The sequence below is a fragment of the Neodiprion lecontei genome, chromosome 7, assembly GCF_021901455.1.
Source record: "Neodiprion lecontei isolate iyNeoLeco1 chromosome 7, iyNeoLeco1.1, whole genome shotgun sequence".
Lineage (NCBI taxonomy): Eukaryota > Metazoa > Arthropoda > Insecta > Hymenoptera > Diprionidae > Neodiprion > Neodiprion lecontei.
In genome coordinates this window covers 19,550,826-19,823,030 of record NC_060266.1, presented here as the reverse complement: position 1 = coordinate 19,823,030, position 272,205 = coordinate 19,550,826, and the positions used below count along the sequence as shown (strand labels likewise).

The following is a 272,205-nucleotide window of genomic DNA, read 5'->3' as shown; positions in this document are numbered from 1 at the left end:
GCTTGAAGTTACAAGCCTTCTATGAAGATGAGAAAAAAAAAAAGAAAAAAAAGAAGATTCAAAATTTATGAAACAATTTTTTTCAGAGGTCAAAACGCTGCAAGGCTGTAATGAAAAATCGAATGCTTTTCAGCGATGAGTATCCTGGACGCAATTTTTACTGCGAAACGATATGTTTTCCATAAACGTCGTTGTGTAAAATCGACGCGTTATAGATTTGAATTAAAAAAACTTGGCTCGATTGTTTGAAAAAAAAAAAAAAAGAAACGTATTAAAGTATTTATTCTAAAATTCATTCGCGTGTAAAATTATCCCCGTTTTGTTTGTAGGTTGACGAAACGGCACGATTTTCGAATAAACAATTACGAAGAAGTTAACGATAACGTGATTTTTTTCCAAAACTCATATCAGTAACCGAACTATTTCCATCTTGTAGGCTAATTTAGGGTTCTAAATTTATTTCACATGCTGTAAGAAATATACTTGAAAAGAAAATTCGACTCGATCGATTTCAGTTTCACTCTTCGAGCTTTCATTTTATTCCCTTCTTGCTTTTTTTTTTCGTTCACCCGATCGTTCGCACGCCTAAAAAATTTCATACGCGTAGCTTCGAAAATGTTGAAGTTGAGCTTCTTATTGAAAGAAAGAAAAAAAAAAAAAAAATTGGACACGCTCGTTTTCTTTTTTACCAAAATTAACAATTTTTTTATACAAGATTTGCCCAATCAACGTGAAATTCAACTCACGTTCGCTTAATCGCGACACATTCGATCACGCACCTCCGAACAACACGTTTCTCCGGCAACATCAGCGACAGACCGTAAAAGAAAAAGAAAAAGAAAAAAAAAAAAAAAGCAGACCGTCATCAAAATTACGATTTTTTGACCTCGAGAAAATATCTTCACGTTCAAAGAATGGTATTTTTTCGCAACGCTTAGTCGTGCGAAGAAACTTCTTTTTCGCACACGTGACTTTTAGTTTTTACCCTGTCGAACGACGACCAAAAAGCAAGGAAAAAAAAAAAACAAACAATGCGGAACAAACGTATCTCGGTTGTTTTGTACGAACGTGAAACTGCGTGTAAATTTCGGTTTGCGAGACACCCTCTGTGCAGGATTTCCCTGCAATGGTGCACATGAATCCAGGAGAACGCGGCCGATGGATCGTCGAGAGGAAAGGAGCGAGAGAGAGAGAGAGAGAGAGAGAGAGAGAGAGAGAGAGAGAGAGAGAGAGAGAGAGAGAGAGAGAGAGAGAGAGAGACTGCAGACAGAATGAGATCGGTGTATGCTATATATACCCACCTATACGTGTAACTGCACGTATGCATTTGTATATATATATATGCGTGTGTGTGTGTGTGTGTAATATGTGTGTATATATATATATATATATACACATTATATACACAAGAGAGGGAAAACGTAATGGATTAAAAGGGGGTAGAGAGGAGGGCGAGGGCGAGTGAGACATGCACGTGTGTCGCAGCTGTTTAAAGATATGCGCCTACCGCGGCGGTTCTTTCTCTTTCTCTCTCTCTCTCTCTCTCTAAATCTCTCTCTCCCTCTCGAGCTTCTCGTGAAAATTATGGGTATGAATATTCAGTAGAACGTGTAAGAATTAGCTCTCGCGTTTCGGTTAGCACTCTGCATGCACTCGAGGAACGCGTGTGTGAATTTCGCGTTATAACACGACACACCGGGCATAAATATACACACGGGTATATCGATCCTGGAAAAATTATGAGAAATATGGAAGAAAGGAAGGAAGGAAGAAAGGAAGTAAGGAAGTTTTCCCCAGCGTTCTGCCGCTTCGGCCTTTGCCTTTCTTCCTCTCTCTCTCTCTCTCTCTCTCTCTCTCTCTTCGAGATTAAAGATTACAATTAGTTATTCGGTAACGAAGGCATGAGCTGGTACCTTGCCCGCCAATTACCACGCCCCAACCTTTCAGCGGCACCCTGATACCTATACCTACCACCTTACCGTTAGTCTATCTACACCTTACGTCTACCTTAATACCTGCATGCAATGCCGCACGCATACTTAAGGTATCGCTTATTTCCTTACACGTAATAAATATATATATATATATATGAGTCCTTCGCAAGCCCGTTTCCACCAATTTTCATCCCTGTACGTCTTATATTATTTTTATGATTTAATTCACCGGGCAAAATTCGGACGAAAATATACGTCATTTTGTTCTGGTGCGTGTGGTTTTGTTTTTTTTTTTCGTTTTTTTTCTCCAACTCTTCTCGTTCTTCGTCAATTTTCTTTCGATTGTCATTTTTATACGGTAACTTGATTTATGAGAAAATTTTCATCAATTATACGTTTCAAGCGACGTGATTATGAAAGTTTTGAACATATCGTTTCTTAAATGAGATTCGGACGTTTGAATATATTCTATTTTTTTCCACAGCGTAGAATCGTTAATTGTATTGCTAAAAAAACGTGCAACGAAATTCCAACTCAACGTACCAATGAAAAACGACAATGATAGTAATTTACAAGTAACAAGTTTATTTCTTTATTAAAAATAATTACAAAACAATTAAATTTGCCTGGATTATCCGTTTTCAAGTGGTATTCCAGATCGTTTTTTTCCAGTACATTCAGTATTTGTACATAAGTTCGGAATACATTCATCGTTTTAGGATTAGAAAAACGTTTGTTCCATCCATGCAAATTAATTATTTACGTATTAACGAAATAAAAAAAAGACAAAAGTCCGATGAGACACCTCTAAATCTTGAAGGACCGGCCCTTCCTCTCGCGAGGATTATTTTTTGACGTCCAAGTATAGTTTAAGATTGTGTAAAGCAAAAAAAAAAAATTATCGATTTATTTTGAAACAGTCTATTGTACATATATGTATATATATGTATATATGCATGCATGTGTCAGATGCACACGTAGGATATATATATATATATATAAGAATATATACATCACACATAAATTCCCGCACGTACAACACACATCCATTATACGAGGAGCTACACGCGTTATAGGTTACACCGACTCCCTGCATATCCCGTACAAATTTCACCTTATCCGTGTCATCTTGTAATAACTTATTCACGCGATTTTACCTTTGTCATATCTTCTATACATACACGTATGTATACATATATATACACACACATATCCGACCAACGTCAGCGATTCCCAAGAGAGTTTGATGCCCGGGTCATGATTACGTGAAAGTTACGCTTTTCGTGTAATAAATACGAATAAAAAAAAATAATAAAAACAAACAAAAAGAAAACAACAAAGAGAATAATATTAATAATAATAATAATAGCAATAATAATAAAAAAAGAGATTAGGAACAAGGTGAAATTTATCCGACAACTTTTCCGGCTTCCAGAATTATATCGTATATTATACACATATATATGTATATGTATAACTATTTGCGTCGAAAGAAATGTGAATATTGTGAGCCGTCACATAGCCGCAATGCAGTGAGCAAGTACGTAGGCATATGTGTTACACGTATGTACAAAGTGAATCGCTAACGACTGAGTAACGGTTTAATGCGCATGCGCTAAAAATTCGAAACGAAAGAGTAGTTGTTTCCTAAGTATTGCAAAGATTTTTGAGGTTATACGCGTACAATAGCGGCGACGCGTAATCTGAATTCACGAATGTTGGTCACCCTGACGAAACAACTGCTCTTTCGTTATCCGAGTTTCGCGCACGCGCATCGAACCGTTCGTACGTTGGCAAATTAATTTTTTTCGCGAGAAGAAAAAACAATACGACATGTGCGAGTGAAAGATAAGAGAGAAGAAGGAGAAGAAGAAAAAGAAAATAAAATAAATGAAGTAACGGAAAAAAAAAATCAAAAAAAAAAAACCAAGTAAAATAAATGCATTTCGAAAATTAGGGAAGGCGTGGCAGGAGAGAAAGTAAGAGAGAAAGAGAGAGAGAGAGAGAGGACATGAGACGCGGCGTAAATTGCTAAGATAAAAATAAACCGTCGCGTTTCTGAGCATTGTGTAAACATTGAATCGCTCGTCTAGCTGTGGGAGGATTTCTCGTGAGAATAATATGAACGTTTCAGGACGGCGCGGCTTTTTGGCTCTGATCTTAACGGGGTTTTAGGAGGGTGCATGGCTCGAGTCGGGGAGTCGCTGGATCGCTCGTCTTAACTCTTACGGTCTGTGCGGCTTGTGTAACTTCTCAGTGACAGCACAGACGGCAGCGCGTTGCGAGTCCGCTATCAACTACCACCCTGGGATGTGGAGGGTGGAAAGTAGGGGGTTTCCACACCCTCGGTCCTCCACTGCACACGTGCATCGCTTCCTTTACATAAAACACGTATTAACGCGAGAAACGCACCCTCCGAGGCGGCGATGTAGACACCCTTGTCACTCGTATTCGCGTTTATGCTGTTGTGATGCAGGAGTGACGATGATCAGTGTTCCACGTGTGGATGTGTCGAATTCGAAACGGGCTCGGTGCGATTACTATCCAATTTCATTACGAGTAATCGAACGTTATACGGTCACAACTCGATGCACAATGAGAGAAATTACGACTGTTTAGGCTGTTTGAAGGTTTTATTTTTTACTAAAATATCGGGATCGCTCCAACAGCTGTTTGAATAACCTTCGAAACGCAAGTAATCCCCGAATTCCGCGTGAAGAATTTTTGAAATCCTTTGAAATATTATAAAACCTTGTCTCAAATCGTGCGAAATCCTGTGAAAGCGGATGAAATCTGGTCGAAATCTTTGAAATTTTGGGTATCACAAGATATCCCGTAAATTACCGTCAAATCCTATTAAATATTATGAAATCTTGTGATATCACAAGAAACCCCATGAAATCCTGTGAAATATTGTAAAATCTCGGAAACTTTGAAATCACAAGAAATCCCTCGAATCCCGTGAAATCCTATGAAATATTATGCAATCTTTTGAAATTAAAAGAAACCCCACGAAATCCTTTGAAATCGTACGAAATGTTGTGAAATCTTCCGATATTCGTGAAATCTTTGGAATCACAAGAAATTCAATGAAATTCTTCGATAACTTTGAAATCACAAGAAATCCCTCCAAGTCCATGAAATCCTTTCAAATACTGTAAAATCTTGTGAAAACTTGTAACATCTCTGAAGCTTTGAATAAAAAGAAATCCCGTGAAAACAGTGTGTAATCATTTGAAATCTTGTAAAATTATGTGAAATCTAGTGAAAACTTGTGAAAATCAAAAATCTTGGAAATGACAAGGAATCTCATGAAATCCTGTGAAGACTTGCACATCTCTGAAAGATTGAAAAATCAAGAGATTGCTAAAATCTCGTGAAATCTTTTCTAATCCTTTGAAATGTTACAAAATCTTGTGAAATCTTTGAAATCTTTTGAAACCGATTGCAATGAATTGTTTTTTTTTTTTTTTCACTGAAGTCAACAAGTAAAATGGATCGCAGTATACCTGACAAAAATAAAAATCACTCAGGGTTTAAGGAACAAATAATTGGCACAAGCAACAGCAAAGCTTTCGCTATGAAATCTTTTCGATCTCGAGTGTAGAATCTTTCGTGTGCCAAGGGCAAAGATAGAAAAACGAAGCCAAGGAGCTTAGACCAAAGTTCTGGCGCCGCCGCGGCTCGCTGCAGGGGCGCTTTTTTCGCTCCCTCTCTCTCTTTCTCTCTCTCTCTCTCTTACTACCATGCAGCCCCTGCTTCTCCTCATTACTTAATCATCGCCGATGAAAGCGAACGCAGGAACGGCGGCGCCTGGTCTGGCAACGTGCTCGTTTCTGTATACAATGTACTATACGTACATGTATTGTACAGACTGTGTACAATGTTATACATACATAGACACGCGCATATATATATCATAATATGCAATATATATATATATATATACATGTATATGTATATGTATTGCATACATCTACATTAAGGCGATGATGCACAATACCTTACAGAAGTTATTGTGCCAGTGTATTCTATGCTTTGCAGGATACTTTGTATATATGTATATATAACGGTGTTGAAGACCCGGAATTTGAAACGTCAATTATCGTTTCTCGGTTAAAGTTATACTTAATAATCATAAATAAGAGTAACGTTTTTATTTTCTACTTCGTTCGTATGTTAATTGATTAATTTTAAATATTGAATTTCGATTTTTTTTTTCAATCTCTCAAAGCAATGAAAAATAACGAAGCTTTTTTTTTGTTTCAAGTCCTTTCACCCTTTTTCCCCTTACAAAAATAAATCCGAAATACGTATCAACGCGGCCATCTATCGTGTAATGAATATCCGATCCGTAATAACCGTTCCTACTTTCTTTTTTTCTCACACTTCCCTTTCATTTCATCAGGCGCAATTGATCAGTAACAAAAATGAAAAAATATAAACTAAAAAATACAAAAAAAAAAAAAAAAACATGTAGACACGGCAAAGAATCGAAAATTTAAATTCCATAGATGTCGCAAGCCTCGTCGGACTTTTGCGTTGTAAAAAAAAGTTTTCACGCCGATAAAAAGGAGTATGCTGTAGAGTATTCCCTAAAAGTTTTCTCGAAATAGAATGAAAAAACAAATGATGATTTTTTTTTTTACTTCTTCTTCTTCAAATTCATTAGAACGTTTTTATTGTTATAAAATATCCGGCTAAGAATCTTACAAGTATACCTGCTTATACATGTATATATGTATATATATATATATATATATATAATAAATATGATAAATCTTTGGGGGTAAAAAAGTTGAGAACGTGTCGAAGGTATAAATTAGTATTATAGGTACTTTGGGAAAAAAGAATTAATATCGTTCACCCCGACCTTTTCGAATCCCCCAGATTGAGGGCCTCGTCGATCCTGACGTGAGAAAAGTTTTTAATAAAACCAGGTATAATCAGGGTATATCTCGGCTCGTTGAAACCCGGGGATGGATGTAAATACCTATATATATATTATTACGTAAGAAAATGGTTAACCATTGGGAATCCAAATTTTTTCCCGGGACTTGTCTCGGGAATTCTAATCTGCTCGAAAGAAGAACCCGAATCGCCCGCTTTCCAGACTGACAAAAGGAGTTCTTTCTTCTTCTTCTTCTTCTTTTTTTTTTTTATTCTCTTCTTCCTTGTCTATCGCGGAATAATAACGAGTCCTAATCGGAGGCCGCATTATGGATTTTTCGCTCGTACAGTCGGAAGAAAAAAATGATCGGACGGAGATGAAAATTATTCGGGAAGTGAGAACGAAGTTGATTGATTCGATATTGATTGTTGAAAGAATCTGCACTCTTGATGCGGGAATTTTTATGACTGTGCATTTTTTTGTCGACGGTATTTCATTTCATATGCAAATGAAATACTTGCGTCTTTTTTTTTTTTTATCCTTCATTGTTGAAGCTGGTTTAAGAATTGCAATCTGTAACGATTTTACGAAAAACATTAATTTGTGTTCAATTGCCGTAAGAAAGAAATCAATCGTCTCCGGGGATTTGTGAAAAATTCATTTGCGAACGGTATGAACTCTGTAATTTGATAAAAATAACGGACCGTCCGATTTTTAATACTTACAAGAAGAAAAAATAAAATTGAAATTCGAGAATATTAATATATTTTCCATCTTTTGTAAGAATTATATAATTCAATATAACTTGATTGAGTCGAGTTGCAATTTTGACACTGTCTCATTCACAAAATTTTGATCTTTTATGTATAATTTGTCGAAACTCTTTACCCGAGACTGTACTCTCCAAGATAAAAGTTAATGTAAATTATACACTCATTGTGTTAAAGAAATAAACACGAGATTTCGCGAGGATTGAAATTTTTGGAAAAACGAAAAGTATATGAAATCACGGAACATTTTACAGGCTGGCTATTAATTTTTTAGAAAACAATTTCACGATATTTCCAGATTTTTGATGACTCAAGATCCAGTTTTCCTTGAAATTTTTCCAGTTCTAGTAACTACTAAAACCTAAATCGTTCTGCTTATCAACTCTATATTCCATCTTTTTTCTCCGACGTAAGAGTAGTAAACTTTGTAACGTCAAAAAATCGTTTCTAATTCCCACGATAGAAAACCAATATTTAAAATTTTTCTCCATTAGCGAAATAAAAATTCCCTGACAATTCGCGGTTTTCCATGATTTATTTTTAAATTTCCTGATATCCCCAGGGTTTGTGGGCCGCCCTGTTTTTTTTCTTTTCAGGTTTATGCGAAAACAGAAAAATTTCAACGCTCCCGGTTTTAAGTGCAACACGGACGGATAATCGCGGGAATATTCGGCAAGGAATGCTGTTGGCACGGATGGTGAGTTTCGGACAAAACCGTGGAAGTATTTAAGGTTAATGAAACAAACGGGATCGGATTTCGAAGGAGAAAAGCCGCGAATATACCGAAACCGTGATTTGAGAGTTATCCCGGGAATGCATCGCACCCCAGCACTCGCTGTGGCACGTGAACGGATATGAGCTTATTAGGATATATGGGGTGTACAGTCAGGTTGAAAAGGTGTTGAAACACAAATTTAATAAAAAATAGGTTTAAACAGTGGCACTAAAATGTAAGAGAAAATGTCAAAACGCTCAAGTTCAACAAACGCCGCATTACATTTCATCGAATGCGGTTCGATTCTACAGAAATAAACTCTACAGAGAAAATATTCTACAGAATTTGTTCTACGGTCTCGATTCTATAGAAATATTCCTCTACAGAAAGTAGTTTTAAATTCACATCGGAAATAATTCTGCATTAATTATTCTACAGAAGAATCGTTCTACGGAATATATTTCCACATAAGATTCTAATTTTGCAGAATAAATTTTCTGTAGAATAATTCTCCTGTAGAGCAATTCTACTGTAGAATAACTCTCTTGTAGAATAACTCTCCTATAGAATAATTTTTCTGTAGAATAATTCTCCTTTAGAGCAATTCTCCTGTAGAATAACTCTCCTATAGAATAATTTTTCTGTAGAATAATTCTCCTTTAGAGCAATTCTCCTGTAGAATAACTCTCCGGTAGAATAATTTTTCTGTAGAATAATTCCCCGGTGGAGCAATTCTCCTGTAGAATAATTCTCCTGTAGAATAATCACCCTGTAAAATAACTCTCCTGTAGGATAATTCTCCTGTGGAACAATTCTACTGTAGAAGAATCTATGCAGGATTATTTCGGATACTAATCTCAAATTCTTTTCTGCAGGGAAATATCTTGTAGATACGAGTTTGTAGAGTATATTCTGTACAACATTTTCCCTGTAGAATTGGTTTCTGTAGAATCGATCCTCCTCCATTTTCACTAAATCATAGAAATGTAGTTATTCTATTAATTCTTTTTTTTTTTTATGAATCAGATTCAACTTGATCAGTTTCGCTTGCCTCGTTTAACTTTTGATTTTTTTATATTTCTGATTCGACACATTTTCGACTTGACTGTACGTCCCATAAATCCCTGTACGGCGAATTCTGCAAAAATACGCGTGGTGAAATAAAACATAGAGCGCAAAAAGGAGGATCGTGATCACAGGTTATTTCCCGAAATTTTAGAGCATAGATTATTCTTTGAATCTGATGAATATCTTTTAAATCTTGTTTGAAAATATCGTGCGAATTGTGTTTGATTTGAAAAGTTTCCATATTTTCTGAATTCCTTCGAGAGCTCGTTGAAATCGTATTTAAAATTTGTTGCCGTTTTATCACGAATGACAATTTTCAACAATTTTATTATAACAGATCGTTGATAACACGAAACTGATATCTCTTGATATGCTTCTGCAGAATCTTTCTTGATTTATTTATAAAATTTCTATATTCCAGGAAATCGTTAGAAAATACCCTTGAAAACTATGAAATCAAAGGAAACAATCGAAGCCACAAGAGAAATTTTTCTAATACTTCTGAAATCTTTTGCACAAGTATAAAATTTTTGAAATCCTGCACAATGCAGTGACTTAATTTAGCAGAAATATTCTGACATTAAGTGAAAAAGAAAAAATAACTTTCCATGATCTATACGAAATTTCGTAAACTCCATCGCTGTTATTTGTAATACTAGAACCAGTTATAATAATCTTGCCAAATTTGACTATATTTCTGTCCATAATATTATCTAATTAATTATCCTTCCAAGCACTTTCCTGCAAGCATCGATTTCCAGCCGTTCGCTGAGCTCAAGAATTTATTCATAGTCAGAAATTAAGTGAACAGCTCATTCTTATACCGTCGATTTATAAATACACGAATCGTTAGGAAACGAAATTGTAAAAGTAGAAACCTAAGTATAGCATCGAGCTGCATCCGCAGCATATTTTACATTCCGACAACGAATTAAAGGGTTCTAAATTTGTTCCTTTTATCTAATACGACGCAGAGAATAATTATTGCTTAGCTATATCATTACTATACGTATGTATCTTTTTTTTTTAATAAGAAAAATAAAACCGAAACTTCAATATTTTTTCCGACAAATTTGTCGTCGCGGGAAACTTCGCGTCGCTTCAACAAAATACTCTTGTAGATTAATTAGTCGCCATTCATTGTCAGATATTCGTCTTCTCTACAGAATTTTCAAACATCTACATTCACGTGTTCGTGACACGGCGTACAAACGAAAAGTTTTTTGTTCGGAGTTTCGAATTAAAAAATGTTCGACATGTTGACTCGAAATTTTTGTATAAAATTGTCTATTCAATGCGATGACTTTATTTACGATTATAAAATGTAGATTGCCGTTCGAACTTTTTAAAAATCGATAATTGATCAAATTTTTAGTCAAGGGGTTAGATGAGTTTTAAAGAACAAAAAAAGACATGTTTTCTCTATTTTTTTTTTTTAAATAAAGTATTCTATTTGAACATCAAGCACATAAAAGAACAACAGTTGATAAAATATTCATTCAAAAATTTTGAAAATTCAGAGGATGCTTGAAGTTTGAATAAAATAATTCTTTCATTGTATTGAAAAAAAATTACAGACAATATGTCTTTTTTTGCCCTTCAAAAGCCTTAATATTTTGCAATCAATCTACATTCTTTCAAGTGTATTTATCGGTTTCTTATTTATTTATTTTTTTTTATTTTGAAATACAGGCGGATATTTTTATCCGAAAAATCTTCACAGCCTTCGTCAAGTTTCGGAGGTGCAATTCTGACAAAAGTCGATGTATGTGAACCTCGCATCTCAAATGTTAGGTTCACACGTACAGAATTAAGCCTACGATGTCGAACAATCCCTTGGAAACTCCGAAATGACATTTACAATCGTATTACATGGGTTTTGTGCTTATAATTTATTTTCTTAACTTATCTTAGAACTGTCGACAGAACGTGTCTAGACAGTAGAACTCATCGGATTGTTACTCCTCTGTAGTCAAATATTTTAAATACGATGAGACGCTGACGTGCCTTTTGAGAAGTTGGTATCTCATTTTTTTAAAAGACAATTCAACCCTTTACGGCACAGCGTCTCGTATGTGAGACACATTTTTTTAATCTGTTATTCAAGAGTTGTATTCAATTTTTGAGATATCACTGTCGTTTTTTTTACATAATTGGACTTCTAAGATGAAAATTTTGACGTTTTAAGAGGCATTATGACGATTCCGCGAATATGGTGAGCGCTATAAATAGACAAAGTGTTGAAAATGCTTGTTTTTACGGAATCGATGTAATTGTGGGAAAGTTATGGGGACTAGAAAAATGGGACTCGATAGTCCTTGAATTTTGGGGTCGTTAAAAACGAATCTAACGTCAAAAATTTTAAATTCGACGTAGCGGATTCAGTGTGGCGGACTGAAAATATAAAAATTGATCCGATTCGTTTAAGATTTATTATTCGGGGGTTTTCGGGGTCGCTGAAAACGAATCCGAGGTTAAAATTTCTAAATTCAAAATGGCGGATCCCATCACGTTTGGTGACCCACAAAACTCCTGAGAGTGCATTTTAAAGCCATTCCAATCACTTTCACATTTTCAGTCCGCCATATTAGATCCACCGTTTTGAATATTTTAAATTTCTAAGATCAGGTAGAGAAACCTTATACCGGGAAAATCTCTTGAAACTTGAGAATCAACCGCGCATGCGCCAAATAATTAAATCTCATTGGTCGGCGAAATCTTCCCGCAGCGATATTTTTGTCCGCGATGCAGGCCGGCCAACTTACGCAAAATGTGTACGTTTGAATTTTCAAAGAGCGTAAGCATTAAATTCCGACCGTTTTTTTGAAGAATCAACTTTCCGACCCAATAACAAATGCTTCCCAAACCTTTCCGAGTCACTACCTCAATTATTTAAGATTCTAACCTCGAAAATTCGTGTCAACTACATCGCCGGCAGAAACAGAGTTTAACAGCTGAAAACTCGGGATGTCCAGCCTGCGCGATCAGCCGATAAAACTCGCGCATGCGCGGTTGATTTTCAAGTTCCAAGAGATTGTTCGGGTATATCAAATTTCAAGGAATTTGACTGCAAGGAGAAATGTATGCTTCAAAGGGCTGTGGGGCTAAATCGAAGGAACTGTTGTAAAAACCGATCAGGAGCTGCAGAACAATAGTGTTGTAAAGAAGTAAATGTGGAGGTAATTTGTGACATTCTATCACATTTGATATTCTAGGTTAACTGCCATCAAAAGTCGAACTCTGCGTGAACCGGATGTTGGTTTTATGTTATTGGCATTTTTCTCCGGCCCCGATATGTCCTAGGGAATATTGGACTATTATAATGGATAACGGGTGTCGACGATCAGGTGTCCCGAAACATCACAAGTAAACGCAAGGGATTTCGTATTACGTATCAGGTTTGTGGGCTCGATACGTGGTCCGAATAAACCCGACGTCACTCCGTCGCGACGTCGGCGCCGCAATTCACCAGTTTCTCCCAAAGGATCGCAGTGGACCATCGCCCACTTCACTTTTCCGAAAATGTCCTCATGACGTCAGAGGCTAATTTTCGCCGCCATTGTACCACCGCATAAATTAAATTTTTAATTTTAATGGCGGAAATTGTGATTCTCAGGCATTCAAATTACTCATGTCACATAAACTGATTGAACGTAATCAATAATATATACTTTTTTTATCGTCCATATGCGAAAATACACGATCAACGGTCAACCGTCGGTCTGGTTGCATTAGTTTGATTTTTGTCCACCAGATGACGCTGAGCAAAGCGACAATTCCAACACCCATCGGGGTGATTTTTTGAAATGTTTTATTCATCGATCGAAACATTTAAACGTTGGTTTCATTCAAACAAAGCTAGTACATCAAGAAATCATCCATTTTTTCCAGATTAAATCGAAGAGTCTGACCTGGGACATATGCGTTGTCAGATCCAGAGATTTCAATTAATATTCAATGATTTCCCGGCATTCTAGATAATTTCTAACGATTCCCAGTGATGTGTTGTGATTTAATGTGATTCTGTCCACTCCGGAAATTACTGGAAATAGTCTAAAATGCTGGGAAATCGGATTGGAAATCACTCGGTACACTGGGAATTAATGAAAATGAGATAATCGAGTAGAAATCAATAGAATATGCTCAAAATCAGTCCCAATCAATTGGAATCATCCATTTGGTTTCCACGATGTGGATGGTTCTTCAAATTTTTCGTAAATCGAACCATACCGCGCTCTGTTTACATTCGTACTTTATTTTTCAATTGATTTCCCCTTCAATTCTAAATGAAATCAATTTTCAGTTGCGAACAGTTCGGAACGCTTAAATTACTACGAAGAAGCAATCGCCAATCTAACGTATAAAAATATTATAAAGATGTAAAAAAAAATCCCGAATTTCGATTAAAATCAATTGGATTTCGTTGCGTTAGAATTATTCAAAACTCACCGCGATATTCTTTGACCGACGGAGTATAATTCATAATCTGCATAACTGCTGCCAGCTCGTCATTTAAGATTATAAATGGCGGATGAATGTCTGCGGTGAGAGAGATGATAATAATCAGCTTGGTATATGAAAGGACAACGATCCATGCAGGATATTAATCATCCGAAAAATGATAAAAAGAAGTAAAGTTATGTTAATTTTAACAGTTTGCGAACCATTTCCTCCTCCCTTCTTTACCCCTAGAGCCCTGCGAGACTGTGATCCGCGCAGATAGCTAATGAATATATAGAAAAGTGGCGGGGAATGGGGGTGGGTGGGGGGGTGTGAAAGGCGATGGAAAAGTTGGTGGTTAAGAAATTGGGTATGGTGGAGGTTGCCGCGGGGATCGCTGTGCTTATCAAAGCCGCATGGCTGCTGCCGCGTGGATCGGGGGGGGGGGGGGGGGGAACCGCGGCGAGTTCATGGATTTGATAAATGCCGTGACATCACGAGAGCAATTATCTGCCCCACCTCAAGCCGACGCGCCGCGGGTTTCGGTGTAATATATAAAGTCAGAGCGCGAGACTCGATTTTCAAAATCCGCGTTCATCATTGCCTTAGTTTGCCTTCCGAAACTTGCTGACTTCATCCTTTGCCGTATAATTATATTATACACATAGTGAATTCCTATAACGACTGTGCGATTCGTGATCTGATCCATTTTAAGGTTATGTGATACTCCTACCATTACCGATCGAGCAAACTGACCCTGTTTCTTTTTTGCCAGGGTGACCAAACGTTGTAAATTTCGACCACAGGTCACCGCGAAGTATGTAACGTCAAAAATGTTGACAGTTTTCAGTGGCAGTTGTCCTCAATTCAAAACTGAAAATTTTTGAGGTTAGAGTTAGTTGGTTATCCTGGCAAACAGCCGCTCTCTCATTGTCGCGCATGTGCATTCAATTTTAAAAGATGACGAACCATGCAGTTGTTAAAAATTCACTTTGTATATACATTCAACTACCAGCCCGTTTCGGCTCGACCCGCCAATATTTTCGAATGCTTTTTGCGGCAAAACTATTAGACATAGCCACATGCCCTCGCAGAATTTTTTGTAGGGCTCGCGGAAATTTTGTCAACTCCTGAACACAAGTTTCCTCTACTTGTATAAGATTTTGGTCAGCGTTTGCATAAATGTGTGAACCCCTTCCAGCTTGGCTTACGAATATCTTTATATCTCTAACGTTATATCTCTATTTGACCTGACTTAACCTAAACTAACCTAACGTAACGTAACTTAACGTAACCTAACCTCGTTTACGTTAATGTGTGACCACGTTCCAACTTGGCTTACAAATATCGTTATATCTCCAAAACTATTGATTTGGTCGTAACGAAGTATAGCCTCGAACCTGACCAGACGTTGTAGCTATCAATAGAAAAGAAAAAGAATCAAGATGGGTTCAGTAGTTTTAGAGTCATGAGACGAACATGCGGATAGACAGACGGAGAGATGTTGAGTTTTATAGACGTAGAGAGAAAAGAGAAGAGACGGCTGCGAAGCGCGATATCAAAACCTGTCAGACGCTTCCAGGGTGAATTATAGGCTGAATAAAAAGTTGGGAGAAGAGCAGAAAAAGAAAACAGTTGACAAAAATATCCGGTAATGTCACTTGTCCTATACTCTGGCTGTGCGATACGAATGAATTCTAGCGAATTCGAATGGCATAAGTTAGAATATGAACGATTTGAGAAATGGGATTATAACTAAAACCTTAGAAATGATCAGACTCTGGTGTTTCTTCGACGATTCTAATGTTTTCGGGGTCATTCTGTCCGGTGATCGGATGTCCATGAATTGTCTGGAAGGGAAATATTAGTGGAATGTTACGTCATCGTAGTAGAGTAAACGGACTTTCCTCTATTCTTAACTGTTGATTCGGATCCATTCGTCCGTAAAACAGGAAATTCCACAATGAATCTGAAAGTGAAGAAGGTTCGTTTGATCAGAGCGCTCAGAAATTTGAGAAACTTTTTTATTACTCTTGCAGAATTCGTGGGAATCGACCACATTCCATTACTTAAACAATGGCGTTGTAATTTCTGTGCATACGCTATTCGTTTTGAAATCACAATTCTGCATCGAACATCATCAAGCACATTCGTTGTGGGATCAATCAAATACCGTAGCAAAGTTAATTGAACTACCGGTACGTCGCATAAGAGCTCGCGTAATTACAACGTCAATTTACAGCTGGTTTAAAATGTCACGTCCAATTCAGAACAATGTGAATATTAATCCGCATACCTGCCGTCTGGTACTGACAGATTTTACAACCAATATTCATGCAGTTGTTGTTACAGATTTGATCAGTAATGCCCATGAATAATATTATATGTCACATTAATAGAAATCGATGCTTTAATTATATTACAAAATCGGTGAATATTACGGAACGTGAATCCAAATTCTAACTGACAACAAACTGAAGTCTTTAAAAGTCTGATGATTGATTTTTTTTCCATCAGGATTTTCTCAACAATTGATTCATCGGAACGAAATCAAGTGTTAGAGCAAGTAGTTATTCACGTTTCGAATTGAAATTCAGACTGATTAATATCGGACGAACCGTAGCGTCGATGCGATCAACCGAGCCAATTACTGCAACGGACACGAGCCGTTTTTTCCTGGGTAAAATAAATCGGCCACGTCGCTGCATGCTGCCGAAGGTTTATCGCCGAGTAGGTCGACGCAATCCGTGCAGTTTCCGGCCAACCCCTAAGCAAACTATTCCACATATATATACTCCCTTCCGGCGATGACGGATGCAGATGAAACGTCTGTGAAACACCCGAAACGTATCGTCGTCCCGAGTTACGCTTACAGTTTCTACGAGTGCAGTGAACTCCTTGGGACCCTGAAACGCCGTCCGCTTCCAAAAATAGAGACAGAGGGAACGGACAATGCTGCACGTCCCGGCGACAAAATGCCCGAGGGAAACCCCCTTCTTCATTGATTTTTTTTTTCTCATTCGAAAAGACCGCTTCGGACTCCGAGTAATATGCAAAGTGCCCGCGAGTAGATGCGAAGGATGGCCAATCGCCCTAAGCTTCAAAAATTACAGGCTAAAACGTTCCGTTTACGCTGAATACGCCACTTTGTTCTTTTTTTTGTTTGTTTAATCTTTTAGAAGATAGATATACTATCCAAGAATACTGTTTCCAAATTTGGAGTCAATCGGTTCAGCCGTATTTGAGATTATCGTGTCCGCTCCATCGTGAAAAAATGTTGAAATGAATTTCGATCTACATATTTTTGCATAAAACATATCCCAATGTATAACTGATTAATCGTCAAGTTATAAATTCCCAAAATTCAATCAATTTTACAGTCATACAATTGTATATTACAGTCACGTATATGATTTTCTCAACTTCAAAGAACAGGAATGCACCTCTGCAGTACGTCACTCCCATTTATTATACTTTTCAAGCGCTCCTTTTTTTTGTCTCATTAGTAAAATGTCGTGATCGAGCTGAAGTGTTCGTCATATTAGAACTGAAGGCACATTTGACTTGAAGAATCGAGAGCCATTCACTCAAGTGTGTCATAAATTTAACAGTTCCAAACGAAAGTGTAAATCAAATGAACTTGGACGACTGAAATGTTCTTTGAACTAAGTAGGAATCAATTGAGGTAGCTGAAATCATTGGAAACCATTGCGAGTTATTTGGGAAATCAGATAACAGCGTTAATGAAATAGCGTGGCAATCGTTGTTAACTATGGAAATCGTTTTACTTTCATATTTTTTGATAAACGCCAAATGATTTCCAGTTTTGGGTGACATTGAAAATCGCTCATGTAACAAAATAGAACACCAATAAAATATTACCGGATTGGAATCAATCGTGTAATTTCCACGAGCGAATGTCCCGTCGTAAAAAATTTAATTCACATGATTTGACGATGAGTTTGCTTCTGACTTGAATTGATTTCACAATTCCTCGTCAAAATGCCTTACCGCCAAGAGTTCCGCGAGCTTGATTTCTGCTCTCTTTGGCACACTTAATTCCGGTTAGCTTCCGAAGGGTGTAAGGCGTGCGTTGGAAGGTGGACCGCAAGAATTCAATCAAGTTAAGTATAATCAAGTTTTCGTGCACGGTTGACTCTCGAGTCGAAGGGTAGAAGGGTAGAAGGTTCACCTGCGGAACGAATGAATACAACTGGGAAACAATCAGTTTAAATATTCATGTACGGCATAAAACGGCGGGGTGGGATATAAAAGAGGGAAGTAGAGGCAAGTAGAGAGAGAAGGGATGAAATTCCCGTTCTGTTTCTCGAGGGATACTTGAGACAAACAGCTTTTTGTTCTGGCTGTTCTGAAGTTGAGCGCACACCGAGCCGCGCGCACGGAGCCTCTTGCTAACTACTCTTCTGGACCATTCAAAAGATAAATTCTCCAACTTAGCCCCGTGCCCCAAGTCGCGTGTTACCCTTCGTTCTTCCTCCCCATACCTCATCTTCCGGAAGTTGCGATCATTCATATGGGGGTCGTGCACCCGCCTCGCGACTCGCAAGTTACCATCCGTGATAAAAAGCGTGCTCCACATCCATCACACGAAGCGTTATAAAACAGCGTCTGCATCATTCGGGGGTGTAATTTGTACCGCAGACGTCGTCTCGTGCGATACATGAGGCGTGATACTTCGTCAAGTTCAAACCTACGTAGGGTCTTTGGGTTAATAGATTTCCTCGGTATAATCCGGTGTATTGGAATGGAAACATTTGGCGTTACAATGCGCGTTTTCGTAACAGAAGACCGAAAGCCAGTTGAAGAAGAAAAAAATACATAAGGGTGGACGAAAAAAACGGAGAGTTAATTCGACGAACGAATCAAGAATCGATCAGAGATTTCCCCGGACTTTTCACTGGATTACAGATATAGGTGTGTACCCAAGGCTGCAGGTGGTAAGCGCACACCGACTTGGGCGACATATAACACCATGAGGAGTAGTCTGGCTGGCCGAGGCTTAAATTGAACCCCAACTAAGTCGCGACAACTTGGAAGAAGACGAAGAAGTCTACCGTTGGGACTGAAATACACGCGTCTTGGTTGGCGCTCAGGGCGCGGTACAGTGTAACTATGTACCAAAGGTAAATATAGAATAAGAAGAATGAGAATAAGCGGTGGCGGGGTGAAGGATGAGCGGGGAATAGAATAGAACAGAATAGAATGGAGTAGAGTAGAATAGAATAGAATAGAATAGAATAGAATGGAATGGAATGGAACGGAATGAGAGAGGAAAAGTGCTTATGCAGCCGGGGCGAAGAAGCGGGGGAGGAGACTCTCTCTTCTAAAGTGTGTTCTGCTCTCTCTGCGTTTTTCTAAAATCCCTTGGCCATCGTCTAGCCCTCTCGTCCGTCTCTCTCTTTTCATCTCCTTCAACAGAAGTCATTGACTGCATCTCCCGGACCAGCGGCTCTCAACGAGATGCACTTCACTTATTGCACCTTGGACTGAACTGTGATTCGTTGAACAGGTAATAACAACGTCGCGGTATTCAACACAATGGTGGACAGAACCACTGATCAAACAGTAATTGTGACACGTTGGACTGACCGAAGCGACTGCTTTTGTAGTCGACCATCCGAAACTGTCACACTTACACAACCGGCGAACTCTTGAAGGGTTCGAGTTTAGGAAGAAGGTTCACTTCTGTGGTGTACCGTTTATAGTTGAAAAGTATCTCCTTACGTTTCTCAACGCTTGTATTCGCTTCACGTATACATGAGATACGATATAGTGAAAGAGAAGAGAAACAAGAAGAAGAGGAACAAAAGATGACGATGTGGGATCCGATACGCGATCACGTGTGTACGTGAAACATGATGAATTTTCTCACTGTGTAGTAATAATTTCATACAGGAGTTTCTAAGGACAGAGTTTGGTCTTCCGGTAGCACAGTTGTCCACGGATTTATGTTCAGAGTCTCTCTGGGGGACTGGGGGATATAAAATTTCCTGACAATTCCAGCCTCTTCACTCTCTCAGATACCGACCAACGCTTTTTTTCTTTCCTCGAAGAAAAAGGAAGTACCCTAAAACGCGCAGTGTTTTACGGTCGCATAAAAATTACGTAGTTTTCGATTTTTGGCTTCTCGACCTTGGATTCTAGGCTTCAGGAATATGAAGATCGTCATGATTGCTGGTTACCATATCGACTAGTCTCAAATCTTTATGGTGAAAATAAGTATCAATCCATGAACTCCTCGTATTCTCATCATCTAAAAACAAATGGATCATATCATTGATTGATCATTGCCAAAGATCGATAAAAACTGAATTCCCAATGACCATACAGGAAGCTCTTAACTGATTTCAGGTGACGTCTGGTACTGTAAACGCTATCAACAAAAACACGTCCCAGGAAAACGACTCTAACTTGTTTACCATTTACAACTTTCAAACAAAATTTTCACACAATGTAGATAAAATGTCATACTTTAAAAGATACATAATGGTTGTTCTGTATTATAATATTGAATAAAATTCTGTTTTATATACGAAAAAAAGTCTTAAACCTGACCCTAGTTTTAGTCGTCCCAGGTACACGTAACCCCTCAAGGTGTGGTCAAAACCTCATCCGCTGGAACCGATCATCAGTGAATAACGAACCGTCGAACACGTCTTTGCAAACCTTCTCCCGTGGATATTGAAGAGCCAGGAGTATCAGTTGCACGATATTTCGTCCGGCCATATTTGGGCGTAAATGGTCGGTCGTAATTCGCGAGTCACAACGAGCGTATAGCTTTTCGCCGTAGGGTTTTAAGGAGCTCGAATGAGTTGCAGAGAGCTCTCTACTTCCGTCGACGGTGCAGCAGCGGTGCAAAGTATCGGACATCCGGCGCAGTTGCCGAGGAAGGATTCATTCCTGGTCCCAAGTTAAGAACCCCGGTGTTTTCCCCCTTAAGGGTAGGGAGGAGGTAGTGGAAGGACTCCTTTTATTTCGTCTGCTCCGCTATTTCTGGCCATCGTCCTAGCGACGACAAACGTGGTCTAAAAGTAGGAGCCTTGCTGCCTTGGACTGGGAAGTCGTGGCCCACCATCCGGTTCTTCGCTAAATCGTTTCCTATTTCTGTCGCCCTCCTTCTCCTCCTGCTCCGCATCCTCATCCTCTTCCTCGTCCTCCTGATTCTCCAGCTCCGCGAAGCCTCGAACTCGGCTGGTAATTGATATTATCGCAGACAGCCTTAATGAGCTGTCCGTGGCACGACTTGAAGTATCCACAGGGGGGCGGGCGTCGCCGTTATCTCGACACGGATGGCACGCCCCCTGGTGCAGAAGGACGTGTGGGCCACTCTCCAGCCGCATGAAAGATACAAGGCTGATAAGGCAAGTCGCGGGATATCAATGACCGGCTTCGAAGCGCGGTGGCAGACGGGCGGATTTTTATCTCACCGCATCTTCATCCTCGCGGTAAATCGAACGGCCCGTTAATTTTCAATTGAAATTGTCAATCGGACTCGTCGCCTGACTTTTGCCAAGCTTTTTCTAGTCGGTTTTTGACGCAAAGATACGAATCGACACCCGGAACCCTGCTTTTTACCATGATTTATCGACTGGTATAACTTGACTTTGATAAATGGGAAACGGAGACTCTGTCGCGTTGCAATTGTTTACACCGGAATACCAATTTTCGTATCAATTATACGTAGTTTGGGAAATTATTTGGCAACAGTGAAGAACTGTACTACTCGATGTACAAGCTTGAAAATCGATTGAAATCGGATTTACGGATGTCCGCATAATTTCGTGTAAGCCTGAAACGTTTGACAGTCACTTAAATCAACTGTAACTCATACTTTTATTGAATATTGACAGTTGTTTTTAAAATCCTCCAAAGTCATTCCAAGTTCTTAAAGTCAATTGAAGTCTCCGAAATCTCTCTACACGTTTTGAAGTTTTCTGAAATCCTCTGAGATCATTCCTGCAGCTCTTGAAATCTGAACAATGATGACCTCATCTTAATGTAGATAGAATCACGTAACCTCAAGTTACATCCTCACTGTTCGTGAGACCATGACTATGCGTACTGATTGATCATATAATCGAATGTTTGCCGCGCAGAATAGACGGCGTAAGATATTTGAGTTGGAGTTATGATTAGCGAAGCTTCTGAGAAATATACCTGATGTTAAATGCAAACATTGGTATTTCTGCAGATGAACATTGAAAGGCGATTTGCCCAAGCTAAAGGAAACTCTAGGCATTGAGCAACAATGCAAACTAATAATAACCAGGTTAGTAGTCACTGGGCAGATGGTGGATTGCCTAGCTCCGAGTTTCCTGAACGTGTTCCATAGTCCACCTACTCCCTGGTGTAGTCATCTTCATGGCGGATCTGAATCCGATTTTTCAGAGCTTGTTTCTTTTTCCCCAGCCACTCGGGTTGAGCCAGTCAAAGTCGAGATCCCAAGGATTTGAATAACGCGCTTTCTTCTCTGGTATAAGGAGAGGAGAGAAAAAAGGAGTCATTTTTAGGTCAGGGTCTTGGGATTTCACCGGAATGGTTTTTCCGAGGTGCAGTATTTCGGGGAAAAACGAGAAACCCGGGCCACGGGTCAAGTGACCCTTCCTTTTTCCCTCGCATCAATGTACCCACGGTCAAAAACGTGTCGTTATTATTATTATTATCACGAATATCATTATGCTCCATCTTTTTTGTTGCCACCAACAAGGAGAAGGACACTGTTAGTGAAAATGGGAGAATTAGTCGTTCTACCACTGAGCGGATACCTACCTGACTTTGGGACTCCAACTGAATGAGAATGATTTCAATGCAACTCTAAGTGAGTTGACGTCCTTTCAAAAGAATACATCACCTTTACCGACATCTCGTGATTCGTAATGAACTGTCAAGAGATTCCAGCCGGTGTACTTCATAGTTAGGGTACTGTTGGAGAGTGATAAGTGAAGAAGGCTCTGTAGTACAATGACAAATGTTATATGGAAAACAAACGGGACGATTTAATCCATATTCTTTACACACCTAACCCAGAGACTTCGTAACGAGTCTCTGAATCGCATCACGTTTATCAACCGTCAAACAAGGTATAGTACGGCGTTCCTTCTCTTTTGTAACTTTCGTGGCTGTAGTTGAGGATTACGTTAATGCCGGGAGGAGACACAATGTCTAATTGCAGAACCTTTGAAATCTCACCGAGCAAACACAGATTGCATATACGTTTGAACGGACGATCGATTTTCCATCGTTAGCAGGGCATTAGATTAAAACAAGTACATGATCCGGTTTTGAATGGCTCTGTATCAGCCGGTTAGAATTACCGACTGGTTTCATATCGGTTATGCACGTTTCGATTCGGCCGTGTCTCAGTCAGGCTGGTTTTAATTGGGTCACTTTGTAATTGAGTTCCTCCAAATTCAACGAAATACGTCCACTGAGAACGTCAGACGTCTCGGGTGGGGGTCAAGACTTGGAAGGATCAATATTTGGCATGGCCGATATATCGAAACGTCAAACATGCAAAAATAAAAAAAGGAAAGATGAGTTGTTCTAAATCTTTCTTTTTTTTTAAAGTGTCACTGATTAGTAGTCCTACTAATTCATTCTAACCAGTGACACTTTCAAAAATCAAGATCTCGAACAATTCATCTTCCGCTATTTTACGTTCGCATGTTTGAAATTTCGATATATCGGCCATTCCAGATATTGATCATTCAAAGTTTTGACCCCCATCCAGACATACAGAGGCTAGTCGATAACCATACGGACTCTCTCTTCGCAACGCTTCGACATATTTTATGTGGGTCTCATCAAAGTGATCAGCTTTAAGTAATTGATCAAATTCCCGAATATGACGCAGGTTCGTTTTAACCAAACCAGACAAATATTCTCCATAAGTTAATCAATTAGAATCACAGGAATGAACTTTCTCACTTCATGGCTTCTATCGCGAGATTCACTGTTTGTTTATTTATTTTTAGCTGTTTCAGCTTGGTCAAGACAAGTTTACCGATTTTCGATGACGATGATCGCGTGATAAAAATTGTCATTGCTTTGCCAATAATTGCATAAATTTCAATTTTTCAATGAGGGTACAGTATTATGTAAGACAGGATGAAATTGATTGCCTTGAAAAATCGTGAAACCATTGAATCGATGTCCTGATTAACTTATTACCTACGAAAAATTAACGTTTCCCTCAAGCGGTGAAAACGATTGATAGAACAGAACTTAATTGGCTTTATTTATAAATAAGTGAAGACTTGAGTATTAATTCTTTAAAGTAAAGCATCTAAAATGGTGAATTAATTTTAATTAAAAAGTTAATAAATGTGTCGCAATTAACGAGTACATTTGATTTGTCACTATTTAACAGGGGGAACTCGCGTGCGTTAAATTGACGTTAATTCTCGAGTCTTGAAAAAATTTTGGCACGTTTGAAGAATATGAAAATTAACATATATGTATTACGCGCCCTAAAAAGTCGTCGCATGGTTAACTGCAGTAATAAAAAATGCGTGTTTTTTTATTTCGCAACATTGTTTTTTTTTTTTTTTTGTGTCTTGTTCTTATTTTTTTCATACCCAACGATTACATTGCTTGTTTTTTGTTCAAGGTACTACACAACACCCACACAAGACTGGAAATAATCGACGATTTAACCCAGGAATGAAAATTGCATATAGTTGATTTACATACCCTCACAAGACAGTACTTACGGTTCCTTTCCGAAATTCTGTGAAGAGACTGGAATAAGCATACATGATTTTTCACTTAACATGTTGTATACTCGAGTGGAAGAAAAGAAAATCACCATCCGTGTAACATCTCTGTAAAGACTTGAGAGTTTAAAAGCGAGAACTGAGCTTAGGTCGGTATAAGCGATATAATGCAAGAATTTACTTAAAACTACACGTCACTGGGTAACGTTAAAGTAAGCAATTTACAGATAATCAGAGAAATTGACAAATTCGGTAGTCACGAGGTCGCTCAAAAATAGGGAATTAATTAATTACCGAAACCATGCAGTCACACGACGGCTAACGCAACTCAAAGCCGTGGACCATGATTCATACAAAAACTGGCATCACACGATGCAACGAAGAAAAGATAAATTTCGTAACGATACAATAGCAAAAGGCAGAAGCCTTACCTTAGCTGGGACTCGGGCACGCAAACACTGAATTTAGTTAAATTTAAACTTATCGGTAGCAAAGAAAAGGGTAAGAAGGAAAGTGATCGAAAGGTAAGAAAGAAGCTAAACGATAATACAAACGGTAGTGGAGCTGTGAGAAAACGGAAGCGATAGAACAAACGATAGTGATAGCGGTAAAGGAAGAAGGAAAGGTAACCCAAGGAAAACAAAACGAAAGCAAGGTAGTATCGAAGATGTCTTCCTGGCGGGTCGAGCGTAAAATAGACAAAGGTCGGAGTTCGGCTCACCGATTTCGCGGCTGACATCAGGTGATCCTTCTTCCCATGGAGACCAGAGTAAAGGAGTCCGATCTTCTTACACTTGATCCTGCATCAAAAATCCGTACAATAGGGTTTGCGCTGGCTGACGCTGAACGGCGCCGATATCGCAAAGATCCAACGAGTGGTGGGGAGACTAGACCCAAGGATATTTCATTTCGGTCACGATCGATGTTTATATACATATATATGTAGTCAATTCTTACCAACTTCACTTTGGAACTTTACGACGACAGCGCTGCTTTTGATGAAATCTAAAACTGCTACTAAGCAACAAATTTTCGAGGACGGTTTTTTCGTATGCTTCCCAATAGAGATCAGACTCCTGTACTCTAGTCTCCATGTTTTTTCCTTTTATTGGTTGTTTATTCCCCACCATAATTGGATCATCCCTCTCGTGGCGAATATCGGTGGAGGGTTGCATCACGCGTCTTTGAAAATTACCGATAGATGACACGTAGTGTCCTGCCCGTGATTTCGTTGTTGACACCAACTCGTACAAATTTACAATAGCTGCGTCATACTGTCCAGGCTGCTTGAATCTCAGACGGGTAGTTTTTTACACCAGACAGTTATGTTGGCAACAAAGAGAAACCTGCAGCGCCAAAGTTGGCCGAGCGCGAAACAAACTCAATCTCAATAAACGTAACATAACCCGTGACCGTCGAATCTAACCTTAGAATACCGTGGGGATAATGACTTGTTAGATTGACACGTATTCTAAGGTTAGATTCGACGGTCTTGGGCTACGTTATGTTCGTTGAAATTGAGTTTGTTTCGCGTTGTACAACTACGACACGTACATAATATTTTGATATATTCATGTATATTACTGGGATAATCTTGAAACTTGAAAATTAACCGCGCATGCGCGAATTTTATGCGCTATTCGCGCAGGCCGGCCATCCTGAGTTTCAGCTATAAAACTCTGTTTTCTGGCGGCGATGTAGTTGATACGAATTTTCGAGGTTAGAATCTCAAATAATTGAGGTAATGATTCGGAAAGGTTTGGGAAGCTTTTGTCACTTGGTCGGAAAGTTGATTCTTCAAAAAAACGGTCGGAATTTAATGCTTTCGCTCTTTGAAAATTCAAACGTACACATCTTGCGTACGTTGGCCGGCCTGCATCGCGGACAAAAAACTCGCTGCGTGAAGATTTCGCCGACCAATGAGATTTGATTATTTGGCGCATGCGCGGTTGATTTTCAACTTTCAAGAGATTGTCCCGGTATGCTTGAATATATGCTTATATATATATATATATATATATATATGTATATATATGGTAACATACGCGTTATGTCTGTATACCTTAGCAATCTCGCTGGCAATGCCTCGCTGTACATGACACGCAATAATTAGTCGCTGGGACAGTTTCAAAGCGAGACCGACTGTCACGTTCGCGGTTCGAAACCGGCGTGAGAAACGACTCCGATATATACATATATGTATGGGGGTAGATTTCGCGGTGGTTATATTGTGTTCCTGCTAATCCCCCACCCCTATCGCTCCTCCACAAACGACCGCTGTCAAGAACTTCTGACACGTTTCGCGTCAAATACATACATATATATATATATATATATATATACTTTATTTACGTATATATGCACGTATACTATTGACATATATAGATATATATATTATGTATATATATATATATATATACATATATGTATATATATACAATCTGTGTATATACGTTGAATACATAGCCACCTTATTGTCAAATCCTCCTTTCCACCCGACGATTTGAGGCAGTTACAAAAAGCTTTTCGGTATGGTTATACACGCGGTGTATAAAATCGTCATTTGTCAGCTAGGAAGAACCGTGCGAGATTCGAGAGGCGGGGGGGGGTGGAAAAAAAATTTGCCTCTCCATCTCCGAAAGAATGCGAAAGAGAGAATAGCGATAGAAATATATTTATATACATACGTCATACATATATATATATATAATTATACATAGATAGAGAGAGAGAGAGAGAGAGAGAGAGAGAGAGAAAATAATGCAGGGAAAAGCACGATGGCGGAGACAAAAGGAGTGTATTAGAAAGAAAAAGGAAAATACGAGAAAATGCGTCAGATGCAATCGATAAGACGAGTGTAAAAAAGAGGCTTTTTCGTTACTCCGTGGTCGTTTCCGAATTATTATGATAATGTGTTACGTTTATTATTTACATACGTGCAACGACGAGAAAAGAAATCGCATAGAATTTCGAGGGAGTATAATTTCTTACAAATGCAGCTGACAACTCGTGTCGACTTGTAATTACACGAGGTATTCCACATCAAATCGACCTACGGTTTGACCCTTAATATTGGCGGTTTCTTTTTCGATGTTAAATATGGTGTAGAGTGTATGAAAAAAAACGTCTTTTACCGAGTTTTAGATTTTTGTTATCACGGGTTTGATTTTTACTGATCTCAAAAACGCGAAAACCTGATTTTCGAATGAATAGCTGCATTCGAATAGCTTGGATTTGTTTTTTTCGTCTTTTCTTTGTTAGAATATGAAAATTTTGAGACCAAGATGGAAGTGGGAAAACTTTTAGTTCAGAAGCTACAGGCGAAATAAGTGATCAAAAAGTGGGAAATACTGAATTAAATGTGAATTTAAAAAAATACATATTTATGTTTTGTTAGTTCTTTTTTTTTCACTTTTCGATTAGTTGTTTCGCCTGCAGCTTCTAAACCTAAAGCTCAGCCACTTTCATCTTTGTCTAGAAATTTTAGTTTTTCACAAAGAATTCGTGAGAAAAATTCGAAGCCAATTGATTGGAGCTATTCATTCGTTAAATTGGGTTTTCGTGTTTTTGGGGGTAGAAAAATCGAACCCGTGGTTTAAAAAATCTACAACTCGGTGAAAGATGTTTTTTTCGTACACCCTACAGTCTGCATCATACTGAAAAGTAAAAAAATCGTTTATGGTAAGGGTCAGACGTAAGTTTTGATTTGGGATGGAATGTCTCATATAAATACATACATAATGCATTATACGTAGGTTTTCCCGTGCGAAATAATTATGTGACAGATATTGAAACTGCAGTTTCGTGGAATTTGTATTTATATCAATAAGCAGAAAGCTGTAAATACAGAACAATTTTTTAAATCTGACAGTTAGGTATGGTTTTTAAATGAAATCACGTTTACAGGACTGTTTTTCTTCATTTTTACGAATGAAACAAATTTTGAATACAACTTTTTCAGTTTTACGCAATTTACGTATAATTATATTGCAGAATCGAGAGACGATTACGAACGTCATTAAAATCCCGTATTTGATTTCTCGTATTTAATAAAGAAATCGGAATACTGGAAATATGAATTTTTGTTTTGACCAATATTTTCCATTCCCTGCAAATATTCTCACAATATTTTTACCTTCTTGTCAATTAAATGCCGTGGTAATTGAAAATATAAGGTGTGACTGCTAAATGTCGTGTAAAATGTGACACAAAAAAAAAAAAAATTTTAACTAGTGAGGTTGAGATTGAGATTCCGAATTTAAAAAATTCTGAAAGCACCCAATTCCGAATTATTTGATGGCGAAACTTAGGAAAGTTTAGGATGATCGGAAACCCGACGGCTCAAAGTTCCAAAATACTAGATTCCAAAAATTCAAGTTCCGTTAGAGCGGAAATCCTAAAAATAAAGTTTCGATAGAGTGAAATTTTTCTCTTTTGCAATTTTGCATTTTCGGAACTTCGAGTCGGGATTCAGTCTCTCAAAACTCCGACGACTCGTCAAATTTTGTTTTCTTTACTTTAAGTTTTTCCACAAAAAAATCCCGAATTTGGCGCTTTCGGACCATTCAAAATTCGTAATTTCAACCCCGCCCACACTCGTGTAATGAATCCGGAAGCATTTCAGTTGATGCGGGTTTTGTTTTTTTTTTTTTTTTTTGACGTTTTTCTGGCTCCTTCTTTCGATCGTGTTAGAAAATTTGAAAAATTTCCAAACGTCGAGCATCTTCGCGATGATGGAATATAATTTCGGGAGGAAGAGAGGAAGGAACCTCGGGAGCGCTGCGAATGATTTTAAATCGACCGGAAGTAGAGCACGTAGCTGCCAAAATATGCATGTACGAACCATATAAGGTATTATGTATGTTTGCAGGCCTGCCTGAATGCTGTTGCTCACCAGCCTGTTCATAAATATATTAAATCTTACGTGATCGCGGTACATGAAACGGTTTCAATTATTAACGAATACCCGGATGGAAAATATACATGCTGAGTGAAAAGGCGGTCGACGTACACTTTAACCTGGGCCTAATTCTGACTCACGGTGAACAAGAAGAAGAAGAAAAGTAAGAGGGAAAAAAAAAACGTCCGAGCTAATTGCAACAAATTACTGTTTTTTTTTTTTTATAAAATTCGCTGTCGCTTTTTATCACATTTCTCTGTTTTATCAATTTTTCAAGACGAATCGATGCCTTGTAACTAATTTTCGTATGAAATACTACGTACGTCGAGTATTTGTAAAATTATTGTGTTTGTGAGCGGTGAAAATTTCTTTAAAAGTACGAAAACAATAAATCCCGGAATTATAAATAAAAGCTTAGATATCGATGATCGATCTCAAATCGCTTGAGAATTGTTAAAAATCTGGTAGATTCGTTCGATTTCACTTTTCGATAATCCTTCTGTTTTTTTTTTCTTTTTTTTTTATAAATCATCGAAACTCATTTTTTCTATCGTGTCGTTGAATATTAGATCTTACACAAATCTCACAGATTCTCAACTGTCTTTGAGTGATTTGAAATCAAGTATCGATATCCAAGCTTTTATTTCCAAATTCATTATTTCTTATTATTGGATTTTTAATGAGATATTTGTACCCTGCGATTGTGAATGTTAAGAAAAAAAAAAAAAAAAATACGTAATTTATCGCGACTATATTGTGATAAAATAAATGAAAAGTATCGATCTTTATAGAACCAACCTTCTTAAAATATAAGTAAAACAAATTATTCAATAATGTGTAATTACTTTATTTTCATTAACCTGGGAAGAAAATTGCATTCGGGTTTTTCTTAATCTCTAATTAAATACGCCCGTTTCATTATCAACATCTCTCTCTCTCTTCTCTCCCCTTTTCATTTCTACACCTGATCGATATCCCGAATTACATTTTAAATTCACCTTTATCCAATAATATTTTTCATCCACAGTATAAATAAAATTATCCAAAACGCACCGAAAATTTGTACAAATCCTAAAAAATTATTAGCGCGTTTTTTTGTCTTTCCTCGAAATAACGTATAATGAGAATTGAAATTTAAGACTGCTGGCTTCTGCGGTAGGTTTCATTCAATTTTCCATAGACGCGGGGATTTGAAAACTGATGCAGGTTCCCGCATTGCGAGGAAAAATAACTCGCCTTGTGCTCGGCTTACAGCGAAGTCGGTCGGAATTCTACGAGAATAATAGCCAGCTGTGTGTGTGCTGCAACGATGGCGAAAACAACGAAATTGCGGGAGAGCGAGGAAAATGGAAAAAATGGGAAAATGGGAAACGGGAAATGGGAAATGGGAAATGGAAAGTGGAAAATGGAAGATGAGAAATGAGGACGCGGGACGATACCGAGCCATTGTACATAAGTATAATACGCCGTTGCAGGATATTATTAATGTCAAAAATCCGTACCGTCGTAAAAAAAAAAAAAAAATAACGTCATATGCTCATATTTCGATCGCACAAAGTCTGAAACACGTGCCAAGCTTTTACATTTCATCGCTGATTTTTTTTTTCAAATATTTTTGTAAATCTCTGAAACATCGTGCGTATTTTTTTTTTTTCCAAATTTTTGGGGAATTAACGTTTATTAGTTATTTGGAACGGATGGAGAACTGAAGAACTGAAGAACTGAAGTTTGTAAATTAAATCGTATTTATACATAATTTTCGATAAAACGAACAACAAATGAATTGAATTTTTCAATGTCAAGATATCAATTTCAATAAGTATTTCACTTTATCACGCATCTGTTTTTATATAAAAATTTTTCTTGTTTCCAAAATTACGAACACGTCGAAATCGTCAACGAAATGAAAGGGAAGGCGGTTTAAGAAATTTAAATTCTAATATTGATGAATTTAATTTTGCAATACATGTAATATATACCGTTTATTGTGATACCGATCGGAGAAGGATTTAAAAAGGTATTATCGAAAGGAAAGGAGAAATGTTCGTGATTCGTTGTATAAAAAAGTTTCGTTATAATCTTGATCAAAATTGTTCCTTCCACGATCGCGATAAGCTTGACAATAATCACACCTTTGACGTGGGCAATCTAGATTGAGAAGATATGCATTACAATAATCCAGTTCAGAGATCTACAAAATGTGGGAACAATTATAACGACCCGGATCGATAATTTATTCAAATACATTCAACCCTGACAGAAGTTATTGTCAGTCCATAACCTCGAGGCTGAAGATAAGGAACATTTAAAATAGCGTCGAAATATGCGTTGACAATAGCAAAATTTACGAACTGTATTTTCAGAAGGCAAATTATTTCGCGAAATAATTTTTGAAGATACTGACAGGAAACAGTATGAAATTTTCGTTTCAAACAATGATTTTCCCTTGAAGAATTATTTGATTGCAATACCCGCCAACAGAAGAGTAAAATAATTTCCTTCTTGAATTTGTGAACTTCGTTCTCCTTCCACAGACGAAGAATAAAAAAGGCTGTTGTTTGTTGCTTATTATCAAAATTTATGTTTAAAATCGCGGTACAGCTTCATCTTTATAAATTTCGTCAAATCGTGTAGAATTAGAGCATATGTTGATTCTTTTACGGTTTCTTCACTCTTTTCGAAATTTGGATTCGTCCCGGTTAATTCTGACTTCACGTATCGGCGTCGAAATCAAGAAGTCTTATTTTTAAACTATCAGCCCAGCGCGACTCCTTTCGCATTCAAATTTAATGTGATAAGGTAAAAATTCTATTTTGATAAAAGAATCTTGCCAACACTCAATAATGTTTCAATGAAGATTGATAATATCTGACCTAACGTAACTTAACCTAACGTTACCTGACCTGGTATACAATAATTCGTGTCAACTCGGCTTCAAATATTATTTTATTGCCATACCCATTGATCTGGTTGTAACGAAATAAAGCTTAAAATCTGGCCAGACATTATAGCTATCAAGAAAAAAAAGCAGAATCGAAATTGGTTCAGTAGTTTCGGAGTAACATGCGAACATAAGTTAAACAGACGTAACCTAACCAAACTTAACCCAAGCTAACCCGACCTAACCTAACTGAACCTGACAAAACCTAACCTAGCCTCGCTTACATTAACGTGTGATGAAAAAAAAACCCAAATATAGCCTAAAATCTGGCTAAACGTTGTGACAGTAAAGAGTAAAAAAGCAAAATCGAAATTGGTTCAGTAGTTTCGGAGTAACATGCGAACATAAGTTAAACAGACGTAACCTAACCAAACTTAACCCAAGCTAACCCGACCTAACCTAACTGAACCTGACGAAACCTAACCTAGCCTCGCTTACATTAACGTGTGATGAAAAAAAAACCCAAATATAGCCTAAAATCTGGCTAAACGTTGTGACAGTAAAGAGTAAAAAAGGAAAATCGAAATTGTTTCAGTAGTATCGGAGTTGTGGGCAAACATACGTACGTCGGATAGACGTAGAGAAAATAATACATATATATTCAGAGAAGAGATGAGGCACGAGAGCTTCCGAATCCCGCCGTTATGGACACATCTTCTGCCCGTCCATACCCGCAGTAATTATCCAAACGACAGACATCTTTCCGATGTGAAAAGAGACTCGGTCTGCTCAACGACGGCCACCCTTACGAGAACATTCGACGGTTTAAACGAGCCGACTTTATTTCAGTAACAGACGCAGTCGTCGTCGTCGTCGTCTAGAGATTCCTGGAATGCAGCGCGTAGACGTTGCAACTCCCTTTCGGTCTGCCCCCCTCCTGTTATTTCTCCTATCTTAGTTTTCGCTTCTTCGGCTCCCTCTTTTTGGCTACCGCCAGACGTCTTCCTTCCCCCCCTCCCCCTCTTCTGCGGCCCGGAGACCCGAAATAGAAAAGGGGATGCCCCCTTTTCTCGGTTCCGCAATTAGGAATGGGTGTGATCGGAGGGGGATGTTTCTTTTTTTCTTTTCTTTTTTTTTTTCTGTTTGGAAATTGAATTTCGATCGAAAAAATTCTGTCATTCGCCGAATCCGTGAAACCCCGTTGACCGTTCGAGCGATTTCTGGATCAATTGATGTTTCACGGCGAAGAGATATCGTCTCGCGGAAAAAAAAAAGGATATCCGCTTCTGCGTCGAATCTGTGTTGAAAAAATTTGATGGATGTAATTGATAAGGAAATAAAAAAAAAAAATAAATAAATTGAAAACCGAAAGTTGGGTTGAATTTTAATCGAATGAAACGAAACGTTTTTCGCTCACGCCAATCGGCCGATCATCTAACGGTTTCGTGTACCGAAATAAAATATCTTTGTTTCGAAACAGATCTGGTAATTTATTTTTGAAACGAAAAAAAAAAAAAACAAAAAAAGAACAATTCAGTTTTCGCACGTGCGTGAAGCAGAAAAAACAACAAATAATTGGCTCGTGTTTTTCTTTTTTTGTTTTTGTTCTCATTTTCATTCATTTTTCGACAAAAAAAGACGATCACGGGTTTCCAACAAATTGTCGAACTTTCTTCAACGATTTCAACTGTTTTCAAATTTCGATGTTCTAAATGATATCAAATCCTCTCACAAGCCGGTTTAGATTTTGAGATTTTTACGATTTCACGCGATCGATCGTCGCGATTTTCTCTTTATTTCAGGATCGCAATAATTTAATTAGTTTTCAAGTGATTAACTAAATCATTTAAACAATATTCACAGTAACGATAATATCAAATGATTTCCAACAATTCTTGTATATCACAATTTCATTTATTTCAGATAACGTACGACGATTTCAAAAATTCAGTACAAACGCGTTTAGTCGGCGCAAAAAAATATCGAATAACAAAGTCTCGATCTATGCTGCTTAAAATTTGAAAAATCAGAATCTGCTGACAGTTTTTTTTTTTCTTTTTTTTTTTTTGCACGAAATAAGTAATACAAGGTATATAATCACAACACGGTGCGAATTCTCGTTGTATATTTTCGTTTCCACAGAACCGCCGTACATGCGGAGCACGCACGTATGTATTTTAATATTGCAGGACAATAAGCTTCGTGTACATAATTACGCATATTTGCATGTTAAAGCGTCTTTCTTTTTTAAATTGTAAACCACGTTACTCGTCGAGTTGTCCAGGGTTTATTATTATTATACGGGATATTCCATGCCAACTAAGTCTGGATTTCACCCTTGACCTCTCCGATTCGATTCACGATTTTTTATACGATTGTTTCGACTCTCCGTATTTTTTTCCAAACTTTTCGAAACGATTTGAATCATCTACAATTATTGAAATAAAAAACCATTGTTAGACACAGTTCGAAAAACTGATACTGACGTTAAATTGTTGGGAATTTTTTTTCAAAGCTTTTCAATCTTTGTTCAACCTTGTTCGTTAAAAGAAAAAAAATAAATAAAATAAAAATCTCTTCGGAAAAATTTGAAATAATTCATAAAAATCCTTTCTTACATGTAAAAACGTTTGAGTAACGGCCCGTAGTGGACTTCTTTCCGGTGGAAAAAAAAAAGTTTTCCTTGAAAAGAGTTGAACAAAACAAGAAAGAAATTGACGCAAGACACAGGATTTTTCAGAATTACTTTACATTTTTAAATTGTGTCGATCAGTATGTTCGTTTTTAGAAAATTACAGATGATTGAAATCGATTCGAAAAACTTCAAGAAAAAAAAAAAAAAGAAAAACAACCCCGAGTGCCTTCAAGAGTAAAAACAGGCAAATGAAATCTCGCGAATCAAATCTGAGAGGTCAAGGATCAGATCGAGGTAGAGTTGGCATGGAATGCGCTTTATAAATCTTGTTCGTTTTTAGCGCGTTGGGTTTCAGATTTTTTCCTCGTCTCAACTTCTGTTTTTCATTTCATTATTTTTTTTTTTTGCTTTTTTTGTTTTTTTTTCAACCTCCCTTTTCTCGACGCCCTTTCATTACCCTCTGGGCGTACAGATACTTGTATTACATATTGTACGACACATAATTCTTGGCGTAATTACGAGCCGCGTGACTACCGTGCAGCCCGTGAGCAACCCTGCGAGTGACATTTACGAATAAGAACGAAAGATAACAGGAAGAGAGAGGGAGAGAGAGAGAGAGAGAGAGAGAGAGAACGCATATTATTGAATTAGAAATTCGACGGTAGGTTTAGAAACTCGTTAGCTTAAGAAGCGGAATGACCACACAATAAAAGGATCGCAATTGCAACTTTTTGAAGAGACGTAAATCTGGTTTGCTTGTGTCTTGAAATGTGAAGAGCCCAAATACGAAAGGGTCAAAATGTCGAGGAAAGAAAATACAGGACGCGAAAATATGTACGAATCATCGAAATGAATAATTTCCAGTTCTAATTTCGATCCGTAGAATTTTGAAATGCACAAAATTGGTGAAATATGAAAAATTTAAAATGTAGGTAGATGAGAATAAAGATCAGGAAAATTCGTGACAGTCTTTAAAATGATCAATTTCCGATTCTTAGTTTAGTTCGTAGGATTTTGAAATGCATAAAAAAAAGGTGAAATATGAAAAATTCAAAATTTCAGTAAATATGAAAATACATGAGAAACGTTAGAATATACTATTTACAATTCTAGTTTGATTCATAGAATTTGAAAACGTATAAGTTGAAGGAAATTCGGCGTACAAAAAAAAAAAATCAAAATATAGAAAAGCGTTGATAGATAAAAAAAAAGCGAAAATACAAAATCGTTAAAATCAACAATTTGTCACCATTCCGCGTTAGTAAATTTATACCTCTCTATATTTTAACCTATCGATACATTGCGAATTTTGAAATTCTGAAATTCTACAAATCAGATTTTCGTATCGTCAAAAATTCGGTGATCCGACCATCCGCTTCATTCACCAGACCCTTGTAAACGTTGTAAAATAACAAGAGAAAAGTAAAGAAAAAAAAAAAATAAAAAAATCATACGCAAGCAATTGGAGTGTCGAAAAAATTATCCCCATCAAAGCGTCCGATATTTAAAAATAACCAAACGTCGATGATTAGTAAAAAATTTTTCACCCTCAATCATGATTCCGTACATAATTTTTTGTAATTATCATAACAATATTCTGATATCACCATTCTTAGTTAATTTCACGGACCGTTGCTGCACGCGTTGGAAATTTCCGCTTGAAAAAAAAAAAAAATAATCGCTCCACTCTCGAATCGGAATTATTGGTCGTTCTATTTTTGGATTTATTAATATTTCGCCCCGCCTTCTATAGACGCTGAACGTAAATTAGGGGAAAAGAAAAAAAAAAAAAACTGGATGAAGACGAAGTCTGCAGGAACATCGTTCCTCTCTCTTTCCTCCTCTTTATCTACTTTTTTATCATCGTTTTTCCCCATTCCAGATCCCCGAAGATTGTTAGAAATCCAGAAGACGTATATACGTATACTATATATACCAAGGCCTAATTAGCGAACCGATTGGTTCACCGTTTGCAGGATGCGAGTCGAGGGATGATTTCGTCTGATACTTTTCCCCCGGAGGCTCGGAGAATATACCGTGTGCCCGTGAAGAAAGTGCGCGTGCGTCGAGTCGTTCGAATTTCATTGGCTGACAGTTACCGCCAGATTGAGCAACCGACGCAGTACCAATCGAAATTGTCAGAAAATGTCCCTAGGAGCCGACTGTTACCTCTAGGCAACTGCTGTCGGTGTTGTTACGAAAAACAGTTCGTCGATTCGGAGCTGATCCGAACTAAAATAAATCAGACGTACGTTAATCGCTTCCCTTGCGAACATAACCTCTTCCGACTTCGCAAGGAAAGCAGTTGAAAGTTTTGCTAAAGTATTTTGTAACAACGATTCGGGAATTACAGTAATAAATTTGATTTCATTGATCGACACGATTAACGAGTGTCTGATTTATTTTATTCATAGATCAGCTCCGAATCGATGAAATGTTTTTCACAACAACACCGACAGCAGTTGCTCGCGGGTAACGGTGGGCTCCTAGGGACATTTTCTGACAATTTCGATTGGTACTGCGTCGGTTGCTCAATCAGGCGGTAACTGTCAGCCAACAAAATTCGAACGACTTGGCGCACGCGCGTAAGATGCGCACTTTCCTCATGGACACACGGTATAAATACGTACGTACGCGGTTGCTTTTCTACGCTCCCTGCACTCCGTTCGAGTATTCCTGCGTTTCGAACATCTGGTGGGCGTATGGTTAGCCTTAGTCACGTCTTATCGGACGGTCGGAATATTAGGTATACGCAAACGTATATTACATTTACACACATGGTCATGTTCAAATGGAATTCCCTATATATATATATGGGGCATTCCACGTCAAATTAGCAGCTCATGTACCTCAACCTCTTAGATGTTAATAATTTTTTTGTACGATGCTTATGCCGTTCTAAAACAGTCTGTGAATTTTTCTCAGATTTTTTCAGCGGTCGGTAAAAATTTAAGGAAAATAAAAGAAAAAAAAAATATCGAAAAACAATTACCAGAACGCCGTTATTAAAAATCTGAAAAAATTCGCACAGGTTCTATGATTCGAGCTTGTGATTTTTAAGCACCCAGCGATAATGGGATCTCAGTATTTACTAATTTTTTTCGTAAGGTTTTAATTTTTCCATGTCAAAATTCGTTTTTTTTTTTCTTTTTTTGTTATTACCCGATCACGGAATCGTGAAAATAATATGACTCTGTAATCTATTTAATAAAAACAGTAAATACTGAGATCCCATTATCGTGTATTGTTCAAGAATCACATTTGGATCATGGAACTAGTGTATATTTTTTAAGATTTTTAAAAACGGCGTTTTTGTTATTCGTTTTGCGATTTTTTATAAGTTTATCACCAGTGACTAAAGAAAGTCTGTCAAAATTTCGGAGACTCTTTTGGGTCGGTAAGAACTTCATGCTGAAAAGATGATCAGAATCGAAGGGGGTGAGGTACATGGGCTGATAATTTGACGCAGAATGCCCCATATATACATTCGAACCCAACCAATGTCTGACCCTCACCATTTCTGATTTTGTTTAGAATCTTTTCTGCAACTGTCCCAACTCTGAAACACGTACCCTGAATTTTTTCAAATTTCTTATTCAGCTGTTCGATTATTTATAAACATTCAAAGTGATTTCGTGGAGGATGATTTTTTTTTTAAATTCTCAGAAAAATTCTCCGAAACTGTATTTTCTATTCCAAAGATTCGAAGGGGCCGATCTTTTTTCTTCGCTTTCAACTTTTTAGCACGCCAAAAACATTGTCCGAAGGGTTTGAAAATTTGCGGAAAAAACTCTCGGAACTTGTATTTTTCACCGAGTTTCTCGGAGCTGTAAAACGAGAAATAAATAATCGCCGTCTGGTATATTTCGCGAAACGATATCATGCAGTGAGGTTTCGTTTCGAGTGAGGAGAGCTGCAATGCGATCATCTCGATAGATCACGGAGAAAATTGGACGGACGTATAAGTGGATCGAAAATAGCGATGCGCTAAAACCGTTCGAGAGCTCGGATAGTTGAAGAAGAGGGGGAAAAAAAAAAAATAGTTCTCGGTGTATAAAATGAGCTGCAAAGAGAAGAAGAATCGGAATGAAAACAGATCGGAAAAAATATAGGGAAGAAAAGAAAAGAAAGAAAATTCCGGGGGAGAAAAGAACGATTAAAAAACTTTCCAATTCCGAATCGTAAATATCCGGACAAAGCATTTGAAAAATTCGAACAAATCTCGGAATACTTGCAATTCTAAAGTAGAAGCCATGATTTACTTAATTAAATATTTCAAAACCGATATATACATATATTATAGTCTAAAAATTTTATCTTTTATATTTTCAAAATTTTTTTTTTTTGTCAAATGAATATCGTCAAAAGTACTGTTCGAATATCGCGGACGCTGCAAAAAAAGAGAAAATAAGGTGGTAAAAGTAACTATTAATTGTAATCCTATAGTTTTCAATAATAAAAAATGAAAGTATGTAAAAACTGTATATAACAAGAACAAATAAAAAATTGTCTCGATACGATTTATTTTGAATTCTAAAGGCAAAAAAATAAAAAATGAAATGATTTATCCGGTTAACACGAGTTTTGAGTCTGGATTCTAGATGTCAAATTTTGATTACTTTCACGCAACTAAGTAAAAGAAAAAACCGTTTCATTAGATAAAGTTTGCTTTTGCAAAAACGAGAACGATGTTTCGGATCTTTAAGAGAAATTACCTATTTTCTCCAACATGTATTGTTAATAACAATTAAACAAACTCCAGTTTCGGGTTTAAACTTTTGAATAAAAGTTTAGCCTTGACAAAAATTTATCTTCAACTATGTAAGAAAAAAGACAAAAAGCAAACTTTGTAAGTAATGATAAATGAAGATTTTTCGGTTAACATTCGATGTATAGAATCAAAATTTTATTTATATGAATAGAAACTCGGAAAAAAACGAAAAAAAAAAAATAAGAAATAGAAAGATAAGAAACATTTCATTTCCCGACCCGCGTTGCATTCGCGTCGTGTACATGTTCGTTTTTTACCGTCTTGACCGATTTTCAAACCACGCAAACGTCTCTAAAACCCTGAAACACCGAAGCCGCGGTGAATATTTGCGAGAGCGGAAACCGAGATCGGGAATAAAAATAAAGATAAGCGTAACAAAGAGCGGGAAGGTTTGTAATATATGACAGGGGTGAGCTGGAATTTCGAATTCCCTCCGACAATTTTTCATACAAGGCCTGTACAGCGCGTGTATCACATTTCAAATAGTATTATAACACATATGAGAAGCAATATTAGAGTTTAACAATTTTCTTCGTTTATGTATATTACATGAATTTCATACAAAACGACAAACCCTAACCACGGCATTACCAAGCGTGAATAAAGGTGGTGTGAAATGTTGACGTGACGAAAATTTTCTTTCAAAATTTAAATAACTTGACACCGCTTACAGGTGAATTATTCGTTTCGAAGCAATGATAGATTTTTTCACTTTCCGCAAGCTTGTTAGATTTTTTGTATGAAAAAAAAAAACAAAAAAAAAAAACAAACAAACAAACAAACAAAAAAACATTCGCTCGCATCTGTGTTGCAATTCAACGACCAAGGATCGCTTAGTTATTTATTTATTCATTAATTTCCATCCCCTCCCCCCTCCTCTTTTTACCTTTCCGCTACAAAATTGAAATTGCATACCCTGCGAAGGCACGATACGGTGATTAATCAATATTTATACGCTATATATATACATACAGTCACTCTGTCAAGTCTGAGAATATAAATTCATGCAAATTACACCTCAAATGTAAAACCTATATATGTACTTTATATATTGTATATAAATATATATATATATATGCCTTTCTGTAGGAAACGCGTAAACAACGAGCTTTCAATTAACTTTAACTACGTGTACGAGTATATGGGACATTCCACGTTAAACCAACGCGTCATCAGCCTTGAAACCCTCTGGGATTCTGATGAGCAACGGATTTTAAAAAAAATTTTTCGATCAACAATGATGCCTCTAGTTTTTTTGAAATTTTTACACCATTTTTGTAAAAGTGTGGCGAGCTCATGAGGTAGAAATTTTTTTTTTTTTGTAAAATCAGGGACTTGACAACACATTTTTGTGTCATGGTTCCTAAACGGGATGACAATGGTGAAGAGTTTTTTTCTTTTGTTTTTCTTAATTACAGTTTTTCCTAACTTCCCTGAATAAGAGATCCATTTTATCCAAAGTTCCTGTCGATTAAGTTTTTATTGGAATTGATCCATCGTTTTTTCCGTTTCATACTCGAACTAAAAAGAAAATCGAATTTTACCCGGACGAAGTTTCTTTTTGTGAATTTTTTTTTTTTTTTTTTTTTTTTTTTTTACTACCAAAATTATTTAGCAATCTCATACCATATTTGAACGATGACGAAAAGATGCGTCTTCGCGTCCGTGATTTTACAAAAAAAAGTTTCATCGATTTTAAAAATGTCCATCTTCGTGTCAACGATATTTCCTCACTTTCCGAAGTCGCCGCACTCTTACAAAATGGTAGGTAAAAATTTCGAAAAACTAGAGGAATCATTTTTCACCAAAAGAAACAAAAAAAAAAAAAACAAAAGAAATCTATCGGACATCTGAAACTCAGAGGGTCGGACCGACGATCCGTTGATTTGACGTGGAATGCCCCATATGTATGTATTCAGGGGTGAATACATAAAGCTATGTGTAGGCAAAAGCACAAGACAGATGACAAATGAATACAAGTATAGATTCGATCTCGTTTGAATTATTTATTCATGGGATAATTTTTCACCTAGGGGAAATGGTTTTATTTATTTCTTTTTTTTTTTATTTTTTTCTTCTCTTTTCGATACAAATTTGTACAGCATACTTTCTCCTTTTTCTTCTATTTTTTTTTTTTTTCTTCTTCGTTTAGACTTCTTTCATTTCTCTAAATTATTCTTATATTATTTTTCAACTTTAGTTTTTTTTTTTTTTTTTTTTTTTTTTTTTTTTTTTTTTTTTTTTTTTTTTTTTTTTTTTTTTTTATGGTAAAGATATACTCAACAACGACTGCAGTCTGGCTAATCTCGAGATTAACGGTTTCGTTTCAATTTTCTTACACTGCTATCGCGACAATTTATCAATTTCTCATTTTTTTATTCACAGGTCAACCGGAAAAGTTGGAAACTCTCTCACCGTCAGTCGGCTAAAGTTCGATCAAGTCGCAACGTTCGTTTTTACATTCATAAATCTGGCAATTGGAATTTTTTTTTTTTTTCTTTTTTTTCCAATTCCGACAAACAGACTCACCCCGGCATATATTTTTGAAATATGCCCGATAATTCATCAGGATGAGTAATTTTCACGCCGATATATCGTTTCTTTGTTTATCAATCAGCTTTGAAACGATTCGGATGTTTTCGCATGTTCTCGTTTTCATTCCAGCTAAATCTGTTTTTTTTTTTTTTTTTTTTACAAATTTCAAGATTGCGTTCCGTTATTCCGCACACGCCCACTGAGAGAAGTTTTCATTTCCTGTTACCGCTCAGTTCTTACCTGTTTTCATTTTTTAACAACAATCGAAAAATATAGTTCTAGGTAGAAAATGAAAATTAGTTTTCCAGCTGTTACCGGACATTGCCAGTGTAAATATATATTTTACGAAGAAACCACAGCATACCTTTTTTGTAGATTGATTTATTGTTAACAAAAAAGCTATCTCGTTAAATTTGAAATAATCCAGTATTTCGTGAGATATTTTTCAGAAACGCATCGACTACAAAAAAAAAAAAACTACGAAAAAAGTATCTTGCGGTTTCTTCGTAAAATATATATTTACACCGGCAATTACGATCTTGTCTAAATTTTACGAAAAAAAAAAAACCTTAAACAAATACATAAAATCGACTTGCGCTACCTCTGAATCTCGAGTAAAAAAATTTTCCACGCGCAGGCATTATTTTTTCGTAATTTCGAATCGTTTTTTCACTACCACTTTTTTTTCGAAAAAAATAATGATTTTTTTTAATCACCCTAATATACATATATATATATTTGTATAACGAAATTATTTATTTATTCATTGATTATTATTATAATTGTTTTTTTATTTTTTTCGCCGTACTGAAAAAATAAAGGACGATATCGCCTCGAAATCCTGCGTGACAAATAACAAAGCGCCTGCTACATCTCAACCACCACCCCCCCAATAATCCAATCGTGAGTTATTACCATTGGAGAGTGTTCAATAGGCAGCACCGACGCCAGTAACAGCCTGTACTTATCCTAATGCCAGCAGGGATTATCCCGACCCTCATAGGTACTTCGGATTTACAATAAAATCGGAGAAAAGGTCATTTTCTCTCCAATCTTTTCACTCAAATATCAACCCAAGCCTCGAATCTTTTTACAGCTGTTAGATTAGTCGATTAATTCCTTACCTTGTTCTTTTTTTTGTTCGATTTTTTTTTTTTTTTTTGTTTTTGGTTTCATGTTTTCAATTTTAATAAATCTCACCGACGTCATTTTATACGAATTCGAATCCGGAAGGGGATTAAATTATTAATAAAACAAACTTATTTCTCGTTGATGAAAATTTCCTCTTATCCAAATTCAGTTCACACGATCTTGTTCTAAAATTCGAAATTCGTGTAATAAAACTTGCATTCCATGATTTGCAGTTGAAATACTTGACGTAATGAAAACTTATTTTCATCCAATTTCAATTGACACGATTTTGTTTTACAATTCGGAATTCGAATAACAAAACTTATATTCCAAGGTTTGCGGTTGATCGATTCATTGCCATATTTCTTTTTCCTTTTCTTTTTGCGTGGAAATTGGCACTGTGATAAAAAAGTATTGAATTGATTCTCGTAACATCGTGAAAAACTTGAGCTCAACCCGGTCAATTTTAAATTCTATTCGAGGTTATTTTCAGCGGGTGCTGAAAAGTAAAAAGTAAAAAGTATAAAGGGAAAAAAAAGTAAAAAAAAAAAAGAAGAAATTATAAATGATTGCGGTTGGAAATTTGTTCCCGAATCAATTTCAACGGCTGCGTACCGGAACTCTCGAATCTATTTGAGCCCGAGGTAAATACTCCGTTAATTAAAATGTGCTCTTCGCCGCTGGACGCGCTTATACGTAGATGGAATATACACACATATATATATGTATGTATAATTATACAGCGGTGAGTAGAAGCAGTAAAATCTCTATCCAATAAACGCAATTTTTTTCCACCTCACTCTCTAATTTTTTTTTCACGGCTATTCCCATTTTTTTTTTTTTTTATCTCCAGCGTTTCACGGTTGCGAAAAAAATCGTCCGGATGTTTTTTTTTTTGTTTTTTTTTCTGTTTTACGGTGGTAGAATAACGGCCGAATCTTTTAATAACAATATATCAAATACTCGATTGTATTGTACTTTTGCGAATAAAGAAATTTTCCATTATTATAAATTTATAACGAGAACAGAGAATTCGTGAAGATATCTCAGCAATTAATTAATTACGTTCGTTCGTTGAAACATATTTTATTTTTCATTTTATTGTCTTGACGTTAATTTTTTTTGCAGAATTTCACATCACGGTCGAATTTCGCGCAAGGAAGATTTAAAAATAAGACGCAAAACGCGTGAGCGCGCGGATATAATAAATAATTCCGCGAGATTTTTTTTTTTTTTTTAACCGACACGCTGATATCCGTTTTAAAGCCATTTCGCGCCAAGATGCGAAAAAAGACGTTGGAATCGGGATTCCTGAAGCGAATGCGCGTATTCTAAATGCTTTTCACACATGTTGCGAATTTCTTGTCTTTTTGTTTTTTTTTTTTTTTTTTCTACCTTTATTTATATATACATATCTCTTCTTCGGGTTCAGAATATTGAAATTTTTCGGTCAACACGACTCGTTATAAAAATAACACAAAAAACGTAGCGCGAGATTCGAGTTGTGAAAAAGATCACAAAAATTTGCCTCATTTGCAACCGAATTATACAACCATCCTTTTCGTAAAACGGTACCCGTACACTTTTTTTTTTTTTTTTGTTTAACTCATCTATAATGTTACAACTCGAGGCGTTTTTGAGATAGGCGCGGTAATAATTTCAAACGCGCTCTACCGGGTGTCTCGGTGAAAAGTGGAATAGAATTGGAGAAGAAGAAGAAAAAATGTAACATAATGGAAAAAAAAAAAAAAACGAGAAAGTATATTCGGAAATTTTGTCGCGCATATTGAACAAAATTTTGTCAAGTTGTTTCACTTTTTATTCCTACAAAATGACTCCGTTTGTTTTGAAAAATTTTTATCCCAGGGAAATGAAAGAATTATTTTCATAAATTTTTCATCGATCGGTATTGATGTACAGTTTTCAAATCGCGGTACAAGATGTTGCGAATTTTATTGAAAACTCGTTCGCAATTATAAATTTGCAAAACAAGTAACTCGGTGAAAAAAAAATACATATATATATATATATATATATATATACGAAGAAATAAATTGTGAGGAAATTTTTAAAAAATTTAATAAAATCCTTAAACACGTGAAACTCTCTGACACCGATTCGACTTTGATGTGACTTATTTTGAGAATTTCACCGCAATTCTTCGTACAATGAATTATTCATCATTCAACTGATAATTGTATCATGCAAATGAATTCGTTAATTCGATAATGTTAATTTCACTCATCGGTCAGCGTGACAAGATGGAAGAAAAATTCCAGCATCTCGAATACAATTGATTACTTAAAAATGAGACACCCCGTATTCCGTCTCTCATCCCGTCTATATATACATATATATGTATATATATGATACAATATAATATGATATAATATGTAAATTGAGTCGGCGTCCGGTATGAACGGGATATTTTGTCGAATCATCAGTGAGGTTAGGTTAGGTGCGTAAACTCATCCGTGCATATTTATGGTATCTATATATATGTATAATCACACCCATACGCATATATCATGGGACATTCCGTGCCAAATCTCGGCGAATTTTATAATTCCATCCACGTTTTTTCTCTCCTTGTTATTGTGATTTTTGTTTCATGCAATTCCATTCGTCCAACTTTGAACGTGTAACAACTGTTAGTTCGATTTTTTTTTTTTTTTTTCTTTCACTTAAATACAACTATCGGTGTGCGATTAATCGATTAAGCGGCAGCTTCGATCAATCGTTTATGGGATTAATCGATTGATCGTTTTTCTAATCGATCGATTAATCGAAGGTTTCGACTGATATGTATTACCGATTGACCTGCATAATTGTCACGAGGCAGCTTCGATTTATCGATCGATCTAAAAAAAAAAAAAACGATTAATCGAACCTGCCGATTAACCGATTAATCGCACAGCACTATACTCGTAACCTTTATTCGCTTGCGGCTTGTTTTGTCTCGAGAAAGAGACAAGGAGAAAAAAAAAATGCATTTCTGGATCGCGTCGAAAAAAATTCATCGTTAAATTTACGAGGTTAAACAAATACCTGTGACGTTGTTTTTTTTTTTTTTTTCTTTTTCCTTTTCCTCTGTCAAGAATAATACTAATTTTCCTGCGTGCGGTGCGTTGATCGATTTTGAAAAAAAAAAAAAAAAAAAAGTAAAAAATTGACAATTCGTTAGTTTGTACCTACGAAAAATTCTTCATTGACGATTCGTGTGTTGTAGGATTTATTTATTTTTTTGTTTTTACACTCTTCTTTTTCCATATTTCCAGAATTCTATCGAAACAAGTCGTAATTCGACCGTTGCCCGAAATTTTCGCTACGCAACACGTGGTTTAGAATAACGTTCGAAATTCGTTTTCTCTCTCTGTAAATTTTTTACGAAGTTAAATAAATTACATACGGACAAGACGGTGAGGAATTATTCGAGAAGTCGAAGCCGTATCTATCCTCGATACTGAGGGACGAAAAAAGAGAGAGAGAGAGAGAGAGAGAGAGAGAGAGAGAGAGAGAGAGAGAGAGAGAGAGAGATAAAGAATGAAAGTAACTTTGGGAACTCTTCGAGAAGTACGCACTGCAGTGTTTGGCAGCAGTCTATCGGTTTGATTGCTTCTCTGGTTTGGGAAGACGGATCGAGAGGCAAGAAGCCTGGAACTCTCAAAGTTCATCTGCCGAAGGATCGAAACTAGTTAAATCGGGGTTCGAGGAAGGCGAACGTGGAATTCTCGCCTCGATTTGGTAACGATTACTGTACTTCACACCGGTTATTTCGGGGGATTCTGCCTGATAAAAAAACAATTTTCAAACCGCCAAGCGTTGAACAATTACTCGGATTCACCGAGCAAGTATAATCGATCGATCCGAAATGTGAAAAAGATCATTATCCCGCTAATCGCCTTTCTATCAAATTTAATCAAGTTTAATCAAACTTGAGACTAAATACTGCGCTGAGAAAAATTTCATTTGTTACAGTAACTGGAAAAATTCAGTAAAACAGGCATCGTTGAAAAAAAACTATTCGAATATTGTTTGAATTACGAAAAACGAGGTACGCGTAAACATTTTCCGCTATCGTCGATCCTTTTCTTGTTATTGCAACGCAAAATCAGTTTGTGAGGTTTACTCTACTTTTTTTTAGTTAAACAAGGCTTGAACGTCAATTTATTCTTGCACAAGCATTAAATTTTCGCAACAGTTGCAAGAAAATATAGCAACAGTGATCGTAATGAGAAAGAATAGCAACGGATACCAGACTTTCCGGTAACGGCTAGAAAACTAATTTTCATTTTCTCCCTAGAACTGTATTTTGTCGATTGTGGTAAAAAATGAAAATAGTCAAGGACTGAGCGGTAACCGGAAATAAAAATTTCTCTCAGTGTGTTAAAAATGTACTTTGAATATATATTCCAAACATGTTTTCTCTTAAAGTTTTCTTTTTCCTTTTTCGTTTAGGATGATATCGAAATTATTTTTCAACCTTTCATCAACTGTAATAAAAAAAATTACACTGTACCAGTTTCATGATGATAATTTAACTAAAGGTAGCATAAATTCTATCGCACCGTAATAAAGCAACAGCAAATAATGCACGACTGACGCAATTTAGGCCTGAGTTTTCCGATTTCAAGTCTGGTTTTATTTTATTTTTATTTTATTTTTTTTTTTTAACAATATATATCAGCTTCCTTCCTGACGTAAGTAAAAACATAAATCACAAATTTTTTTTAACCAAACAAACACCAGGCACGTGAAGCATCTTCGTAAAAACAATCTTTAAATCAAAGTTACGTAATAATCGAGACACGATTTCTCGATTTATCGACACTTTTTTTCCCCGTCTCAATTAAGAGACCAGATTTCCCGAAAACTCTTGGCCAGAAACCCTATCCAGAATGTTGAAAAATTCTTTTTCCTCACCAGCCTACCCCCAAAATCGATGACGAATAATTCGTAAATTGCAACAACTTCCATCGTATCCCCTGAAAACAAAAAAAAAAAGAAAACGGGAACTCGAAACATAAACGTCAAGGGGGGGTGGGGGTGAAGGGTGAATCAAAGCACTTGCTACCGGAAGTAAGAAGCTGCATCAGCGTTAACGTTCCACGGTCTTGATTTGACAGGTTAAACAGCGTGAATGCTATCCGACGACTTAGCCCATTTCCCTTACACAATTACCTCCCTTACCCTCCCCCATCCCACCCCCCACCCCTCCGTTTCGTCACCCTTCAACCCGTCACGAACGACGGGAGTGAAAAGCGTCGCGGAACGGCCGCACGTCTCGCGATTCCGCACGCGTTGCGCGATCTGCACGTAGGTGTATTCCATACGTACGTACGAATGTGTGGACGAGATTTTAACGTGGGACGGGGGTGGTTTCTCGCCCTTTGGTCCATTAATTTGATGCGACAATATGAATGGATCGCGGATGGATGGATTAATTCACGGGCGAGTTAATGGTCCGTTTGAAATATGCGCGAACAGACCTGATGGGCCACCGCCCCCCCCCCCCCCCTCCGCCCCCCTCCGCCCTCCGCCGCCGTTGCCTTCCTTACCTTGCGGATGGAATTTCGACGGCAACCCCAAACCGGATTCAACCCCTGCCCGTTGGTTACAGCTTCCCGATCTCGATTCAACCAAAACCCATACTTCGGATGAATCGCCTGTTGGCACAATTAACAAGCTGCTGTGCTGTTCCGATTGGATCTTTGAATTCCGTACGCCATGATTCGAAAGGCGACGATATCCGTCAGAATGTCGCGGGTTTTATTATTGCCCGACGATTTTTTTCCGCGAATAATAATCGTGGGGTCAAGGATTATATGTACGTATAATTAACGTTGATATGAATGTTTAATCAACGTTTTGAAACTTCGGAGCCTAGCATCGAAGGTCGGGTGGAATTTGAAATTTTTTTCAGTTTTGACAATGCCGCATTTAAATATGGTTCGCATTTTTTGATTTTTCTTTTTTTGGTCACATATATAACGCACGGTTAAAATAATACGAAGAATATCATTAGCACGGATTTCGGTATTTGCGCAAGAGGAAAATTTTTTTTGAAATTCAAATCGGGTCGTTACGTTAGGATGTGTTGTAAAAAAGATCGGAAAGTGAAAGGATCGAATTTATCAAGATTCAAATGTTTTCTGTTTCACCAAATTTCAAAACGGAGAATTGCAAAATAATTTTATGCTACGGATTTAAATACACTTTTGCTTTTCTACATTTTGAATCTCATGTAATTCGATTTCTTACATTTCAAAATTGAATGAAACGGATTTTCGCGTCTTTGATAATCCGATGTTTGAGAACCTTGTATTTTTTGAACTGTCCGCATTTTTTTTATTTTACATCATTACAAAGAAAGTATTCACGTAGTTCGAATTGATATATTTTACTCTTCCAATTCTACATTACGAAGTTGAATCAGTGAAGGGAATAAAAAGAATCAAAAAATCTGATGTACCTGATCAGAGGGGGGGGGGTTCAGCAATTTGAGTACAAAGGCTTTATTGCTTATAGTTTCAACAACAGTTTAGAATTTTTTTTTCATTGAAATTAATAACAAAATGATGGTATCACACATATATTATAAGTTGCTAACGACTCTGAAATCGAATGTTTTTGCAATGGTTCGTTTAACACCTTTCCGGGTTCGACCACGTAGCCGAAATGCTTGGAAAAATAAAAAATTTCGAATACATACGATTATGAACAAAACGTTTCATTTTTCGACCAAAAAATTGTTAAAAAAAGTTTTTGTAAAAAAATTTTGGGATCGAAATTCAAAAATCTAACCGCGAACTTGTGTCGATAAACAAGTTTTAAAGATTGTGTCAAAATTTCAAGTCTGACAATTTCAAGAACTGTCCGAGGAATCTGCGCCACCGGATTGAAAACGTGGTCGTTCGTTACTTGTACGCGACATGCCGCCACTTTGTTATTAATATCAATGAAAAAATTCTAAAATCTTCTTGGAACCACAAATAATAAATCCCTCAAACTCAAATTGCTCCAAGTATTTCTATTTTCTTCAAAAAAGAAAAAAAAAAACAGACAACAACAACAACTACTCCTAACCCCCCCTCTTAGCTTCGTAAATGTAACCCCAAGTAGGTAAATATTGGATAGTCGTGCAATTATATCGTTATATTGTTATAATTTTAATACAGTTAAAATTTGGAAGAAGAGAATTAAACATTGACAGAAAAATTGTTTCCAACGGATGCGTGTTGCAAGAACAAAGCAACGCGTGCTGGTTTAAAAAATTTTTGATCATAGCGTGACAGGAATTCCCATCGGGGTTTCATTGGGCGTGATTAACCGGAAGTAGTTCGTTTTAGAAATGCGACGGGGCGTAGAGTGAAAGTTTGGTGTCAGCTGGGAGCAGCAGCCGTCCAGCCTAACACTGTTGAATTTTTGAAAACCTTTTAAGAAGAATGTAAAAAAAAACCAAGCTTTGATATCCGAGTAACAATTTCATTTAATTTACTCAACGGTCAAACATCACTGCAGCACGTATAATCGAATTCTACACTGAGAGAAATTTTTATTTCTCTGAAGTTTAACTGAATTATTCTAGTTACTATAACAAATGAAATTTTTCTCAGCACACACTGTCTGATGTAGAATCTTATAAAATTTCTTTTTTTTCCTGATTCCCGTTCGTTACACAAAAGTTTCTGAAAAACTGTCACGAATTTCCGTAAGACTTGTCAGAAAATTCAGTACTTCTTTAAGCCAAAATTCATGCAAATTTTTCTGGTTTTCGGTAAAATTTTAATGAATTTCGAGTGCTTGCTGTAGGACTTGGACTAAATAATCGATTTGTTTCGAGTACAATTCGTCAATTCGTTTCTAATTAGGGTTTTACACGAGTTCGTTACCCGGATAATTTATCTGACAATGAGTGTAAAAAAAAAAAATGACAAAAATAATTTTGACTTCCACACTAACTAAAGATTGTGGAAAATTTTTTCGTGCAATTTTCAACAACAAGAATTAGAACTGACAGCAAAAATAAAAAAAAAAAAAAATCTCATAATCTTGAAACGTTCCGACTGGCTTTTCAAAATTAAACATATAATTGTACTGATATCGACATAAAAAAGACTATCGTAAAAAAGAAAACCAGAAATTCTTTTATACATGCATGAGTTCACTTACTTAGCTACTTTAACCTACTCTCTATGTAATAGCCATGCATTGTATAAGGCTAAAGCGTAACAGGAATTTTCATGGGGTTTCTTCAGGTTCCGATACACGGGTTTTGTATTATACGCAACGGAAGTCGTCCGTTTTCTTAAATTCTTATATACTGATACCCTAAAAGCAGCTATAACGTATTTCTTCACGATTAGAACGTACAAAAGTGAGAAAAAAAAAATACCCCATTCTTACGATATTCAAGCCTGGAGAATTTCTAAAACGGGATCAATTCTCGTCCAACTTTTATTTTCAACGAGTAATTTATTTGTTCGCGTTAATCTCTCTTGATTTTCAGTTCAAATTATTCATATAAGGTTTAGACTATACGTACAATGGAAATTTTGGATAATTGTTACAGAATATATTTTACACTGATTATAAATTTCTTCTGTATATTGTTTGTATTGATGTTTATCGATGGAAACATTTTTTATTTTCTCCATTCTGTAGCTATGCAAAAAACATTAAGATTCATTTCATCTGTAGATCCCAAAAAACTTCTCACAATTTAAGTAAACATGGTGGGGTTGAAATTCCGAATTTGAAAATTTTCGAAAGTGCCTGATTCCCAATTATTTTCTGGCAAAACTTGAAGTAAAAAAATAATGTAGAAAAGCCGAAAATCAGAATGACCAGGATCCCGAACGTAAAAATATGGAAAATCCAAAAGAACGACGGATGAAAATGGTGAAATTTTACCAAACCAGAAATTCAAAGAACTGAAAATCTTCGATCATTTGAAACTTCGATGTGTCAGATTGTCAAATTTTCTCATTTTCGCACTTTCGGAACTTTAACTCTTCAAAGTTCCAACCTTTCGGCAGTTTGTCATTTCGGAACTTTGAGCATCGAGTTTCACACCATGCGAAACTTCGATGTTTGGTCAAAGTTAGATCTCCTTACTTTAAGTTTCGCCACAAAAAAATTCCGAGTTTGACGCTCTCGAAACTTTTCAAATTCGGAATTTCAATCCCACCCGAAATAAACGATCTTCCATTCGCCAACCCTAATGATTATTCCGACGACTGTGAAACCGGATCAAGAAAAAGGAAAAACACAAATCCCCCACCACTCTTCACATAGTCATCGTAAAACCCTGTTTCCATTTATGCACACAACGTCACGATTGTAAATCGAATTCTCACAAGTTCGAGCAATGCTCCGCTGTACATGACATCACCATTAAGTCAAACGCACGCCATGGGGTTTAATTTTTGCCTTTCCCCCTTCCGGGCGTGACTCGTCCACCATAAAATCCCAGTGAAACAGGGGGCCAAATCGATGTGCGAAACATGACTCATATTGTTATTCAACTCGCGGTTGCGAGGCACCCTGCAACGGCCAGGTGACTCAGGACGAATGTTCTCCTCATGGTATATTGTCCGCGTCATCCATAATCTATCGGCTGCACCGTGGATTCGGAAGGGTGCGAGATCCCACCACCCTTCCCGTTGACGAAGCGGATGTGAATGGACGTGACTCCTCGTCAAGAATTCGTCGAGAGAGGAAAAAACACGCGCCGCGTGGTCCCCGGAAGACCTCAAGGGTCACCCTTTTCAATTGATTTTCAATTAAACTTTTCTATACCCGTTACTGATGTGGAAAGGTCCGCAAGATGACCCAACGAATTGTACCCAACTGAAGGATACTGGTCTTATTATTTGCTTTAAGTTATGAATTTTGAAAAATGGATCAGAATTTTTCAAGAAGGTTAGTTTGGCGCCAGTATACATCCTCGTTTCCTCGCAGTTATTGTTCGGAACTACAAAACCTCTCAGCTTGTTTAGTAAGTAAAACATTTCACTACACACCGTAATGTCTTTCATTAACTTTGAAAAAGTTCAAGAAATCTTGTCGAGATTTTTTCTTTTCGACAATAATAATGAACGCTGTCCAAGTTGCAGATGAGTACTTTTGCAGAGGGGAGAGTAAAAGAGCCTTCAAGGTCTTCGTGACACCTCAGAAAAGTATAAGGTATCAATGACAGAAGGGATCAGTTAACCGATAACGAAAGATTCTCTTTTACCCGCAAATATCTGTGTGTCTTCATTATTACGGATGGAGTAAAAGAGTATCATGTTCTTTGAACAAAAGGCAGTATTTTACCAACGACGAAGGAAATATAAGCTTAACTCACAATTAAACGGACACGACTTGATTCTCGCCATCTCATATTTGTGATTTCGATCTACGGTCAGCGGAAAGAAAAGCACTTACTTGTTATTTTATAAATGTCATTTTTACCGAACAAGAACTTTGAACGTTGAGTGGGTTTATTATGAAAGAATTCCTCTCCGAAATAAACTTCAAGCTAGATCGAGGTAGTTCCAAGGTGATCCAATAATCGTGAGACATACGACTTGTGAATAGTTTCGAAGATAATTGATGAACTATGAGAATATATCGCAATGATGTGGTTATCGCAAGTATCAAGTCATAAATGTGTCAGGTTTGAAAATCTCACAAACGGCTGAAGCTGGTACATCAAAGACGACGAGGAACGAGCAACGGCCTTAACAACGAGTTAAACATACTTGAGTTCCGTTTTTGCCATCGTCGTAGATCTCTTCACTCATTACTCTACCCATAAGCACATGGCTAAAAGGATTCCTAATTACTGAGTGCTCTGCGACTGCAGAGGGAATATCCGGGTGGTGCATGATAGTACAGGTAAGTAGTAGCGCGGAAATTTCTACTGCTTTAAACCTCCAAGCTTCTCTCACGACGTTAAGTAATAAAACTGCATAACGTACCGTAAGTTTTTCCCCCGGTTTCCAGATGCAGCTCAAACTAATTCTGTGCATATTTTATTGGCTCTGCATATTACGTAGAAAGTCAGTTTCGTTTATGGTATTTTTTCGAGGGTTTCATAAAGGCTGCAATGCTACTTGGATTCAAATTCTGAAACGTAATGAATGTCAACTTTTTCAGACTATAATCTGGTGTTGATCCAACACTAACACCGATGTCCATCCAACACCATCCGATGTTTAATTTCCGAATGGACTACGAAAATGGTTTGGTACTTGAATCGATGGTGTATCTACATTGTGAAACATAATGCTTGTCAACGTTTTTAGACTTGAAACTGGTGTCAATCTAACACTGGCACTGATGTCCATCCAACACCATCTGATGCTTAATTTCCGAATGGACCACGAAAATGGTTTGATACTTGAATCGATAGTGTAACTACATTGTGAAACGTAACGATTGTCAACTTTTTCAGACTATAATTTGTTGTCAATCTAACACTAATACCGATGTCCATCCAACACCATCCGATGTTTAACTTCCGAATGGACTACGAAAATGGTTTGGTCAATTTAAACACTACCATTTTTCACAGTGCACCAATTCCTCCAAGACCAGTTTATCATCGTTCGCGCATCAGTTTACATTCGCACTACATTACATAAATTCTAGAATATACACCAGCATGTGAAACGGTTCAACCCTTCGCCCCAACGAGGTCTAAGAGTAACAATTTCCGAGCATCGAAATAGAGACACCGACACCGTAAGATGACGAAAGAAAAGAGGACGCTAATGTTACTTTACAAGAAACCCGGAGTGCTTTATCGAGTTTCACAACTTGTGGCGTGGTTTCGATGTATATAAAAAGCCACCACGAGGAGCGGATAGAAGAGACCGCAGGTGATCGGTGGTATTTTTGTAACCGTATCCATGCTCCGCACGAGGGGGATCGAGGTGTCCGTTGCTCTCGAGGCCCATCGTCATCTGAACGGAGTCTGTACTCCGTCTTTTCCTACTTGATACGACATAGTTGTGATCGTGTTAACGCCGATAGCCGTTCTGTATACGCGACGGATTACGCCGTGGGTTGGACTGCTCGGTAAGCGTACCCTGTTATTGGTTAACGTTCCAGTGTTTGGTTAATCCTGGATTGCCGAGGTCCACTGTAAGCTGTCGGATAATGATCGAGGCTTCATGCTGTTTACCACTGAGGCTAAATCGTCGATTTTCGATTCATCGACTAACGGTGATTTACTTTTTGATACCCATTGTTATCAATAATATACTTTGATCAAAGCTATTTAAACAAAATTAAATTATTTATTAGGTAATAAATAAATAATTTATTAATAAAATTAAATACGTTATTAAAATAAAATAATAATAATTTTCGCAGTCATAATAATTCTACTTTTATAAAATTCTTCGGTATGATTATGAGGCTGGGCAAAAACTCAGGTTCCCCAAAAGATCCCGGTTTTTTGGAGGGATTCTTCTTATAAAACCCGGATAAATTGGGTCTTATTCGTTGCGTGTTTGTGGTGCGTTAATCGTTTCATTTTCGTTCAGCGTCATGGAAACATGGAATTGGTGAGAAAATCTATTTAGTTATTTTATTAACTATTTATGAATATTTTAATGTACAAATTAACACCGTAATACAAACAATGTTTGTTAGGTGAAATTGTTGAGTGCAGAGTGTGAATTTAAGTCGATACGGATGATTGAGACATGGGAAAAAAGTCGCAAAATGATCGTTGGATGAATGATGACTAAGCGGTGTTTCCAGTCGTCTTCTCGCAACGTTTTTGCGACATTACGGTGATGAGGAGAAACTGATTTCAAGCAATGAACAACTCGGTCACCTTCAAAGTGATTTAAACTGTTCCAAAACGATCAAAAGTGACTTTAAACTAATTTCAATGAGTATCAAGCGAATCTCAGCGGTTTGAAACTGATTTCATGCGATTGTAACGAAAAGTTGTCTGCGATTTTAACGAGTAAATAGCCTCAAAGCGGGCCAATTATTTACGAATGTCGTAAAGTTGACAGTTGAATATGAAACTATAAATGAAAGGCGCCTAAATGACTGAAATATTCTTTGAGATAATGAAGAATCGAATCGACGTAACCGAAGTTATTATATATAAATCATCGCGAAAAATTCGAAATCGAGTACCAAAAATCGAAGAGTTGACTTTGGCGGGGATCCGAGTTTTGTTTTTTTTTTTTTGTTTTTTACCACAATTTATATCAGATTTCCAAATAAGAGAAATTTCGTATACCTAGTTAATCGGTCTTTTTCGTGTGGCCAAACATCACTTCACAAATCAGGGTCACTAGAGTTGTAACTTAAGTGACTACCGAGGGGATCCAAAGACTTACGAAAGTTACGGAAAAAAATCCAGCCGATCAAGAATCTTTGAACTTTAAAATTGCAGGTATAAGAGAGGTGCAGAAAATGCATGGTTTTAAAGAGTCGAGGGTCAAGGAGCTGGATATAATGACCATCAAGGCTGGTAACCGTTACTCGTATTTTTTTCCAAGCCCTGAGAACGAGGGAAAAGCTGTTACGTGTAAGTTACAACAAGGTAATAAGCAAGAGACGGAAATGGCACGTCCGAGACTTTCGATAAAGAGAACCGTAAGAGCGAAACGAGAGTCAGAAAAACTGGGGGAAGGTGAATTGGATATCCTCGAGGTAGTTAATGAAGATCACAGCTTCTCTGTTCCTCAACTCGATTTAATCCTTTCAGTCACACATTTTTCCACTCAATATTTAGGCCTGATTTATTTTACTCGGCAAATTTCGAGGTCGCTGATCTCGAATCCGCAGTCAGAGTTTGGATATATCGCCATGTTGGATCCGCCATTTTGGATTTAGAAACTGTCAAATTGTAACGCTTGAATGGAAACTCATCTCGTCATCGTTAGACGATATTGTTTTTATACACGATGACATTTGATACCGACTCGTTCGATCGAATTGATCCGATTTTTTTATCACAACGTTGAACTTACTTTTGGGTAGAATTCGGGGGACGCGTTTTGTTCAAAGTACGATTGATGCCCCCGTGTTTTCAACTCGATTTACCAGCCCTTCAGAGCTCGAAGTTTATTCGAGCCATTCACCGCTAATCGAATAAGTTTAAAATCTTACCGCGCAACAATAACAATTATATAAATTATCCGAGCATCGCGGAACGCCTTGTAGAACTTCTTGTACGAGTCATGAATTTCATTACTCTTTCCCCCATCCCTTCATCGTGTTTACAGCTTTCTATACATACGTTTTTTTCTTCCTTCCTCGAGTAAGTATAATTCACAATTTTCTAATTGTAAGTAACGTATATTTTTTTTTTCTCTTCATGTGTCGGAGGTAAGATAAAGAATTTAAAGGGCGCATGGAACGTACAGTAAGGTCTAAAATGTGTGGGAACAAAAATATGATAACACAAGGGTTCAAAAATGCGATACAAATCTGAAAACGTTAAATTTCGTATTATTAACAAATAAATATTTTTCAGATATTTTTGACAATACAATGAAGTGTTTACACTGAAAATTCAATGTTTTAAAGTATTTTCCTTAATCGTAGGAAGCTTTTTTCATCGATAAATATTGTAAATAATACCATAAACCTTGGAAAATTTTTCGTATTTTCACGGGACTTATCGTCGATCGAACGATTCGATCGATAAAAAGTTTTACATCATTTTACCGCGCATACTATTCATAACTATTTTGATTCCTTATCATAACAGAAAAATATTTATCTGCGTATAAAATGAAAATTAGTTTCTTAGCCGTAATTATAAAATCTAGCATGTGTTTATTATTCTCTCTGATTGCCTGATTCGTATGAAAAAACATATTAAACTTTACAAAAAAATTTAATACTGTAATCATTAAAGAATGAAACATCGACAATCAGGATAATACTAAATTTAGTTACTACTATCCCATTTCCTTGTGATTCTAAAAATATTTAAACCGTTATTGCAACGATACTAGTTTAACTAGAATTTTCTAATAACTCTATAGCAAAAAATGAATTTACTTTACCGAGGAAAAATAAAATAGGAATCGTCTATAGATATGGTTGCAATATATATATCTCGTATCCCTCGTCACGGCGGATAGATTTCTTTGTTTATTTATATTTTCACATCGTATATCGCGAGCGGAAATTGCGATTTACGGTTTATGAGAAGAGGGCATATAACACAGGTAGGTAGGGTAGGTTGGTTGGTTGGTAGGTGGTGCAATAACAATAACAATAAACCGCGAAAAGTTTCGCTGAGGAAAGGTTGACTGTTGGTATGTGTTCAAGGATCGGGTCGTCGATCAAAGGTGGGGGGGGGGGGGGGGGGGGGCGAAGACTCCTCGTCGCTGCGGGTGACGAACGGTGGGTAGGCATGAGATAAATGCGAGATAACTAGGGAAAAGAAGACTAAAAGAGGGAAAAGTTGAAAAAAAAAAAAAAAAAAAAACAGCATGGGCGGCGTGGGAGGGGGGGAGGGGAGAGAAAAGAAAAGAAGGGAAAAAACCGCGTAACGTCGGAAAGAGAAGGAGGAGGAGGAGGAGAGGAAGAAAGAAGAATAATAGGTGGTGAGGAAAAAAAAGGTGGCAAAAAATATTGCGAACCTTGCATATGTTACCAGGCACTTCTTGTCCTCTTAGGAAAATTGCAGTATAAGAATGACCGACCGAGTCACGATCCCTCAAAGTGGTTACTTAGTGAGCACGCACTAAAGCAACGGTTACATATGGAAAACGATTGTTTGTGGAGTGGTTGATATTTGAAAAGTGGTTACTCAAAAATCGGTTTGTTAGAGAATGGTCATATAAGGAGCGGCTATTTAAAGAGCGGTTACTTACCGGGCAGGTACTTATACAGCGGTTACTTAGTAAACGATTATTTATAGGGCGGTTGTTACTTGAAAAGTGGTTACTCAAAAATCGGTTTGTTAGAGAATGGTCGTATAAGGAGCGGCTATTTAAAGAGCGGTTACTTACCGGACAGGCACTAATACAGCGGTTACTTAGTAAACGATTATTTACAGGGCGGTTGATACTTGAAAAGTGGTTACTCAAAAATCGGTTTGTTAGAGAATGGTCATATAAGGAGCGGCTATTTAAAGAGCGGTTACTTACCGGGCAGGTACTTATACAGCGGTTACTTAGTAAACGATTATTTATAGGGCGGTTGATACTTGAAAAGTGGTTACTCAAAAATCGGTTTGTTAGAGAATGGTCGTATAAGGAGCGGCTATTTAAAGAGCGGTTACTTACCGGACAGGCACTAATACAGCGGTTACTTAGTAAACGATTATTTACAGGGCGGTTGATACTTGAAAAGTGGTTACTCAAAAATCGGTTTGTTAGAGAATGGTCGTATAAGGAGCGGCTATTTAAAGAGCGGTTACTTACCGGGCAGGTACTTATACAGCGGTTACTTAGTAAACGATTATTTATAGGGCGGTTGATACTTGAAAAGTGGTTACTCAAAAATCGGTTTGTTAGAGAATGGTCGTATAAGGAGCGGCTATTTAAAGAGCGGTTACTTACCGGGCAGGTACTTATACAGCGGTTACTTAGTAAACGATTATTTATAGGGCGGTTGATACTTGAAAAGTGGTTACTCAAAAATCGGTTTGTTAGAGAATGGTCGTATAAGGAGCGGCTATTTAAAGAGCGGTTACTTACCGGGCAGGTACTTATACAGCGGTTACTTAGTAAACGATTATTTATAGGGCGGTTGATACTTGAAAAGTAGTTACTCAAAAATCGGTTTGTTAGAGAATGGTCGTATAAGGAGCGGCTATTTAAAGAGCGGTTACTTACCGGGCAGGTACTTATACAGCGGTTACTTAGTAAACGATTATTTATAGGGCGGTTGATACTTGAAAAGTGGTTACTCAAAAATCGGTTTGTTAGAGAATGGTCGTATAAGGAGCGGCTATTTAAAGAGCGGTTACTTACCGGGCAGGTACTTATACAGCGGTTACTTAGTAAACGATTATTTATAGGGCGGTTGATACTTGAAAAGTAGTTACTCAAAAATCGGTTTGTTAGAGAATGGTCATATAAGGAGCGGCTATTTAAAGAGCGGTTACTTACCGGGCAGGTACTTATACAGCGGTTACTTAGTAAACTATTATTTAGAGGGTGGTTGATACTTGAAAAGTGGTTACTCAAAAATCGGTTTGTTAGAGAATGGTCATATAAGGAGCGGCTATTTAAAGAGCGGTTACTTACCGGGCAGGTACTTATACAGCGGTTACTTAGTAAACGATTATTTAGAGGGTGGTTGATACTTGAAAAGTGGTTACTCAAAAATCGGTTTGTTAGAGAATGGTCGTATAAGGAGCGGCTATTTAAAGCGCGGTTACTTACCGGACAGGCACTAATACAGCGGTTGCATAGTAAACGATTAATTATAGGTCGGTTGATACACGAAGAGCGGTTATTCAAGCTGTTATGTACATCATGATATTTTCCAATCATTACTTTCAAGTAATGTAAATCTGAAAGTTTTCCAACGTGATGCGATTTTTGTTCGATTTTAAAAATCCCTGAAATCAAATTACGCACAAAACCGATTTTTCAAGACTTTGTTTGTCTATTTGGATCACTTGTACTTTTCGCAATGGGTTCTTCCCTAATTTAAAATTCTCAATATCGCATCTATGACATTGGATTCCTAACTTTTTTTCATACTCTCAAATCAAATAAACAACAAAGCCAATTATCTTAGCTGCGAAAAATTTCCTTCGTTACAGTTACCATAAAATAGTAATAAAATGGACGCCATTAAAATACACTATGAAAAACGAAAATATATTCAATAACTTTAGAGTACAAACCACAACTGGAAACTTCTCACCTTTCGAGTCTTTGGTCAGTCGTTATTGATAAATTCGGCTTCGTAAATTTTCGAAAAAGTCACGAGTCTGACATTTGAAGAGTCCGACTTTTCGACTCTTCGGTATTTTTGCAATTCAATATTTTGCGCTTCGCAATCTTGCTCGTATTCTCACGAAAGAATTTCGGTATAAATTTGTCTACATATTTTAGCGTTCTCAATTTTTACTTATCTACAAGAAAACCTTTCGCATCCACGATCTTTCTACGTTTTTAACCGTCGGTACATTGAATTTTGGTATTTCGTCCCTTAGAATTTTTAGTCTATCGCAATTTTTCTACCCCATCCATCGACTTCGTAAATCCCTGTACGTCCGTCTTCGCGTTGTATGATATATATATACATATATATATATATTTCTGTTTACCGATCTACTTTGGAAGAGAGGATCGTTCGTAAGATTGTTTCGGAAACAACGACGCACGCGGTTTGGGATATCGCTTACTCTCTGCTCTAGTGGATTTTCGGTGTCGTTACGGGGAAGGGCGGGCAAAGGATCGAAGGATCGAGAGTCCTTCAGCTCCCGCCTGCAGATCCGTCCTCTTTTGCTCTTTTGGCTACTCGCTGAGAAGACCGGACGAGCCGAAAGAACGAACGAACGGGCCATCAACGACGATATAGAAGGTTATACATATTGTCGCGAGACCACTTCGAGGAATTGCCATCTTCCCTTATTCCTCGACGTATTTCGAGAATCGGGAAGGGAGGAAACCTGGGGGGAGAGAGACGGAGAGAGAGAGAGAGAGAGAGAGAGAGAGAGAGGTATAGAAACACTTATGTACACATACACGTAATGTCGTACCTATGTAGAAAATGCGAAGGTCCTGACAAAAAAAGGCGCAACCGGAAGACGTCACGGAATTCTGAGCGAGCCCCAAGAAACGACTCGCAGAAATTCTCCCCTCCCTTCTCTTTAATTCCTCTTTCTCCTTCAACCTTCCCTTTTTTTCCTCGCCTTTCTTTCGCCTTATTATTTCACTCTCCTCGTTCTTTATATTCTATCCCGTCATGGCGGCGAGTTTCTCATGTATTTTGTGCAAAAGTTTTTTTTTTTTTTGTTTTCGATCGAATCTCTCGTCGGATATCGAGTCTCTGTGCTTGGACGGAAAGTATGTAAATGCGATAACCGGGAGGTGATCACGAAGGGTGGAAACGACTACGGGAATTCAATTAATATCGTCGAAATAAGTTGTAAAATTAGTTCGGATTGCATATTTCAAATTAATATAATGTGAAAAATATTGAGGTTGCGAAGAATTTTTTTGCGCTACTTTTTTGAAGAGAAAGATGAGTGAGATTTCGCCCAGTTGATAACAAATTTGACGTTACTTCTCTCGTTGTCGGATTCCGGAATAGTTGCCGGGATGAAGATCGGTGATAAAAGTGATTGCAAAGTAGAGGAAAAAATATTGACCGCTTTGTGTTGTATGAAAACTTGACAAAGTTTTCAAGCTGTGTAGGGTATAAACCTCGAACTCGGTCGCGCGCGGAGAAGGAAAAGTATAGAAAGGAAACCGTTAAAAAAAGGAAATAAAGAAGCACCGCGGAGAGAAAAGGAATGGAAAAGAAAAACGGATGATAACGACGAAATTATTGCCTTATTTTGTTTCGCGAATGGAAGAAGTAAACAAGGGTGAGAAAAAAAAAGAAGGGGGGGAATAATAATTTGATTTATTTGAAGACGAGGAGTTTATTCCTAATATAATGCAGGATTAAACGAGGTGGAGGTTGAAAATTTTCAGCTACCGGAATATATTATTATAAAAGCTGTAAATGAACTAATCGTGAAACACGACCGAACTTTACAAGATTCCAGTTTCACCGTATTTGTAATACTCGTGAATAACGGAAAGAGTGTAATTATTCAAACGTCTATGTTCTAATCACCGTGTAGGTGATACATACAGCATACGTATATATAAAGGAATAATTATTTTTTCTCGAGTGTGTATATGTATGGGGTATTCCACGCCAATTGGACCTGGGTTTTATCCTTGACCTCTTAGATTTGGCGCGCAATTTTTTCTATGATCGATGTCACTTTCAAAGGTACTCTGTTTTTTTTTTTTGTTTTTTTTTTTCGATTGAATTTGAATCTTCTATAATTGTTAGAAACGATTTTATCGACCGGACAAAATTAAAAATTTGAAAAAATTCTGAAAAATCCTGCGTCAAATATAAAAACTTTTAAGCTTGGACTCAGAGTGGGCCGATTTTTCCTTCTTACTGTTTTCAAGCTTTTTCCGAAAAGAAAAAAACGTTAAAAAACTCAGAAGCGCAAGTCATTTTACTATGGATGGCTGCTGAAACATTTTTATATGTCACCTGGGATATTTGAAAATTTTTTCAGATTTTTCGCAAGATTTTTTTTTCTTCTTTATTTTGCAAATAAAAAAATTGCAAATGGCAAAAAAAAAAAAAAAAAAAAAGGGGGCACTGAGAAATCAGTGAGCATTGATTCTATAATATTCAATGACAATATCAGCATAGTCAATATGCAGAACATTCTATGTCCAATTCTGCCAAATCAAAGTATAATTTTTTTGTAGTTTGATATCTCGGTGTACAATCGACGTAAAAGGATGATGATAATTTTATCAATTAGCAGCATCAACGGTGATTGATTTCTTACGCTTGTAGATTCTTTGCAAATAGTTGGGGACACGGGCAAATATTACTAAAACGTATACTGAAAGTTGAGTAAAAACGTGTGTGTATAATATTGAATGACAAAATTCATAGACCTTTGATAGAGGGTTTTATAGATTTCCATTTATTGCTTTATAGAAAATTTGGCAGGTGTCCCGACGAAATTTCGAAAGATTCCAAAATCAGTACCACCCTATTGCAAATACATACATCATGCATTACGCACCATTCATATAATTTGGGTTACGAAGAGTTTCGGGAACCCGCGTATTCCGCCCCCGGGGTGGTGACCCAGTCATTGTTTTCAACCCTTCGCTGACAGCAGGTACGGAGTATAAGCTACCCCTCGAAGGTGGGGGGGGGGGGGGGGGGGGGGAGAGAGGTGATATAAAAATAACATAAAACGTTGACAGGGTTGCGATGGGGTGATGGGGTACGGAGCGCGTTAAAAGCACCTTGATAAAGTAGGCCGCGGTATTACGAACCACGTTTAAAAGAAAAGAGGAGGACGCGTCGCGCAAGCCGACGCCAACCTGCCCCCCACCCCCCGTCCATTACCTTTTTATTTCACGGTGAAAACAAAAGACGAGAGCGGCAAGGTGAAATGGAGTTTGAGAAACTCGTGAAAGAGGGAGAGGAAAGAACTCCTACTGCGCGTTGGCGTTAATTACATTCACCTTTGCTATGCCGGAAACGGTACGTACGCTCTATACATTATGAAACGAGTGATTATCTAACGGCCGAATGCTCCGTCGTCTGCTACAATGTAACGCGCATGCGTTAAAATTCGAGAGCAGTTGTTTGCGAGGGTGGCCAACCGTCGGAAATTCAAACGACGGCTCGCCGCGATGCGTGTTGACCTGAAAAAGTGTTGAGCACAACTGACAGCGAAAAGTTTCAATATTTTTGAGGTTATGCTTGTGACGGTTGGTCACTCTGGCGAACAACTGCTCTCGGATTTTAGCGCATGCGCGTTAGTTTGTAGCAGACGACTATTAGATGATCGTTGTGTATACTCAATATCAAAACGCCAAAATACACGGATCCGCAATAAAAGAAACTGTACAGGTTTTTTCTTTTTTTGTGTACAGTTTCTTACGGATTCTCACTCACTCAAGCCGGGAAAAATACTGAAAAAGTTTTATTTAAAGCGAAACTCGCGTTTAACTTGAAATCTGATATCCTATTCTTGATTCTAAAAATTCTATGCAATAGTGTCGATTTTTATACTCTTCCTCGACGATTATACTGGTTTTGATATTCCGGCCGTTTTTTGTTTTCTTATTATACACCTTGGTGAGAAAAGGATTTCACGTTGTTGCGAATGAGGTTTCAGGCTAAACGAGTACTGACTATGTTTTTTTCTTTCGTCGAGTTGGAAACTTAAGTTAAGATCGAACGGATCGAGTCAAAACTAGTTTGCATTATATTTTATCCCACGAAAATCAACTGGTTCTGCTGCAAAACGCACCTACGTGGTGACCGTTTAATATAATGTCTACGAATCGATCACGTGATATGTGCTTTTGATGCTCAAACAGTCCAAACATGAAAAAGGAACTTTTGGAAATTCTCAGATTTTACGTCACAGTTCGAGAAGAAGAACGGATTTATTAGTAACTTATGGTAACCAGTTCCTTTCGTCACTAATTTCAAACACAGTCAGAAGAAGAGGCTCTTGGTCAACGTCTCTCTAGGAAGAAGGAGGTGCTGAGGTTCCCATCTCCGAAATTGAGTATCAAATACGAAGAATTGACGAAGGTGTGGTTAAAGGAAATTTTGCTGTAAAGACTTTTAAAACTCAAACAGCAAAAGCATCAAAAACCACATAAAAATTAAAGAGAGACGATTTAAAAAGAAGAAACAATCGAAAATCAAGAAGATATTCAAGAGTATAGTGCCTCAATGAGAGACAATTATTTATAATTTTAACAATATACATCATTTTAAACATTATACACATGGAATGAATGAACGATGGAATGGATGAACGAATGAATTTTAAATACATTGACGGCTCGTGTTTTGATATATCAATAAATAGATTAAATTGTGCCGTGCTAGTCGTACCTTAACAAATATACGCAATCTTCGTTAATTACATCAAAAATAATTTCAAATTGAAATATATTCTCGTATCGTATTAAAGGGAAAGAATTGATTGGATAATTTCACCGACTAGACATGCAGATAAAAATTTTTGTTTCTCGTGTTTACGTTACGCGTAAGAATCGCGTAGGAATGCGCGTATCATTTAGTCCGTTTGAACGATAATAGGATTTTGCAGCCTTTGACGAGGACGAATCCTCCTCTCTTCAACCCCCGGCGTTGACGCCTTATCGCTCAAAACTTATACATCGTTTCTTGCCAGAGATATCCACCCTGGGGAACTTTAATCCCACACAAACCTGATACGAAAGGTCTGTTTGTACGGTATACAGTATACGCTATACACTATGAGACAGGTGGGCGTAACCGTATACTCGCAAACTGAAAGGGTAGTTCAAAACTCATAGACTACAACGTGAGGTGAATATTGTCTTTCTTTATTTTTCGGTCAGTAGTGGAAACAGGGTTCCAGTTGTCAAACTTTGTACTTTTTAATTTTTAGACTTTTGTTCAAAAAAAATTTTTACCGAATTCAAATATAGGAAAACGTAGATGCATCCATTGCGTATCTATAAAAAATTCGTTGTTCCAAAGCAAGTTTGAACGGGGTTTTTAGAATTTTGAAAAAAAAATTGTTGGGTAAGTTGTCCCGAATATTTGAAATGACGAAATCGGGTAAAAAATGGTGAATAATTTTTTTTTAAGTGCCTTTGTTTTCTTGTTTTTAATTTCATGTAAGAAACTCGGGTTTTCATTGTACATTTTGAAAGCAATCATTTTTTTCCACGTTGTATTTTTTCATAGAAATCACAAAACAGTCGACCTACACTCCGAAAATCCCGAAAAATTTGAACCGGACTCAAAAACCACGGAAAAGTCGAAACGGGGCGAGTTGTCGTGAAATTATTGTCACATGTGACAACCTGCCTCAACCCACGATATTGTTTAAAAATATGCATGTCTCGCTGACCCGTTATTCAAACATCAAAAACATATGTATATCAAATGAGAGCGAAAAGAATCACCTTTCCGATAGACGCTTTTACCCTTTGTAGATGCAAAAAATACGCCACAGTATGAAGTGGGAAAATTTGTGACTCGGTTTGGAGAATGTTTATTCTGAAATCTGTATATTTACGCGGACGAGGTTTCATTTTTTATGTTTATATTTAAAAAAATTAAATTGAAACAATGGATTTGTTTTTCATTTCGAATGATGGCTGAAGAATTTTCTACGCTAGAGAAGAAAAATTTTTTAGTGTTATAATTTAGCTGCCAAATTTTGGAAATTTTCATATTGTTATGTAATGTTAATTCGATCATGTGTTTCATCATGTCTCATTTGATATCTGTTTTTCTTTTCTTACCTTTGCTGAACTTGATTTCGGCAACCCTGGAACAGAAAATGGAAATATTCGAACGTTATTGTAGAGTTGGAAAATAATGAAAATAGAAAAATAGTACAGTTATAAGAAAGAGTGGAGAACAATGACACGTGTCAAGTTTGATTCGGGTAAAAATTAGGTCTAGCAATTATGATTCACGGTTGGTAATGGAGATCTATAAGATTGAGAGGCATTTAAGGTATACACCTGAAATGGATTAATATGAATTGACGGATATGAAAAGCGATTCCGTACATAAATTATGAAAACACTTGTTTGACAATTCTCAAATTTTGAATTTAACTACACAGTAGATTATGAAGAGAATTTGGAATACAATGTAAAACGTAAAAGAAAATCAATAATGAAATTGAAACCATTATCATCGAAAACTATAAAAATAAAGAAGACGTTAAATTTTTGCAAACTCTACAAATTTTGAAATCCCGGATCAATCGGCTGACTTTGAATTGTTTTTTCTCTCGATCACTTGAACTTTCGCATTATTCAATAACTCCAAGTTATTGGGTCAATTATCGAAGCAAATTCACTCATCAAAATACCAGAATTGATGAAAAACGAAATAACATAAGACTGGACTAGAATTCACGATCGAAAATCATATCTTAATCAGAAAGTTGCTTTTTATAGAGTTTGTAAATAAATTTTGATACGAAATGTCAAACTACTCAACGATTTTCCAAAAATGAAGAATCTTAGTCTCGCAGTATACTTTTTTATTGTTTTCGTTTTAATAAAAAATCGTGAGTTTGCAGTAGACATAAAGTTTTTCATCGTGATATCGATAAATCGATAAATGCATCAGAATATAAAGATCGATGAAAATTATCACTGCCACACAGTAATTACTGTCAAGTGTCAGGTCTGCAAAGCTAAAATATATTCTGGTTAAAAGTGTCGAATTTGTAAAAAATCAAGTTTGTAATAAAAAAAAAAAAAACAAACAAAGACGAATTCCTAACTTGAAAATTGCTGGTGAAATTTTCTCGGAAAAATGACGTTAGTGATTTGGACGAGCGTGAAGAAAAGTGAACGTGAAAAATGACGAACGAAATTGGCACGGAATCCCCCATTCGCGGAGACTAGACGTGAGAGAATAAATGGCTCGGACTCGGCCGCCTGCAAGTTGCATAATAAAGCCGCGTGAGGGGGTTTAATGCACATTAGTGCGATGTTTTTAATTCCGTGAGAGGAGCGAGGCATCGGCACGTAGCTATACAAGGGTAGGAAGGTATACGGAAGAGATTTTCCCGCTGCATAAGCTCCTTGTTTAACGTAATATGATAAAATGGGAGTGTAACTACCCCCCCGGAATACGTACCGAGCACTCCGGTGGATGTGAATAAACGAACGCACATTAAAACGTAACAGTTACCCTGCCCCATTTACTCGGCCAGCTTCGCCGCGTTATGAATGCAAAATAATTCCACGGTACACCGAACGTCCGAATTTCTCTTTCTGAAGAATTATCGCGATCACAACGAGGGGTTGATTGGGAAAAATCGATAAAATTTATTCATTTTTTTATCGGACATTATCGTGAATTTTGTATTTATCAAACTATTTGAAAGTAAATACAGGAATTAAACGAAAGCTTGGATATTTATCGACGATACCTCGGTTCTAACCTAACCTAACATATTTATGATATTATTTAAAGGACTAAAGCGGAATCAAGCAAAAGCTCGGATATTTATCGACGATTCTTCCGTTCCTAACCTAACTTAACCTGTTCTAACATAACGCAACCTAACCTATTTATCAAATTATTTGAAAGAAAGTAGCGGAATTATACAATAGCTTGGATATTTATCGACGATTCGTGCGTTCTAACCTAACCTAACCTAACATATTTATGAAATTGTCTAAAAGAACATAGTAGAATTAAGCAAAAGCTTGGATATTTATCGACGATTTCTCCGTTCCTAACCTAACCTAACGTAATCTAACCTATTTGTCAGACTATTTGAAATAAAAAAACGAAATTAAACATAAGCTTGGATATTTAACGACGATTCGTTCATTCTGACCTAACCTAACATATTTATGAGATTATTTAAAAGAATAAAGCGGAATTAAGCAAAAGCTTGGACATTTATCGACGATTCGTGTGTTCTAATCTAACCTAACATATTTATGAATTTATTTAAAATAATATAGCAGAATTAAGCAAAGGCTTGGATATTTATAAATGATTCCTTTTAAAGTTTTAGTATTGTTGAAAATTTAGGAGATTCGTTCGATTTCGTTCTATGATAGGCAAAGATCATTTCATTCAGAATTCGTATTGGCATAGTTGAATATTTAATTTTTCACAATGTTGCACCGGTATTGATTATTATCATCATCGAATCACAATATTACTATTGACTTCAAGATTCAGATAGTGATAGTGAAAACGACTTTGTTCACTTGCATTGCTATTGGATGAGCCGCAATATCGATTCCTTTTCAAACGCCAGAATATTACGATTCGCAAATTTGAATAAACGAGATTTAATTTTACTATTTCGAATCAAATAAAAACAAATCATGCGACCTTGTATTCAACATTTTTGGATTAATCAAAAAGCTGGAAAAAAAAATTACTCGCAAAAATTTATACAATGTAATTTAATTACGAACAAAGTGAGCTGTTCAAGTATTTTATAAAAATTGTGTACCTAGGCAGTACGTTTCTCTTTAAATAAAAATAAAAAATCAAACAGTAATAGATTTTTTTTCAAAAATCATACAGATAATATAATCCAGCTTCTTTGTTTAGCTAATGAAATTTGTGGTCAAATATTACGTTTATATTATCATTATACGATATCAATGAGACATTGGTTTAAGTATATTCAATTTCATTGACGTCAATCGTAGCACTTCGTCAATGGGAATTCAAGCCTAAGCGAACAAGTTTAAAAACAAAAGAATCGAAAGAAAAATAAATCCGTAAAGCAAACGCAGTTTGTTATCATTGCCACCGTCTTTTAATACTTATTGCTTTTTTTTCCTCCCACTTCAATTTCTTTCCGTACAGTATGTGACATGCATTATTGAAATGAAGGAAAAAGAAAAAGAAAGTGAACAAAAAAAAAAAAAAAAAAACAGAAAAAAAATCAACAAAATACAATAATAAGCCGCAGAAGAGTAAAAGTGTTCCGCAAAATATTTCCTCAAAATATTCAGTCGAATTCTCCCGTGCAAATTGATTGAATTGTTATCGTAAGAAAAAGGCTTGTCGGTTAATGTACGTATATATATATATATATATACAGGTATATAGAGATATTGTATATACGTGTGCAGGGGGTGGGGGGAGTTTATGGAAGCGGAACCTTTTATCGTCTCCGTATCACGTCAATTTTGATACGTCAGTCATGCCCGTATATATACATACACACATCCATACATAGATAGATAGAGTTACTAAATTATGAAAAATATGAAAAGCGATTGGTAAATATAAAAACGTGTATATGTAGGCAGATATAATGGAAAGTGCTGCGTGGAAAATGGAAAATTGAAAGATGGGGAGAGCCTCGATATTTCCTTGCAAACACAACCCCCCTTGGCCGTTCGTAGTCAACGTTACAGGGCAAGTAATGTGCACGCAACACTGCTGTCTTCACATCATTCAAACATTCTTGTTTTATCAACGAACTGTTGAAAAAAAATTGTCGAATTAGTGGACAAGGCAAAACCCACGAGAGAAAGAGAAAAATAAATAAATAAAAACAGGGTACGAAGAGGTGCATTTTTTTTTTTTTTTTTTTTTCCTCAAGTTTCGTCGGAAAATCACTCGAATCTTTGATTCACTAATAAATACTTCGGTAAATGGTCCTAAAACCTCATAATTTACGCACAACATAAGTAAACGAAAAGTATGTTGCAATTGAAATTCGGTCGATTAAGGCAATTGATTTTTAAAACTATACCGTGCAATCGTGATTGGGTTAAAGAAGCGTGTTGAGAAAAAAAAAAAAGGATAAACAAAAGATTTCTCTCAACTTCGAATAAGTAATAATCAACGAAGCAGAAAAATAACAATTCAGGGTCGATTATAATTTCGAACGATGTAAGAATAATCAATGTATGAATATCGAGTTAATTTCAAAGCTTATGCGTCTATATAACATGACGATGAGTCTGATTCATAATACACGTGAAAGCAATTTACCTTCTAGACCGCGTCAATGAATTGAGAAGCTTCACAGATACACATATTAAATATATATATATACATAACAAACTATAGCACTGTTTAACAACACGGTTCACTTGAAATTAAGACGGTTAGTAAAATTTTCGAGAGTTACGAGAAGGGTCTCTTGAATCGCTTTTAAACACACCGAGAACAAGTTCTCCGAGGTATTTTCCACCGTTGAGTGTCTTTGACGAGAACCGCGGGTCGTTTCACTCGAATAATCACAGATCATTCGCCACTCGGTCGAGAAGGACCAAGAATTTCACTACCGAGCATGATCACGAGCTTCGATGAGACCAGAAGTTACGCGGGACGGTTTGTTGGTTTGAATGGGAGTGCGTTTACCTTTTGAAATCGGCTTAAGCTACGCCGTAAAGTCAAATTCGTATTTTCCTTCACGCCGAATTAGCGAACGTCATGTAAGCGTCGAATGTTTTCAAAGTATACAATTGACTTTGGTTGACGTTTTCACATCCCTGCAGAACGTGGGGTTTGAATTTATCTCACCCCAAATAGGCATTCGTTAATCGAGAGTTGCCAAAATGCGGTCGCTTATAGTGACTGGATAGCGATACATCAAGCCGAGGGATCGTTAATTATGCTTGAAAAAAAGGAAGTTAAACCTTACCGAGAGAGAGAGTGAGAGAGAGAGAGAGAGAGAGAGAGAGAGAGAGAGAGAGAGAGAGAGAGAGAGAGAGAGTGGATAAAACAATACAGTGATTAATAAATTGAGGAACGGTGTGTCAGTTTCAGGGCTGAGTAAAATTTCAACAAATCTTCATCATACCTTTGCTGTAAAAACCGCTTTGGAAGAACATCGAAGCATTAAATCGTGATAGGGTTAACCGCATTTTCGATGCTCGATAAAGCGAGGTTCAAATTTGACACTTCATTCATCGATGAACATTGACTGTGACCTTGAGATATTTCCGTTCCCACTGTAGATTCTGACTGTTGGTGCGATGAAAATATGACACTAAGCTTGGAAGAAAGGCGGATTGTGAATCGTTTGAAAAATCAGATCCCAGGAATAGATGTCGAGGATATGTTTGGTACATAACGCAGGGTCGTAAAAGGGGTGAAGATAAAAGAGGACAAAGTTATTTGTTATAAGGGTGTAACCCTTGAGGAGAGCTTTTGGAGTGAAAGGTATATTGTAAAAAAAAAAAAAAAAAAAAACAAGCGTTGATTGATCCTCCGGAAATAATTGCAGTCGAGTTGGAACTCGCTTTGAAGTCGTTGAGATCGACGTACCGTTTCTGAACTCGCGTCAATTCATCGAGTTCTTAAATATCGGAAAGGTATGTTTGAAGTGAGTTACACTATACGCGTCTAGGGAAAGTTTGCGCGTGGAAAATCGAAGCGTTGGGAAGGGAGATGAAAGAGGAGGAGTGAAAAGATGGAAGTGGAGAAGCGGAGCCTTGTCTCAACATTGACTTGATCGATCGACGGTGTATCGGCTGTGAAATTCCAATCTCACTGTTTAGTCGGTTCGGAGGGTCAAATCTTCTATTCATTGGACAACTTTTCGTGAGAAATGAATTAACCAAATCTGAATGAAAAACTTTCCCGACGTCATATTTCATTCACCGTAGGCGCACGCATTGCGGCCAAAAACAGTTCTTGTTCACTTACAGACCACCTTCTGCCTCTGATTGCGTGTCTGGATATGGTCTCTTGGGTATTTCCCCTTTAGTTATATCCCAAGACAGATAAGGTTTCGAAATCTGAATTGACTTTTTGCCTAACTATGGTATACAAGCGGTAAATGTGCTGAAAGTGAAGATTGGTTTCGAAATATTTGGAAAAGGTTGCATCCTCGCGTTGTCGTGAACTGCGATTAGCGAATGATTAAACGAGCATGAAACTATCGATATTTTCGAGAACAGCGTATTCCCACCTATTTTACGATGTGTCCAGTAACCGTTGATAACTTTTCCTTACAAACTTTACGCAGGCGTAACCGGCAGAAGTAGTTTAAGGAGTGAAATTCTATACCCGGTAACATACCGCGACTCGTAAAGAGAGAATTGCACACACAGACAGAGATCGTGTAAGATACATGGTGGTGGAGGTGGCGCAGGTCGTCGAAGCCGTACCATAAACCGAGTGTGTAAACTCAAGTGGTTATAGGTATGGATATAGGCGGGCTATAGGCGGGCTGCTTGAAGGTGGAGATGTGAAATGGAATGAGAACGAAACGAAGAAGAAGAAGCACAGAAGAAAGAGATGAGGACGTCGGCTAAAGGACGGGAAGGGTGGTTCTATAGGGTCGACGACTGCCGTCATGTGGCGTAGTCGGCGAGGAGAGGGCAATAAAAAAAAAGGACGGGAAGGGAGCAAGAAACAAAACAAAAAGAAGGGGAGCATGAGAGAGAGAGAGAGAGAGTAAAAAAGAACCGGTGAATGGTGATGCACAGATGCGGCGGATGTGACGTACGGCTCTGCTGTGGCTACGGCTTCTGGTTGACGGTACCAGAGGCGAGAAGAAGAAGGAGAGGGAAACGAGGAGGACAGAGAAGAAAGAAGAAACCAGGGGAGGTCGTCTACTACGAAGGCTCCGTTTCCCAGACCCCGACAACGACCTTAAAACTTAAAAGAAGAGCGAGAATCTCCGGTCAGAGATTCTCATTTTTCTCACCCTTGTGAATATATTTTCCATTCAAATATATACCTGCCTTTTTCCTTTTCTCATGTTAAATAAAGTTCATTTTTTCATTGTTGCACGTCTGTTTTACTCGTGAGCATTCGTTATATTTCGAGCACAAGTGACCGTGAGGTGATCTTCAACGGGTGTCGCAGTCTTGTTTCATTTCTACTTGGAGAGTCAGTTGAATGTCCTCTTTGACGATTTGGCAATGCTCCGCATCGTCTGAATTCGCAATAAAGATATTTCAGAAACACATTTATGCTCAGTGATTATTTGGAAAATCGTTACACTAAACGCGTCTCGTGTTTTTGACTTTGGTAAAAGACAATGTTTAGCCATTCTAAGACTGGCCAATGAGTTTGACTAAACGAAAAACAGTTAAATGGAATATCGCTGTGCAGTGAACGAACTGAATTTTTCGAAGCGCGAATTCTTCGTTATAATTACAGCACGACTTGCATTTCCGTGATTCCAACCGCAAGTGTCAAGCCAGCCACATGAAACAAATTCCGATATTAATTAGCTTCGGCGCAAAGTGGAATTTGTGAAATACGTGGTGTAAACTTTCATATTGTATAATTTAGCGGTAATCCAACACTATCTGGTGTTGAACTTCCAAACGAAGTACAAAGACTGTTTTACGGCAGTACAGACGAGCCAATTTTGCTCAATTTTAACACCATCGTTTTTCACAATGTGAGTGGAACACCATGCTCCAAAGAGTCACGATCACTGGGCATGGTTTTTTCAGAGCGATATGCAGCAGAGCATCGAGGATGTGGATTTGAACCTCTGTGGAGTCTAATTTGGCGTCAATCCAAAACCATGTGATGTTGGACTTTCGGACAGACTACGAAGATTCTTTAACGGTAGTCCAGACGAGCAAATTTTGCTCAATTTTAACACGATCGTTGTTCACAATGTGAGTGGAACACCATGCTCCAAAGAGTCACGATCACTGGGCATGGTTTTTTTCAGAGTGATATCCAGCAGAGCGTTCAGGATGACGAAGAGGGCTATTCGACACAGCGAATCGGAAAACCTCAGAGTTCTTTGAGTGACCCATGGACAATCCGGAGTTTCGAGTTAGGAGATGTAGGGTCCCGAAGAGGCGCGAGAGCTAGTTAGCATTCGGATAAGATTATTAAGCCGGAGGACCTGGAGGATATCTCGGCGCTTTCAGGGTCGACTTTTTGTCGTTCCGCTCGGTGGTGTGCAACACATCTACTCGAGGAGGGAGTAACGAAGGACCGACAGCCGGACGGAGAAACGCAGAAGCGGGATAGACGGACGGGATAAGACCGGAGATTTGGGCAACTTGACACCGGCGCAGCTGCGCCCGGCCTTTCCTCCCCGCCTATGTCTATATACAACGCGCTATGGATGCCTACGCAGATAAGTGGTGGCAGACCCACCTACACAAACACCTAGAGATGATATGGATACGCCGACCGATCCGTACGCGTAATGGGGACACCGGATTTCGCTGGACCTGGGATTACCCTCGGCGGGAAATTCGGCGGTATCCATTTCCGCGTTGAGGTGGGTATCAGACCGGGCGATATAATGTACGGAGACAGCCGCCAAGGCAAGTCAAGCAACTTTTATACCAACCCCCTTTGCACATTCCGTCTATCCGCTGATTAGAGGAATTCAAACCAACGAGAAGGAACCAATCATCGTCGTTTCATGGTCTTCCGTCAAATTTCCAACTTCATTACCCAGTTCTCAAGCCTTGATGTATCAGCGTCACGGAGACACTGACGAGTCTTCGCTACGACGTATTACTCGATTGAAGGTCGCCAGTTAACTGCCACACCTGACATTGATCTTACCCCGAAAACATCATCCTCGATCAAACATCACTGCAGTGCTTTCGACGATGTCGTTATAAACGTTCCGATGAAACTTGGGGTAAATGGTACCATCGGACTTCGGAACAACTGCTTTCCACGGAGAGAAACGAACGGTCGGAATACCCAAAAATCTTCTAACCTTCGTAGCTTAAAAATCTCAGTGTCATCGATCGGCGAAAGCGATTCAAAACCAAATGGACAACCTTATCGAACCATGTAACTATCCAGATGGTCGATTGAAAGGAAAGTTTCAATTGGTGGCACCGTACAAACCTCGAACCAATATTTTCATGGAAGTCTAATTACCTACACGCGAGGCGATATAAAGTAAATTCTTGTTTCGATATGTCTCATCGAACGATCCAGTGCCATTAAAAAAAAAAAAAAAAATGTGCTTATACCTCAGCGATGATAATTTGAACTATAATATTCTTCCTGGATAGATTCTGGTAATATGAGAAGAGCGATGCTGCGGGTATTCGTCAAAGGGAATACGTGGGTATAATTTTAGAGAACAAATACTCTCGACATTAACACAGATGTGGTTAGGAAGTTTTTCCTAGTCATTAGGAGCATCAATCATTGTTTCAAGCTGCGACTCGGCTCGACTCTCGAGTCCGTTTTCTCCGTGGTTCTGCCTCGTTTCTCTCACTCTCTCTCTCTCTCTCTCTCTCTCGCTCTCTCTTCACGCATACATACATCCCGTTAATTTTTTTGTTCGCCATTTACGTGGAACCATAAGAGGTCTGACAAAAGACCGTGGCGATACTCAACGGCGCATAAATTATCTCCGATGTAATTACGAGGCACAAGTTGATGCTCGGAAATTGAGGACCGAGCATCGGAACACACCATACATCTCACGCATCGTGTGTATCGGATGTGCCGACTGGCAATCTCTAATAATTGGTCCATCGATTTGTCTCGATCTTTTCTGGATCCCCCTCGATTTTTTGCCGTACCTAACAGTCATCGAGAAAAATTGGGTTTCGGTAAGAAATACCCGGTGGAGATGCACTTGATTACCAACGGTTCAGGTCCGCGCAAGAAAAGAGCCAATTATTCAAAGCTCCTCTAGCTAACCGTATTATACTCAAGAGTTCCGCTCGCTTCCTGAAAACCCTTCTTTCAGGCTTTCGGCCGTTTAGTCGAATTATTGCACATGCCTTGTTACTCGACGAACTGGCCATTCGTCTTTGATCGTTAGAAAAAATTTTCAATCCAATGAAACTGTCTTATACTCACAATCAGTAACGAACGATCCCTTAACGGTTCACAATGGAACGCCGATTCATTTCAACGATATTTTTGCAGGATAATTTTTATTAATAAAAATTACTTCACGCATCTCTTTTCAAATGAAATATCGAGACCGTTTTGAGAATGTATGTCAAGTGCAAAAAAGCGTTGTTTTAACAAAAACGTGGCGAAACGCTTGTTTAAATGTTTTTTTTTTTTTTTTTTTAAAGCTGATTTAGTTACATCTGAATATAAAATCCCCCACGATGCAGGACAAAATTCTGAAACACTGAATTTCTACTTTAAGCCCCAGTTATTTCTTCATTTTATAACCGACATCAACGAAATTACACTGGTACAACATTTTTTTAACTAAAAATACGAATTGGGTGTTTGATTAACAAGCTGATAAAGTATAGCTTTATGTGATTCATAAGTGATGGATTTTTTAAAAATCGTTCGACTTATATTTTGGATAACAATAACGTATGTTTTGTTGAATTGCAAGTTTATTATCAGTAGATTATAACGATCGTAAATTTTGGATCGTTATTCTTTTGCCAACTGACCAGTACAAGGAAAATCCGTATCACACGACTTATAGGAACATTATTCACGAAGATAATAAACTGTTTTTCATTAGAATAAAACAGAATATAGTAGATTAATGCTGTCTTCAATCGTTGTGACTAACAATACGATTACAGTTAAAATTCAGTATGGAAAAAAACTATATATAGATACTAGGGGCTTCGCCCCTGCGCGCTTCGCGCGCCAACCCCATCTCGGCGCTACGCGCCTCGGGCACTCGGCGCTGCGCGCCTCGTTGTTCGGCGCTTCGCGCCTCACTATTTCCTTACGCATTGTCTAGTAGACAGGCGAATTCCTTCATGTTAATTTAATGACAGGTCCTGCACTTGCTGTCCACTTCAATTCCTTCTGTGCTTACTTTTCTTTTTTTCATCAATCTAAGCTTCCATTCGTTGGTTGAAAATTGGTGTTCCTTCTCTATTGATATCTGTCTATCTCCTTGACTTGCTGAATTATTTTTGCTACCGCTCTGCCCGTTATTCTCCAAAATCACCTTCTTTATATTTTTTTTTTTCTCTGTATTTATGTTGCTGTTCACTCCGTAAAACACCTCTTTTTCTTGTGGTCAACATCTATCATGGTCGTCCTCTTGCCTGGTTATAGGAATATTTGTTTATTATTATTCTCTGGCTTATTTGGTTCTTCGCACTTAAAATTTTATTTTCCTTTTTCCTTTGTGATACTTCCGACCATCCACCATCTTCATCGCCTTGTCTGCTGGTTGAAACTCCTCCTTTCTGTTCGTTGTTTGAAAAGCCAGTATGATATTTTTTGTTCGCTTCCCTATATTTTCGCTGCTGTTCCCGTCGTCTAATTTTTCGCTCTTCTATGTACATCACATTGGTTGGTCGTCCTCTCGATTTATTTTCCGAATCAATCATCACAATCGATTCTTCTAATTCTTCGACACCCTTCGTTGAATTATTTTTACTGCCGCTCTGCCGGTTATTCTCCAAAATCACCTTCTTTATATTATTTTTTTCTCTATATTTGCGTTGATGTTCATTCCGCAAAACACCTCTTTCTCTTGTGGTCAACATCGATCCTGGTCGTCCTCTTTCCTGGTTATACGAATATTTGGTGGATATTATTCTATGGCTTATTTGGTTCTTCGCACTTACAATTTTATTTTCCTCTTTCTTTTGTGATACTTCCGACCATCCACCATCTTCATCGCCTTGTCTGCTGCTTGAAACTCCTCCTTTCTCCATTGTCATCGTAAATCCTGGCTGTCCTTTTGACTGTTCGGTGATATATTTAGATTTACTATTATTTGATTGTTACTTTTCATACTTATTACTCACTATCTGAATTTTATTTTGGTTTTGCAAGACATCAAAGTGTCCACTCTCTCCGTCACCGGTGAAGAGTAGCGAGAATTGTGTTCCATTTTGTGATCCGATCCGGTGTGGATGAATTTGTTCTTCGCGATACTCGATTTAACATATCTTAAAAATTTCCGCAGCTGCATATATTGCATTTTTATTCATATGTGATTCGTAATCACCAGGTGACCTAATCACAGCACCGTTTGACTCATTACCTGTAATAAAACCCGCAAATGTAGACCAATTATCCACTATATTTGAAACGATACTCAGTCTCACCTCTGCGTGTCGATCTTGAGTGCCGTATACACAATACGCCAACGCGCGAAAAAGACAATTCCTGTCGGGAATCATCGTTATAATTTTCGTTTGCATGTTCATTTTTTGCGCGTCAGAAACAGATACCTATAAAGATATTTGTCAAAGACTGTCATAAACAGCCGATGACAGCTGTCAAAGGGTTTGCTAGATGCTTTTTGTTTTGTTTTCGGTATCTCACCCCACCGCCAACTTCATGCGTATACTATTGTTATTATAATCTTTTTTTACTATTGTTATTATAATCTTTTTCTACGTTCATTTGTTTGAAACTTTTTTATTAGATAGAGAGATATATTTGATTATATTTAACTTGATTAATTTCAATTGCAATTGTTAATGCTTTTATATCGTTATGTTATTGCGTCGAAAAACTTTTATCCCGACTGTACGTCCGACATAAATTCTGGAATTTTATTAATCAATCGTAAAATTCTTTTTTACGAAACTTCGTTTTGCGTAAAATTTCACGAGGTCTCATACAACCTGACAGAACAAACTGAAATTTCACAAGACTCGACGAGACTTCATATCCGTGTCACTTCGATTACAAACTTTGAACAGTCTTGAGTGTCGAATAAATTTCGCTTGCCAGAAATTCAGATTTTGATTTCGAATTTAAATTACACTGTACACGACGGGATCGAGTCAAAATTGAAATTATATCAAATTGCGTGAGCTGTTAATATAGATAAATTAGGATTAGAATTCGTTGGATAAATCAATCAACTTTCGTGCAGTTTAAACATCCAAACTGTTTCGAAACTGTGGAAGCTCGGTAAAGAAAAAAAAAAAAAATAAAGAAAGAAGAAAGAAAAAAATGCAGAGAGTACTAATCGATCGATTGTGTAACAAACTCTTCCCGGAGTGTGAAAAAACAAGTCAGAGGATAAAGGATCGGGACTTGAAATTTATTCGTGCCAAAGTCCATTTTCCATAAATCGTTGGTAGTAGATGGAGAATGGGGGAAGTGTGCGTGTGTGTGCGCGTGTAGATTTTCCCTCTTATTCCCAAATTTCAACGATTTCCAATTTCCCATAGAACGACGACGAGGACCGGGACGGGGGTTAATGGTCGAGCCTTTGGACAAACCGGTCGTCGGTCCGAAATTGGTACCGATTCAACATCAATGGAGAGCAATCCCGCGTTACATGTCCTCCCATACAAACGTTGGAGGTTTTACTCTTTGATACTGTTTCCGGTAAAGTTCAATTCCCGATTCTCCGTCCGTTCCTTACCCTCCATCCCTTTTTCCCCTCTCTCTCTCTCTCTCTCTCTCTCTCTCTCTCTCTCTCTCATCTACTTTCCACCCTCGTGGTATATATTTTTAGAAGAAAGGGCTCGCGTGTTCGTCGTCGCAACCTTTGAGAGATTCGCCAAATTGTTTTATACTTTTAAAGGCGTCGCGACGCCTCCGCCTCCTTCGACTTTTCACCCCCCATACCGTCGGGGGTGAACGGCGACGCGACGCGGGACCAAAGAGCTTTAATAAAAGGGGGGAAACCAGACCCGCGGTGGTCGACGTCGACGTCGGAGTTGAGTGCTGGTTCAGCGTTTCCACTCAAGTGACGTAAGGCTGCCAACCAGGAAGTAGCCGCCGAGCCAAGGGAACGGGGTTCCCTTTTCACCCTTCTCCTCCTCCTCCTCCTCCTCCTCCTCCTCCCCCCGCCCCTCTCTTTCTCTTTCTTTTACACGTACTTTAGCCACTTATCCGCTTTTCACTCTCACTCCTCTGTACTTCCTCGCGTCACAGCTTCGGTATATTATTCTCATATATATATATATATATATATGTATTAAAAAAAATAATAATTTTCGATTTTCTACCGTGGCAATACCTGAAAAGTTTGTTTAGATGAAAGGAAGGCTTCTGTTTAAAAAAAAAAAAAAAGAGGGTTCCACGTTATGTGGAAAATCACGCTCGTTTGATTTTTCAACTTTTTATTTTACATTTTTTTTTTTTTTCATTTGCAAAGAAACACGTTGCAATTGTTTCTTTCCTCGCGTTCACGTTAAGCCCAACGATCACGATCCATTAACACAACGATATATATATCATCCGGGAATTTTATTCTTCCGAATTAAAACTTCCTATTAAATTACAACCATTTTATGAGATTGAATTAATATTGGAAAGATTGTAAGGTACATTTTTCAAAAATCAACCGGAGTCTTAATATTAAAAGTATGGATCTTCTCTATGACGTAAATTGATATTATGATTGATGTAGGCAGGGAGAAATAAAAAAAAAAAAATTTTATCCACGATTCTTCGCAAGTTTAAAAAGATGTATAAAAGTGAAAAATAAACCGAGCGCGATCTTTCACATAACGTAGAACACGCTCATTCTTTTCCAGAACCTTTCTTTTAAACCTGAACAAACATGGTGGAAAATCGCAAATTATTTTTTTCTGAAGCACCTTAATAAATATATTCGCGAATTTCGTCGCTTCTACGGGCTTAAAATATCTTGGAATTAATTTTTTTCTCATTATTATTGCAATTTTCTGTAAATTTAATCGATCCGCCAACTTCCAATTCTTATTCCAAGTACCACCATAAAATCATCGATTATTTTTCCCCGTCTATACTAAATATGATCATTTTTTACGACAGTTCATGGTAAACTGTTCCCCCCCCCTCCTCCCCCCACTAATGACATATTCTGCACAAGAAAGTTTGAAACTTGGTTTATTTATTATCTGCGACCAAGAATCCTACGATATTCAAATGGATAAATTCTAAGGCATCGACCTTAATTTGTCTTTTTCCTGGAATCCATCAAATTTCTAATATTTTCATCGAATTTTAACAAACTTAGGCAATTGACTGACCAAATTTTAGATATTTTCATGCAGCATATCAATAAAGTATTATTTTAAAGTACGACACGACGGTTTTCTCATCGTCAAGTTCATTTGACAAATTTTTTCCCTCAAGTTGGGCAACATTTGAACGCCAAACGATTCGTTATTTTTAACCGTTACGAATCCAAATTATGCCTCATCGTTATTTTCTTTCGTTACGCTTCTCGGTCTCGAGATGTTTTCTACTCTGTTATTAAAATTTCAAACAATGTAAATGAATTATTTATCGTATATCTCATTTATCCATATTTTTACTCCCGAGACAAAAGATATTAGACAAATTATCGTGGAAAAACGAATCGTACAATCTTTCTTTACGTTAAATGCTACAAAAAAAAAAAAAAAAAAAAACGATCATCGATTATTTCATTGATTTTTCTTCTAACGTTCCCCACTGATCACACAAGCTAAATTAAAAATATACCTTGTAAAATGTCTGAAGATTTTCAGAAACTGTACGAAGTTAACTTCTATCCCGTACACTGTATTCGAATGAATTTGTTTCAGTCGATGAATAGATAAACCAGATTTTATTTCTCTGCTCTTTTATTTCTTCGAATTTGTTTTTTTTTTTCCATTTATCAATATCGTATAATTGGTCTGAAGATATTTTTTCAATCAGACTGGATCGGTTTAAAAGAACATCTGATTATTTTTCGATTCAACGATAATCGTTATAGATTAATGAAGATAATGAGAATCGAATCTGTAATTTCTCTGTTTCCTTTGTTTGTTTTTCTATCATTCGATCAGCGTAATTAGCGTTTAAAAAATCGATCCAAACTACCAGAATAAAAAAACCTAGTCACAATTATCAAGTAAAATTCTTCGCCAGTCAAAGTCTGTTGCTGACTGTAAACGCAACTTGTAAAATATCGTATTCAACGTAACGTTAAACGAAAACTCATTCGTCCCTGAACATCCTTTTGTCGGCACGCAAAATACCCGTCTAAACCATTGAACAGAATAAGTCTTTCGATTATCCGGTTGTAATACGTAATCGTTTGGATTATTATACAAGCATGAAAAACAAGGCCTATTCATTAGCCTTGAATAAAAAGCGAATTAGGGATGAAGATAAACGTGAGTGTAATCAAGTTTCGCCAAACGAACGACGTTCAATACTGTATTGTAAATAAGGCCCGTACATCTCAAAGTCTCGGGTCAAAAGGCAACAACGTAGCAATTAATTAAAGCAAGATTTCGGATTCCTAATTATCGTCCCGATTGTGTCAATCGTGAGTTAATTAGAGTAGAATGAAGAGAATTGACTTCTGTCGTTTTCTTTTTCGTTTTTCCTTCCCTCTTTTTTTTTTACCCCTCCTTCTCCTTTATCCTACTCAGAGGAGCAATTAGCGCCGTTGTCAGCAGCCTCGATGAGGGAGGAGGAATAAGAGGAATCTCTGAGCGCAGCGGAATCTGGACGGACGGATCTCGAATCGACAAGATGATAAGGACTACGATGGGGAGGAGGGAGGGGGAGGGGGAGGGGGGAGGGAGTGAGGGTGAAATTCGCTTCAGCGATGTCTTTGTGGAGAGAAATTGAGCCGATTAAGAGTTGGCGGGGATTGGCGGGAGGAAAGAATAAGTCATAAATTGAAAAGATTGGCACGCCCCCCTCTCCCCCCCCCCCCGCCCCGTCCGAAGAGGAGGATCCGTGTCCATTATCAGCGCCTGCCTCGACCCCCTTATTAAAATTCGTCCCTTCGCTCCGCTGGCGGGCCGCGAATAACTCGACGAAGGCCTGTGCGATGCAGAAAAGAGAAAAAAGAAAAATGAAAAAAAAAAAAAAAAAAAACGGGAAGTGGCCCGACGGCCAAATTTCCGTAAGGCTAAGAAAAGAATGAAGGGAGGAGGAGGAGGAGGAGGGGGAGGAGAAGAGGATCGAAGTTTCGACGCGAGGGGCGGAAAGGACCCTAATTTTTTCACGCTCTCTTCGATCAGCCCTTCGATTCCACGCCGGAATCACGACGCCGCGCCGCTTCGGATCTAACGAAGAGGTAACGAGCTTGTAAAATTCCCGAGATGAATACGCCGTCCTAATTTCTTCTTTTTTTTTTTTCTTCCTTTCACATCTGATCCTTGCTTTATTTTTTTTTTTTACCGCCGCGGAACGACCGTTTCTTTGTCGTTGAAAACAGCGTTACAAATTAAATGAGTTCTCGTCATCTAAATGTGACGTGAGTAAATCAATGAACGCGGTTAAAAATTTTACGAGTTCACAGGAATCATTCGGATCGTCCGTTTATCATCGATTGTAATTCTGATTTGACTGAATCGAGGTGAAAAAATTTTTTTTTTTTTTTTTTTTATCAAAACGAAAATTCTTACAAGAGAGTCGCGCGAAGTGAATCAAATTATTGATATCATCCGAAATATGTAAATAAAAATCGGTACGTAAGTACAAATCGTCTAAAATCACTCAAATTATCTATGGATAATAGATTGGAATAATATGAAATTTCACACTACAAAAGATAGCACTGCAAAAAATCCTATCTAGAAAGGAAAGAAAAAAAAAAAAGATCTCTCGTAAAATTTTCATATATCTAAATAATATTCATTACGCCATCAGCGACTGTCTTCATTTTTCGACGGTCATGGGTTACGTTAGGTTTATTGAGATTGAGTTTGTTTCGCGCTCGGCCGACTGTGGCGCTGCAGGTTTCTCAGTCTCGCCAACACAACTGTCTGGTGTAAAAATTTAGTCGTCTCAGATTCATTGTCCCCAAGTGTACCTATCATAAATACACATACGAAGGTACATACGTCACATCCGTCGGTCACCACTGGTTTCCCGGTTTCGCCATATAGGAGTCAACGATAAGAGAGGAAATCGAGCCATGGGTTCGAGGTCGTCTCTGAGGGTAGCAGGGTGGGGGGTGGTGGTTGTATGCCAAAAACATTGCCGGGTAGAGAATCTTGACATCTGCGGGGGGGGGGGGGGGGATCGAGACGACGGAGACCCTCTGACGATTCGTTTACTCGGAAGATTCGGGAATATCTGCGGATTTCGAGATTACCCGAAGCTGGATCTTTTTGCCTCCCCCTTCCCTCCCTTCCCTCCTTCCCTTCCCCCCAAATCTTGTCCTATCCTCTCCTATCCTCTCCTCTCCTCTCCACGTTTACGGCACCACCGGCATCTCGTACCTACCCCTTTTCCGTTTATCTATACGTCCGCTGTTTACCCGTCTGTAACAACGGGGTAGCTTTATACTTCGGACCCTTCTCAATATACGTAGGTACTCCCATTTCTTTCCCGCTCTCTGTGTAACTCATAACGTAGATATACGTGTATACAGTATATTAGGGTGGCCCTTAATATTGGTAAAAAAAAAAAAAAAAAAAAACAAAAAAAACTTTTTTTTTTCCTCTTACCCCTTAAATTGACTAGAAATACTAAAAAAATGATTTTTAAACGTGAAATCTGCTCTTAATTTTAATATTATCCCGTGCCCCAAAGACCCTTTGAAGGAGTTAAAATCGATTATGAGTGATTATCGAGGTAAAAGATTTCAAAAAAAATAAGTTTCACACAGTTTTTCCGGCGAAAATCAATGCCGTTGTACGTATTTCGACAGCGTTACTTTTTTGACGTGAAATATATACTATACGAGAAAATGGAAAAATAATCGGATCAAAAAACCACAGCGCTAGATCGTCAATAATCATGTTCGGAGATGTTACACTGATTTCCAGCTCATTTTTGTACAAGATTCACCTTCTTTCGCATTAAAAATTTTCCTTAAAATATTCCTTATTTCTGCTACTCAAATTTAAATCACACAATCTCTCATTTTATCTAATTAAAAACGATTATTTTACACGTATTTATTAGCGATTAATAATACATTGAAAATTCAACTTTTTATCCTTACATTGCTCTAATGTCCGTATCACCTTAAGAAATTCGGATAAATGTGCGGAATGCGGTAAAATTACTTTTAGGCTAGTTTTAAGTTGCCACACAATGTTATTTCATTGTTTATATGCAAATTGATCAAAAAATTCATTAAAAAAAATCGATTTTAACTCCATTAAAGGGTCTTTCGGGCACGGGTTAATATTAAAATTAAGAGCGGATTTCACTTTTAAAAATCATTTTTTAGTATTCCGAGTCCATTTAAAGGGTGAGAGAAGAAAAACTCTTTTTACTAATATTCATGGCCACTTTAATATATAATATAAATATGCATATACATGTATGAGACAAAGAGTTTCTCGATCTTATTATACACGGCGGAGGGTGTATCATAAGTCGATTTACAATCGTATGTATCGGGCATTCTGGGTCAAAGCACGGGGTCATCGCCCTGAATTTGTCATATTTTTATGTCCAATAGATTTTGAGTTGTTTTTTTTTTTTTATTTATTATTATGGTTCGAAATTTTTTGAAATTTTTTAGTTCATTTCTTAGGGGTGAGGAGTTTAAAAATCGTAAAACTGAGGGTAAACATGAAGAGAGACACGTTTCCTGCACAAAATTCAAATCTCAAAGCAAATATTTTCACCATAGTTCAAAAATGGGATAAAAACAATTGGTATTTTTTTTCCAAATTTTCTACTTTCCCAAAAAAGAAGTAAAAAAAAAAAAGAAAAGAAAATCATCCTTCATTCGACTTCCGTCGTTTCGCTCTTAAGCCAAGAAGAAAATCCAGTTTAATTAAAGCTAAAAAAAAAAAAAAAAAAAAGGGAAATTTCCTTGCACTTCTTGACAAAGGAACCAGTCGTCGATCAAGAAATTATTTTCCAACTCGTGCGAGCCGTAAAAAGAAAAAAACTGTCGGCAAAGATTTCAAAAAATTCACGGACATACTTTTCTCTTGGAAAAAAAAAAAAAAAAAAAAGACTCGTCGATTCCATTTGAATCATAAATTCCCGTATATTACATGCGTATGCGTTAATATACATTACATATGCACGACAAAATCGGTGAATATCCTGTCCTACGATATATCAACATCGGATATAATATCGGATAAAACGATGTTTCGTTTCGTTTTGAAGTAGAAAGGATTTCCTTTCGATCAGCAGACGTCTTGTATTATCCTCGTGACGTGCAGCGTTGAGAATCGTGCCGATATCTGCACGTCCGCCATGAAATAGAGAATATTTTATACCGCGTAGTCGATACAACTGTTGGTACAGATTGCATTATTCATTGGCACACGTTTCATCTCTGACTTGTTTCTTTTTTCCGAGATTTTCCACACTCTCGATTATTCACCAGACTTCAGCAAACTTGAGCGCAGATTCAATTTGTCGAAAAAAAAAAAAAAAAAAAAACACACTCGTTCATTTAAATAAATTTAAAACCAAACTTTAACGTCCTCCTTAACCTACGTCAAATATTTTTTTATAAGAAACGAATTGATTCGGACTGCGGTTTGTTTTATTTTTTTTTATTTTTTTTTTCTTACAACTGAATAATTAATAGAAAATTTGGAGAATTTTAAAAAAGATCCTTTTCAAAATCACTTCAAACATTTAACAAATTACCGAACAGTTGAAGACAATATCTGTAAATATTCGGGGCACTGTTTTCAGTGTTGGGACGGTTGCAAAAATTTGTTTTTTTTTTTCAACAAAATCAAAAATTCAGACGTTGGTCAGGCACGCATGAAATTCTCCCGACACGTTTCGGAGAATTTGACAATATATGCGAAAGCGAAATGAAAAAACTGATCGCTTCACCGACAGATATTTTAATTTGCGGTTAATTCGCTGTTTTTAACCATTTTCATTTCTTCACCCGAAACCAAAAATACAGTTCTTGGTACGAAATGGAAATTAATCTTATATCATCATTTTTACGGTCTACCGTAACTACTTTTAACTATATTGCGACGATTTGATATTGTTGCAACAACAAATTGTTGTAAAGCCTTATTTAACTAAAAAAAAAAAAAAAGAAAAAAGTATACAGCTAACCAAAAAAACTGAATTTGCGTTGAAATAACTACAAAATGTACGCCTACTTGTAACTATAATTCTTCTATAATTTCAATCATATCTATAAACAATTGTTGTAAAGATGCAAATTTTAACTCGAATTTTATAGTAATCATAGAAAAGATCGTTATTCTAAATATCGGGGAGAGAATGAGGGTGAAAGTTTTGAAGATGAAAAAGAAAAAAGAATGAACAATTAGAATCCAATCGCTTAATATTATTTATTAATCCATTTATTTCGTTAAATGATGATTTTTTACTTAAAGACACAACTTTGATGCGCTGGTACTTTGTTAATTTCATCGTTGTAAATTGTTCAATTTTTTTTAGAACATCTATGAATATAGGAAAGACATATGCCAAGATTCAGATTTTTCAAAATATACTATTTAGGCGGGGGCGAAAAAATTAGTGCAGTAAGTCCGGATTCCCATTGAAATTACATGGGGAAAATTCATGGCCTTGGCGGGAGTAATTGGGGTTGGCTTACAGGCTCCCGGTTTCGCGTAATTTTTTATCGATTTATTTGCAAACTTTTTCCGCCTCGTTCGCAGGAAAATTCGAAAAGACCCGAAATAAGGACCAACCAAATACACACGTAAAAACTGCATTAGTGTCGGACACTTTGCGTAAATTATTAATCCGCGTTTATATAATCCGAAGTGTGAGAATAATTAAGAGTATAGGAAACGGACGAGGATGAGGAAATACGGGGGGACGGGGGAGGCGACGTCGATACCCAGACTTTAGCGAAAAGGGTGGAAGAGAAGAGGAAGAAGACAAGGGGAACTCTGACCTCGGGGAAAAACTAATTAACACCGGGATGGAAAAGTAGGTTATACAGCCGAAAGTGAATCGGACCGTGCTGTAATTTTATTTCAAATTCGTTTCGAGACCCGAGCAGAAAGCTCGCCGGCTTTTCAGGCACGTCGAAACGCGTGCCTCCTCTAATAATCGTTTCGAAAATCATTCGGCGACTCGTTACAAGCCGGAGGGTCGGGTCCCGGTTACCTCGCTGAGAGAAAACGAGAAAAAAGAAAAAAAAAAAAAAAAAAGACAAAACGAAGATGAAGAAAAAAACAAAGTTTTCTTTAATTAATCGCACTGGCGTTAACCCTTTGAGCCGCACGTTATTGTGCCGAGTCAAGTTTTGTAACAAGATGGTATTCCGTGGTTTTCGGGGTCGCTGATTACATATCTGAAATCAAATTTTGAAAATTCTATATGGTGGATCCGGTATGATTGACGAAAATTTCAAATTTGATCGAATACGGTTAAAAAACTCTGCGACTAGGAGAAGTATTTTTTCTTTTACTTTTCTGGTAACATGCAACAAGCTTTTCAGGAAACACCCCAATACTTATTTTCAATGAATAGCTTCTCACTTGATCGATCAAGGCAATGATTAAACTAATCGATAATACTGATCAGAAGATTAACCCTTTGAGTCACACATTATTGTGCTGAGTCAAGTTTTACGAAAAGATAGTATTCCATGGTTTTCGGGGTCGCTGATTACATATCTGAAATCAAATTTTGAAAATTCTATATGGTGGATCCGGTATGATTGACGAAAATTTCAAATTTGATCGAATACGGTTAAAAAACTCTGCGACTAGGAGAAGTATTTTTTCTTTTACTTTTCTGGTAACATGCAACAAGCTTTTCAGGAAACACCCCAATACTTATTTTCAATGAATAGCTTCTCACTTGATCGATCAAGGCAATGATTAAACTAATCGATAATACTGATCAGAAGATTAACCCTTTGAGTCACACATTATTGTGCTGAGTCAAGTTTTACGAAAAGATAGTATTCCATGGTTTTCGGGGTCGCTGATTACATATCTGAAATCAAATTTTGAAAATTCTATATGGTGGATCCGGTATGATTGACGAAAATTTCAAATTTGATCGAATACGGTCGAAAAACTCTATGCTGGGGTTTTCGGGGTCGTTGATTGCACTCGCCGTACTCAATTTTCAAAATCTGATTTCAAATTCGTAATCAGCGACCCCAAAAACCCGTGGACAGCATTTTTTCTCCGGATTCGATCGAATTTGAAATTTTCGTTCGCCATATTCGATCCGCCATCTTGAATTTTTTAAACCCAATTTCAGATTTGTATTCAGCGACCCAAAAAACTGACAATATCTGTTAAACATTTATACGTGTAGAGAGTTAACTTTCTTAGAAATGTATTGTTCCTTCAATTTTCACGATTTTTTTCAATAAACTTATTTCTAACAAAAACAACTTAAATTATGTCGCAACAGTTACTATCGAGTATCGATGAACTTTTAGTCTAGTATAAAAAATGACAAGAAAACCCAAAGAAATATGTTGAAAAGTTTTTTAAATATTCAAAAAATGTGTAATATGTAAAATATAAATGACTCAATTATAGTTAATATACGAATTCTGCGAAAATCTCTGAAATTTCTTAAATTCATTTCCCAAGTTCTTCGCAATTATATCCGACATTCATTTTAGTTGGAGTATTTTTTTTTTTTTTTTATTTTACCGCAGAGCTCTTTCTTTCGTCTTCTTATTTCTTGGCAAAGTTTTGAATGAATATTTTTCACTCACTTACAGGGTAGGCGCATAAAATTAATTATTTTTATCACGTTTCAAGACGATTGTGACGAGAATTTTCTGAACATTTTCACCGGACGAAAACTCGCCAATATTTGCTCAATTAATTCCAAAATATTCAACTTCTGGTGGATTACAAATTTATTCTTTACCTTTTTTTTTTTTTATTTTGTTTCTTCAGCACTAAGGAATCACTGATCCATAAATCAGTTTTTGAAATTAATCGGTCAAGAAGATTGATTCTTGTGATTTATGAATCTAGCTGTTCGAAAGAAAAAAAAACATACACATTTTTCCTGTACGTTGAATTTGAATACGTATGAAAACTTTTACTGGAAGCAATTCGCCAATGTAACAAATAAATAAAAAGAAGAAAAAAAAAAAAAAAAATCAACAACATTCATCGCAATTCAATCAGCGAGAAAATGAAAAGTAAAATTTACAGTTGTGAACAGGGAATAATTTTCCGCCAGATATGTTCAGATATTTTTGCGAAATAAAAATAAAATAAATAAATAAATAAACAAACAATCAAAAAATATATCCGAAACGAGCGCTCTTTTGATTCAGAGGAAATAATGAAGAATGAAAAAAACAAATGCTCGACCGCGACTGAAAAATGGTTGGAACAAGCAAACGTTCCTCAAAAAATGTTGCTAGCGTGCTTTTCATGCGGGAAAATTGTATAAAAATTGATAAATAAGAAAATCACGGGTGTGGAATCCGAGGACGTCAAGAAAATTGTGCCTTTGGTCGATCGGCTTATGTCCCATACACCGGTCAAGCATGCTTTTTTAAACCAGAATCTCCGTCAGGTATAAATAAATCTCTGGCGCTTCAGAAACGGCGTTGATGAAATTGTCCGAGATTCACGCGTTGAATAATATTCGCCGTATTGACGTAATCGATCGGTAAACAAGGTCCCCACCCACCCACCCACCCACCCCTCCCCCCCCTTCGTTTTCCGCACGAAAAAAACAAAAAAAAATAAAAATGAAAGAGAAAAAAAAAACGAAAAACGAAAACCCGACAAAAATAAAAAATTCAAAGCAAAACCGACAAGTTTCGACTGTGCGGCTCTCCCGCTTTTGTATATTTGTTTTGTTTTATTGTTTTTTGTGTTTGTTTTTTTTTTTTTTTTTTTTTTTTTATTCGTTTCACTCTCCTCCTTTTTGACGTTTAATTTAGCTTCGGTTGATCGCGCGTATAAACCCGGGACACTTTGATCCCGGATGAGGAACGACCGGTACCGAAATTTTTGCGCGATCGTTGGACGGGGTGAGCGTGATTTTTTTATTTTTTTTTTTTCTCTTTTTCAATTTTTTTTTTTTCAGACTTTTTTTTTTTTTTTTGTTGATCCGTTCGCACGCGTTCCGAACACACGCATCCCTGCGCGAAGACACGCGGTGGGCCCCGCGAACAATGGATGAGAAAATGTAAAAACGAGGGTAGTGGGTGGGGGTGGGTGGGGGGGGGGGGGGGGGGGGGGACGAGGCCTCGTACGCTTTAACATCGCAAGGATGGCTGATTTGTCAGTAAAATAAAGTTGAATAGCACTGCTGGTTTAATGGCGAATGGCCGCAGCGACAAAGGGACAAAGCCGCGTCGTTAGAGCCGCGATGTCGGAACAGCGGACTTCGAAGCCGGTGATTAGTAGACACATGGAAATGCGCTCCTACTACTACTATGATTAAATTTTCTACAGACTTGAATCGGGGGTCAATTTTATATGAATTTAAACGAACAAGTCTCGTTTTACCGAATGACGCGTGAATTGTACTCTATTGTTGTTGGGCTTGTATTGATCATCGCGAAAAATGACGGTCAAGTTTTGGTGAAATTTCAACGATAGTTTTTACACAGTTCGCGGCAGGTATAAAGTAAAATTTATCTAAATTAAACCAATTTTTTTTTTTGTCGTCCGTGCAACTCGCACAAACCGAGAGAAATTTTTAGTTTCGGTTAGAGCTCAGTCCTTGACTATTTTCATTTTTTTTTATCAAGATCGAAAAATATAGTTCCAGGGAGAAAATGAAAATTAGTTTTCCAGCTGTTACCGCAAAGTCTAGTATACGTTACTATTCTTTTTCATTACGATCACTGTTGCTAGATTTTCTTGCAACCGTTGCGAAAATTTAATTCTTGTGCAACGATAAATTGACGTTAAAGCCTTGTTTAACTAAAAAAGTAGAGTAAACTTCTTATTGACTGTTTAAAAGAAAAAAAAAAGTCGCTGTACCAGACTTTTGTGAAATTTCAATACAAGCTTTCCGTACTGTTAAATTGGCACTTTCTTCCGAAGAAAGAGCATTTTTCTTCGTACTTACTCTATCGATTATATCAGAAACATTCGATCTTATTGATAATTTTATAAATACTTCAACGGTTTGACTGGATTTTTTGTTTATTTCCGAACTCCGCCAGTTTCGAGTTATAAAGACGTGGGTACATGTTCGAAGTTTGTTCTCTTGTCAGAAATGAAAATACAGACGTATAAGAAAGTTGGGTGTGATTTTCTCCCTTTCTCGTCTCATCTCCGAGTTCTTCCTCTTCCACTTCTTTTTTTTTTTTTTCTCCGCTCCCCCTCCCCCACTGTTTATAAGAACGACAGTTTTATGTACTTCGAGTTCGGAGTTTAACTCGTATTATTACGAGACGGGAGATCGTCCGCACGTAGAAATCGTAGAAAGATTGAGATTCGATAGGCGTCCGTATAGACGTGTACAATACATATATATATATATACATATATATGTATATAGGTACAGACATAAGGCAGCCGAGGGTGCGATAAGAAACGATTCGAGGATAACGAATAACGATTCTGCAGGGAGAGAAGAAGAAGAAGAAGAAGAAGAAAAAAAAACGTCGAGTATGAGGAAAAACAAAAAGGCCTAGCGAGTATAAACGGAGTAATAGAGGAAGGAAAAGCGGAGGGCTGCGTTTCCGCCTAAGGGATGAAACAAGCACCGCTTTGGGAATACCTGATTTTTTAACTTTACACAAGTCGCAGGTACCCTACACATAAAATCTCCCTCCAGCGATATCGATTTCACCGGGTGACGGGTGAAAGAGGGGGGGGGGGGGAAAGAGCGCGTTATACGCCCCACTTTTAAATCCAAAAATACCTCTTCGCAAGGACCCGCGACGCCGGGTTCACACTGGAATACAAATAGTGCGAAAACCCCTGCAGGAAACTGAAAATCTCTCATTTTTCCGTTTCTTTTTTTTATTTTTTATTTATTTTTTTCGTTTTATTTTTACCCTTCATCGTACTTTTTTCCTCTGTTACATGATAATTTCTCTTTTATATATGTATAGAATTTATCGATCTTTAACGCCTTCAGTCGCAGTCATAAGTATTACCACCGTCGATTTTATCATCCATTTTTTTTTTTTTCGTATATTTAAAAAACTTTTCAACATATTTCTTTGGGTTTTCTTGTCATTTTTTATACTAGACTAAAAGGTCATCGATACTCGATAGTAACTGTTGCGATATAATTTAAGTTGTTTTTGTTAGAAACAAGTTTATTGAAAAAAATCGTGAAAATTGAAGGAACAATTCATTTCTAAGAAAGTTAACTCTCTTCACGTATAAATGTTTAACAGATATTGTCAGTTTTTTGGGTCGCTGAATACAAATCTGAAATCGGGTTTAAAAAATTCAAGATGGCGGATCGAATATGGCGAACGAAAATTTCAAATACGATCGAATCCGGAGAAAAAATGCTGTCCACGGGTTTTTGGGGTCGCTGATTACGAATTTGAAATCAGATTTTGAAAATTGAGTACGGCGAGTGCAATCAACGACCCCGAAAACCCCAGCATAGAGTTTTTCGACCGTATTCGATCAAATTTGAAATTTTCGTCAACCATACCGGATCCACCATATAGAATTTTCAAAATTTGATTTCACATATGTAATCAGCAACCCCGAAAACCATGGAATACTATCTTTTCGTAAAACTTGACTCAGCACAATAATGTGTGACTCAAAGGGTTAATCTTCTGATCAGTATTATCGATTAGTTTAATCATTGCCTTGATCGATCAAGTGAGAAGCTATTCATTGAAAATAAGTATTGGGGTGTTTCCTGAAAAGCTTGTTGCATGTTACCAGAAAAAAAAGAAAGAAATACGTATCCTAGTCACAGGATATTTCATGGATCCAATTTTAAAAGGTCGATCTCAAAATTCAACGTTTTCTCATTTAAATAACATCGTAAAAATCTCATTTTCTTCTATTACATTATTACCACTCAGCCGTATTTAATGATGCAGTTTTGATCTTGGAATCATTTTGAAGAAAATTTAATATCCTACAAAGTTGTCCTTCAAATTTTTGCAATAAATTTCAAAGTTTAGAATTCAAGAATGTTTAAATATCAATCTTCACGGAGACCAGCACCTTTTAACCGTTTGAACTACGAGTTTCGCCAAATGAAAACTTTTTAAGAAAACTCAATTCTTCACACAACCCGTCAAGGATCAAGTTCGTATCATCAAATACAACTGAGTGGTAGAAATTTGAAAAAAATTACAATTATCCATGCTATTTAAATGGCAAAACTTCAAAGATCGGAACGAAACCCATTCGAAATTAAATGATTAAATATTTTCCCGGTACAAGTTTTTTATGTGCGAGTAATGACAAAAAAAAAAAAACAAGGTTCTAACCGAAACGATGTAATAAATTGAAAAAGTACCTGATAACGGTTGTCGGACAACAAGAATGAGGATGGTCAGAGATTGAAAATCCTTCTGTTGACACGAGAAGCCACCAGGGTCTTTGAATCATGAATTCATCCGCTAATTAACGACGCGAAGCGTGTTTGAAGGTGGAAAGAGAGAGAGAGAGAGCGAAAAAGAACGGCGGCAAAGAGAGTAAAGAGAAAATGTTAATTCAATTTAATACCGAGTCTCCAGCCACCCCTCGTCGTGCCTGACTGTGAAACTATGCGCCCCATGTCACTCATACTTCGAAGTGCAGGAGGTGGTAATTAAATTAGCACGCGTAAAAAGCGTGTAAAAGTGATTTCGTCCTCTGGTTGCGCGCGAAAGGGGTCAGAAATACAAGGCGGGTGAGTGACCGTGAAAAAAAGATAACGTAAATAACAGTAATAAACAAAACAAAACATAGAAAAAAAGAGAAAGGTGAAAAAAAAAGAAAGAAAAAAAACACGTCGGGAAAAAAGTAGTGGAGTAATATCGTAACGAAAATGTAATTTCTCTTTGACCTCGGACTGGTGGAGAAGAATTTTTATTTATTTTTTTTAATCATAATACGTTCTCGCTATGCGTTTTCAACCCTGCCTAACTGAATTTGTAAGTGCCATTTCGTGATCTAACTCGACTCTATGTGATGCCATAGGATTTAATTATTCGCAGCTGACATGGTAACGAAGAAGGTAAAATATCTTCAGACGACAGTGATTTTATCCCAATTCGTAAAACAGCATGGCTCTGAAATTACGAGAGTTAACAGAGAACAACGATCTATTTTTTCATAATGTCAAACAACTGCGGTAGTTAATGGGAAAGAAAAAACGTTGAAGATGATAAGACATATAAGGGCAAAGTGGATAAAAGTGGTGAGAGTTATTGCTCGAGGCTCGGCTGGAGCTTAAGCTTATTAACTCAGCATACATTACACAAAAGTGCTAACAATAAGACGAAGGGGGAGGAAAATCAGGTCTTAAGGGTTGTTGGGCGGCCGAGGTTTCGGCGAGGCGATGAGAGACAGCTACCGACGGGGAAACCGAGCTACGGGCGCAATTAAGCCAGGATCTTGGCCTTGCTGTACTCGGGCGATAAGACGGGACGCGCATCCCACCGCTGACACCAGATCTCCGAGTGAAATTGCGCCGTACCGGCCACCTGTACACCGGGTACTGTTTCAGAGTATGGCGATAGACATTTTTGCCGCTGGAAGAAGATCCAAACACTGGTTTTTGCGATAGAAATAAGCGGCTTCAGGCTGGCCATGAACCAGCCTTCGAACTTCTCGTTTTCGCACTGCGGGATCAAAAGGATTATTAATATTTAATTCGAATTTTGAACTGTGACTTCAGATTCGTGATTAACGATTTAAAAGCACTCAGGTACCACGGTACGTGCAGATGTGACGACTTTCTTTTATTTTGAACCACCGTAATTATGAATGGTGGAAGTCTGACGTTGGATTTGTTATCGGTCACCCAGAAAACCTTCACCTACTAATTTCAACCGAAACAGATATATTTTTAGATTTCTTTTCCACCGTTCCGCATTCGCCATTTTGGAATTTGCAAATCTGTATCAACTTTTATCAAAATCCAAATGTGTTTAGGGTTTCTTCAGCATTTTGAATACGCCGGATTTAAATTTTGAAAATTTAACTTCGGATTCGCGATCAGCGATCCACAAAACCTCGCGGTGCCAATTTCCATTCAAATCAATTTATTCATTCTCAAGATATCGTCAATTATATTTTATTTTTTGGAATTTTGATATTTGAATGATTGAAAAGGTACTAAATCGATCAAAGCCAGAACCTCATCAGTCCTGAACACTCTAGACCTTGAAACGTCTCGATCTGGTGAAAATTCTAGTTTTCATTTCCGGGGTGATTATAATAATTTCTTTTTTTCCTCTGAAAATAAAGAAACGGCAAGTTAAAAATCCGCCTGAAATACCAAATTTTTCGCTAAAGTCTGAAAGGTTTCGAATCGTTCAAAAAATATGGATATAGAAATGCTTGAAGGTTGCAAAATTTCGATCACAAAGAGGCAGATGAAGCGAGAAAATTGAGGATTTAGCCAGCGACGAAGCTCTTTCAAAAGCTTTTGTAATAAAATTTCAAAAGGTAAAAGAAAAATTGTTCTTTCGTTGATCTATAAAATTTATTTTATTCTACGCATACATACATTAGTGAAAATTCGAGAGTGGCACTTTTGTCACTCTTACACAATATATGTAGGAGGGTTTGAAATCCCATAAAGTCGTATCAACTCCCCGGGAAATCGCATGAAGTCCTACGATGTCCTATTAGATGCCGGAAAATACGCTGAAATCTTATTTCTTACCGTGAAATCTGATAAAATTTGAACGAATTTTCACGATTCCTTTGAAAATATGTGAACGCTGGTCAAATCTTTTGACTTTTTACGTTCAAAGTGGGTATAAAGTTTTAAAATATTCGGGAAGACCAAAAGTTTGCTTGATGAAAGACGGAATGAATAATGAAAATTGAATAAAAATGTTCTGAGATTTTAATGAAGTAAACCAAATTTGTTTTCATACGTTATTCAGTTTTTTTCTTTTCGTCTTTTTTTTTCAGTTCACTTCTGCGCAGCATTTTTTGTCGCAAGTCAAATTTGGCAAAAAAAAAAAAACTTTCGAATGAAAATTCGAAAAGGAACGGCCCATACGAGTAAACATATCACATGAGGGGCAGGAGGGGGTTGAGACAAGTGGCGTTTCGCATTTACCACTTTTACACGATCGTAAAGAAGAGAGAGAGAGAGAGAGGTAGGGAGGAAACGGTTGCTCGAAGCGAGTAAACTTAAAAAGTTCGTCGCTAAATCTAATCCCAAAAGTTACACGGCGTGGCGAGGCGAGGCTTGTCGTCTCTCTGGAGTCGAGTCGGAGTCCCGCAGACACACGGGGTTGAGGATTTCCTCTCTCTCTCTCTCTCTCTCTCTCTCTCTCTCTCTCTCTCTCTCTCTCTCTCTCTCTCTCTGCAGAAACGTTGGCAGAATGCAGCGCAAATAAATCCATTAGTGCGGAGCTCCGAGAATGCCAAGGGTCGAATCGCCCCCTAGTTTTACCCTCATTTTATCCTCTTTTTATTCATATACATAGTATACGTATGTATATATATATATATATATACTATACTTGCATCATAATGAATTTAGAATTTGAATCGTGTCATACGTTCGCCAGAATCTCAACAGATTTCTCATCCTGTTACCTCTTATGGTCATGTAGTAGTCCTACCCTTATCGACCGAGCAATCCCAACCTTCGGCTGATTGCTCGGTAATAAGGGTAGGAGTATTACATAACCTCAATTAAATATGCATCTCGCGTCCGGACTCAACGAGAAAGTGTCTGTAACGAAAAAAAAAAAAAAACTAAAAGAAAAGAAGAAGGTAAACACGAAGATTCGGAAATTGAGACTGAAGTTTGATTGACCAATATCTTATGTACACAACGGGGCTGTGCGATTAATCGATTGATTCTAGACTTTGATTGATTGCTTTTCAAATTGATTGATCAACTGAGGAAAACGATGAATTATAAAGGGGCCGATTCGAATCGAATAAATCGCAAACTGATTATTCAAAATCTAAATCAACCGATCAATCGCTGAGCCCTAATGTATGAATAACATTTTTTTTTCTTTAAATTGTCACTTATTAACTGAAAATGGAAGAAACCGATTATCAAAAACATTGAAATGATTACACTGTGGTATTGGACTTTTTTTTTTTTTTTAATTCTGAAAACAAGTCATTTGTGAAATCGAAGTTAAATGGATCTTGTTTTGTTCGCGAATCAATCGCTTCGGACAAATTCTTCCCTCGACTTTATTTTGCAAAAACTTGTCGAGGATTATGATTATTTAACTAGAAAAACATATTCACTAAAATTGTAAGAAAAATCATTGTAGTCGAACATATACAAGTGGAGAATGAACTAACGAAGAGAACAAAAAAGCCTATAGAAAAAAAAAAACAATTTCATCGTGAAAAAGAAAAGGTAAACAAAAACTTGATTTTTATTTGTTTGATAATTTGCGGGTACGTTTTTCTTTCTTTTTTTCGATTTTTTTTTTTTTTTTTCTTCATGTCGCGTGTAAAAGAAAAACCACTTCAGTAAAACGAAGAACAATCATCTTCAATTTTAATCAATTAAACTGGTTTCTCACCTCTAGCAAACGTTCATTAATTGCATACGTGTTACAGGATTTTCCTTTCGTCTGTTTTTTTGCACTTGCGTGGAAGATGGGAATAGAGATAGAGAGAGAAAAAGAAAAAGAAAGGGTGAGAAAGAGAGAGAAAACGGGGTTAAACGACGGCTAGCTGGAGGGCAGGTATTTAATATCACGGAAATAATAAACGGCGATACGAGAGATTAGCTGGACCGGATGCTGCACCGGGATTTCTTTTTCTTTTTTTATTTCTCCCTTTCTCGCTTTCCTCGTCTATTTTCTTCAGAAATTTCATTGTCTTTTCCATGTAACGAGAATGCTCTAAATAAACTGCATTATATATATATATATATATCTTCTTGGTTTTTTTTTTGTTTTTTTTTTTTGCTGGAGTAATGTCGAAACGTTGATTTTGGTGGGATTAAATTTACAATCAAAATATAGATACATATCATTTACATGATATGCGAAAAGAATTACTCTCATTTTACTTTCTGCCGCGATTTTTTTATTTAAATAATCGTGCGGCACGATTTTACAGTTCAATTTACTTCGTGTTAATGTAAATAATAACACATTTGTTCACGTAGATATCGAGAAATCGGTGTTAGAGTCTATCATTTTGAAAGAAAAAAATAAAGGTACGAAGAGTTCTGATTTTGCTAATACAGCTAGTTTCCAGTTGTTCCAGCGTAATAATTGAAAATCGATTATCATTTTTGAAGGTGAATCAATTATCAACACAATTATTATATCCGTGTAAAATATGCACGTTATTATTTTCTCAAATTGCGCCAAGGAAATACTGAATTCAATGTTTTCTTAAAATATATTACCTAAATTGGGAAAAAGTCCCAAGCTTTAAAGCGTCCCTTAAGCTCCGAGCTAAAGATTCTAAACTTCGATACAATTTTTTCTACGATAATTATTAATACTTAGACCTTCTTTCAGTGGAAAAAAAAGATGTCGCCCTTACTCTAAATGGTCTTATTTAAAAACCTTAGGTACGGCAAAACCTTCAACATCCGCATCAGAGAGCGAAAAGTTTGTACTAGTACTGGTATAGAAAAGCATGTCTCGCAGGATTATTATCGCCATCGCCTTTGTTCTTCGGGAAATTAATTTCCCTATTCTTTGTTTTGTCATTTTTACTTCTTTTATTACCTCGACTGAGATAGAAACTTTTATGAGCTTCTTTTGTCCCGGTGTCTTAACGTACCGTACTACAAAAATCAGACGATGAGAGAGTAAAATCGGCAACAAGATCAGACATTCTGATTTGCAATTATATTGTGAATTTTATTCCGATACTTCTGATTTCTCACGATTTCTAAGACTTTATATGATTTCTTAAGATTACGTACCGATTTCTGTAATCCTAAATAATTTTTCATGACTACCAATGATTAAAAACGCGGAATCTTATTCTAATATAACTGATTTCTCGCGAAATCTAAGATTTTTTTTGTGATTTCTCAAGATTAAACGGAGATTTCTGTAATTTTAAACGATTTCTCATGATCATCAATGATTACAAACTCAGAATTTTATTTAAACATCACTGGTTTCTCGTGATTTCTAAGATTTTCTATGATTTCTTAAGATTACATGGAAATTTCTGTAATCCTAGATGTTTTCTCAGGATTATCAATGATGAAAAATCCGAAATCTTATTCTAATATTACTGATTTCTGGAAAAATCCAAGATTTTGAATGATTTCTTAAGATTAAATGGAGATTTCTGTAATATTAAATGATTTCTCACGGCTATTAATGATTACAAACAAATAATTTGACTCCGATACTTCTGATTTCTCACGATTTCTAAGACTTTATATGATTTCTTAAGATTACGTACCGATTTCTGTAATCCTAAATAATTTTTCATGACTACCAATGATTAAAAACGTGGAATCTTATTCTAATGTAACTGATTTCTCGCGAAATCTAAGATTTTTTTTGTGATATCTCAAGATTAAACGGAAATTTCTGTAATTTTAAACGATTTCTCATGATCATCAATGATTACAAACTCAGAATTTTATTTAAACATCACTGGTTTCTCGTGATTTCTAAGATTTTCTATGATTTCTTAAGATTACACGCAGATTTCAGTAATCCTAAATGGTTTCTCATAACTATCAGTGATTACAAATGTAGAATTTCTTTGAATATTACTGATTTCAGTGTAATTTCGGGGATTGCGATATCATTTCAAATGATATTGACACCAAGATTACTCGAGTGGGAGACACTTTGCTGGTTTCTGATCGAGCAGATGCACGTATGCGTTAATTCAGCGCACGGAGGAGCGGCGAGGTCGTTGGTTTGGAAATGCCGGAACCGGATGTCAAGTCGGCGAACGTTAGGCAGGCCGGATTTCCGCGGAATCTAACGGCGTAAATTCTACAGGCAGCGCGTATAACACCAGGGGTTTTTAACCCCGCAGATTGACGATCGGTTTGCCGGTAAGAAGAAGAGACGGGGCTCGAGGTTCGCTGCATAAATCGATCGACCCTGTATAACATGTATAATGCAGGAGCCCGGCTAATTTAAGGATATATGGGACGTACAGTCAGGTGAAAAATGGGTTGAAACGAAAATGCGACAAAGTGAGAATTCGAGGAGGTCGGCAGGCCGAAAGCCTGCTGTTGATTATTTTGATCATGACATGATCGTAGGTACGACGAGTACTTATCAAATTATCGTTTTCCCGACTTACGAAGATATCTTAAAAAATACAGTAATCGAAAATACGCGGTTCGTAAACAATCGCTTAGATATATAAATACTACGTAAGTTGGAATCGCTGCAAAATTATTAAAAATCAAGTAGATTCGTTGAATTTCACCGTACCGTATTTCATAGTCAGTGAGCATAAATCTTTTTTTTTTTTTTTTAATCAAAAAATTCAATATTAATACCAGTTGTTGATCGTGATCAACGAAATTGTAAAATTTTATAACGATGCCAACATGATGAAAAATAATGCGTTTCGGTGAATTTGTAAAAAACAAAAAAAAAAAAATACATCTTCAGAAGAAAATAAGGAGAAAGCAATCGAGATAACTGAAGTCAACGGATCATCATTTTACGTCTCTTGCCGCAAGCGTCAGACAGTTTCCTATTCATTAGCATTTTATTGATTTCTGTCTCTTTGATTGCTATTTTATTGAACGCCATTTTACCCAGTAACTTTCATCGATTTCCCAGCATTCTATTCGATTTCCTGTGACTCTGGTAAATTTGGAAATCACTGAAAATCGCCTAGAATCATCGGTAATCACAATTCATATCGGAAATCAATTGACATAACTCGATAGATTGAAAATCAACGAAAATCACCTGACAAGCAAGAAATCGTTACTTGAACCAAATACTCCAGCAATAATAACCCAAACAAAATAACCCAGGACAAAGGTAATCCAATAAAAAAATTAACCCATTCAACAATCATAAGGGAAACATCATAAACACTAAATATTCGTCATAATTACTGTTTACATTAATTATTAATATCGCATTTGACATTTCATTGAATTTAATGTTTCGTCAATTTTTTTTTTTTTTTTTTGTCACAAGTTATTTTTTTATCGTATTATTTTCGTTCAGGTTATTTACAACAGGTTACTTTTTTCTGCGGGTAATTTTTGACACGGTGAATATCAAGTTCGTTCACCTTAGAAATCAATGTCTTTCGAATTTGTCTTTTTTTTTTTTTTTTATTTATCATTAGATATAACTTATAAATTAGCTCAAGTGTAACAATACTATTCATAACCCCTCTCTGAGGTCTGAACTGTTTTTCGACCTGACTGTACATCCCATACATCTTTGAGAACCCGGGAATCGTCCGTCCGTGTGCGTTACTCTCCCCCCCCCCCCCCCCCTCCCCCTTCAACGGGTGGGCGTATGATCCAGATTCTGCATATCTTTTCCAACTCGGATCATCAATTCCTGACGATAAACTTCGGCCTGTATTCTTTCCGGATGAACCTTATAGGCACGGTCTTCTACGGCTCTCAGATAAGATTTCTTCCTACCAATCCTTCCTGCCCCCCCCCCCCCCCCCCCCCCTCTCCACTCCTCTCCACTCCTTTCCTCTCTATATCAGTCTCAATTGGTTTTCCACTAAGCTATCGGACGGCCCGAAATCTTCTGGGTTCCAATTCCCACCGAATCTCAATTGTTCCTCAGTCCCGTTCATATCCTGGTTGAATATCGAACCGAAGAATATTATATACAAAATCTCCGAACGGAATTATAGGAATTTCCAAAATACGTCAATAAAAAAAAAACATATTTGAATTACAAAGTCAGAAATTATCGTATTATCGTGTCTAGACGAAAATTATTTGTTTATACCGTTTGTTTTTCTTTCAAGCTCGAACAAAGGGTTCCTACTTTGAAAATCTACTTTTAAATGACGATTAATATTTTACATCCGTTCAAATAAGAAATTGATCCTTATTCGATTCGTTTGGATGATTTACAATACTTTAATTCGGTAAACAGATAAGGATTTTTTCTCCAAGTATTGATTTTTTAAGCGAACAGGTTGAAAAAACTGACTCACTCAAGTTTTGAAGATTCAAAAGTCAAATATGATTCGCTGTCACGAAACCCTCCCTACAATTCTTTCCGAAGTTTATAAACAATATGATGAAATCATTCTAGAGTACTCGAAATGTTTTAAACAAAAATTTGGAGCTATGCGAAGACTTCTGAAGTCTCGTGAGGTTTCTTTTAAATCTCGTGTAATTATTAGCTTTTTACAAAATGGTGTCTTTTAATCGGGTTGAAACACTTTCGTACAACTTTTTGATACTAACTGAAATATCGTAAAGGGTTGAACATTTTTGAAATTGATTTACAAGACGATTAGAAACCCTAAAATTTCTTTGACAATTTTTGCAAACAGTTCAGAAATGATTTAAGAGTTACGTAACATTTTGAAACGATTGAGTTTTCTCGTGAAGATAAAATATTATTCCAAGTTTGCAAAACCACGATAATCAAAATCTTCATAGGCCTGTCTCTTACAGAAACAATGAAAACACTTGGTAAAACTTTCATTGATTTCCGATGATTTTAGTTACCTTGATTTATTTTTCGTTATTTCAAAAATATTTGACCTACCATTTCAAGTTCCGTTATTTTACAATTTTATTTACCACTTCAAAATTAATGACTTCCTTGAGTGAAATTCAAAACGGTCTATTTACTCGCTCAAATTGCAAGCCCCTTCTGAATAGAGAAAATCCATAAAATGGCGTGAATTCGTTTGAAATCCTTGAAATTGCTTGAAATTAGTTAAAAACTCCGTTTGGAATCGTTCGATACTACTTTGAAATGGTTTGAAACACTTTGAAACTATTTCCAAACCATTTTTCATTACTTAGAAACGGCTTGAAGACAGTTTAAAATAGTTTGAAACAATTGAGAAAAATTTTGCAAATATTTAAGACGAGTTCGAAAGCGTTTAAAATTGTTTCCGTACCTGGAACGTTGGAATGATGCCTCACGCGATGGGCATGTTTGACCGTATAAACTGAGGAAATTCCCGCACGTTTGAAATCAGTCACGTGGAGTGTAAATTTTTCGCTTATTCTTCTTGGACATCCCGGTCCTTTGTCGACTGTAGATTTTCGTTACAGAGGCTTTTTGTACCCATTCGTTCCGTTCCCTTTCAAATTTTTCTTAGTCGTGGACCAGACTCCCCAGTATTTTATTTGTTTTATCGGTTTTTTGTTGTTTTCTTTTCTTATCTTCCATCCTTTCGTAATCGTCTCAGCAGGATTGATGACGAAGCGCGGATCCTTTTTGCTTAAGATCCCTCGAATTCATATGAAATCCTTTGAAATCGCTTAAAATCAGTTAGCAACTGCATTTGAAATCGTTCGACACTACTTTGAAATGGTTTAAAACGCCTTGAAATTATCTCGAAACGGTTTGAAGCCAGTTTGAAATCGTTTGAAACACCTTGAAACTATTTCGACGCCGTTTCTGATGATTTTGAAACGGCTTGAAGCCAGTTTGAAATCGTTTAAAACACATTGGAACTATTTCGAAGCTGATTTTGATGATTTCGACACGGCTTGAAGCCAGTTTCAAATCGTTTGAAACATCTTGAAACTATTCCGAAGCCGTTTCTGATGATTTAGAAGCTGTTTGAAGCCAGTTTGAAATCGTTTGAAACACCTTGAAACTATTTCGACGAAGCTTCTAATGATGTTTAAATAGCTCGGAGCCAGTTTGAAATCATTTGGAACATCGTGAAATTGGTTCCAAACAAATTTGGAAAAATTTTTTAAACCGTTTGAAACAACTTTGAAAGCGTCCGAAGTTGTTTCTCACTTGTTCCGTAAGGGGAACGTTGTAACGACACCTCACGCAAGATGGGTATGTTTGACCGTGTAAACAGACGAAATTCCCACACGTTTGAAATCAGTCACGTGGAGCGTAAGTTTTTCGCTTATTCTTCTTCGGCATCCCGGTCCTTTTTGTCGACTGTAGATTTTCGCTACAGAGACTTCTTGGCCCGATTCGTCTCGTTCCATTTCGAGTTTTCCTTAGTCCCATACGGTACTCGTCCGTTTTTTTTGTCTCTTTCTTCTTTTTTTTTTCTTACCGTTTTTTCTCGTAGTCTTTTCTTATCTTCCACTCTCTTTTCGTCGTCTCGGCAGGATTGATCACGGTGTGCGAATCCCTGACGGAATAGAATACGCGTTGGCGAAAACCGCTGGCGGACCTCACGCGCTGCAGGATTCTGGGCACGATGCGACTGATTCCATTACCCAGGTTTCGTTTCGGGCGTCCTGCAGGACCGCCGTACCGGCTGCTCTATATCCTCCGGCACTGATTGCCAGGGCGCGTCTAGCTTCGCCCCGTACACGTATGTATATATGTAGGTATGGCTCTGCAGCCACAAAGGATTTTTGTTTCCACATTTACACCCGAGCATCCCAATTCCGCAACTGTATTCTTTTGTACTTCACATTTTTCAACCCTTTCTCCTCCCCTTTCTTCACGATATTACACGTTTAATGAACGCGCTTGTACTCGCTCCACGTCTTGGATCAGTTCACATTTGCGTAATGGTGGAAATTCTTTTTTTGAATTTCTAATTTACGCACGGCGGAAACAATTGTGATAATTACTTTTTCGAAAGATATCTAATTTCGACTGGCAGTTGTATTTGCCCTGATTCGGTTTCGTCCTTTGGTTGAGAATCTTTCAACGCAAGTTTTTTTTCTCAACTTTTTAGGCCAAGGATTTTCAGTCGCAATTATCATTTCAAAATTTTTACGGCTACCCTTACGGTTCTCGAGATTCGCGTAAAATTTGGAAAACCTTCAATTTTGTTTCGATTGCTTTACAATTGTCGCTCTGACCACGCAAGTGATTTTTTTTTTTTTTTTTGAAGTTTTTTCCTCCAATCACTAAAAAGAATATCAACTTACAAAATTAATGTTTTTTTTTTCCATTTCTAATACTTTGAAAAACCCGTCGCGCAAAATGTGAAAATTGAAGAAATTGGGGATCTTAGAGGCACTGCAATCACTTGAAAAGGTTTCAACAAAATTGTTGATTTCAACTAAATTCTGAAGTCCAAACCTGGCAGATTGGCATGGAATCCTCCGTATACTTGTAAAAAAAAAATCAACTGAGTATTTTTCATTCCATTCAAGTCGATTATATCAAATATATTATTCTCATACGACGATGTTAAGAATTCTTTTTGTTTTTTTTTTTCATCACTCAAGTTTATTAAGCGTCTCGGGATCATAAAGAAAAAAGGTTAAGCTGTACAAGTTACGATCCAGGCCTCTTTGATTATAAGTATCGGTTATTCTTATTGAAGAACTTTCAGTGAAAAGCATACAAAGCAAAGCATTTAATTGTTGGATAATAATTATTAACGTTATTACATGCAATAATATTTAGTAAACTGACACGACTTGATATCAACTACTTGCACCAAAGTGATCAAAATTTTTGATGAGTCTGAAGTTAGTAACGTTAACGCAATGAAACATAAGGAATAAAATCATTATTGCTTAATTTTAGAACGACTTCCAAAGAGTTGGCTTTTTAAAATAAGAGTATGTTTTGGTTGATTAAATTTCGAACGTTTCCGAAGGTGCGAAGCAACGATTTTCCCTAAATATGCATCGTTAAAGTGACGTTACTAACTTAATCGTCGTAATTGTTATTGAATCAGAAAAATAAAGGGATTAATTAATTATCCTACATGTACACTATTTTAATTTTTTTTTTCTTTTTTTTCCGCAAAAGCCGGCGAAACCGAATTTGAAAACGTCCGGACGAGAAGTCGATGAAAATTTGAAAAGGATGAGGAAAAAGAGAAAAAAAAAATTAAAATTAAGCCGACAACGCGAAGACTCCGTGATTTCAAAATAATTAGTAGTAAAAATTAGGTAAAAAGCCGCAGAAAAAAAACCGGTATCGAGTCGACGTGTTGATGCTGCGCATCAGTATGATTCATATCGACGAGAGGGAAGCGTAGTTGATAAACGATTCCGAACGTTGGCGGTTCTATTGGATTGACACGAAACGTTAAGGGGGAGGAGAGTGATTAACTCGTCATCGATTATTAACGAGGGTGGTTTGGGTTACGCGTCTCTCTCAATTTCAGGATATACACGTTATACCCACACGTATCGGAGCGTCTGATTCTGACTTGAGATTTGGAGTTTTTAATCATTATTCGTAGTTTTTTTCTTTTTTTTTTCTTATCATTGTTTCGGGTTTTGTTTTCTCTTGTTTCTCTTCCCCCGAAATCCGATTCCACGAATAATAATCCTTGCTCGTATATTGTCAGTCAGACGTCAGGGCTGAAAAAATTCCCACCCTCGATCCTCACTGTCGGCATTGTAGCGATCTGATATTGAAAACGATCCCTAAACGACGTGTTTGAATTGGCTATAACTTTTCTGAAAACTGAAACTTAGACGATCAGGCGAGCAGAAAAAATAAGCGTATGATAAAAGTGAACAAAAAAAATTACCGAGAACTGATTTATGATGTAGTTCGTTGGAAATTTTTTTAACCCCGAGAGAAAAGAAAGTACCAGACTCTTTTGATCCAACAACTTTGTATACAGATTGAAGTAATAATAATTTTTAAAAAAAGAAGAATAAAGGATACGTAATGATTTTCTGTACCTAAAAATTTGTAGAAGTTTCTATTTTTTTTTTCTTTTGTTGTTTTTCTGATCGCGTTTCTCCTTTTTCTCATTGCACGAATTTTCTGTGGGTGTATATATATATGTAAAAACAACGTACTTAGTGGCATGAGAAACGAGTGGCGGTGCGTGTTTTGTAATGAAAGTAACCAGATTTGGGTGGTAATTAGTTATTCCGCTCACCTTTCCTTTGGCGAAGGATAAAAAAAGAGGATGGAAATGCCGGCTGAAAAGGTGGGTGAGAAGAAATTCCGTCGTGGCGGAAACCCGAATGCGGAGGAGAATGTAATTAGACTATATATCCGTCTGCGAGAAGAGTGACGACGTTCCGGAAAAAGAAATTTAGAAAATAAGAACGAGAGGATCGGAGAGAAAGAGTAAAAAGACAACAGAGAAAGAAGGTGATGGAAGCAGTGGGAGGTAACGAGGTTGAGGAAAAATATTAAGTAAATTTTTAAACTAATTGGTACAATCAGAATTAATAAGAATTTGGAAGAAGCGTTCTGTCGAAGCGCGAAATGGACATGAAAAAAAAACAAAAAAAAAAAAATACAGCGAGGAGGTAAAAAAAAGAGAACTCATGAAAAGAAGAAACACTGGAGGAGATTTTACTTCAATTAAAACCCAATTTGATCAACTCTCTGATTGTGAGTGGCTCTTTGTTTTACCTGGTGAATTAATTATTTCAAACAAACGCAGATCCTCATTCTTACCTGCGATTATTTACGTTCTGATTACAAGAATATTTGTGTGAAGTATTTTGAAATTTCATGCGGTCATATTTAAGTTGCATGCAAATATATGCGAATATAAATGGAGACAGAGAAATCGAAAGAATCCTGACCTGAATCCTTACGGATGATAAGTAGTGAGATTTTTTCAAAACGTATCCAGTAAATTTTATTTAATTCGTGTTTACCAAATATTAATGCAGTATTTACAGAAAGTATTGCTTCATGGAAATCATGTGTTTCTTGAAACTTAAGACTTTCTCACGGTGTGTTCGAAAATATTTTAATATCGATCGAATATATCACAAGAATAAGAAAAAAAAAATGTGGTGTATTATCAGATAAATATATGATGCAGGAATAAGTGAATCTCGAAAAACGAAGTATAAGTTTTTGAGAAAAAGTATAGCAGGGCAACGCGTCCGAGTGAAATTTTACGTAGCAGGGGCTTAAATAGCAGGAATTTTTTTTAGTAAGTACTGATTTGGCCGGCACTTATGTACCAGAAACTTATTTACCAGGCATTTAAGTAGTTGGGATGTATTCAACAATCTGATTTGACAGGCACTTACGTAGCAGGAATTTGTGTAGCAGGCACTTATGTAGTAGGCATTTACGTAGCAGAAACTTATCAAGCAGGCTCTGATTTGGCAGGAACTTATACAGCATGCATTTACGACTTACTTACTCACTTACTTATATAACAAAAACTTGATTAGCAGATATTTAGGTAGCAGTAGTTTATCCAGCAACTTGTTTTGGCAGTCACTTACATAGCAGGATCTTATGTAGCAGGCACTTACGTAGCAGGAACTTGTTTAGCAGGCACTTATGTAGCAGGCACTTATGTGGCAGGCACTTACGTAGCAGGAAGTTGTTTAGCAGGCACTTATGTAGCAGGCACTTATGTAGCAGGCACTTATGTGGCAGGCACTTATGTGGCAGGCACTTATGTGGCAGGCACTTACGTAGCAGGAACTTGTTTAGCAGGCACTTATGTAGCAGGCACTTATGTGGCAGGCACTTATGTAGCAGGCACTTATGTGGCAGGCACTTACGTAGCAGGAAGTTGTTTAGCAGGCACTTATGTAGCAGGCACTTATGTAGCAGGCACTTGCGTATCCGGAGCTTATTCTGCAGGCACTTACTCAGCGGGCATGTACAGAGCAGGAACTGATTTTGTAGACACTTACGTTGTATGAATTTATTCAGCACTCATTCACATAGCAGGTGTTTATATAGCAAGAACTTGTATCACAGAAACTTATTTAGCAGGCACTTACGTAGTAGGAATTTATATCTGGTGCTCAACTTACGTAACGGGCATTTATTTAGCACAAACATACGCAGCAAGCACTTACACGGAGAATGCACTGTGGATTGTTTTTTCCAGCATAAAATATCTCTGATTCACGAAATGGCTTAGAATTAAACGGAATTCACCGTGGCGGTGAAAGTCGACGAAGAACTGACAGCTTTCGCTGGCACGCCGTAACGAAAATGAAACTCACCCCGGGCTCGTGGCTCGGGAAAAAAGTGTAAGGGTGGCTCAGCGCGTATTCAACTTAATCAGTTATCGCCTTTGTGGGCAGGTAGGCGGATCGGAGTTGGGAAAAAAGTTACATTTTACACACCCACACACAAATCCTCGTCTTCGCACTCAAATCCAAAATTTACATGTGTAAAAAAGTAAAGAAAAACTTGCCACGTTCACTACAGACGCTCTTTGTATTATTTAAATATTTATTCAGCTAATGAAACATGCCCGAAAAACTTGGCCTTTTGTACATGGTGGAATTCGTTCGAGTCAACTCTTTGATATCCCCTTCAGGCACCTCGGCACATGCGGCTTTAATTGTTAAATATCCCGAGATTTTCGTACCCAATTTTTTTCACTTTGTAACAAGAGAAGACAACGATACACGAAACGAGAAGAATAAATGAAACATTGGAGGTGAATTTTATATTATTTTTTCCTTCTGTTTCTCTTCTCTGTAAATTTGTAGCTGAATTCTCTCTCTCTCTCTCTCGACAAATTTACCTTTTTCCAAGGTGCAGACTTCACGTAGATCAGAATTATTAGGTACGAGATTCGACTGCACAGCATCCCAACGAAATGTGCAACTGAATTTCTTCGCAATTTTTTTAACAATAAAAAAAAAAAAAAAAAAAACCGAAAGTAGAAACAACTCGGATTCTGGCGTTCACGTTGAAGGATTTATCGCGTAAAGCTGACCAAAGAAAAGGTAAAGAAATATGCTAGGAGAAAACGAGCACACGATGCATTTATATTGCAAAAAATTGTCTGTAACACTCGAGAGTTGCGCTGCTGTACTCGACTGGATAAAACACGTGCGTCGCGGAACGAGTGTTTCTTTCTGCGCCAGCTATGTAAGACTGCAGAACAAAGGGAAAGAGGAAAAAAGAACGCGGAAAAGAAGGAAAAGAGTTAAGCACTAGTAGTAGGTATGTAATACCGTGAAATATTAAATTTTTGCTTTTTCTTACTTGCCTGAGGAATGAGATTCATTTCTAGTCGTTTTCAAACATTAATTGTAAGCTTTTTGCGTTTCATCTGCGATTCGAGTTTTCGTTTATAAAAAAGTAAATTATATGCTTTTGATTGTAGAAAAAAAGTATTCTTTCGTTCAATCAAAGATAATAACGATATTAATTTAAACAAAAAACGTTGAAGATCAACAAATAGAATTGTGACAACATCTAAGCATTAAGGACTTGAAAATCTTTCTCCTAGAAATTAAAAATGCAGAAGCGTCAAAGTATTTATTAGGGTGGTTCACTTTCGAATTTTTTTTTTTTTTAAGGAGCCACTCGAAAAATTTGTGAAAAATACTGGAAAAAAAAACAAATAAAAAACTGTCGTCAAATCCGGAGGAGGTAGTACAATATTTAGAGATGGCTACCAATTATTGCAAATATTTTTTATTTATATTTACGTGTACACCTTACGGACTTATGTACAAGTTAATTTTTTTTTTTTTAGTATCGTGGTCCAATTAATCGTTCACCAATCAACGACAAACTGCGCCTAACAATTCCGCAGTTGGCTGTCGTCGTCTTTTATCCGAAAGATTAATCGTCACGGAGAAATTTGAATAACAGTTTTTGCCACCTAAAGAGGAATATCGCATCACCTTCGTATTATCCCTACTCCGCTTTCATTACCGATTTTTATAAACAATGATTAATTCGACAACGATACGAAAAAAATAAACAAATACATATGTACATATGTATACATAAATATATATATATATATATATATGTATGTAAGTCCGTAAGGTGTGTATACATAAAAATAACTAAAAGACATTAAAATAATTGTTAGCGACCTCTAAATATTTTCCTACTTCCGTATTTGTCTCAAACTTTTCAAGTGGCGCGTTATAAAAAAAAAAAAAAAACACAGTTAATAACAAACTACCTCAGTATTTATATTCACTGTCTTAATTTTCTACGTACAATTCTTCACCTTTCTACGTATTGAAGATTATCACAGATTTAAAAATTCCATCAATCGGATTTTCGTGTCTTCAAAGTATCGCCGTAGCTACCCTTCCACTCCCCATATCTCTCCACGTCCTTATCCGTCACCCGCGACGAATGATGACACAACGTGAAACTGACAATGAGATCGGACACATAATTGACGTTACAGGTAAAAGAGAGAGAGATAGACAGATAGATAGAGAGATGGAGTTTATTGTTTTAGAAACAAATGGGTTAAAGATAGTATAAAGCTTATACAAGTAGAAAGCGGTAAAAAGTATCATAAATAGCAGAATCACAGCATAAGTGTACATTAGAGAGAGAGAGAGAGAGAGAGAGAGGAATAGAAATGTCTGAGCACCGCGCCCGATTGACAAACAAGCGTTCAATTCCGCGCGCTCGTATGTAACCAACCACTAAAGCAGAGCTTCGGAGTTGCAGCTTGCAGTAGAGAGTCGAAGCTCTATGTATGTTAAATACCCATAGCGAGCACACGGAGAAGCTTGCAGAGCCAAATTGTGGGTCGCTACGTTACGGATGCGTTTGCCGTTGGGGGTGGGGTTGGGGGTGGTGGACGTATTCGAACGGGGATCCGCGTCACGTCAGCTGCTTCGAGGTTCCCGTTTCGATTCAACGCGTGTACGATGCCCATTGTCACGCTCCCATTGCCCCCCCCCCCAACCCCCCTGCTCCACGGCTATTACAACCACCCTCAGAGTCCGTTCGTTAAGTTACGTCCATCCGCCTGCGGACCGTTGTCAAACTTCCGAAGCAGAGCCTTAACCCAATGCAGGATAGGGTGGAGGGTTACCCACCTTGTACCTACCTACCTTCGACCAAGGGGTTTACCTCGTACTCCTGGAGGTCGTATCTAAGCGCCGAATGGAATAAATAACCTTAGACGCTTGTCGAGGGTGGTGAGGATCGATCAGGGGTTGGAAAATCTCGTAGGATTTTCAAAGGCATGCGAAGGTTTTCAACGATTTTAAGCGCTTACGTGATCGTGACGAAATTCAATGGGTCGGGGTAAAAATGTAGAAAGATCAAAAAGTCGAGGGGCTGCGATATCGAATTTTTCAAAAAAGCGAAAGCTTGATACATGGAATTTGAAAATTTTTAAAGTCGAAGTACGAAGAAGTGAAATATTAGAAGGGTCGGAACGTAGAATGCTAAACTGTAGAATCGTCCGAATTCTTCTAAATAATATTGAATTGTCGACTGATTATCGATTTTTTGTTGTTTCATGTTTTGACCGTTCTGTATTTCAATTTACGGTACTTCAACTTTCCACATTTTTAAATTCTACGAATAAGATTTTCGCGTTTATGAAAAATTGATATTCCGATTCTTCTGCCAATCAGCAGTTCTAGTTTTTTTTATCTCTACCAAATTGAATAAGTGTTTCGATGTTGTTTTTTTCTTCTTTCGTAAATACAGGACTTACGATTGAACATCTCACAGGATTTGCATCGATACCTGTTTTGATTTTTTTAGATTCTTAGATAATCGGAAGAATTTCACTTATTTGAAAATATTTCACGATTTCTCAAGGGATCTTCTATGCGAAATTCGAAAAAAAAAACATTGACTTGCACGTGGTTTTATGGATTTCAAAAGATTTCACCGAGTTTCTACGGTTTCAATTCATCTGCAAACGCTGATTTGTATTCAGTTTTACGGATTTCAAAAGATTTTAGCGCATTTCTGAATTTTTAAATTACTCCAGTTTTTGACTCTCGTTGCAATGAGAAAATTTTAAAAACGTTTTCAAGCGATTGGAGATAATTTTAGATGATCCTAAAAGATTGACGTATAAGATTTAAGGTATAAAAATTTCGCAAATGTAAAACCGTGAAACTAAATTGCGGGGTTAAGATTATCAATTAAAAAAGTTGTGTAATGTTTAAAAGTTGTTTAATCCGTGTTCAAAAATTCTATAATATTCGCTGAGTCAAAACTGTAAAATTTGAAATAATAAATCAGTGATGACTGTAACGAGAATTGGTCTTGTCGATTTTTTCTTTGTTCCTCGTTTTTGTCGATAATAATTTTATCCCACGATATTGGATCCGCGATTTCAAAATTACTTCCGTTTACGAGAAGCAAATAATTTGTACAACGGCTCGAAACAAAAAATTAAAAAAAAAAAAATAAAATAAAAAATACAGCCCTCTACCGAATGAAAAATGTTTCTTGTCCTTCTTTATTTCGCAGAAAGGCCCGTGGCTACGTTTTACATTTTGCAAGGTGAAAACACGACGAGTTTCTTTATCTCATTGTCAGTCTAATCCGACCGCAACAGCTGGAAAAATAGGCTGCAGCAGATTTGGACTCGGGGGTTGAAATTTCGGATAGAGCCGGACGGACGAAGCACGCTTTTCATGCATATTTTTCCTCGTCAGCTGTACCCGCTATTCGGGGTCCATGCTGAACGAAATGAAACCCTGGGAAACAAGGGCGCGCATACCGGCATCGTTTTATTCCCGTATATAACGCGTTGACAGAAGATGAACGCCGTAGCGGAACTAGCGAGTCATTCAAGATACGACGGAAGGCTGCTCGAAAGGCGAAGAAGTGAAGTTCCGAACTTGAAAAGCTCCAAAAACGCCAAATTCCAAATTTTTTTTGGAGCAAAACTTAAAATTGAAAAATCAAACTTTGTTGTTTCGTACAAGTTTGATTTTTTGCTTCAAGTTTCGCCGCCAAATAATTCCGAAATGGACGCTTTTGTGACATTTCTCAAATTCGTAACTTCAACCCCGCCCCAGTTTCTCATTTTGAGCTCAATTTGTATCGCCCGTAAAAGTTTCTGTGCATTTCTAATGCTACGAGTTATTCGATTATAGCTGACAGTGATTTCACCGATATTATCGATTGCTATGAAGATCCAGTTTTTTAATTTTTTGCTTCTTGGTTCTAGTTCCAAGATCAAAGTCAAAATCGGGTTTTGTTGTGACACAAAAAAGCAGGAGAGTGAAAACGAAAATGGCTCAGTCACGTCCGGCCCTGAATACCCGATATATTCACTTTGTGCGAATTTGAATTTAAATCAAGTGTCTGCCTTCTTGCCCGAGATATTCTCCACGGGCTTCAAAGCAAGTGCAGGGCATATACGGTCCTATACGGTCTACCTATTTTGTATAACAAATTTCAAGATATTCAAAGCTGCGGGATGCGGAAAATATCGTTATAGCTGCGTAGTTCCGGTTGATTCAAATTTCAAAATTTTCTTTGGGTTGTAAAAAACGGTAAATCATCCTTTTTTCACTGATCCGGAGACGCAATTTCACCCGAATGAGGAGCTGACTTTTATTTTTTTAGATACGTAACCAAGCAAAGAAATGCACATTACAGACATTGAACGTAATAGCATTATAAGCAAATAAAATGGTCGAATTTTTTAAAAGATGTCCCCAAAATTAATCAAAGGTCTTTGAATTGAGTGAAATTATAAAATTCTTAGAGATAAAACCCTGCTGTGATTTCTTCGAAATTTAATTTCTGAATACGATTTTGAATAATAATATACATATAGTTATGCTTGGCCAAAGATCGATACTTTTTATTGATTCTGATACGAGACAGTTATAAATTAAATATTCATTAAATTATTATATTTTCAAACTACGAAGATCTCTTTGAAAATACTGTAATTATAGTCAATAGCTTGAGAATCGTTGCGAATTTTGTAAACTTGTTTGATCTTTTAACTCTACTATGTTTCATTTTATTCAGAAAACTGTTATCTATAAATTCACTGAAACAAATTTTCATTCTTTCAACAGTAATCAGTTAAGTGTTGCCATTTTTTTTTCTTTTTCTTTCATTATAATCAATCACATCGATGCAGTGGTGTGAACTTAAATATTTATCGACGCCAATCTAATGAGAAAAAAGAGTTTCAGTGAATCTTCAAAAACAAAGTTCGACAGTCATCTGATCAAAATAAACCATTCATAAAGCAATGAAATGAAATTGAACAAATCTGCTAGATTTTCACGACGATATCACAGTGATTTCAAACGAAACATAAGCTTTCGCTGAAAATTGCAGTATTTTTTATTATAGCATCGCGCGTCTTATGGTATAAAGTCGTAACCACTAAAAATGCGATTTTAGTGTCAAAAGGGCGTATAATTTTTATTTTTTTTTTTCCACCGAGTGCTCTGAAAATTATCAAAACGTATTATCTAACCGCAATCAAGCGTTTGAAAATATGAAGGCAAAGGGTCGTATGTCGAGCAGGTACGACTTTTCTCCATTAATAAGTACATGAAAATAAAAGATCGAAACAAAAGGTCGCAAAAACCATTTTTTTTTTTGTCTCTCTGCAAACGCTCTAAAAACCATTGAAACCCATAAATAAGTTGAAATCTGTAAAAATCCACGAATGTTGTAAAAAAATTCTTGAACATAAACAGAGAAGGGGCTAAATATTGATTTTTTTTTTCTTCTCAACCGCTTCAAAAACTATTGAAACGTATAAACAACTGTGATTATTAAAATTATACAGTGAGGATGTCGATTTTGTGAACGTCGATTATCCAAATCGTCAATTATCGGAATGATAGGGTCAACAATAATAGCAATAATAATTTATGGCGGTTACACCCTTATACGATTATCGTAGTTGATCATTTTTTCAATGATCGTATCTACGATTATACACGATATTTTGCTTTCAATTAAACTGTTATTCGGTTTCAACGTTTTTCACCATATTTTCATGTTTTAAAGATAGATGCGATAAAAAAAAAAATGTCGATATTATCAATTAAGAATCTTACGACTACCTCGCAAAAGGATCAAGAAGTAATTTCGATACCTGGCCAATCAACCTCCGTAAATCTTCAAGGTTGGTTCGTAATCGTTGTAAAAATCGTTATTACGCACGTTAAAAATTGATGTGACGAATGAATATATAAATATGTGAATAAACAGAAGATGGATAGTTGTGAAAGGCTTGAACAACAACCGCGCAGTGAATAATAATAAAATATAGCTAAGCGTCGTAAAGAAGGCTCGTAACAACGCGGATGCAGGTTGTCCATAGAAGTGTGGCCGAGGTGCAGAGCCGAGGATTCCAAGGCGAGACATAAACTATATTTCCCTTTGTTTTACGAACTCATAAAACGTGACGGTGAGCCATATGGAAATCAGTGCATGGTTATGCCGGGGAATGATAGAAAGAGGATTTGCACCTCGGAGTTGAAAACAGTGGCATTCGCAAAAACTGAAAGAAGCAAAGCGCGAAGGAACGAACGAACAGCTTCCACTACGGATTATATCTACGTGTTCCATTTCCGGCGAAAGATGTTTCCCATTGATGGTTGAGGACAGTCGAGGCAAAAAAAAGTAGCAATACAAGGCCGTTTCTAGATACAGATTCCCGTACCGACGTATTACCGACACTCCCAATGTCGGTACAGAAATCTGTACCCAGAATCGGGCTTGCATTGGGAGTGTCGGTAAGATGTCGGTACGGGAATCTGTATCCAGAATCGGCCTTGCATTAGGAGTGTCGGTAAAAGGAATCTATATCCAGAACCGGTCTTGTATTACCACTGAAAAATAAAACAAGGTTTTAAATGCGTACGTCCGCGGTTTTTTTTTATTGTCTTTGAAGTGTTGCGCGCGATGATTTTATGGTGAAAATTTTCAAACTTCTATATTATTACACTTTCCTCGACGTTTTTTACAGCTCTTCTTGTTACTACCGGTCATTGCATGGCCGTGAATTCTTATCACAGTGAATTAGACGTGCCAGTTGAATTGCACCGAGTTCGCTTCGAGGAAATTGTCAGCGTTATTGACGATAATAATACCCCGTGCATAATAATTGTTGGGTGCGAAGGATGCGCGGATATCTATCATTTCACCTCCAACAACCACAGCAACAGGTTTAATGTCGCGGTTCTCTGTCTCATTGTAAATGGAAGAATGATTAAATTCATTTATACGACGGGTGGAAAGATGGATTTTCATAAAATGTCACCCCGAAACTTCGCAAGACGTCGCCAGATTTCACGGGAATTCATTACCAGATTTCTATGGACGCCATTATATTTCTTATTTTTATTATAGCGATATAACGCTGGATATTAAAAGAGATTCAGAAAATGGATATATGCATAAGGTACTCACAAAAAATGACGATGCGTTGACTCTTCAGTGAAATGCCATAGATGAATTGAACTTTTCTTCACCACGATGCACTTTTGCCGGAGGAAACTGCTGCAACATCAAAAATCATCACTGTGGGTTCAATTTTAGATGTGTTCTTTTTTTTTCTACTTTACAGATCCATCAAAAAATATGAAAGTGAGTTACGATTGACGAAAACGTTCGTTTTTTCTTTTTTTTTTTTTTTTTTGTCAATAAGACGAGTAAACAGAATGTTGACGTATTCAACGAATCCGTCATTCCTCGTGTTGTCACAACTGGCTCGCGCGGTTCGTTTGATTTACGTTCGACGAAACAGACGTGAATGTATAAATAAGCGAGAGAATCCTCGCGTCGGTATGTTCAGCGTAATTCCGGCATAAATGCGAGAAATAAAAAACGATGTAAAAATGAGGGGAAAAGGAGAAATCATTCTCAAAGGCCTGGAACGAGCGACAACCGCTTTTACTCCGATTGCCTCGAGCCACGACGTTTCGCAGAACCTGACTTTGACCTGATTACACTTCAAAAGCTCATACTCGAGGCCGGGACCGCATCGCGTTGGGAAAAAAATGTCCCCCATCGAGAAAAATCAACCCTTCGGAAAGAACCGCCTTTCCATCCCTCGAAGCTCCGCACTGCGAAATAAGGAGGCGAATAGCGCAGAGGCCAAGTCGGTGAAGTCGAGGTTTCAAGCCCTTTGTCACGAAGCTCGTGAAAAACGCTGTAGTAAATACTTTGGAACAGAACCAAGTCACGTGAGACTTATACAGCTTGTCTTTGTCGAAAGAAATTGGCAGGATGTTGTCGAATCTGAAAAATCGGCGACAGGCACGAATGCTCCTCGTTTTTTGGTTTCGCAGATTTTTAACGTACTTTCAACATTCTTATGACCTTCGAAATATCCGAGGGGTTAATCACTCCTGAAATGTGATGTACAACTTTCCGTGAATCTTGTGAAATCTCTTGAAATTTTTGAAATCATCTGAAATATTTTGTAATGTATGAAATCTTTTGAAATCCTACGAAATTTGCTGAAATCTCTTAAAATACACTGCAATATTTTGAAATCACTTGCAATCCTTTGAGATCTTTAGAAATCTCCCGACTTCGTCTAAAATTATTGTAATCTTTTAAAATATTTTGATGTCTTTGAAATTTTTGACATTTGTCCAAATCTTTTGAAATTTACCGAAATTCACTGAAATCATCCGAAATCCTTGGCGATCCTTTGAATTCATTGAAATCTTTTGAGATCCTTAGAAATCTTCTGGAGTCTCTTAAAATCTCACGAAATCCTTTAAAATTCTCGAAATCTTTTGTAATTTTAGAAATCCTCTGAAATCTCCCAAAATCATTAGAAATCACTTGAAATAAATTGACATCCCTTGAGATCCTTACAAATCTCCTGAAATTGTCTGAAAACATTTTCTAAACCCTTGAAATCTTTCAAAATCCTTGAGATGTCTGAAAATCTTTTTAAATCGATTGAAATCGTCAAAAATCTTTTTTAATCCGTTGATTTCATTTGAAATCCTTTTACCAGAGGGTCGAGGCATCGTGGTTTCTATCTCGGGCTGTTTTCGAGCCATCAAGGTGTCCGCTCGAGTTTGGATGGACGTGAGATGTTTGGCTGGAGGATGGATGATATGACCCGAGTGAGATATTATTTTGCGCGTGTTTATCAGGGCGAGAACGTCGACACGAATTTGGCGGCGGGGAAAACCGGCTTCGGCCACCCTCCGCGGCCTCGCCTCGCCGCCCTGCACAGCACGATTTGGCGAAAAGGGGGGTGAAGCCCGAATGGGACCGGAGGAGAGTGCCGAAAATCTCGCCACCCCGAAGCGCGAGGCTCGATCATACATCATCCCTACGCGTGGCGGCGGCCATCGGCGCCCGCAACAAGCCATTCTTCATCCCCGAGCGAAGCGCGCGAACCGCCGAATCCACAGCCGTCCCACCCCCTTTCTTCTTCGTCCCTTTTCCCCCCGCACTTTGACGAGAGTCAAACTTTACACGGCGCGAATTAGAGAGTGGAAAAAAAGATTGGCCAAAATATTTTCCTCCACCGAAATTGGGCCACGAACCTTTATACCTATGTAGGTATATATATATATATATATACGGTATGGGATTATGGAATGTCACTTGGACCGCTGCTTTTTGTAGGGTGTTCGTCGAACCATGGTGTAACATGGCGCGCAGATGGATGTACAGGGTGTTCCATTTCGAACGAAACGTTGAAACGTCTCTGTGACTAATGGGTCGGTCAAAATATGATTCGGATAAGAGTTTTCAGGGGTATCATGAGGATAGGGTAAGACAATATCAGTTTTTTTAATCGAAGGAGTAAATTTTTGTTTAGGAAAAAAGATTTTCTCTTGTTTTTCTTTCTTTTGTGTCTGTGCATATTCAAATTAGTAGCCATTATAGTTCAAGTCATAGTTAAATAGTGCAATCGTCACATAATAGGCTTTTCACATCGAATTTTCCAAGACCTGAAAATCTGTTGCATGGAATTTCAAAATGGAGAAAGACGAAGAAAAGCAAAATGTGGAATCGTCAGAATTCTGCTGATTTTATATTTTGGATTGTTATATTTTGACCGTTTCACATTTCGACTTTTCTATATTTCGGTAATTCTATCAAATAGATGTATTGTAAGTCTTTTTTTGTGGGGCCATTTTACTTTTTGACCCTAGCGCAAAAGTTCAGGTGTTTTGCGAAGTTCGAGAAAAAAATAGAATTTAAAAATCGCCAAATGGCAACCCGGATGTTTTTGATTTCGAAAATATCGAAGTTGAAAGACAGATGCGATTTTTTCTTGTGAAAATTGATCCAAACTTACATTGTTGCCAAATTCAAAAATGACAATTCTCATCACTGACATGTTTTGCAAAAAATGTCAATGTTGCCATTTTTTCAATATTCAAGGTCTGTTTTCATCGAATTTCAAAACGCCTACAAGTCAGCTGACAATCAGAATTATATGATTGTGAATGACAAAATTCGAAAACCCCTGAAACTGTCACATTAACAGTTACAAAGCTACATGCAGCAGAAAAAGAAATCAGTGGCGCTTCACAAAATCTCCTTTGTGTAATTGACTTCTCAAAAATTACCGATTTCATAAACAAACTGGTATTGCCTTCTGTGGCTGGCTCTAAACCTCACAAAATTGTAAACTTCTATTTGACTGGGGCTTCTGATTTCTCGATAGAACTCGAGAATTCTCGGCTAAGAAATCCCGGGAATTCTCGAATTTTCGAGAAATTTCTAAAACTTTTTAAAAATCATAAAATTGTAAATTAAATGCAAAATAAAATTAAGCTTATTAACAATCATCAACGTTTATTATTTATTCAATCTTGTTTGAATTAAAATTTTAATTACTTTCACATTTTTCTAACAAAACTAACTAAATTAAACGTTGTGTATCCTGCTATAAAACTATTAATTTCTCTTTTTATTAAAAAGTAGGTACTTTGAATATGTATCTTAGCTTCCTTCCTGACGTAAGGTAAAAATACGAACCACACAGTTTTTCGATTAAACAAGCAATAGGTACCTGAAGTATCTTCGTAAAAACAAACTTTTAATTGAAGTTATATACAGTATCTACAGTTACATACTATCAAGACGTGATTTCACGATTTCTCGACACTTTTTTCTTGTCTCGAGTACAGCCAGGTTTCCCGAAAATTCTTGATTGAAGAAGACTCGACCAGAAACCCTATATATTTGACTATGAAATGGTCTTTGATCGTCATGTTCAAAATTTTATAACCACGTTCTCGTCTGTTCTGTACTGAACCACCGTTCGTAATAAATAATAGCGTACTGAAAATATCCTCAACTATTGCATCAATTTGCTAATTCTCTTCGTTAGGCGTAATCACCAAACTTTGTATGAAATGAAGTGAGAAATGACTGGGTAAAGTGATCCCGTATAATATGGTCAAGGGTGCGGAAACAGTATTTCCGACGAACACGTAATCGACAAACAAAAGCGGTGGTGACAACTGCTAAAAGCATTCACCCCTTCCGTTTCCAATTTCAGTTCATCGGCGTTCAGTTTAACTTTGAAATCCGAACGCTGATTGAGTGAGCGTAACTTGAACATGTCCCGGGCAACAACACCGCATCAGAAAAGCCGCTGAGTTGTAGATTCGTAAAAAATGATTGGTACTGTTTAGAAGCTCACTATCCAAGTCTTACCACAGCTTGAACATCTCTCAGAGAAACTGTTTGCGAGCATTGAAATTCGAAGAGCAGGTCCATAGTGTGAGGTAAAGTGGGAAACGTAAGGAACCAAGGAATTGGCACACTTGCAGCTAAAGACAGGTTTCGTGTTTTGTGCCGTTTGGCTGGTAAGGACGAACGGATAAGAACACCGCGGAAAGTTAGCGCGAGAATGATATTTGGGAGAAGGAGGTAAATAAGGAGATTGGAAGGGCTTTAAATTGGACAGCTTAACGACTTCTCGAAGCAAAGTGGCTCCGCGGCGTGGCGGTGAAAAAGATTCCGGAACGGGAGGAAACAATACGAAGAGGCGGCCACTGTGCCCGGCTCTTAGCATATCTATACCCAATTAGCAGTTACATTAAACTTGGTAATTGACTCGGGCCGATCGGAGTTTTCGAAAGCCATGGATCCCAGTTGAGAGCGTTTAAAACATTATCTCGCCTATTACGGCCCCCAAATATCCATTAGGGTTTTACCAACTCGTTACAAACGGTTCGGACAAACTACCCGCCCTTCGATCAATCTTTGAAGAAACTCGCTCAGCCCCGGTAACCTTTCCCAAATCGCGGGGGCGCGATTGCCGGACGACATGCGGTCAATCATCCTGTCCTCAATCAGTGCACTTCGCGCTTCTGCCATTCAGTGCTCAACCTTTTCCCGTGACAACCGCACTTTGCCATCTGTCATGTAGAAATGCTGAAATGTGGAAATCAGGACTGGGGGTAAAAATTCTCAATCATTAAAGTTCGCACTGATGGTCACGTCGAAAGTTATTGGTTCGAATGGTTAAATTCCTCGAATGACACGTCACTCCGAAATTTTAAATTCAAAAGTGTCGCAGTTCCGAATGTTCGAATACGTGAACTTTATGCCCACCTTCACATTATATGCGGCAAACGTTTCACGACATAATTATGTGAAGATTGGTAGCGTTTGGTCTTTTGACTACTCGAAGCTATTGATTTCAAGCATTCGAAATAACGTGTTTCAAAAGCTCACCAGTTCTAAGAAATGCCTGATCTGGTCTTCAACAATTTTGAATTCCCATTTCAGCTACGATGGGATTCGATGTAACGGTCTGAAATGTAATCTGAGCTTGGACAATTCGGAATTCTTAAACTCACCGCGTTTCATCGGTTCAACTGATATCCTGATTCCATGTTTTACGCTATGTCCGTGTTTTCAACTGATACAAATCTTGACGAAACTTTCTTGGGTCGTGAATTTGTTCTACCTCGAACACATATCGACATGTGAACCGTATAAAACAGTCTTTAACAATGTGAATTCAGTGTCTTGTTAATATTTTCGGAACACCTTGCAGTAGAGAAGAATTATCTCATTCCGCATCCCCGACACGGGTTCATTACTGTTGCGGTGCTAAATTTTAGGGGAATTACATTATTGTTGATGAGAGCTCTCAACGTCTTTGTCGAGAGCTGACTAAAGTTGGTGAAGTTTGGCGCCACGGTTTCAGCGATAGCAGATTGAAACGAATCGCGATGATAAATTATGGCAAAGACGTTCGCGCTCTTGCGAAATAAATTTGTTCGAGTGCAAAAGGAAACTATTAACCTCCCTAATTGTTGATTAACTCTTTCGACGGTGAGTTAAAAGATGTTACGTTCATCCTGGCCGTGACAGAGAAGAGAGAGAGAGAGAGAATTTTTATTTTTCCTTTTTTCATTTTTTCTCTTTTTCTTCACGTTCGTTCGTTGCGTTATATGGGAAGCGATTTGCGCGCAGTGCGCGTAGCAGCTACGCGAAATGGAGATAGAAGCAGCGATGGAGGCGAGATGCGGGGATTCGTATACATTAAAATGAATTGGAATTGAAATTGAAATGAAAATAAAAGCTCGCCGGTCGTTCTACCGCGTTCGGCTCACGTACCAGGTGTATATCTCTATTCTTCAACCTTTCGCAACTGATTTTTATTAAAACCCGGGCCAGCTCTTTTCGTTCCTTTCTCCCTCTTGCTATACTCTGCCACATTACTACAAGCTGAACGCAACTGAAATAAATCACTGTAATTACGATGAGATTTCACGCACGTACAAGATATTCCACATACCTACCGGGTGGCGAGATGAATTTTTCCTCCGAAATTGAACAGTAGGTATCGAAATTATCACCGATTCCGGTAACAAATCCCTAACAAATTCGAGGAAATTAAAAATAGCAAAAGTTCAAGGATAGTTTCCAGGACTTTCGAAGGACAAAAAAAAAAAAATAATATAAATATTCAAGGACATTTTCAGGACCGCTGGACACCGTGATACGAAAAAGGATACCCGCGACTCCTTGTTGCCGCACAGTTCCAGGCCAGATACACAGATTAGGAAATTGACTTTTTACGCATGTACAGAGTAGGTGAGAAGTCTGCTCTTCTTTTTGCCAATCCTTCTCCCTTGCGGAGAAGAGAGGCACCGTAAAAGTTTTAAATTTTGTCTAGACTCCCCGTCCAATTTTTCTTACCACCCCCGAGCCAGCCTGATTCAAGAGAGACGCGCGGGATCTCGGAGTGATGAGAATGCTTTTTCCTCTCTTTCTCGTTGTTTCCCCCGGCTCGTTTTGCGTCGTAATTTTGGACCGGGCTCTCTGAGCCCTGGTAAAAAAAAAGGACATCCGCCCGTATTGCGTAACGGCGTGCGGCTCACGGTTATATATTTCAAAAAGCAGACATCGGCTTATATTTATAGGATACTTTCTTCTCCCATAAGACGCCCCACCTCGCCTACGTCCGACGTCGATGAGTGTTGCCGATCAGCGCCAAGGTACCGTAACGCGCATCCTTACTGCTCGTAATGTATGGAAAGGATGTGCCCGGACCTTTCAGACCTGTCACTATTTTTCCTTTTTCACCATCTCGCAACATTCGCACAATACCAAGCGAAACGCGTCGTCCGATAAAGATTCCGTGAATATATGTACTTCAAAACTTCATGGGAAACTTCATAGAAAACTATTCAAATGGCTTTTCAAAGCAGATCCAATATGACTCTGAATCACTTCGCGTGAATTCGTTAGAATTCACGAATTCGAAAAGCTTCGAGTGAATTCGTATTTTTTCAAATGGTTTCGCATGGTGATTACTTCGAGCAAATTGGACTAAACGTTGAAACTGCTTAAAGATGAATCGGTTGCGCTGACTAAATCAAACTTTATAAAAATAGAAAAGACAATTTTACTTCCAATAATGTTGGACAGGAAAAAAACAACGACATTCCTGCTATGCGGTAAAAAGTGATCCGAACAAATTGGAATGACACATGTCTAGATATCAGGAATTCGAAAAAAGTGTTTATAATCGGAACGTTCCAAGTGTTTAAACTCCAGTGTTTTTGATCCGATTCTAATGTTTTTCGGCTCATTTTGTCCTTTTCTTTTTCCTAACTTTTGATCAAGATGACCTAGCCGATTCATATCTAATGTAAATTGTCAAAATCGACGAACGTGATGATTCATAGTCGAACTGCCTGAGAGCAATTTTTAATTCCGCTTACCGCTCAGTCCTTAACTATTTTCATTTTTTACCACGATCGAAAAATATAGTTCCAGGTAGAAAATAAAAATTAGTTTCATAGCTGTTACCGGAAAGTCTAGCATCCGTTACTATTCTTTCTCATTACGATCACTGTTACTAGATTTTCTTGCAACTGTTGCAAAAATTTAACGCTTGTGCAACAATAAATTGACGTTAAAGCCTCGTTTAACTAAAAAACTAGAATAAACCTCACAAGCTGATTTTGCGTTGCAATAACCAAAAAAGGATCAACGATAGCGCAAAATGGTTCCGCGTACCTTGTTTTTCGTAATACCAACAATTTCAAACAGTTTTTTCAACGATACCAGTATTATTGAATTTTTCTAATTACTGTAACAAATGAAATTTTTCTCAGCGAGTGTGTCAAGATTCCATCGTAAAAACATTATTTTTTCTGCAAACAGGCTTGCATAACACGTTCGGTTGGAGAGCAGAAGGAAAAACCACTCTAGAAACGGAGGTACGAGAACTCTGGTAAAAATTTCAGCCTCATCTCTTGCTTTCGTAGGAAAACCCCATACATATGGTTTTACTCTAGAAAGTATGTAACGGGTTAATTATACCTGTGGCACTTGTTCGTTGAAACTAATGAAGGAGTGGCAATGGTTGCTCACGTGTTGCAGCTGAGCCCCTGTTTGCGTAATCCCGTAGAGGCGTGCATATATATGGGGCGTTCCACGCCAATTCAGCAAACGATTGATAGTGACATTTTTTAATCTCACCAAGGATTTTGACTACGTTAGTACGGAAACCTATATATAATATATATATATATATATATATATATATATATAGGAAACAACGAGGTCTCACTTTGAATCAAATGTTTTTTTTTCTTGTTTCATAATAATCAATTCGAGTGTTTTTGATATGAAAGTTTAAGGAATTATAGGGTGAGGACGAGCGATTAAAAAATATGAAAATTTTTTTTTTGGAACCTCTTCAGGCGTCGTACCGACGTACGAAAAATCGAAATTAAAAAAATTTTATGGTCAAACGTTTAGAAAGTTGGCACGGAATGCCCCGTATGTATGCTTGTGTGCAATTGCGTTCACATCATAACCACGTCGTGGATCCGGGTAACGCGTACCATTGAAGAAACAGAAACTATCGAGTAAAGGATATATTACGAGGTCTACCTGTGTAACAAATGTTATACTAGATCACGACCATCATATTATGTAAGTAACGATTATCATTATCACAATTTCTCGTATCGTGTTAAACCACTGAGAATAGAATTAATCGTACAAAGCCTGTTCGCTCGGTTATACCTTTGCCTATAATATGGGCACATCCTGTGTGGATGCATGGATATTGTATGTGAGCTTAACGTGCGGATTCTAATGCGGGATTCATCCGAGAGCAACGTTTGTATGATAAAGACTCTAAATGGTGATGTAACCGCCAAGAACAGGATGAAGGTATATCCGATTGTTTTCACGTAACGCGACAAAACCGCAAGTACGTAATGCTTTCGTGGTTCCATTGTAAGTGTTAAAAATAATTGAATTGAGATATTCAGGTAAATAATTTAACCGACTTGGGATGATTTCAAGCCCAACTTCTGCTACCATCAAGCGACGAGATGTTAATTGAGACCAGTGTATACATGTTCTCAAGTGAGTACTTCGAGCGAAATTGCCCGACTTCAATCGACTTCTCATCGTCAACTAATTCCAAGTTTCTTGCTCAAGAGTAAGCTCAAGCTATAGGAGACACGTGTTCAAGTGACTATAAATTAATTCGTGCGACTTCGAATGCCTCAACTTGGCCTTAGGCGACTTCGAATGATTTCCAATAAACTTTTCAGCTCCAAGTTGTTTACCAAAAGTCACTCCACATGGATTTCCAAAGTGCTTTCGAATTCACGTGATTTCGAGTCCAACGCACACCAGCCGTAAACTTTAATGTTGAAAAAGACTGCGTGGTCATATGAAAGAACGACAGGCGGACCTGATCCACCTTTCACCAGAGAAAAGTTCTCATCATCCTGCGGTTCGAGCAGATAGACATAAAGACACTCCGCTATATACCGAGCGGGGCTACGAGGTCGAAGATTTTCATTACCCAGGGCAGAATTGAAAGAGAGCTCTCGTTCGTGCCGTGATCCTCGTCAGACGGGCTGGAATTGGAGCAGAAATAGGCAATAGAAGTGGAAAGTGGGTCGTGGCTCGAAGTTGGTGGATGAAACCTGCATCTTCGTCCGAAGTCGCACAGCGAGGCCTCGGTGTATGGGTTATTCCCGTGGCAATGCACCAGGGTGTAAACAGTTTACGACTGGTGCATTGGATCGGCCCAGTTCTCCCCAAGGAAATGGCCGTTCGAGCATGGTTGACACGAACGTAAACGAGTTATCGATTCCCAGGAGACGCTGAGCGGCGGAATAGTTTATTTGGTTCTCAAGTACTAACGGATGATCCTTCGTTAGAGCGACTCATTCTGGGTCGGAGACGAGGATCGCAGGTGCGCCGAATTTGAACCCTCAGTCCCTTGATTGACGTGAAAAATTTTAAAATCTGTTCGTGTCGTCCGGTAGATAGAAACTTGGATTAGGAATATGCCCACTTTGTCTTCTTATCGTTATGGGACCCTCTGGCACAGGGAACAATGATAACTCTGAACCAAGACCATTGAGCCTTCGAGCCATTCGGGCAGAGAGATACTCGGCAAAGTTAGAGACTGAAGAATATCGATGCGAAGTCATGATTCGAAAAGGTTTCACAGACTTTCAAAAGTACCCATTCCCATGCTACTATCGCAAAACATTCATAAGAGAGAATGTCAAATTCTTAAACGGTTTTCAGGTTATGCGTGCGAATGCTGCGTTCCATGGAATTTTCGTTTACCCTTACATCGACTACTTCATATTTTGACGATGAATTTTTATTTCTGTTTAATTCTAGTACCCTAAACTCTGCACATTTCCAATCCATTATCTACTTTAAACGTGTTCAGAACACAGCTATGAATTAAAATTGTACCAAGAGAATGAGTAGATTTCAGTGCAAAGTTATTTAAGTCGCAACAAAGTGACAGTAACAGAAGGTTTGGAATATGAAATAGATGTTGATCCGCACCGAATGTGTAAAGCCAAGGAAAGAATATAATTTCAGTAATTTGGAGAGTCTTCGTTATCGATCAGCATAACAATAATAGCTAGTGCAATGCAAATCCCTTGGATATCAATCAATGACAGTACAATGATTATCAATCGCAATACGAGGTGTTACTATTTCGTTTCCTTAAATATCGAGCAGACACGGTATCGAGGTTAGTTTACTTTGAGTTTGACTTGAACGGTGACAGCTTTCTCACCTTTGTTTTGTATCGTTTTTCGATTGGTTCACCCTGTGTATGCGCTGGTAAAAAGTAAAAGTAATACAATTTTCTGTACGAGGTACGACGTGGCTTGGTTACAACGCGACGTAAAGAGATCGTTGGTACATGTGTTTGAAAAATGTAACGTTTCTTCGTTTCAAGTATATTTCTATTCTTCAACGAGAAGTCTGAAAGCGAGATGAAACGGAGGAAATCATGGATCGTCGGATGTGTGCGTTGACGAGGTACGCAAAGATTCCTCGGTGGAAAGGGACGTTCCTTTTTTCTTACCCAGGGCACATATAATCCCACACAGGGAACAAAGCGGTGCACAACTGGAAAATTGAACCTTTCCAGGCTGCGGAGTGTCGCGTGCATCGGATGCCCGTAAAATTCGTTTAAGCCCCACTTTTTACGACCCGTTTCCCCATTTTACGTCTGTATATATATATATACGGTGTGTAGCACACACATACAGATTATTTTTCCCCCGTTTCGTCCCTCTCTTGTTGCTGGTGTTATACTGCAGTCTTCTACACCGCGGAAAAGGGATGTAAAAAAAAATTACACCGCTCTACGCGATGCAATTTTATTTTTTCTCCGTTTTACCCACCCTCGCTCGATCTATTCCGTTTTCTCTTCCTTTTTCTTTCACTTTCATCCCCGTAAACTCTCTTTAATTATGTACGTCCATATCCAAGGCAGCAATTTAATTCAATTTCAAAAACAACGAAGGAAGGTGACGCTGAGGATGGGAGGAAATATAAGAGAATGAGTAAAGAAATGCAAAGTAATCGATCGAAAAGTTTATACTCTGCGCTACGCTTCGTTTATGTATATGTGAATATATGTATATATATAATATATATATGTACACCAGCGAAATTCACGAGTCGAATATTATTTTTCTTCACCGGAGCGGAAATATGCATTTCACAATCTGCGCGGAACAAAAAAGAACTTTGTCGTCTCGTTTCTTCTTCTATTATTTCTAATTAACGTAGTTTCAACTCTTTTCAACTTTGAAAAATACTGTAAGAGGGTTATAGAATCTGAATATTTGTTCAATCATATCTTGTGCAAAATTTGGTAAAATTTTTTCGTCATATATCACGAGAATTAATATCTGTAAACTATTCGAATAAATACATTTTAACTTGTCGTTGGTCAAATCTTGAGAAAAATAATTTACATCGATGTTCTTGATAGTCTTGAAATTTTTTCACCTACGTGATATTTTACTAAAGCGTTAATAAAGATATCAATCGTTGAATTATTGCGTATAAACCAATTTCCCGAATTAAACCCTTAGGTTGTCTTTGCTTATACGTGCGTGATCATATTTTTCGGATCTTTATGAAGAAGTACGTTGAGATTCGGAATATTCCTTAACGTATTTTTATAATTTTTGGGGGAATTGAAGTAAACGAACTGATTGTTACAGGAAACGAGCTCTGAAATTTTCAAAAATAAAAGATCAATTACGTATTTGTTAAATGACCCCACGAAACGTTTATTTATAAAATATACATATCTGTTTCTTCGCAAAAAAAAAAACACGCAGTTTACGAAGGAACAACGTAACTCTTAATTACTAGTTCTTACGTTTTAACTGATCGGCACGATGAAAATAATTACTTTATGGTCCTTAATTCAATGGAAAAGGATGGAACTGGTTAACTCTCTCTGTGAATACTTATTTTTTTTTTTTTGACACATTTTGACTGTACACTTTTTCAAAGTGTTTTGGGCTTTCGAAAAATATGAAAAAAGTACAAGGCTTTTTCCGGAGCGTTAACTACATTATCCAAAAGTTGACAGACTCTAAAGTATCGAAGTATTGTTCATAACAATAGACATCCAGAAAACGACTCTTTCTTAACAAACCCAATATTCGCACGGAAGGTTAATCCAAACCGAGAATAATCTTCGTTTGACACTGAAACGCCTCTAAATCAATTACATAAAAAATTAGATTGCTTTTTCACCCAAGGGCTATAAGGAAAGAAAAAAGATAGAATAGGGAAATAAAGTTCATAATACATTAATTTATTTCCCTAGATCTGGTCGCTGTCTACTTCCCACCACGTCAACATAATTTAATCATGTTTCACGTGAATTGCGTTCGATGTGTGAGTAATGTTGGTAAGTTACGGAACAGGAAGTTACGAGCAATGAACGTTGTCCTCCGGTAATTTTAAGACTTTTGGTCCCTGCAGAGCAAGTCGTCGTACATTACACCGTTTAAAAAGGCAAGAAAGTCGTAAAGATGCGAATGAGGGGCTAGGAACTAAGGGGATGAAGGAAGAGGATGAAGGAGAGGGGAGGGGGAAGGAAGGCAGCACGGCGCAACGACCAATTCGAATTCAGCTCAACTACGCGAATATCGGAGCGAAGGGGCCGGAGAAGTTTCGATGGGAAAATTTACGTTCCAGAGTTTTCGCGTCTCCCTCTCCCTCTCCGTCCTTCTCTCTCTCTCTCTCTTTCTCTTTGCGTTTTCTTGCGCTCATTGACCCACCTGGGGTTCCTCATTGTTTGCTTCCTGAATGCTCAGTCTCTGCCTGCCAATGTCGATGAACTTCGTGAGTTCCTTCACTGAACCGCATACCGCATGATCGCTGTTACTGAAACCTGGCTCAGGGACCAGGTTATACTGGAGGTACGGACGATGTTACCGTACTACTGGATGCGCATAGGGTTAATCGTCAGGGACGACGATGTTTTATGCGTAAAGTGCACGTCAACAACTTCCAAGACTGTCGTTGAACGTGCTCTTTTTAGTTTGAGATGAAGATGCTTGGCTCTTACCAAGTGTAAAAAGCTACCGACTTCTTTGTCTGCTAGGGTTTCGGTTGACGACTCTAATGAACAATGTCTATCAAGTATATGATTTTCTTGACCTCGATAAAGACGAATAAGTACTTGTTTCTCGGATATGCAGGTCAGTGAAAACAACGTCGTACTAGAAGAGTCTCTTCCAGTCCGACCGTTGTTGTCTCAACGTCTCTACCGGTCATTTAATTTCAACGTCCGTCCTTCTTTGCCAGTAGTTTTGACCCAAGATGCGAGCTTGGGAGTTCCGGATTGCACTGTATAATTGTAATGTAGAGATGTATTAAAAAAAAATTTTATTCCGTAAATCTGTTTCATCGTCATGTCCACATCAAGTTTTAGCATCCGAAAAATTCTCGCACCAGATTAATAAAAAAAATTCGTTCTGAGGAGGGCCCACACCCGGGCCGAAATGTTAGCAAATTGAGGTTTTTTCACTGATCTGCATATCCAAGAAACAAATGGTTATACTTTGTATGTAGTCCTGCGTCTTCACTGTATGATGGCCCACAGTTGTTAGGAACTCTGTTGGGGTCCGTAGTGAAAACTTCACCTTCTCGCCAATCACTGATAAGCGTATCGATAGTACATGTAGTCCTGACAAGTTCCCGACACAGGGATTTGAGACTTGAAAATATCTGCTCATGTGCCAGTGACTGTCTATTTTCTGAACTTAGTTACTACATACTGGCAAAGACGTCGGTTCTGTCACGACAGGCAAATGGTCCTTGATTCTTGTGGTACGACTTCGTAGCTACATCCTCTCCACTCTTATTCTCTTTGTTAATAATCTATCTTTCCCAATGCATGTTAAAATATCGCTATTTCCATCATGGAGAAGATTTCGCGATCCACGACAGTTACTTGCCGTCAAGTTCGAATGAAATGTTGGTCTTACAAGGAAGGTATCCCAGATCAACCTCGCCGATTCAATTTCTTTTTTAATACCTATGTTGCAGTGGACTAGAAACATTAAAGAAGATTGCAAGAAAATCTAGTAACATTGATCGTAATGAGAATGAATAGTAACGGATACTTGACTTTCCGGTAACGGCTAGAAAACTAATTTTCATTTTCTACCTAGGACTATATTTTTCGATCGTGGTAAAAAATGAAAATAGTCAAGGACTGAGCGGTAACCGAAAGTAAAAATTTCTCTGAGTGTACAATGGATCTCCCTCGATTTGACCTACGGGGTTATCCTATCGACTTTGCAACCAGTTTCGTACCTTTGGATTATGAGAGATGGAACCCGATCAATAACGGAACACATACCTGACACGTGCGAGAGTAGCTCGACTACTATAACAATAAATCGGTTAAGGATGACAACCTATGATGTGGATGTTGGACTCAAGCACCGCTTAGTTGCGTCCCTTGTCTTTCCCATGACTAACTGCTGTGCGGGAGGCTTTACCAACTTTTCCGAGAGCTTGGACGGTGAGATTTCCACGACACTCAACGACTGAATTTTCTCTAAAACCCTCCACGAATGGCTTTCCAGCCTGTTTCACTGTTTCCATCCCAACCCATATCCTTTCCAGCCTAGCTACCAATCGCCGATTGACACCCTGGTTCCACCTCTGGCTCGTACGATGAAGTGTCAAAAATCTTTTGCATACGTTGGTACCCACTTATGGAACTCTTTACCCCCGGCGTAACATCACTCAACTGGCACTGTTTCTGTTGTAATGATTCAAGTATAACCGCTCAATGGGCGCGACACGAGCGGATGAGATTTGGCGCATGGAGTGGGACACGTGGTGTGTGTCGTCACTGATTTCAAACACAGTCAGAAGAAGAGGCTCTTGGTCAACGTCTCTCTAAGAAGGAGGAGGTGCTGAGGTTCTCATCTCCGAAATTGAGTATCAAATACGAAGAATTGACGAAGGTGTGGTAAAAGTAAATTTTGCTGTAAAGACTTTTAAAACTCAAACAGCAAAAGCTTCAAAAACCGCATAAAAATTAAAGAGAGACGATTTAAGAAGAAGAAACAATCGTAAATCAATAAGATATTCAAGAGTATAGTGCCTCAATGACAGACAATTATTTATAATTTTAACAATATACATCATTTTAAACATTATACACATGGAACGAATGAACGATGGAATGGATGAACGAATGAATTTTAAATACATTGACGGCTCGTGTTTTGATATATCAATAAATAGATTATATTGTGCTGTGCTAGTCGTACCTTAACAAATATACGCAATATTCGTTAATGACATAAAAAATAATTTCAAATCCAAATATATTCTTATACTGTCTTTCGATACAAGCTCCTTGAACATCTGCGTACAAAGGAGGCTGAACGTGTGTGTGAGATGAAAGGAATAGTACGATGTATACGGAATGCATCGGTTTTGTGTTTATGTTGGACGGTGTTTTTTTTTTAACTTTTTTTTTCTATTCTTACGTACCCTTCGAAAAGTTAAGTTCAGCCTCAACCGAAACATGGTGAAACCGGAACTCGGTAGTACAATTCTAAAAGGTGACTCATCCGGTTTGAATTTTTCAAACACTCCAATCGAAGGATCTCGAAAAGTATACAAGTTGAAAAACTGTTTTTGGTTTCATTTTGTAGACAATCAAATTTTTACTGTAAAAAAAAAAAAAAAAAAAAAAAAATGATCGAGCCATTATTTGTATAAGCTTAGAACACGGGTGAGATGAAAATTTACAAGGTAATAAGCATCTTCATTCATTTAATCAATCCACTCAACTTTGAACGTTCGTATTCGAATACAGGATGAATATTTTGGTGTCTGGTAGTCTCGACTTTTCTTTATTTTTTCTTTTTCTCTTTTTTTTAAAGTAAAAATTTGATTGTCTACAAAATGAAGACAAAAAGAGTTTCCCAACTTGCATAGTTTTCCAAATATTTCGTTTAGAGTGTTTGATAAAATTCAAACCAGATTAGTCACCTTTTAGAACTTCGCCACCGAGTTCCGGTTTCACGAGGCTTCGTTTGAGGATGAAAACTGACTTTTGGAAGGGTACGTGAAGAAGATACAAAATTCAGAGATAAAAAAAAACAAAAAACCTGCCCTTGTGTTCATACTTTTTGTCCTGACGTATATTTCTATGATACCAGCAGTGTGTATCAGACTCAACTCGATCACTGTATATTGTACGTTACAATCTGTTCCCAGTGCCAGTATAATCTTAATCCTCTTGTATTGTTTCGGTTCACCGATCGACCTATTAATACTTTCAATGACTATCGTCGGTGTTGGGTACATTACTCCGTCATCAATTAAACATCCCTCAATCAATCAATCAATCTCTCTATTTCTTTCTCTCATTCTCCCCGTTTCACCCCGCGGGCGCGGGTAAAACCGAAAAGTAATCTGAATAAGAAAAGCTGAGCAAAGGTGGGTGGTGCATCGTTTCCCGTTCTAGTTAAATGAGGGTTTGTCAGTCAAGCCGTGCTCCGTGCCGTTCAGGGTCGGTGGTGGGGGGTGGGGGGGAGGCAAGGTGAAAACTCGGGGCCGAGAAACAGGGGCGAGAGAAAGTTTTAATGTCAGCTCGCGCGAACGAGATTGGAGTGAACGGAAGACACCGAGAGATAGGCGCGATGAGGGGTGGATGGTAAAGGGATGAGGAGGAGCTAAGGGAGCAAAAGGGGCAAGCGTGGAAGGGTGATGTTGGGGGGGGGGGGGGGGGGAGTGGGACGGAGAACGGGACGGGAGGTAGGGTTTGCCTTCCCTAGGGATCGCTCACGCTAATCGCTGTGCCTAGAGCCTCTCTTCTCTCTTCTATCTTCGAACTGCCCCCTATCTCCGTCTCTATTTTTTATTTTTTTTTTTAATCCTTTTTTTTACATTCCAATTCTCTCCCTTTCTCTAATTCATTCTTCGCGCCCGTCTCTGTACGAAAAGGTCCGGACGGCAGAGCGAATAGGTCGCGAGGCAAGGGTGTATATTAAAAGACGCTTGAAACGCACCGGATGAGAAGGAGGGATGGAATAAGCAAAAAATGAAAAACAAAAAAAAAAAAAAAACAACTCGATAAATGTTAAGACGAAATCAACTCGCACTGAAAAGTTGTTGAAATTTGAAAAACTATAATGAAATTGAAAAAACCTCGATAATTTTCTAGCTACACTTTCCCGCTTGAAATACAATTTGTTTTGTTTTTTTCTTTTCTGCGAGTGTAAAAAATAAAAAACGGGCAATTCGTTGATATTCGTTAAGATGAACAAACGGCAGCGTTTCGTCGACCTTTCTTAACCACTGTATAGAATCTTTTCTCGTTCCATTGATTTTCCATTCGCGAGTCAAGTATGATAAGAAATCAAAGTGATAAAGCCGACTGGGTTTATCCATCGCGAGATCCGAGTCTCACTTTATTTATTCGACAAATTTTCAACGCGTTCCCTTTTTCTTCGTCGCCGTTTCACCGCATCTTCGCAGGGTTACCTAGATCAGCCTTGAGGGCGAGCGGAGAAGTGTTGAAGCATTCGAACCGCGAAGAGAGTGCCGCAAAAAATTTGCATACATATAGCTTTGAAATTCATGAAAAATTCATAGAATAAATGGCGCATTAGTCAGAATTATCTTTTCTTTACTGCCAATAAGTTATTATATTATCAGGCTTGGAGGTTCCAACGCGATATACGTAGAGCTATATAACCTGCGCGATCGTTAAAGCTCGGAAAGATTTTTTACCCCTCCTTAAGGCCCCGGAAATCTCTGTAAAGTAAGCGTGATCAGTGCCAAAATTTTTATTTTTTTTTTCCTCCCCCGTCTTTCCGGCTCTAAAAAGTCAGTTTTAATTACACCGAATAAATTCTTTACTGTTTATCCTAGGATGTAACAAGAAATAAAAGAACATGTAAATCAATAAATCTATTCTTATTTCAACGTATGTTTTCATGATTTGTGTTTTTTTTTTTTTGTTTTTGTACAGTATGTAATTTATTCACTTTTCTACCTTATGAATTCAAAGCTTGAATCCAACAGGGAGTGTTTCGTTGTATATTAATTATTATCAAGAGTCGGAGATATTATATTCATGTGCTCCGTATAACGTACTATACATACATACCCAGACGGGATGGTTATTTCTATTTTCAAAAGCTCGCGTGAGCAGCGAGTGATTAATTATCAATTCTGGCCTAAATTCTTTTTCTAGCACACCATCGTTTTCTTATTTCTATTTTACTTTACTCTTGATTCTTCTTTTGGAGATTGATAAAGAACCACAACTCAATCAGCGGCTTCAGACTATTCGTACATATAAATTAGATATTATGAAACGTCCATCGTCAATTTCAATGCGGATTTTTTCCCGCAAATTCATCCTTCCTATGCTTCCCAATATTAAAAATGTCATCTGCAATATTTGACTGCGGCTATAGGGTTTAGGTATGAATATATAATTAGTGTCATGGGTAACATGAGTATATTTCAAGCGGAAAAACGATGTTTCGAAGGATATAAGTGATTTTTTTTTTTTTTCGTAAAAAAAAATACATCAAAAGTGCCAAGAATTAATTTCAAAGTCTGAAAAAATTTGTGCGTATTGCAAATTCAATTTCGAAGAACCAGTGGTATGGATTTTGCGACATCTCATTTGTTTCGGTGAAACATAAATTAAACAGACCTTACCACAATTGTTTCATTTTTTGATTGTTGAATTCTACGTAAAGAAAAATACGCCATATTGAAAAAGTTTCAGTTCCGAGACATCGTTGCTTCATATAGCTAGAAATAGAGGTTGGGGATCCCTTTAAACGTCTTTGTAACCCGTGAATGTTGAGAAAATCATTTTACTCACCATTGAAATATTCTTTTCCATTGTCCCATTGGACTGGCTACTGCTTTCAACTCCTTGAAAACGCCAAAGACCTCAGATTTATGTTTCACAAAGTACACTTGACACCAAATTTCACAAAAAAAAATGCAAAAACTTTGTGAGACGGATTCCTCACTGGATCACACACGGCAATGCGAATGATTCCAAGCTGATCTTCCAGAATTAACAGCCAAACATTCTTTCGCACAAGGCAGCGAAATCCGAAACTCAAAATTTTGTGGAACACTTTGAACCTTCAATGCTTTTAGAGAATTATGAGGATGAAACTGAACTGCATTCTAATGCTATTTCTAATAAATTTGACACGTTTGACTGCCAATCCTAGTTACTAGCTTCAGCTTCGTTCATGTTGCCAAATGCCATTTGTCCACATCACTCTTGCTTTTATGTTCCACGATATCCACTGAGTCTTTGCTCTTTATCACTTCACATACGGAGAAAATCTCTTGAAAGTTGAAAATGAACCGCGCATGCGCGAGTTTTATCGGCTATTCGCGCAGGCTGGCCAACCCGAGTTTTCAGCTGTCAAACTTTGTATCTTTCGGCAATGTAGTTGAGACGAATTTTCGGGGTTAAAATCTGAAATAATTGAGGTGGTGATTCGGAAAGATTTGGAAACCATTTGTTATTGTTGATTCTTCAAAAAATACGGTCGGAATTTAATGCTTATACTCTTTGAAAATTCAAGCGTACACATTTTCTGTACGTTGGCACGCCTGCGTCGCAGACAAGAATATCGCTGCGGGGAGATTACACCGACCAATGAGATTCAATTATGTGGCGCATGCGCGGTTGATTTTCAAGTTTCAAGAGATTGTCCCGGTATATTACCCACACGTTCCGCATGGTTTTACACCTTGTCGTATGGTGGTAAATAACGATCGCGTCTCTCTCTCTCTGAACCGCACTTCAAAATCACGTTCTCTCATTTTTGGTCACCAAAAATAAGCTCGCGCCTAAGTAGATCCAATTCGTAAAATATCCTTTCAATATTCACGACTCTCTCGCGATGACGCGTGTCAACCGGTAGAGGTCCAGTTCCCATTCGGTAACCCTGGTACTATCACTGTTCCCAAAGTTCAGTTCCTCATCAAGCGGCGCGGCGTAAAGTTGGCAAAATTTACCTTCACGTTCACTTTACACATATGCCCGGTAGATCCAGTGTCAATACACGACTCGGTACCGTTTCCACGACCATAGATCACCACTTCGGTTGTGGGTGCTCGATATTACATCCTTTTCGGACGCTCGCTACGGACACACTGATCTGCTGTCTTCATCCTCGCAACTTGTCGCGCACTTTGTTTTGATTTCGACGGATACTTCGAGCGACGATATCTCGCAACGTGACCGATCAGATACCGTGACTGTGAAAACACTCGGGTTTACCTTTCTGTCCTTGAGAAAGTGCGTATCGGTGTCTGTTGATCTTTTCACATACATGGCACCTTGATCGGCATTGGTCACTCTAGATTTGCACCTTTAACGTTTCAAGACTAGGTAAATTCTCACGTGACTTAACAGTGCGAATCACGTATCGCACGACGACGACAAACTATACAGGGTGTTTATCTTGACTATGGACACAATTCTAGAGTGTCCAGGCAAGCATTTTGAGTTAAGACACCCATGGTTGGAAACTCGTCATAACGGCTCTGGAGGGCTTTGAAGGATTTGGTACCGCGCGCTTCTTCGCAGTGTAATAAATCAGACGTAATCACGTTCGATAGTGCGTTTTATTCAGCCGTAGACAAAGGTACAAAGTTTTTGTGTTGAGTGCATTTTTAGTGAACAACTTTAAATGGAAACGACCATGCGGGGCTGCAAAGGTAAGCAACTGTTATCACTGACTAGAATCACGTGATATGCCGAGTACAAACAAGCCGCGAGTTTTGGACTAATTCGATATTTCTAACATAAACGAAGAACATCTAATATTCTGTCAATTTTGCACAACTTTGAGGGTGTGAACAAAATAAAAAAAAATATCTGTAATCGTAAAATAAAATAAATGAAGCGATTGCTTATAATACAATAATATCAACTTCATAATTTTCGATCGCTTCAATATTTCGATTGAACGAAAACAAAAAAAAAAAAAAAAAGGAGTACGCGTGGGGAATCAAATTTATTAATTTTTTCGCATTACGATATTAGCTATGAACACTAGTCTGATTACATACGAGCAATTATGCAACAGTTTTAAACCAGAGATTGGTCACACGTGCGTTGTCAGAATAATATCACATGCTGCAGCTGTACTGCAGAAAAATCAACGAGAATAGGAATCTCGTAAAAAGAGCAAGTAAGATAAGTTTTATTACTAGGTAAGTAATTATATGGAAAATTTTTGAATAATTATGAGAAACTTTCTCTCCCCAAGTGGGGCGGTTCGTTAATACCGTTATATACATAGGTATACATAAGGGACAATTTTCCCGGAAAACCTGGCGAACTGAGCGAATTTTGCACTGTTAAAATATGTGAATAATTGTTCTTCGAGAATTCGCTGGGGTGGATGAGAAGAATTTTTCCTCGTTGAACGGAATTACGCGTATTGTATACGTGTGGAAATTGTTGTACTCTTCCTTAAAAAAATGTCTAAAGCTTTGAGGGAAATTGTTTTAAAACGACAGAGAATAAGAGGATAATTTGAAAAAATATATGTTTTCTAAAAACGGTTGATCCCAGGGGTTGATCACTGTTGTACCCCATAAACTTTGTTACTTCTTATAATCTCGTATAATCTCTATAATCCTTGTAATCCCTTGTAATCTTTTGCAACCTTCTAAAATCGCTTTATATTCGTCATATTATCTTTATAATTCTTGAAATTCTTGTAATCCTTTGGAATCCTTTGTTACCTTCTGTAAAAGCTCTTTGCATCCGTCATACTATCTTTATAATTCGTGAATTTCTTGAAATCACTGTAACCTTTGCAAATTGCTCGTAATCTGTAATTCCCTGTAATCTTTGAAATCTTTTTTCAACCTTTGTAATTTTTGCAGTCTCTTTCCGATCCTGTACGATCTCTGAAAATTCTTTCTTCTTTTTAATCTTTCTGTAATCGTTTGTAATCTTTGTAATATACGTAATTGTAATATTTTTGCATCGTTCGTGTTATCTCTGCAACCAATAAAATACTAACAATATTTGGAATCTCGCGTGATCTTTTTCGTTCCTTGAAATCATTTATAATCTTTGCAATCGTCTTGTAACTTTTGTAAAATTTGCAACCTTTCTGTAACTACTTTTAATCTTTGTAATCCGTTCGATCTCGGCTTACATTTTGTAATTCGTGTCATATTCATGCCGATGTCTTTGAAATCCTTGTAATCTCTACGTAACAGTAATAAACGTACGCCGCTTCGGTATAGCGAATAATCCCACGGATTGGCAATTCAAGCCGTACCAAATTTTTCTACCCGAAAATAAAGTTTGCATGGTTTTTCTTTTTTGCTTCAATTTTTCTACATGACGAATAAATGCGAAAAAAAAAAATAATACAATAAAAAGTATTAAATTGAGAAAAAAAAAAAAAACAAACAGTTTGAAATTTATATATTATCTAGCTTAGTAGATTTTGCGCGGTCAAAAAAATTCCGCAGATCTTACAGCCGTGCAGAAGGAATTCCGCGATGGTGAAACGAGATTTCTTTTTATAATCAACAAACGCTGGAGTGGCAAACCGGCATGTAATCACTACGCGCGTAATCCACTCGAAAGCTGCATGAGCGAAAGTGGGCGGATTGGTATCAAGGATTCAGGCGTTAATCGGAGAAATTTTCAATTAGGCGAAGTACGCACTTAATTAGAGGGCTGGGTGGTGGGAGTCGAAAACGTAGAGGATAGGCCATACGCTCCCGGTAATCAGGGGAAACTATCCCAATAATACTATTCCGCAAACATTTCCAAGTTTGACCGTTTCCCGCTTGTGCTCTGCGGCTGGAATCCGAAGCGCCGGGTAGGCATTTGGAATTGCAAATCTGGTCGGACCTCCGAATACTTTACCTGCCGGCTATGCTTCGCTCAGCTCTTGGCGAACCTCAGCCTCGCACTTCTGCAATTATTACCTTATACTCTCTGCTGAGCAGCTCTCCGCTGCGAGATTAATAAACGACCGCATGGCTGAAGGAATTCAGCTACGCTTCTGTGCGAAACGTTAGATATTCGTTTTCACCTGAAATTATCGTTGATAATTTTATTATTCTTTCTCAGACTACGCGAGAAAATTATTATTCGTTCGCTCGTTTACTCGACAATCGTACAACTCGCTGGTTTATTTTTTTTTTTTTGCCTGCGTTCTTTCACTAATCTTCCGTTTCATTACGTTCAATTTATTATACAATTCGTCGAGAGTACTTTACTCAGCTTTTATTCGGATCAGAAGATAATGTATAATCGAAAAGTGCAGATTTCGAAAATTGAACGGATTTCACGAACCTCGACGACCTGATCTAACGAATCTAATTAGTCAGACTTGATGAGATTTAATTTAACTCAATTAACTGGATAAACTCTTCGTGGAACTTTGTGAAATTCGAATTGGGCCTGATCGAGATTTAAAGGGTTTTTCTAATCAGACTTTACAACAGGATTTTCTAGGGACCTGATAATGAGGTGGAAAATGTCTAACTTGAATTGATGGCACTTTGAAAGATGCAGGCAAGATTTAGCCGCCTATAATTCAACGAACCGCATAAAACTGAAAGTAAAGAGAAAAACATATACATATATATATTTGCTCAATAATAGAAAAATTTCTTGAATAAACTTTTAAATACTTGAGGAAAAACTTGACGGACAGAATGGGATCTAACGGAAGATCGATAATCGATCCCTTCCTGTTATAAAATAATGTGCGGAAACAATGCGAAAGGAAGTTCGCGACTTCGAATAAATAAATTCGCATCATCGTGACCGACGCGAAACGATTTTTCCTCCCCTTCTCCGGTCCCCCAATTTTCACTTCGTTGACGATAAACTCACCGTTAGAATAACTGCTGAGTGCGCGCGGGCGCGCGTGGAAAGTCGATTTGGTGAGACGTTGGAATTAGGAACAGACATATACCGACGAAGATTAATGACTGTCGCGTGTTAGTCTTCGATTAATAACAAAAAAAAAAAAAAAAGGGGGGAAAGCAGAAAAACAAACGAAAAAGGGAGGAAAAATAGAATAAAAGTAATCCGGAACGCCTTTCAATTATCGTGAAATGTCATTTTATTGTTGTTGCTAATAATGTGAAATTAGAGTAAAACTAGTAGCATAATGTTTAAACAATTTTTGAATCCCAGTCTCATTGTAATACTGTACGACATTTAAAATTCGGTTATTCTTTGTAATCACTTCGTAATCATTTTCAATCATTTGTAATATACGTAATTGTGATATTGTGATTGAAAATAATTTTCAAATCTTGAAATATTAACCTTGCAACAAGACTTTAACGTAATCACTCTGTTGCATGGAAATCAAATTATCAGAATATAGTCGAAAGAAAATAGAGCGACTGTCCAAAAATAATGTAAAACTGCGCGTAGCAAAGTTTCTATAGTTACAGTTGTAAAACTGATTTTAATTTTTTACTCATACAACCGAATGATGAATCATTAAGTTACGGTGACAAATGAATAGCATAACGAATTCTCCTCGATGATTATTATAATAATAGGTATTGCTTCCGTATACAAATACGCATCATATGCACGTTCCCTGATGCATAGAATGCAAATTACGCATAAAGTTACGTATATTCCGACCGTATAACGCGAGATGTATACACGTGTTTATAATCCAGTGATTACCGCTAGGCTCGAGTATTTGCTGATAAATTTTCATTACGATCCGTACGCAAACTCGAGAGCCGCCTGCCTCTCTTCTCTTTCCTAGAATCCCGCGCTTTCAACGTAAGCTGATTAACCGCCGAACTTAATTAATTACACAGACTGAGCGCCATCTGATGCTGTGCACAGCTATTGTATAATAAATAAACGCATTTTCTGCGCGAACGACGTGGACGAGGACGCGGAAACGACGAGGATGCTTGATGAAGAGAAATAAAACTAGTCGGGTGGAAGTAAAAGGTTAGCTTTTTTCCTGTAAACCACGGCCGAGAAGGTTGACCACTCGTTTGTTTGTGTGAAGATCAGATTTCAGAATCGCCGGATTTCAAACGAATTCACATCATTTCAAGAATTTCATACGGATTCGTGGTATTTCATAGGTTTTCAAAAAAATGAACATGGGATTTTAAGGATTTTTTTGTGATTTCAAAGAGTTCAGGAATTCCACAAGATTTCACAGGATCTGAAAAGATTTCATAAGATTTTCGGGGTTTCTTTTCATTTCACGAGATTTCAGGGATCTTACAAGATTTCACTGGATTTCAGTGATTTCTTATGATTTCAGGAATTTTACAAAATTTCACTGGGTTTCAAAAGATTTAATAGGATTTTGGGGACCTCTGGTGATTTCACTAATTTTACACGATTTCACTGGATTTCAAACGATTTCATAGGATTTCAAGGATTTCTTGTAATTTCAGGAATTACAGGAATTCGTAAGATTTCAAAAAATTTCATGATATTTTAAAAGATTAAATGAGACTTTACATATTTCTTGTGACTTCAAGGACATCTTGTGATCTAACAAAATTTCAAAGGATTTCAAAATATTTCACGAGATTTCGACTGATTTGACAAGATTTCATGAGAGGTGTACACCAGATTTTAAAAGCGGTCAAACTCCTCGGGCATGGCCAAAAGTTCGTTAATAGATATGTTCAAATGCGGAAGACCAGGGTAAATTTTCGTACGAGAAGAATTTTAAAGTGGCGGTGGAGTTTCAGTTTAAACAATGATGCAAAACCTTTTCAAACGAATCGTGCATCCAATTGTAAATAATTAGGCAACAGCGAACTGTGATAGATTAGAAACTAAAGCTCGAGTAACAAATTCTATGAAAACTCTGAAAATATGAACTTCTTTGCATTTCACTTTGCCACCATTTTGTAACCGGAAGTCGAGAGATATTCAAAATATTCCGTCGTATTTCCACAGAATAGCTGATTTTCTTTTAAAATTTCATTTGAATCGATTGGACCGTTTGTTCGGAATCAGGATATACGAACCGGAAGTAGTAAAAGTTTTGAAAATTCTTGTTGCGCATCTCTAACGAAAAATTCGTGTAGGTATGACGAAAATTTCGTTGAAATCGATCGAGCCATTCCTCTGTGATCCGTAGGTGAAATAATCGTTGAAGATATGAGAAAATTTATTTGAGATGACAAATGCAGACATTTTCAAGTATTGTACTACAGATTGTGAGATTCAGACGACAAAAGAAATGGAAAATCAACAATCGCGGGGAAAACTGACAACAACTTGTAGCATTTATCCGATTGCGATAAGAAAGAATGGAAAATGCGAAAGCATCGAAAAAAGAGATACGCTGCCCCGTTATCGCCGGGCTTTTTCCCAGACTGCGTACAACCCGAAACACGGGAGATAAAAGTTCGCCCTGCAGGTGGGATGAAGAAGCGTGCCGAGCAACGCGGAGAGCGAACGTCTGCCCAATTTGTACATTCGGTGCCCAGCATCCGAAAGTTCTCGCCCTTTTTCTTCTTCTGCGTGAAAAAAGCTGCCCGCAAAAAGTGGCCCGCATATTCTGGGAGCCAACATCAGCGTGTAATCGGCCTCATCCATTTCTCCACGTCATACCGGCCCAGATATAAGGCGTAGATTATATTAGCGAAAACGGCGAGATTCAAGGTACAAACAATTTTTTCCCAACATGACAGAAATTACTTCTGCAATGGTTGGTTAATTTTTTAAACTCGTAATCGGACGCAATTTCACAGTAAATTTTTGGAAGGCTAAAATCAAGGATACTGAATATTACTGAATGCAGACGCAACCGCGATTACAAAAAGAAAGGTAAACTTGGGGACAACGAATCTGAGACGGCTAATTTTTTACACTAGACGGTTATGTTGGCAACGCTGAGAAACCTACAGCGCCACAGTCGGCGGAGCGAAACAAACGCAATCTCAATAAACGTAACATAACCCATGACCGTCGAATCTATCCTTAGAATACCGCGGGGATAATGACTTGTTGGATTGACAAGTATTTTAAGGTTAGATTCTACGGTCATGGGTTATGTGACGTTTATTGAGATTGCGTTTGTTTCGCGCTCGGCTGACTGTGGCGCTGCAGGTTTCTCTGTGTTGCCAACATAACTGTCTAGTGTAAAAAATTAGCCGTCTCAGATTCAACGTAATAAATTTCTTGGATGTAAATTATTTGCCTAGATACTTATTGATTTTTAAAGTGACAGAAATATTGAATCAATCGACATTTTTTCGTCTTTCCCCCTCTTTCTTACTATTATTCGATACAGGAAAATGGAATATCTTATACGACATACAGAAACTTGTAATCTTGCGAAATTTTAATAGAACATTTGAAGAGAAAGAGAAGCACAAAGAACATTATACTTATACGTAGATGCATGTGTGGCTTAGAAATTTCCTAGTTTACAAAAATTGAGACAAGTTTTCAACGAATTTCACCGGTGTGTTGAGCACAACTATCAGTGATATCTCTCGGTATTTTTAAAGTTACATTTACGACAGTTGGCCACCCTGACAAACAATCGCTCTCGGATTCTAGCGCGTGCGCATTAACATTCAACAAACGACGGACGACGACTGCAGCCATTAGAAGTTAACTCTGTATAATTAGGAAACATAAGAACAGGCTGGCGACAAATCTTTGAGAAAAAATTCCACGACATTTCCAAGTTTTCCAGAACTTAAGCCCCAATTTTCCCTAAAATTTTCCCAGTTCCAGTAAGTTACTAAAACCTCAATCGTTCAGCTTATCAACCCTATATTCGCTTAAAATTCAATTCGAATTAAAAACCAAAATATAACGTAAAAAAAATTCACTCCGAACCAATCTTTTATTTTTCTCGACGTAAAAAAAAATAACCCTGTCACCTCGAAAAATCATTTCTAATTCCCACGATTAAAAATTGATATTTTAAATTTTGCCCATGACCGAAATAAAAATTCTCTGACAATTCCAGGTTCTCAGGTTTTCCAGGTACGTCGTCACACCGAAAAAGACAGAAAAGTGCGGATGAGAAGAAGAAGAAAATAGATAGTTAGACGATACATTTTTGAGGTTATAATTATCGACGCGAGTCACAGATCGCATTGAACGAAAGGAGGGGGGGGGGGGGGGGGGTTCGAAAGGAAGCGGCAATTTGTATCGCTTATCGTCATCCACCGCCGAGTGACACTTGGATACCCGGGTTGCTCAGACACCGGTTAACGTAAGTGACAACGGCTCTTGCAGGGATTGACGAAGGCCTGGAGGGTGGTACGACTGAGGGGCGGCGGGGAGGGGGGGAGGGGGGCGGTTCGTTTGTCTAGACAAACATATAGAGATAGAGAGAGAGAGAGAAAGCAAAGATAGTGCGGGGTGAGAGTGGGGCGAGAGGGTGGAGGTGGTGAGAAGGTCTCGAAATAAATTCCGGGGAATAAGGGTGCGTTCTGTATCTGCGTGCGATGATCGATACACGGTTTTCAGCCGGCGGCGTCTGCAGGTGAGGCCGACACGGATTATAACGAAATATATGTGGCGTATACACGGACAAGGTCACCGGCAAGGTTGAACGTTCGGCTTTCCCTGATTTGTAAACTGAATATACCCCGGTGATGTTCACCTGCGTGTATCGGGCATTCCGTGCCAACTGAACCAACGTTGGATCCTCAAGTTTTCTTAATTTGTGGAAATATTTTTATGCGATTATCGTAACTCCAAAATAGCATCATGGATTGTTTCGGTTTTTTTTTTTTTTTTTTTTTTTGACAGTCAATTTGGTTTGTTTGTGATTTTTATAAACTAACTTGTTTTTGGCCGTGATTCAAGGATGTGAAAAAATTACCAAAAATCTTTTGTCAGATATCAATCCGTACTTTTAAGCCTGGACACAGAATGGGCCATAGATTTTTTCTGTTCTTGTTGGGACTTGCCGGAGACGGAGAAAAATTGAAAAAAAAAAAATAAAATTACAAATAGCAGAAGCAATTGGCACTCTTTTGTTATCTGCTATACTCAAACATTTTTATACACAATCCAGGATTTCGAAAGATTTCTTAAAAATTTATCCTTTTCGAGATGAAAAATTCCAAATAATTAATTGGCTTGAAAAAATCTGAAGAAACATCTCAAATATCCTGTGTTACATGTGAAAATACTTGCACAGCTACTCGCAGTAAACTGACTTTCGGTACTGATTTTTTTTTCAATCCATTTTCCGAAAGAAAGCTCGTCAAAAATAAGAAGAGCTCGGTCTGGGTCTAGGTTTAGAAATTTTTAAATCTGACCCAAGATTCTTCGGAATTTTTTCTGACTTTTAAACTACGGCCAAGAACACGTGTGTTTTCAAAAATCATTGTTAAAACTAATTCACTAAATGAAAATATGAAAAAATCAAGTTACCGTTTTGAAATTGAGACAATTGCATAGAAATTTTTGAAGAAAATCAGAAATGGTGAGGATCGAGTTGTCGTGGAATGCCCCGTACGTGTGCATTGTAATTAGAGGGTCGATCAGCCTCCACGTGAGACTGCGACCAATATTTGCGGACGTCTTGTACATGTAACAAATTTGTTTAACGTACGCGTGTTTCCTTTACACCCCAGCCTACGACTAGACTTAAGGGGTTGTTAAGGGGGTAACCTGAATTAGAGCGTTAAAAAAAGTGAGATATTGGCAATTTTGTTTGTCGATAACAATGAAACAAATCTTTTTGAAACTTTTGGGATGTTTTATTACACATTTCGACATTAAAAAACTTCATAAGAAATGTTCCGAAATGTTTAACGTCTCTGCGCCGAAGTTGTTTTTATGGGAAACAAGAAAAAAAAGAAAAAAAAAAGAAAAGAAAACCGAAGAACTTTTCAATTGTTATGTAATTACCTTGTATGTAAGCCTAAAAAATATTTGAACGATCAAAATTTGAACAAATTTTGATACTTCGAAACAAAAGTTACGATTTTTACATAGAATATCATATTCTTAATCAACGCATCGAAATACCTAAGTATACCAAGTTTCAGATCGAACGGAGGTATGAGCTAAACGGAAGTTTATCCCCACTAAAATGTTAAAAAAAAAAAAAAAGTGATTCAGTGAATTTGTACAAAATTATAGTCTTTTGGATAAAATTAGCCTTTTGTGAGTGAAATTGAACGATTCTACTAGATATTTAACCATTCCGAAGCGTTTTTGAATGAAATATCTACACATCTAAGTTTCGATTTTTATAAATCGAATATCTTCTTTTTTTTTCCTCTTTTTTTACTTCCAAGGAGATCATTTAAATACCCAATCCACGACTATCGCGTGATAAAGTAAATAAATAATAATAATATTCGGCCAGTTACCAACCTCCTCAATTTATGCACCCGCCGATTTTAATGGTACGTGTGTTTTTAAAAAAATACACTTTGCCGCTTGCAGCTTTGAAATTGATCGTCAAATAATTCATTCCCTCTAAACCGTTTGTTTTACTTTTTTGCCGTTTTTTTTTTTTTTTTTATTTTTTATTTTTAATCCCTTTCTGTTTTAGTTTATTTCCCTCTTTTCGAGAAAGCCCTCAGGCTATAGAATTTATGTACGACGGAATAAATTACGAGCTTTGTTTTTTTTTTTTTTTTCTTTTTGTTTTTTCTTTTTCTGTTCTCGTTTTTGCGATTCGATCTGGTACTTTTTTACACGTATATAATGCGCTAAAATTGCGGCGAGTCAATGTTCTGGAATAATTTTACTCTGGGAAAACCGTTGAATTGAAAAGGAAAGTGAATTTGCAAACTTGGCCTTGATTCGAGAAATTAATCGAAATCAAATCTTACAAAACATGTAAATATGAAGAATAATTTCGTGTTCTTGTTTTTTTTTTTTTTTTTCTTTTTCATTCACGTGTAAACACATCGATAAAATTAAACAATTTCTTTCCCTACGAAAGAAGTGAATCAATAATTTGAAAACTGACTTTCTATTTAATGAATGTAATTTTCTCACGTAAAAATTCAACATGTTCAAAGGATTTCTGGACAGCACGATCAGTGTAAATTTCTAGACGACGAAAGTTTTTGCGAATTTTTAATGCTTTCGATGTCATAGTTTTTGGAACAACTCTCTCTTTCGTTTTTACACTTGAATAGAATAATTAATACCGCTTGAAAGAATTGCTTAAGCTGTAAATAATGTAAAATTAACGCTGGAAATTGTTATTACAATAAGTTATATCGTCAGTGAAATGTTTCATTCAATCTATGTAAATACGAGAGTTAAATCCCTGAGTACATAACAGTGAAAATACACGGCATGTGTAATAAGAGAAGTATAGACACAGGGAAGTGGAAAATTATAAATGCGAGAACTTTTAATTTCATCTGCATACCTACACATCGAATATAGGTAGGTACGTAAATATGCCAACCACTTGAGTAAAGTAGCCGGCTAGGTTAAATACCAGGATTAAAATATACGCGACAGCTGTAGAAGTAAAGTGAAACGAATCTGAAGAGTGGACTTGTTGAGCGCTGCGAGCGAGCAACGAATAGGATTTTTATATAATATCGAGGGTGAAAAAAAGGGTGTAAGACCCTTGGGAAAAAAGGGAGGAAGGGTTTAAAGATGTAGAAAAATCAGGAAAGATAAGGGTCGTAATATCCGATTTGCAAATACGCGAAAATCCGTTTTACGGAAATCGAAAATTTACAAAGTCGAAGTAGGGAAAATCAAAGGGTAGAAAGGTCAAAGTGTCTCAAAACATGGAACGATCAAAATTCCACACCGAGAGTGATTTCAAGTCGTATAATCAAAAAATAAGTTCTTAACTTGATTCTTTTATTTCGCATCAGATACGAAAAATATAGTTCCGGGTACACAATGAGAATAAATTTTGTAGCTTGACCTTTTTCAAAATTCTCAAATAATTCTTCGAAGTTGTATTTTCTATTCCAAACGTTTCAAGACTGGGCCGATATTTTACGAATTTTTTTTTTTTTTTTCCAGCACTTGCAATTTTTTCGGTCAACTAAAACATTGTTTGAACGGTCTGAAAATTTCTGAAAAATTCTCGAAACATCTATTTTTCATTTAGAACATTTCTAGACCGGTTCCATTATGGAGCGATTTTTTTCTAATTCTTTTGTCACATTCATCTTTTTTTCATCGATTTCTTACTGATTCAAAAAACGGGGAAAAAAATCGGCCCATCGTGAGCCCAGTTTTGAAATGTTTAGTAAATGGAACACAATTTTTGAGAATTTTAAAAAAGGACATTCTCCAAATTATTCTCTATATTTATAATAATTTACCAATAGTACAAGATGTATAAAAAAACTTCAGGATAAACTCTTACAGAGTTGGGACAATTGCAGAAAAATTTTTTGTTTCTTCAGCGTTGGTTGGGTTCGCATGGAATTCCCCCTGAACATGTCGCAATTCTATATAATACAAAAACGAATCCCGTGTTTTTAATTCAATTTTTTTCTACCCTTCCGCATCCCTACTTTGTAATTTCTTATTCCGTCCAGAAGGCAGAGTAAATACCTAAAAAATTTTTTTCTTCTTCTTCTTCTTCATTACCCCGGCAAAACGATAGCGAAGGTCGTTAATCAGGGTCCAAGACTATGCTAGCGGTATAAGGAATGAATTTTCCACCCGAAAAGACCGATAATAGATAATCGCCACGGGGGTGGTGGGGAGGGATGGAGACCGAGATTCGGGATTCGAGGCGGCTGCTTACGTATCCTAATCAGAAGATTTCTGCGGCGCGTCCCGAGGTGACAGGGGTGCTAATGGAGGCGGATGGAGGCAGGACGCCGCCGCCTCCGCCACCTCAGAAGCCTCATTTTTCACGCAAGGGTGGGTTTCCTGCGTCTCGCGACGATCTCTTTGCCGCCCGCGTGTAAGACTAGATAGCCGGCAATTTTCAGGGGCGGAAGATAAAGGCGAAAGGGGAGGGAAAAAGGGGTGAAACACGGAGACGAATTTGTACACACGTTCTGCGTCTTCGCGTCGTAAGGTTTTCCACACGGAAAAATCACCGGCACGGCAGAAAAACTAATTTTCATCATCATTTTCATTCATCTTATACCTTGTAATTACTACGAATTTTTTTGTTTTTTTTTTTCGTTACTACCTTCTGAAAAACTTGTCGTTTAGTTCAAAAATCAGTTAATATCACGTTTGAACGACACGAGGAAGGTGCGTTGTTAATTTTTGCAATTTTTTTCTTTCACAATCAGCTGAATATTATGAAACTAACTTTATTCGAAAGAAATAAAATAGTTGCTTCCATTTTTATTTTTTTTCCCTTTCCAAGGTATTTTAAAGTGAATTGATGAATTTTTCGATAAAACTGACTTTCGAGAATGATAATTTGGGAAACGTTGAAGCGGCGAATTTCGCTCGGTGAAACACTTTTGTAGAAAACTTGATTCTCTGGAAAATGCTTTCAAGAAATTTACCGTTGAGTGAAAGCAATTTAAAAGAAAGTGATATCTTTCTCATGTCATTTGAACGGAAAAAGTTCGAATTTCGACAGCGGCCTTATAAAATTGAATTTAAGAGAAATGCTCTCACGATTTTTTTTTTTTTTTTATTCTCCTGGTTATAAGAAAAGAAAATTTAACTCTCGAACGAAACACTCTGACAACTACACCGATTTACATCAAACTAAACCATATATAATTGCATTGTATAATCACTAAAAAGAACAAAAAAATAATTTTTACAGCCATGCGAACCTTTTGAAATACATCAAAATTTCACGGACAACACATAAAATTATATTGAAATCACAAGAAAGATACGGAAACCGTTTTTCGTGTTCTAAAATTTATTGAAATACGTCACGGAATGTTTGAGACGTTAGTTAAGATTTTATGAAAATTGAAAAATTCATGGAACGAAATTGTTAAAAAATTTCTCAATACGAATGGAAAAGTTTTGAAACTGACGCGACACTTTTTGAAATACCAGAAAATTATAAAAATCGCGTGTATTTTATCGTGAAATTAGGTGAAATCTGCGAAATTATACATTTGCAATCTCCGGAGAAATTACGCTAAAATTTCGTACAATTTTACTTTTCTTCTTCCAGTTCCTTGTTTCCCATCCGTTATCGCTATTCGCATCAGCGAATTACACTTAAATTGAAGTTTGTTGTGCGCCTAAGAACATATAGCTTATCCAGAAAAGCTTATTGCAGAGAGAAAGAGAGAGAGAACCCCTAAAAAGTAAGATTTTACGGTGTAATTAAAAAGTGATTTAAAGAAGATTTAAAACAACATCTACAGGTAACGCCTACAACTAATAACTCGCGGCACAAAAGATGCCCTGCATTATGTCAGTGTGTGTATAAAAAAAAAGGGTGAACGTTCTTTAATCGACAAACTTCAATCAGCCAAGCTTGTCTAATCTTCGTAAACCAATTAAACAGCTATTTAGTGCGATGGTAACGAGATTAAATTAACGCGGTGATTAAGAATATGAATAAATAATTTACAGACATCGAGTGACGTCAGTGTATTGATTACGCGTCGAGTATTACTATAATATTAGTCAATTGAAAAATGATAAGCACTGTGAAAATTTCAATAACGAATTTAAAATGCTGATCATTGCTTTGAACGTAAATTGAAATTAAAAGATGATAAATAAAAGCTCAATTATTCTTAGTTCGTACAACGAACGAATTTACATCGGTGGAATATTTAGCCTCAAGTCTGCCATTTTTACATTTTTGATAGTTAATCAAACTAACATCAACAAGTTCTAAACGATCTCAAAGTAGCTTCAAGTGATTTCAAACGGTTCAAAAATAGTGACAAAGGGTTTTGAACTGATTTCAACGAGTTTCAAATTATCTCTAAATAATTTGAAGTGAATTCAAATGGTATCAAAATAATGTCAAACTGATTTCAAAATTGTTTTAAGTAATTCGAAGCTATTTTAACATGACGAACAATAGTCTCAGACTATGAATTCCAACAAGTTTCAAAAGATTTCAAGATGGTATCCAAAACTTGTCATAGTTATTTAAACTAATATTAAAGAGTTATAAACGATCTCAAAGTGGTTTCAATTGATTTCAAAAAGTTTCAAAATAGTAATAAAGGGTTTTAAACTGATTTCAACGAGTTTCAAATTATCTCTAAATGATTTGAAGTGGAGTAAGGTGGTATCAAAATAATGTCAAACGATTCCAAACTGATTTCAAGGAGTATTGAACGATTTCAAAGTTGTTTTTAGTGATTCCAAGCGGTTTTAAAATAATGACCATCGGTTGCAAGTTGATTCCACACGGTGTTAAACTAATTTCAAGCAGTTCAACCATCAATCTGAACAATTTCAAACGAGTTACAAGAAGTTTTAAAGGATTTCTAAGTGAATTTCAACAAATTCAAATATCCTTTTGCGACTTCCGAGCAACTGTACAGGCAAATATACTCGACGCAAAGAGGCACATAGATATTCATATACAATATACAGTATATATGAACATACAAGACTCTCGACATAATCTTATCCAGCATCCCTAATATCAAGCCAATTGGAAATTGTACAGGGTATAAGGACGCAAGGAGGATCCCATGCCTATAGATTAGCATATATGTACATGCACGCTCGTACAGAGACGCGTGCGAGCCTGATATGTACAGACAAACAAACGTACAACGATATCGGTATGCAGGGTACATGTATAATACAGTATGATGGTAAGCTTTAGTGAACTCGAGGCGGCGTATACGCTAATTAGTTGAGCTCGAGAATTAACTCGTTATTATATTGTTACCATTTGGTTGTAAGGAGGATAGAGAGAGGGAGAGAGTAAGAGAGAAAGGGAGGAGGAGGAGGTAATGGAAGAGGAAGCACAGTGGCAGGCATGGAGCCGTGTTACGCGCTTACAGGCAGGCGGAAATTAGGGGTGGCGTCGCGGGGCGAACGGGGGTTAATTTATTCGGTGTAATCCAACGGCCATAGAATCTGCAGATGAAAATTTATGGGCCAGTCGGCGTACCCTCCGTAGATCGATAAGTGCCCTTCCACCCTGCGCCAAACCCCCTTTTCTATATCTATCTCTATCCCTCTCTACCTCTCTCTCTCTCTCTCTCTCTCTCTCTCCCTCCCTCTCTCTCTCTCTCTTTCTCTTTCTCGATTCAGAGTCACGGCCCAACCTGATTTCCTATCACGTACCGAACAACTCCCCAAGATTTACGAATCGGTATAAATATGCCTCCGGAATCTAACTACGGGGCAGCTGGACCGAGGGGCTGCTTGTTCGTTGAAATCGCAAATCAATTTTGATAATAAAATTTCTCTGAAATTGCAAAGAGTCACTGAAATGGTTTGAAGTTACTTAAAAATAGTACGGAACTGCTTGAAATCGGTTTGAATATGTTCGGAATGATTTTTAAACTGCTTGAAGCCACTTGAAATGATTTTTAACCGTTTGAAATTAGTTTGACACTGTTTGGAATCATTTTTAAACTGATTGAAATCGTTTGAAACTCCTCTAAATCAGTTTGAAACGGTTTGACACGATTTCGATGCAACTTGAATTCGCTTGAAACCGTTTGGAAATTATTTAAAACTCGTTCAAATCAGTTTGGAATTGTTCAAAATAATTGTTTAAGAGCTTTCAGACACTTGAAATTATTTAAAACCGTTTGTCATCATTAACAAACTGCTTCAAATTAATTTAAAACCGTTTGAAATCGTTTTTCACTTCATCTTTGAGTAAAAAGCACCTCGGTCTTGAACAAGGCTGATTGTCAAAGTTATTGACATTATTTTCATTAGCTTCAAGGTTTGTTGATGACAATTGAACGTTCATATAAAGCTAATTAAGTGATGCTGAGATCTTGTTAATCTGAAGAAATGTAACAAAGTAAACGAATAGATTTAATTTTACGACTCTTACAAAATTTACTACCGATAGATAAACTCACGGTGAATAGTTAAAATTTGTATCGTATTGTCAGAAAAGAATATTCCAACCCTTTGTATCAAAAACAAACATAGCATTGTCCAAATTTGAACCACACGCGAATATTTGATAGACTGATTAATTCGATATATCAATTCAATAATTAATCTCTCATAATACAACGTGAAATATAAAACATCATACGTTTAATTAATTTTAAGTCAGACCATAGTCAAACATCCATGGATTCGGATATAAATGTAGAAGAATGTTTTTTCAAACAAATCGAAACGCAGTACTAATTTCCTTGGTTTCGTTCAGCGTTAAAAAGTACACGGAAAAAACTACGTGCCTAAAATAACTTCACTCGAGAAGCGAACTAATACAAGGTATAAGTTTATTTCGTACACATCGTAGGCGTGAGAATTCGAAAGCGAAATACGACGAACAGAGGAAAAGACGTTGAAAAAAAGGATCGTCAAATTAAACTTAATTCAATCTTAAACGCCCGGCGGTTGTTTAGGCGTTACGCCGTATAAAAAATTTGAGTGAAAATGAAAAGGAAGGCAGAAATATTGGCGATGAGGTTAAAGGTGGGGTAGGGGGGGGGGGGGGGGGGGAGTCTGTCAAGCAGCGAAGCCGCCGTCGGGGCTTCGCTTTGGGCAATTTCGTTAATTTCGTTAAAGTCGAGGTCGGGACTTGACGGAGAGGGAAAGATCAGGAAGGCCCTTCTCGCCCTTTTCCCTCCCCCGTCGTCGGCCACGCCGCGTCATGATCAAACAGTCTTAAGACAGGTTATCCGTTGATCTTGAATTTGTGTAATGAGCTTTGGTGAACTGATTACTGGGACGTCTCTGCACGGACGGTGGTTTTCCCAAATTCTTAATATGTACGTCGTAATAAGATCAGCTCGCTTCGTCGATCCGAAAAATTGAAATCAAATTAGGTGGGATAAGAATTAGAGAAGAACCGACATGGAAATGAAAAACAGAACAATTCTTACTTCCGAGCGACGCTGTTTTTCGTGTTTTTTTTTTTTGGTTTTTTTTTTTTTCTCTTTTCGTTTTTGTTCTTTTTTTCTCTACACCCTGCAGAAAAAAAAAAAAAAAAAAAAAAAAAAAAACCATACGGTTAGACACGCAAGGCCGTCGCGTAAAAAGCGCGAGCAGAAATGAAGCGGGCGGTTTGGTTTAGGTGGGACCTAAACGAGTGTTGTCTAGATCAGGAGTAAAGGTGATGTGGGAAAAAAATTTGGATCGTTGACGAGCCTGATTGGGCGACTTGATGGGTTGAAATTATTTTGCGTGTCAAATTGCCCGGACGAAATAACAAACTGAACGAATCGTCGTAACGAAAAGTTGGATGGCAAAAATAATCGTTAAATAAATTTCCAACAAACTTAAACATCAGGAGCCAAGATGTCAACGATTTGAAAAACTGTTTTAAAATTATTAAGTTGAAAATGATTGTTTTCCTCTGTTTTTATTCCGATTCTCATGTTTCTTGGATCGTTGAAACGGCTGAACAGATTTTCAAAAATTCTTTCAACAAAGTTCAAAATTTTTTACAACGTATTTTTCCTCGTCTCAAAAATATTTATTCATCATTAAGTGGGTAAAAGGCACCACTTTGTCTGCGGGGGGATGAACTTCTGAATACAGTCCTGTAATGTAGAGCCATTCACGAGCAGACAGACATCCAGGTTAGGTACATACTAAATTCTTAATGTCCTGCGCCGAGTTTTTCAACGTTCGTTGTTTTTATTTCAAGATCGCTCCGTCGAACTCCTCAACGACTGCGAAGCGAAGACTATTATATATATATGTATAAACGCGCCACAGCGATCGTTGGTAATTGTGATCAATGATCGCTAATTGATTGATGAGCTTTTTTTCTTCTCCTTTTTACCTCCAACCTCCTTTCTTTGCTACTATTTGAACTAAATGCCAGACGGCAGACGGTCCTTAGACATTAGCTTGAACCAAATTACGAGTCTGGCAGTCTGGCTTACAGTTTTCGGAGACGTCGGTGCTTCTTATTTTCGGTGTTGAAAGTGTACCGAATTACACTTTGGAAATGTTGGCGAGCCGAAGACCGATACTTTTTCCGTAATTTTATTACGAGACGTTCGCGTGTTGCGGAATATTTAGCAAATTCATAATTTGCTTGGTACGAATCGAATTCCACCCGACGATACTGACGTGGATAAAGAAAAAAGAACGTGAACGTAAAGAAGATAATCAATGGACCTTTAAAGGAGACTTTCCCCAGCGAAAAGTTTGCTTCTAACCTGCTAAATAACTCAAAAACGCTATTTTTTTAGTAATTGTGTCAATAATTCCGTCGCTGATGAACGAAATCAGTAAATTATTCTTCCCGAAACTTATAAAACGCAGAATCGAAAAAAAGCATGAAACTTCCCTAGGGGGTATTCACTTATTGAAATCGCAAAGCACTTTGAAAACAGTTACTTTAAAATCTCTTGTAATCACTTAAAATCACTTGAATTCACTTGAAATCAGTTGAAATCCCTCGCAATGACGGTTCAACGTATGAAATCGCGTGAAATCGGATGAACCCCTTGAAATCGTGCGCCAATTCACTTGTTGAAATTATAAACCACTTTTCGTAAGCAGTCATTTTAATGATGATTAAAATCACTTGAAATCACTTGAAATCAGTTGAAATCGAATGAAATCGTATCAGATCCCTTGAGATCGCTTGAAATCATTTGAAATCCTATGAAATTGCATAAAACCACTTGGAATCGTTTTAAATCGCGTGAAATCGTGCCTGCAGTGTTCACTTGTTGTAATCACGAAGAACTTTGGAAAGCAGTTACGTCGAAAAACGCTTGAAATAGCTTGAAATAATTGAAATCATTTCAATCGCTTATCACCCGATCTACGAATTAATCCCCCTCGGAACTTCCCTATTGATCAACCTGATATCTTTCTGATCGAAGGTGACTTTTTATTTTTTTTATTTTTTTTGTGCGTTTGAATCTTGGCCCCCTGCAAATATAATACATGATCAGAATTTGATTTAAAAATTCAATCGACAATGATTCATGTGTCAAGCCGATAATTCCGATCACGGAATATCGAACGGCCTGAAGGTTTGCTTAAAAATGAGAAATGTATATTTGGAAACGATATTTCTTTTTCATCAGGCTTTACACACGCGCAAACGGCACGTGAATCGCCCCTCATGATTTAAACATATAATACAAGGGACGAGATATCTTTCCCTGTGTTTTACTTTTATATCGTTCTTTTTTTTTATTTCTCTCTCTTTATCTTATCGACACCTTTCCCCAGCCTAACGCGTCTTTGAGACGACGATCAAATCCTCGCTGCGCGTCACGTTATACTTTACTCACTCAATTATTCATACTCACGAGGGGAAGAAGTGATCTCGTCCTCTCGGAGAATACGAAAAAAAAAAAAAAAAAAAAATAAATCAATCAACGATGCGATACATTTTCCGCATTGCGCGCTTCCTGCTTATGCTTTCAATTCGCAACACGTTGGTAGCATAATACCCATCATGTTTCGACTCGAAGGTAGGTTCCGCACTTTTACTGAAAACCATACGAAAAATTGTCAGCGAGAAAGAGAACAAAAAAAAAAAAAAAAATAGAAAACTCTCATTCGTTAGATTCAACAAGAACAAGTCTGATCTTAAGGAAATCTAATTCAAAATGCATACCGCACGCAATATTTTGATAGTTTCATAACTCCAACTCATCGTACTCTGCATTTTTTTTTTTTTTTTCTCAATAATTTCATTATATCGCTATATTTAAATGATTGTCTTTTCTTAATCATTCCTTTAATAAAAATCCAATTCTCTTGACTCGGTAACAATGAGGATAAATTGAATTCCTCTTTTCAACCGGTTGAATTATTAGAACAAACGTATTTCACGGTTGACGAACCACCTCAAATATGAAACACTTTTGTCTCATTCGAATGTTGCGAAACCAGTATTGAAAATTAATACGCAACAATCGAAATAAAGAGAAGAATATGACCGAGCTGTGCTCGTAACAAACATCGCTCGCTTCGCAATTTCCCAGTGATTCTACAGCTGTTAAATTACCCTCAGCCTGCAGCCCGTTGTGATAAAATGAAATGAAAAAGTATGATAAAAAAATGTTCGTACAAAAATAAAAAAAATAAAATACGTTAAAAAAAACCACAAAAAAAAAAATCACAACAGAGTTAACAAAAGTAAAGTACACACATCGAGATACGTTTCTCGGATGTAAAATGAAACGACAAATTTACAGGAGGCGTACTAGGTAGAGAATAAAAAAATGATTAACCATCCCCTGTGGCTACGGTATTGTTATATATATATATATATATATATATATATATATATATATATATATATATACATATATATGTGTACAGTGAGAATGTAAATATATACCGTGTATAATACACTGTGCGCAGGAAAAATCTCTTCCAATTAACCAGCTTCGTTTTTCGAAACGAAAAGAGAAAGAGAGACTTGTATTTTGTTAACTCATCTTTCTGTTATTCCCTTGTCTCTTTTTTTTCCCCTTTCTCGTTTTTTTTTTTTTTTTTGCCCTTCTCTTTTTGGTTCCTACCGCCGCCGTAAAAATGTGAAAACGAAAATCAAATTGAATCTGATTTCCCGTACCGGCACACATTGCGCTTCCTGTGTAATACCTAGAATGCACACGCATACCAACGACTATTTGGAAATATTATTACGGTATACTATGTTTAACCTGCGGGGCTGACGAGTTGTGCAAACTGGGAAAAAACCGGACAGTGCCGCTAGTCGTTTGTTTCAATTTGGACATTTTTTACGATTCCATTTTTGCCCGTTCCGTTCACAGAGATGGAAAAAATGCGAGAGAAAAGGGGCACGAGACGGAAGAGCGGGAATGTTTCTTCTGCAGATTTTTATGAAGAGAAAAAAATCAGTATAAAAAATAAAGCTTTGGACCTTAGAATTAAACTCGCAGTTTTAAAAATTCGGGATTCTTTTTTTTTTTTTTTTTTTTTTTACCAGCAATTTTGAAACTCATAAAAATTGTTTGCGGCAATCTTTTTAGATTCGTTAGCCAGATGCGATGATGTAAAACTTGTTTATAAGTGTAAGGTGAACGTAAAAGTTTGCATTACTTGTGAGTTGTTTTTTTTTTTTTCAAATTATTTTCATTAATCCAGTAGCTGCAGTGCTATTTCGAAAAACTGTTTTCCTTCTCTTAGAAGCACAGAAACGAGTAAAACACTAAAGAATAGCAATCGAAATAAAAATCTTCTTCCATTCAGACATTTACATCACATCATTTTCGTTCTTTTATTCATACGTATAATATTAAACGAAAAGAACGACGCCTTGTGCAATTTGCGAATACTACAAATTGACCATACGGGAAAATTAATAATATTTAAACTGGCAAAGCAGTGGCTGAAAATAGTGGAAAATCAAGACAGCCGTTCCTCTGCCAGCTGGTTTTGATTTCGAATTGCTCCACACGAGGCTTGATAGTCGTTGGCAAATATGAATAAATTCTTGCTCGTTGGGATGCCGAGGAAGAGAGAGAGAGAGAGAGAGAGAGAGAGAGAGAGAGAGAGAGAGAGTTTAGCTAATGCCGTAGAGTTGACCGAGGGTTGAGATATATACGGTAAAGTGTGTGGGCGGGGTGAAACGGAGTTTATTTTTTATCGTCCATTCTCCGCCAATTTTCCGAACCCTCTTTACGATTTTAATTTTTCGATTATACATTGTCGAAAATGGTATTAACGAATCAGAATAACGGAAACGAGAGGAAAAAAAAAATAAAAAATTTCAAGTTCCGATTTGAAGAAAAAACAATGTTATCTGAAAAAAAAAAGATTCAAAAAAATGACAAACAGAACACCAAGTTCATTTTGAGTCTGGGTTAAAAAATTTTGATATCCAGTATCGGATTTGCGAGGTTTCATCAGATTTTCAAATTTGGGCTAACGACGTTTCCGTTTTCAAAACTTACAAACGAATCAAATTTGATTTTAAAAAAAATCTGAAAAAAATAATTACGCCCAGATTTGAAATAAGAAAACAAAAAAATAGTGAAAAAAATCGGAGAGCTCGAGGCTCAAACCAAGATCGAACCGTCGTCGTCGTCGTGGAATACCTCATATGTATATCGATCGAATATGAGTGAATCCATTTTATCTTGGAACGCCTCATACATACACAGGGTTGAAAATGCATACATACCATATATCTACTGCGTAGGTATGTATATAAATATCGGCACACATGTCTGTTAACACTACACGGTACGTAAATACACTCCGCAGTTCAACCTTCCCCCGTAGTAAAAAGATCTATGGGGAATATCAATCATCCCTCCCGGCATCGTCGCACGTATCTACCACACATGGAACTTATACGTTTCCATACACGCACGCAATACATGTACGTATAGTGTAATTTTGAGTACATGTTTGTTATTCTTTCAACGTCTCTAGTATTTTTCACACATGCGTATATATATTTCCTCTATTTCCTCTTCTCATTCATTTTTCCCTATTTTTTCCGCACCCCGTTTTACAAAACGGGCAAAACAATACACGTCGCGAATACGACGAGGACAACGTTGACGTGAAAGTGCCTAAACCTTCTCTCTCTCTCTCTCTCTCCCTCTCTCACTGTGTACACAGAGGTATGTATATACACACACGCATATGGGATGGTAAGGATATAGCTGCCAAGGGGATGAGCCGTCGAGGTGGGGGCGAAGAGGGGGCGAAGGGTGGGAACCGGGCACGAGGGCATGAGTTACGAGGTACGGAGAAGCTCCGCGCTGTTTACCCTTTATTTATGACGAAAGTTTGCCCAGATTTCGCGAAAACGCGTCGGTGCCGGTTAGGGAATGGCGGTGGTGGTGGTGGTAGTGGTGGGTGAGAAAGAGGGAAGAGGGGGGGGGTAAAAGAGGGAACAGACCCAGCAGTCATTTATTAGTCCTTGCTACCCACATTCCCCACCCCTACGATGGCACGAATGCCGTCAACCCTTTGCACTCCGCACGTACGTATGATAAGATGTCTGTTTCTATATATATGGATATGTATGTATTACACATATATGTATGAACAAGGTGGTGGAAAAGTTTGCGCGGTCTTAAATGCGCAACATCTTGCTGTCGTCGTTTGGTCCATAGATTGAGAGAAGATGTAACCGGGAGAAGAAAAAAAGAAAGAAAGTGAAAGAGAAAAAAAAAACAAACGCGGTTTTGCAGAGGTTTTATTTTCGAGTTGTTTTTTTTTTTTTTTTTTTTTTGTTTTTCGGTGAACCGTTGTCGTACTTACAACTTTGTAATATGTATAATGTACGGTGTAATAACATGAGCATGAGTTATAATGTAAAAGCACGAATGTAATATTTCACTTGAATTAGCTAATTTTCTATACATGGTTAATTACGCTAGAATTGTATCACATTACAAATGAGAAACTTTGAATAATCGAAGCAGTGTCGTAACTGATGGGTATATATAATACGACAGTTGTAAGAAAAGTGAGATTCTTTGGACGAGGGAGTTGATTTTTTTTAATTTTTTATGTACATAAATAACGAGATTACGATCTTTGTACAAAGTATTGCGAAGAATAAGGAATATGTTTTTTACGGTCAACCTTTTTTATGGCCGTCAAATAAAAAAGAGAATTTCGAACCGAAAATGTGTCGGAAACAAAAGTTTTCACAACGGTATGTAAAAATTTTCTGCATAATGAATTCGAATTTATGCGATATCAGATTTTCGACGTTCGGAATGGCGGATCCAATAAGACAAACTAAAGTCCAAAAATAGATTTGATATGGAAGAAACGATTTGAAATTTCGTTAGAGATTTTTCAAAAGTTGTAACTTTCATTTCATAGAAATGAAGGGATTTTTACAGCATGGAAATCGTCGCAACAGTTCTTGAACTCGATTTTCGAAACATAGTTCAGTGATTAAGTAATCGCCAAAATTTACCACGAGTGTAAACTTTGTCAGTTTGTATAAATGAAACGATTTTTATACGTGCGATAGTTTTTGGGATTTGTTGACGTTTGATGATAATCGTGTGACGTAATATTACAGAGTAATTACTAAATAATTGTAGAATTTGTTAGGTATTTTAGTCATGCGATGTTATCGTGTCGTTGCGATCTAAATTTTCGACTGTTATTAGCATGTCTTTATTTGTCGCACGAAGAGACAGTTTCAAGAGAAAATTTATGGAGAGCGCGAAGCGGGAACACCGCCTTTAAACGTCAGTAGAAATTTAATGATCCTCCGAGGAACCCCATGAATCGTCAAATGAAACGAAAAGCAATTTCGACTAGCGAGAGGCTTGCCACGTACTTTGGTAAGATAGAATTCTAGAATCTCGTTCGAAGATAGTTGAAAAGACATTGGGAGTGCGGAGGAATGAGGTGTCGAAGAAGCGGAATGAACAAACACAATACTAGTTAGTACTTCTTGAAGATTGTTCGAGAAGAAATCGTTGAGACAAAAGGAAAATATATAATTTCTCAAAATTGGGCTTGAATAACTGCGGTGATTTTAAAGCTCCCGGAAGTGTTGAAAAAAATACGCCATATCGTGTGGAAAAAAAAATCACCAATATCTGCCTACTGGTATAAAAGTTACGGCACTATTTGAAAAATAAACGTACCTACATGAGCAAAATCTATAAGAACAGATTTTTCGTCAAAATTTTTAATTGGTTAAAACAAAAAATACGGGATTTAGCATTAAATTAACCAAAGAATGATTTTCGCATTTTAATTTTTAATCCCGACTTTACTGCGGGGTGGTTTGATAGATGTGAAACCGACCTTAAAGCAGTGGAAGTGAAGTTGAATCGAGTTAAAACGATGAAATCAACTCTCGCAAACAGAACAATAAGCGGTAATTCGTTGAAGGACCGCAGAGGAAACGGAAATCACACCGTAAACAATAATAAATTAGAACGTAAGGGAGACGAGGGGTGAAAAACGAACAATTAAGCAAAAGAAAAAGGAGAAAAACGAGAGGGAGAGTAAAAAAAAAAAATAAAAATAAAAATGAATCGCTCGCCACGAGAACACATCTGAGGGTTAATTCATTTCCCGTTATGCGAACGCGTTAAATCACCTCATAGCTAAGCGTCGGTCGGGATCGTGTAAAAATCCGTGCCCCCAGTACATGGGGGATGATAAAAATGGGCTGGTAATTTCCAGGGCTCAACCCTTAAACTTCCCCCGAAGTCATTCAACATATTTTTCCCACCCCCGTCGCACGCAGGTTCAACCCCGAAAACTCACCGGGTGTCTAACGATTCGAAACGATCGCAGCATAGCCAAGAAAGTTTTCGTTCCCTAATTGATCAGCTCTGTCGAAGGCAAACGATCGGATAACTTCTGCTGGATAGAAGTTATAATTCTTGTACCACTAACCCGCGCTTTGGGAATATGGCGCGACGTCGGGTGAAGAATAATGATGATCCGATTGCATTTTCCACGCGATCGCGAGAAGCTTTATAATAGAGTTGGTAAGCTGGTTGTAAACACGGATTCCTACATTACCAACACTTTCCAAGTCCTAGCCAAGACACAAACCTTTTCTTAGAACGTTCGAAACCGGGAGCGGTATGCCCATTCTGGAAAAGGGTTTGCTTCTTGGCTAAAACTTGATTGATGTCGGTAACGTCGGGATGTGTATTCAGAATCGGCGTAGCTACTCTACTCTTTTATATGCTGTTTATTTTGTTCAGACAATTGGTTTAGAATGAAGAGATCTAAATTCCTCGATCCGATCATAGAATAATACAAGCAGCACGTTTTTATGGATAGTCAAGAGGGTTGATTATTACTCTTTGAATTCTGCTACGGCGGCAAAATTTATCTTCACCTTTTTTCGGAGTTTTCCCACACAGTTTATAGAAATTTTATTAGAGTTTTTCTGGATATTTAGCAAGATTTTAGAAAATTAAGATGTATGAGAAATGAGATGCCTAACCCGTATATTGCTATTTTTTGAAGATATATAAATTTGACGTCAAAGTTCGAATATTTACAGAAATTCTGTAATTGTAAGTTCCGGCATGATAGAATTATAAATAAAAAGTAAAAAAAACAACTTTTCCGAAGTGTGTGACATTCTGTGAAATCTCATGAAATGCTTCGATTTCTCCAATCAAATGAGAAACACTATAATTCTTCGAAATCTTCAGAAATCTTAGAAATTTGTAACAAAATTACCGTGAAATCAGAGTCTATACAGTTTTTTGCCGTGTTTAATCCCTCGTTATACTTATAAAAAGTAATTGTCTCAGAATTGATGAAGACTGGCCGATGAATATTATAAATTTTTGTGTTTCCCAATTCGGGAATACAATGTCTGCAGAAAGTACCTTATTAGATTGATGCCAAATCGACACCAAATACACAACCACAGAAGAAAAGTGTTTTGTTAGACGGATTACACCACTATACCTACATGTTTTCGGACATGCTATGTCAGAATTCCTGCGTCACCTTCAAATTTTACTTTGAATGTGTGGATCTTACAAAAAAAAATACTCGCCCGGCAGACTTAAAAACCGTAGCTCCATGTTTTTGAATATGCTGATTCCAAATCCGATGTCAGAATTGCTCCAGCACCTTCAGATTTTACTTTAACCGAATGGATCTTACAACAAAAAAAATACTTGTCGGGCGGACTTAACAACCGTACATCTATGTTTTTGGACACGTTGAAACGAAATCCGATGTCAGAATTGGTCTGCCGGACGGGAGTCTTTTTTGGAGTGCGTTTGTAACACGGTCTACAGAAGTGCGGAGTGAAAGCTTGCTCACAGCATGCCTAACGTCTGTGACAGATTTCCGAAATCCGGAAGTCTTGGCCGTCTGTGAAACAGGAGAATTCCGGATAATCGCCCCTACGAATCCCCTCGCGGTTAGTGAACATCACGTGTTCCGGAGGCGCGGCGACGACGTTCCGTCGTCACTCCTGAATATCTCGTACAAATTTGACTAGGAGTGGTTAACACGTGTCAGCACATAAGTCAGGAGCACGTCATCCTGATCGCAGCTCTGTTTATCGCGTACATACAAGCGACGGGGGAAGATGGCGGCGTCGGTATACAATCCGCATATAGGAAACCAGTGAAGTGACGTGAAGCGAAGGTCTCGAGGAGTGAAGGGTGCTCGATCAGACGCGTGCGCTAATTGGCGATGCAATTAGATGCCCGACATATACAGCCAGCCAGCGTTGGACCAAAAGAAAACTACAATAAAGAAAGAGACAAAAGGTCGGGACGCGCGAATTAGGAGGCGAGTTTCCAGGGGTTGCGAATCAATTACTTACTACGAGTTCTTTTTTTTATCTCTCCCTCTTTCTTTTTTTCACGTATACGTCGTGAATAAGCCAAGAGTTCAGCATAGGAAATTTGGGTACAGGGGAGGTGTTGAAAAGAAAAAAAAAAAAAAAAAAAACACACTCACCGTGCAATCCTGCAAGGGATGCCGTGTACTGGAACACTCTTCCTTCGCTTCAACCCTCAACCCTCCAGCCAATTTTGGTCCTCCGTGTTGTAGCTTGCTTTTAATTCCAGATATACGATCCTGGAGCAACGACGACGATGAAAAGAGAGAAGGAAAAACAACGTAAGCTAGTTTTATGTTCTTCGGTGCAGGAAATATAATAAAACAAAGCATCTCATTTCCGGAAGAAAAATAAGTCTCAGCGATTCTTCTGTGCCAAGTATTAAAAATATGTAATTTTACCCTGCAATGTTGATTTTCTTTTTTTTTTTATTTTCGTACGTATTTTCCCGTCAAGAAGCGTATTAAAAATCGTAAACATCTTTCGAACTATTTATATTTACATTGCTTTTAAATGAGACGTCGAAGAAATTACCGACTTGCACATTGCCTGACAAACCCGATTTCAGATCCCCCTTGTTGGCTATAAATATGCGAGTGAATCTTCATGGAGAAGTTGAAAAAACTTTGAAATTGAGCCTTTATAACAATTCCCGGTCTTTCTGTTTGGCTAACCCAGTTTGCTTTTTTGTGTACAAAGTAAATCGTCGGGAAACATCTTTAATACGCATCAAACGTTGTACAGTCTGAGCAAAATTTAACATGACGGATGAGAAACATCTCTAAAATCTAAGATCACAAGTGGCAACTGAAAATAAATAAGCAAATAATATTGGAAATCTTGATACATGAAAATGTTACACACAGTTGTGACACCATGTTTTCGAGGCCAATAATTACTTTTCGTTTGTCCAGTTTCATGATTTTTTAAAGAAAAGTTCTATGAGTTTATCAAGTGTCAAAAAAGAATTGAAACTGAAAAATACAGAAACAAAAGTGAGATCTTCCTACATTTTTATTAATACTGAATTCGTATATTTTTTCCAGTTTAAAAAAATTGTTTTGAAACTCATTTTTTATGCGAATAAATTATGCCAAAATTACTTTAAATGGATTTTCGATTAACCGACTGCGTTTTCGAATAAAGCGTTAGTTTTTCGTACATGCAATCTGTATTGCTTTAACATTCAATTTGTTGTTTCAAGTCAATCAAAAGATCGTTAAAAATTCAACCCGAGGCGATTTGTAAATAACTGAGTTACAAACGAAAGAAGCAATGATTCTTTGAAATTAGATGTAGGTTTTTTCTCCCTTAACAAAAAACAACAGATTGTAGCATTGTATATAAAAAGTTTTCATCTGTCCTTTTTGTTCCTGTACATTTTTCAGACATTGTTTCAACCAAATCAAACTTGATTAGTTTCAGCTGTATTTGTTCAATCTCTCTTCCCAACAATTCTATCGTTTGTAAATTGTTTAGACGGGCAGTTTTTCGACTTTATGAAAGTACAAGCTATGTCCGCAAGGTTAAAAATAATCGATGCATCGATTAAACGAGTCAAAAAAAAAAAAATAACAAGTTGTTAATCGATTAATCGATCATTTCGTACTTTCTTGAAACATATGAAACCAGAATTTCGTAAATTTCAGTATGTAGTCTCAATACCGAAAAGTTTTTTGATAATTTATAGTTTCATTCGTAATATTTTACAATTTCAGGTGAAAATATTCACTCATCTTTCACTTATTATATCAAATAGGTAGCTTAGTAAGTAAGACGATGATAATAATCGATAGTTTAATCGCCTAAATTGATATTATATCGCGTCGTTCATGGGATTAAAAAACAAAAACCGATTCTGAGAAAAAATAATCGACTCGGTCGATTAATCGGGTTTGAAAAATAATCGATTGCACTCGATTAATTGGGGAAAAGCAATCGATTATTTGTTTCGTCATTCTCGTCAAGCACAAGGTTCGAAACCCGGATCCCACCGTTCCGTGGAAGAAGGGGGGATGTAACCGCGTTATTTTCACCTCCGACAAACCGCCGTGAGGCTGATTCGACTTTGATTCTCGACTACCGGTGCACCAACTGCCGCCTAATAGCTTCGATTATATTCGAATTACACAGCCGCGAGGCTCCCTCATCGCCAATTCGGCTGCCGTGTTCTCCTAAACGCGGCGGTATGCCGATCTCAGCGCGGATTTGCAAGTGGAAGCACGTCCTGTCTGAGTCAGGATTCGACTCTTAATTACCAGGGCGGATCAGCTGCGGGGACAAAAAAAAAAAAAAAAAACGGGGTGACCATCTTTCCGTTCCCTTTTCACCTCCCTCCTCACTCTTTCTCCCTTTCTCACTCGCTTCCTCCCCCACCTCACCCCTCCTTCTCTTTCTTATCAATTTTCTCATTCGTTTGCTTCTTATTTATTCGATCGTTGACACGTGATTTTTTCTTTTTACCGCGCTCTCTCTTCCTCTCTTTCTCTCTCTATCTATTTCACCCTCTTAACAACCTCTCTTCAACTTTAAAATGATAGACATCTTTCGAGTCTCATTAATTGGACTGAAGATGAGAAATTATTTTCAGCTAATTTCAATCATAATGCACGAGGTTCTGGTTCTGCGTTTTTTAATTTTATTTTATTTATTTATTTATTTTTTCTCTCTTCTATTTCTGACTACTCTTTTCTGTACTTACAGTCTCTCAACAAGAATCGAGAAGTTAGACAACGAGAAGTCTAATAGGAACCACTATAAATTCATTAGGGAACGATAAACGGCGTGGAATGAATGATTTGGACTGATTATACGAGTGGTGGAATAGTACGTTACGCAACAAGTGGGTAAAGTAGATTATTCTTGGAAGTGGTTCAATGAACGTTAGACGAAAATTGCAGCGATTAGGAATGAATCTGTCGGAACGTCTGTTTCGAAAGCTAGGAATGGAGTCAAAACTGTCTAAGAGGGTGTTCTGGTCTATAAGTTTGAGAAAATCTTCTTTTTTTGACAGTTTATTATTTTTTCATATTATATTATTACAGAAGCTACATCGTTTAAGAATATTTTGACTAAAAAGCCTTCAGTATATATTCCGTCATAGATGAAACCTCGGGAAATACGAAATTATTATTATTACTACTTTTAAAACAATGAAAAGTTGGAAAAAAGTTGGGCGGAAAATTGACTTTTTCTTCACAGTCACTGATTCTTTGATTTTTTTTTTTCACTCGGTCCTGGTTATAATGACATTGTTAATGATCAAGAAATTTACTTTTGTTTCTGTTTCGGATGAATCGAAGCATCGAACCGTTTTTTTTTTTTTATATATATATTAGGGCCATACCTTTCTTCACTTTTGTTTTTTCTAAACAAAATTTTTTTTCGTAAGTTCTTGAAAGATCAATAAAGATAAGTACTATAAAATAAAATTAATGGTAAAAATATATATGTATATATGGGTTTTTTTATCAAGCCCGAAAAAACGCTAGAATCTCAGACCTCTAGACTAGACAAATACCCTCTGAAAACAAGCTTCCGACAGTGCTATTTGCACTAATTACGGCGAACACAAATAGAACAACATTCTTCTTTTGTAACAAAAATGATTCTGAGCAAATTCGAATAACATAAGCTAAAGTATCAAGAATTTAGGAGAAGGTTTTATAATTGGAACGTTCAAACTTATTCAACTCTGGTGTTTATGATCGAATTATAAAGTTTTCGGACTCGTTTTACTCACTGACCAAACCCCTATAAAGTGTATGAAAAAGAGATTCGATGAATCTTCAGCTATAGTATAGTTATAAAATGAGATTGTAATTTTTAGCTAACATCTCTTACACCGTATTTCCACAAATCTATGTTTATACTCTACTCTGTAGATAACTATTAGTTAAAAGTTTTCCGGCGATCTGTACAGTAAAAAAAAAACATAAGCCTTAGAGTATTGCAATCGAAAAAAACCATCAGAGTTTAATTGTTTCGAAAGCTGTAGTTTTGTAGAACCTTTTCGGAAATTGTTGATATCTCAGATTGTTTAATTCGAGTTCGTTTGGATTTATTTCTATTGTCTGGTAGAGATGTTGCTCAATTCTCGTTCACCACCATCGGCGCAAGTAAGATGGCTGAAGATATTGCTTAAGGGTCCATCCTCTTTTCCGAACTCCTGTTACCCACGGACTTTGGGTCTCATTCATCTTTAAGCGATCGTACATCACGAGGCGTGCCAAGGGAAGCGCTTAGACACACACACTAGAGGTTCGAGTGAGGCGAGAGCCGCAAATGGCACTAAAGTTGATTCAAGGAGCAAGTTTATCGAACATAGAGATAAGGAAAACTCCCGAGTAGCGGGTAAGAGGGAGCGAAGTGAGGGGGTCGCGGTTGATAAGGTGACTCGGGTTGATTCGAACTTAACTAAAAGTTAAGCGAGATTAAGTATACACATGCCGTGACTGTGGAGTTGGGAAAATTTTCCTAATCTCGTTACACACTGCGTGTAACAAGGTACGGATTATAACGCCAACGCGGAACTTCCAGGATCAATTTTACCAAATTGGATTATAGAAGCTGCGCGTGATTCCTTCTTTCGGGTGAAGAAGAAATTTAAGATAAACGAAATGAATGAAATTTCTCACCTTGGAACGGTCGTTTCAGTTCACCGATTACACAGGTCAACAGGTCAAAAAAAAAGAATGTTAATATTTTCTTGAGTTTCTATTGAGATAAATAAATTTCGATTCTATGCATCGATTAATAACCGAAACCTTTACTTATTACGTATGAAATTTGTTTTTGTCTTTTTTACGCTGAAGAATAAGTCTCGAAGCTTTTGTTTTGACAGCTAATATGGGTCCCTGTTTAGAGGAAAAAGGGAAAACGTTTTCACCAATATGTGATGGACTTTACCGTCATTAACTTTATCAGGGGCAATATAATGAGAGCATAATGGGAGATTACGTTTGGGGTTTGACACGAGATAGTCGATACGAAAAATATTCATTTTTAAACTTTGTTTATCAATTCTTTCACATTTTTAGTTTGTTACGAATTATTATTTTCGAATAAAATTGAAAGAAACGATAATCTGAATTGTTCGTTGAATTGCTATTTACAATAAATTTTTCAGAAAATAAGTAATTTTTCTTAAAATCCAAAATATAATTCTGGTTTCTACAAAAACAAGCTTACTATCTAATGAAACTATTTTTTCATTTATTAGTCACGTAGAAGAAATCAAAATTTGACATCTAGAACCCAAACTCAAAATTCGAGGTTCTGAATTTCTGACTTCAAATTTGACAGCTAAAAACGAATCGTTTTACTGGAATACAATCAATTTTGTTTATTTCCATCTTATATTCATCGATAACAATCAATCGCTTGACTTCGAATAACGACGTTCATGATAACTGAGGCACATCATTCGAGCGATTGATTTTTCATCATATATAGTGAAAAAAATTTATTCCTTTGGTAAATATTCGCAATCTGATTGAACCTGACTTTTTCGCCATCCGTCAAATAACGAAGTTCGTAAATACCAAATTCTCTTCAAAATTAAAGTCAATTGAGGCGAATTTAATTAAAACAATATCCCTTCAGTCACGGAGTAAACCAAAAATAAACAAAGAAAGATCACTCAATTTCAAACCCACAATCATTTGAATTATTCGGAACCTCGGAGAGATCAAACGTTGTTGCAGAACGTAAATACTGAATGATTAATAAACGAGCAGATCATCCCTCTGATTGTCACAATATCAATTCGATTTACATACTAAAAAAAAAAAAAAAACTATTCTTTTTGATCGCGGTAATTCGTACTATATTTTCTTATAACAATAAATTGTTATTAAAGCCTTATTCAACTGAAAAGTATGCATTAAGATTAAAAAAAAAAAAAAAACGGCACATTTAACGTTGCAACAATCGTAAAAGCGGTTGCCAACTATAATCACACGGTACAATATAAACAGTTATTCGCACCACATTTTCTTTTAATTCGAACAATATTTAAGGGAGTGAACGGTTATAAAAGTTACTGAAACATAGGCGACGTCATTGAGAGTCAAGGTACTAATATAATTTTGCGACAGTAACTATTTCCGTAAAATTGCATTTCTAAAAGGAACTGTTTGCAACTAATGTTCTGAAAAATAGTGAATAATATGAATATCTTGTTGCTGAAATAACATTTTTTCTTCTACACCCGCAAAGAAATATCCTCCTCTTTATCGTTTATTTCTTTTACTGTCTAGAACGAGATGAGGACAGTTTTATCATCTACAAGGATATTAAGATTAAAAAAAAACTATATATTATAGATTATCTGGATAAATTTTCATAGATCAATAATCTTTGTATATCAGTGTAGACGATAATATATGTTTTCAGAATATTAAGAAACCCATTTCTTTATCTTTTATCATCTAGATTATCCATATCAAGATATGGATGTTTTTAACATGTACAGAGATGTTTGGATGTGAAAAAAAAAACTATATCTTTCATCTTATCTAGTCGAATCTTCATAGATGAATAATCATTGTACGTCAGTGTAGTTGATGAAATATTTTCGCGGAACATTAAGAATCTCCTCTACTTATCCTTTATCTTCATACTTATCTAGAGCAAGATGAGGATAGTTTTATCATCTATAGAGTTTATTGAATGAGAAACTATATCTTTCATCCCATATAGTAGAATTCTTATCCATAAATAATCATTGTATTTCAGTGTAAATGATAACATAGCCATCGTTTTGTACAGCATATTGTTAAATATAAACTGTAATGAGTGTAATTCGTCTCACGCGGAAGGTATCCCAGGTCGATCTCTCCGATTTAATATCTTTCGTAATATGTTATAGCAGACTAAAAACTAAGCGACACGTATTTTTTTTATCTGCCACCAAACACTGCAAGGGGGTGAAACCAACTTCCAAAGTAAGGTATGTTAAGTGGCGATTTGGCAGTTTCACCCGTAACAACATTATATTTTTCAACCAATCCGACTGGAAGAGTTTCCTCATAACGAGAAATGAAAAATGTAATTTACTCAATAAAAAAAAAAAAACAAAAACAAAGCAAAACAAAACAAAAAAACTGCCAAATCACTCCTAGACGCGCCTTAATTTGGAAGTTGGTTTCACCCCCTTAAAGTGTTTAGTGGCAAATAAAAAAAAAAAAAACACATGTCGCTTAGTTTTTAGTCTACTGTAACATGTTACAAAAAAAAAAAATCAATTCGGAGAGAGATCGACCTGGGATACGTTCCGTGTCAATGCGCGCGGATTCGGGCTCTGTTTGTCATCTAGCGAATAGATCGAACGGTTGAAGCCCCGCATGATGGGAGCAATGATAATTAGCTGAAACAATTCCGGGCAGAAGCCTGTGTGTGGGTTACACATCCGAGTGAACACACGGAGAGAGGATGCCCACATTTGCGGGTACGCCCCATTTAGTTTGAAATGGGCGAAACAAGAATAATAACCGAGCAATATTATCTGCGGCCGGGTAGCCGGAGCTCGCATAACAAACGATACTCCCTATCGGGTTTCCCTAATTAACAGGTAATTAAGAGAACCATAACTCGACGGGGGGCTGATTTACACCAGGGACAAAGGTGAACTTCGCGTTCCAAAATCCGCCGTTTCGTAGATCGCGCTTTAATCGCTACACTCTATCCAACCTTCGCGAATGTTCTGCAGGGACCAAAGTCCGTCGCATCTCTCGCCCTGCGGTTCGCCAAACTTTACAGATAACGGCGGCAGCTTTCTGCCCCGTGCAGATTTCGCAAACCTTCCATATGCACACATGCCGTATCGATTTCATTGTTGTTGCTGTTGTTATTATTATTTATAAAGTTTGTTTGATTTTTAACCTGTTAGAAAATAATTCATGATCGTTACGATCGGGGCTCTGCGATTGATCTTGAACTTTAATTGACTGAAATAACCGATTCGTCGAGCAATCGAAAAAATGATTGATTTGGAAACCAAAGCTCATTTCAGGTAAAAAAAAAAAATAACAATTTTGAGAAAAAATTTCTCTCACGAGGTCTTTTTCAGACATCTTTGGTCCGATGTAGGTAAATCATTTGTGGCTCATTTATAACCAATTAAAATTATGACAAAGTTATTTGCAAATGATTGAATTTTTTTCTGAAAATTTGACTCATTCGTCGTGATTACTCACATGGTTTTTCGTTTTCGAATCACTAAATTGAAAATATGGGAAACAACTCGCCAAAAGATATCAGCAATGGGGTATTCATTTGTTGAAATCGCAAACCACTTTAGAAAACAGTCACTTTAAAATCCGTTGAAATAACTTAAAATAATTTGAAATCCCTTGTAAATCACTTAAAGGCAGTTGAAATCACTCGAAACCACGTGATAAGGCGTGGATTCGCGTAAAATCACAGGCGTATTCACTTTTTAAAGTCTTAAACCACTTTGGAAAGCAGTCAATTTGAAATCACTTGAAATCATTGCAATCGTCCGTCACCCAATTTGAATGAACACCCCCTCGGATGTCAGACGTTGAAAGGATAAGACGGACCAAAAAACGTGGAAAACGTGGAAAAATCCTTACGGCACAAATGTTTACTTTTCTGAAAAACATTCTTTGACGTGAAACAAACTCGGCTTAAATTTTTAAAAGTCCCCGTACTGGTCCTCTGAAGCAGGAACTTACCTTTCAAAGTTTTCTGAACCCGCGTTAAGGAAAATTTAAAAAGTCCGAAGAACCTTAAGGAGAGCTTTCCTCACAACAGGGACGATGTTCGGGTCGTCGAATGAAGGTCAAACCATGCAGGCAGTTAACGCGTGTGCCTTGATATAGCAGCTCTAGAAGCTGACTAGAAGCAGTCGGAATATAGCAGAGTTTGGCAAATTTACTTGGTAGAATCGGCGGGCGGATCAAGAGAAGGACCAGAGCCCCCAGGGTCCTTCTTCGAGTTCGAGAGGACTCGGCGTGGCAAACTCACTATCTCTCGCATTCTCTCTTTCTCTCTCTCGTTCTCTCTCTTCTCTCATCCGGCATCAGCATCAGCGGCAGAAGCAGCGGTTGGAATTTCTCTCGGTCAAAATTAATTCGCTAACTTCCGGCCGCTGGTTCTTGGACCATTACCAAGGGCAGGTCGAGTCCCTCGGTCCCATTGCTGTCTGCCTGCCTTCCTTCCTTCGCCACCTCGTTGTCGGACCAAGTGTCCTTACCTCACTCGCCTCGCGGACCCTTTGCGAAAACTGACTCGAGTGTCTCCAAGGCCGGGAAATGCCCGTCGAGTCCTTCGGGAAACTGGTACTTCAATTGCGCAAATTACGTTAGACTCTATACTAGCCGATCCGCCAACATTTGACCAGGTTTTTAGTTTTCATTACCTTTAGTGATGGAAGAAAAGTATTGGTTTTGGTCGAAGATTACTATTTCTACTCTGTCATCTTTACACAGTTTCAGAAACGATGTCAGTAGCGAGTATCGAGAAATCCACGAAACAAGTTCGACAGCAAACATGAATCGTTGAATTAAATAGATATGAGGTTTCGGTATGAAAACGATAGCTACAAAATCCCAATTTAGTCGTTTAATATGAGTCAGCAATTGGTGACAGCACAATTTTCACCAATTTGTGAACGTTCATCTTATCTTGCTTATACTTTTATAATAGGTATAAAACTCGGGAGACCGGTTTCCAAATCAGGAAATCATCTCTTAAAGGTTATAAATATCTTGTTACAGACGTTGTAAGAATTCCACGAATCGAGATTACAACTTTTACGAGTTTGATTATATAATAATTCACGAGGAATCCGATAACGGCTTCAAACCCGTTGAATATTCCGCAGGGATATATAAAAGACAAATAAATATTCGACTTGGTTTTATCTCGCGGATAAAAATATTACGTCTTCAAAAGCGATTCCCAATCACTTGTGGCACACGCTCATTCGTGCGTTTCCGGTAACGCAGAGACCGAGAGAATTGGGATCGCCATATAGATTCCGTTATCGACTGTTACCGACTTCTGTTTTATCCCACGGATACAAATATTGAGTATTCAAAAGCGATTCCCGAGCGCTTGTGGAACACGCTCATTCATGCGTTTTCAATAATATAGAAAACGAGAGTATTTGGATTACTTTATAGATTCCGTTATCGACTGTTACCGACGTTGAGGAACACATGCTTTCGGCGGTCAGAGCGGTTTGATTCGTCAATTTCTATTCGGTGCCCGTCAAGTCGAACGCCGAAGGCGGTTTCCTTGAACATATCCATTTTTCTGCCCTCCAAGTTTTCGTCCCATTTCTTTCCTACTCTTCTCTCTCTCCCTCTCTCTCTCGTCTTCCGAGTTTTTTTCCTTTTATTTCGTTTTTTTAATAATTTTTTCTTCTCACCTCTTTATGGTGGAGCGAGCATAGAAGCCGCGGGCTTAAAGCCGACGAATGCCGCGTGATTTGTACTTGCAGCGAGTCGCACGTCACGTCTTTTTACTCCGGCAAGCGTAGCTCGGACGTCTTGCCTCAACGATTCAGTGATTTTACCGAAAGAAATAAATTCGACCGAGCCACGAAGCGAAATGGAAATTTAGAGTGGCACGTGGAGGAGGACATATATTTATGTATTCATATGACACTCTAGTACCTAGGTCTTCGCCTTTCTCCTCACTCCTCTATCTTTCTCCCGCTTTCAACGTGCCGTTTTCGAATAAATTAGCCATTATTTTTGCCCGTATTGTATAAGACGAAAACCCACTTCGTCTCTGCGTCAAATGCGGATGATCGACGACTTGGGTTTGGGCTCTTCGTGTCGTTCGAATCTCATCGAGTTTATACGTAATTTACATACAATTCGAGTATGATAATTCGATGTATACTCAAATATCCGACCGAGAGGTAATTCGCTCAAGGAAGTCATAGATTTACCAATTGAAAATTGAATTGTGAATTAGAGAAATTCGAGTGACCAAAACCTTCATTGAAATATGGAAGAATCAATTGAGATTACCGAGATCATTCCATTACAAATCAGAAATATTAAACAATAGAAAGCACGGAATTTCATTATGGGATTGATTTTTGAATATTGAGAATATGAAGAAAAAAATTATGATCATTTTTGAGCTGCAAAAATCACCCGAAAAAAATTACAACCAAATTAAAAATATCATTCAGGTTTCAAATTCGGTGATTTAGCACGAAAAGCCCCAAAACAAGGAACCAGCTTCTGGCAAAGTTTGATAAGGGTTAGAGAATTGCGGAGACTAGTGTTGAACTGTTCTAAAACTCAAACCACAGACTTCAGAAACTGCTGCTACAGTTTCCATATCAGGAAAACTGTGTGTGGATAGTTGAACTTCAACTGCAGTTGATTTCAAATAAAAAAGGAAAAAGATAACGATAAATGTAAGGCAGGATGCCAAATAGAGAAAATTAAAAAGCAGTATATCGATATTGGCAGTCATGATTTAAAAATATTCGTATAAAATCTCATTATGGTCGGACGCGTGGTGGTTAGATTTTTGTAAAAGTTAGACTTAGTGTATTCAAAATTTTTAATCTAACTTTTAATAAAATGAAATTTATAATCATAATTATAATTAAATATTGTACAGAACACGCTAAGTGGACAATTCATATAGTGATTTTCATTGCTCTGCATAAAATGTGAGTTGGAAAAAATCAGAATAATAATCCGGCCACCAAAATTCTCTGGCAGTTTTTCTTCTTAATTGTGACTTGTCAATGACATCTTGAAACCATTTTTTATCACTCAAGTTTTACCGCTGATATCTTGCAAACCAGTTGGAGAAACCACAGTGGGTATCAATAATTTCTCCGCAAATTGAGAACGGTCAGTTTAAAGGTTGAAAAACAAAAGAAAGTCGGTGTAATTGCCATCTTGCAAAACTTTCCTTTTCCAGAAGTAAGATAAATAAAACGAGGCATAAAACCGTCTTACACTTTTATCTACTTACAGCTATCTCCGCAGATGGCAAAGAAGAAGAAGAAGAAGAAGAAGAAGAAGAAGAAGAGAAGGAGAAGGAGGAATACGAAGCTACAGAAGAAGCCGATGGGTGAATAAATCCTCAGCTGTATTTAATCGAGCTAAATACCGTGAGAGGAAATAAAGTTTTAAAATTATAAAAGCGGCGTTAGAACGTGCTAAGAAGGAAGACAGGGGTGGATTTTCTCCGGATAAATTCAAAAGAAGTTTTCGCCGTATTTCCGCCGGACAAAAGAAGAAAACGCGCGATCCACCCTTATACACTCACCCCCTGCAATTCTGCGAGTACACATAAGAGTATCGCCTGCGGGACGCTGCTAGCCGGATGGCGAAGCTGGTCTTTTTGCAATAAACGCGTCGTAGGGAAGAACTTTGGCGAGATCCGCATCTAGAGGATACCTTTGGTTATTGTTACACCGAACAATGGAGCCCAGGTATCACTGGGAATGGTGTCGCGTGGCCTGCCATTACTTCCCACCCCCGCCTATCATCCCTTCTCTTCTCTCTGAACTGCAAGCTTTTCCACCATTTGCTCCAATTCCGACCACCTCGGTTCTCCTCAGCCCCAAGAAGCTGCAGTTTCACCTGCAACGACATCTTCGAGATGGGCGGTGGAACAATGCTCGCGGCCTGTTAACCCGTGATAATTTGTTTCGTCGAGCTTTTTTGGCTCTTCCTAATACCAGTCAACAATTTATTACTGCACCGAGAGATGTTTCTATTGTTGGAGCTACTTCACAGTCCCTGTAACTGTTCTCATTCTTCGACGTAACCGAAAAATACAGTTCTCATCGCAAGGTGAGAATTAGTTTTCATATCTTTAACCAGAAAATCTACCATCCATGCATATTCTTTTCGATTATGGTCACTCTATATTTTTTGGCAAACATTGGAGACAACAAGATTCTTATGAAACGATAAATTGATGTCAAGTCTCTATTCAACGGGAAAAATTTATTTAACCACATAAATAAATTTATTGCTGCAAAAATCAGAAAATATTGTATCGACAACATGAAACAGTTCGACAAAAAAAAAAAAGAATTTGTGTTAATGCTTGGATTTTTTCCGGGAATTTAGAACTTTCAGAATGTAGAATTTATTGGATTGGCACTAGTTTTTATCTTATTGTAGGTAGTATTGTAAGGAGGGTCATTTCTACATTCTCAAACACCAAAATTCACGGAAAAAATCTGGGGAAGAAAAAAAAATTTCGCTTTACTGACCTGTGTGGTAATTTTTTTGACGAGCTTTAGATATTCACAGGAAAAAAAAATCAAATTTCTCATCTAATAATTGCTTTTTCGAGCAGTCTATAAAAATTTCGATAAAATAAATATCTAGAGCCAATTTTGAAAAATTATGCTTACTCCTAGGGTCGTTGACGTCAAATCTTACTAAGGCAGCTCAACAAAACGTTACTTTGACCAAGTTTTCTTGTTAATTTAATATTCCGAACTATGTTTTGAAATATTCGATAATATATGTATATGCAGTCTGTCTGGTTTTTTATCGTTCTCCGATATTCTAAAGTAACGCTTCTACGTTAGGAGAAATGTCAGCGTCGTGACAGCACTTTAATAAATATTTATTTCTCAACGTTTCGACACTTTTCCGATAGTTGAAATGCTGCCTCTTCAATATTACCGCTTGCCGTTATGATTGGCACATGTAAACATGTTAGAACATAATTTCCGAATGCAACAGGTAATTCCATACTTCAATCCTCGACCAGCACATCACGCATAGTCGTATACGTGGCAAAATTGCAGAATTCATTTAATCAAATACGGACAGTCGCTCAATTTTTTTTTTTTTTTTTCTTTTTACACGAACGTATATATTGGTTATCTTAAATTAAGAAATGAAGCGAAGTTTTATTCCTTTCTTGAACACTGCAGAGGAGACGAAAAACAAAAACAAAAACTTCGATTCTCAAATGATGTCTTTAGCAAGATCTTTTTTCAGATTTTTATTTTTATCCGTATTATTCGCCTTTGTAAATAAATACGAAATGTGGATTTTCTAAAATTTAGCTTCACTTCCGGACAACTGACTCGATTTTAAAGTGCGCGGATTTATTCGATGGGATAGTTTTTCTCATTGTTTTTCTTTCCGTTGCGACGAATTTTTTTCACACCAATAAAAAAAAAAAAAAAACACTCAGCAATCTCCCGTTTCAAGCCAAAACAACATTGTACGTTGAAGTCGTGTGTATGTATGGGGCATTCCACTCCAAAATGACTCTAAAATACTGCTGAACTTTCAACTCAGGCTATTTTCTGTATAGTAGTTATTTACGGGTGATTTTCAAAGTTTTGAATTACTCAAGTTTAGGAAATTTTGGAATGAATTTTTAAAAAATTCTACATCAGACGACGATCATAATTTTGCGTCATTTTGATGGTCGGATTTTACATCTTGATTTAGGAATCGGCGAATTCACGTTTTTTACTACATTATACACAATAACACCAAGTAATGTAATTCATCAAAATCGTTGGAATAAATAAAGACAATCTGAAAATTTTACTTTTGACAGTGGTTGAAAAGTTTCGTAACTCTAATAGACATCATGAGAATTTTTGGAATTTTTTTTTCAAAATATTCAAAACCTACTGCTCTTCATTTGATATGGAATGCCTCATACAGGTGACACGGTTGCAGAAAGCAGAGTCGCGATAAATGTGATAGCAAAAAATGAAAAACCTATAGCTAGTCACAAACAGTACTCACACTTTATACTTGTTATTTTATCGAGTCAGAATAATTGGTTTAAAATAAAAATAACAGAGACGAGAAAAATCGTATTTACTTTTCTACCCCGCGCCACGATAAAAAATATCTGTATCCAATTAGGAATTAACGATTTCCGCTCCTGTTTCGCAACGACAAGAAGAGTAGGTAAAACATAGGATAAAATAAAAATGCGTCGAAAAAAAACAGACAAAATGAAGACAAAGGAAAAGCACTGCAGGTATCCATACACGCAATTATCCAATATACACGGATATACTGTATTAGTTTCATGGGAAAAATTTCACCCATTTACCGAAACAAATAATTTTTAATTGGTAATCAAGCAGATAATATATTCAAATCAAAAAAAGTTCGATGACTTTTTGGAAAAGTTAAATTTCATAAATAATTCCGATGTGAAATTTCAACTACATTTTTTTGCCACCCACATTTCTCTTGGGAAATTAGTGGGACGATTGGTCGGTTAATAATTAGATTGCAAATTCGATAAACAAAGAAGTCTTATTCCTCATGCTGTGAAAGTATTTTAAGTTTGCACATGAGTCAAATATTGTCATAAATAGAAGCTTTTAAAGAACGCAAAATTTTCGGTGTTATTGTACTAATTTTCTAAAAATATTTTGAATACCGTTTTCAACTCTAACAGGTTGCAAAAAAAAACTTGTGTAACGAAACTGTGTTGATGGTCGAAATTTCATGTGAATCGGAAAAGCTTTGAGTTTCACTTACACAATCCGTCGAATCGTCTCGTGAGCAAAAAATCGATACTTGTTTATTCATTTTACCACAAAATAGTCAAACGTTGAGTATTTATCATGTCGTGATAAAATGATTAAGAAGTATGGATATTTAGTAAACCAGAATCTTAGAAACCCGAGCTTGCAAAAATTGGCGAACATGAATAAACGATCTAAGAACGATCCGAGGGGTTCATCACTCCTGAAATCTGGTGTATACCTTTCCTTGAGTCTTCTGAAGTTTCCTGAAATCTTTGAAATCTTTGAAATCTTCTAAAATATTTTGTAGTCTGAAATCTCTCAAGATCCATTGAAATCCTCTGAAATCTTTTGAAGTCGTTGCAACCTTTTACAATCTTTGAAATCTTCTAAAATCTCCTGAGATCCTTAAAAATCTCTTGAAATCATTTACATTCTTTTGAAATCCTTACAAATCTTATGATATCCTTTGAAATCCTCGAAATTTTTTGTAATTTATGAAATCTTCTGAAATCTCCTAAAATCATTTGTAATCTCTTGAAATCACTTGCAATCCTTTGAGATCGTTAGAAATCTCCTGAAATCATCTGAAATTATTTGTAATCTCTTGAAATCTGTAAAAATCTTTTGAAATCAACTGAAATCATCTGAAATCCTCTGAAATCTTTTGGAATCCTTTGAAATTCATGAAATCTTCGAAATATTTCAAATCATCTAAAATCTCTTGTAATCATTTGAAATTCCTGAAAACTTTTGAAACCTTTGTAATCTTAAAATCAGGTGTACATTAAATCCACGAGCGATTAGCCCCTCGGAACGATCTGAGAACTCGAAACGCTTGCCGAAATTCGCAGTATTATAATCGCAATGATCCATGAGATAAACTGTGAAAGCACATCAGCAAGAGGCTGTAACAGGCCTCGAGGACGTCCTGCGGGGTCCAAAAATAAAACAATCAGAATCCCCGGCCTGCACGATGTCCGGGACAGGTAATTCTTGAGGGGCAATGGTACATTCTATAAGTACTTCACCAGCACTCCCTGCCACTAATAAAACCTAACTGATCTCAGCGTGGATTCGATCCGCAGGTGGTGGTCCCCCTTTGCGCCTCCTCCCTCCTCATCCTCTGCACTGTCTCGCCCGCTACTACATCCACATTATAACCCGCGGTATATGTGGCATTTTGTACGTATGGGGCATTCCACGTCAACTTAAGAGCCCATGTACCTCACCCCCTTCGATTTTAATCATTTTTTAGTATGATGTTCTTACCGACCCAAAGGGTCTCGGATTTTCTTTCACATCTTTTTAGTCACAGTGAAACTTGAAAAAAATTAAATAAACCAGATTCTACGATTTGAAATCTTATTTTTGAGCACCACGCGATTATGGGAACTCGGTGTTAACTTTTCTTTTTCACAGATATTTAGTTTTTCCATGTCGAAATAGGAGGTTTTTTGTTTTTTCTTCTTCTACTCCCCGATCTAAATAGATTACGAAACCATGAAAATAATGTGATTCTGGAATCTATTTGGATCAAGGCGTATTTGGTGGAAAAAAAACCAATTCTGACATTTACGAAAAATATGATAATTTTGTCACCCCTTTATCAAGGCGTGCTGAAAAATTTTACCAGTAGCTAAAGAAAAACTGAAAAGATTCCCGAGACCCTTTTGGGTTGGTAAGAACATCATATTAAAAAATAATCAAAATCGAAGGGGGTGAGGTACATGGGCTGCTAATTTGACTCGGAATACCCTATATACATGGACAAATGTATGGTGCGCATACAGCCTTACACGAGAAGCAAGCACCGGGTGTTCTGGAAAAGTGGTCGTTCCATTGGGCGGAGCGAAATGATGCTCGAAGCTGAAGTTGAAGCCGCGATAAAAGTGAATCGTTAGTCAGTTTTGGTAACCACTTGAAAAGTTTCGATCTATCAAGCTTGACAAATATTGAAGTCCCTAATACTAAGTCTCGTAATGGTCGCAAGAAGTTTACCCGAGTCAACAAAGCTTGGCGACCTATTTGGGAACACGAAATGGTCAGGAATATTGGCTCCATTTGCATCGAATGAATATTTGTTTGGTATATTGAAACTCGGTACTATATCGACAACTTGACGTTGTTAACAAGTTATGTAGACCGACCGAAAATTTGAGTGTGCTGTACGTTGTTTGGTATTCAGACGAAAGTAAAGCGTAAAACGATATCAATAGGTATACAAGAATGGTTCTGCGTACAGATTCCGATACCGGCATTTTACCGACACTTCAGCTGCCTTATAGCTCAGACACAAACACTTCTCAACTTTCCGTTTCTCCGTCTTCAGAGAAAAAAGAATAAATAGAAGTAGAAGAAACAAATTAATTTATTTTAATTTATTTTAATTTATTTCTTTTTTCTCTGAAAACGGAGAAACGGAAAGTTGAGAAGTGTTTGTGTCTGAGCTATAAGGCGGCTGAAGTGTCGGTAAAATGCCGGTATCGGAATCTATACGCAGAACCCGCTTTGTATACCTACTCATATCTAGGTACCCATTCTGGCATAGTAACGCTTGATATTCATAATAGCTCATGAATTCAGAAGATATAGATCGAGCTGTGTCTGCCGAATTCAGAATATACAGAAATGTAGGTAATCCCACTCTCATGCTATTCGATTCATATCCATCTTACAAACTATTTGAAGCAAACTATGAATGGGATCAAAGCTGAATTAACAAAAGCGCTTCCAGGTAGTAGAAGATGGCTGACATTTTCATGTTCTTGATATGATCCGTCGTGAATGGAATGACGCTAATTGAGAATACTGATTGCGTTCAGCGGTATTATTAATCTCTTGACTAAACGTCCTACGTAGTGTATAGATTGCCAAAAAGACATACGACGAGACAAAGAAAGAAGTCGACTTCGCAACCAACCTCAGTACTTGTTCGAACCAGTATAGAAATAGAAATCGTCCGAAGTCGCAGGACATTTTGACTAGTGTTGATAAAAAATTCTAAAGCTCCAGTAACCGATGAATAAACTTCGTCCAAACGACTGAATTCTAAGAGTACAAAGATTATAATGGACTGGAGAACTAATTGGTACTCGTTAAGGGTAAATGAAACCCACGGTCTGAACTGAGAGTTATGAAGGGAAAAAAACATTCAAAAAATCGCCAACACTACTGTCGTTTATGAGCACGAATGAAAGAACATCATTCATACTGTGCAGTAGAAATGAATCTGAACAAGTTCGAACGGATGTCGTTATTTCGTCAGTGTTCACTGTCACTGGCACAAGCAATATTGCAAGAGATTCTTTGGACTGTGAGTTCCATTGATCCCTAACAGCTTAGATCATGATGTAACATGGTATATGTTCACTGTCACTGGTAAGCAAATAACATTGCTAAAGATTCTTTGACCGTTCTTTTCTCTTTTCCAATATTTCGATCAAGACTGCGGATTCCATTGATCCTTAACAGCTTGGATCATGATATAACGTGATATGGCGAAAAATGAAGGTTCCTTTTCGACTGGTTAGAAACGAACATAAGCGAAGGTACAATGACCGTTTCTTGATAGCCACCCCGTATATGAAGGAGAAGCGACGTGCACATACATAGACCATCGTACATATGTACAACTCAGGCTGTGGAGGGTATTATAGTAACGTAGAGGTTCTCCGGAACATTAGTTTCCCCGGCATCTTTCCCCCTCCTTCGACCCGTTTGGAACCGAGCCACGCGACCTCTGGCTTCGTCTTTGTCTTTCCCCTTCGCCCGAGGGATGCTGTTTGCGACCCTCCGTCCCTCTTTCTTCCTTCCTCTCTTCCTCTCTAACGATTCTCGAGTAAGGAGTCACGGTCAGGGCTCACCTGTCGTTGCCGAAATCCAGACCATGCTGAAGGTCCCTCACGACCGCGTTGTATTAATTACTGACTTCGGGAACCATGGCACAATGGGAACCACTCGTATCGAATACCTTCTACGGTGTGTATGAAGAATTCGTAACAACCTTCTACCAAAATCCTCGATGTCAGATCACGTGATAACAGGGTTAATAATTACTCATCTCTACTGTTCAAATCGTTACGCTTATCGTATCAACTATGAATATGAAATTTGAAAGACCGAATAACATTCCTGTACCTAACCTGTCAGGTTCAATCCCATATTTGACATGTATCCTGCGTGTTATTATACCCTGCACCTCTTAATTTTGGCAATGAAACATTCACCAGTATTCTCATCCTCTAATCACCTCAATCACTCCTGAAGCTTGGCCTCTAAAAATAAGGAACTATGCAACGTCTGAGGTTAAAGATAATTCACCTATTTTCGTCTGTTAATATAGCGAATAACGTCCAATTTTAACGTTTTGTCAAAGTATTTGCGTCATTACCAAGAAATTCTGCGAAATCCATTTATACGGGGGTGAACTTTGGGGGCGGTTTTGACCTCTTAGCCGGCCGAATTGGCAGATGAAAAAACACACGTGTCTAATGTTTCATGATGTACTGTAACATATGACAGATTGAAAGAAATCGATGAGATACATCTCAAGTGCTTTCCTTAGCAGGGTACAAAGCAAATTCATCTCACATTTGGCGCGTGAAACCGAGTTGAAGGACGCACAGTTTTCAAACTTGTGATGGATCAGAGATGAGAAAGGGAACTGTTGATAGTTTCGTTCGAAAGAAAATCGTATGGAGAATCAATATTTGAAGAGTTGCTTAACCAATACAGCCAACACCACATTCTATTTGGATAGGTAATTATATGCTTGTACTCACGTCAAGCGGCCGTCCTTTGATGTTACCAGGACTTTGGTCATTCGTTTTTAAAGCTGTGAAATCAGCCACGGTAGCTAAACTGCAGGGAATTAAAGATGGCCGAGTCGTCGATCGAGGTGTCGAACTGCAACAGAAGACAAAATTTACTTGTAGTTGGAAACTAATGTAAGATAAAAATCAACCGGAAATTGATACTCGGCTTCTAATTCCGTGTAAAATACGTTTCCGTGAAACTGAGAGGTATAAAAAGAAATAGGATGAGTTGAAAATGAATACGCTTTGTTAAATTGATTATCACATTGTGTAAACATCTATTATCTACTGTGATACCTATAATCTTCACTATCTATTAGTTACTAGGATTTTTAATGAAATTATAACCAAAATCTATAACCTAAATACCGATTTTTGATTTCCAATCGCTTTGAAGTGGTGAAAAACATGCGCTAAATTTAGTCGATTTCACTCGACGTTGGTTTATTTTGTTTAATAAACTGTTTTCTACGACTTCGCTGTACACATCGTTTTTTTTCTTCATTAGTATTGAATATCGATGAATTTAATATTGCTGTTTCTTTATAAAAGTACATTGTCAGCGCGATTCTGAAAAAATTTGTATGTTCGACAATACCAACGTGACGGAGAAAAGACATCTCACTAGAATTCCAGAAAACAATCTTCCGAATAAATTGAGTCACGGAATAGTGAAATTTGACAGATATTCTAGATTGTTAACCAACTCAAAAACGACTTTAATAAAAAATCGTTGCATTTGTTGTACGGTTTACTGAATTTCAGAATATCCAACGAAAAGTTGCTAAATTGATTTGTGTTTTTTTTTTTGTTTTCTTTTTGGTTTTTCTCTCCTAAAATCGCATCATTGTTATCATGCGACTCTCGTCTCTCGCGACAAAACATGCCCGAAGAGCAACCAACCGATCCTTATCCGAGGACTTCCCTGCTGGTCTCTCAGTGATAATCCGTAAAGTGAATTCTTCGAGGGGACACGCAGGTATCCAACGGTCGGTGATCCGGGGTAACACAAAGACAATTACGACGTCTGCCGGGCGAAACGGCGACCTTTTGACCTGGGCACCCGACCTTCGCAGTTATCGCGGGCGGACTCCAAGGCTGATGTATGTAGTTTAACACGCCGTCGGTTAATTCCTCGAGTCATCAACTTAGTCGCGACAACGAGATGGGCGGAGGGAGGGAGGGAGGGAGGATCACCCATTGCCCAGGTGCGCCATGGTCGTTTGGGCAAACACCCATCGTGGTTAACATTCGGCTACACGTCATGCGTGCAAAACACACACACACACACACACACACCGTACCGAAATTAGACTTTTAGCTCGAGGACGAATGGATCCCGGAGTGCAAAACCAAGAGTTGTGTGAAGAGAGGAAAAAAAAAAAAAAACGGTTTGTAAAAATATAAAACGCAATGGTCATTCTCGCGTGAATGACACTGTGGCGAAGACGAGTATGAAACTGTAATTTGTTATTAAGTTTAGATTGTATTTTGCAAATTTTATTACCTCTTCCTTCTCTCAAACATCACTGGTCTGCAAAAAAAAATTTTTTTATTTCAGCTGCATGGGATGATTTTGATTATTACTGTGCTTTTGAGCAGTGCGTTGAATCCAAAAGTTACTTCCATTCTCATCCGTCGCGTACGGTATTTTTTCAAAATACAAGGTGTTTGCATAAGAAAAAAAAGCATTACGATTATGAAAAAACCAACACTTCGTTACAATGAACTAAACGATATTTCTTATGCAATTGAACAAATGATTTATTCGTGAAACATACTCAACGTTTCGTGTTCGTTCTTTTTGCCTATGAAACCTTTTCTTCTTCTCTTTGATACTTCTCCGATTAAGTTTCCGCTTTTCATTTTCTCTTTCCCTGTTTGTATTTATTCTTAAGCCTCACTCTGATAGATATTGAAATGAAAGTAAGAAATCACTTTTGCATAGGATTTTCACAATCAAGAATGGGATACCAGATGTCGAATTAAACGGGAGTTTCACTCTAAATGAAACTGCAAACACGAGTTCAAAGAGAAAAACCTGACGTGATGGAATTTTTTCAGTGTTTTTCCCCGGTTTCAGTGAGTGCACATTTTTCAGAAATAGTATTAAAATACCTGTGCAGTTTTTTGATTACAGACCTGTATATTCGACAAGACTGACGAACTGAGGCGTTGAACAAGAATCAGTTATTCATTCGTACCCGGAGTTCTCGGCAAATCAGAGCGTAATACAAACATAAACAGTCCAGGTTAGTCTTATCGTCCTTGTATACAAAAGAGATTAGTTTTGTACATACACCTTTATATATAAAGTATCAACAATCTGAGAAAAGATTTTACCACAAAACCGTGCTAAATGATAAAACTCTCATGTTTTTTTTACCTAACTCCAATATTTTTGAACTTATTTTCTTCCACATAATCTTACAAACTGTTATCTTATTAGTGGGTAAAAATTTACTTCTAAAACCACAGTACAACGGACCCTTTGTCAAAAATTACAATCTCCTGTCACAACTGTACTAGAGTGTAAAGTTTCTCGAATGTTTTTCAGACAATTTCTGTGGATCCGGTCACCGAGATAAGTGAGTCCAAAACATAAAAATCGAATCTAAAAAATCGGAGTTCAATAATTTTGAACGCTCTAAACACAAAAACTTTTCTCGAATTGTGACGTTCGAATCTTCTCTCCAGATTCATTTTCACCACAAATTCGGGCTGTTTTTCTTGACTCAAATCGCTATCAATTAGTTTTTCCTGTTTTTCCATCATTGGTTTCGCACTTTGAGTTCCAGTCTTCCCTCATAACTTCATTTCGCTCGTAACATCATCACCTTGCCATTTCTCTTTATCTTGTTGTTCATTCGCCTGTCTCAGTTACGTCTATCCGTTATCCAACATCGCCATGGATATAATAAATCTTATTCTATTCTATGCCATCTTTCTTTCTTTCTCTCATTCTGCTGGGGCTGAAATCCCGCATAGGTAATTAATATTAACACGTGACCCCCGATAGTCTCGAATTAACGGTCACGTTTTAACCATCTGGTTTAATTCTCGTGCAACAGCTATAAAATTTTCTCCCCGGTGCTCCGCGTTACGTACAAATACAATGTCCAGTACTAAATTCGGCTCATGGAGAAAATGTATCCTTTTACCCACCACGAATTCTGCTGCCTCACAGATTCCAGGCAATTTTGGAAAATAAAAAAAAAAAAATTACCGAGAACAACAGAAATCGAGTGTGAAGATGGTTAAACTCAGAAAAAAGTCATTTTTAATTGCTACTAAAAAAAATTCTGGTACAACGAGTATCCTCGTAATGATAATTTCAATGTTGTTGATATTACATGAATATTTGGTACAAGTATCTATTTAGTTTAATTACAGTTGCCGACGCTAAATTTTTTGTTTATTATCAATCTCGAATAGCACGTAAGAAACAAAAAAAAAAAAAAATAAATAAAAACCCGAGTGACCGGAATGAAAAGTAATACGTCACATAAAAAGTTTTTCATCAAACATAAACACAGTCGCAAAACGTACTTTTATTTTGTAATCAAAACCGTATATATATTTCGGTCGATTGATGAAAGAATACTAAAACAATTTCATGACTTCATAACAGCTCTGCATAATAATAGTCACAAGAAATTTTTCTCGGCGTAGTCAAGTGCGTTACATAAAAAGAAGCTTTCCTAAACTTTTACCCCCCCCCCCTCTCGACGGTCCAATTAGCGTTATGCACGCCGTATCGCTCCTTATACGCACCTACGCGTACCTACCCACCAATTTCAATAGCTCGGAAAAAATTCAGGGAGATGAGGATCGTCGTAACCTGGATATACCGGGATAATCTGTTGAAAGTTGAAAATGAACCGCGCATGCGCGAGTTTTATCGGCTGTTCGCGCAGGCTGGCCAACCCGAGTTTTCATCTGTCAAACTTTGTTTCTGGCTGCGATGTAGTTGATACGAATTTTCGAGGTTAGACTCTCAAATAATTGAGGTGGTGACTCGGAAAGGTTTGGGAAGCATTTGTTATTGGGTCGGAAAGTTGATTCTTCAAGGAACGGTCGGAATTTAATGCTTGTGCTCTTTGAAAATTCAAACGTACACGTTTTGCGTAGGTTGGCCCGCCTGCATCGCAGACAAGAATATCGCTGCGGGGAGATTTCGCCGACCAATGAGATTTTATTATTTGGCGCATGCGCGGCTGATTTTCAAGTTTCAAGAGATTGTCCCGGTATACTTCTGGCGTCACGTGGCCGTATCACCCGTGAGTCAGCCGTAATAATTTATACTTAAATTATACACCTACGAGAAGCGCTCCCTGGCTAAACATACGTACAGTGGGTAACAGCAGCCCTCCGAATCGGGTGAAAGAAAAATACGTTATTATATTCAGGCCTTTGAGGGTGAAATTTACGGTCTATTTTTATACTCCTGCGTTAAAGAGATGAAAAGAAATCTTGAAATTACAACTGCGATACGTTATTGTATGATTAGTTTTTCTCGTTTTTCTCGTTCTTTCTATTCAGAGAATCATTTCTTTCGTTACGCGTTCAGGCCAATCGCATTATCGTATATATATATATATATAAGGGGTATTCCACGCCAATTCGACAAATGATTTTCCCTCACCAGTTTTCATTTGGTTCATAATTTTCCACACCATTCTGCTAACTCTAAATAGCACTCCTGGATCATCTTAGATTCTTCTCACTGACCGTTATTTTTTTATAAATCTTCAAAGGTTAAAACAGAAAGACGTGTTTAAAATTTTCGAAAAAATTCAAAAAAATTCCTCGCTCAAAGACGATCGTTTTAGGATAAATTCCTAAATGAAAACTGACTTTTTAACATTAATTTCAGTCACATACAGATCAAGTCAATTCGATCGACGTTCAAAATTTATTACGATTGAGGATGGGTTGAAAATGTTTCTTCCCTTTTTTCCTTCTTCACACTATCCAGCCGTGTTTAATACTTTTCTTCATTCCGTTTTATCTCGTGCTCGTACATACTTTAGTACAGAGAGCGAAACAAGCCAGACGGCATGGCAGCTGCGTAGCGAGGCCGAAGCGCAATGACGCAGGTAGATTTTAAGTACACAGTTATGTACGTAAGAAAGCGACTACATATGTACGCTGGTACGTTGTACATATATACGTGTGTACGCTTGAAGATTCTCTCGTTTGAACCTGACCGCCCACCCCTAACAACGTACATTTTACTCTCTCACTCCAGTTTCTCTGACTCGTCAAAGCTCGAGCTTTTCAGCCTTGAGATTAAATACTTTGAGCGAGAAAATTTAATTTTAGATATGTAGACTATGAACTAGAACTGAGTCAATTCTATTACGTACCTGTTGAGGTGACTAAAAATTATCTGGCACAGAGCATTAAAGTTTTTTTTTTTTTTGTTTTGTTTTCTTCAACCTTCAAAAATTATTAAATCTGGACTGATCATGATTAAACATCGTTAAAACCTATCAATAAAATATGACATTGAACGAAATAAAATTAAAAAATAAGCCAGCGGTTGATTTTGGCTAATTTTCAGTTTCCATGATAATATGTATTTATTATGCTACAGCTTATTTATTAAGAATGACCAAAAATAATCGATTATTCGTACCGAATCGAGTATAATCGATTATTTTTCAAAATCGATTCATCGACCGACTCGATTATTTATCCTCAGAATCTTTTTCTATTTTTTACTCCCACGAACGATGCGATACAATATCAATTTGTGTGATTAAAGTATCAATTATTGTCATTTTCTTACTCACTAAGATTATACCTGTTTGATATGATAATTAAAAGATGAATGAATATTTTCACTTGAAATTGAAAAATATTTCAAATTCAAACTATAAATTGTAAAAAAAACTTTTCCGCTATTAGTTGTAAGACTACGCGGTGAAATTTACGAAATTTTGGTTTCAAATGCACCGTTGCAAAAAGATACGAAATAATCGATTAATTTTTAACGATCAAATCGAGTCGTGTTCGATTATTTTTTTGTACTCGATTAATCGATGCATAGACTATATTTTAGCTTAGCGACCATCGCCAGCCCGTCATAAATATATGATGCGAATAAAAAAGGGGTTCTTGCGAATTGCCTTGTCCGGTGTGTGTGTTTTCTCTCAGCTCGAATTCATCGACACGTGAAGAATCAATTCCGACTAGGTCAGAAACCCCGATCGGTAGGTAATTTGCAACAAAAGGTGATTATGGGCATCCACCCGCCGTAACGATATTGGAATACCAGCAAGGCGTACGTGCGCCGATTATCCGGAGCTTTAACGGTCAGCGAAACAAATGGAGCGCGCCCGCCTTTCATGCCGATGGTTTTCAACCCCTCGTCGTCTGCCGTTTCGACTCTCCACCCTTCCCGGCGATTTTCGCCCGGAGGGTCGGACAGCCTGGAAGGTGTCAGCGATTCGGATCCGAACCCAAAGCCCGTCGGCAACCCTTAAAATCAGCACAGAAACAATTCCGAGTGACCGTAATATTATTTTGGGGGTGAAATTACTTTGAGAAAAGAAAATTCTTCTATAAGATAATAGAGCTTTACTTCTAGAAGGTGTTAAACAGTTTGAATATCGATCGATCGGTGTATGGTTCATTTTTTCATATTATTTCATTGTAATATCGTATCCGTAACGTTATTATTTCTTTTACACAATTGCACGTGGTTTTACAAAATTAACAAAACTCATTGCAAATCTTATGAAATTAGCCGCATTTCTTTAAAATAAACTTTTTTTAAGTCAAACAAAGCCTGAATATTTCTTAGCATTAAAATCGAAGAAACATTGTTATGGACAAATTACACATTTCAAAAGTGAATTATTTTTTACCAAGTAACTTTCGGCAATCTGTAAAATTTTTCCAATCTCTGGAAGTTAATAAAATGGTATAAAAGCTTTCCGACATCAGGCAAAATGTTTTCAAGTATCTTATGAACACTTTTCAAAAGCCAAGAAACTTTAAGTGTAAATTATGTAAACGTCTGATAATCTTTCGAATTCCTCTGTAAAGTCTTTTGTAATTCTTCCAATGACGTATTGAAAATCGTCTGCAATATGTCGAAGTCACTGTAATATAGTTGAAGTAAATTATTAAATTGGAAAAAAAATAGTATGAAATCTTTGAAACCTGTCGAGATTCTGAAATTCTGTTTATCCTTTCGAATTGAGTTGAATAAGTTAGTAAAATCTTGTGAAACCGATTTTCGAAATTCTTGAAATTCTGGAAATCTTTCGAAGTAATTCGAAATCTTGTTAAGATATCTGTTGAAGTTGTTACAGGAATTCTGTAGATCTTTTGAAATGTCCGAAAATGTTTCAAAACTTTGTGGAATCTTTGTGTCTAACCGAGTAAGCGAACAAGTGAATAGCTGTACCAAAATCATGCAAAAAGCATCAAAACTACAAGTCATCAGCAAACAATTTCCATTCCTCCTTTCAACGTAAAAATTTCGCAACTTGTCGCGTAAAATATTTAAATACAGTTATCCCTATGCTAGACGGAATAATACCACAAAATAAATAAAAATATATATCCTCGGAACGAATTAGTTACCACGATTTGAAGTAAAAAAAAAAACCCGCGTTCGCAATGAAAAAGCGTGACAGAATTTTCATTTCACGCTGAAGCCGCAACGACGAAAGTGAGAGAGAGAGAGAGAGAGAGAGAGAGAGAAAAAAAGCGATCGATCGAAATTAATAAATTCCGAACTATGACTCCGTCTTTCAACGATTAGCCGATCCCGTTTTTCTATGTATATCTGCATGTACGTACGTACATGGTTTAGATAGATGAATGTGGAGCCAGTTTTTTTTTTTTTTTTGTCAGCGACTTCCGTCGATCCTGAACCGTGACAACGTCCCGGATTTCTAACGGTCACCTCCGTGGTCCCAGAGCAGGATTTTAGCGTTGCTTTTAAGAAAATTGAGTTACTCCAACGCCTCGGTTTCCACCCTCATCCCCCATCCGACCCCTCGATTTTACTCTTTCGCTTTTCCCACCCCGGATTGAGTTAGCTGCGGTGGTTGTCCCGAGGAGAGGTTGGCTTGTTTATTTTGACCGACGCTATCTAAATACCTCAAAGCCCTTTGTATACACGCAGCTAGGGCGGCACGGGTTCTCCCTTGACTGACTCCACGGCGTAATATCAGCGAAGTTGGACGCGTGGCGGCGGGAACGAGAAGATTAAATAATTGGCCCAGGAAGCACAGGGCGTCCGGATTACGGCAGCCCGATGCTAATGTGTCAATCCGTTCGGCGCCGAGTTTGTTCAAACGCTAACTGACCGTGCTAAATTTAATTTCGCGGTAACCGGATCCACGCGGTTATTTTAACTACACGCATGTACAAACTGTTCGTACAACGCGAGCGTGTTTTACGACTTTTTCCATGCCTATTTACCGCACACAAAGTAACCGTTTCTATCACGTTAGAGTGAGTCTGCTAATGCGCATGCGCGGAGTGCAGAAAATATCAATTTCACGTTGCGCGCATGCGCAGTCGCGAACGAATCTGACGTTACGCGACCCTAACCTCAATTTCTTCCCGTGTCGAAATTTAACGACTTGTTTGAAACCCTACGTAGGGTTTAAAGATAGTAAAGTAGGTTTTATTTCAATCCAATATCAGACCCTGCTTTGATGCTAAGAATGACCGAAATTTCTCGTTTACCAAGTTTAGGCTCAAAGTAGGGTTTGTTTAGAACCTCCTTTAACCCTCCAGAGGTAAGGTTAAACCTGCTTGTTTGAAATCCTCCTTTAACGCTCAAAATCCTACCCCGCTGATAAAAGTTCGTCGATTCTGATTGAATGTGATTGAATATATAAAAAATACGATTATAACGTAATAAATCAAAAACAAATGGCAATAAATAGTAACTCTTTTACACATGCGTTTGATCGTATTTTCTGTATTCGATCAGTTAAAAGGGTTTTCGTATTCGTAAGAACGTTGATTTAATACAGTTGAAATGCAATAATTAATTTTCAAATGTTATTCACACTTATCAAAATTATGTTCAAATGGCCCTTCGTTTATTCATTGTGAACACTTGAATGTCGCTGTAATGAAATATCTAAAGAAAGAGAAACAGGTCCAATGGAGGAGCTGCAGATTAAATAGCATCTAAATATGTAGATTCAATTGTCTACTGAATGAGCCAAAGTAGGGTTTTGGTACTTTAATTTTTAGGAGTTGGAGTTTCAATCTGGGATTTGTTCTTAAATTTTTAGGAGTTAGACGGTCAGGATGCCAGATTTCTAGGTTTAGTTTCCTTCAAAGTAGGTTTGTATGAATTTTGGTAGGGTGAAATGTAGGCGGTAAGTTTCTACTCGCGGTACTGCAAAACGATCCATTTTGCCTCCTTGTTACACAATGTACTATTTATGTATCGTTATACCTTCGTCTTGCAGTTTCGAAATTATTGCGTCCGTGTTTATACAAGTTTAGCGCAAATTTGTCGAAAGGCAATGATGATGATGTTTTTTCACGAGGCTAATTCGCACGGTATAATTTCATTCCTCCCTTCACCAGCCGCTGTGCAACAACCCAGCCAAAAGTCCGCGGAAATTCAACGTACGTGGAAATTCATGAATATGTATGTACAGTATACCTTGTACAGTACAAGTGCGATGAGAAAATACAAACGAGAGCTTGAATTAACACAGCTGCGGGGGGTGGAAACTTCGAGTTTATCATCGAGTATAATACTTAATTACACAACTGTGAAACATCCCTTCGCGCAAAATTTTACAGCCTCGCGAAGCGTAAGTTGAGACCGAACTTGATCATCGGGAGGATTAAAAATAAAATAATGAACGAAATTCGGTCAGGCGTTAAACCGTAAAACTGGTTTGAGCAGAGCCCGATTTCTCATGCAGATCGTCGAGTAGAGTATCTCAACATGCATTTTACTTCTCGAAGATCGTACAGATACCCCCGAGTTACGCGTCAAGGCTCGGACAAATTGGTGTTAGGATTTGGCGAAATACTCTAGGTAACGACGTGAAAGATAGAAATTAATTCCAAGATCATCGTTTAGTCAAAATTACAGGGTTAAAAATTTGGCAGTCGAATCGAAATGGCGGGAATTATGGATCAGTGAAGTAAAAATTTCAAAATAGTGTAAATCTGAATATTCAAGCTTATAATAAAGATTAGAATCTACTGATGATTCTGAATATTTGTTTCACGATTAGGTGTACAAAATGTAAGATCTTTACTTTCCTGAAATTTGATTTGCCGAATCATCGTCATTAGCCATCCTCGTCGCAATTTTGTTTATGTTACATTGTTATATTGTAATTTGCATCATCGATCCCTAAATTTTTAAACATGGGAACAAAATTACCGTACTAGTTGCATTTATTACGCTAGTAAAAAATTTGGTACTGTCACAGTTTACTTTCAAATTTACTATACACGGTTTGTTATTTAAGTTACTACAGCAATGCTGCGAGTTACCAGATCGACGATAGAATTCGCGACGGAGAAACTTTGCACTTATAAAAATTGTACAGTAAGATCAATAAAAAAAAAAAGACTAAAGTCAACTTCGACGTAGGCTTGGGGGTAAAAATCAACGCTGAAAACGGAGAGAAACGATAGGTGAAAAGAGAAGGAAAGAGAAGAGACGGGCAGGTAGAGATGTACGTGTGAATCGAGTCGGATGATAGTCGCTGGAGCAAACAGCCACCGTGCCTGCAGTCTCTCTTTCTCTCAGGAGCATCGGAGGGCAAGAATCTCGCCGTATCCCTGACATTGCCCGAAGGCAGGCAGGTGTAAGCCATCAGCTCTCCGGCACCATCTTTCCTTCCTTTTTTTCTCCCGGCTATCTCTCTCCGATTCCCTGTTTCCCCCGGCGGCTCGGATGAGGCGCACAGCATCGATGGTCCCCGCTGCGTCCTACCTACACGTCGTCCACTTTCCACCTGCAGGGTTCCCCCTACTCTCGTCCTCCGGATCCGGCACTTGCATCGTTTCTCTGATGCGAGGCTACAGTAGGACCTTGTTACTGTCGTGTAATCGGGATTTGTTACCGAAATGACGAGGCGAACAAGATACAGACTACGACGATGTTCAAAACCGGAGGGTTTAATGGAACCACGAAGTTAAAAACAATACCATTTCATGGTAGCAGAACTGCGAAGAACGAAGTTGAAAAAAATGAATTTCGTGGTAGCAGAGCTGCAAAGAACGAAGTTGAAATCAATCGAGTTGAAAACAATGAATTTCGTGGTAGGAGGTTGCGAAGAACGAAGTTGAAAGCAAAGGAGTTTAAAACAATGAAGTTGAAAACAATAAACTTCACGGTAGCACAGTTGGGAAGAACGAAGTTGAAAGCAACAGTGTTGAAAGTCACAAAGTGGAAAACACGAATAAAGTTCGAAAGAGCGGAGTTTGAATGAGTAGCGTTGGAATTGGCAGAATTAAAAACAACATGTTCAGACATGTGAGCAAAGTTGAAAACAATAAAGTTGGAACCAGTAAAGTTGAAAGTAACGAAAAATGAAAGGGGAGATTTGAAAGCGACAGAGTTGCAAACAACAAAATTGGACGCATCATAGAAATTGGAATCAACAGGAAACAACAAGCAGCAAGATTGAAAACAGAAATATTGAAAACTACAATGTTGATAGCAGTAAAGTTGATGACGATGAAGTTGGAAATAATAAAGTTGAAAGCAACTAATTGTAAGTTGAGAGCAACAAAGTTGTGGATGACAAAAGTTCAAAACGACAAAGCTAAGTCAATAGAGTCAAAAGAAATAAAGATAGAAACAAGTAGCTTCATGGCAGTGTGGTTAAGAACAACGGAATCAAAAACATCAAAGATTATAACTATGAAAGCAAAGACAACCAAGAAAAGTTGATATTAAAAATAACAAAGTTGACGTAATCATAAAAAATTTCTACGGTAGGTTGAAAAAAAAGTGGACTCGGACCTTCTCTTCACGAAACTCTTTGGTACAATCAACTTCATTTTGCAACACCTAAACAATCTCGATAACAGCGAGCTGTTGTTCTTACTAACCGTGTAATTGCTACCAAGCTTGTTATGTTCAACTTCGTTTCTTTCCTACCCGTCGATATCAACGTTCGGTATCGTCGATTTGGTTGTTGCAAACTTTGTTGACTCTCAAACTTCCGATGAATCCTATTATCAACCTTGTGTCGACTTTGTTTTCGCCAACCTTATTGTCAGCCTTGTTATCGACTTTGTTTTCGTCAACCTTGTTTTCAAGCTTGTTGTGAACTTTACTGTTAACTCCGACGTCATCTTTGACGTCGATTCCACTTTCGTAAACCCTGTTTCCAACTTTGAAGTCGACTTTGTTTTTGCCAACCTTGTTATCGACTTTGTTTCTGTCCATCCCTGTTGTCAACTTTGATATCGACTTTATTTTTGCCAATTAACCGTGTTGTCAACTTGGTTTCTGCCAACCCTGTCACGAACTTCACTTGAACCAACCCCCTTGAAGTGCGCCTGGTTTTTGTCAACCTGTTTGTGACCCTAGCCTGCAACATCAAGGTTCTACTGTATCTAGGAATACGTAGATGCGCCAGGGTCGTACTCCGAAGAGCCTGCACCAAGACGGAGGCGCGCGCGTCCTGCAGCTTCCAGGTCCACGCGGCTACCTTGGCGGCTCGTTAAAGCCCCCCCTCCATCTTTCCTCCCTCCCTCTCATCCCGTCAGCCAGCGTCCTCGAGTTCCCTGATTGCTCCGTATTTCAGCCAGGTGGAAGAAGAAGGAGTAGAAAGAGTGGGCCTGTGGTTCAGGAAGAAAGAGAGATAAAGACGGGGGAAGCACAAGACTGCACGGAGCGGGCACGCCACGCGATATGCAGGCGGAGGCCGACGTGCTCCCTGAAGGAGCAAGTGAGCCGAGTAAGGGCGTAGACGATGAACGAGGGGAATTACGCTTTGCTCTCGTCCTCTCGGTGCACCAGCTCATTTTCTCTCTTCGGCAGAGAGAGAGAGAGAGAGAGAGAGAGAGAGAGAGAGAGAGAGAGAGAGAGAGAGAGAGAGAGAGAGAGAGAGAGAGAGAGAGAGGAGTGGAGAGGAGAGGAGAGACGAGGATGGGATCCAAGACATAAAGTGCGTGCGTTCGTTCGTTGCGGCACGTAGAAACGCAGGTACAATTCCCGGTGCTCTGGAGTGTCTGAAGAGGGGCAAGAAAGAGACGTCAAAGACGGGCTAAATTGCTATTGATCAATTGAGTATAAGGTACAGATATGAGGAATATGCGATTTGTATATAATATATAGATGCAAATTGTTAGCCACATTCATTACGGGACACATGGATACCATAAGTGATTATACCGCTTCGCGTGGTGTGCTATTAACCACGAGGACATTATATTGGTTGTAAATGATGCCGGTAATTATTGTCATTTAGGATTCTTTCCTCCTATTTTAAACTTCAACGGCACTATTCTTCGTCAATTATTATCGTTACACCATTATTTGGTCTCACATGGCATTAAACTACGCAAAGGCTTGAACGTTCCGTCAAACGCGTTTCCCTTTACTCGGATAAAATTGATAGGCTGACGATTACTACAATTCACTATGAAAAACACCTAATCATTTGTTTTTACAGATAACTTGACAATTTCAAGTAAGCCACCATTCATTGTACCGGTTTACACGAGTCGGTAAAATCTTTGGACCGTATGAAAAATCTTTGAGAATCCTTCCAAGTTCTCCAATTCTGAAAATCCTTCAGAAGTCACATAAACTTGTTCTAACATTTTTTGTAAATATTCTGAAACGTACATGCAAGCCCACAATTTATGATGGTCAGGAGATCTCTTGACATCGTTATAAATCTTCCGAAACTTATAAATGATCTAATCAAGTGTGTTAAAACCATAAAAAATCTTTCGATATCGTCTACAACCTCGTAACATCTGACGGACGAAACGATGATAAATCTTCTAATTCACACGAGTCCATTATTACCCGAAATCTTAAAATCTTGCATACATTCCTAGGTTTCACCGTTGAAACTGTGGTCGAAAAATTTGGCAGGAATAAAAAAAAAAAACCTCGAGGATGTGAATTAACTGCTCAACGATTTCGACCAAGCCTCGCAGCTCGATATTTTCCGTGATACCAAAAAATTTTCCTAACACAGACCCATCGATACTTGATACAGTTATTGACCCTGAATCTCTCCCAACGAATGTTTTCGTTCCAAGACTATTTTGAACATACCGTGATGTAACATCCTTAAAAACGTTTTTCTTCGACATAAATGAGAAGAAGCAGCGAAATCACCGCGTACTTGTCAATCCCGCGTTTTTCACCTCGTATTCATCTTGGTCCCCGTTGTCCATTGCTTACGATCGGCTGGGCAAGACGTGACCGTCGGCGTCGTTGACCCGAGCATCCCGAAGTAGTCGAGCCTTTGCCGAGCCAGCGGGCGTTTACGCAACCAAATGCAACACGTCTAGGCCGTGAACATTGGTGAACGAACACCCATGGCCTACCTGGATGTGTGTTACGTTGGTACATACAAGCGTACCTTCCTAGGCACAGAAATACCCGGCAGATATACAGATAGACGGTCTGTATAAGCCCGAGGCTCTTGTAGGGCGTGAAATATAGATTTCCTCAGTGTTTATTCAACACCAAACGGTGTTGCATGCTCGTGTATATGCCTGTTTTGATGATCACCACGCTTCGGGCATGTGAAGCACGCGCGTAGCTACAGCCCGGCAATAATAATGACGTTGTGTGATGCGTGGGAAGAGTAAACAGGACTATTTTTTTTCTCCATTTTCTTCCGATTTCTTCTATCGATATTTATTTTACTTTTAATTTTTTTTTTTCTTTCATTTTATTTCTTCTTCATCTTTCTTTTATATCGAAGATCCCTCTTTGCTTTCTTCCTTCAACCGCTTGTTAGGCTTAAGCTTTCCTCCGGCTCTTTTCACAACCGATCACCGAACGCCGCTTTCGTTCTTCGTCAATGTCAACGTCCATCATCTTCTTCTGATTTTTATTCAACAAGACTTTTGTCAAAAGTTATCGTGAACTTTCTGAGAACAGCACTCGATTTCGATATACTCTACCACACTTTGGAAACCTAAAGTCATTTCAGATGATTTCATCCAGATCGATGTGGGCATAGATCAAGGTTTCGAGATTCATTCAAACAGTTGCTAGTGGTCGGGTCTTTAACTCTTTCAGTCACAGAAGCCACTATAGTGGCATCCATTTTTTCATTTCTTTTATATTCCACGCAAAATCCTGAATTGTGAAGCCATAATTGTTTGTAATTATTATACAGAAACATATGCGAATAAAAAAGTATTTTCGTAAATGTAATTCGCTGGTGGAGAAATTTGACAATAAACGTGTATTAAAAACGCTTGGATTTCATTGGTTGACAAACGGAGACCTCGGAATGGCCATTAGATTATCGAAATTCGATAGAAATAACCAAAATCCTAAAAACCAATTCGCAGTGTTTGTTTAAAGAAAAAATTGTCAGAAAATCCAAGTATTAAAATTAGATCACTCGTTATTTTTCCAAAAGTACAAACCCTTTGAAATAACGACTTTACAACCAACCTCAAACTAGAAATTATTCTTAAACTCTCTAATGCCACGTGACCTTTTAATAGTTTTCGAAATATTCATCTTTTTCACCCGGTTAGTCTTATCATCTTCTAACTGCACTGCTTTAATTTCGTAGACATGACGATTCATCGACGATCGTTTGACGCTGGCTCGGCAATAAATTGGTTCCACATCGATCACAGGGATATTCGACGTCTGGATTTCGAGGTAATAAATAAATAAGTAAACTGATCGATACAGGTGTACTTATGTATACGCATACATAGTGGATACACATTATAGACGGGAAATTGACTTCCGTGTCGAAGTTGTGTAGATGATACAAGCGACGAATAATAAACATGGTCTAGACTGGACGACGAAAATCTAGATCAACGTTACAGTTACGTCGCCTCGACGTCGCGTCGCTGCCGTTGAACGTTAGATCGAGGGACCGACGGCTATCGATATTTATCCATCATTCATACGGCGGGCAGTATAATCATTTGGATATGGTAATTCGGTGTTATTTTTATACAGATAACGGACAACGATGTCGAGAATACAACGAAACGACTGACGTTTCGACGTTCGAAAAAGCGACAAGTAAGTATCTCGCCAAAATTATACCAAGGCTGAATTTAACGGAGAAACAAATTTGCTGCATCGACGAAAAATTTTTCCTTTATTGACGATGTTGATTTTTTCTATTTTCTTTTTTTTATCATTCTACGTTATCGTTTCCCATTCTTTGGAATAGGGCGTCGTTTGTAATACATTGCATGTATCAATCTGGCGAAACGGTTTCCCCGACTCGAGTAACCGTGTTCAGTTTTGATAAAACGGATAGTAACGCGTCGCGCCGCTAGGCGGCGTATTTTCTTCATCTCTCTCGTGAAGCAAGGAACTCGAGTAGTGCATTAGAATCAAAGTGACGGGCTTTTGTTACACTTCGCGATGTCGATTATTAGACTAATTGCTGCCGGTTTGAGTCGAGTGAAATCTGTCGGGAGTTTTGTAAAAAAAATATAAAAACTCATTACGATAAAAACTGCTATTTCGAATAAACAGCAGTTGCCTTGCCGAATCTATTTTTTTTTTTTTTTTTTTTTTTTTATGTATCGGTAAGGAAACTTGAGTTGAACAAAAAAGTGTCCAAAAGTTGCGAAATAAGTGATTACTCGTGCCTGCTCTGTAATTACAATCATGGCTGAAATCTGTTAAAGTAATCAAGTCGACGGATGCATGCATGTATTTTTTTTTTTTTTCTCTTTCTTTTCTGCCAACACAAGTTCCAGACTCCGTACCTTTTTTTTTTTTGTTTTTTACTCCGTACGTGTTTTTGTCTAATTCTTTACCGCCGTCTGATTCACCTGTCAGCCGTGCTTCTCAGGCGTGACCGAACACTTTGTAAATGCCTCACGCTGCAGATTTACCAACGGTGCAAAAAAAAAAAAGGCGTCGGAATGGATGGGACAAAAAATGTCGTCGCTAAAATTTCAACCGATACCTGCAGCAGCGGACATTCCGTTATTCGCATAGAGTAGTGAGTGTCTCGGGTTTGCGTGAGAGGCACTGCACAGATTAAAATTACATTGATCATCGTGATCTTGGTGAGAAAAAATCGCGAATTATACGTTGTCACAACTCGTAACGTAACAAGAAATTCAAACGGATTTTAAATCACGGATTTAAATGTGCAATGGACGTGGTTGAAAGGTTTTATGTCGGAAATGTAACGTTTTGGCAACTCTAAACCTAGTCGAGATTTAATTAATCAATAGAGTATTTCTCGAATCAGAAACAGATGTAATTCAAGTTTAAGATTCAGAATTGAAAAGAATCGAAATAATCCGAATAAATATACGTGATATGTAATTTTTAATTGTGATTCAAAAACTGAAATTCGTAAATCTTGATTTTGTGTACTTTGAAATGTAATGAAAAATCCAAACCGCAGTTTCAACTGTGAATTTTAATAATGCAATCGAATTAACTTAAAAAAAAAATCATAAAAAATCGTAAGTTTAACATTTAAATAATAGCCAATAAAACAGAAAAATAACACTGAAATTGAAACTTTGAAAATTAATCTTAACGACGGAAGAGAAACTGACAAAAAATATGCAAAATAAATCACTACCATCAGACAAAAAAAAAAAAACTTGTAAAAAAGTTGAGTATAATATTTTAATCGTTAGAATAAAAGATATATAAAAAGCAAAAAAAAAAAAAGGTTGCGTCAGTTTTAAGCAATTAATTGACTGATGAAGGTCTGCGATGTCAAGAAACGGACAACGGTGTAAGTTTATTTATACTCTTTCCATTTCTATTTTTTTTTTTTTTTTTTTTAGCAGTAATCGCGCATGGCCATAGGCAAAATACATACATCATAGGTGCGAATTGATAATACTAGTAAATCATCTTGGGTATCAGCTAGTTTAAGTAACGGAGCGACGAAACGAGCGGAGATTGGAAAGTGACGATTCTATATGATGTTAGGGGCGGGGATGACGAGGGAAAAAATGAAAAATGGTGTAAGGTCGCGGATGCAGGAAGGCGTAGTCCAACATGCTCGACCCTCACGTCTCGACAGTGACGGAGTTTCAAGAATTATATGAAAAAGCAAAGACCACCCACTTACCCGGCCCATTTCTCTCTCTCCCTCTCTCTCTCTCTCTCTCTCTCTCTCTCTCTCTCTCTTTTTTTTCTCTTTCTCTCTCTTCTCTTAGCGCAAGACAGACAGACCGGCCTTCCTTCCCCGGACAATATAGTCGCAGTAGGTAGCCAAGGGTGAAGTAAACAGGTAGGAGTGGCACAAAAACAATTTTTCTTACGCCACTCTCTGCGTGATCTGGAATAATCTCACCAGCGCGGCGGATATACCTAACCGGAATTTTTCAACACCATCGCCGCGTCCACGAAAACCTTCCATCAGCAAGTACATGTATATATGTATATGTAGAGGCAAGCTGAGCTAATGAATGGACAAATTGGATAGTTTTTTCATGCCGCAGTTCAAATCTCTCGGCCAAATAATCCTGCTTCCTTCAAATTTTTACTCTGCTATTCTTGGAATAGTTGCTTATATATATATTACACACACACACACACACACATATATATATATGTTTTTTCTGATTGCGAGTGTAACTTACAGACCAACGGTAAATCGGAAGATCTTATAATGATATTCGTGGTCCGAGAGAAGATTCTTATGAGCATTCAAAAATGTCTGGAGCACTGTCAAGAATGTGGTGTTTAAATTGGCTGGTTCGGACGTTCACTACAGAATAATTGTTGCAGCCAAGTCAAAGAAAATTCAGAATCAGATGGTATTGACTCGACATCAAATTATCTTATATTGACATCAAATAGTGTTGTATTGACATCAGACAAAGTTAGATTAACGTCGGACAATGTTGAATTGACATCGGATTGTCTTAAGTTAACATCAAATAGTGTTGTATTGACATCGGATTGTCTTATATTGACATCGGAGAAATTGGTATTGACATCGGAAACTGTTGAATTGACATCGGATTGTCTTAAGTCAACGTCAAGTATTGTTGTATTGACATCAGATTGTCTTATATTGACATCGGACAAATTTGGATTAACATCGGAAACTGTTGAACTGACATCGGATTGTCTTATACTGACATCAAATAGTGTTGTATCGACATCGGATTGTCTTATATTGACATCAGACAAAGTTGGATCAACATCGGACAATGTTGAATTGACATCGGATAATGTTGGATTGACACAATATAATGTTCTATTGACGTCAGATAGTTTTAGATGAATACCAATTTATAATCTATATAATTGAACACTCAAATATTTCTTACAGTGCGTCTATTCGTTAAAAAAAAAAATTCCTCAAAATTCGAACAGCGAACGATTATCGATGCCCGAGTATTTTTGTTTTTCATTGAAAGCCGACGAGGAAAAGAACTCGTAGACCCGTATCATGAATTATTGACCATTTTATGGTAGAAAACTTTTCTCGAATAGTGTAAAATATGTATGGATATTCACAACGTAAGCATGAAATAAATTTTATCGAGATCGAGCATAATTGGAAAAAGACATCCCCACGAAGCTATAAGGCGAGTGTAGATTTACAATGTTAAACGAATGGATTGAAAATTTATAGATTTAAAAAAAGAACTTACGCGTATACTAGAATAGTAAACGATGAATAAATTGTCATTGGAACGATAAAAGTGCGTATTCTATAGGCATTGAACGTCATGTCGGCAACGATCGTCTTGCTGAGTTGTTGAACGGGAACTGTACAAGAACTCTGACGTCTCATCACTTTATAGGTACGAGTTGTGTCTATGGCTTGTAGACAAAAACAACCTTATTACGGTATTACACTTTACGGTGTGGATGTAAAGAGTCGCCGCAGTAGCTCGAGTGATAATAAATAAAAGTGAACGTGGAATTAGGGCGAAGAAAAATATTAGATGAGATAGAGAAACGCAACGAAAAAAAAAAAAAAAATCACTCCGTTGAGAATCTTCCCACAGAGTGAGAATTCCACCTATTCTGCAAAGACACGCGCCTTCCAATCTTACCTATTCCAACCATTTCCGTCCACTGCTTTCAGCCGATGCTAGATCATCGAACCTCTCCCGACATAAAACTCAACCCCGGTATTATTACGTCCTGATTACAGAAATTATGCAGCATTTTTACCTTGAATATGTCCAGCACCTTAATCGAAGTAAACGTCAGCGATCTTCATGTTCTTCAACTACGCTCACTGCTCCGTAAAAATTTGAAAACATCAGTAAGAGACTTCCATTTTAGAATGATAATGCAAATGGCAAGTATAATCTAGATTAATGCTGAATACTCGAGAAATACGAGAAGAAACCTGCGTACGAAGCATCACATTGTAATTTCAAGCACGATTACTCACTTCCTGGACAATCTTATTATCTGCACGTTAAGCCACCAAAATTGTTACAGCCAACGTATTCAGAATGATAATAAACTGCTCGCGGTCAGTAATTGAATCACGGACTCCCAAAGGGATTTCATTGTACACAACACTTTGAACATTTAATCTGATTAACAAAATGTATCTCGTTGAAAATGATTTTCAAAAATTCATTAATCGTGCTACTGTATCTTTTATCGAAAACTACTCAAACAAAACCATTGCAAGGTTTGGAAATTAAAATTTGGGGCATTTTTGTTTTTTAAAGAAAATGTAAACACCTGGAACATTTTGAGTTTGACGGCTTTATTGTTTATAGTTTAAAGAACATTTTAGAATTTTTTCATTGAAATTAATAACAAAATGGCGGCATGGTGCATATAGGTATGATTATAGACCGTCCAAGCTGTACAGTGGCAAAAAGATTAATGAACTATTGAAGTTTGGAAAATTTGGCAGTGATTTAAGGTGTAATATAGACCGAAGTTAGCCGTTACCGTCTGTCGTAAGAAATACTTGAAGCGTGCAAAAAAAAAAAAAAGATCAAGAGACAATTTCTATAACATAATAAACATCGAAACGAAATGCTGAACTTTTTCGCAGAGTAGGTAGATATTTCTTTTATTTTCGCCGGTCGTGACTCTCTTGCAACAAAGCCTGTTACTTCAGGTCTACTATGTAAGGTACCTACATATAATATACCTACCTATACAATAAATATAGACCATATATAGAGCTGATATCCGCAGATAAACTCGTTATTGGTAGAAAAATTGCTATGATTCAATTTTCGGAGTTTCTTTCGTTGTCCCCCCCTTATTTTTTCTTACTTACTCTTATGAAAACAGACTGTTACCGAATCACGACATTTGAACACATATTTATAATTCAGAAACTCATTGGCGATTTGGAAATCGCTACTTTTCGTTGGTTTGATTACGAGATAGTCGTAAATTCCGTTTTTAGCCGATTAATACACTACGTAAGCTACGATGGGTTTCATAAAACTGCAAAAACAAAAATGAATACTGAAATTGTAAATGATTTCATACTACACATGACTTAATTTTGTTGAGGACACTATTTTTTTTTTCGAACGAAAATCGAAGATACGATTATATTTATTCTACATGTATAAACAAAGAAAGAAAAAAAAGACAAAAATTTACCGATGGAAAACAAATGTATTCCGATCAGCAGAGATTGACCGTGAGCGAAATCAACAAAGTTAAGGTTATTTAGTACGCCTACCTTTACCGACCGAGCAAACTCTCATTTTATCTTTCATTTTTTATTTACAAATTTATTACGATTCCTAGTTCGCATCTAGCGACCTCAATATTACATAAAAACAGCACCACGATGGCTCATTTTACTCCTCATTCTTTCGGGAACTGCGCAAAGTATCCGAGCTATGCACTTTTTGAGCCCTGAAATGCGGAAAATATGGAAATAGTAACACGTATTAAAAACCCACACATCCTTTGACAATTTTCGGCTTAAGAAGTATAAGAATTCTCGGGTGTGAAGGTCATTTCCAAAAAAGTTGCAACTTCCTTAAAACGTTTCGATCGGGGCATGTCCGGCCATCCTCAATTTAACAAATTATACAATACGACCGTTTTATAACACATACTGAAATTAATAATCGAACTAGACGAAAAAACAACATTACCAAAGTTCCTGGATATAAACTTTATACCCAAATTGTCGGAACTTCTACGATTTTGTAGGTTAGGAAACCCCACCTTACGTTTTGTCTTCGATATATAAAAAAAAAAATGACTCTGAAATCAGTTTCAGATTTTCGTGATACGATTATAACTTTCCTGAATTCCGCTGCAAAAGAGCGACGCATTGTCGAAATTTCAGCTATTTCCGTTCATTTTTTTATTTAATATAGAAAGAAAAAGGGTGGTCTTGATCGGTCGGTAAAGGTAGAAATACTACATGACCTTAAGTTTCGCATCCGAATTAAGAGATTATAGAAAAAGATGGTCTGAGAGTGAGATAGAAAATGAAGGAAAGTGAGAAAGACGGAGATACCACACCCTTCCTTCTTCATCCCGCTAATCTTTTGGGGCAAGAGAAGCAGGCCGAGGGGTAAGATGCCGCGATACCGCGCACTAATTCGCAATTCTGCTCGACGTTTCGGCCTCCGCGTTCTTTCTCCCCTCTCTCTCTCTCTCTCTCTCTCACTCTTGGTGGCGCCCGTTTTTCACTCTCCCTCCCTCCCACCCTCTCTCTCTCTCTCTCTATCGCGTCCGAAAGCGAGGAGCAGACAGCCCTCGGCTCCCGGTCTCCTTTTTCCCTCTTTACCCCGGAGCACCCCGGAGGCCATCCTCACCGCAAACTAGACAGAGTCTTGAGGGCCACTTAGAGACCTCTTAGGCCGATTAGTTTTGCTAGAGGGTGTTTCAAGTTACACCGAGGTGGAAAACTTGTCAGGGATACTCGCCGCCACATCGACCTCGAGTGTCCACTCCCTATTGACCTCTGAACCCTCGGCTTCACCTCGCCACGTGTACCGACGAGACCCGCCTTATTCCGCCAGCCTCAATCTCTCAAAATCAACCCGCTCGTTTTTCACGTACCTGCGCCATATTACCTCTTTGTCAAATTTCAAATTCACGATATCACACCGTAAGGGTGATTCATTTTTGACAACAGTTTTGCCATCAACAAACCAACCACGCTCAAACATTCAAAGGAACTAGATAATTGCTGAAATCAATTCGGTATCTGTTATAATAGACAATCTTTCCTCCGAGATATGGTTAATTACTCATAGGGTGAAGAACTTGCTGCGCGTGGCAAAGAAACGAAACAAAATTCCCTTACGCAGTTAGATCCCATTTTGAAATGACGCACTTGGAAATTTCAAGTTTTCCCATTTAAATAACAGGGAAGATATAATTTTTTTTTTTTTTCTTTTTTTTTCTAAAAGCGTTCACCGACAATGAGCGACATCCGTTGCTGAAACGGTTCAAAAGTTGTGAGCCTCGAAAATTAATTTTTGGACGTTGAACAACATTGCAAAGGAAATTAAAATCACGATTGTTGTACGGAATTCAGTTCTCTACTGACTGTTTCCAGGATAAAATCCGCATCATCAAATTCCTCTGACAATGAGTGGTAACGATTGAAAAACATTTAAGAGCATCGTACGCATGATATTCAAATGAAAAAAACATAGAATTTCGAGAGCAACCTTTTAACATTGGATTCAGAACATATCCTTGAATTGTTTTTGCGATTCCAACTTTGTCTTCAGACGATAAATGATAAGAAATACGTGGACTTGTTGGTGTTTTTTTTTTTTTTTAAGTTTGCTTTTTCGAATATCGCACCGAAAAAGTTATGATGAAAAAAGAAAATTAACGTTCAGATGGCAGGCATTATCTATTCATACAGAAAAAAGCTGCTGGAAATGTTTTGAAGTATCAAATATGTACAAAATGAGTGACGTGAAACGTACTTCCAAGATGAAGGAGAAAACTTTTTCCGAGGCAAAGTTTTTTGCGACTCGTCAGCTCGCTGCGATATCCTTCAATCTAATTGTACGATGTAAGAGTATAACAATAAAACTTTACTTATAATATTTATATATCTTTATACATAGAATATATGGTGTATATATTACATCCACTTTGTGAAATAATATTCAAAAGTACCAGACCGAGAAGTTTCACTCAAATTCAATTGTTACACCCAATAAATTATTCGCAATTTGCGAACTTTTGAAAAGACGACGAGAATAAAAAAAACAAGAGCTCTCTTCTTCTTTATATCCCGACTCGCCAACTCGCTTCAGAAATTGATATTCAATAGTCATAACGAAAGCTGTATAATAAAACTCTTCTCGATGAGCTGAGACGAGAAATATATACAGAAGCTATATAGATAGATACCTTTACCAATATATTATACAATATTATACATGATATCGGAAAGAAAGTTGATTAAATGCATAATATCTACACAAATGTGGGACATTCAATGCTAATGAGAATTTTGTCGAACCTTTTGAAACTTATGTTACAGAGACTTCGTTTTCATACTTTCAAAGACGCGATATTTAAATTAACCCCTGACAGGCAATGAGGGTAAAATTTTCCATTCAACGTTCATTTTTATTTGCCTAGTTCAACTTAACTACTTTTAAAATACAACCATTTTATGCGAAATTGTTTGAACTTTATTTAAAAAACAAAAAATCTCGCTAGCATTATTAGAAGCTGAGATATTTGTAATTAATTTCTACTGGATTTTTTTTACACTCATTGTCACGAGAGATGGCAATACGGTTTGGACGTTTGGCTATAAGCGCAGTTAAAGAAAAATTCTGCAATTAAAATCAAAAGGAATTCACAGAAAAACAAAAATCAGATGGTGCGGAAGTTGAACCGAGTTCAAAATAAACCATACCAAACGGAAACTGTGCTTCTACTTCATAAAATTATTCTGCAAATTTATACTCTGATAATTAGGGGCCCATTAAACAAGTACATTCGCTTTTTGGACGATTTTAACCACCCCCTCTTTTAACCCCCTTTCTTTTGTCTATTAATCCTTAATCCGATCTATTTCTATCATTTTCAGATTTCTAAGAAACATATTAAAGGTTTGAAAAACCAAAACTTACCAATCTGAAATCAGATTTTGAAAATTCAAGATGGTGGATCCCACACGGTGGACGAAAATTTCAAATTTAATGGAATCCGAAGAAAAAACTCTATTCTGGGGTGTTTGGGGTCGCTGATTGGATTCGCCATACTGAGTTTTCAATATCTCATTTCAAATTCGTAATCAGCTACCCCAAAAACCCCTGGATCGAGTTGATTCTTCGGATTCGATCGAATTTGAAATTTTCGTCTACCATATTGGATCCGCCACGTTGATTTTTTTGAATTCGATTTTAGATTCGTAATCAGCTACCGCAAAACCTTATAATTTATGTAAAACATGTATAGGTGTAGAGAAGTAACTTTCTCGGAAATGAATGATTCCTTCAATTTCTACGATTATTTCCAATAAATTTGTTTCTAACAACAACAATTTACATTATATCGCAACAACTACTCTCGAGTGTTGAAAACCTATTAGAATACTATCAGAAATAGCAGAGCAGATGTTTAAAAGTTCTCTAAACATACAAAAAGTGGATATAAAATAGGTCTTAACAACAACTGCCACCATGACACAAAGGGTTAATCAAACAGTGCGAAGAACGTTGATGAGGTTAATGAAAACAGCAACGAGACCGAGAACATTATGTCATTACGGACCAATGCAGGAGGCATTTACACAAAGGGTAGACCATGAAATTTTTAGAAAAGTTCGCATACCGCGAACCAACAACTAATGGAAGCTGCGTCGGAAGAGGAGGAGTGGCATGTTGGTTCACCACGTGGAACTGGGCTTCGGTAACGAACTCATAATGGCGTTTAACGATAACGATAACGAGAACGAGAACGACGTGGGCGACGTGACTTATACGCACGTCATGTTGAGTGCAGACAGACACACGAGTGTCCGGTAGGCAAGTGCAATACCAGTTCAGGTGGGCACTTGATCCTGCTGCTGCACAATTGCCCCTCGATAGTTTCAACGCGAGTTGTCGGTGATGCGTTTCACAAGAGCGTGCAGGTTGCAGAGATTGCAGGTTAACGTTCCTTGCAACACACAAACCAGTTCCAACAACCCTGCATTATTCCCCTGTACCGATTCATTTTATTATACCCATTGCTCGTTCACGATCATAGATACTGGTCGGATGGAAGGTGGAGAGGCATGCCAAGACCATTTATGATCCCTCAGTAGAGCACCGGGCTTATTATCGGACGCGTTTAAAATTAGCTGTGGGTATCGTCAGCGACAGCCGCATCATCGTCTGGTCTTATACCAGTATGTTGTTGCGAGAAAAAGCATTCCTGTTAACCGATCCCATGCTTTGGTATAAATGACAGTCCACCACGTTTAGCTTGTTATCATAATTGCTTCTTTCGCCGAGAGAACGAGATTTTCTCTGCCAATTTGTACAATGGTGGATATCCTTTCTTCTGTAGCTGCTGAGTACATTGAATATGCGGGAATCGGGATACGTTTTGATGTGGTAAAAAGTGGCATAATATGACAGTTAATACGAAGAACAATAATTGTCGATGCTGTTCAAGCCATTGTCATAAAAAATTTTTGTCTCATGAAACGTTATTGATCGTTATTAAATTTTCATCTCGATCGAAAATTTTTTTCACTTTCATATTTGCCTTTTACGTGAACTCTGAGAATCAGATTTACAGACATTTCAGACATGCTGTAATTTAATACCACCCAATTTTCGTTCTTCTACTGTTAAATTACATTACACATTGAGCTTCCATTGCAGCGAATCAAACGACGAGAGTTTTCGAATAATTTATCATGAGTAGGATTTTAAGCTCTTTCGTAGATTATATTTCATTTTGTTTCAGGTCCATTTGTCCAGCAGTCATCACAGCTAGGTACAAAAGCTATACTTTATCACTTTCGAATCGCGTTTCAGGATTGATGGACTCATGGATCATCTATAATCTCACCGTTTGGCAGAAACAAATACCGACACACGCGGATCATCGTCGAAAATTTTCGAGTTCATGAGTCAACCGATTGAGATACAAGGTTTTGAAAGGTTTTTCATCGTGATGTTAAAATACGTGTTACAAGATTATTACTTATCGTGTATCAGGAATGAACGACGACCAGTTGTTCAAGGAATAAACCGACCTACATGCATGAAGACACTCAACTCGACACAATATACATAGTCATATGTATATAAGGGGCAATTCGAGTGCCCCTTTATTACTTTATTGAAGTTGTAAAAATATTTTCAAACAACATTCGAAAGGATTTGATCTTTGTAAGGTGATTGTGCGCTTGACCGTTCTTAAAACTTGGCTTAAAGTGGTCGGAGGATGGTCGCAAAGTAACTGTGCTATTTCCAATATTCAACAAGTAGGAATAAAAACTTTTTTCAAACGAGAAGTGAACAAAAGTTGTTCTCTGAATTCCGTTCTTCAATTTTTTATCTGCATCACTACAGTTTCAAGGGATGTCAAAATTTCCAGTTCCAAAACAAAAGAACACTTGTCGGTACACACTCTGACCAATTGAGCCAGTAAATTCAAGTCTGAAACAATATCGTAATGTTATTAATTTTATTCACCGCTGCGGCGCAGGTGGATTGATTAATTCGCAAATTAGTTGCATTTGGTACAAAATCTGCCTACCTATGTGCTATATATATAATAAATTCAACAAATTTTTTGCGTATGCGTACATCGACCAATTTTGAATACAACTCAATTCGCAGGTGAGTGGTATATGAAGTTTATAAAATTAATGAGGTGAAATTAGCGTTTGCACAATGGCATTATACAAACTGCAGAGTATTGACTCATAGCGTATTATACCTACAAGGTACATCCCATAAATCTGGTATTGTAGGCACATGTGTAGGTATATTATACATGCGTGAGCGTGACGCTGGTGTAGCAAGTGGCTGAAAATCCATTAGTTGGGTGTTCTCCGTACACCGCGAGGCAAAAGTTTGAGATCTCTGTGTTGGCGCAGGTTCAACAACCGGTACACAAAACGTCTGGATGGCGTATATATGAGAGAAATCGTTGTGTGAATGTGAGTCTAGGTTTTATGTCAAAGTGGACGTTTTGACAAGGGTCAAAGTTATCCAACGTTACATTACAGCGCCCTCCTCCCTCACTCTGCGTATGTACAACCACACACTACGCACAACCACGAGGTAGAGGAAAGAGGAAGACAAGGAGAAGGTGAATGAGAAGGCACAGGGTAGGCGCTAAGGAGTGAGGAATAAAAAGAAGAGCACGAGAAGAAAGTGAGGAAAGTTGTGAGGGATAAAGAAGGGAACGGTAGAGAAAAAACCTACACAAAGCAGGTGAAGAAGGAGGAGGTGGACGTGTTGTAGAAAAAGGAAAAAGTTTATATGCGTGTGTGTGTGTGTGTGTGTGTGTGTGTGTGTGTGTGTGTGTGTGTGTGTGTGTGTGTGTGTGTGTGTGTGTGTGTGTGTGTGTGTGTGTGCGTGTGTGCGTGTGTGCGTGGAAGAGGCGACTCACGTGATGGGCGAAGGAAAGAAAATCCACTGGCGGATTTTCGGTACGTACAACGAAATGTGACGCAAGCTAACACAAACGACAAATTGGACCAACGTTCTGTGACGACAAAAGTGAAGTATAGTGTTGTTCGCGAATGGGTTATTATATTATGCCTCATGCGTGTTTGAATTTTTGATTTTCTCATTTTCGGTAAAAGTATGCTCGGCACGTACGATCGATCAACTTGTTGCCTACCGTGATGCTTTTAGTTGCCAGTTAACGATGACTATTCCACACAGATTTCACCATAAATAGTAGCTCAATTAAGTCAAGCTTTATGACGAACACTGCGCGGTAACTTTTGATGTTTCAATCGTCATTATACCCTACCATTTAATATAATGAATCTACACCATTGGTTCCAATTATTGACCAAATAACCTTTACCGTACTAAAAATCTTGGGTGTATTATTCGAGGTCATAGAATCCAAATGTACACATAGTAAAAGTATAGTTTTACTAATTTTTTCTACTGGACTCGATTGGGGAGTAAGTAGATTGAACTTGTTCCATATTGCTTCCGACTTTCCTCCCTTCGCCATCTCTTACATCGGTTGAAACGTACTCGTGACGAGGACTCCATAGATTATTGACCTCAAAAAGTGTCCGAATCAATTGATCGAGGTGTGTATTATAGCGACGGTAATAGGTTGGTATACTTTGAACGAAATATCATTCGAAGTGATAAATAGTCAAGTTGTGTCCCTGATATACATGAATGTAATTAGCGTTAATGATGATAATAATAACGACAGTAACTTCCAAATAAACGAAAAAATCAGTTTCTATGTATGCGCCTAAAAGGAATTCATAAAAAGAAGAGCTACCTTGTCGAAGTAGCGACCTGACTAATTAACTCTTACTTTTATAGCCGAGGGTATATAATAAAAGCTCGGGAGTAAATTAGTCCCCGAAGGCGACACAGTGTATAAACGGCGTCAGAAGCATCGGGAAGACCATGATCGAGATGAGGACGCCTGGTCGAGAATAGGAGGAGATAGGAGACGAGAGAGAGGAGAGCAGATGCGAGATTCTTGTTGGGGTCAGCAGCACCTATTCCAGCCATCGTTCCGCAGCCCCCACCCATAGCATCTCGTCTTGAAGCCGTCCATCTCTCTCTCTCTCTCTCTGTCTCTACCTCTCTATCTCTCTCTGGGAGAGCAGTTTTCCAGGGCCGGAAGGTGATCCAACCGGTCCAACAGGTTAGCATGGCTACAGGGTGATCGCGTGTTGCTCGCGTGGCCGAGGACTGACGAACGGTGGCGGAAACCGGCGATCTCCGGCAAGGTGGTGCACGGTGTCGATTCTCCAGCCCGTGGATCCCCGGTATAATGACACTGCATGGACTACGTTGTAGGCACAGTGAGGAGTGCCGCCTTGCCCACACCTACATCGTGGTCGAAGGAATGAAATATCCCGGAAGATGTGAGAGAAGGGTGTTGGACAGGCCTTCGTTCCCGCGATCTCGAACCTCTTGACACAAAGGACTCACTTTGATGGACGGTCCAAGGAGAGGAGAGGAGCTTGGGTGAAACGGAGAAGGCACCGGGTGCGTGAAGAGATTTCGAAACTGTTAACGAATCCGAAGGGACGAGGATGGCGGAAGGATGGGAGAAAATGAAAACCTCTAGTTTCGAAAGATCCGATAAACTGTCGTTAACGTTAATTAGAGTGGGTACAATTATTTACCGATGGCTCTGTGTTCCTACGTGACTGTTGGATTTCTCATTTCTCAAATATCATTCCACCTCGGGCAGCTCATAACTTACCTCCGCTTGTGCAGGCTACACGGCGAACCGTTCACTATAAGAAATGATCACATCAACGACCACGTATAACCTCCAGGGAATTTCTTGTAGATCGTACGTCTTACCCGTCGTTTGGTTTTATGCCACGCGACGATGATACGACGGCTAGCATCCATGCATTCGAGGATGGTATTCAATCCACAGCTCTTCATGTCCCGCTGTAGTTCGAACGAAATTGAATAATTTGTACCGTGAACGGAGATACTATTTCCACCTACTTCGAGTCACACGCTCGTCTCACGTTTTTCATATACCTGCTCTCACCGATTCTTGAATAATAAGAATCAAAGAGAGGACTTGACCTGGCAAAGTAGCAACACAACGCAGGGTTCTTAACGCAGATTCCTACTACCGATACTTACCGACATCTTATCCAGACTCAAACCCTTCTACGCGATTACGTCACAGCGATCGATCCCTGCTACACTGACCCGAAGATCAAAATCGCACTGCCTTACCAACAATTTTATTAACCGAAGATCAAGGCATCGAGGAGAAGGGTTTGAGTCTGGGTAAGATGTAGGTAAGTGTTGGCAGTAGGAATCTGTGTCCAGAACCCCCCTTGTACGGCTATTTGGTAACATCTCGTTTGAATTTTCACCAAAACCGTATAAATTGTACAAATTTCGTTCCACGAAAGAAACGTCAACTTCATTCATGGAAGCAAAAGTTTGTTACACACCACCGAAAGACATATTCGAATTAACAATTCATAATCCTTCTTTATTCTGATACCCACACAAGATAAACAACATTACTTGACTTGGGTAATTTCAGCTTCCATATATCACAGTGAAAATTTCAAAACGGGGGTCTCGCAATTGTTTAGATTACGATATTACGTTTCCTCCCAAGAGAATGGAAATAAGACGACAAAACTGTCACTTCCGGCGATAAGTAGGATGAAAAATAGCAACTGGCCGCACGTTCCAGACTCGGTAATATCGTGCAGGAAACTCTATTTTGCAGTCTGGCAAGGTCTGAAACGGTATAAAATATTTGTCTACCGAGTAACCTGGCGCCTTTCCAAACTCCGATTCTCAACGACTTCAGCCGAGTCTGTACAATGACTTCCAAGAAGACACAAAACGGTGGATAATTTCATGCATGGAACAAGGAAGAGGGAATTTATGGACTTCGGTCAGGAACCGAAAATTGAAAATGCGAATTACAATTGGGACAAGCGAGTGTAAAGCTAAAAAAAAAGGACAGCTGAGCTTTTCGGACCTGACTAAAAATAGCAAAAATTCTCGTGCGACAAAATACACTCAAATCTCGGTAGAATCGTTTCACCGGAATACGAGGTACAAAATTATTTCTTTGAACGCGCTACGCAGAACGTAACTAAAAATGGGACACAGGCGCGTGACAAAACGTGACTCCTATTCAGAGAAGACAATTTATTGTTTGTTCGTTTGTTGTTTTTCTCTTTTTTTTTTTCTTTTCAAAGCGAGACGTTTCACACGATGCGAAATCTCCATAATAATAAAGCAGGTTTCCTTCAGAAATACAGCGAGGAGTTTTGAGAAAAGAAAAAAGCTCTTCAAAAGAACGAATAAAATCGTGGAATTGAGATGCGCCCGGTACTCTAACAGCATCATGTACATATGAAAAGAAGAATTAATCGTAGCAATTTTCTCACATCTTTCTCGCTCTTTTGCAGTAATTGACACGAGCAATTTCGGTTTTCCTTGTTTCTTTTTCACACCTCCTTTCATCCAATTCCAGCAATTCCAGGGCGCAGTATACGCGTATCCCACACCTCTGGTCGCATCGATAAAAAACGATTCGAAGGCCCTGGAAGAATAAAAACGTCTCGACATTACGCATATTGTGTATCCGTGCAGAGACGCAGACTCGTGTTGCAGTGTACATAACGGTGTAAAACCTAGAGGTGAGTCCATAACCGTCGGTCGACTTCTGAGGTTCGCCCCCTTCCCTCACTTCACATCCCCGCAATCTTCCTTTTTGCGGTACATTTCGTACGTGTTCGAATCATTCTGAACCAGGCTCGACGATCGACTTCCACGAATCCCGGCAGCGCAGCTTCCTTCAGGATCCATGAATCCTTTTCGAATATAATTGCGAGCCGGGAACGCGTCGAGAGGCGGACCGTTTTTGCACACCTCATCGCCCGGAGAGCTCTCTGTAATTTTTGCCGATTCAGGGGTTGTTGTTCGAAATTGGCCCCCGAGAAATCTACAGCCTCACACATACCCGGTTCCAGCCTGAATCATCATCCTTTACATACATCCATCTTGCTGTGTGAAAAGGACGAGAATTTACACACTGACTCGGTATCTCCATCACCTGGGCACGCCCCCCCCCCCCCCCCTTCGTATTACTGTGTAACCTTTAATGTGTATTCTTGAATCCCTTCAATCTTCGCATATTTCACGTATATTTAATTAGGATTCAAGGTTTTCAAGGGACCCTCGTCAAGTTTGATTATAATTACTCATTCAGCTTGAAGAGGAGGTAAACCATGAATTTCAAAATTTTCAACAATTTTTTTTTTCCCCGACCATTCTATTTGCTCCAATCTCAAACAAATATCATCAACTTATCAATGTATGATAGCTCCCCTCGATTTTGCACCAAGTTTTATTACGATAAATATACAAGAAAGCTGAAAAACGATCCCTCGTAGGATAATGGAGTTATTTATTATTGCAGGTATATGTGTATGATAATAATCAATTTGTCGCATTTTTCAGACGTGCGTATTTTTTTTAATATAAGAAACGAATTGTTTTATCCAAACTATTAAGCATGTAAGAGCACAACATTTGATCAATATTTTGAGAAATTTTAATTTTAAAATATTGAAAATTCAGTCGTTAAGACCTGGTTTTCGGAGATCCTTTATAAAAAAGTATAGTTTTATCTAAAATCAAAAAAACCCCACAAATTTTCTAGCAGTAGGTGAATATAGGTACTGAATGAACAGAGTATTTTTTTTTTTATTGAAATTTGAATTTTCAGCAGCGTTGTATACAAAAAAAAGTACGATTTCCGGTGAAATCTACACCATATATTGCCTTGTACAATAAGCTGTGATAGAAGAAAAAAAAATGCTCCGTTCATTCACTAGTCAATCTTATCTAAAAAATATGCACCAAATTTCAATAAAATGGGATGGCGTTAGTTTTTGAGAAACCGTGGCCACCGACTTCAAAAATGTCGGGATCAAGCCTAATGAGAGAAAATTCAAAGAGCTCTCTCTCTCCTAGACTTTTGTTCCAATTGACTTGAAACTTTCGAGAGAATATTCTTGGCATGTACTATTGGATTTAAAAAAAAAATTTTAAATGGATTTCATGAAATTTCGAAACCCGTACAACCCCTTAAGTAATACCTGCCACCTCACTCCGATATCGTATACATTATACTCTTTGATATTCTCCAGGAGAAATCGAAGTGCCTCAGATACTCAATATCCGTAAAGCTGCGTGAGACGTACGACTTTTTTGTCCGAGACAAAGAAACATCCTGTTATTTACGTATCGAATACGTTTCAGAAAACAAGGTGAGCAACAAAATTGTAGGGAAAAATCCCCAGTCATCAAAAACCGTTCCGATAGTATTTGCAGTTAAAGGAGAAAAATGATCGATGCTCGGTTTGTGCAAATTTCGAAAACAACAAATTAGTGAATATTTCTTAAAGAAACAAATTGTGACAGTAGTTGTTCATAAAAAAAATTCAAAACTATTAACCTTATTCGACAGCATCTAAATATTGTAATCATCGAAATTTACTGATCTTCCATTTTCTTCGTAAGAAGTTTAAGACTAGATCTACAAAACAAGAAACGTTTAAAAGTAGTAACGAATTTTTCTACCTTCCGCGCGTGACGATTAAAAAGAAAAATATCGAGCTTTCGCCATTCTCAACCCTTTCTTCTCGTTGTTAATATTTTTGCATTGTATTACGTTATTCATCTTATTCGCTACTCCTTTTTCTACATTAAAGGCGATGGCTTAGGACTGGCGGCAGAGTGGATAGCAGAGAAGCGTAAAAGAGGGAGAGGTAGAGAGAGAGGAAGGAGAAAAGGGAGGGAGGTGAGGTGGGGAGGAAGATTTTAGAAAATTTGCATGGAATTAAACGGGGTGAAATTACACGCGCAGCCAGCCGGGCTGCGCCTCGCGATGCAAAGTGGCTACCTTGCCGCTCGCTCACTCGCCCGGTTGATGCTGTTCCTTCTTTCTTTGTCTAAATAATGAGTTTAATCATAACTTTGGAGACAGGAAGATCGGAAGGAATATAAGCGGGCCAGGTACCCGCGCATGATGCCCCGCTTAATAATAACCGAGCGAGGCGAAATGGAATTAAAAACTTTTTACGACAAAAGGCTGCATTATGTATGTATGCATGTATGTGTGTATATGTATTACATAGATTTATTATACAGATGTGCACATAATGTATAATACAACTGTACATATCGTGCAGCGTCCTCAAAGACCGGTAAGAATTCAAGTGTTGCATTTATTGCTTCAACTGCAGATTGTAGAGATGTGAGAATGAAGTTGGCGACGTGAGTGTAACGATCAATGTTTAGGAAAAATCGCTAATTCGCACCCTTGCGAATTTCCAAAATTTAGCAAACCATTATTTAAATAGAATATACATCGATTCGGAAAAAGCAACTACTTGAAAGTCGTCCTAAAATTGTCCGACAATGATTTTTTATCCGTATGTAACGTTACGTTAACGTTAGTAAATTCAGCCTCGTAGGTTATACCGGGACGATCTCTTGAAAGTTGAAAATCAACCGCGCATGCGCCAGTGTTATCGGCTGTTCGTGCGGACTGGCAATCCCGAGTTTCAGCTGTCAAATTGTTTCGGGCGGCGATGCAGTTGATACGAATTTTCGAGGTTAGAATCTCAAATAATTGAGGTAGTGACTCGAAAAGGTTTGGGAAGCATTTGTTATTTGGTCGGAAAGTTGATTCTTCAAAGAACGGTCGAGATTTAATGCTCATACTCTTTGAAAATTCAAACGTACACATTTTGCGTACGTTGGCCGGCCTGCATCGCAGACAAGAATATCGCTGCGGGAAGATTTCGCCGACCAATTAGATTTAATTATTTGGCGCATGCGCGGTTCATTTTCAAGTTTTAAGAGATTATCCCAGTATACTTCGATACGTTATTATGGGTACATTGTATGTATGTAAATTGACATTAGACTTCGTCTACGGATAATGATTGTGATGATAGTGGTGAGGATGAGGTTAAAGTTGATGACAAGGGTAATGATGATAATCGGGATGAACAACAAGGTAAAAGGATGACCGCATGAGAATAAGGATCAAAATTAGGAAGGATGAGATTGAGGAGCCTTGTTAAAGGACAATTGAGGATAATGATGAGGATTTAAATGAGAATAAAGATGAGACTTGGGCACCTTTAGTAACGAAATGAGGAAATTATAAATTTCAAAACTGGAGATGAAATTGGTAAATCAAAAGAATCTCTGTAGCTTAAGTATGATTTGAAATAAGAAGGGAACAATTGTGATAACTGAAATTATTGTAAATCTCTTAAAATCGTATAATCGTTGTGAATCTTGCGATAAATGCCAAATGATTGCAATTCGTTAACATTGTATTTATTTCCATCTCATCAAGTGCTTTCGTTGATTTAAAGCTTGCCAGTTGATTTTAAATAATTTCCAATAATTTACCAACGTTACAACCGATTACAGTGATTTTTTTTTAATTCCCTGTGATTCTAGCCAATTAAAAAAATCACTGAAAATCGGCTAAAACGCTCGAAAATAATAAAAAATCATACGTAACACCGAAAATTAACGCGAGTCATACGATAATCTATAAATCAATAGAATCACGCAAAATTAATGTCAGCTGATTGATATAATTTATTTGATATTCAGGCGATTCAACCCTCGCTTTGACACAGTTACAGTTTCAAAAATCGCCTGAATTCACCGCTTCACTATATTTAATTTCATTCAAAATTAAGGGCTACGTTATACTAAAATACAGGATAAACGACAATTTTCCGAAGAAGAATGTAATTTAACCTTTATAAAACAATTATTATTTTCAACGACACTGTTTCGTACACGCGCTCTACGCATATTGCAAAACGTGAACACAATACATTGCACTTTGCCATTTGCAAAACTTTCTAATGGGCTTGTGAAAAGCGCGCTGCTGCATCGTCGTACAACGTGAGTTGCTTTTACGCGGAATCTCTTTTTTCCTCTATGCATACATACGCACATGTATATATGTATTATATATTACATAGCTGTGTACCGTACAGCCAACAAGTGTCAATACCACAAGCTGGGTCCGCTCGCGAAGCGAAGTTGGAGAAGGGAAAGAGAGTAAAAAGGTTGAAAACGAAATGAGAAGTCTGTAATGGCAAGAAGATGAAGAAAAAAAAAATACCAATACTGCTCTCGCGGTATAAAATTGCAGGACATATAATGTGAATAAGGATAAGGAAAAGAAAAAAAATAAAAAGTATACCTGCGACAAAAGTCTCGCGATAAAATTTTCCGACATCTATGTATAGGGTGTGTGTACGGGGACAACCTCTTGAAACTTGAAAATCAACTGCGCATGCGCGAGTTTTATCGGCTGTTCGCGCAGGCTGGCCATCCCGAGTTTCAGCTGTCAAACTTTGTTTCTGCCGGCGATGTAGTTGATACGAATTTTCGAGGTTAGAATCTCAAATAATTGAGAGGTGGTGACTCGGAAAGGTTTGGGAAGCATTTGTTACTGGGTCGAAAAGTTGATTCTTCAAAGAATGGTCGGAATTTAATGCTTGTGCTCTTTGAAAATTAACACGTACACATTTTGCGTAGGTTGGCCCGCCTACATCGCAGATAAAAATATCGCTGCGGGAAGATTTCGCCGACCAATTAGATTCAATTATGTGACGCATGCGCGGTTGATTTTCAAGTTTCAAGAGATCGTCCCGGTATGCTTGTATATGCAATACGTTATGCAATAGAAAGACAGGAGTTAAACTACCGAATATTTGAAAACCAATCTCGGAGAAAAGGGTGATAAATCAATTCATCCCCCCTTTTCCTTGGCCAGTCATGAACGCAGCGACCCCACAATTTGCAATATCGCGTTTGCAAAAAACGTGTCAACTACATAAGTGCATGTATACGCATTCATACAGGTAATTCATGTGAGATAAGAAGAAACAAAAACAACATTCGTATGATGTATTAGTTTCTTTTATCTGCGATATAGAATTGAGAGGCTAAGATATGGATACGGTTTACCAGGTTATAATCCAAATTGAATTTCCACCCTGCGATTTCTCCCCCAAGCTTATATATATATATACGTATACGTAAAACCGTCATCCCAGAGTCATATGATAAAATATATCTTTCCAGAATTCGCCTGCCGTGTATGTGTATACATATATGTATATGGGTGCATGTATAACAAGCAATATAATCGTTTAAAACGAAACCTGTGAGTATGCACGTTTTATAGATACATATATCACGGGGTTCGTTAAGATGCATCTATAAAAATAATGCCCAGAGAGCGATTTATGCGCTCGGTTTATTTATAATATTTCAACGCAGCGTATGAAAAAAATAAAATAAATAAATAAATATCCACTAGATTAAAAATTGCGAAATGCGTTTCAAACGATAATTACGATATTTATTTTAACTGTTCGAAAACATTTCTCTTCATTTTTATAATTAGAAAACATTTTTATACCTCTTTGTATATGTATAATAATTAATTAAAAGCTATAAGTATCGTTTTTAATATCTGCGACGTGAATTATACTCATACGTTATAAATAAAGTGTGTAAAAAAAAAAGGAGAAATAACGTCTGCACGAACGTTACTAAAGCTTTCAGAACATTGTTCGAATGAGTTAGATGTAAGAAAGAGTTGAAAAAAAAAACAACGATACGTCATTTGTATCGTGCTAAGGCACCGAGGAACACGTCCACTTTCGTTGTTAAAAGGATGAAAGTAAAAAATTTCTACAAGCCCTCGGCGTAGATTTGTGAAAAATCACATTAAGCCTGCTTCAACGTACACATATATAAAGTTTAATTTGCATGCACCTGACTGCGGAGAAATTAGCGACGCGTTCTTTTATACCTCGAAATTCAGGCGAGCTTACGACTTCTGCTAATTTAAAAGTCAATCAAACTTGCCCCGTTAAACGATCAAATGGAACTGTTTGCCGTTAGACAGTTTGCATGATGCCCGCGCCAATAATTATTCCTCGCAAGGTCTGAAGCTCGGATTAAAAAAAAAAGAATCCAAACTTCTTAAATAAGTGTGTAAAAAATCTGTAAGAATTCGCTTTCATCAGAATAATTCAGGCAAACAAATTTCATACATTATAACGTTAAGGGGGGAAATAGCTTTAAGACTACATTTTTTTTCAGTCATCTGGATGATTTTTTTTTTTTTTTTTTTGCAAGACTGGAATGTATATAATTTATTGAAACTTTGAGAACATTTTATACACATATTCAAATAAATATCGTAATTTTTTTTTTGTTTTTTAAGTATTTCCACCCAACGGAGGTCTCCACTGTCAGACTGTGTACATTCTGGAAGCCACAGTTTTCATCTGAAATCAATAGGGTTTCAAATTTACTTTAAGAGCATGTCTTTGTTGTACATGAACCTAAATTTGGGGTAATATTATCGTTCGAAGTATTTCTCTATTGGAAAGAAAGCTTTCAAAAAATGGCAAAAAATTATGCTCTTTTGTTTAAACACCTCTGAAAAATGAAATTAAAAATTTTCTTGGGACAAGTTAAGTTCACATATTTAAAAGAAAGACATGTACTTAAAGTAAATTTGAGACCCTATTGATTTTAGATGAAAACTGTGGCCTCCAGAATGTACACAAACAGTTACGTCTGATGATGACCTCCGATTGATGGTAGCTGATGTCACGATGAAAAATCATGATATTTATTTCATTTATTTATAAAATGTATTCAAAGTTTCAATAAATACATACCTTTCTGAACGGAAAAATGTATGAAAATCACTTTAAAAAAAAAAATGAACTTTTTTCAACGTTTTCGATACATTAAAGCCCTAATTTCCCCCCTTTAATGTATCGAAAACGTTGAAAAAAGTTCACCATTCGGCAATTCTGTAAAAATGACTTTAACGGAGTTGAGAGTTTACAAAACGTGAACCCTGTCTATGGATTCCTTTATTAGGGGTGACTGAATTACCAAGAAATCCCTAAATTTGCTAATTAAAAATTATATTCCCTTGAAATAAAAATACACTTGCGAAATTCGACGAAATTTTTCTCCGGCAGCGATTCTAATTCACAAGAGACCTTCGACCAATGAATAGTTAGAATTTCATAGCGGGTTAATTCGAAAACACACATGACGATCAACCGCGATTAACCCCACAGAAACGGGGTTTATACTTCGTGTATAAAATGATCGTTCGAGCGATAGGTATACACTTGTTTACGTAGGTATAGATGCACGTCGTTAACGATGGTCGAAGGTTCGCCTGACCCCATCAGCAAAGGCACGCATCACTGGACCATGATAGTAGGTACATACGTAATAAACCGCTCGACAACAAAACTCGCGCATAGAATATAAAAAAGCTTTAAGGGTAAAAAAAATGGGTGCGTGTACTTATGTACGCGCGTGAGAAGTTATACTTCTTTGGCATCATTAAAAAACAATGAAACAAATAACGGATGTCTTACATTATATTTAAATAATCTATTAAATTTTTGTCACGAACTTTTTATTAAATGTTCTATTAAATTTATTTCTTTATTTTGTAAATATTAAAAAACCAATAATAAATATTCAACATTGATAATTTAATAATATTTAGTATTAATTATATTAAATAATGATATTTTAATTTATATCAATAAATAATACATACGGATAACTAACCTTAATTATATTGGAGCACTTGAAAAAGTATTTTAGCACAATTTTTTCACTAATATTCACAAATAGTAAATAATATTAATCCAAATGTTCAATTTAAATCACTACTGAATATATTTTATTGCCACATATATAATTCGCACTTGTATGAAAATAAAACACGTGTTGTGACTGTAAAAACTAAAACCATGTGGATAAATATTATAAATAAATATGAAAACAGTGATCAGAGGCGACAAGCGTACCAACATTAGCTTTTTTTCGAGACTTAATGAATTCGGTTGAGTGGGCAACTTCATCCTGTTAATTTTGTGTTACAGTGATGCGCGCGCATCTTGAAATTTCACTCTCGAATTCGGTTGAGTGGGCAACTTCATCCTGTTAATTTTGTGTTACAATTTTGTGTTACAGTGATGCGCGCGCATCTTGAAATTTCACTCTCATCAGTTTTTCATAACGCGCCTAAAGAAGTATAACTTCAAAAACAAAAGGAAAAGAAGGTGACACAACTCAAAAATTCACGGTTATCAGTTAATACTACGTTTCTATTGCCGGGAGTTGAATTTTTAACCGTATAAAGTGAAAACTTGTTTAGTTGCGAAACTCGCCACCAGAGTGCAGAAGTGTCGCTGTCGCAGTGCAGCGGTTCTTAACCGTATTTGTCGTAAACAGTGCCAACTTAAATTATGCATTCATTCGAAGTTAGAATTACTGGTAATCAGTGATACTTTAAAAAATTAAGATCTCGTACAATTCGTCTTCCGTTATCTTATTGTCGCATGTTTGAAATTTCGATATATCGGCCGTTCCAAATATTGATCCTTCCAACTTTGGCCCACCGTTCGGCGTCGGCCAAGTCCAAGCGTTACTGTACGGATTTTTGGATACGAAGATTGGACTCCTTTACCGTGGTCTCCATGTCCTAGGACTTATTGTTAGAGGTGGTATTTTCTGTACTCCGCGAATGGTTTATGTGTGTGAAATGCGTATGAAAAAAAAAAAAAACGGGTAAAACATGGTTCCGTTGCATGAAGGTATAATATAAAAAAGTAAACCGTTCCATCCCGTCGTATAATAAATTGTCAAACGAAGAGTAATCGGGGGGAGGTGAAGGTGTTACGAGGACTGAAGTAAGCGATGCTCGGGTAATTCCACGGTCTGATCCAATCCTCTCTAGTGTGATAAATTCATAAGCCGCGTATGAATTACCATGGCCAAGGGAACGTAACTAATTAAGGTTAATCGACCGATGAACTAATCGAATAAAATCGTCCCAAGCTCCAATCTCCACCTCTTCTTACCAGTCTAAACAACCTTGTGAACCTTTCGGATGCGCGATACGGTCATCCCAGCGATATACTGGACCCTTTCAAATTTGGGAAATGCTAGTTTTTTTGATTTTTTTGCTAAATCAAGGTCTAGACGGTAATTTTTACCGACCGAAAAATCCTCCCGAAACATAGGATATTTAGTTCAAGTCTAACGAGTAGAGTACCGGAGATGTGATTTCTTGTGCTAAATGAAAAAAACATTAAACAAACATTTTTTTTACGTGGTAATTAACGCATATTGTCGTCCGTTGATAGTGTATATCGTTCCATTAATTTTGCAACAAACATTTGCTTCATTATCGAGACATGCTAAAAAAAAAATTGCTTTTTGGAGGTAAAGTTTAGCGGTGATTTTGCTACTTAATCAGCCAAATTGACAGGTAAAAAAAAGTACGTCCCAACGGTTTGTTGATGTACTATAACATATCGCTACATAAAGAAAATCGATATGATCGAGAAAAGAAAAATGGGGTGAAATGTAGTTTACTTGATAAACTTGAGCCAAAAATTCTACATTTCGGCAGGATTTTAGAGACAGAATATGGTGAGAAAAAAATCTCCTAGCAGGTCCACTAAAATTTTTGGATTGATTTGATCACTTTTTAATCTACTACTCACATCAGTGAAATAAAAAAAAAATTTTAAAAACTGAAAATTACAAATGAAACGTTGATATGAGAATGTCAATGTTAAAATCACAAAAAAGGGTGTCATATTCACTAACAGAAATGTAACAAATAACACAAATACAAAGTCGAATTGCTCGCGATGCAAACTAATGTTTAAGACCTTGTTCGAGGAAGGAACAAAAAATATTGCCTTGATTTTTAAACGGTCCAATCGAAAACGCAGAATTTCGACTTTCCACGGGCTCTGCTTAATTTCTCCTCCAGCGCTTGGCGAATACTCCACAGGGTGAAAAGTTGATGCCAGAAATTCGTGTCTATACACAGAACCGCCGGGCTATCTCTTGACGTTTCCGCGTTGAAACGATGCTAAGTGAAAAAGTCGGGGGAGCCGGAGGGTTGCAAAGGGTTGTGCAAACGTTCAACCCTGCCTGCAACTTTGGGGGAAAACCAATTTACGCCATTATCGATCCTCGTGCAGGCTCTCGGCAAGCTGTACCAATTAGTACGATTTCGGTAATTAAAGCGCGGGCCTCGCGTATACCAGAAAAAGGAAACGCATTCCTAGAAATTTTTTTGTTTTTTGCCCGGTAAATTTTCGCCTCCCTTTATTTACATTGACTTTGTCTTTTTTCGATTTATGTACACTTTGTTTATTTTATTTATTTATGTTTTTAATGAGTATTTGCTCGTACCGTCATCGCTATTTATACCCTTGTCATTGATAAATACCGTCCCTATTTTTTACGTGCAGCGATAGAAACTCACTATATGCCCATAAACACCGTTTTAACTGTCAACCCGAATCGGTCCGGTGCCTCTGGCAAAAAAGGTCGCTTTGAACAGCTTTCAGTTACATTTTCTTTTTTTTTTTTCTTAATAGAGAATGCCGTAATTACGTTATACATATGAGGGCCGATTTTTTTAACCAGCCATTCACCGCGCGGTAGCGGCTTTATAACGTCGCATGTATCGAATATGATCATTCCTCGTCTAATTACCTATTCAAGGTGCCACTTATCTCCACACCATCACCCTCGACACGTTGTATACCTACTATAATATTGTACGTAACCAATTTTTACCGCCAAACGTGACACGATGAAGATATAATATATTCGAGATTTATATTACGGTCTGATTCTTCACAAATTGAGTCATTTTTTCTTCGAAATTTATTCACAAGTATATCATTTTCAAGTAACCTGATATTTGTAAATTTTTCAATAGCACAAAGATGCGGACATTTTTCCGTTTCTTTCATTTTACAGCACGTTATGTAGGTCAAGTATAAAAAACAATGAATAAGAAAAAAAAATAATAATAAACAGAACGAATTTTAATCAATACATTGTTGTGTTTTTCACTCTTTTTCATCAACGTTCCAATTCGCCTACACGTTTCAGTATTTTTACAATTGGACTGAACGATGAGAATATCCATGAGTTAGAAAAACTGAAATTCACGTCGAATTTCGCATGGAATCGTGCGATTATATATCTATCTGAAAATAGTTACATTCCGTTTATATTCTACAAACGTACAAACTACATTGTGAAGAGAACAATAGGCGGCAAACTGACGGATTGTAAAGTAATCGATTCAAACAGTTTTATTCCCGATTAAGAATAATATATAAGCCACACTGAAAACTGTTTTCCATTCTTTTATGCTTCGATGGATTCCGCCGCATATACTCGTACGATCAACAATCCCACAGATTGTGAACAATATTTCATGAGGAAATCAACGATGCAGTTTTATCGAACAGCGAGAACTGTTTCGTTCTATCATCGCCAAGTCGACGTTGGAAAATTCAGTGATTAATATTTTTTTGGCTTTTCCAATACTGTAGAAAACATACGAACGTATAAACAATTCCGAAAGATTACCTCAAACATGGTATAAATACGAAAACGTAGGCAATCGTGTGATATATCCAAAAATCTATTAACATGGTTATATATATTCACTGTACAAGAAATATCTTCAGGATATTTTCGTAAAAGACTCCTTTAACGAGTATCAACCAAACTTCGGAGCTTTTGAAGAAAAGTAAAAACTGAGCATTTCATCATTTCGTTAATGTACAACACTTGGAACAAAACTTTGTAGCGGATCAAGTGTCGTTTAAATTGACACATTTCGATCGATGATTTTATCCAACCGATACAGCCCGAAAGGGCATTTAAATCACTTCGCTTCCATTTGATTGGGCCTTTTTTTTAATGAAGATTTTCGTACCGCGCTTTACAAAATCATACAACGACCGATTCCACAAACCACTGTATTCATGACCCGTAATAATATTCTATCGATACATAGTTCATACCAAAATTAGAAATCTTACATCTGATCTTCTTTCCTATTGTTTACTCCACTTCTGAGAGGTCTTGGCTGGAATATCTCTAACTTGTACATGTTTAACTGTTAATGTAAACAATAACCTGTCACGAAACAATAATAACAATTACAATCTCGATAACGATCAAGACTGTCAACGACGACGTCGTTAATCGGAAATCTCGACGATACTTGAATTCCAACATCTGACAGAACATACGCATTAATTCGAAAGAGCAAAGCGAACGAACACACAAGGTAACAAGGAGAGAGCTGGGAGTCTGAGAACGCGAGATCAGATAAGGGACGGAATCAGGTTGACAGCCACTGGGAACGAGACGTCGTGGTCGTCGTGTTGGTCCTTTCTTATCCCTTTTCCTCTTTTAACCATCAATTTTTTTTTTTTTTTTCTCCTTCTCCTTTTCTCTGTTCACCTTTATTTCCCGTTCTATCTCGGTCGTGCTCGGGTGGTTCCGCGGCTCTTCGGGCACGCGAGAACCACGCGCACCAAGGCCGGCCGCCGGTCCCCTTTCCATTCCTTTCCATTCCTTTCCTTTCCTTTCCTTTACTTACCTCGGCTCGTTCACCTGACTACAATTCACCTTCCTCCTCAAGTCCAGGGCACGTAGATTTCGACGTCGGTGAAGAGGCGAGACCTGCACCAACCTGCCTGCCACCGAACCCCAAGACCGCAGGTCTAGTCCGATGCCCGTGTGTATCCGTGAGTTGATCCAACACGAAGGACTGACCCTCCGCAGGCAGGAGAAACAAGTTCTGGTTGATTTGTAGTAAATTTTAATAATCGTTATGCACGCATTCCTCCTCCAGCTATATACCCGGTGTCGATTGTAATGGGTGGGTACACCCGCCTCATGCCTACCAGCCTGACTACCTGACTCTTACTATTTTCACGGAGTTTAATAAGACCACGTCAAGTCATCCTACCTGACTCTGTACCACCAACATGGCTGATCCTGCCGCTTCTGCACGCTGTCTTACCTCCTAATTGCGACTGCGTACAGTGTTTGCAAGGAATCTCGAGCGCCATTACCTGACATTTTTTTATAATGGTATATTTGAGAAACGACCATCCCATAATTGAGCATCTCCAGCACTCAAAGAATGTCAGTCTGGAACCATTCCAGACAGTCTTCAATTGGCAAGAAATACCGGACTTTACTGGGACTGTAAAGTTTGAAGCTTGACGGTGCATAAAGGTGATGCTGTCATCAAAGGAGGTTCTCCCTTCATTCGGAAAAACTATGAGAAATCAGTGTCGTACACGCGAAGATCAGTTCGAATGATGAAGTAGGAGGTTGGAAGTGTGAAAACAAAGAGGTTCGCGGATGTATCGATATAACAAGTGCAGTATTTTTCCAGCGAATAATAAATAAACGAATTGAGTAAGTAAACGGATGAATAAATCTCAGCGGAGGATGTATTGTGAAGCAAGCAAGTAAGCGGAATCATTTGACGGTGTAGAGTAGAGCTGGCACAGCACCACCTTGCGGCTACCGCGAGATAGATGCTGGGACGGACCAAAGTGTTTAGCCTGGGGCAGGACAGGTTGTTGCCGCCTTTCTCCGACAAAGGTTGATCTCTTATAGCCGAGGCGTGAGAGTGGGGGATAATTTAAAAGCAACAAAAATGCGAAGAACGAGTCGTAGTGAAGAGCGAGCGGAGGGAGCGGGCAAAAAGGAAGAATAGAGCAGAGCGGAGCGAGGACGAGGAGGTAGAAAATAAGAAGGAAGAGAGAGAGAAGAATGGATGGTAAAAAGTGAGCCACGAGTAGGCCTTTTGTTCGCCGAGTGTTTCGAAATAAATTAATAGTCGGTTCCACGGCAACGTGCCTGGTCCAGGCCGAGGGAGGAAAGGAAGATGATCATTTAATTGACCCGAAGAGCTCCGAGCCTCTGCAGAACGAGCGGTATGGTAGCTGATGAGTAAAATAATCGACGGGAGCCGAAGTGGTTATAAACACGGACGAAAGGTGAGACTGTTTCGGTGGGGTTACGATCCCTGAAAAGCTGGTGGAATAAAAAATAACACATCAGCAATTTCGTAACACACGGATAAACCCTTCCTACAGTATACAAGGCGCGCAATTTTCAAGCGAGATATTCGGGCAAAAAGGATGCTGGAGTCGTTTCGAAAGTCATTAGGTATTCATCACTCTGCTAATTCGAATTTGGAAACTTTTCTGGTATATTCAAACGCTCGGCGCACAGCCAATGGAAATTGATGTTCTGCAATTAACACCACTCCACACAGACCAAGGTATCGTTAAGAAGACCACTGTGTTCACTGGGTACCTACAAAGTTGCATCGAATGAACGTTAATTGAGTTGTTCACCTAATGCTGCGTGTAATTCGAGCATCTTCTTATCGTTGTTCACCCAATGACTCAGCTGATGATTTTTATCGTCAATTAATATCACAATGGATAATGGTCGAGTCATTTAATTAAAATTCATGCACAGTAACCCTGTAAATACCCCACCTCGACCTTTTTGTCAAGTATAAATGACGGAGTAACGTTTGGTAGTACAATGAACCACATAAATGGACTATGAACACTTTCAGCGGCAAGTTTTCTTACGATATCTTCTTTGTGTTATACCGATCGTCTCTGAGTACATACACCTAACCGGCGAGGAAAGGTCTAATAGTTATACCTAAAGTTTTTCTTGCGATGTTTTGGGTTAGACGGTTGATCCCTGTGACCTCTGTGCATATAGATATAAGGTCCTCAGCTCAGACAACCCGCGCTAATTGTAAGCCGGGTATTTCCGTAGCCTCTGGGATCTCTGTTAACCTACCAAAACCACAGGGATCTTGGAATTGACAGTTACATAGGTCCGAGGATCTGTCAAAGGGAATTGCCTACGCAGACAGAAGGTTCGACTCAAAGGACCATTTCCTCATGATGATTTAATTGATCCCAAGTCACAGGGATTACCAGAGGCCTCGTCGTTTGGTATTACGTATAATACCTGTATCTAGATCCAATGCCGAGAGGAAGAAACTCCAAGAATAATTGACGCTCTGCGCAGTTACCCAATAAACTATTTACACCATAAGTTCTTTAAAATCTTCTCTTCTTTGTTCCAGCATCTCCTCTCTTAATACATCCGGCTGTTTATTCAAGGCCACGAGCGAGTCGATCAAGTCGAATGAATCTTGCAAGTAAGTCGTGATCGTACCAATCAGACGAATCGAATTTCAACTATCCGAAGAATAAATCTATCGACTGAAAATACTGTGTCGTATCAATAACCAACACAGAATGAAGAGAGTACCATGGATAAAGATCCATCTTCAATATTTATACTGTCAAATGTTTGGGAGAAAAAATCATCATGGAAAACATGTAAGAACACACCGACAAGTCAAAATCACCAGTTAACGATTCGAAGAGCTATATTTTCCTTGCCACTCCGCCTTCTTCATCATTTTTCATCTTTGTTATTATCAGTAGGTAATATTATACCCCGAAGTTGAGCAACGGGCGATCACGTGTTTGGGTAGAATTCCAAGTGTGGTAACAGAAGCAAAGCAACGGGATAAGAGATTATTTTCCGAACTCTTTTTTTTACGTTCAGCTAACCAGGGAGGCCCTAATTCAAGGATACATATATATTTTTTCAACCTTTTTCAATACTCTCAACACTTGTGTAAGTCGTATTGCTGCAGAGAGTAAAACCACAAGATATTTTTACTCGGTGTGCTGGAATCGACAGAGAATTGTGTACAAAGTGTAAAAGTATGGGTTCAACGCAGAACTTGGATTCCTTGACGAAGGATTCAACTAGGGAAGAACACGAGAGGCTTCTCTTAAAGCGGGGATCATTTGGTTACCCGCTTGCAAGATGACGCCAGGCCCCGTGGCCGCCACGCACACACAAATCCGACACAACGAAGTCACCACACAGGCACAAGTAACCTTTGAAACCAGTTTTTGGTCGTTCATCGGCTAATCGCACCTGGTCGCGATCACCAGATTGGAATTTCGTCGAAAGAGAATGAGCAGTGAAATCGGTTTACACACAGCGTAGGTATAAGACACACGATGCGTGTAGGACACCCGAATTCGGGACGTTTAGCACCTTCGCGACAAAGCTGACACAACTAAAAATTGTCATTTTTCGTATTAAGACCATAGTTGGATTTGCAAATTTCGAATCTGGAAGCTTGAAAAGTGATATTTCTGTAATTGAAAAATTACGGCTCATTAGCCAGCAGAAGTGACACCAGTCAAAAGGACTCTGTTCCTGCCACGTAAGAGCCTTTAGTAAAACGGAATGGATCCGAATTTTTTACAAATGAATTAAGAAGCCGTGAAAAAACTTTTCACCGTAAACGGTTTACTTGATAGAACTACAGGTAACTTCCTTAACAAACATACAAAGCTTTTACTCGTATTTATCTGCTTCTAAACACGCAGACTCCTTAAATTCACTTCACAGTCTTTTTCTACACACCGTGTTTCAAATACTTGAGGAAATGGATGAAAAGGGGATCGTAAAGTGCACAATACAGATCTACGACGAACAAGACAAAAGTGGCATAGTGGTTTCAAGCTGTTTGAAATCAATGAGATGCTTTGAACATGACATCAATTCATTGCCATTACCCGTTACAATTATACGAAGAAGTCTACAGGAAGTTCAACCCATGCCTTTAGCGTATTTCAAAACATGCTACCAGCAGTGCAATGTGCTCAGTTCGTTCTAACGGGTTCTTAAAATAACGAAACAAGTCGATCCGGTTCCCTTTTTCATCCAAGCACTACCAACCGTGTTTCGCTCTTATTTAAATCCTTATATTTATGCAATGCGTGGAAAGAGACAGAGAGAAAGGAATTTTTCAGCCAATCTCCAGAAAAGATTGTAACTCAATTTAGTCCCCTTTCCTGCCTTGTTCGTCAATTACATTCAATGAATTTCGAACGCAATTTCACCATGGTAAAACGAATTTATTCAATATTCTGAACCGAAGTATCGAAACAGTTTGGAAGACTGGCTGATGAATGGTACTCAGATGCAAGAACACATTCTTCCTCTCCACCAAAACTGAAAGGTTCTCGCAATTATTCACGTAAACGAACAAATTCCGGAATCTCCGCGGTGTCTCCTGCCCAATTCCTAATTAAACGCTTCTCTGGTTCTCCGATCCTGTATTATAAACATAAGGTATGTTTACGGTTCCGTTCGTTTAGATCCTAATCATTGCATGACCAAAAACGTCCCAACATGCTTCTCGTTAGTGGGGCCTAAAGAGCTCACTTAAATTTTACTGTAGGCCAAGCAACCATTACACGTACATACATAGAGTCTCGAAGAAAGGGCTGAGAAGGGTCAAAATTTAGGTTTACCTTGGAGAAAGAAATTCGCTTTGATCGTTTGACATGACGGTCAGACGAGACTGAGGTCGCGGATGCCATAAGGTACAGTAAAACGATGTGCATACACTGGTGAGTTTCAGCGTGTACAAGGACAGGGGTAGGTAGGGTACTTACTCAGTCTCTCCTTGGTATATACAAGAAGCAAACATTTATTCTGAAGATACGATCTATGGCTCGACAAGGAAGCGTAGATCTCGCAATACCAAGTGTGGTTCGTACACCTACGTGTGTACTTCAACAACGTGCGCGTCACTTCGCCGGGGGAAGTTTAGTGCTCGGAAGAAAGAAAGTGTGAGAGAGAGAGAGAGAGAGAGAGAGAGAGAGAGAGAGAGAGAGAGAGAGCTTAAGGGAGCCTTCGAAGGCCTTCCGTTCACGAAAACCGATCTTATCATCCGTGTCAACTTGTTTGTCTCTAAGAACCGCACGATGATCACAGATTGCAACCATCTCTCGACGAGTTTCAACAATGCTCCTGCACCTTGCCGCCCTTTTACCTTCTTCCCCGTTCCTCTTTTTATTATTATTATTATTATTATTAACCGCTCCTGAGCCGTCCAGGGCTACATTCGTGTCGAATATCATCAACGTATCAAATGTCGTGCACGAAACTTTTCGACTCTTCGACATACAAAAGGAAGAAAATAAGGCGGTAAACATCAGCTACAGCACCAGCTATTGGCTTCTCTTTCGTGTATAATCACTGGTAAAGGTTTCTTTTCTCTCGCATCAACACTACCGATCAATTTTACAATTCTATTCAATCATCTTCTCCGAGACCTTACACGAATTGCGAATACACTTAGCAAGACCTCAAGAAAATTTACAAATTATTCGACGATCACTTCACTCATGTACGAGTTCGCTTGATTCCAACCGTATTCAAAATGTAGCGAATGTGAAAATTTTATAGTATCGAGGGCGCTATTTTAATACAGTAATTGATACTTTGTCAAGCATAGTAGCTAAAAATGTGAATTGTAGGGTCAAATCCTTTAAAATAAAGCAACCGTTGCCATTTATATACTAAAGGATACTACGCGATCAGGTTATTATGTACTGTAATTATACAAAATAGTAACCATTACTATGTGGTATAATATCAGTTACAATCTATTTCGTAATAACTGTTATACGAATGGTAGTGACTACTCCATGAACATGGTAAAAGTTACTAAGCGTATTACACAGTAGCCGTTACTACGCTTACGGAGTTTGGAGCCTGAAAATAGCAAATCAGTCACTTGCTATATTTTTTTTTACTAACCATTACTATAAAATCTTCTCAGTATACCAAACGGTTTCACATAACTCCCCGTTACAACAAGTGACTAAAAATACCTTGATTTGAATATCCCTGACGTAACTTTATCGTAACAAGAAATTGAGATTGAAGTATTGGTTCACACCGTAGCCACAATCGGAGCCACATTACCTTCCAAGACGTTAATTCCCGGTTTTAAACTGTGGCCCACCTGCACCTCGATTAGGCCTGTGTCCTTAATGAGTTATAAAAAAAAAAAGGAAAAACTATTTCTACGTATCAAACCATTTTCTCGGAGTGTGAAAAGAGTTATAGGTATGGACCGGGCCAAAGTGTCGATGATGAAAGCGTGTACCAATAACAGTTATATATCTTGCATCGAGCGATACACAGCATTCCAGTACTTATACGAAGTATATTGTATATACCAGCATGTAATCGTAAACGTCAAATTTGGATCGATTGGATCGAAGAAGGACTAATGCGGTGTCGAAGTCGATGTAAGAGTGACGCGAAGAAATAGACACGGAATTTATTTCCGGTTGAGTGACGTTCGAAATTGCTTTTTCCCCTTACACCTACACACAAAGCTGTATATATAAATACATGTACATTTATATGTAAGTAATGCATGTACACACGCGTTTACGTGTAGGTATGATACCTACACATATACATATTCCCGTATAGCAGTAGCGGTTCAAGAGATTTTCTCCCAGGAATGAAAAATAAGGGACTTTGAAGGAGCGCGTGTCTCTCCGGTTTCCGGAATCCAGTTTGATCTCGCGGATTCCAGAGGACTGTATACCTACACTCGCCAGTACCTGCCAGAGCGTCGCGACGCCGTCCTGTCAACCTCCCGCAAGATATTTTTCCCGTATGGTACGTTGCCGTATCACCGGGTGTTCCATTCCAAATGATCCATTAGAATATTGCGTATGCTGAAGAAGGTAGTGGAAAAAAAAACACCGTCAAACAAAAGTTCAATTTTGTTGCATCCGATGCGCCACTTTCCAACTACATTACGACCATCGAAATTCCTAGCAGCTTAATCAACTTTTTTTTCCTCTCCAGGCTTACAACGAAGTAAAGTAACACCACTTCAAAGCGTGGCTCGACTTACAATCGAACTGGGTTCGTTACTTTGGGTCTTTTAATCAACTCGATAACGTAAATACTTCCGTTTCTCGTTTATTTCACGAAATTAACACACCGGTTCAAAATTATACACCCTGTATGTGCATGTTATACGTATATAAAATATATATCTGTGCAACTGTAGGTGCGAAACTGGAACGCTTCTTCCTCTCTTCGGCATTAAACACTGCAGTTCCTTCTACATCGACGATCAGTGTTGTTTTACCGGAAACTAAGCCCCGCGGTGTCTCAACGAAGCGTGGGAGCGGCGAACGAAGAAGGGAAGAAGAAAAACGAGGACAAAGGAAGGAAAAGGGAAAAGACAAGTCGCTGAGCACAGGGATTCATCCGTCACTGTCGATATGTCGGAAAGCCAAAAAGCCGCCTCACCGTGGAAAAAAAAGAAGGTGAAAACCCCGATGTATGTACATAAATGAAAAAACAACCATGACTCGATCAGTGTAACGGAAAAATTCAACCGAAGAAAGAAATAACCGTGAAAAATCAGGGTGAAACTACAAACGATACACTGGGGGCCGTTTCCACCTGTACCCGATAAGTCGTTTCGCCTTGTTGGATATTTTCTTTTTCACTGTTTTCGTTATTACTCCGATTGTATACGTATACCGATCAATCTAGAACAACGTTAAATGGAACTTCGAGCAAAGGAATTAGAAACAAAAAAAAAAAAAAAAGAAACACGGTGTTACTTGTTAAATAGCAATGCCAAAAACAATTCCCGCATTTGATGCAAACTCTTTATTATTACACTTGCGTCTCGAAATGCAATTATATTCGTGCTGTGTCTTGACGCGGCTGCAGCAATTACTCTCCCCTCTCTCTCTCCCTCTATTTTCATTATCGTGTAATTACTTTATTTCTTCTTGTCAGTTTATTTTTATTGTTATTTTATTTCTTATTTTATTAGTTATACATATTCTGTTCAATGTCTTATTATATTTATTGTACTTTTTAGTTCATTTTTTAATTTATTATTATTTAAACACGTTTCTATTGTTATATTTTATCAATCACTATAGTTTGTTTATTTAGTTATCTTTCATTCTTAAACAGCAATCACAACTATCATTGGGGTTAATTTGTTAACGTTGGTTATACTTGTGTATGTATTTTCTTTTTACCCCAAAATTTTCTAGGGCATAATATATATGATTTCTCTCTCTCTCTCTCTCTCTCTCTCACTATTCTTGCACACAACTAATAGGTGTAAGAGTATACACAATAATAATAATAATAATAATTTACACAGCACAGCTGTAAAGCGAATTTCAATTATACAACTCGGCAATATAACACAAGTCGGTCGTTACCGTAAAAGCTTGGAAAGAAGTATAAAAAAAAAAAAAAAAACATCATTCGTCACCGTGAATTTACTTCTATCCATTTTCTATCCAAACCAATGGTACGTATACCCACATATCGTGCATAACGTGGTATAAAAATATCGTAATCAGAGTAATTCATCATTGTCAGAGTGCGCAGAGGGTACGAAAAGAGAAAGGGAAGGAGGGAGGTACCGAGGAGGTAATGGATTGGTTCGTCAATAAAATTATGAAAACATTAAATTCCCTTGACTGCTAAACGCGTACCTATGTATGGTACACGGAGTGTATATACATATATCTATAAAGTACTCCACGGTATTATTCGCAGCAAAATAGACTTGATGATTGAACATTGTGTAATTATGAATTATATATGCTTTGCAAATGTAAATGATCGATGAAGAGCCGTTGAACAATAAACAAAAAATTCTTATACCCTAAAGGTATTCACGCGATGAAACGCGGCCAAATGAACTGTAACTCCTTGTACATCCACATGGTGGTGTTCGGCAGTAGTACCGTGATCGCCGGGTCCATGGATATTATATTCAATCCACCTACGCTGCACACACGTTCCGATTGATATACGGTTCCTAGGCTACGGGTGTGTCGGTTATGGTTCAGGAATTATTACGGATGGATTCGATGAGCCCTCCGGTGAGGCGTAACGATCATGAGAAACCGGGCCTCATCGACTCGGCTCCAGATTCTCTGGCAGTACCATGGCGACTGGTGTGGGTACCGTACAACGCATTGATACAAGTGTACATGTATACCTGTACAAGAAGCTTCTTGGCGTGGCACCAAACTGCTTATCCCGACACGCGATCGCTCGCCAAGACAGCTCCGCAAAACGTCGCGGAGTAGAGACCACTTAACCGTGTAACACAGAAGGTATTTCATGCCGCGGAATGATTACCCCAAAGCTTTTTATTTTTCACCGTTTTAAGGCTCCATGATTAACGAAGGAGGTCCTTTTCTCATTCCATGTCATCCTACGGTTATAGTGTATGCAGATTTTTAAGGCTTTCCAAATCTGTCAGATGCGCGTGTTGCTGCTCCGAAGAGCCAGAAAACGACCATGCGATAAGCGGCCTGCCTTTCACACCAAGAGACCAACGAGTGTGTTCCCGGCTTTGTGTCCAACTTTATCGCTCCAGCTGTAAGTAATTTACCGAGGACATGTTACGGACACGTACATACATACTGTGTACAACTTATCACCGTCAATCTAGTCCTCGATTTGTTACTTCAAGAATGGAATGAAATTCGCATTCGCCTTGATCAACCCCGTGACGTATACGTACAATCAGACTGTCTGTCAATGGCTTCGAGTTGCCACTCAACGATATTTGCAACCGTGCTTTATTTTTCAGACACAAAGCGAGCAATTATCATTTTGGACTTTGTTATTGTACACACTATTGGTGTTTCGAGTCCATAAGACTTTTCGAACACCAACGATTCAGGATTCTTGCCTTTCCAAAGCTTGTTTTACGCTGATTCATTCGACGTTACAGAAATGTATGATAAATGTTTCATGCAAATTTTTCAGCGAAGTACCGTTACTCGGGAGAACGTTTAACAGCATACCTCGATTGATTCCAACCAAACTTTCCACAAGTGAATACCAAACCTCAAGTTACAGGTATATACAGGAACAAAGAAAACTTTGCAATACAGTATATATAATACTCTCAATTTTCCATTAATTTGTTATTGAGTAGGATATCCTGACAAACGAGACGGCGAGGATGATTCTCATTCGGCAGATCTCAATAAAAGAACAAAACGGCAGCGAAAAAACTAGGCATCGATCAGTGCCTTGGTGATTTCACAAGGTTCTTAACCCAAGCATAAATAAGGAACTTCTTCAGGTACAATAATAATGTTTCCATGACTCGATTCGGAGGACTTGGAACACATCGGGGATCAAGGTCCACACTCTCACACGAGATCGAGATCATTACTCGTCGGAGGTTTGAAGCCGAGTTAAAATGTATAGCTTGAACCTTGATCCGGCGTGAGAAGAAGAGTATCGAGAGTTGAACTTGCGGTGGGTAATTAGTGAAAAGGTGAGACCAGGCGGCCGAGGAGGCGATAAAAAGCGTTCCATATTGGCCGGGCTTCCTCGGGACGGTGATGGCCAACTCCTCTTATCTCTTCGCCGGCGATCGGGCTTCACCGGATCGAGGGTTGGGGCGTCCCGTCCCAAGCACTACGTTATTATTTCATTATTTGGTTGCGCTCCACTCTTGTGGCATTACTACCGCACGCCAGCACCTGTCGTGTGCGGCTTGGGGGCTTCTAAGGTAAATGGATGAGCGACGGAGCGCAGAGAGAGAGAGAGAGAGAGAGGAAGACGAAAGCCAAAGCATGGGGCAGTGCGGCTAGAGAGGAAGCTTCGAACTCCGTCTAACCGGTCCAGGAATCCGGAGAGCAAGGAGGCTCAGAACAAGGAGTGAGAGGAGAGGGAGAAAGGGCCACGCTTACCGAACAGCGATCCTCAACCGATCGGGATGACGTGCCTTGGTACTGGGCAAAATACAGAATCGTCCGAATTCGGACTTACTCTGCAATAATATCCAAAGTAACATCCATTCGTCGAAATTCACAAGGAGTAAGGTGGCGATGTACTACATATTCCAAGGTGAGTATGAAATTTGGAGTATTGGCCATTCGGAGTTTTAACCATTCTCAACTTATTCGAGGTTCTGACTATTCAGTTTTCAAAGTTAAGAACATTCACCAGTTAAAGTATCGAACGTTCGTACTTTTTACCATTCGGAGTTATGTCCAATTGTAACTTCGACTTACTCAAAGCTTTTACCATTCAGAGTTGTAACCCTTGGCAACTCTCGTCTATTGGAAGTTTCGACCATTCGGGGTTTTAAACATTTGTTACTTTGATCCAAGTATTCCAAGTTTTGAACATTCGGAGTTTTGACCGTTCGAAGCTTCAATCATTCCAACTAATGAACGTCTGGAATTCCTACTATTCGGAGTTTTAACTATTCGCAACTCCGACCTACTCAGAGTTTTGACCATTCAAAGTTTTGACTCTTCGCAACTTTGGCTTATTTGAAGTTGTGACCATTTGGAGTTTCGACCATTCGGTGTTCTGACCAATCGTACCTGCGAGGATAACAATCTATAATGGCCGATTGATAGAAGGACTGAAATATCGAATTTCCAAAATGGTAAAAGTCTAAATCGCAGGATTATCGAACCATAGAAAGCCCAAGTATAGAAAATTGAAAATATAGAAAGACTAAATAATAGAATTATTCAAAGATAGAATGGCAAAGTCTAGAATCTGTATACGATCTATATTACCGAGTCGAATTTCGTCGACTCTACATTTTGGCATTCTGTATTCTGACCTTTCCATATTTCGGATTTCCATACTTGTACCTCCTACATTCCCAAATTCTACAGATCATGTTTTCGCTTCTTTGAAAATTCGATATTGTGACCCATCGATTTCTCGATCCTTCTATATTAATTTACACCCGCGCCCTTCGATCATTCGATGCAATAGTCACTCGGAACATGGAAGATTTTGCCTAGCCCCGACGATAACCGGAGTGGAATGGATGCGGTTTCTTCAGATAGCCGTAATAGCGAAAGACCGGGTTTCACAGCCTCGCACGCAACGAGTTCCAGCAGCATCCTCTCTGTATCTTCTTCTATCCTCCGCCTATCTTTCTCAGGACAATTTGCTTTACTTCTCGCCGTTGCTGCGTGCGTGTGCAGGATGCCCGGGAATTACTGGAGTTACATGGTCCTCGGGTATTATACTCAATAGATATACTATTCCCTGGTAGAGAAAGGTCTTGACGAATCCAACCAGGAAACGGGCATGTATATCGTACAAGACAAGGCGTAACGTCCTGCACCGGACGATCAACGGATAACGATCTTCGCAGTGGATCAGGGATCCGTTAGTCCGTGAAAAAGAGAAAAATCGAGTCAATAAAAAAAAAAAAAATATATAAATAAAAAAAAAAAGGAAACGACACCACGTCTCAATTTCCTACGGTTAATTATGTGCACGCTGTGCAACAATAACGGCAGATCGTCCGAGTGCGACGCACAATAACGGACAGCTAGATAAAACTAGAAGATAATCGTGAATATAGAAACCTGATACTTGTAGCATAAAAGCATAGGTATAATGATAGATCAACCACTTATCGTTAGCATGGTCGAAACATCAACTCGTGACCGTAAGGATGATGCAATAAGTGCAGGCATAAGATATCACAGCATTCGGGTTGAGATACCTAAATACCATTACCAGTAACGACCGAGTTCGTTAAGAAAAATTCCAGGAGTATTTTCAAGAACTTCTAAACATTTAATCACATTTTTGTATACATTAGGCTATTTCGATTATTCTTCTTTTAGACTTGTAAAAAAGGGACTTTTATGCCTCCCAAAGCGGCCAAGTCAAAGATTAATTTCACATCTGGCAGGTCTGACTCAATACTAATGAATTTGTGTTACACTGTTCGGTCCAAGTTACTCAGTCCTCTCTCTTTAATATCGTCAACGACTTTCAGACTGTTTAATAATTCTAAAGATCTGAAATGACTGTCGTATATTTTTCACAATTCACTGGGTTGAGGTTGAGAGCGTAAGATGAAATTTCAATAAACCAATCAACGTGACAATTTGATCGTTTATTCAAGCCTCGCAGATGTTTCTCATATATTATAATTAGTCACAGGAGGCGTTATAGTTTTTACAAAGACATTGTTTTTTTTTACAACGGAGGCTTGAAGAAAATGAGTAAAAAAAAAAAAAATTGATACAACCTTAGGTGCACACGTCGTACGAAGATATTCATCCCCCTGAATTATCCCTAAATTCAAATCGATGAGTCATACCGTCAAACAATTTTTACCGCACGCCCACGATGGTTTTACGTACTAAATAAGAACCTAAACTGCCCTCTCAGCGATTGATATTTAATTACACCGTCTCTCGACGCGTCGGATTTATTTGAAATGGTAACTTTGCGAGGTAAAAATGGGAGGGTAGAAGGGGTTTAAAAGTGTCGGTAAACGCCCCTTTGCAGAGCGATTATTTTCGTCAGGGGTTTATATACGTATAATTAACTCTATCTCGGTGTTATGCATAAACCTCCTTTTCGACAACGCCGCATATTATACCGCATGCATATGGATATATCGGAGCAGCCATCGCAACAGTGTTTTATTGTTGGCCAATTTATTGTTGCAGACTTTGAATTACCGCGTCCCCTGCACCGTTGATTGTTTATATGTATGCCCAAATAAGTATGAATGGGGCGTTCCATGTCGACTCGGTACAGGATTGACCGTGACATTTTTTTAAATTTATCAGGGATTTTTTTCCGCGGTGAAAGGGGTTGAAATTCCGAATTTGAAAGGTTTCGAAAGCGACTAATACCCAATTATTTGATGGCAAAACTTGAAGTGAAGAAGCCAAGAAAATGGTTACGAGAAGAAAATACGCGCGTTTCAATTTAAGAAATAATAAATTTCAGAGTGGAAGTTTAATTTTTTCCTTTCGTTGGATCTTCTGTTTTTATACCAATGTTTTAAATATCACACATCTCAAAATCTACTTACACAGCAATAACATATCCAATATAGATAGTTAACGTCATGATCTAACTGATCGGAGATCAAGGCCCGATATAATATTTCTGTAATACTTCTTATTCAATTTTCCTATTAAAAAAATCTAAAGAGATGTACTACAACACTGAAATCCGCATGTAAGAAACTATCAAATCAAAAATCAAACATACCCAACGTTGATTTCTGAAAAATCAATCGTGTCATTCTTTCAATGTATAAGATCTGAAAATTAATAGACCAAATAAAGCATCGCAAATGAAACAAAAAAATAAATAAAAAAAATACACCCAGACGTTTCAGGGATTAAATATTATTACGTTATCGCGGGAAAAAACAAACCGCTTTAATTAATTAAAATAAAAAATCTCGCAAAGTCAGTCACGTACATGTACAATGACTTGACATGGAATACCCCATAAACGTGTAAAAAAGTATCGTACTTCACAGCTATGTACGTACATATGTACAAATAATAGTCATAATACAACAACCACCCCCCCCCCCCCCTCCCCTCCCCCAAATTCTCACCCCTCGTTATATCGAATCGCATGGCGTAGGAAAATAGCGTCATAGTGATAATTAATATATCGGAATATATATGTATGTATGTATATATATATATATATATATATATATATATATATGTATGTATATATATTGTATTTACGAGGTGTAACGAGAGAAAACCCTCCCCATCGGCCAGCGACAATTCACCCGAGCTGTTTTCCTTCCGCTAATTGGATTATACGAGCTCATTCCATCCGGCCCACCGACGAATCGATGGAAAAGGAAAAAATTGTGCGTACGATACTTTGTACATTTCTTTTTTCTCCCTTTCGATCGAATTTTTTTATTTTTTTATTTTTTTTTTTTCCTACTCGTTTTCCTCTTTTAGCTTTTGTCGTTTGCTTTTCTCTAATTCATCTCAAACCGTTTCGCGCTCTCTTTTCCCTGCGAACTTTTCCACCTCTACCTTTCTCTCTTGCCGTCTTTTCGCAAGCTCGCTTTTTCTTTATCCCTTAACTTTGTTGCGTTCTTTCCCATCTCTGGCGCTATGCCAGATTCTCGAATAAGGGTCGGATGAGAAGAAAAATTCCAACAATACATACCGCATACATTCGACAGGTGCGGCGGGCTTGCTTTTCCGGTATGCGAAAAAAGCATCATCCGTAAACAACCGCGAAAGTATCTTTTGTCTTTTTCGTTTTATTTATTTATTTTTTGATTTTTTTTCTTTTTTTTTTTTTCCTTCATCTGAAAAAGAATTTCACGCACGTCGTAAATATGAGGCATTCCAGGCCTGGTTTTTGAACCTGTAGGTGCTCCCATTTCTACATATTCTTCGAATTTTTTCCCCTCAATTTTTCGTACCGCGTATAACGTTGAACTAAAAGAACTGAAACAAAATAAATAATAAAAAAAAAATACGCACACGCGCGATATCGAAAGGGAAAAACTCTGGAATCTTGTTGCTTCTCTGAAATTTAATTAACGCGGGTGAAACAGCAAATAATTTTCATACATCCGCGTTGAAATTGTCGTTTTTTTTTTTTTTTTTTTTATTACACATAAAAAATGTCTCGATAATTGCGTGCTATTGATCGTTTGCAAATAAGTTTTTATAAATTCTCGATTCAAGTGTAAAAACTTCAACGCTCAACCGGAATACTGAACAATTTTCGAAATCATTAATTCGTTTCACCTCACTGCATCAAATTGATAATACATTGATCCTAAAAAACGACTTTATTCGATGAAGTTGAAAAACGAGCATGTATCTGTTTATTTATAACAAGGTCTTTTAGTATACACTTTGACTGCATTTTGCAAATGACGAAAAAATTTCAAAACCATTCCGCAAACTGCGAAGAAGCGGGGTGAAAAAAAAAAATATATAAAAAAAAAACAGCATATCAAACCCCGAGAAAATTGAATCTTTTTGATCAAAGTACGAATTTAAATTTGCAGTCAATTACAGAAGATGAATGAAAACCGTTTTTGATTAATTAAAGCTGCGATAGATTCTTACAAGATTTATTCTTTGTTCCAGAAAAAATACTATATCTTTCAGTATCCACAAGTTTTTCAATGAAAATGAAAATAATCTCACAGTTCCGATGTTTGCAAAAAATTTCAGTTTCATTGAGAAACAAAAGATTGATAATAAAGTGTCAAGATAAACAATTGGAAACACGCTTTTACCGAGAAGAGTAAGCGATTGTTATTCATAATTTGTAATAAAAATTCACTTACAACAAAACCATAATAATATTTCATTTAATATCCTGCAAGAGATTTAATCGCAAGTGCCAATTGAAAGCGAGGCAGGAATATTTGCGATTTTAGGATTGTTTGGGTGATTTAAATAGCATTATACAGAATCGAGGTTCGCGTATATACGTTCGTCAATTATACGACCATTGGGATTTATTCCCAAAGGATATTAGCGGCTTGTTCCATTCGATAAACTAATTTCACTAGATATTGAAAGGTGTGTTTATACGGTGGTGAAAATAGGAATACTTGATTTGACAAATTGTATCACGCTGTTCCATAATTATTTATTCTCACCTTTCCGCAACTTATAATTAAAGCATGCATATACATTCCGCCATTAAATTTCATACCCCTAACATTACGATATTTACATTATAATATTATGTATTATAGATAAATATATGTATACGTATACGACTACATCTAAGTACATAAAGTAAAAAAAACAATTCTTTTTCGTTGCATTTCACTCCCTTGCTATCACTTTTTTTTTTTTTTTCCTCTCTTATAATTCGCTTGAATTGTTACTTCTGTGAATCTTAACAATAATGCTTTAAATACACAACGATATCGAAATTATCTTGGAAATAATCCTATCACATGTGACTGCCCGAAATATTGGAATATTTGCAATTTCAATTGAATTCATACTAAACGCGCGTCTTCTTACTTTTTCACACGCGTTAACAATTCAACGTTTTTCAACATTTTTCACATAATCCGTACACACAAATGCACATAATTTAAAAAAAAAAAATATCATTAAAACACTCTATCGATATCTTTGGTTAATTGTATAGCACAAGTAAAATCGGTGAAATAGAAATAAAACATACTGTAATTAAGATTGCAATGCGTGTATAACAACGACAACAACAACAGCAATAATAATTATAATTATAATAATAATAATAATGATAATAATAATAACAACAACAACAACAACAACAGCAACAACAACTGTAGTCCGTTTGATAAAATCACAATTTGCAAATAAAAATGAAAGATATAAAAATAAAAATTAAAAACAGTCAAGGAATGTAGCTCAGAATCCGAAATTATTGTAATATTCTGATTGATTCGATAATAACGAAACGTAAAAGTACGAATCTTACATGTTTTGATCCTGCAAAATACTAATACAATAGTTTATCAGCTTCAAAATCTGTTCATCCACTGTGAACTTGCAGACGATAACCGATTACGTGATCATTTCAACTCGCAAAGTCGCAGCAGCTGTGCTCGAGCCTTCTTCTTTTTTACGCTTTGGAATTTCTTCAAGCATCGAAGTATCTCCTTGCGACGAAGTATCTGAAGACACTTTGAGAAGGCAATGGTGTATCGTTGAGATTCAACAAATTATTCTTGTTGCAGAATAGAGATAATTTTCACTATCCCATTACCACCGCAGGCCTTCCACTCAATTTTCTTAAGCCGCTTCAATTTACACGATGATCGATCGGTAATTTCGCTTTGCATTTCCAGGTAAACAAAAAGAAAATAAAGTTTCCTTTTGACAAAAAGTTTTAATGTAATTTAATTTGAGCAAAATTTTCAATTACAACCCTTTGTTTGTAACCCTTGTACTTAGCGGGAAGGCCTGGCGAATAATTATTACATGTTGTACGATTATTGAACTTACGATCAGTATTGGATTTCTCATCCTTGTAATCGTCATCCTCCTCCTCGTCCACCTCCTCTTCACCTTTCTCAAAAATAAAATCATCGTCCAGTATCTCGTCCTCGGCAATAAAGTGCAAGTAAGATAAAACGCATATCAACGCTATAAAAAATAGGTTGGTACTGATCCCCAGAATGGCAGACAATATTGGCCAATGAAACATGATGTAACGCAGCCCGGACAAGTGTGCGTTTATCATCACGGTAGCCGAGTAGAATTCTACGAATCGCGACTGTATTTCCACGTACACATCTGTCACTGGATGACTCTGTGCGACAGAAAATATATTCATCGTTATCAGTATCTGCCTGCCTTCCGCATCCATTATCAGGTAAATTGTCACCCCTTCAAGATTCCATTTTGTTGCAAGTTGTTCTTTAATAAAAAGAAAAGCTGACCGATTGAATCTTTCTGAGAAATTCATGTTAAAAAGTGATGAGAGACTTTGTAATAAACTCTATACTCATCTCTGAATATTAAGATAATTAGCGAATTTCAAGTAAGCACGTTTTTAAATTTGAAAAAAAAAAAAACTATTCATCTTTCATCTTTCGAAGAAGAGCTCTGATTTCTTAAAAGCTGATCAAAAGTTTGAGCAACGAGGACGGTGGATACTTTCCAGGAAATAGGTCAAAGCTTTGACACAAAATGTGTCCAAAGCTTATTGTTTATTTCAATGGGTAAGTAAAGCAACTGCTGTAGAAACAAAAAGGAAAACCGGTTTTTTAAATAGAATTCTATGCCGACAATTGCAGGCAGGAGATTCTGTTTGTAGCCTCTTGATAAAAGGTTGGGTAAGCAGAAAGAGTATAATCTTAGAGGATTCGAATTTGCACTAAAAATGGTATAACTCTGCTTTTCCCCGTGTTTCAAATGTTCATAGAAATCAGTGCGCACTCGCAGTTTAAAAACTTTTAAAAGGATCCCAAATCATAATTTCCTGAATTTCATAGATATTCAGAAGGTTTTTGATAAAAGTGTTTCTAGATTCAACGTGTGACGATGCTTCAATTCATGTTTAAGCAATGGAAACACCCTGCAATATTTTTCAGAAAAAAAGACGGTATCTACAAGGAAAGTGCGCAGCTTGTAAACATGGAAGTTTTTTGCTAAATGAGACGCAATCGAACAGTTTCTTTTGACATCGCTGTAAGTCAATCGAGCTACAAGTTCCAATAATTAGGATCTTAAGTAACTTGGAACTAATATTTAATAAGGTAATAACAATGAAACGTATCAAACGCAAGCTTCTTGTGGATACATTAATTCGTATCTCAAATAATGTCTTTTACCCATCTTCTAACGAACAAGAATTCTAGATTTCAATAAAAATTTTCGAGCTCACTCTTTCTATTACTTTATAGCCAAAATATTCATTTCATATAAGAAGTGTCTTGATGGAATAAGTGAAAAAGCATACTTGATCTTCCTCAAAATTGGCAAACATTTCGAGAACAATATTTTGCTTCTCTTCAGCACTGCCCAATATCATCATCGGTGAGAATGTCAAAGTAGTGAGAATATGCAGCAAAGAACTGCGATAGTGGAGCATGGCTGAACGGCAAGCATTTCCGACCAAGACTCCATCCCGATCCCTCAATTGAGCGCAGACCATGAACATTCCTCAATAACGAATAATTGTAAATGCATAAGACGAAATAAAGATTATTTAAAGATGCCTGATTGAGAAAATTAATCCTCCGACATCAAAGTCATGGCCGATACTGGGCAATCAATCGATCTGCCGAACAAACGTACCGAGTTCCCTGTTGGTCGGCGATTCCGGCATCTCCAAATGCAAATTTACTTTGTAAGGCTGGCCGACCATCAGGAGCTGTTGTTTCTTAGTCAGCTGAACATGGGCGGAGGGAAAGCTACATATCCCTTTCTTTTCGTCGCATGATCTGGTGTGAAAAAATTGAAGTAAATAAACAGCGAATCGGGTTGACAATGATAAAATTGAAAATGCACGTGCCAGATTGGAGAAGGGAGAAGAATGTCAACAAACAGAAACATACAAGCGGATTCCTAACCTCAAATTTTAACCTAAAAATTTTCACAGCTTGACTCACTCGAATGTTAAGTGGACGGGGCGCACGTGAGATATGTTCGGCATGTAAGCGTAGTAGAAAGCGGCGTACAAAAATATAGATATCCAAATAACAACAACCGCTGTCATAACGATGATACCGCCGCGTAGGACAGCATCGCGTGCCGTTTGAACGCCTTCGGCAGTCTTTTGTTGAACGTCAAAAATCCTCTCTTCCAGCCGGCGAAACAATCGAAGTACAACCATTTTCGTACACAAATTTTACAGACAGCTGTCCCGTTAATGAACGATGCTAAAGATAATCAATGTGTAGAAAAACGTTTGCTTCGTTTGATTCCCAGATTTTATAGCTTGTGTCAGAGATGATTGTTATTAATATCCAACGACATACACCGTGTCTCCTGCAGTCGGCGACTGTTTCGAATACATTTTTGATAACGAATCAAGTCACGATGTCGTTTCCCGTGTCAAAGTGCAACATTTGCTCAATCACGCTTTGGTGGCTTGATTAGTGATAAACTTATTTTCGTTATCGTACTTTGGTAAACAGGCATCGAGAAGCGCCAATACTACGACAAATAAACTGATGCCAGCGCTACCTGGCGCTGCGTTTGTTAAGTTTGTGCTAAAAGAAACTTTAAACAGACGGTGAGCCAATTTTTTTTCTAGAGAAGAGTTACCAGCATTTAACGTAGGCTTAGCATGCATTCTGCAATACCGACGTTACTAGCTGACAAACTGACAGTAAAGATTAGCGTCTTTTATCGTCTGTCTCAAGTAGGCATGCCCGAATGCAGTCTGAGGTGGCTAATTTTTTCCCTAGACGATTACGTTGGTAACGGGGAATTTCAGCAAGCGTAAGCCATACGTAAGCCTAATGGACTCTCCTTAATTAAAAACGGACGAGATAAATTCACCGACAACCGTTGCTGCTGCGCCGAAAATCTCAAGTCCGTAAACGGTCGGTACGTAAAGATGAATCACCTTAAGTTGCCATTACGTGTAGACGAAGGGATAGTGTAGTGTCTGATATTATTATGGGTATAAAATGACCACACCGCCGATGCAAATTTTTGTGTATCGCCGTAGAGACGCCGTAATTACATTTCGAGGGTTAGTTTTCGTTTAAGTAGGCCGAAAGGTGGATTTACGCCTACGTAGGACAAAAAATATTGTTCGCATCACGGGCATAACACTTAGCGCCCTTGGTGTGAAAATAGCGCAGCGATTCCGTTGTGCGCAATCGATTCCTCTTGCAAAATAACGTCTATACAGTACATCGAACAATTGTTTCCAACATTTTTTATAGTCCTCAGGATCTTTAACAAAAGTCAAAAGGGGATAAACTTACTTTCTTTTTTAGTGAAATATCTTGCCTTCGAACCGATTTATATGACTCTATCTTGACTGATTGAACATAGAAGTGCGGAAAAGAGATCTAAAACCGTAAAAGACCAACAGTTGGGGGAAAACAAGAAGAATACGGTGCAAATTACTTTTTCAGTCATTCTCGTGTGGGTAACGTGTGATAGAGAAAATACATCATACATCATACATCGGATCCTGCGGAGGTGTATACCACCTCTAAACAGGCCTTAACTTAAGCTACATGTTAAAAATATGATACTAATTATCTAATATAGTATTTTCATATTCTGTTTAGGACAATATATGCTCCATACATATTTCCTCATGTAAAATCGAGATTTCTGGACTAGTTACATATCATATTTTAGTGTTCCTCTTTGTCTCTCACTTAAGTTCTATTTGTAAACTAGTTGAATTACCAAACACTGACAGCTGAAAACTTGTAGTAGATAGACGTACATTGAATAAACTACTAAAACGTGTATGCTAAGAAATTGTAGTTTGTCTTCCCCTCCTTTTTTTTAATTCTTGAGCATATTTTGTGTTCTCGCAGGTACTTTTATTGCCTTGCTCTTAGCGTGCTGGGACTGCGCCCTACCAATTCCTCTCCCAGAATGACGTCGGAATTGTGCCACAATGAATTTATTCCAGCATTTTTCAAAATCGTCGTATTTTCACCAAAATGGCACAGGGGTTAGCCTTACTTTTTCTTCATTTTTCGACCAAAAATTTTGGGTCTCCGATTCGATTTGTAGCACCTTCTTTCGACTAATTGGACCCTCCGGAACTCAGAAAACGCAGCGAAAAGAGCGTGGGATCAACAGGAGAGAAATGGCGAAGGAAAAAGCACGTGCTGAAAAATGTCAAAAACACAGGTTCTCGTTTTCTGGCTGTAACATTTTATACAATAATCGCAGCGCATTGGGACTGCGCCCAATCGATTTCTCTCGCAAAATTACGTCGGATTGGTGCCACAATGAATTTATTCCAGCACATTTGGAAATCGCGAAAATTTTCGCAAAAAATGCAAAGGGGTTAGCCTCACTTTTTCTTCATTTGTCGACCAAAAATTTTGGGTCTCCGATTCGATTTGTATGATCTTTTTCTGACTAATTGGACCCTCCGGAACGCAGAAAACGCAGCGAAAAGAGCGTGGGATCAACAGGAGAGAAACAGAGAAGGAAAAGCACCTGCTGAATATGTCGAAAACTCAGGTTCTCGTTTTCTGGCTGTAACTCTTTATACGATGATCGCAGCGTATTGGGACTGCGCCCAATCGATTTCTCTCGCAAAATTACGTCGGATTGGTGCCACAACGAATTTATTCCAGCACTTTTGGAAATCGCAAAAATTTTCGCAAAAAATGCAAAGGGGTTAGCCTCACTTTTTCTTCATTTGTCGACCAAAAATTTTGGGTCTCCGATTCGATTTGTATGATCTTTTTCTGACTAATTGGACCCTCCGGAACTCAGAAAACGCAGCGAAAAGAGCGTGGGATCAACAGGAGAGAAATGGCGAAGGAAAAAGCACCTGCTGAAAAATGTCGAAAACACAGGTTCTCGTTTTCTGGCTGTCACTTTTTATGCAATAATCGCATCGTATTGGGACTGCGCCCAATCGATCTCTCTCGCAAAATTACGTCGGATTGTTGCCACAATGAATTTATTCCAGCACTTTTGGGAATCGCCAAAATTTTCGCAAAAAATGCAAAGGGGTTAGCCTTACTTTTTCTTCATTTTTCGGCCAAAAATTTTGGGTCTCCGATTCGATTTGTATGACCTTTTCCTGACTAATTGGACCCTCCGGAACTCAGAAAACGCAGCGAAAAGAGCGTGGGATCAACAGGAGAGAAATGGCGAAGGAAAAAGCACCTGCTGAAAAATGTCGAAAACACAGGTTCTCGTTTTCTGGCCGTAACTTTTTATACGATAATCGCAGCGTATTGGGAGTGCGCCCATTCGATTTCTCTCGCAAAATTACGTCGGAATAGTGCCACAATGACTTTATTTCAGCACTTTTGGAAATCGCCAAAATTTTCGCAAAAAATGCAAAGGGATTAGCCTTACTTTTTCTTCATTTTTCGGCCAAAAATTTTGGGTCTCCGATTCGATTTGTATGACCTTTTCCTGACTAATTGGACCCTCCGGAACTCAGAAAACGCAGCGAAAAGAGCGTGGGATCAACAGGAGAGAAATGGCGAAGGAAAAAGCACCTGCTGAAAAATGTCGAAAACACAGGTTCTCGTTTTCTGGCTGTAACTTTTTATACGATAATCGCAGCGTATTGGGAGTGCGCCCATTCGATTTCTCTCGCAAAATTACGTCGGAATAGTGCCACAATGACTTTTTTCCAGCACTTTTGGAAATCGCCAAAATTTTTGCAAAAAATGCAAAGGGGTTAGCCTTACTTTTTCTTCATTTTTCGGCCAAAAATTTTGGGTCTCCGATTCGATTCGTATGACCTTTTCCTGACTAATTGGACCCTCCGGAACTCAGAAAACGCAGCGAAAAGAGCGTGGGATCAACAGGAGAGAAATGGCGAAGGAAAAAGCACCTGCTGAAAAATGTCGAAAACACAGGTTCTCGTTTTCTGGCTGTAACTTTTTATACAATAATCGCAGCGTATTGGGACTGCGCCCAATCGATTTCTCTCGCGAAATTACGTCGGATTGTTGCCACAATGAATTTATTCCAGCACTTTTGGGAATCGCGAAAATTCTCGCAAAAAATGCAAAGGGGTTAGCCTTACTTTTTCTTCATTTTTCGGCCAAAAATTTTGGGTCTCCGATTCGATTTGTATGACCTTTTCCTGACTAATTGGACCCTCCGGAACTCAGAAAACGCAGCGAAAAGAGCGTGGGATCAACAGGAGAGAAATGGCGAAGGAAAAAGCACCTGCTGAAAAATGTTGAAAACACAGGTTCTCGTTTTCTGGCTGTAACTTTTTATACGATAATCGCAGCGTTTTGGGAGTGCGCCCATTCGATTTCTCTCGCAAAATTACGTCGGAATAGTGCCACAATGACTTTATTTCAGCACTTTTGGGAATCGCCAAAATTTTTGCAAAAAATGCAAAGGGGTTAGCCTTACTTTTTCTTCATTTTTCGGCCAAAAATTTTGGGTCTCCGATTCGATTTGTATGACCTTTACCTGACTAATTGGACCCTCCGGAACTCAGAAAACGCAGCGAAAAGAGCGTGGCATCAACAGGAGAGAAATGGCGAAGGAAAAAGCACGTGCTGAAAAATGTCAAAAACACAGGTTCTCGTTTTCTGGCTGTAACATTTTATACAATAATCGCAGCGCATTGGGACTGCGCCCAATCGATTTCTCTCGCAAAATTACGTCGGATTGGTGCCACAATGAATTTATTCCAGCACATTTGGAAATCGCGAAAATTTTCGCAAAAAATGCAAAGGGGTTAGCCTCACTTTTTCTTCATTTGTCGACCAAAAATTTTGGGTCTCCGATTCGATTTGTATGATCTTTTTCTGACTAATTGGACCCTCCGGAACGCAGAAAACGCAGCGAAAAGAGCGTGGGATCAACAGGAGAGAAACAGAGAAGGAAAAGCACCTGCTGAATATGTCGAAAACTCAGGTTCTCGTTTTCTGGCTGTAACTCTTTATACGATGATCGCAGCGTATTGGGACTGCGCCCAATCGATTTCTCTCGCAAAATTACGTCGGATTGGTGCCACAACGAATTTATTCCAGCACTTTTGGAAATCGCAAAAATTTTCGCAAAAAATGCAAAGGGGTTAGCCTCACTTTTTCTTCATTTGTCGACCAAAAATTTTGGGTCTCCGATTCGATTTGTATGATCTTTTTCTGACTAATTGGACCCTCCGGAACTCAGAAAACGCAGCGAAAAGAGCGTGGGATCAACAGGAGAGAAATGGCGAAGGAAAAAGCACCTGCTGAAAAATGTCGAAAACACAGGTTCTCGTTTTCTGGCTGTCACTTTTTATGCAATAATCGCATCGTATTGGGACTGCGCCCAATCGATCTCTCTCGCAAAATTACGTCGGATTGTTGCCACAATGAATTTATTCCAGCACTTTTGGGAATCGCCAAAATTTTCGCAAAAAATGCAAAGGGGTTAGCCTTACTTTTTCTTCATTTTTCGGCCAAAAATTTTGGGTCTCCGATTCGATTTGTATGACCTTTTCCTGACTAATTGGACCCTCCGGAACTCAGAAAACGCAGCGAAAAGAGCGTGGGATCAACAGGAGAGAAATGGCGAAGGAAAAAGCACCTGCTGAAAAATGTCGAAAACACAGGTTCTCGTTTTCTGGCCGTAACTTTTTATACGATAATCGCAGCGTATTGGGAGTGCGCCCATTCGATTTCTCTCGCAAAATTACGTCGGAATAGTGCCACAATGACTTTATTTCAGCACTTTTGGAAATCGCCAAAATTTTCGCAAAAAATGCAAAGGGATTAGCCTTACTTTTTCTTCATTTTTCGGCCAAAAATTTTGGGTCTCCGATTCGATTTGTATGACCTTTTCCTGACTAATTGGACCCTCCGGAACTCAGAAAACGCAGCGAAAAGAGCGTGGGATCAACAGGAGAGAAATGGCGAAGGAAAAAGCACCTGCTGAAAAATGTCGAAAACACAGGTTCTCGTTTTCTGGCTGTAACTTTTTATACGATAATCGCAGCGTATTGGGAGTGCGCCCATTCGATTTCTCTCGCAAAATTACGTCGGAATAGTGCCACAATGACTTTTTTCCAGCACTTTTGGAAATCGCCAAAATTTTTGCAAAAAATGCAAAGGGGTTAGCCTTACTTTTTCTTCATTTTTCGGCCAAAAATTTTGGGTCTCCGATTCGATTCGTATGACCTTTTCCTGACTAATTGGACCCTCCGGAACTCAGAAAACGCAGCGAAAAGAGCGTGGGATCAACAGGAGAGAAATGGCGAAGGAAAAAGCACCTGCTGAAAAATGTCGAAAACACAGGTTCTCGTTTTCTGGCTGTAACTTTTTATACAATAATCGCAGCGTATTGGGACTGCGCCCAATCGATTTCTCTCGCGAAATTACGTCGGATTGTTGCCACAATGAATTTATTCCAGCACTTTTGGGAATCGCGAAAATTCTCGCAAAAAATGCAAAGGGGTTAGCCTTACTTTTTCTTCATTTTTCGGCCAAAAATTTTGGGTCTCCGATTCGATTTGTATGACCTTTTCCTGACTAATTGGACCCTCCGGAACTCAGAAAACGCAGCGAAAAGAGCGTGGGATCAACAGGAGAGAAATGGCGAAGGAAAAAGCACCTGCTGAAAAATGTTGAAAACACAGGTTCTCGTTTTCTGGCTGTAACTTTTTATACGATAATCGCAGCGTTTTGGGAGTGCGCCCATTCGATTTCTCTCGCAAAATTACGTCGGAATAGTGCCACAATGACTTTATTTCAGCACTTTTGGGAATCGCCAAAATTTTTGCAAAAAATGCAAAGGGGTTAGCCTTACTTTTTCTTCATTTTTCGGCCAAAAATTTTGGGTCTCCGATTCGATTTGTATGACCTTTACCTGACTAATTGGACCCTCCGGAACTCAGAAAACGCAGCGAAAAGAGCGTGGCATCAACAGGAGAAAAATGGCGAAGGAAGAAACACCTGCTGAAAAATGTCGAAAACACGGGTTCTCGTTTCCTGGCTGTAACTTTTTATACGATAATCGCAGCGTATTGGGAGTGCGCCCATTCGATTTCTCTCGCAAAATTACGTCGGAATAGTGCCACAATGACTTTATTCCAGCACTTTTGGAAATCGCAAAAATTTTTGCAAAAAATGCAAAGGGGTTAGCCTCACTTTTTCTTCATTTTTCGGCCAAAAATTTTGGGTCTCCGATTCGATTTGTATGACCTTTTCCTGACTAATTGGACCCTCCGGAACTCAGAAAACGCAGCGAAAAGAGCGTGGGATCAACAGGAGAGAAATGGCGAAGGAAAAAGCACCTGCTGAAAAATGTTGAAAACACAGGTTCTCGTTTTCTGGCTGTAACTTTTTATACGATAATCGCAGCGTATTGGGACTACGCCCAATCGATTTCTCTCGCGAAATCACGTCGGATTGTTGCCACAATGAATTTATTCCAGCACTTTTGGGAATCGCCAAAATTTTCGCAAAAAATGCAAAGGGGTTAGCCTTACTTTTTCTTCATTTTTCGGCCAAAAATTTTGGGTCTCCGATTCGATTTGTATGACCTTTTCCTGACTAATTGGACCCTCCGGAACTCAGAAAACGCAGCGAAAAGAGCGTGGGATCAACAGGAGAGAAATGGCGAAGGAAAAAGCACCTGCTGAAAAATGTCGAAAACACAGGTTCTCGTTTTCTGGCCGTAACTTTTTATACGATAATCGCAGCGTATTGGGAGTGCGCCCATTCGATTTCTCTCGCAAAATTACGTCGGAATAGTGCCACAATGACTTTATTTCAGCACTTTTGGAAATCGCGAAAATTTTTGCAAAAAATGCAAAGGGGTTAGCCTCACTTTTTCTTCATTTTTCGACCAAAAATTTTGGGTCTCCGATTCGATTCGTATGACCTTTTTCTGACTAATTGGACCCTCCGGAACTCAGAAAACGCAGCGAAAAGACCGTGGAATCAACAGGAGAGAAATGGCAAAGGACAAAGCACCTGCTGAAAAATGTCGAAAACACAGGTTCTCGTTTCCTGGCTGTAACTTTTTATACGATAATCGCAGCGTTTTGGGAGTGCGCCCATTCGATTTCTGTCGCAAAATAACGTCGGATTGTTGCCACAATGAATTTATTCCAGCACTTTTGGGAATCGCCAAAATTTTCGCAAAAAATGCAAAGGGGTTAGCCTCACTTTTTCTTCATTTTTCGACCAAAAATTTTGGGTCTCCGATTCGATTCGTATGACCTTTTTCTGACTAATTGGACCCTCCGGAACTCAGAAAACGCAGCGAAAACAGCGTGGGATCAACAGGAGAGAAATGGCGAGGGAAAAAGCACCTGCTGAAAAATGTCGGAAACACAGGTTCTCGTTTTCTGGCTGTAACTTTTTATACAATAATCGCAGCGTATTGGGACTGCGCCCAATCGATTTCTCTCGCGAAATTACGTCGGATTGTTGCCACAATGAATTTATTCCAGCACTTTTGGGAATCGCGAAAATTCTCGCAAAAAATGCAAAGGGGTTAGCCTCACTTTTTCTTCATTTTTCGACCAAAAATTTTGGGTCTCCGATTCGATTTGTATGACCTTTTCCTGACTAATTGGACCCTCCGGAACTCAGAAAACGCAGCGAAAAGAGCGTGGGATCAACAGGAGAGAAATGGCGAAGGAAAAAGCACCTGCTGAAAAATGTTGAAAACACAGGTTCTCGTTTTCTGGCTGTAACTTTTTATACGATAATCGCAGCGTATTGGGACTACGCCCAATCGATTTCTCTCGCGAAATCACGTCGGATTGTTGCCACAATGAATTTATTCCAGCACTTTTGGGAATCGCCAAAATTTTCGCAAAAAATGCAAAGGGGTTAGCCTTACTTTTTCTTCATTTTTCGGCCAAAAATTTTGGGTCTCCGATTCGATTTGTATGACCTTTTCCTGACTAATTGGACCCTCCGGAACTCAGAAAACGCAGCGAAAAGAGCGTGGGATCAACAGGAGAGAAATGGCGAAGGAAAAAGCACCTGCTGAAAAATGTCGAAAACACAGGTTCTCGTTTTCTGGCCGTAACTTTTTATACGATAATCGCAGCGTATTGGGAGTGCGCCCATTCGATTTCTCTCGCAAAATTACGTCGGAATAGTGCCACAATGACTTTATTTCAGCACTTTTGGAAATCGCGAAAATTTTTGCAAAAAATGCAAAGGGGTTAGCCTCACTTTTTCTTCATTTTTCGACCAAAAATTTTGGGTCTCCGATTCGATTCGTATGACCTTTTTCTGACTAATTGGACCCTCCGGAACTCAGAAAACGCAGCGAAAAGACCGTGGAATCAACAGGAGAGAAATGGCAAAGGACAAAGCACCTGCTGAAAAATGTCGAAAACACAGGTTCTCGTTTCCTGGCTGTAACTTTTTATACGATAATCGCAGCGTTTTGGGAGTGCGCCCATTCGATTTCTGTCGCAAAATAACGTCGGATTGTTGCCACAATGAATTTATTCCAGCACTTTTGGGAATCGCCAAAATTTTCGCAAAAAATGCAAAGGGGTTAGCCTCACTTTTTCTTCATTTTTCGACCAAAAATTTTGGGTCTCCGATTCGATTCGTATGACCTTTTTCTGACTAATTGGACCCTCCGGAACTCAGAAAACGCAGCGAAAACAGCGTGGGATCAACAGGAGAGAAATGGCGAGGGAAAAAGCACCTGCTGAAAAATGTCGGAAACACAGGTTCTCGTTTCCTGGCTGTAACTTTTTATACGATAATCGCAGCGTTTTGGGAGTGCGCCCATTCGATTTCTCTCGCAAAATTACGTCGGAATAGTGCCACAATGACTTTATTTCAGCACTTTTGGGAATCGCCAAAATTTTTGCAAAAAATGCAAAGGGGTTAGCCTTACTTTTTCTTCATTTTTCGGCCAAAAATTTTGGGTCTCCGATTCGATTTGTATGACCTTTACCTGACTAATTGGACCCTCCGGAACTCAGAAAACGCAGCGAAAAGAGCGTGGCATCAACAGGAGAAAAATGGCGAAGGAAGAAACACCTGCTGAAAAATGTCGAAAACACGGGTTCTCGTTTTCTGGCTGTAACTTTTTATACGATAATCGCAGCGTATTGGGAGTGCGCCCATTCGATTTCTCTCGCAAAATTACGTCGGAATAGTGCCACAATGACTTTATTCCAGCACTTTTGGAAATCGCGAAAATTTTTGCAAAAAATGCAAAGGGGTTAGCCTTACTTTTTCTTCATTTTTCGGCCAAAAATTTTGGGTCTCCGATTCGATTTGTATGACCTTTTCCTGACTAATTGGACCCTCCGGAACTCAGAAAACGCAGCGAAAAGAGCGTGGGATCAACAGGAGAGAAATGGCGAAGGAAAAAGCACCTGCTGAAAAATGTCGAAAACACAGGTTCTCGTTTTCTGGCTGTAACTTTTTATACAATAATCGCAGCGTATTGGGACTGCGCCCAATCGATTTCTCTCGCGAAATTACGTCGGATTGTTGCCACAATGAATTTATTCCAGCACTTTTGGGAATCGCGAAAATTCTCGCAAAAAATGCAAAGGGGTTAGCCTTACTTTTTCTTCATTTTTCGGCCAAAAATTTTGGGTCTCCGATTCGATTTGTATGACCTTTTTCTGACTAATTGGACCCTCCGGAACTCAGAAAACGCAGCGAAAAGAGCGTGGGATCAACAGGAGAGAAATGGCGAAGGAAAAAGCACCTGCTGAAAAATGTCGAAAACACAGGTTCTCGTTTTCTGGCTGTAACTCTTTATACAATAATCGCAGCGTATTGGGACTGCGCCCAATCGATTTCTCTCGCAAAATCACGTTGGATAGGTGTCACAATGAATTTATTCCAGCACTTTTGGAAATCGCGAAAATTTTTGCAAAAAATGCAAAGGGGTTAGCCTTACTTTTTCTTCATTTTTCGGCCAAAAATTTTGGGTCTCCGATTCGATTTGTATGACCCTCTCCTGACTAACTGGACCCCCAGGAACTCAGAAAACGCAGCGATAAGAGCGTGGGACTAGCAGCAGAAAGATAAAGAAGGAATATTCTCGTTTCTTGACTGTAACTTTAGATCCGTTGCTGGTAGCGTATCGGGACTTTATCGATTTCTTTCGCAAAAGTACATAGATCATTTCGAGCATTTTCCAAAGTAGCGAAAATTTACAGCAAGAAATCGAAGTAGCCAACTTCATTTTTCTGGGCATCAAATTTTCAGTGACCCGATCGTAACCGATTTGCTCAACCCTTTTAAGACTACTTAGACTGTGAGAAACTCATAAAGCACATAAAAAAATTTAGCTTTGCTCGCTAATCAATAGAGCGACCTATGATAGAAACTCACACGCAGAATGAAACCAATTAATGCAAATTCAAGCTAACGGAGTCCTTTAATCATATTTTACCGTGGACCTACCAACTCGATGGAATAAATTTGAAGTCTGACAGCTTGAATAAAGTTTTCCTGACATCAATGTTGGTGCAATTCTCGCAAAACGACTATAAGATGGTACAGTTAATCATATTGTTTTGGTTCTAAGTTTTACAGCCAATCAGATGAATTAATTATTGTCTTATTGTCAGTACAAAACGTTTTCACAAATAGCTAGACCATACGATCCACGATTAACATATACCTACGACGAAGTTAGAATTCCAATACCTTGCAATACATGGTTATAAGCTCTTTCATCCTTCAAGCACACATATTTCATCATTACAAATTTAATAAATATAAATATATTTATAATGGATATCTTTACATACGTACATACATATATTACATAGTTCGTAGGGGAACAATAATAAATGGAAAACCAGGTTTAGCCACGCAGAATGTCCAACTCCTCGGGAGTAACGTGCATTCTTAGCTCTTTTTCGCGAATCAAGTCTTGAATTTCAGTAAGAAGTTGGGGTGCTACTTGAGCAGCATCAGTATAAATGCCTCTGGCCCATGGACACTCAGCTACACTCTCGTGATACACTTCCTCGCCTCTGCCCTCGCACAGATTACGTTCACGCAAGAATAGCATGTAAAGTCTCCATATTAACGGGCATCTCTGCGAGCCTGGATCTCTGTGAATTGATAGAATTTTACGAATTACGTTGAGTATAATAACAGAAATCGAATTCCAGAGTAAAAGAACAAGAACAACGAACACCCACTTGGCTAGTCTACGATGAATCGACAAGAGCTTGTTAGTCGCAGCGACTGCAGCATCTTGAAGCCCTAGGCTCTCTAGACGCTCGATCCGAATGTGAATAGCAAGACATGAAGCCATTGCCTGAAAGGATCCAGTTCGATGATGGCTCACCTTCCAGCAAGGTGATTCGCTCTGTGAATAAAGCATTGAAATAAAAGTTTAGCAGATTGCGTTACAAATATAGTATGGTTTCTTTCATGCTCAAATATGTCACTGCATAAATACGACGTATATACCGAACAGTGTTAGTAAAAAAACGAATCGAACTTGTTTCTACTTCTTTGTGCCGTTAGAATATCTACTAAACTATCTTAATGTCATTCAAGCGATAGTAGATTTTTCATCATAATTTAATTTAAGTCAAAATTCTATTTCACTCGTATTTTTCACACAAATTGTACATCACTCTAAATGTAATCCTGTCGCGTTTATTTTCTTGTAAACATGTAGCAATCAGTTTGCCGTGTTTTCCTCACTCGTACAAAGTATATCATGACAATAAATGAATTAATCATGTTCTCAGAGAAGTTTCTGCAATCAATATTTGACAGTAATCACTCACTTCGATTTCCATTCCTACAGAAAGTAAGTAGCAGTTCATGGGGTACAAATCCAAAGCTTGATCAAGTGTTTCCTTCGAAATTCCGTGCAACTTCGAACGTTTGGAATCCAAATGCAAAAGTGCAACCGTACTTTCATATAAGCATTCCTGAAAACAAACATTTACGTTGACCTCACTATTTTAGTCGCACCAGTGTTAAATAGCAATAAATCGTTGTACTCACCTGCAAATATTTATTTGCTTTTGAATGTTTCAAACATTTTTCCAATACACCAATTGGCTCCGAGATGGTCCAATTTTTCACATAGAGAAAGTACGCGTAACAAGTGATCAAGTCGCATTCGAAGCTTGGGAGAAAATACGTTTTTTCAATCAAATCAGACACAGGTTGCCGTAGAAATTCATCGACGCTAGTCTCCAAGAATTCCTCCGCTTGTTCTAAACGATTTTCATCTGGTCCGGAGACCATTCGAGCAACAGCTGTAAGTATGCGGCCTCTGTGATTTTCCTGATAAGTTTTGGGGTCGAGAAGAGTTTCGAACAGAGCTCTGAATACGCTGCACAAGACAGTCTTCTCCTGTTGAGTAGAGAGGTTTGCAAGAAAATTAGTTTGCATTCCAATAGTGGTTTCCAAAATGTTAACGCAGCTGTCAAAGCGGCCAATTTCTTTTTCAATTAATGCGTATTCCCGGTAAAAGTGAAGATTGTTTCTGTTCCCATCTCGTTTGAGAAAATCTTTCACCATACTCTTGAGCTTCTTCTTTCTGTGATCATCTTTATCATTCTTATTAAGCGAAGCTAACAATCTCTCGAATCGCAACCACCAAACATAAATACTTGTACGCTCGTACTGCGTTGCTGAGAAACTTTCTGCAATCGCCCAGAACGTGTCTCTGACAAAATCCAGATACGGTTCTTGCGCAGGATGATATTTCAGGTATTGCGGTCCCGATGTTAACTGATCCTCAAGTATTCTCTCCATTACTTTCTTCTTCTCTTCAGATCCAGCCAAGATTCCAACAAAAGGATGAACCAACGGCAGCAACATTTCGATCGAATCAGCATCCCATTCTATCTGTGTTAACCCTAAATCCTGAAAATTTATTCTAGATGATTATTCGTCAACCATTTAAGAGGCAGCGCAACTTACATGGGCAATAAAATCCTGCATTGGAAGCAAAGGCACTTTCAGTGAAAGTATAGAGTAAACGGCAAGTTTCAGGCTGGAGTCACGTGACATTATTGGCTGTACAAAATCAGTCACATCTTCCGGTAGTACAAAGCGCCGCGAATCTCCAAGTACTTCTAATTGGTCGCTGCTTACGCTAATCCAGTGACAACTCTCTCGGAGAGACTCTACCCTCAACCATAATTGGTTCAATGGAAGTCTCGATGTTAATATTACCTCTTCCATTCCAACTGGAAATTAATAATTTGCAGTTAGGAGAGTTATCGGCTTGGGTAGAACTGTGTCTGTATCATCTAATTTTCAGACAAAATTGGTTCTATATTATTTACGGTAGAAACTGTTCAACTTCCAGAATTACAAATAAAGATCAATAATGATTCTAGATTTGAAATCGCACGCATATCTGAGCATTTATAAGCAGCTCTAGGAATGGATGAAAACGTATACTCTCTTATCTTTTTGCAGTTTTCTTATCACTCACTTGCACTTTACAGTCTTCCATTTTCTGGTAGTTCATTAGTTCCTACCGCCGATACAATGCAATCCTCACACCTGGATTTTTTATTTTATTTTCTCTTTTTTTGCTTCTCTCATGCGCGGTAAAAACTGCTACCGAAAGATATTTGCTGATAGATAATTATTGACTTACTTAATTTTCGCTCGTCAATAAACCCTCGGAATCTAAAGTTGTCCTTACTCAAATTCAAATTCAGAGTTAAATTGAGTCTCAACGTTTCCCACATCTGTTCCCAAAGTCCTGCCTGCCTCAGAAACGTCAGGCAGCGATACAGCATTTCTAATTAACATTGAAAATTGTATATCAAATAAGCAAAAATGATTCATGTTGCAAAATATTAGGAATGGAATTAGCAACCGATTAATAGACGAATATAAAAATTGAATCGACATTATAGATGCACCGATTGTCTCCTGTTGGATGTCGCATTATGCAACATTATTATTTCATGTCTCACCAAGGATCTGTTGATCGTATAATCGTGGACTGGTCCTAAGCCGTTGGCGTAGACTCGAAAGGCATCTAGAGTACAAGTCCAAGACTTTAGGAACTGTGCAAATGGCTACAGAAGCTTGAGTGGCCATAATTAAAGCACGCCACAGTATAATATTCCCCGAATCCTTATTGACGAGGGCCTCGACTTCACTTGAAAATTGATCAGCAGGTAACAACTGAGCAGTGAGGCTTAACTTGAGCTTCAAGAGTTCTGTAGAACTTGGATTTTTCTCAAAAGCTTTATTCGCTATCGCCAGTTTACGCTGGCAAGTTATCGTGTTCCTAACATCCGTGATCCCGCGATCCTTTTGGAATCGGGAAATTACATCCTAAAATGAGAAATTAATTATAATTTGGAATCAATCGTATCGCCCAGAGATCTCAAGACCGGATATAAATTTTCAACATCGAATACCTGGAAGTTGATGTATTTCATCCACAATTCAACATCGTCAGGGTTTTCTGCCAACCCTTCGTTAAATTCTTTTGTTTTTTTCGTCTGCTCTTCTTCCATGTTAACACCCCAGTTAAAATCCTCCATCTCATTTTGCAGCTGCTTGCTTTCATCGCTAGTTTGGCTCCTCTTAATTCTAGTATCTTGTTTCTCACCTTTGCGCACAGAATCTATATTGACGGCGTGATACCTTCGCGGTGTTTGTTTTAGCAATTTCTTAAATGGTCTAAACCCAAGATGAGCAGAGTACAAAGTATAGCTGGGTCTGTCTGAGCCACCAAGCGTAGATACCGTTAAATTTCTCTTGTCTCGTGCCGTGTCCTCAAAATACACATTCTCAAGTATCTTTGCGTACTTCTCCTTCTGCCTGTGACTACTTCTGTCGCGAGTTTTTTTCTTTCGCTTCTTGTGCTTCCTCTCGCGTCTTGATGTGGAACTTCTGTTATAATCGCTGCTGATACTCCCATCCAAATCTATAGGTATTACCTCTGATTTTGGTGAAGGTGCGCTGTCGTTAAATATTATTTTCACTGACTCATCAGAAGATGAATCTGACCAAAGATCGATCACGGGAGTTTGAACCACAGGTGCCACAAAGCTGGAATTTTCCAGCCACAAATTCGATACTTCATCTGCAAATTCAAAATCAAATAGATTCTGAATGGATTTTCACCAATCTCGTGGCAAAAAGTAATACTCAAGAAAAGAATTAATCAACCCAAGCTGAATAGGTAGAGAAAGCCGTATTTTTTTCAGATATAATGTCCCGACTTTTTGCATGTTCGATAGAAACAGAATTTATTTTGCTCTCGTACCATTTTGTTGTAAGAATAATAAGGAAGTTTCATCTATAACATCAATTACAAGGCAGCCAGCATTTTTAAATCAACGATGTGAATTTTGTCGGTAAAGCAACGTGCTTAGTTTAGTGCAAGACTCTTCAACTCTCTCAAATTCAGGAATATTCCCTTCGAATCTAGTTTGAAATACTTTCAATATTTTGAGCCGAAAAAATATTTATCCTTTAAAAAATTTTGAGTTGGCTGAACCTCTCGAATTCTAACATTAATTTCATGGAGTTTTAGGATTAGATCCATGTTAGGTAATAAATGTGTTACGAGTTGCATCAAAACAACAATAGGAAATAAAACTCAATGATCATAAAATTTTCAAACCTATTTGACTTTTAAAGTTGATGTAAAAAGCTGACTTATCCTTTTTACCAAGCCAAGATTGCCGAAAAAAATACTACCAAAGAATTGCCGAAAAGATTCTACCACAATTCTTGGGCTTCTGGCATACAACAAACCATTGTTTAAGATCAAGTTTAATCAAATAATCGTTTACAACATTCATGCTAGGGAGAGTGGTTCGCGGTCATGTTTTGTTGTGATAGGTTATGTTAGGTTAGATAAGATCGTTCGCACAATCTAGGTATGACACAGGATAAATTGAGAAATATTTACCTGAACTTTTCTGAGCCTCATTCAAGGACTTTGCCTCGTTATTGGAATTACTCGAATACGCTGGAAATAACGACATTCTAAACCAAAGCGTACACACAAAATTATTTGACAACTGCGGTGATTGCCGCCATATTGTTTTAGAAACAACACCTGCAGCCCGCGTTGATTATGTGCTTTACAAAATGCCTAGAATAAGGCGCGTCCGTACTGCTTTTTAAACAATTTTCAAACCTTTGAGGACCGTTGACTGAAGATTTATCGAGACTGCTAGCCTCATGGACTTTAGCGTAAGAATAAGAACTTACAATAAGCGGTACTGACGGGCAGGGAAGAAAATCGCAGTATTCTGCTACATTGATTCAATTTTACATTGGAATCCTATAAGACCAGTCGGTAAATGTAAGGTAGAAGAATTACTTCTTAAACCTTTATCCGAAACCCGGCAAACCTAGATTTAAATATCTTAAACCACCTCCTCTATTTTTCACATTTTGCCGCCACTAGTTATTACTTTTCACCCATTACTAATAAGTCGCATATAAATGTGACTGTTTAAAATAATTCTCAGTGAGTCGTGCCAAACTTGTGATGCGTAAAATCTTCCGCAGTTTTCATAAAGAATTTACCATCACTTACAACCGTTACTTACGTAGATTAGAAA

The 272,205-nt window shown here is 37.8% G+C and overlaps 3 protein-coding genes and 1 long non-coding RNA gene across 14 annotated transcripts; 2 read left to right on the top strand and 2 right to left on the bottom strand.

The window, feature by feature from the left end:
* The first annotated feature begins 55,379 nt into the window (after positions 1 to 55,379).
* Positions 55,380 to 217,547, top strand: LOC124295393 (cysteine-rich hydrophobic domain-containing protein 1-like). 8 transcript variants are annotated; one of them, XR_006905343.1, is made up of 5 exons: positions 55,380 to 55,476; positions 180,750 to 181,574; positions 191,196 to 191,321; positions 204,819 to 204,910; positions 216,113 to 217,547. XR_006905343.1 is itself a non-coding variant. In XM_046745282.1 (5 exons), the coding sequence occupies exons 2-5, from the start codon at positions 55,959 to 55,961 to the stop codon at positions 216,140 to 216,142; spliced, it is 228 nt and encodes a 75-aa protein (XP_046601238.1). In that variant the 5' UTR covers positions 55,406 to 55,623; positions 55,774 to 55,958; the 3' UTR covers positions 216,143 to 217,547. The 8 variants fall into 8 exon arrangements, 3 of the variants coding, with proteins under 3 accessions (XP_046601238.1, XP_046601237.1, XP_046601236.1); XR_006905342.1 differs by having other exon boundaries at positions 55,406 to 55,623; positions 191,210 to 191,321; XR_006905341.1 differs by having other exon boundaries at positions 55,406 to 55,623.
* A 20,267-nt stretch (positions 217,548 to 237,814) lies between these two features.
* Positions 237,815 to 242,321, top strand: LOC124295394. 2 transcript variants are annotated; one of them, XR_006905347.1, is made up of 4 exons: positions 237,815 to 238,228; positions 241,201 to 241,392; positions 241,585 to 241,644; positions 241,793 to 242,321. It is a non-coding gene; the product is annotated as an uncharacterized LOC124295394 (long non-coding RNA). The 2 variants fall into 2 exon arrangements; XR_006905346.1 differs by having other exon boundaries at positions 241,585 to 241,680.
* Positions 242,322 to 251,164: 8,843 nt separating this feature from the next.
* LOC107219062 (seipin) lies at positions 251,165 to 255,183 on the bottom strand. Of its 3 annotated transcripts, none has more exons than XM_046745266.1 (5): positions 254,654 to 255,183; positions 254,340 to 254,485; positions 254,002 to 254,204; positions 252,543 to 252,849; positions 251,165 to 252,410 (listed from the first exon to the last, which is right to left on the bottom strand). In XM_046745266.1, exons 1-5 carry the CDS (start codon positions 254,875 to 254,877, stop codon positions 252,340 to 252,342), a joined length of 951 nt encoding a protein of 316 aa, XP_046601222.1. In that variant the 5' UTR covers positions 254,878 to 255,183; the 3' UTR covers positions 251,165 to 252,339. The 3 variants fall into 3 exon arrangements, with proteins under 3 accessions (XP_046601222.1, XP_046601223.1, XP_015512618.1); XM_046745267.1 differs by having other exon boundaries at positions 251,165 to 252,371; XM_015657132.2 differs by having other exon boundaries at positions 251,165 to 252,220.
* Positions 255,184 to 266,381: 11,198 nt separating this feature from the next.
* Positions 266,382 to 271,665, bottom strand: LOC107219085 (nuclear exosome regulator NRDE2). Its single transcript, XM_015657171.2, has 9 exons — positions 271,545 to 271,665; positions 270,040 to 270,710; positions 269,587 to 269,953; positions 269,262 to 269,408; positions 268,574 to 268,842; positions 267,647 to 268,516; positions 267,424 to 267,570; positions 266,824 to 266,993; positions 266,382 to 266,733 (listed from the first exon to the last, which is right to left on the bottom strand). Exons 1-9 carry the CDS (start codon positions 271,618 to 271,620, stop codon positions 266,481 to 266,483), a joined length of 2,970 nt encoding a protein of 989 aa, XP_015512657.2. The 5' UTR covers positions 271,621 to 271,665; the 3' UTR covers positions 266,382 to 266,480.
* Positions 271,666 to 272,205: the final 540 nt, after the last annotated feature.

Coding starts and splice junctions, on each gene's coding strand:
- LOC124295393 (XM_046745280.1), top strand. CDS start 55,572: ATGCTGTTTACCACTGAGGCTAAATCGTCGATTTTCGATTCATCGACT. Junction 55,624..180,749: donor TTTCGATTCATCGACTAACG/GTGATTTACTTT, acceptor ATCTACTTACAG/CTATCTCCGCAGATGGCAAA. Junction 180,847..216,112: donor GCTACAGAAGAAGCCGATGG/GTGAATAAATCC, acceptor ATTTTGTTTCAG/GTCCATTTGTCCAGCAGTCA.
- LOC107219062 (XM_015657132.2), bottom strand. CDS start 254,877: ATGGTTGTACTTCGATTGTTTCGCCGGCTGGAAGAGAGGATTTTTGAC. Junction 254,486..254,653: donor CCCGTCCACTTAACATTCGA/GTGAGTCAAGCT, acceptor TTTTCACACCAG/ATCATGCGACGAAAAGAAAG. Junction 252,850..254,001: donor CCAATTTTGAGGAAGATCAA/GTATGCTTTTTC, acceptor TCTGTCGCACAG/AGTCATCCAGTGACAGATGT.
- LOC107219085 (XM_015657171.2), bottom strand. CDS start 271,620: ATGTCGTTATTTCCAGCGTATTCGAGTAATTCCAATAACGAGGCAAAG. Junction 269,409..269,586: donor ATACGATCAACAGATCCTTG/GTGAGACATGAA, acceptor AATGTTAATTAG/AAATGCTGTATCGCTGCCTG. Junction 266,994..267,423: donor CTGTAGGAATGGAAATCGAA/GTGAGTGATTAC, acceptor CTTTATTCACAG/AGCGAATCACCTTGCTGGAA.